Here is a 230940-nt window from a genome sequence, read left to right as displayed (position 1 = left end):
TATATTTTTCCAAATGCTTCTTTCTTCATCTATTTGCCGCAATACCTCTTCATTTGTCACTTTATCCACCCATCTGATTTTTAACATTCTCCTACATTTCAAAAGCTTCTAATCTTTTCTTCTCAGATACTCCGATTGTCCAAGTTTTACTTCCATATAAAGCGACACTCCAAACGTACACTTTCAAAAATCTTTTTCTGACATTTAAATTAATTTTTGATGTAAACAAATTATATTTCTTACTGAAGGCTCGTTTAGCTTGTACTATTCGGCATTTTATATCGCTCCTACTTCGTCCATCTTTAATAATTCTACTTCCCAAATAACAAAATTCTTCTACCTCCTTAATCTTTTCTCCTCCTATTTTCACATTCAGTGGTCCATCTTTGTTATTTCTACTACATTTCATTACTTTTGTTTTGTTCTTGTTTATTTTCATGCGATAGTTCATGCATAGGACTTCATCTATGCCGTTCATTGTTTCTTCTAAATCCTTTTTACTCTCGGCTAGAATTACTATATCATCAGCAAATCGTAGCATCTTTATCTTTTCACCTTGTACTGTTACTCCGAATCTAAATTGTTCTTTAACATCATTAACTGCTAGTTCCATGTAAAGATTAAAAAGTAACGGAGATAGGGAACATCCTTGTCGGACTCCCTTTCTTATTACGGCTTCTTTCTTATGTTCTTCAATTGTTACTGTTGCTGTTTGGTTCCTGTACATGTTAGCAATTGTTCTTCTATCTCTGTATTTGAACCCTAATTTTTTAAAAATGCTGAACATTTTATTCCAGTCTACGTTATCGAATGCCTTTTCTAGGTCTATAAACGCCAAGTATCTTGTTTTTTTTTTTCTTTAATCTTCCTTCTACTATTAATCTGAGGCCTAAAATTGCTTCCCTTGTCCCTATATTTTCCTGAAACCAAATTGGTCTTCTAATACTTCTTCCACTCTCCTCTCAATTCTTCTGTATAGAATTCTAGTTAAGATTTTTGATGCATGACTAGTTAAAACTATTTGTTCTGTATTCTTCACATTTATCTGCCCCTGCTTTCTTTGGTATCATGACTATAACACTTTTTTTGAAGTCTGACGGAAATTCCCCTTTTTCATAAATATTACACACCAGTTTGTATAATCCATCAATCGCTTCCTCACCTGCACTGCGCAGTAATTCTACAGGTATTCCGTCTATTCCAGGAGCCTTTCTGCCATTTAAATCTTTTAATGCTCTCTTAAATTCAGATCTCAGTATTGTTTTTCCCATTTCATCCTCCTCAACTTCCTCTTCTTCCTCTATAACACCATTTTCTAATTCATTTCCTCTGTATAACTCTTCAATATATTCCACCCATCTATCGACTTTGCCTTTCGTATTATATATTGGTGTACCATCTTTGTTTAACACACTATTCGATTTTAATTTATGTACCCCAAAATATTCCTTAACTTTCCTGTATGCTCCGTCTATTTTACCAATGTTCATTTCTCTTTCCACTTCTGAACACTTTTCTTTAATCCACTCTTCTTTCCCCAGTTTGCACTTCCTGTTTATAGCATTTTTTAATTGCCGATAGTTCCTTTTACTTTCTTCATCACTAGCATTCTTATATTTTCTACATTCATCCATCAGCTGCAATATATCGTCTGAAACCCAAGGTTTTCTACCAGTTCTCTTTATTCCGCCTAAGTTTGCTTCTGCTGATTTAAAAATTTCCTTTTTAACATTCTCCCATTCTTCTTCTACATTTTCTACTTTATCTTTTTTACTCAGACCTCTTGCGATGTCCTCCTCAAAAATCTTCTTTACCTCCTCTTCCTCAAGCTTCTCTAAATTCCACCGATTCATCTGACACCTTTTCTTCAGGTTTTTAAGCCCCAATCTACATTTCATTATCACCAAATTATGGTCGCTATCAATGTCTGCTCCAGGGTAAGTTTTGCAGTCACCGAGTTGATTTCTAAATCTTTGCTTAATAATGATAAAATCTATCTGATACCTTGCAGTATCGCCTGGCTTTTTCCAAGTGTATATTCTTCTATTATGATTTTTAAATCGGGTGTTGGCAATTACTAAATTATACTTCGTGCAAAACTCTATAAGTCGGTCCCCTCTTTCATTCCTTTTGCCCAGCCCGTATTCACCCACTATATTTCCTTCCTTGCCTTTTCCAATGCTTGCATTCCAATCTCCAACTATTATTAAATTTTCATCTCCTTTTACGTGTCTAATTGCTTCATCAATCTCTTCGAATACACACTATACCTCATCATCATCATGGGCGCTTGTAGGCATATAGATGTTAACAATCGTTGTCGGTTTAGGTTTTGATTTAATCCTTATTACACTGATTCTATCGCTATGCATTTTGAAATACTCTACTCTCTTCCCTATCTTCTTGTTCATTATGAAACCTACTCCTGCCTGCCCATTATTTGAAGCTGAGTTAATTACTCTAAAATCACCTGACCAAAAGTCGCCTTCCTCTTCCCACCGAACCTCACTAATTCCTACTACATCCACATTTATCCTATCCATTTCCCTTTTTAAATTTTCTAGCCTACCAACCTTTTTTAAGCTTCTAACATTCCACGCTCCGACTCGTAGAATGTTAATTTTTAATTTTCTGGTGACCCCTTCCTTAGTAGTCCTCACCCGGAGACCCGAACAGGGGACGAGTTTACCTCCGGAATATTTTACCAAGGAAGGCGCCTCCATCATTGTTATATGAAAATGCAGAGAGCCACATTTTCTTGGAAAAAAATCATCTGTAGTTTTCCATTGCTTTCAACTACGCAGTACTCAGAGGACTGAGTGATGTTGATATGGCCGTTTAAGTCATTGTGACTCACGCCCCTAACAACTACTGAAAGAGCTGCTGCCCTCTTTCAGGAATCATTCCTTAGTCTGGCTCTCAACACCTCTCCGATATGGTTGCACCTTCGGTCCAGCTACTCTGTATCCCTGAGCACTCAAAGCCCCCAAAGAACGTAGTAGCAGTTATGGACATCAAAGCGATTACTGAGGGTAGACTGACGAGCAGCTTGGTGATGAGGCATCTTCAGGCAGCATGGGTGATAAACACTCCGATACTAGTAGCAGCCATGTAGGCGACGCTTATTAGCGAAGAGTCGGGAGAACGGGTACCGGTTAGGAATGTTTTTCACATGGTCTTTATTGATTCCAGTAGTGAGAACGATCTCGCCCAGGCGCTGGTTGACGCGTTTTAGAAAGTTAGTAAGAATAACGGTAGTAACCTTGATGACATTCAAGATGAAATATACGAAAGGGAAACTGCAGTATACGTAAGGTAAATACTTGAGTGTGAAAGCAGGAGAGAGGGACGTAATTACTATGTCACCGTCCCGAGTGGCAGAACTCCTTCTGTTTGGTGGGGCGAACCACTGGCGAAACAAACACATAGGACGGAAACACTTATTCTAAGTCGTTTACGCTTACTTTAATACGTTCTACGCAGACTTACTTAAAACCGTGAGATCGGATGTTGGCGTTACAAGTACAACAGGAATATTATCCATAAATAAATCTGGACAACGAATAGAGATTAGAGTTAAGGAGGTTAAAAACGATGGGACGTTTAAGCAGGCAGTGATAACTGCTATCAAGGATGCCACCGTACAGTCAAGGACCAGAACTGTTGTTCTCCGCATACGCGATCTAAAAGTCGATATGCAGGCGAAGGATGTAGTAAAGGGGCTTGGGACGGTGGCCGGCCCTGAGCTACCTGATGATTTACGACGCAACCCGGTTACGGAGAGACGAAAAGATTGCAATCTGCAGACTGCCGGTCTCCTTGGCTGCGCACATAGTTCAGAAGAGCCCCTGCGGTGTTTCAAGTGCTTCGAGGCAGGCCATACAGCCAGAGGATGCCGTGGGGAAGACAGGTCAAGCTCTCCCTTCAATTGCGTAGCCGAAAATCATAGAGCCATAGATTGTAAGGCGGCAGCAAGGTGCTTGATCTGAGGAACCGAGGGCACAGAACGGGCGCTTGTTCATGCCCTAGAGGACCCGAAAAAGAGACACTTGAGAAAAGTCGGTGGAGGACCGGCTGCACAGCCGCACGAAAATGAAGGTCATCCAGATTAATCTGAATCACGCTATGCTGGCAAACGACCTGCTGGCCGGATACTCATCGGAGATGAGCGCGGACGTTGTGCTCATCTCTAAGCCGTATGACACCGCTCTCGACCCGGATGGCTGCTATCCGGGTACGGGGAGGTCGGCTTTGTGGTGGCATTTCCATACGTGATGTGCACCTCGGTAGAAGCTTCGTTCGGACGAGAGTCGGTGGCATATTCTTATATTCGTGTTATATGTCGCCGAATATTACGATCGAAAGATTTGAGGAGGCACTGACTGCTTTGGCCAGAGATATTCTTACGCACCTTCCTGCTCTTCTGGCGGGAGACTTCAACTCCTGGTCTACGGGTTGGGGCTCTGCCAGGACGAAGATCAGAGGAAAAATCCTTACGGATGCAGATGCTACTTTGGATGTGGCTTGCCTGAACGCGGGCGGTATCCATACCTTTAGGAGGGCATAACTGGATCTATGGTCGATCTTACGTTTGTAAGGTCTGAGCTGTCCTGCGTCTGTAAGTGGAGGGTGTGTGGAAGGTCTGTTTGGAAGTGACCACCAGCCTATTGTCACTGCGATCTTGGAGGGACACTGCGGGGATAGCCTTGCCATATTTGTTGGGTGGAATACTCGGGACCTAGAATCGGCTGCCTTCGTAGAGGAGCTTGACTTAAGTGAAGTCTGCGCCCCTGACTCAGCGGAAGAAAAGGTCACCAATCTAGTGGTCTCGTCACTAATCACCAATCATGACAACTCTAGAGATGACCTGCGGTGGACTCCCTAGGAGACATTAGAAAGGGGCGACCTCCCGTCTATTGGTGGTCGACGGAGATTGCCGTCAAGAGACGGGTGTGTCTAGCGGTCAGAAGAAAAATCACTAGGGCTCGTTTCCCTGTCCTGAGGGATATATGTAGTGGAGTGCGGAATTCCGCTGTACATCCGACGGATGATCAAGTCATACCTAACTGGGCGTAGACTTGTTTACTGCCTGGAAAATGGAACAACAATTGAGCGTAATCTATACGAAGGATTACCGCAGGAGTCGGTCCTCGGACCGACTCACTGGGTGTCTTATAACGAGGTCTTCCGCATCTCCCTTCCGCCGGGTGTGACCCTGGTTGATTTCGCGGATGACCTCGCTTTGGTGATGGAGGTTGACACAGTCCGCGAGGCTACCATTAAGATATACGATGGTTATCAAGTCATCAAAGAGTGGGTGGCGGGGGTGGACCTCTCGCTTGCCACTGATAAAACAGAGATGTTGGCAATTTCTTTCGCCAACAGACGCCCGAAGCTGAGACTCACCTTGGAAGGAAGACGGATCGGATTGCGATTAAATACCTTGGAGTCTGGGTCAACACGAAGCTCCGGTTTGGAACACAGGCCTGTCTATGCTGTCTATGGATAATCTACACTTTCGCACTGTTTCTAAGAAGGTGGCTGAGGTCTTGGCTGGCCTATTAACTGCAGACCTGCCGATTGAGCAAAGGAAGAGACTCCGGACATTGGGACCTCTATCTCCTACTGATAAGAGGAGAATTTCTGCTGATATAGAAGAGGGGTTTTTAGAAATCTGTCAAAGCATGTGGGATGAGGGGACGAATGGGGTTCCACCACATTGTCAGAGATATTAGAATCTGGTACTGAAGGACTCATGGCTCACTGGGTTACTCTTTAATGCAGTTCCTGGCAGGCCATGGAGAGCTTACTTGTACAGGTTCTGTTTGGACCACTCAGACCTTTGTCCCATGTGTGCTGAGGAGGAGACCTCTTTACATGTTTATTTTAGGTGTACATATGATTTGAGAATGAATGCCAAGAGATGCTAGAAGACTTGGGCACAGAGGTCATGTTTAATCCAGAAGACCTCAAAGAATTATGATAGGACCCCTAGAATGGAAGGCTATAGAGGACTATGTTAAGAAAATGAATGACAGATTACATGCCTCAGAGGAAACTTGGTAGGGAATTTGACGCCAGAGGGTGTTGGGCTGGACAGGCCCTGCAACCAGCCCAGCTGAGCACTTAGAGGGCCCCTAGAGCATGCGGAAGTCGTCTTTGCGTAATGAGGTTGTGGACACTCCACATACCAGAATCTGATACTTCCTCTGTCAGAAGTAATGCTCCAGGAGAGGCTCCAGAAAGGGGGAACAAAAGATAATTCTGCCGCACCATCAACTGTACGAAGAATAAGTACAATAACAAGCCACTTTTGAAACAATTTTGCAATTAGGATTAATTATGCTACCTATATAATGATAAAATAAACAACTTATTGATTTTAACTTAAAAAAAAAACTTTAAGTAACTTCAAAACTTTTTTTAGAGTTTATAATTTAGCTCCCCACTGATAATAAAAGTTAAAAATTATTTTTATCATGCCTACACTCTATGTAATTACATTCTCTTTCATAGTATTGGTTTTGAAATTTTGTGGATGGATTTCATTCCCAGTGTGGTACTGTAAGTACATACATATACTCATAAATTAGTGTATGCATTGTGTCTACTCTACATGGAAAACATTTCCGATTGTTTAAAATAGAAAGTAATTACCATAACAAAGCATTATTGTTTAAACTAATAAAAACAAAAACTCTTATTATTAGAACTGTTATGCACCTGTGTTTAGTTCTTTATAAATAGAAATATTTTGTTCTGCTACTAAGTAGTCCCAGTGTTTCTTAAAGGAAACTATTGTCATAAATTCCCAAAATTCTTTGCTGCTCATAAATGAACACTTTACATATACTTTATATATTATTTTACTGAAATTCCTAAATCTTTTTAAAATTCATATTATTCCACTGTACTGTTAAATTGCAGTTTAATTAAATATTTCACTCATGACTGGGGTGCAGAATGCTGCGAATTAAGGTAAGATATGTCTTATCACAATATTCTGTTCTAGATAGTTTATATTAATAAAAATTTAATATGTGTAAACGCAACAGAATAATCAAAAATGATAAATAACAAAGTAATTGTAACCCAAAATCGCAGTAGACAACTTATATGCAGAACATAAAAGAATCATTACAAAAAAACAATTTGAAATTTACTTATCCACCTCAACTCTAACAATCTCTTTATCTACCGAAATAACCTCTTTCATTCCATGATAGAATCACAAGGATCAAAAACCTTCTATGTCAACCACATCTAATACACTCAACCTTAATATTCTCTCCTGAAATGCTGTTAATTAACAACAAAATACTGTTTATAAAGAACTATACTCTGCAATGCATATGATAAAGATCAAATTTAGAACCACAAAGTTTATTGGCATGAATTTACATGTTTGATGTGTCACTTACCTTCATAGTAATTATATGTATTAATAGGTTGTAAAAAGTTTAAATTTATTAATAATGAAAAAAGTACAACCTCTAGTCCATTTTTATTAGGTGGTGATCTGCATTTTTCAAAATAAAATATTGTCATTTAAAGAAGATTTCTAGCATAAGGGTAATAATAATTGAATTGTTACATTGTTTTGGTTACAGAGATAAGTTTTTATAAATGATGTAACTCATGAACCTATTACATTTGAAAGCTGATACTTTGTAGCAAAAAATGAATATCTCTTCCAAGGAGAATCTCTATGATGGGAACTACTCCTGATAAGGGGGATAAATAGGTCTCCTACTGAAAAAATTCACTAAAAACTGAATACTTTTTCTTTTATTAATAATTGTAAAGTTCCTATGTTACTGCTGTGAAGTATATTTTACATAAATCAGATCAGAAGAAACAAGTTTAAAACAAATCATGAATAATTTTTTTGTTGGAATTTGGACTAATGAGATGCTTCTTCACCATAATATGCTTCATTTTTCGCTATACACAAGAAAAGTTAATATTAGTTTAAATTTCATGTGTGCACAGTTATGTACATTACAGATATAAAATTGTTATTTACTTTCCGCTGCTGTAACCAATCAATACATAGATTTCACAGTTACAGGAAAACCTGTGTATGAGCTGATTAATATTTTCTTTACATTTATAAAAATTCAGATGAATTTCACTAAGAAATATAATAATAACAATTATCAGTTTTAAAGTAATTGGGAAGATAGTACAAGTAAAAATCATTTCACACACATACATACACACCAAAAACAAAAATAAGTAATAAAATTTAAAAAAAATAAGTTTAATTCTTTATTGTAAAAAAAGAAGTAAATAAATAATTTTACCGTCAACTCAGCAAGTGTAGGTAAAGATGACGAAAATAACTTCAATTCCTTTTTTCTCAACTCTTTAATGAAACTGTCACCCACACCACTAACATGGGTATTTTCCTTCTTCTTATTATTTTTATTATTATTATTATTATTATTATTATTGTCAACAACATAACTATCATCTGCATGAATATTTTCAACAAATGCAAGCTTCTTTCTCCTTCCTTTTTTTGATTTATTATCAGTAACAGTTTCATCTTCAATCTCCTTCTTTCGTTTATTTTGTCCTCCATTACCCTTTTGTCTAATCTGATTTTGAATCATCAAATGTTGACGACTCCTTTGAAATGAAGTAGCTGAAGGTATTGGAATAGAATGGTTCTGCTTAGGTTGTTTCTTGAGTAGCTGCATTTCTTTTTCTATTCTTTTTTCATATTTTTTTATAAATTGTGGCTTATCTGGATTAAAACCTGTGTACGGATAAAGAAAAAAAATTAAAAATATTTGTTATAACTGTTATAATAAAATTCATTAATCTAAATTAGGATTTGTTGCCACTATATAATAATTCTATGTTCAATTTTTAGTTTTAAGGGCATTCTAGTTTTAATTAAATATTAATAAGAATGTATTAGAGTTTTATAGGAATCTTTTACTAGTACATGCCTGTAAAATAATTCTGTTCCATTGTACTGAGCTATCATACAAGTATAATATAATGTGTGCACCATATTTTTTAACATACTTTAAGGTTGTGTGGTTAAGTATTAAAAGTCAAGAAGAAAAAGGATTTTAGTTATAGAAAAGTTAAAGTATTCAGAATTTTAAATAAAAAATTATAAAATTAAATAGCCATTATTTTCAATATATTTGGTTATATGTTTACACTTTTGTAACAGTTTTTAACAATCTCTCACCAAAGGCTAACATTTCTAGTTTAATGTTATTCTTAAACTCCTCTAATACTTAAATACGAACCTTCAAAAAGTCCCAAAAACAAAATCAGAAGAAATTACTATAGGGACTTAGGTGGCCAGTTGATGTCATTGTTTGCAGTAAATCAAGTAGTATATTTCTTAAAATATCAATAGAAATTCAAGCTGAATGGTGTGTCATGACATGTCATCTTATTGGAAACACAACTTCTGGATTTGCTCTCCTGCATGTTTTAATTCAGCAAATAGCATTTAAACATTTTTACATAATGTGTAGACAGCCCAAGCACTGTTATATTATTTTCCTCAAAAATAAAGATAGGGGTAGTGCATTAATGAAACTACAAATTATCACATGTAAGGATGATTTTGGATTGTTCTTAAACCCGGAAATGACAATTTAATTTATTGATGTGATCTGATAAATAAAATTTAGCCTTATCCAACATAAATTATCAAAACCTCTGGATTTTCAGTAAACTGCTAATTATGTTGCAAAAATGTAGATGTCAGAAGTTCAGAATTTAAATATGTTTATTATTTTTTACTGAATAATGATCCATTCAGAAAATATTCATAATCCTGAGTATGCGCAGAAAAATGTGTAATTTAAACTTTTATTTATACATTTGAAATTATATTTATGTTATGGTTTAAAATATGAGTATATAATGTAATAAATATTAATTCACACTAAATTAAAAAAAACTGTAAATAAAAAATTAACTATAAATAAAATAAAATATAACTATTACAAAAAAGAAGTGAAATAATAATCAAAACAAAACCATTAAACCAAAAAATTGCAGAATACAAATTATTTTTAGTTAAAATATACTTTTGTGTTATATTTTTAAATTACCTCAACACATATTACAACATAATTATACATCTGAAAATTATAAAACTGATACATTAAAAAATTATAAAACCTACTAATAATTTATAATAATAAATAATTTGACAATTATTTTCTTGTTGTCTTAAACTGACCATTCCTGAAGTAGTTATAGAGCAAAATTATTATTCCTTACATTGTTATAAAATTTAAAGTGTAGCTTTATTTAAAAGAATTTATAAAAAAATAATAGAAAGACAAAGAAAAACATCTAAATTCATTTCCAATTTTTTTACAAACCTAAGTAAATTTTAATTGTAAGTAAACAGCCAACACATCTTAAAATATACCTTTCAAGATAATTCAGGGGATTTTTTTTGCCATAACAAGAATTTTAGACTTAGAAAATAAATTTTAATATAAGACATTAATTGTTTATTGATATATTGATAGATTTAAGTATAGAATATAAAAGATGAGGGAGCTTGATATACATTTGTCCAGCCTAAATCAAGGCATTACATTAATAAAATTTGTTAACTTATTTTTAAAAAAATTCTTCAATATTTGAGAAAACACAGAAAGTAAGTTTACCAATCAAAGTGTATTTCTTTTAAATAATAACAAATTATGTTTGTTTACACGTATAATTTCTCTGTACAATTGCTAATTAAATATTTTTAGTTAATAAAATACAAATCTGGAAGGTTGTAGTTTCAAAATCTGTTGTAAAATTATAATCTTATGAACAAGTAGAAAGTAACACCCACACACATATATATAAAATTTTAATTTGTCAACATTTACAAATTTTTTTCAAAGACCAATTGAAAATTCCAATATAAACAGTTTCACAATCTTCATAAAGTGATTTTCAGCCCATTAAAATCAATTTTGAATTCAAAAACCAGCTGCTCTGATTTTGATGATTAAAACAAAAACTGTACAAACAAGTAGAGTGTGCAAATCATAAAGCTTTACATAAAAGAAAAATTATACAGATTAACAAGTATTAAAACAAATGATATGTACGTGAACGATTATTTAAGCTTGCAAAGCAGATATAATGCTAATATAAGTTTAGACAACTGTAAACTAACAGCATTTAGTCTGTTAACTATTGTAAATAGTTAGAAAATCTACTGGTAATTCATAAAATATTATATTAGAACTAAATTTAGTGCAACAGATGTAATGAAAAAACTTAAAAAAAAAGTAATACTTTATAAAATTTTAAAAAGGTAGAATGAAGAACTTACCAAAATTCAACATAGCACTGTAATTACCAAGAATATTTCTATATCTGTTTTGTTCAACTTCTGCCATGGATGACCATTCTTTTATAGTAAAATATTGTTCTACATCTAAATACTGAATCGGATTTGAAAAGCTCATGGTTTTATCAAAAGGTTTTTTTTTTAATAGACCAAAATCAGATTTACGAAAAAAAACTTCAGCGAACAAACTTGTGATAGCGGGAAAATGGTTCGTTTCAGTATGACAACATTACGAAACTGATGTGCAAAAACTAACGCGCATTTCTTTCTAATTTTAAATATAATAAAATAATTTCACTCTTTTGATATAACCAACAAAAGTTAGTTATATTTACATTTTTTTACTATTGTCGTTTTTATTGAATTTAATTTCTATGTTACTGATATTTTTTCTTTAATCACAACAGATGGTATTACGCACAATTACGACGTTTTGACCAGGTAGGCTACAGCCTGTAAACGGATTTTAAAATCAAACTTACCTAATTTCGTTTCGAGATTATACGTTCATTAAATTAAACTTATCTGTCAAATAAATTTACATTTTAACAGTATTCGTTAAAAATATACGAAATATGTTAACATCATATAGCCATAATTGTTATTATTCCTACAATATTATTATGAATGCACATTCAAATCTAGCGTGTAATTAAATCAGCCTCTCATAAATCCTCTTTCGCTGGTAAAGAAGATATCACCTTTCTTCCTTTTTCTGTTTAGCTTCCGGAACCACCGTAAGGTATTACTTAACAGGATGAATGAGGATGATATGTATGAATGTAGTCTTGTACAGTCTCAAGTCGACCATTCCTGAGATGTGTGGTTAATTGAATCCCAACAACCGAGTATCCATGATCTAGTATTCAAGTGCGTACAAAAGTAACAGTCTTTACTAGGGTTTGAACCTTAGAACTCTCGACTTCGAAATTTAGATCTGCGATGACGAGATCAGCACTAGAAAAAGACCTCATCTAGAAAGTAGAAAGTAGCCCACTGGGCTCGTCTAGTGATTAATTCATCGTAATCATGATTTTTCTTTTAAAATTATTGCTTCTTTCATTGATCAGCCAAACAAAATTCCATAACAAAAACTTATTTAATATATTTAAATTTCAAAATCAAATTTCTACAATTATCATTGCCTTGTATTACTTAATTCAACAGGCTAATGGCAGTTTCTTCATTGTACATTATGAAATATAACTCATTAAAATGGTTAAATAATTGAATGAATCTCTTTCAAAGATGCTGTTAACGGAATTTCTTCACTCAAAGGTGCTGCTGATTAGATCCAAACGATCTTGTGGAAGGAAAAATTCTGATTTGAATTATGCAGTTACACAAAGTTTTAAAAGTGGTTTTTCCATTAATGTCTTTTTGTTTAAATAAGTAGTAATTGACGTAATACTCACACACACACACATACATACATACACATATGGGCGTGTTTTGCTTCAAGTCTCTGCACGCAAAACGAAGACACGAAAGATACAAACCCTAGTAATGGCAGTTACTTTTATACGGATTTGAATACTAGATCATGGATACCGGTGTTCTTTGGTAGTTGGATTTCAATTAACCTCACATCTAAGGAATGGTCGACCTGAGACTGTACAATACTTATACTTCATTTACATTCATACATATCATTCTCATTCAACCAGCAATGTGTGTGAGTGAGAGAGAGTGAAAGAGAGTATGTACGTATTTGTAAGTACGTAACGATGTCAGTGCAATTCAAGGATGAAGTAGAAGTAGACTCGGGCTACATAAAATTCCAGTAATGTGCATGCGTCAAAATCGAAACTAAGAGGTAACACTGTGTCAATAATTTATCATCATTACCGGAAGTTTGTGGTGATATACTGCAGATCGTAACACCGTATAGCATTGGGATAAAATTTTAGAGAAGGTAGAAAAAGTACAGGCGATGAGCTATACTCTGGACGATTGTCTACTGTTATAGCTAACAAAAGCATCGCTATTGTTGCCACGATGATTAACGAAAAACGTTGTGTGACCGTGAGGGAAATCGAAAATGAAACCGGAATACCAAAAACTACCATACACCGCATTTTAACGGATTATTTACACAAAAATAACAAGGTTGTGCGCGATGGGTGCCATACCGACTAAATGAGCAGTAAAAACAACTGTATCAAAATCGTGCGAGAATTGCATACACGTTATGAAAAGGAAGGGAAATAGTTCTTGAATCGAATAATTGCTATTAATGGAACATGTATACGTGATTTTGATCTTAAACTGAATCACAAAGCAGTATTTGGAAGAGTTCACATTAAAGTCAACACTCTCTGAGACAAAGAAATATCGTCGCATGCAGACAAAAGTGAAGCGAATGATGATTTTCGCTTACTCTAAAGAGTGTTATATGGTATTAGTGTGAACACTACTTATTACAGAAACTTCATTCGGAAGGTTTTCCGACCGAAACTGCGTTCTGAAAAATTCGACAGTGAGGAGTCAATTTTGCATGTGAATGCGCGCTCACATATTGGGAGTTCTGTGGTTGATATTTTAATTGATTATTCTTGGGAAACGCTTCGCTATCCAACATACAGCCCTGAATTGAGTCCGCCGGACTTCAATCTTTATTCAAAGCTGAAAGAATTATTCTAAGGAATACATTTTAGTAGTTTGTAAGAGTTATTGACTGCAGTGTGACCCCCAGGAAATTCGGCACCTCTTCAAAAACTGCGAGACCGTTAGCATGTGTGCATCACACACGGAGGTATTGTATTGTAGAACTGTAAGACCGGGTGGTGGTGCGGGGTTTGTCCCCGGCTCTTGCGCGAACCGGAATGAGGTTGCATTCCTCTTGTTAGGTGACCTAAATTGGTCGACTTAATTGGGTATAGGTCTGAATCTCTATGTTGCGTAAGAAATAATTTTGATTGGTATGACTGTAGCACTGATTTAACTTAAAACTCGTTCGTTGTCTGAGACATTCACAGTCACGATAGGTGCTGTCAAATTTTGACTAAGCGCGGGGTTCGCGCTTCCACGGTTTCGGTACTTAGTTTGAGGGAATCATGTTACGTTGGATGTGAAGATGTCCGTTTGAAATCTACGTGAAGGCGAAATCTGATTTGTATTTTACTGATGTAAATGTATGCCGAGGCATTTACATCGGTGGCATCCCGACCGAAGCCTGGCTGATGAATGTGAGATGTAATATCAGTTAGAGGGTCTAAAGACGACCTCAGGTCGTCTTCAAGCCCTCACGGTTTGAAATGGAGGGGGTGGTGTGGCGAATGGTAACGCCACAAGGTGGGTGTCTTTCCCCTATGGGGTTAGAATGCAGGACTGTAATCTTGATTTAGTATAAAAAAAATTCTTTGAATTTGATGTCTATACATTTTTTTTTGGGGGGGACATTTCTAAATACTCTATACTTTTATATATACGTTATAAAAAAGTTATGAGTCAATTTTAACACATCCCACAATATCAACTAATATTACACTTAAATCAGTTTGATTGAAGCACTGGAGTGTGAGTAGCTGAATGAATAAATGAAGTTACATTTTAAAGTAAGACAACTTCAAAAAAATTACCCCCAAACTAATAATGTAGATCAGGTAAAAAATGCCAAGTCACTGTATAATCAAAGCAAGAGCTAATCGGCCATTTTTTAATTCAGCGGATGGAAATACATAAGAATAAGTTATTTTTGAGCCCGAAATATTTTCATTGTTGGGCAGTGTGATTTTGCATCAAAAGCTTCTTAATTTATGTAACTGAATCCATCAGTCTTTGTGTTGTCTTCAAATCCACCAGTTTTGCTGGATATGGCTCAATTAATTTTATGATAAACAGATTGAATGCAATACATTATTAAGAAAGCAAAGAGCGAATATGGATTCACTAAGTAGCATTTTCTTTGAACATAATCTGTAAATGAAAACACAAAACTTTTTTACTCAACACATAGTACTGTTTGTAAATAATAATACTGATAATTTTGAAAAATAGTTCGGAACAAATAAAAACTGTTAAATTAATATTTTCAGATAAATTGGTTTTTTAAAAACAGGCAGATTCAACTTTTTTACTTTTCATTCTTTTTCTCTAAATTTTCCGCAGTTTTCTTAGAATGTATGAAATTATAAATAATAGATTAAAATTTTAGTTGAAAAATTAAACTACGAAGAGGTTTATGTACCATATTTTAATGACATAAATCTCTATATTTTAACTAATATTTTTTTTATAAAACAAAATATATCAGTCACTAACACATATTTTTATAAAACTGAGAAAAATCCTTAAATACATCAATTGGTAAGTATTATTAAATTAGTATTCTACTGCTAGAATTCAATTTTCTAGATGATTTATTAACATTGAATCAAATGATATATATAAATCCTATTTTTTTAAATGTTTAACGATTCTTCTCTCCATCAATATTCCTCTTACCGTTTTATAATTCACCTATATTTATGTAATTATTTTTTCTAAATCACAAAATCTATCCTTCAACCAGTTTCTTCAAAATTTCTATTTCATATGTTGACGGAATTTTGCCTTCAGTCTTTTCTGTTTTAGTACATTCTTCAAATTCAACTATTTCTTGTTATTCAGAGCTCTCTGCTTGATATCTCTTCTCCTGTTCTTAGTTACATATTTTTTTAAAACATGTCCATTCATTTTCTAATTTTGTAATGACTAATTCTCTCCAAGTTGTTTCTACAGTTTGACCAAAATTTTAACTTTGCATTATTCTCCTTTAGTTTGTCTGTATCTTAACAGTTTTTTCCTTAGTTTATTAGATTTCAAGCTTCAGTTTACAATTAATAAAAGTTAGAATAGATGTTTATTCCTACATATAATTTACAGTCCATTATCAGGCTTTAAAATTCCTGTTTATAACTTCATACTTACCTTGTCTTAGTCTTTTCTTCTATTGTGATTTTTATAAAAGGTGTTAAAACCTAATTCTTTTTTAACTTTTTGATTTACTCAGCAATATTCATTCTTCCTTTTCTTTCTTATCATGATATTCCAGCCCCTATAATTTTATTTTGTTACCTTTTACCTTCCAGTCTAAATTATCATTTTTCTTTATGTTTTTTCTATCTTCTGCTGAAGAATTTATATATAAAAAAGTGAATTTTTTTTACAATATAAATTTAATTATAAGAAAGCAGGAATGGTTAAATATAAAAACTTCTTCAATGTCAATCTAACATTTGATGCATCAAAAATATTCACAAGAATAGTTTACAGGCAGATGAGCAACATATGTGTTTGAAGGTGAACTAGATGGAAGTCCTTTTTGGATGCAGAAAGAATGTGGCTACAATAAGGCCATTTGGTCCCTTATATTAATTTAGGAAGTGAACCTTAAGAAAGATAAATCCATATGTATGACTTTTGTTAATCTGATTAAAATATTTTTTTATAATGTAGAATGGAATAAAAACTTTTGTTTTAAAGAAAATTAGGTTGGAATATTTAAAAAGAAGAGTTATTTCTAATATGTATAAGAATCAGGTAGGTGTAATTATAGTAAAAGACAAAAATTGTAGGTTCTATTTTAAGAAAACAGTTTCTCTTTAATGTTTTTATTTTGTATACAGGTGATTCCAAATTACACGGCAATCTCTCAAAAAATGATTCTATAGCCAAAAGTAAGAAAAAAGGTCATATAAACATAGGTTTGTTAGTGAGTTTCAGCTCGTAAAACATTTTACCATGCTTTCTCCTACCAACGTGAAATTAAAGTGTACTAAAATTCTTGGGGTACAAATCAAGGATAAATTTGTTGCTTCCTTGTTGTTTCTAATCTAAGAGATTGAATAAAAATGGTCACAGACCTCTACCTCAGTTAAGTTTTAAGAAAAGTGGGGTAAAACGTGAAAACATTTTGTCAGAAAATGCCTTTTTTTTTAGGTTTGGAATAAAATAACTTAGCTAATTTACCAATAAACAAATAAAAATTTCTAGTCAACTTTGTATTGAATTTAATTCTGAGAAAATTGATTTAAATAACATCTTAAAGATCAACTTTAATTAGAAATAAAACCCACACTAGATTGGAAAAGTGATACGATTTTAAACATAAATTTTCATCAAAGTTTGAACATTCTGTAAATGAGAATAAACAGAAAACTATCAATAACAGAAAAAAATAAATTATAAAACAAAAATCTTACACTTTTTGGTTTTTTCTAAACATTATTAAATATAAATATCAAAATGGTTACTTGATAAAGCTGCAAACATTTCTTCAAAGCAATTGCTCAATGTGGCCGCCATTCTGTTCAATGCATAGTTCAGCTCAGTGAATCCATGCTATACCTAACGGTTCAGTTAAATTAGATAATGAATAATAGATTCATTCTTAAGAGAAATTTAGTTAGATTAAAACATAGTTTAGAATAAAACAATAAAAATGAGATTTTTCTAAACTGAGCAGATGAGCAATTAAATATTATATGTAGGTAAACATAGTGTACTACAAATATGTTTTAAACTATATATTTCTGCTAATTGCAGAATTTTACCATTTAGACACTGAGAATACAAAGGATGGATTTATTGAAAAATGCAGGCTGGCATGAGCACAGAGATTTTATGGAAAAAGAAGTTTGCTAGTAACAACTGCAAATTTACCCCAAAACAATGAATGAAATAACATCTGTAAATAGTTATATATACTACAAACCAACTCATACACAAGTGTGTGTATATATATATATATGGATCAATCCATATGAAGAAACTCAAGGATGGTTACTTGATCAATTCAAAAACAATTGAAACTTACCCACTTGTTTCCTACACACTTCAAGACCTTAAAACTATTTTTTAAGCAATTTCAATGGCGGCCTTTTTTGTTACGGTGTGGACACCTATTTTTAAGGTTGTAGGGTTTACAGAAAAAATCTTAACTAAAAAACTATTGGTCCTGGAAGGATGAAACAAAAAGTAACTTAATCACATTTTCTCAAGGTAAAAGATTGGTCGTATGGTTTACTTACCTATCTGTCGTCTTTCTATGAGAAAATTACCAATAAAGTTGAACATGAAAAACTGTGAAATTTCATTTTTGGTAATTTTTTTCAAGAGTCAGGAATGGCGTACACAGTTTGAATTATTTTTTTATATGTAGGTATATGTTAGTAGTTTTACCATAAATAATATTAATGGTGATATATTTATCCCTAAATTTTTATGAATTTTTGAAAACTAATTAAAAAAAAAAATAAACCTCTGATGGGGCTGGTGATAAAAATCTCAAATTTGCACAACCTGCAGTGTTTTTGTAGATGTTTATAGCAATTAAAACAGTTTCTTGTGTGCTATAGTAATAAAAAAGTTATATACCTCTCAAAAATCATGAAAAACCTGTTAAAAGCAATACCATTTTGACTCATTAAATAAGTGCTCCAAGGGGGTTTCTTGTCTTCTTGGCACTTTAACATTTTTATACTTATTACTATAGTTGAAATAGACTTGTTTGAACCATTCAAATGCAGTGTTCATGTTATAACAGGCACTTGAAGTCATTTCCAGTAGTCAGGAAAATTCATGTTGCAACATCCTCATTTATGTTTGTTGCATCGTTTAGCTTTGCTGTTAAAGACTGGTCAATTGGGCATTAGTCAATGACCTGTTTACATCTTTATCAAACGGCTCAAATTTCATACTGTGTTTGGAAGTGTTTATTTAATAAACAAGTTTTACTTAATATTATATTTGCAAATTTTAAAATCAGTTAAAATTTTACATTATTTTCAATTTCACTTAAAACAATGGAAGAACAATATTCCATAGGAATTTATGTGAATGAATGAAGTATGTGATAAAAAAGTGTATGGTACAGTGCCAAAAGAACTAATCAAAATTTGTGAATTTAGTGATGAAAACTAACAAACTATTTTTTTTTTTTTACAAGTTAATTCAGATGTCACTAGTGTTTGTAAATATCATGAAAAATGTTTTTGTCAAAATTCAGTCACCTGTATGGACAGTTCTGTTATGACCCTTTGAGAACTTAAAAAAAAACAGTTAAGAAAAACTTAAGCATTTATAAAGGCTTACTTACAGGTACGCAAAAAATCAGAGTACATGAATGAACATTTCTGGAAAATTTCAGAAAAATATGTTTGATCTACTTGCTACATATTTTAAAATGTACACTTTTCTTGTTTTTTTACTTATAAGTTTTACATACAATGTACAATATAAAGTGGGAAGTACATGTGAACAACATAGTTAAAAAACCAAATACTTATTTTATGTCTTCTATAGGCTGAAACAAGTATTATTGAGAGGGCAGATGTTGCAAGTATACTATGGTCTTTTTCACAGTATGGCAGTGTATTAGATGGAGTGGTCTTTATGGTTCTTTGTTTGATTCTTTGAACAGACGCTACAAAAACTTTTTTTTTAAATAATTGGAATCAGTGAACAGGATCCAGACAGACTGTTAGACATCAGGCGTGGTTTTGTTCTGAATTCTATTGTGTACCTACATAATGAATCAAAAAATGAATATTCAGAATCCAAGTAACACTTGTTTTAAAAGTATTAAGTTACCAAAACACCTGTTCACAATTGGGCAAACAAAGAAGCTATGTCTACTACTCTAAAAAATATTTTAATGAATTACCAAATAAATCTGTGTTTGGAAGTGTTTATTTAATAAACAAGTTTTACTTAATATTATATTTGCAAATTTTAAAATCAGTTAAAATTTTACATTATTTTCAATTTCACTTAAAACAATGGAAGAACAATATTCCATAGGAATTTATGTGAATGAAGTATGTCATAAAAAAGTGTATGGTACAGCGCCAAAAGAACTAATCAAAATTTGTGAATTTAGTGATGAAAACTAACAAACTATTTTTTTTTTTTTACAAGTTAATTCAGATGTCACTAGTGTTTGTAAATATCATGAAAAATGTTTTTGTCAAAATTCAGTCACCTGTATGGACAGTTCTGTTATGACCCTTTGAGAACTTTGAAAAAACAGTTAAGAAAAACTTAAGACAAATAACATTAGAGCAAGCTCTTAAAGAACACATTTTTCCAAATTTAAATTTAGTTCCTGGAAAGTCTCTTTGTGTTAACTGTTTCAAAAGTAGTTTTTCTCAGCAGAACAAAGAACTACATGAATGTGACTAAGAGCAATACATTGCCCCAGATCACAATATTGAACAATTGGATACTGCTTGTAGCATTTTGAGTGTATAAATTCCATCAAAATTGATGGTAATGGCTCATTCTCATACAATTTCAAGAGAATTAACAGAAGAGATATCACAGCTGCTGGTTAACCACACTAAATAATAAACTTTAATTGCTACAAAACAGGCTATTTCACTGAAGAATAATTAACATTTTGGTACAACTTATTTTGTCTTTGATAGTGTTTATAAAAATAAGAATGAATTCTTGAAATAAGATGTAGCCTACTCATTGAAATTTCAGTTTGGATAAGTTTTACAAGCATTTTTGAATCAAAATTGTATTAGGTTACTGTTATGGGTTAAGTTAACATTAAATTAAAACATATCATTAATAATTTAAAAAACTATTTTACATAATTGAAAATGTGATGAATTTCAACAACATAGGGGCTATATGTAAAAAATGTAAAGTGCAAAGAAGACAAGAAAGCCCCTTGGAGCACTTATTTAGTAAGTCAAAATGGTATCACTTTTAACAAGTTTTCCATGATTTTTGAGAGGTTATAATTTTTTTATTAGTAGAATACACAAGAAATTTTTTTATTTGCCATAAACATCTACAAAAATGTTACATGTTGTGCAAATTTGAGATTTTTATTACTATCCTCATCAGAGTTATTTGAAGCCAAAGTTTCAATCTTTTTAAAAAAATTAGTTTTCAAAAATTCATAAAAATTTAAGGGTAAGTATATCACCATTAATATTATTTATGGTAAAAATACTAACATATACCTACATATAAAAAAATAATTCAAACTGTATATGCCATCCCTGACTTGAAAAAAATTACCTTAAGTGAAAAATTTCACCGTTTTTCATGTTCAACTTTATTGGTAATTTTCTCTTTGAAAGAAGAGAGATAGGTAAATAAACCACTGCACCAACCATTTACCTTGAGAAATTATGATTAAATTACTTTTTGTTTTATCCTTCTGGGGCCAATAGTTTTTTAGTTAAGATTTTTTCTGTAAACCCTTACAACCATAAAAATAGGTGTGTGCATCATAACAAAAATGGTGAACTGCTTAACACCACAGGTAAACTGCTTAAATAAAAAAAAAAAACAGTTTTTAGGTCCTTAAATAAGGAGGAAACAAGTTTCAATTTTTTTTGGAATTTGTGAAGCAACCAGCTTGTTTTTTGGGATACTTCAAATGAATTATATATATATATATATATATACACACACACACACATATAGATGAAAGCAAATTAAGACCGAACCAAGCCGTCTAGAACTGCAGTTATTGAGACCACCTTTAATGCTGTTACTACTAGCACCACTGTTGGTTGTCTATGTTACTACTCTTACCTATTACTATCAAATGTAAACAGTTCCATGTTACATTGAGAACAGTTTCATTCTTTGCAGTTGTATTTTTTAAAATGCCTTATTCAATCGAGGAAAGGGTTGCTGTAGGGAAGCTGACATGTGTTCTGGATCATTTTAAGATTTTTTCAAACATTCACAGAAAAATTTCTGAATGCCAGTATCCCAGCAAAGAGTAACATCACAATTTGGTTAAGATGTAGCATTCAATGAGTTCGGTTCAAACACAAAACAAAACGGGCAGCGTTCTGTTAGGACTCCTTACCTGGTACTCAGAGATACCAAGCTATACCAGATATTCAAGATAAATTTCTGCAAGTCTGAAAAAATCTATATATAAGATATCACGACAAAGTGGTGCAAAATAACATATCTTGCTTTAGATTTTTCATAATTAAATTTGAAACCAAATTGAGTAACAACTGTACAACTTACGAAAACAAACAGAAATGTCTTATTTAATACAAATGACTTCTCAAAAAACATTGTCAATGGCCAGAGAGACCTAATGCTTATTTCATGTCAGACAAGACATATTTCATTTATCTTGGAATGTTTGGATGACTGAAAATCCTTAGCAGACTGTTCAGCACCCTCTTCACAATCAAATAATTGGTGTATAGTGTGCTGTTTCTGGGAATTTTAAAGTGGGGCCGATATATCTTTTGATTGGCCTGTCAATAATGAAGTGTACCGTACAATTTTAAAGAATCCTACACTTGTTAATAGTTGGTGAAAAAAAGAATGGCTTATTCCAACAAGACAGAAAAACGTGTCATATATCAAACAATTTACTAGCACATGTTCATGCAGCTTTTTCAGAAGAATGAACTGTCAGGAGGGATGTTCTCTAGTGACGGAAATTTGGTTTGTTGACAGATCAAATTTATCTAGTTACAAATTTTTCCTTTGGCTATTTGAAGGTTAATTTATGGATCAAATTTCCACACTATTGATGAACAAGAAATTGACGGCATTGACAATGTTTTGCATCAAGTGACCCATCAATATGATGACTTGGGCCTAAAAATGCTTAGGGAACTCAGTTTGAGATCATCTTTTGTAATCATATCTTTTACAATTATATTGTAAATACGTACACTTTTAGTCCTATAAATTCAAAATTGAATTTAATTTCTGTTTTTTTAATTCATTTGTAAAATGTTACTTTTCAAAACGATGTTTACAAGTATTTACGTGTGTGTAAACTAAAGGTTTTAATATTATCATCAATAATAAAAAACTTCCAGTTCATGACCATGACTTGATACTTATAAGAAGTGCAATTCTGAAGTAAGTGTTTCAAATGAGTAACTGGTAAATGTTTTAAAGCTATCTACTGTTATCTAATGGTTTTTAACTGTAATTATCCAAGTAAAAGCCTAGTCTTAAAAACCAACAATAATATTTATAATCATAACATTTATAATGAACAAATATAATTTATAATTATTACAAAAGATCCACTATATGTAACCATTAGATTAATACCCTTATACATAAGATAAACTGAAAAAAGAACATCTGTTCAATTGCTGAATTCCTTATTTTTAAAACTTTGATTATCAGAAATAATATCTGGAAGACTATGTTTAGGACACCATGATACTATTTGTACAGTATCAACATTACCACAACATGCTTAAACTAACATATAAGTTTAAACATTTAAGAAGAAAGAAAACTTCTAAGCTATAAAAACTTTTTAAGTTTTTATTAGATTAACATCTAATAAACAAAAAAAAAGAAGAATGTGTGATGTAAAGGCAGAAAGAAGATGAATGATATAATAAAGGATGTGATAATACTGAGAGAAAGCCTACAACAAGGAGGCCTAGGCTGTGAGGACATGACTGAAAGAATTGTATGAAAAAGGCAGGGCTGATAAATGAGTACAGGTATTAGTAGTCATAAAGAGAAGGATTTTTAATGAGGTCATGAAATTCAATAATTTTGTAGCACCATAGAAGTAAGTGTTTTATTTAAATAAATCCAACACCATTCATTATTTTACAAGCATTAGTTAATTCATAATAATAAATAATAAATTTTCTTAAAATAATAAACATTAAAATATACAACAGAATATAATAACTAAAATTGTAAGCATTTGATATTAATATCTTTTCTTAGAAACCAAAGTGGGATCAAACAACTCATTGGGGCCTTGGGCAAAATAATATCTCTCAGTAACTTCTACAGTAACAGAACTAGTTTTTTTCAACAGACAAAGAGACACTGTCTTACATGGCTTGAGTTAGAAACAGACCTCAACAACAAACACAAATTAATTTGAGGATTCAAAATAAGTTTTAAACTATGACTAGAAATTCACTATGAGACTAGTTGCATAAAATTTAACAAATGCTGTACAATTCAAGTCCAATCCAATATGTATGGCCTTTACACGTATGTTAAATTGCTTTTCTTCATGCTCCATCAGTTTTCACGATATAATATAATTAAATTTAATCTGATCGTTTTTTTAATTTTTAGTTTGAGGAAGATTATATATAACATAACGACAAGTTAGAAAAGAGTAAACATCAAAGTACAACTGATTTAATAAATGAAGGCATAATAATAATTACACAAATGACTTGTATGAATACATTTCAATTAACAAATATATAGCTATTAGTTACAATTCTCATTATAACAAATTAGATTAAATTAGGTAAATTAAAATAATAATAGACTTTGATGGTAACTCTTTATGCTACTAAAAGATAAATTTTAATATCCTGCTATTTATATGATATTCACATTAAATAATCTTACATAACAAAGTTTCTCAATGTTATTAAATTCTTTATTACACAATTGTTTTCTTAGATTCAATTTCTTCAGTGATTTACTATTGAATATTATGGATTGCTGTACCTACAAATATATGAGGATGCATTTACTTCCACACCATGATCACAATATAAGGTTCTGTTTCCACCGACCACAAAGGACCAGTTAATTTGGAAGTTCGTTCTCTCTTAACATTTCTATTGCATTAGTTTAAGTAAATTTCAATTTTCATGTCTTATCTATGAGTCTGGATATTAGTCCATATATCTCCATCAGATGAGCTGTTTAATGATGAGATAAATTTAATGAAACAGACAATTGTAATTTGAATGAATACACAATTTAATCAAATATTTGTGAACTTATTTTTGTTAAACATAAATTTTCAAATGTTTTTCTCAGAAAATTAGATTACCAATAAAAAAATATATAATCTCAACAGCAATAATAATAATTTGTATAAATATTTCTTATGTAGCTTTAGTAAAAATACTGTTACATTTGGTATAATAGGTTGGATGTATATAGAGGTCGCAAATTATATCAATCTAAAGATTGCATGCTGTAAATTAACTAAAGTTTGGAATGTGCAACAGATATTGGACTTTAGTTGTTAATTAACAGTTATACGATTTTTTATGTAAATTTGACATGTTAACCTTTGATTAGGTTTGAAAAATTTTTTCATTATTTTTAAAATGTAACATTCATCAGCAGAAGTATTTTCATTTGGATTGTTCAATGTCTCTTTTGACCATTTTATAATTCTTAATTCTACATTTGAGTAACATTTATCTACAGAGCACAAGAATAAAACGAAAGAAATTTTACACAAAAAAGTCTATGGACACATTCCAATCAGATCAAAAATAAATGAGCTAGTGCAATAAAAAGTAGCACTTTAAATATTGTCTATACAGAGAAATGAGATAGCCAGCAGCACTGTTTCAACAAATGAAACAGTGCACACGATAAACAAATATCTATAATATTTGGTCTACAATATATAATGCAAAAAATCAAAATGTCATCGATAAATGATACCTAAAGAAATAACTTTTGGTAAATTTAAAAGAATTTGAAGTTTTTTCAAATTTGTTTATCAAAGGTAAGCAAATAAAAATCAAATTCCAAAAATTGAAAAACAATATGCAAGTATATTCTTAAGGCGATTATTTATGAATGTAATAAGTTTCATAGAAAACATATTGCTATTTTTTAAATATTAGTAATTTTAAATCATTTTATTTCAAAAAATATATTCCAGGACATTCACTAGAACAAAAAGCCAACCATAACTAAAATTTTACGAAATTAAATATTAAACAATAACAATAGTTAGGGAAAAATATTTAGTTTTAGATGGTATTATCTGTTTTACATAAATTTTAATTTCTGATTGAGTTTTGCAAGCATAATGTTTATAAAATGTGTCAGCGCACACCAAACAGTGAAGATAGCAATATAAATAAATGCTTGTCAAAAGTTAACAAAAATAGAATTTTATGTTAAACTTGGTACAGTTGTCCAGAAATATGTACTTTATTGAGTGTTAACCTTCGATTTCATTATTTTTAAAAAAAATGTCAAAAAATTTAATTGTTTAAGATACAAAACAAGTTTTTTTTTTGTTTTTGATGTAAATAACTGATCATTCTCGCATTTATTTATGATCTTATGAAAATGTTACTAGAAGTTTTTTGAGTAAAATTCTCCATTCTACAACTTTTGTTTCAAACATTTTTCGATAAATTCATCAATATTGAACTAGTTACAACTGAAAAAATGGATTATGACACATTTACATCTATATAGAGTGGGCCATTTTACTAGATTCAACTGGATATCTCAAAATTAAACAAATGTCAGAATGGTAGTGAGGCTCTTGACTTTTAGTATGTTAACTGAGGCATGCTTAGGGGACCTTTTCCACCTGGTCTGATCAACAGGAAAATCTTGCCCGTAAATTCATGTTTTGTAACTAATGCTTCTACTCAACAGTTAAGTATGTTCAGAGAGGGATTAGATGTCTGGGTTAATTCAATAAGGACCTTAGTCAAAGACAGGGCTTTTTTTTACAGTTACCTGATATGGAATACGAGACCCTAAAAGTCAAAGGCAGAAATGCTTCTACATCAAAAAAATACTAATAATGCAGTAACTCAAATAGGAACATAACCCTGTTTCAATTTGTAGCAAGAGTTTGATATTTTCTTCATTTGTTAATTCATCACTTGAACTTCTACATAACTTAATATGTAAGCATATCTGAGGTTGTAAAACTAAATAAAAATTTAGTTGAGGAATTTCTGCTTTCATGATAATGTAGCCTTTAACATAAAATATAAGCTCTGATGAAAACAACCACTGAAAACATTCAACCAGTAAGATATATAAATGAAAACTGACAAGTTACATGAGGTAACTCCATTATTATCATCTAATCAAATAATTCTATACATAAAAATCATATTTACTATGTCTACATGATTAAAACAAATTTTTGAACTGATTTTTTATTTTGTATTTTCTTATGGGTGTTCTTTATGATAATAAATAAATAAATAAAATTACATTATTTCACTGTGCTTTAAAGTTCACAACAGAAAATTCTTTTCTGTGGTTTTACAATGTTATTTTTAACTTAGTTGAATAACAGATACAAATTTTCTAATTGGTACTAAGAATGTAAAAATACTGTTATATAACAGTGGAATCAATCCAGACAGCATACACTGCGTAATCTTTTTTGCTAATAATTATAATAATATTTACACTTTTTATGTAAATAACAAATCTAGAAATATTAGTAAAACACATTAACAGTTGAAATTATGTTAGCAATTGCGATCATCTTCTGATTTAGTTTTTCCAACAGCATCGGGGTTTGCTAGAGGATCTAGTTCAGCAAATAAATCTAGCCATGATGGTTTTCCTGTCTATATACAAAAAAGAAAAATTAAATATATTATTTACAAAGTAGAACTGGTTTAATAAACTATGAGAAACCTAACTATGATAAAGCTAAAGAATTAAGCAGAAATACACAGAGACAATAGTTTCAAGGGCTACCCTCTGTGCTGCAGGTTTTTTTAAAACAGATTTAATGAATTTAAATGAGATTGGTAAAAATATGTACCTCTCCTGCTGTTTCATTCAACATTTTTGAGAAATTTACAATGCATTTATAAAGGCTTACTTACAGGTACGCAAAAAATCAGAGTACATGAATGAACATTTCTGGAAAATTTCAGAAAAATATGTTTGATCTACTTGCTACATATTTTAAAATGTACACTTTTCTTGTTTTTTTACTTATAAGTTTTACATACAATGTACAATATAAAGTGGGAAGTACATGTGAACAACATAGTTAAAAAACCAAATACTTATTTTATGTCTTCTATAGGCTGAAACAAGTATTATTGAGAGGGCAGATGTTGCAAGTATACTATGGTCTTTTTCACAGTATGGCAGTGTATTAGATGGAGTGGTCTTTATGGTTCTTTGTTTGATTCTTTGAACAGACGCTACAAAAACTTTTTTTTTAAATAATTGGAATCAGTGAACAGGATCCAGACAGACTGTTAGACATCAGGCGTGGTTTTGTTCTGAATTCTATTGTGTACCTACATAATGAATCAAAAAATGAATATTCAGAATCCAAGTAACACTTGTTTTAAAAGTATTAAGTTACCAAAACACCTGTTCACAATTGGGCAAACAAAGAAGCTATGTCTACTACTCTAAAAAATATTTTAATGAATTACCAAATAAATCTACGCATCTCGAAGTTACTAAAAAAATGTTAAAATGAAAAATTGAAAGAGCAAATCAAAAAGATTGATATTGAATAGAGGACTGTGCCATTATCTGTTAGAAATGGCACAGAAACAGTGCTATTTATAGCACAGTTGTGCTAAAAATAGCAGGCAATCTTAGATTAAAATAAATGAGCAGCAGTTCTAAAAAAATTCATAAAAATGACTGTCACTCAAGGCATAAGAACTTAATTTTAAATTTTTATCAGTCTTCAATATTCTCCTGTAAAACTACATTTCAAAAGCTTTTATTCCTTTCTTTTTAGGTTTTTACATAATGCCCAAGTTTTGCTATCATGAAAAGTTATTTTCTAAACCAATATTTTTAAAGAATTTTTCTTGTATTCTTATAATATATACTTGATACCAACAAACTTCTTTTCTCCATGAAGCTCTCCTTGCTTAAACTAATCTGATTTTGAAGTCACTTATCTACCTTTCAAAATGTACAATCCAAACATTAATAATAAAATGATGTATGTTCCATTATCGTAACTTTCAATTTCTCATTTCTTTTCTTTCTTTCATATTATATAACTGTAGTTTTATTCTTTATCAAATAATCCATGTAAATGAGAATTATTATTAAATAATAATTGTAATTCTTCTGTATATAAGATGAAAATCAACAGAGATAAATCGCATACTTTTTTCACTCTTCTCAGAATTAACCAATTCCTGCAAATGCCATAAAGTTGTTTATATTTAATTTATTATTCATAATTGCTAATATGTACCAAGAATGGGGACATAAGAGATGCAAAATCATGAAAGTAAAAAAAATTAGTTAAATTTTTCTCTTTTAATTTTAATAAACATTATATAGGGCTAGTATTTTTATATTATTGCTCTTATGGTAGCGTATCACAAATGGGGATGAATTACAAAGATCTCATCCCAAGCATAGTTAAGTATTAAGGGATACTGTCAACAGCACAGATAATAAACAAGAAGATGGCATTGTTCATCCAAATATTTTTCAGAGAAATGATATAAAACTGTTTCATCAAATTTAATTTCATAGAAACAATCTTGTACTTCCTGTTTAGAGAAAGTATCAGCTTAGTGACATTAATTTCATGCATGATATAATTTTATTCCATTTAAATCAGTGTACAACGAACTAAACTTTCTTCCATTCACTGAAAGCAAATGGATAAGAGTGAAAAATATTAAAACTAACTATAGTATTGTAATAACTTTTACAACTGATAACTTTTTATAGTATTGTAATAACCTTTTATCATTTCCAAGCAATGATAAAAGATTATAATCCTTAGACTTAGATATAAAGACAAATTTATATCAAACACATGGGTTTAGTATATCATATTAATTTTGCAATTATGTCAGTCTTTGCAATCTTCAGCAACGAAATAATGTAACATTGAATATAAATAACCAAGAATTACAACACAAAGTTCCTTTATAGTAATGTGGCATGTTGATTTTAGTGTAGGGTGTAATAAACCATATACTTTGTTCAAAAAACATGCAATTAGGAAATCAGTATCAATCAACTTTAAACAATACAAATACAAACTGAATGCATTTCTTCACTCCAGAATTGTTAATATCTATCTCTCAATGGGCTTTCAACAAAATGGCACGACAGTACATTCCATACTGGTAAAATCAGTATGGAAATATTATATGAAATTGCTTAATGGGTATTTACTTTCAGTTGGGGAGTCTTCTGTTTGTAGACTTATTATAAAGAAGACGTTTAAAAATATTATCTCTATACCTTGATTGAATTTAAAAACAATTAAGCTTGTGAAATTTTTGCTAAAGCTATGTTATTATTTTTTAATCATTTTAACCAGTGTTTTAATTAGTATATTGTGGGGGGGGTGGGGGTGGGGGGGGTGTTGTAAAAGTAGGTACACAGGTTTTATTATGAAAAAAAAAGCAATAACTTTATGAAGTAACAATAAGGATGACAGAGATTGTAACTAAGTTATACATAATTAAGACACAGAAAAGAAAAGAAAACAACAGAACAGAACAATAACAGATATATCACCATTACAATACAGTTGAGCATAGTAACTGTATACCTACTTCTGCTATCCCTCCCTACCGTAGAGTATTAAAGTGGGTATAAATTTGCAACATATAAATCTCTTTTGAATATAATAAATTTCACACATTTTGCTTCATTTTATAGTAATAACTATTAAAATATTTTAACTGAAAATAACATTTGCTTGTCTCTTTGCCAGGTCAAATACTTTAAAATAAAAATTAATACTGTTATTATGAAGTTAAAGCTCATAAGTTTTATCACCACATAAGAAGCTAACTAATGAAAACTTTTCATTCAATTTTAAAAATATTTTCTAAAAGTCAGAGTGAATAAGGTGATTTACCTGATTAGAGGAGGCATTTGTACCCTTTTGATTATCATTTTCTGGAAAAAAAGAGAGAACCAAAACATAAAGAAAAGTAAATTATCAACTTAAACAACACAATCTAATATTAAAGAATCACAGAAAACACTTTAATGTAAAAACTATTGTAGTGATATTTCGACTGGTGCCACTGAAAGGCAAGATAAAATGATAAAAAAATATAATGCTTACCAGAAAATTCTGAACCCACCGACAAAATGGTGTTTAGCTAGTTTACAGTTTGTGTATATCAGTATTTGTTACTCAACTAGTGATTTAATAGTTTTTTTACGAACAAAAAATAATACACTGTTTAAAAAATACTACAAGATCATTCAATAATTAGACAGATGAGCGTAGAAAAATTATTTATTCAAAACAATAAAACTAACACTAATTTAAACATAATATCTGGTTACAGATAGGATTTTGTCCCATTCCCATCCTTCTCTGAGCTTTATTATTCTAGAAGTAAAAAATTGTTTATCTTGGTGTCTGAGCCATTCTTGACAGACTCATTGATGCCAAACTTGTTGCCATGCAAGAATGTTTTTGAGGAGAGAAAAAAAAAATTGAAGATGCAAGATCAGGACTGAAGAGTAGAAGATGTGGTAATACCTCCTGACTTGACTTTTAAATATCTTCTCATGTTTTTTTGAGTGATATAGGGATGGGTGTTACCATGCAGAAAAATTATGCCTTTTGAGAGAAAGGCATAATTATAGTTTCCTCCTTATAACAGTTTCACTTATTTTATTTACTTCTAGTAAGTCACAGTAGCATTCATTGTTGATTGTAAATTGTTCTTAAACCCTTATAGTCCTAAAATACTGTTAGCATCACTTTATTTGGCGATGAACAGGTTTTGAATTTTTTACTGGTGGTTGAATTTGGATATTTTCATTCTATACTCTGTTGTTTGGATTCTGGCTCAAAAAAGTGAACCCAAGTTTCATCAGAAGTTATATGGTCTAAAAAAAATTACCTTTTTCTAAAAACTGTTGTTTAGGTTCAGTACAAATGATAATTCGGGTGTCTTAATGATTTTGTGTCAACTGTCTTGAAACCCACCTTGAACACATTTTACAGGAATTCAAGTTATTATGGTTAATGGATTGAAAAATCACACTACAATTTCAGCAATTTCCTAAATTTTTACATGTCATCCTCATGAATAAGATTATTAATGTGATTCTACAAACTGTCAGTCTAAACTTTTTCTTTACAAGGGTTTTCTACTACAAGATGAAAATCATTGACACCTGTTCTGCCTGATTTGAACTGTTCAATCCAGTTATATAAAAATTTTTAGAGTTAAAAAACTTTTTACCATACTGATTTAACATGAGTATGAGTGAATTTTAGCCAGTTTTACACATTCAAAATATAAAAGTCTTATCACGAGGCACACGTTTCAATGGAGTTAACATTTTAAAAAATAAACAATTTTGTGTGCTTGTATTTAACACAGTATTATTTGTAACTATATTTTAACTGCATGTTTATAAATTGATCAAATTATTCCAGAAATAATCCCTCTTATTCACATGGGATAGATTTCATTCTTTTTTTATTTTCTAAAGAAAGATTCTGTTGTGATCCTTTTTTACACTTTATCCAAAAAAAACTTAAAATTAATAACTTAACTTTAAATTATTTAGAGATCTGACATTTATAAATTTCTCAGGAATCTTGTAACTTTGAGGGTATGAAGTACAAAAACATGCCAATGGCTAACCGTGTATAATTAATTGGTTCCATCACTGAAGGTAAACAATACTGGATGTAGGTGCAAATTGTTAGCAACAGGCAATAATCATAGTTGATCTCACTTAAAGTAACTTCAAAACAGTACTAAAACAGACAACAATTTTTTCTTATACCTTCTGATTTAATAATAGCAAAATAGTAGAAAATTTACCCTTCTGGAACCAGTTGTCATTTTAGTAGGTAACTGTTTCAATCCTACATCAAATTACTTTTTACATTTTTTTTAAAAACTGTTTTATTTTTTTAAGTTTTTTATAATGTATTTTCTACTTTTAATTTTACTTACAATATAGATAGGCCTACAAAAAATTTTAACATAAAAAAGCTATTTGCAAGAATATTACAAGAAAAGAAACTTGCATCTTGATATAGATAAGAAAAGGAATGTAGAGAAATGAAATAAGGAATCTTATAAAGAGACTTTTAAAAAGCAACCTCTGACTCATAGTTCTCTTTAATATTCATTACCTTTTTGTAAACTTATATAACTATATTTATACAGAATGAAATCAAATTGTTTTCAAACCTGAATTTTTATTTTTAAACTGAAGCAATTTTTCCAAACAAGTTTCTTGATGTTTTACATGAAAATATTTAAATATCAGAATGAAATCAGTAACTAATTATTTTTCGACAATAGCCCAATGTAAGGAAATAAGAAACGTGGAGATTTTTTTTTTTCTGGGCGAGAAACATTTTATCGTTAACACCCAGGTAAAAATAATAACAAGAGGCTTCTTCTCAGATATTAAAATATTAGTAAAATATGGTTTAAAAAAAAATACAATGAAAACTAAGATAATAAGAGGAATAAAATTTAAATAGTAAAAGAAACGTAACAATTACGATAATAAATGAAACATGAATAACAAAATAATGTCAAAATTTTGATGGGTTAAATCTAATTAAGTATATTAGTTTTTTTAGAAGTAGTAATACCCAGTCTAGTACATTCTTGTTATTTCCTAGCATGCATTGCATGTCCCTCAGCAATTTAAATTTGCAATGCAAGTTCACACAGCATACACAGTCCACAAGGATGTGGTGCATAGTCAAGTGGCAGTCGCATCGGACACACAGTGATTTGATGCAGGCGAATCTTCCTGTATGAAGAGTCGCATGTCTTTTATGTGTTGGAGTTTATTATACACTGTAGCAGTCCAGTAATCTTGCCATCTTTTTTGAAGTGTATGTTTAACAGAATTGATGAAATCAGTAGTTTAACCCAAGTGGAGAAAGATGGTTGGCTAAATGTACCTTTAGCTGCGGAATCTGCATGTTTGTTACCAGGGTTCCCAGATGGCTAGGGGTGTATATGGTGAGATTGTAATTAAAATTAACAGGCAAGTCGGATATGTACAGGGATAGGTTGGGAAAACAGAAGGTGGGTCAAAATGTAAAAGGTCCATTATTCGCTGGGTACATACACCCATTGGTGCTGTATTATATGGATGGTTTTCATACCGTTGGAAATGAGGGCTTGCGAGGACTGCTTTAAGAATCGGGTGATTTGGTTGTCCTTTAAGATGGGCAGAATTAAAGAATGTGTAGAGCATCCAGCCTCTTAAGTACAGTATGATGTGCTGAAGAGTAGATGATACAACCATAATCTAATTGGGATCAGACTAAAGAATAATAAAAACAAAACATACATGATCCGTCAGCTCCCCACTCTGTGTTGCTAAGGACTCGTAGCATATCTAGAATTTTTAAACACCTCGCCTTTAACTTGTGGAATGAAATAGTCTCATAGACAAGAAAAGACTACACATTTTGTTTTCTCCAGTGAGAACATGAAGCTGGTGACTTTGGACCAAGTTTCAAGGTGAGATATAGTATTCATTAGTAGTCTCAGCTGTGGCTGTTGAACGAGTCGTGATATATATGGCAAAATCATCAACAAATAGAGAACATTAAACAGGTGGTGGTTGCACACACTTAGCAATACTTGGCTATAGTAAACAAGGTGGCACTTAATACATTTCCTTGAGGCACTCCATTCTTCAAGGTGACACTACGAGTCTCCAACACAAACACGAAATAAATGGTCACTTAGGAAACCCCTAATAAAGGCAAGCATATTATCCATTACTCCCTATTATATAATATTCTATTCTTTAAGGATATTTAGAATATCTCGTTGCCAGACTGTATTATATGCCGTTCTGATATCAAAGAAAATAGCAATGAGTTATTGGTGGAACAGAAGGAATTTTGGATAGCCGTTTCCAGCAATACCAGATGATCAATGAAAGATTGTACTTAGCAGAAACCCACATTATTCTGGAGATATCACCCCATTCTCTCTTATCACTTTGCACAAAATGGTCATCAAGGAGATAGGTTGATAGTCTGATAAGTGTGCTTTGTCTTTACCAGGTTTAAGGTCTAAACCCACCGGGTTGGTCTAGTGGTTAACGTGTCTTCCAAAATCAGCTGATTTGGAAGTCGAGAGTTACAGCGTTCAAGTCCTAGTAAAGCCAGTTATTTTTACACGGATTTGAATACTAGATCGTGGATACCGGTGTTCTTTGGTGGTTGGGTTTCAATTAACCACACATCTCAGGAATAGTCGAACTGAGAATGTACTAGACTACACTTCATTTACACTCATACATATCCTCTGAAGAATTATCTAAATGGTAGTTACCGGAGGCTAAACAGGAAAAAGAAAAAAGGTTTAAGGTCTGGCATACTTGCTTCGGCAGTACATATACTAAAATTGGAACGATACAGAGGTTTAAGGTCTGGTACGACAATTGCTTCTGACCAGTTGGGTGGGAAGACTGGCATGGAGAACCAACCAAAATGTATGTGTAGTAGGTGATGAAGTGCCGAACTGGGAAGGTTTGAAAGTGTACTAAAGATGGATGTTGTCAGGTCCAGGTAAGGTGTTACATAAGTTCTTTAATGTATGTGCCAACTGGTTGAATGTAAAGGAAGTATTAATTTGTTGACTGAATCACAAATTTCTAATGGTATTTTTTCCATTTGTATCTTATATCCCTTGAAATTCATTAGTTTATGACAAAGTTAGGGGCACCAAACGAAAACTATCAGTTAGGTTAGTTGCAACTGCAGATTACAAAATGAGTTTTTCATGAATAAGGCCTAGGATAGACTGTTTGTGGGATCTACAAATTGCACAAAGTTTTCTCCACACAGCAGATGAGGGTATAGTATGTAAGATGGTGTCTACATAATTCCTCTATGACTTTCTGCTAGCTTCTATGAGTACGTGATGACATTCTGCTCTAGCTCTAAGATATAGATTTAGGTGTTCATTTGTAGGTCTATGGTTAAATTTACGCAGTGCCTGCCAGTTTCTTAATCACATTTTGACAATCATCATTCCACCTGGAATGGAGAGACACCTTGAATTTCCTGATGATTGTGGAATGAATCTACTAGCATTCTCAAGTACCAGGGCAGTAAAAGAGGAAAGCTGATGTAGGGCATCAGCACTACCATCATATTGTAACGGGAAGACTTTATGGTAACTGTTCCAAATTGGTCTTTCAACAATCTTATCTCCATGATCTTTTGTACATCATGCGGTTGACACTAAAAGCAATGATTGGCACTAAAAGCAAATGGTTTATGGTCGCTGCCATATAAGTCACAAACAGACCAATTAATATGAGGGAGTAAACCTGGTGAGCATAATGAGAGGACAATGTTGAATAAAGTACTAGTAGATGATGACATAGAGGTGTATGATTTGCCATTAAGCAGACAGAGGTCCAAGTCCTGTCTCACTCTGTTTATGATATTTCCTTGAGGGGAACAGATTGCTGGGCCCCAAGAAATATGGTAGACATTGTAGTTTCCTATTATTAATGATGAAGGTGGCATTTTGATGAGGAGATTTTGTATACCTAATGCATCAAACTCTGTGTTCAGTGAGAAGTATAGATTGCAGATGTGTAATCTGAATGAGACAGAAATCCCTATGGCTACTGCGAGATGTGGGTAGTTAATGGTATCCTTGTAGCTGATACTCTTACTGCATAAAGATAGCACTTTCACTACTATGAATGACAAAGTTGTATCTTTCACAGAAATAGCCTCTGAGAGTTACTGCAACCTTGTTGTAGAAGGTGTGTTTCCTGGAAGTACATTACTAAAAGTTCTTGTACATGTATCAATACCTTAAAATCCTCAAACCAGGAACAAAGACCTTGAACGTTCAACTCAATAATGTTCATAAATGGAAGTAAATATTGATATATGGGTGTAAAGCTAGTTCGCCTCCACATGGTGCACCCTGGGTAAGGCTAAATGAGCTAGCAGATACTGGCAGTCAGACAAACCAAGAAGATAGGTTCTCCTGACCATGCAGACACAAGCCTACAGTGTTATGAACTGCAGGCCATGTCGCTGGATATACCCAACAGTCCTTTTCAGGACTTGCCAACAAGAAATCTTGGACCTTCGGTCCAAATTTGCCACATAAATATGGAAAGCATAAGTTATTCTAAGAGCCAGTATTTGTCGAAACTACTGAGGAACGAAAATATTGATCTGGTTGCAATCCAGGAAACATGCAGTAACACTGAGGAACAATTGCGGAGAAGAGGCATAATACCTGGATATGAATTACTTGGTGCCACATACCATGATGCGTACGGCGTCACTGCTTACATTAGGCGCGATATAGAAAATGCCACTTTCATCTTCATCTCCACCAACAATGATTGATATAGAATTAGAGATACATAAAATTTATTTGATTTTGATTTTTTGTTGTAAATAATACTGTGAGAAGATTGTTTGTCAAATATTATTCGGTTCTTATTTCTTGTGTTAATAACTTTTATGAAGTGCTTGGTTTCTTCGGGCACTTCATCCCCTAACATAACCTCAAAGAGACCTCAAGATAGTGGTGGGATTTGGAAGCTAGGTAGCCAGAGATACCGTACCAAGAGTTGATTTTTTGATAGATTTTATTATCTTTCTGATAGATTTTATTTGGCGGTGTAACAATTAAAATGGTTTTCGGTAGACTACTTGTTAATACCGGCCTTTCTTCTAATACCTTTTTTCTTGCTTGTGCTCTTACTTAGCTCTGAAATAGTTTGCTGTGAGTGAGGCAACCTGATCAGACAAAATCTGAACGAGCTGTTTTAATTCACTACAGGTTTCAAACTGTTTATTACCTGCATTTGTAGAGGCTTGGCTTGATGTAGTGGCAGCAAAAGAGACGTCTGATTTACCTAGATTTCAGGGTCTATTTGTATTCTTTTCGTGCAGCTAAAAACAATAGTTTCTGCTTGGTATAAATTTTCAGAATTGCTTTTTCTTCTTTAAAGTTTGGGCAATCTCTCGAGTGAGCAGAATGCAATCTTCCACAGTAAATACATTTTTCTTCCTCCTGATAGTCAATATCTTTATGGCATTCTTTTGTACATTTAGAACATATTGCGGTGTTCGGACACAAAATTGTGGTTTGGCCATAAACATCACCATGGGTTAGGGATGAATGGTTGTACTCTAACCGACAGGTAAACTATTTTTTAATTTTCTCCAGTGATGTGGGAAAGTTGAAGGTTAAAATAAGGGAGGGAATAGATTCTTCCATATCACTCTGACATTTCATTATTCTCTTGGGAATTACACCTTGGGAATGAAGAATTTTATTATTTGGGAAGTAGAATTGCTACAGATGGACGAAGCAGGAGCGATATAAAATGCTGAATAGCACAGGTGAAATGAGCCTTCAGTCAGAAATATAATTTGTTTACAACAAAAATTAACTTAAACGACGGGAAAAGATTTTTGAAAGTATGTTTGGAGCATAGCTTTATATGGAAGTGAAACTTGGACGATCGGAAAACCTGAGAAGAAAAGATTAGAAGCTTTTGAAATGGTGGTGCTATAGGAGAATGTAGAAATTGAATGTTGAATGAATTCAACATTCGATTTGATGGGTGGGTAAAGTGACAAATGAAAAGGTGTTGCAGCAAATCGACGAAGAAAGAAGCATTTGGAAATATATAGTTAAAAGAAGAGAGACTTATAGGCCACATATTAAGGCATCCTGGAATAGTCGCTTTAATATTGGAGGGACAGGTAGAAGGGAAAAATTGTGCAGCCAGGCAACATTTGGAATGTGTAAAACAAATTGTTAGGGATGTAGGATGTACGGGGTATACTGAAATGAAAGACTAGCACTAGATAGGGAATCTTGGAGAGCTGCATCAAACCAGTCAAATGTCTGAAGACAAAAAAAAGGGAGACAAAGCTCTTGGGTAATTTCACAAATGTTCATCTCAAGAAGATCCAAGCAAATTACTGCTTAGCTAGTATTCAAGGTATTAATAGTATTAATCCATCTCTCAGTTTTCTTACATTCTTGGAGGAGCCAACTGAAGCAGTTACGAACTTACTGATCAGGAAAGGTGAAAACTTATAAGGGAACCTGGATGATTATTGCAGAGAACTACAAATCTGACATTTGTGTATTGCAGGTGTGATTTGTCACCATTTAAATTACTATTTACCTCAGGACAATTATCACCAACAGACAAAGCTGATCGAGGTCTTTTCACAAGACTAACATTGGTGGTTTTTTAGATGGACCACCAACTATCATGGGGTTTATCTGTGGAGTACTTATTTTGGTCCCACAAGTATCGGAAAAATATAGGACCACCTCTGCAGAGCCCACGCGTACAGAGGCTAGAGCTAAATGCAAAGTCTGCCTGAAAAGTAATGTCATTCATTTTGCTGTGAAGCGACTGTACATTGCTACACACTCTTATCATTCGCCAGGATCGATGGTGGTTTGTCAATTACCGAGCAAGTGCTTGCTCAGTTTTCTCTGAGCTCTTGGAGGTGAAGGACAGGCAATTTCGTAAACCTCTGTTTTGTCTATTGTACAACAAGTTGTGATGCAGCGCTCACTGGATCAAAGATATGCAATCAAGTTTTGTGTGAAACTAAGCAAGTCTGCAGCAGAAACTTTTCCAATGGTTCAACAGACCTTTGAGGATGAGTCTTTATCTGAAAGGCAAGTCAATAGATGGCACAAGGCATTTTCAGAAGGCCATGAAGAAGTTGATGATGAAGCCCGCACTGGACGCCATCAACCACCTCAAATGACAAAAATGTGACTTGTGTAAAAGAACTTTTGCAAACAGACAATTGAATAAATGTTTATTTATGGCCGACATGTTAGATATTCCAAAAACTATCATTCATGAGATTGTGTTTTTTTTTTTATTTGCACATGAGAAAAGTATGTACAAAGCTTGTCCCAAGAATTTTGACTGACAACCAAAAATCTTGCCGAGTGGAAATTTGTCAAGATTGTTTTGAAAATGTGTGAAAATGATCCTCACTTTTTGAACAATTTTATCACGGGTGGTGAAATATGGATATTTCAGTACAGCCCTGAAACAAAGGGGCAAAGTTCCGAGTGGCACACCTCAACATCCCCTTACCCCAAGAAGGCTCAAATGAGCAAATCAAAGATCAAGACCATGCTCATTGTGTTTTTTCACATCAGGGGGATCGTCCACCATGAGGTTGTACCTCCTGGGATAACCATTAACACTACATTTGACATAGAAGTCTTTTTTTTCATACTTGTAGATTTGGTGACATTACTTTCCGGACAGACCTTGTACAACTGGGTTCGCTCAGGTGTCCAAAGGACATCGTTCAAGATCCACTACGAACAGCCATCCACCCACCAGCATGATAGTTTCCACCTTGGGTTACAGTTGCGTTCTGTAAGGTGATGCTACATCACAAAATGTAAATGTAATAAGAAACAGTATAGGATGTTATTGTGTAGTTATATTATGGGTAAAAGTTATAATTGGTGTAGTGTATGTGTACAGTGTAAAGTGTGCAGCTCTGCAGCTCTGTGTGTAGTGGGAAGACAGCTGCAGAGACTAGGCCTGTAGGAATGTCAATCCCCAAAGTCTTAAAGAATAAGACTCCCCGTTGGGGAAGCTTGATATGATGAAAAACAAATTAAAAAAATTATTCTTTAAATAGATCTTGCACTCTTTGCTTCTAAATTTTTTTTTCACCAAGTTATCTGAAGGAAGCCTACTATGGGATAAAAAGAAAATTCTCTATAAATAATCATAAAAATCAATTAAACATTAAATTTGAAGATAATGTACGTTAAAAATACACTGAATTGATCACCTTGTCCTTTTTTGCTTACAATTTAAACTAGTAACAATAAATAAATTTCATAATTAAAAATATATATATATATATATATATCTGATAATAAAATTCCAAAACTTACTTGTAATTTTTTCAGCAGTGGGTAAAGATTGAGGCTGAGATAAAAGCTGTGATGGAAGGAATATATCATCTGGACGTGCGCTAGAGCAATTCAAAAGGCCAGCTAATAATGTTGAAGAACTGGTACTGTTGTTGTTACTATTATCATTATTGACTAATTCATCAGATACCAATCCTAGATCAACTATATCCTTGTTTGTATCTGTTGTATCATTCACTAATTTCTTATCATCATTCTCTTGAGTTTCTTTTTTATCAATCTCCTCTTCCTCAGTTTTATCATTTTTTTCTTCATCAAAATCCAATAATCTGTAACAATTAAAATAAAATACATATATATATATATATATATATATATATATATAGTGAAATGAGGTTGTACTGCTGAAATTTTTTGGATGTTAATCTAGAGGCAAAGTTAATGGTTTTTGACCTGAAAAATTCAATAAAATAGGTCTACAACTGTATCTCCTTTATTTTTTAAGATATCCGACTTAAAACCCAAAATTAAGGGGTCCAAAAAACAACTTTTTAATGTTTAGCTTAAAATAACTTTCTTAAATAAGTAATAAATGCATAAACATTTTCTACAAAACTTGTAGAGAATTTAATTCTTAAAAACATGATGTAATCAACGTCAATGAACACTTAACACAATGTTTTCAAATTTGTTTTTACTGGAAACCAAACAGAACTAAACATAACTTGCTGGTATAAACAATTTAAGAAACAATCATATTTGGAATGACACCAATCTGCATGCCACCTCAGAATCAAACTACCACTGTCAGTTTTCGATAAATGTTTGGTGCAGGGTAGTAGGAAATATTCTGATTGGACCTTATGTCCTTTTAATTGTCGACTGTGTGGGGAGGCCTATCTAAATTTTCTTCAAAATGAACTTCCTATACTTTTAGAGGATGTTCCACTGGTAACACGAAGGGTTATGTATTTCCAACATGATGGAGCCCCAGTACATTTTGATTGCTGTGTAACTCAACATCTTAATGAAACATTCCCAAATAGGTGAACTGGCCGAGGAGGACCAATAGCGTGGCCAACCAGATCCCCTGATTTAAATAAGTTAGATTTCTTTGTATGGGGACACATGAAGTCATTTGTGTATGCTCAAAAATCCAACAATGAACATGAACTTTTAGTAAGAATCATGGTTGGCACCCAAGAAATAAAAAACAGCCCACAAATGTTGGAGGAGGTAGTGGCATCCTTAAATCATCGCGCTTAAGTGTGTATTGCCAATAGTGTCTATTGAAATAGTGTGTATTGTCCAATGTCTATTGGACATTTTGAGCAACTAATGTAATACTCATATGTTTATCAAATATCAAGTTAAATAATTTAAATGAAAAATACTGTGGAATATTTAAATGAATATTTGGTTAAAATTATTTTGAGAGAAATAGGGCTATAATTTAAATATTTGTTTGCAGTGTTCATAACTGTTTATGCAATAAAGTTTGTGTATTGTATATATATATATATAATAGATCAACCCTAAGTACAAAATAATTGAAATAAGATGACTTACTTTATTTCATTACAAACAGATGCGCTTTCATGAACTTAATTCGTCGCATCAGCTACAAATAATTACACACATATATATATATTATATATATGTAATTATATATGTAAAATATATATATATATATATATTTTACAAAAACATAATAAATTTGCAATCCATGATAACATACCACACTTATTCACTTATCATTTTATGTTAAAAATATTTTTAAAACAATTAAATTTAACTTATACCTTAAAATCTTATAATTTTTTTTTATAGTCATCCAATTTCAATTATGAACTTAGGGGTGATGTATTAAAAATAAATTAATTTGTATTAGTACAGAGGAGTACGGTAATTAAATTGCTTTTAATATATATATATATATATATGAAATTAAAAACATTATTAATTATAGTTATGTTTACTCCCAAATATAATTTCAGAAATTAAACTATCAAACTATCACACAAAACACAATATTATTACTACAGAGTTAGTCCCAATTATCTGAGTTTTGAATATTAAACAGTTTTTAAGAAAATATTTATTTTTCAAAAATTAATAATTTTACTGCAATTAAATCAAAATGTAAACAAAATCATTTTAGATTACAGTAAGCTTGTTATTTATATGTTTTACTATAATATAATGTGCAAGTTTTTTTTCAATCTGTCAAGGAAAAATTGCTGATTTTTTAACCAGTCATTTGTGAATTAAACACTGAAGACTGGCTATAGGGCTAATATTTAAAACATATTCCTAAAGGAGTAATTGCCCTATTTAACTAGTCTAATTGCCTTACCGTGTTAGAGGGAATTTTTTTCAATTCTCTTACTAAACCCCTTTTACAGTTTTACCCCTTACATTGTATACTGTAATATAATATACACTTCTTAGCAATACTTATATATAGGTGATTTTATAAAATCTATTTTTATAAAATATAAAAAGGTCATTTTATAAAATAGAAATGTAGCATCTTACCTCTTTTGATATAAGTATCATTTTGTTAAAAACAGTTTTATTTATGTTACAGAAATTTTTGTTTTTTGAGCAGAAGAAATGATATCTGCGAGACTCTTACCGTACGGTTTACAATTTCACTGTAATTTTTTTGGATATATGAACACACACAAATTATTTCATATGAAAAAATCACATTATCTACCCCTCTTTTTCATATTAATCAAGTTTATTACGGATATCTAAGTTCAATTTCAATGTTTAACTTGAACAAATGTTGGAAATAATGTAAAAAGTAGTAAAATGATTACTTAATACAAAGTCCTGAAACATTTAAAAAGGCCAAATCTATTATGTCATTTAGGAATGTAGTATTGAGACCGTATGTGGAAAATTACATTAGAACTTGGTACATGGAAGATCCTGAAACCAAACAGACGATAATAAAATCCAATGACTTTATGAAATAGAAAAAAAATTACATCTAAAATTTATTAAATAAGATGTAGAAATATTCTGCTTTCCAGAGTGATTTTCTTCAATTAAAAGATTATAATATTAGATTATATATTAGGTGCAGATTATATAAAGGTAATATTTACCGAATATTATTAAAAGATGAAGGGTCATACATTATAAATACAAGTTGCTTATATTGGTTCAACCATGAGCTGAACTGTAGGTTTTTTTCAGTGCTTACTAATTTTTTGAAAATTTAAAAAATAATTATAGTAAATGAAAAGGATCAAATATGTAACTGTAATGAAACTACTGAGTATTAAAATGTTACTGTCAAATAATTAGCTAAAGACAATGAAAACTCAATCCCTGGATAAAAGCATTTACATGAAAAGTTATTACATGATGAGGCTTCAAAACAAAAGTGAATTTTATGTGTGCAGAAATTAATTACGGGAAAGGCATTTAAGCATAAAAAAATTACCAGCATTCCTGGTTTACTACAGAAACCAAGGGAGTACATGGATGAAATTAGTACTCTTTAAATGAGTTTAACAACAATCTTATATTTTAGGAACAATTTTAATCTTATATTCGATAAATAAAGAATTATGTAAAACAGTTTTATAAATGGACAATATTCCTAACAACTAGATATTGTTGAGTTAAAAAAAATACTGTTGTACAATACTTTATCTTCTGACCCAATATTTGCCCGAAATAATCACGCACTTATGAGGGAAAAATCAATTTCAATTATTAATTTGCTACGTTGGAGAGTCAAATTCACTGAAAAGTTGCAATTAAAATTATCTAAAATAATTTAAAATTACTTTAATAATTAAAAGATGCCAAATATTAGTACATTTAAGAGCACAAAAAATGCTGCTATAAATCTGATGAAATTATGGAGCCAATCTTCTACTAACACTATCAACAACCATTTTAGTTGAACCAGAAATATATGCAGACAAAATTTAATAACAAATTTAAACGTTTTACACTAAAAACAATTTATTATAAACATAAGAACTCATCCTAAATGCAAACAACCACGATAAAATCTGATAAAATTATAATAATTTATTTCTTTCAAAAATCTATTATATTTTTAATAAACAATCATCAATGAAGATGACAAAAATTCAGTATTTCCAAGGGAAACACAAAAAACCAAACATAAAATAGTATAACAGTGACATGAACCTGAAATGAGTTTCTTTTTTAAAACAATGCAAAGATCACACAAAAAAAAATTATACAAAGAAATAAATATGTTAAAACACTACATAAATAAAATTTGTTTTTTTTTTTACGTTTCTAATTAAATTCTGTTTGATGCTTTTTTTCTTTAAAACCAATGACTAATAAACTACTGAATCAGTTTACAGCATGTTTATTTACTGCTTTTTTCTTCTTTTTTTATTTACTGGATTCAGTTTCAATTTTTTTTAAAGTGTATAAATACAGTGTACTTAATAGTCCACCTAGTGGTGGACTAGTTAATGGTCTAGTGGTGAACTTGGCATTGCAAATCAGCTATTTCAAAATTGAGAATTCTAAGGTTCAAATCCTATTAAAGGCAGCTACTTTTATCAGGATTTGAATACTAGATCATGGATACTGGTGTTCTTTGGTGCTGGGTTTCAATTAACCACACATTTCAGGAATGGTCGACCTGAGACTGTACTAGACTACACTTCATTTACATTCATACATGTCATCCTCTTTTATCCTCTGAAGTAATACCTTACGGTGGTTCTGGAGGCTAAACAGAAAAAAGAAAGTATACTGTAATCAATAACTTTCATTTTCAGCATTTAACTAAGTATGCAGAAAAACAATTTATTATATACTAATATATAATAAAAGCAAATTCTAATGGAGCTAAGTTATTCTTTAAGAGTACAGTGTTACAGAATTCTGAATTATCAAAAATTGATAAGGTCTAAACCTTGAATATTAAGGACACTTAACTGCACAAAAAAAAAGAAAATTTATTTTCTTCTTAAAATAAAAGTAAAACATATGAACTCTTCGAATACATGTAACTCAGTAATAGATGTATTATGAGAATCAGAAAAGTTATTGGCAATATGGAAATTATTTATTTTTTAGGATAATGCACTGCTTGCTTATAGAATCAGCTACTCTTGAGATGGTAAATTCTTTTTTTTTCAGTATATGTTATAAACTGGTTCCTTTTTTTATTTTTAAAACCATTTTAATGTTACTGCTCTACTGTGAGTTAAAATAAAGTTAAAGTAAGAACTTTGAAATGATCTTTATATTCAAGAGTTTATATAATTCTTGATTATATTAAAGACTAGTCTACCAGCGTAATATGATGACAGGGTTTCAACCCTGTATAGATAATAAGAATCCCAGCACAGAATCCACAGGAAAACTAAAAGAATTTAAAAAGTAAACGTGGACAGATCAACACTTAATACTCCTTTTGTTAGTTTATCACCTGCTTTGGAACCTTACCCCTTCAGATTTTATGAAAGCAAAATTTACTGCAACTGATTCCAAATGGATATCCATGACTAAAATCAAAGTAAATATTAACTTTGTAAACAGTAACTATAACTAGGCGTAGTATAAAATGATAACGGAGACTTATTTGATGCACTTCTCTGAAGTGAAAAAGGCCAAAACTCTTCCTGCTCTTCTGTCATGTTTAGTATCTGTCTAAGAATTTTTAATCGATTCATAATCAATGTGCATTGTAAATCATCTAATGTAGTAAAAACAATAAACCACAAGCAACACATTCTACAAAGGATTTTAGGTCAAAGTCCTTTGATTGCAAAAACTGGATCGCTGATCTCTGGTCTTTGATGAAAACACACCTAGAGAAAACATCTGAATATGATTATAGAAAAAAATGAAAGAAACAGAAAATCAATGACAATCTGAAAGTAACAATTATCACAAGGTACTGTTAGCATATGAAAGCAAAATTGTCATTAATGGAAATAATTATTTGTTAATCATACATAATTTCTGACTCCCTTTTAAAAATAAAATGAACATACTTATCATCATTATTTTTGTCACTTTCAGGCTCGGTTTGATCTGAAGCAGGTTTTAATTCAGCCAATTCTTTGACAACGCAAAAATCATAATGTTGGTAACCTGTAACAAAATCACATTAACTAGCATCAATAAGTTTCAAGTCTAAAATATCTTAACTGTTTACAGTTATAAGCAAAAATTCTTTAAAATGGAATTACGTGGGTCACTTTCTTGATATTTTGATTGCAATACTAGTATTACAATAATAATAAAATAAATATTACAATATATTACATAATATTAATACTAGTTATTTTTTAAAGAAAATAACTTTATTCACATCTTGTTTTTCCAAACAAGATGTTTACTTATTCTGCAATTTAAAAAACAAAAAACTGAATGTAAAAGAAAATTTTTTTAGTCTGTATACAACATATTAAAGGCATTTCAATATTTTCTAAACTGTGATTACACATCGGACTCGGATTCAATTTTTTTTTTTTTAATTTTCATTAAAATGTCTAACACAAAATGCTTCTTTTAACTTGAAAAATTGAAAAACACTTGAATTAAATTTGAAATTTAACCTATTATTTGCACAAACATAATGACATAGGCATCTCTGATACAAAAATAAATTACATGATAAAAATGTAATTTCATTTACATTAATACTTTGAAAAATGTCTGAATAAATTCCAAAAGATCACTGTGGAAAGCAAGAATGAAAATTTTAAACAAAATTCAATAACTGAAGATAGATGACAGAAATAAATATCAAATGAAGGGAGAAGGAACAACCAGTGTGTTGCTTTACCATTGTATCAGTGTAATAAGATCAAAGACAATAAAATAAGTAAAAGAGCATTATTTTGATATATTCAACAAATATAAGAGTAATATTTATACCTTCAAGAACTATGAAAACTGGCTGGTTAAAATACCGAAATAAGATAGTTTTTAAAAAAGATTATAATCATATAAAATTTTTGCTATGAAAATAAATAGTCCAACGTTTTACGGTAAAATAGAGTATTATCTCAGAATTCTTTTGGACAACATCGATTTTCATGAAAATTTGTAATTAAGCTTATCTAACCCTCTGCTTCAAAAGTTATATGTTCCTGATGTGTGTTTTTGTTTTTTTGGGGGTTGAAAACTACCACCTTAATAAAAAAAATTCAAAAACCATACATTTAAACATTTCATAGATTGAAATCATGTAGATGTTTTGGAAAATAATTTATGATATTTTACTACATTTCAACTCTTAGAAACCTATGATGAAATTTAAAAAAAAATAGTTTTCAACAATTTGAAGCATTTTATTGGTGCATTTATAATGAATTATCCCTTTACTGTTTATAATATAATTTATGATTTATTGCAACGTTTCAACCCTTAATAACCACCCTTTATGAAAAAAATTGTTATAATTATAGATGTAAATGTTTTGTACCTCAAAATCATTTAAATGTGTATAAACATTGTTCCATATTCTGAAAAATAATTTATGATGTGTTATAACGTTGCAACGCTTAGCATCCACCCAAATGACAAAAAAAAAAACTTAGTCTTCAACAGCTTAAAATGTTTTAATGGTGCATTTATAATTAATTATAGACTTTTTACAGTTGTTAACGCAATTTAAAATTTATTGCAATGTCCCAAACCTTACAAACCAGCATTGTGATTAAAGTTAACAATCATGTTTACTTAAAATTAAAAACTAAAATAATAAAAAGAGTAAAGGAAATAAAAATTTTATGTACATTATAATAATACATTTTATTATTGTAACTCTATGGATCATCACAAGAACTGTCATCACTGTCGGCCTCCTCCTCTTGGTCAGTAGTTGGAGGACAATTGTCACCGGAGCATGTTCCACACATAGGGTTATAAAAAAATCCAATTTTTCTGCAGCCACAAGTAGTGCCACATCCTTTTTTGCAATTGCAAAATATAATTTGGAGCAGTTCCTCCGGTGCAGGCATTTTCCACATTTTAATTGGTAGTAAAAAGCCTTCACTTCATTATTCATCCATCCCCAGACAGTTAGATGAGTATTTTTGTTTCCAACCCATACCTGGGTTTGAAAATACTCTCTTAAAGTGCTCATTCAGAGCATTGACTGTAGGAACCAGGGAAGATAATTTAACAGTAATGTTTTTAATGGTAGCTTTAATAAAGGACTCAGTGCATCTGCTTGAGAAATGCTGAGAAGTCTTCGACACGGCTCAATTTATTTAACTGTAACTCTTTATCAGCTCGTACAGTAATATTGTGCACTATCTCCTGGCTTCTAAAATTTCTTCCAGCTTTGAAGTACTATTATAAAATATCTCTACCTGGTCCTTAAATCGAGCCTTTTTCTACAAGATAGAAAAATGTTTTTTGCCTTTATTGTAGAACACTGACATTGTATCACTCAGTGAAACAATGCAAAAAAAGGATTAATTTCGCAATGTTTGGCTTCAAAAATTTTCGATGAATATACCATCGTAGGAACATTTTGTTTTCCTAATTTCAGGAACTTCTTCATCGACCTTAGCTCTGGCAGTCAAAATTACTGACATCAACCTCTTTTACTTCTATAATTTTTTGTAATCTCGAGTCATGCTAAATGGGTATTTCAACTATTAATTCGGCAACTTCCTCTTTTGCTTGGAAGCATCTGAAGACTTTTTGTAATTCCTCAATAAGATGTATTCATAAATACTCCAAAACTGTCAAGAATATAAAAATTTACATGCTCTGAAAATTTCACCAAAAAAAATGCGATTGGTTTTTCAATGATAATTTCCTTAATTTTTAAGCTAGCCAATCGCTTAAAAAACCATTTTGCAGGAAATTTCAAGGGCTACAAGGGTAAAGTTCAGATTCCTTGAGCCCTTCGTTTTAGACATTTTTGAGTTTAAAGGTCTTGGGGAAGGTGGTCCTTGCACTCAAAAGCAAACTTCTAACGGTGATACCTCAATCAATTTTTATTCCACAGAAATAAAAAAAACCAAACTTTTCAGTAAAAAAAAAATTTTTTTATTCCAGCATTTTCCATATTTTCTTTAGTTTTTGAATTATATGAAAAAAAAGAAAATTTTTTAAGAAATTTCAAAACATTTTTCAAATTTGAATCAACCATTTTTTCAAATTTAGGTATTCCAAACCTCAGGGCTGCATAGGATCCATGCCCCCGGCAGTGCAGTTGCCATTCTGCCGACAGCTAAACTGTCAAAATAATCACCACAATTTCTACCTAATGGCGGCTCAATGCCAGTACGCCTACCTCCAGCCAAAACATTTGAACAATTATAAGTTAAAAGTTAATTTTAATTAGATCCTTATAAATTAATTATTTAATTAAAAATAAGAATAATTTTTATTAAATATCTTATTGATGCATTTAATTTATAATATTTACATAGGTATAATTACAAACAAATTACAGTACAGCAACAAATTAACATCCAGTTATTTTCAGCCATTCAACTCCAGGTGGAGTGGCACATTATACAACTTGTGGATCTCCCTTATATGCTCACTGTAGCATTACTTAATTAATGTTCAACAGTTTGGAATGACTCATCACCCTCACAACCAGCCATAGGTGACATACCCCATTTATTCATAAAGTGATTACATCTACCATGTCCAGTTCTTATGCAATTACGTCTCCACTACAACTGTCTCTGTAGACTAAAGCTGGACACTTGTGCATGGACCACCTCTATGAGATGTTTTTGAGATTTCAACTGTCGATTAGTTAATCCATTGACGGCCATGTTGTTTGGTGCCACTGCACTGGTAATCTTTTTTCAGAGTAGTAGGAGAACATTCTAGCACCTGAGATGTGGTAGAGATATGTTAGCTAGTACTGGAAGCCATCTAATTCGGATAGAGGAGACTGTATCAGTAATTGTTCTCAAGATTTTATTTAACTCAATATCCAACTTAGTAATATGGGAGCTATTCAACAGATGCACAGAGTGGACAATATCATATCAATAGTATCAGCCACAGAATAGGCCAAAGCTAATGCTGATGTTGAAAGTATGCTTGCATCTACTCCCCCTTTCATGCATTCAGTCAGCTTATGAATTATGTTACCTCAATTTTGCAGTATTCATAATATGCTGCCAATAAGTCCAGTTTCAGTCAAGCATCACACTGAGATACTGAGTTGGATTATGTCACAGTTCTTTCCCCACAAACGATACCTTTAGCGACTTTCTGGCATCTCTATTACTGCATGGAAGAAGCTTATCTCTGTTTTAGTTGGGTTATGTTTCAGAACCCAATTATTGAAGTACATACCAAGCAGTCTTAAACCATGAGTTTTTTTTTTTTTAATAATTATATATTTTTAAATATACTTATTCTAATATAATTATCTTTCTCATACTCCTGAATGTTTTACATTGAGCAGAGAGAGCAATATCATCTGCATACATGAATTTCATGGATCTATTAGGTATTAGGTCACTTACGTATAAATTGTACAACAAAGGTGCAAAAAATTCCTGAGCTAAGCCACTGTTTAATATTCTTGGTGTACTCTGAGCCTCACCAAGATGTATTGTGAACTGTCTATCTGTCAGCATTACATTGATAAATGTTATTAAAAGTTTTGCACTTGATTACCCCTATTAGTTTATTTAGTGGTCAGTGTCTCCAAACAGTAGGTGAGGATAAATCTATGAACATAACATGTTTTTCTGGAATCCTTCTTCAATGCCAGATGTATTGCAAATATATGATCTGCACAATTTCTACCTTCTGTAAAGCCAGCCTGCTCAGCTGAAAGAGTGTTGTCAATTACTGCTCTTATCCTATATTACAATTGCCTCTCTAACAATTTATAACATATGATCAGCGATGACTTAGGATGATAGCTAGCAACATCTGTTGCGGGTTTGCCTGATTTCAATGTTGCTATTATCTTACTCTTTTTCATCAAGGATGGTAATTTCAAAGTGGTCAATGTGTTATTATATAAAGTCTTCAGCCACTGTCTAATATTTCAGCCACAGTACTTCAAAAATTCAAGGAAGATTTCATCTGTACTGGCAGCTTTAACAGGATTTGACTGCAACTGTCAAATCAAACTCATCTGTCTCAAAAGATGTTGTGAATTGTGTACTCTGAGCAGTACGTGACTTAATCATAGTTAGTTTGTCTTTGAGTTTTTTTCTGAAAACTTTCAGAAATATTATCTGGATTGATGGTTGCTTTTTTTTTTAATGTGCTTCTCAGCAGAGTCATTTCAACAAGGTCACAGGCCTTTTTGCTAGAGTTTTGAATGTTAATAGTTTCAACTACTTTCTTCCACATTTCCCTCTGCTCATGATCACGTATATTCTATCATTTTTTTACATTCTCTGAACTGTCATCCTCCATGCACTGATTGTAAATTTCTTGGCATTACTCATTCCAGCCCACGATGTACGATCTAAAACCCCTTAGGATAATCCTTTTAACAGCACTAACAGTAACTCAAACAAATCTATTATAATTTTCCACATTTTTGGATAGCTGAATCCATCAGTGATAAAGTGAGGAAGATTTTAAAAACAAACCAGTACAAGCATCTAGATTTTTAAGAAAAGCAGAATGTATTAGATAAACATAATTTACGGAAGAAAGAAATTCTTAAACATTACTGTGGAGCAATTTATGTCATTGAAAATGTAGATGAAACCAAGATCAGAGGGAAAAAGAATAGTTTTCAAATGAGAAAATAATATTGAAAATCAGATAGGTTAATAATGAAGAAGAGTTTGAAGATGAATCAGAGACTAGTGATTAGAGTATGAGAAAAAAATATGAATTCAGAAAAGGCTTGTTGCATTCTAAATTATCATGAAACAAAATTCTCATAAATAGTTCAATAAAACTTTTAAGACTGAATATGAACATAGCAACTCATGTGAATACCATTACTGAGTGGAAAGTGAAATTTAAGAAGACAATAATAAGCTTTTCTAAATTATTTGTAAAGTGGCATTTCTGATTGATTGTCATAGAGAATAATTCTGAGGCAGTCTGATTTAATTGTTGACCAAAATAATCCATTTTCCGTGTCTCAAGTGAATTACATATAATCTGCACTATAATTTAGTTTTCTAAAAATAATTGTATTATAAGAATACAATTTATAAATTGTGCTATCAACTGCACCAAACATCTCTATCATTATTATAATTTTTAAGTAGAGATTCTCTCCTGTACCAATGATAACAATACAAGATGTGTTTATTTTTCAGTTACATTGGTGGTAGACTGAACAGATAAACTGTTCAAAGATGAGGATCAGGCCTATCCCTTGAAGGTGCTTTAAATTATTATAACAACCAGAAGATAAATTTCTGTACAAAGGTATTGGTCCTGCCTAATTTTCACCATAGAAATAATAATTTAATTTTTACATAAAAAATATTCTGAAATTTTAGGTAAGTAACCAAACAAATTCTCTCTAACTTACTATTTTTTAGTTCGGTTAAAAATGTTCAATTTGGTCCTTTTCAATTCTAAGAGGCATATTACAGTTACAGGATTATTTATATTTTATATTATTTTATATATATATTGATTTACTATGTACATCAAATGCAGTATATTTTTGATATAAGGAGGATTTGATTTTATTTAAAAAAAAAAATTATTTATTGTAAAATAAAAGACAAATATAATTTATTTTTCTACATGCTTTTCTCCTGCTTTAGAAATACATTTTTCCCAGTGAGAAGGAAGGTTAAGGTTTTTTTATCACAGCATTGTAGATTGAAGCTGGTTATGTCAGTAGCCGATTGCGCATGAATCCCTCCACACCCTCGTCATTTTCAAATCATTGCCTTCCTGAGCTTCTTTACGCAGCCCAAAAAATGAAAATCACAGGGTGATAGGTCTAGCTGTAGGAGGATGATCAAGTTGAGTCCAGTGCATTTCTTCTTGTTTTAAGTCCATTGCAGTATGGGGCCTGACGTTGTCGTAAAGGAGAATGGCCTCTTGAATCGGTTCGTCTTGACTTTTGTGGCGATATGCAGCCCTCACCTCATTCAACAGCCTGCAGTAGTAAGCAGCATTGAATGTGCATTGCTCATGTGAAAAATTAATGAGCAACATGCCTCGTGGTTGAAAAAAACGGTTGAAAGAACCTTGCCAGCTGGCAGTTGAATCTTGGCTTTCACTGGAGCTGCCTCCCCTTCCCTCCACCACTCCATACTGGCTTGGTTCGACTGGGGAGTGTAGGGTGGACTCACAATTCATCGCAGGTGACAATCAGACTCAAAAATGCATCACCTTGCTGTAAGCCTCTGACTCAACTCCTGATCTGCGGTTAAAAGGCGAGGGATCCATCTGGCACATACTTTATAGAAGTGTAAGTCATTTGTGATGATTGCTTGACAGCTCCCATTACTTACTCTGACCTGTTCTACAATTTTGGGAACTACCACCTGTCGATCATCTACAAGAATGTCTCAACCGCGTGAATGTTTTCATCTATAGTGCTGGTCTGAGGATGGCAATCGTGTTCCTGATTTTCAACTCAATCTCGTCCTTCCTTGAACTCTTTATGCCATGTAAACACACGAGTCCAAGACAATGTTCGGTCCCCGAACTGTGCAGTCAATCTCCAGAAAATTTCTGTTGCTTGAAATTCTACACGAGCAATAAATTTTATAATTATGCGTTGCACAGTGGAGGGGTGTACCTGTTGCTCCAACAGGTTACTGATGAATTAGTTGTAAGTGTGGAATAGCTGGCTCTCTTAATGACCCCATCCAAGCATACTAGAAGTGCGGGCCCATTCTACCAACTGTAGACACTCAGGAACAAAAATCCCGTTTATATTTGATTTACCCTCGTAAAAACATTCAAAACTATAAAAAGGGCACTTACATTTTGGAATTTAACTATAATTATGTAACAGCTGATTCATAAATCATATTACAAATGTAACAACTCATGCAATATTTATATAAAAATTAAATAAAGCAAAATTACCTTTAAAACCCTTAGCGACAACTGTAAACTTATCCACAGACTTCTCAGTAAACTTTAACAATGTACTTTGATATAATATAAGTGCACGTGAGAACATGTTACAACGTGCAGCTGCTAATAAATCCACTTTCTGTAAGCAATCCAGTTTCTGACGATCAAATGCTAATTTACTTCGTTTTACATATTCCTGAACCTAAGAAAATATATATTTTTTACAGGTTTGAATGTAACACATACAGGTTTATTTATAATTAAAAATATAAAATATGTTAAAGTTCATATAATACTACATTTATATAAAATATACATAATATTTAATAAAAATTTCATAAGCTAGAATAGAAGTTATTAAAAATTTGAGATTAACAAATTCTTCCTTTGCGTGTAGTGAGATCATCATCACGTTAATGAATTTCATTTAATTCTTTATCATAATTCTACTAGGATTATATTTTATAATTTTACAAATATGAGAATATTCTCAATTACAATTTACAACTGCAAACTCAGTTCATCAAATAATATGTTATTTACATGAAATAGAAGTTAATTTAATTTCATTTACACCAAAAATAATAATAAAAAAATCAATAAAAAACTTAATTATTCAAAGGGCATCATTACACCAATATATATATATCAGAGAAAAAAGTGTAAGAAATTTACCACCAAGAGTACAGAATTCAATAATGCTTCTTACTTTATGCTTATTATTATTATTATACAAAAGTGCTTTCGAGGGTTTCCCTCATAATCAGTTAAAACAAATTCTTTTTTAAAAATCACACATTAAAAACTTAAAATTGTAAACATATAAAAATATGCAGTCATAAAAGTTAAAGATTAAATTTTTTTATATGTGGCTAGCCACACATACAGTACTGTACTAAAATATTTTGAATTTTTATTTAAATTATATAAATGTGCTGTTATCTAAGGCAGTTTTGATAAGAAACACACTTTCTTATCAAAACTGCCTAAAATAAGAAAAGTGGCTTTTGATAAGAAAGTGGGTTTCTTATATATATATATATATATATATATATATTCATATGCAATACTCAAGTTAAATAGTGTAGATATCAGTTGTTCATAGTCACACAGTTTGTTGATTAATCAACTTCAAGCGTAACAAATGTATTCATCTAATAAAAGAAGTATTAGAGAGAATGTAATAAGGAAATGAATCAAAAGACATCTAGAAGATAGACCACCAAGAAAATTGAAGGTAAGCAGACAAATAAGTTGAAGTCAAAAAAACAGATAATGAAGAAATGGAACCAGTACAAAAGCTAAACAATAGTATTTGTTCATGAATAAATTTAAGAGAGAATATAACCAGAATACAATAAACTGTACGATTTCAGAGCATGATTTCATGTGACGTGTGGGAAGTACTAACCTTTCTAAACTGTTCCAGTTGTTTATACGCATCTGGATCTAGTTCTTGAGACACTTTCTTCATCCATTTTAATGATGCTCGATATTCTGTCCGAGCTTTTTCCATAGCTTGAACATTTTCCAACATATCCTCTATAGCTGTATGCCGAAATGTGTCCACTTCCTTTAAAGAGATAAAAATCAACATTGAGCTATAATATATAAATCATTATAGTATACCAATAATGGATGGCTATAAATATAAAGGAAATCCTCAATGCTACCATCATATTATAAAAAATTAAATTAATAAAAATATTTTTTTTTTTTTACAGAGGGCTAACAAATTTAAGTATGTATTACTTAACAGTAAATTTTAGATTATGGTACAGATAAACAATGTATGTTAATAGTTTACAATCTTAGTGACGACTGTATAATGTGATTGAGTCACCTATGTTCATATGCCAATATCTTATTTTGTCGAATTGTTGTTCTGATCTCTTTTAGAAGGCTGATAATAGAGGAACTCAGATGAAAGCCATTAAGTTGCTGATAATATTTACTCAGGAATATAAAGTACAAGGCTATATAGAAACTAAAAAGCATTTGCTCATAGCACTCACACCATTCAAATTTAGTTTCTTCACTATTGTTAGTTCAGTCTGAAGTAAATTTAGTGATTTCAACTAAATTATTACTATTTTTCTGAATTGTAAAATGTGTAAAGTAATAGAAAATCCAGATGGCAGCACTATGTGGATTTAGTTAGAAGATGGTTTCGTTTAATGTATGTTTTGTTGTTTTTGAGTGGTTTTTCTACTTTTTTTGGTTGAATTCTGGTTTAAAATGATTCTGTGAAATTTGTGTATTAGTTGATGCTATTTTCTATTTAATTATTTCATCTTATTGTTAATTATAGTTAATTAGGTGTGCAGAGTCTTCATAACCTAAAAACAGCCCTGTAAAGTAGTATATCTTCTCTTATTTAATTATGGCTGTGTTCTTACAAAAGCACGTCCGCTTTTTCCTGTAGAGTGTGAATTACTTTGTTTACATCTAAAACTCAGGTTTATAAGTTTTTTAATATGTTTTTATTTTTTTTATATCCATTCATTTTTCCTGTCCATCATATATAATCTATTGGAATAAAAATTATATTTTTAGGTAACAGTATCTTTTGAAGTTATCGGGTGGCAAGCCGACAAACATAAATTGTGTATTTAATATTGTATTTATAAATTTTGCATTTCGTCAATGGATATAGAATTCTTGATTCTTGTTACCCCTTTTGGAGAAATTAAAAAATTAAATTATTTCTGATATGGAGGAAGTAGTTAAAAAAGAAATATATAACTTAAATATAGCTGCTTTTATGGAAGATCAAAATAAAAAGATAAAAAGGTTATCTAAGGAAAATGCTGAGTTAAAGCAGACAGTTGTCAAGCAGCAGAAATACTTAGATTCAATACATCTACAAAATAATTTGTCTTTTATGGATCACTGAGACAGAAGGTGAAAATCTGGATGGTTTAAAAGGTGAAATTGAAGAATTGTGTAGAAATATTATGGCGTAGAGTTTAATGAAACAATATTTAATTATGTCAGAAAGATAGGAGTCAAATCAAACCAAGCTCGGCCTATTATATTTTCCTTTGTGTCTAATATAAAGAAAGGAATGATTTTATGCAATAGAGTGAAACTAATGGGTAAGAAGATTTTTGTTTCTCAAGACTATGATGCAGAGATGCGGGAGACGTGTTAGGTATTGATAAATATTAGAAGTAAGCTGTATGCATCAGGACAGTCTTCCAAATTGCGTTAAAATGGACTTCTTGTGGATGGGAAATTTAATATGTATAAAGATCTTGTGGAAATATATAATAATGAAGCTAACATGGAGATGGATAAAAATTCTACGAAAGAAAAAGTTAAAAAGAGGAAAGGGGCATCTATCAAGAACAGTCACAAAAAGAAAAAAGGATCAAATGTCTTGCAACGTCCTCTGATTCAACTGAAGCCTAAGGATAACCCTAATGTGCCATATCACTCCGATTATTTATAGTCTACAATGTATGTGGTATTAAGGATAAATTATAAAATGCTTTTTAGAGAAGCATGACGTGTTCTTTCACTGTGAAACTTTTATATTTGAAGAGCATTATTTTGTTAAGTTCAAGAATTTTTTTATTAATTATGATGTAAAATGGAAACCAGCTGTAAAACATCTCAAGGGAAAGTGGAGGCCTCCTTTTTTGGAAAAAAGAAGGGAAAAGAAACATAGTTCAATATTAAAATTTTGTACAATATCAAACATTGAAGTTGTAGAGATGAAGTGTGATTCTGAATCAGCGTGTATTTTGCCGGTATACTTAAACTATAATGCTTGGAAACAAGACTTTAATAAACTTTACAATTTTTTTACAGAACATGGTAACATAAGTATGATTCTACTTATTACTAATTATTATTTATCTAAGTTTTTAAGAAACTTTAAGGATTTGATACTAAATGCAAATGGGCAATGATTGTTATCGCTTTTTGAAGAATTTAACTTAGTTGTACTGAATGGTCGAATAACTGGAGATGGTGATGGTGAATTTACTTTTATTGCGGTTCAGGGTTCATCGGTTATCAACTTGTGTGCTGTGTCAATGCAGTTGTTGACTTAAATAGATTTTTTTGAAGTAGGTATTGCATATTTTCAGATCATTTATCATTTGCCGATAAATGTTAGGTACAAAATTACTTTTCCCATTAATACAGGTAATGATGTTACAACAATTCTTCCTAAGTTGAAATGGGATGCTGAGAAAATGAGATGTTATCAGGATAAGATAAAAGCAATGGACAAATAACCCTCTTGAGGATATAAAATGTATATTTTTTAATTTTACTACTAAACAAAATTTTGGCATGAACAATTTAATGTTTAAGCAAACTGGTTTAGATTTAAATGTTATAATAGCAGAAAGAAAGTTTTCCACTTGTTATGTCTGTACAGAAGAACTATATCAACTAAGATAAAAAGTAAATATTGGAGAGTAATGATCGCTGCAAGAAAATGTGTGAAGAGAGAAAGAAAAAGTACTGGGCAGTCTGTACAAACTGCTTTAAGGAAGATAGAGTTTTGATGTTTGGAAGCTGGTTTGCATTTTTAAAAAGAGAACCTTTTTTGACTGATAATAGTATTTCAGCAGATGATTGGGTATGTTATTTTGGCAACTTACTGAATCCAAAAGTTATGTCATGTAAAATACGTTACATGGAGCCAAAAATACTAGACAAGGTTTTAGATGCCCCTTTTCGATTTTCTGAACTGATTAGTATTCTTAAAGGAAAGAAAAATAAAGCTACTGGAGATCATAAAATACCTTATGAATTTTTTAAAAACATGATGTCTTGCTACAAAAATTAATAACAGTATATAATACAATTTATGAAACTGGCATTGTGTCCAAAAACTTCAAATGGTCAATTATATTTCCTCTACAAAAAAAAGGAGATCTAAAAGTGGTATCTAATTACAGAGGGTTATCTTTTAATAATTCCAAAGGCAAATTGATTAAATCCATGCTTTGGGCTAACTGAAATAATGTTCTGAAAGAATTTCAAGCTGGTTTCAGGAAATCTTACAGCACGGTCGATAATATTCATACTTTAATAAATATTATTAAAATTAAATTAAATGTGGAAAGACTAAACGTATTGCTTTTTTTCCGATTTAACTGTAGCATTCGATCACATAGATCAATATGCTTCATTTTACAAACTGTCAAAGCTGTGTATCTCCTGCAAAATGATCCCTATTCTTAGAAATATGTATGTCAGTATATACACAATGGTTTGGACTTTGAAGGGACTAACTGAAGATTTTGAAACATGTACCGGAGTAAAGTCCTCTTCTGTTCTCTCTATTTTTTTTTAATGATATTGATGAAAATATGGAAGGTGGAATAAAAATTGGAAATATAAGGATAAAATTGTTGGATTATGCTGATGATATTGTTCTATTGGCTTCTGATAAACTTTGTTTGCAGAAGATTATAAATGTGCTGGAAGAGTATTGTCTGATGTGGAATTTAGAAGTGAACCTTAATAAATAAAAAACTGTCATTTTTCCTAACAAAGGAAAATCAGAAAAACATGAGAAGTGGTGGTGTCAAGAACATCAAACTGAAGTTGTTAATACATGTAAATATCTGGGTGTATCACTATCTTCAACATTATCATTGGAAAGATATTTTAAAAAAAGATTTTCCAAGTACGAAATTTGCGTTAAATTCCTTTAATAATATAATTTTGAATATGAAATATATTCAAAATATATTTTGATATATTCCAGTTGTGAAAAAAATTAAGTATCTAACGCTGTTTGTAGATCTATTATCAGTTATGCAGCTCAAGTCTGTGGTTATAAAAATGCATGAAACATTAGTACAAGTTTTTCATTAAGAGAATATTTGGTCTACCTAATTACACCCCTTAACATAGTTAGTTTATATTTTGAAACTAAATAACAGCCAATATTTTTGTATACATTAAAACTACACTTAAAATTTATTAAAAGATATATTCACTTACCATCAACGAGATACCCTAACATGTTACAGAATCATTTAATAGAAACATTTATTTGCATAATGAGTGGGAAATTTTGTATAAAAGTTATGATGTTCCTGATACTTTTTTATGATTGAAGATTTGAAAGTGAACATTTTGAATACAGTTAAAAATAAGATTGAATATAGGAATTCGGAAATGTTATCCAGCAGTCAAAGATTTCTCCTATACAAGAAACTGAGCTTCAATAACAATTACATATTTAGCAATCAAAAGTCAACTTTAATTAACTGGCTTTTCAAAGCAAGATCTGAATTTATTTATCTGAATAAATATTCGTTCCCCAGAAATTCTAAATTATGTTCATTATGTAATAAGGGAGAAGAAGATGTCTTCAATTTTATTCCAGCATGTCCAATATTAAAAAAATTAAGGTTGAAGTATTTCAAGAAAAGTACTTAAGTTTTTGTGAATTAAAGGACTATTTAAACGGTGGCTATTTTGAGTAAATTTTATACAGTTGCTTGGGTTTATTGTTTCCGTTTGATTCAGGAATTTAATTTCTAATATTTCTTTTCTTTTTAGTGTTTTTCTTATTAAATTACGTATGTATGTATCAATGTATTTACTTTTAATTCTGTTTTGTATTTATTTTTATTATCATAATATTCATATAGTGATATTTTTATTAATGTTTACTGTCAACTCCTCAGATGGTCCAAGGACCATTAGTATTGTCTAATTGTAGGTGTAATGTTATTCTGTTTTACTCTAATGTAATTTTCTTGTGAGATCAATAAAGACAATTATTATTATTATTATTATTAATAGAAAATCCGACCAAATGTGAAATTCCAAGTGTGATTTGGTTTTTATATGCAGAGAGGTTAATCCTATAGAAATTTATAATAAGTAAAGGGAAGCACATGAAAAGGGCAAGAAAATTCTGAAGTATATTAAATGGCAGAAACTTAAATCAATGAAAATCATTCTAACCAACTTTCTCTGTGACTGAAGAATTGAAACAAAAGATAAACAATAAATTCAAATGGATATTATATGATTTATTCTTAATGGATTAAATGTAGCTCATTAGCCAATATATCTGTCACTCCTACACAAAATTGTAAACAAACATTCTGGGTAAAAATAAATGTTGTAAATGGGTTCCTGAACAGTTTGAAAATAAAAACAAGTGAATGGAGTTCTTTTAATTATATGTTACTGAGGTACAATAACTTAAGTACTGGCTTCTAAAATAATTTGGTTAGGAAATAAACACTCATAATATAACCTTGCAATTTCATTTTCTTCTAAACTTAAAAAATTTTAAATTATTTTGGAAGCGACATTGAGTTCAAAAGGGCTACCTCTTCATAGTTAAATAAACTAACAATTTTTAAATAAACTAGTAATATGGTATGATAAGTATTTAAATAAAAAAATTATCTTTATAGAAAATTAAATAAAGTTTTACACATTATTTTTTAATTATTGCAAATTTTGCAGAGGAACATCAAAATTATATACTGTAATAATGTCTAAAAAATTATAAGCTCCAAAGTGGATCCTACAGAAACTATTTTCTTCTGAAAATAATTTCTATGAATAATGAAATGTTTTCAAATGTTATAATTGTTGTTTGTTATGTTAATTTAGTATTGTATGTGTGATTGAGTGAGTGAGTGTGTGTATGTGTAAATACCAAATGAAATTTAGACTACCAAACCACAGTAAATGTACCAGATTAATATCAAAAATCGATCTTTGCGGGATCCCACACTATCAGTTCGTATACAATTCTATAATTACATTAAACCTTTTTTTTTTAAATTAAAAATTATAAATTGCCAAAATTGGTATTGTTTAATAATTAATAAATTAAATTCTAGTTAAAAAAAAAAACAATTGGTTTTAGTATAAAATTATTATTAAATTAGATACCAACTGAAAATGCAGAATACCACAAAAATAGTCTTGGTATTCATTTAGTAAATTTACCTTATCTTTTTACTGTGTTTTGGTGGTTCAAGTTTCATTTGATATTAAATTTAATTTAGCAGTAGTCAATATGTTAAATTCTTATGAATATTTGTAACAACTGTATCAATTTACAACAGTAAGAAATAAACAATAGGAAAGGAAAAGAATGGAGGCTTTTCAAAGCTTGTTTAGTGGAGAAATTTTTAAAATTACAGATCATCTGATAAATCAAAAATAAATTGTTCAATGATAAATGAGCAAAAAAAGTCTGTGACAGAAGTTTTACTATTAGAAAAACTAAGTTGATAATTTATACATTAAAGTAATGTAGTAAAATACAATAGCCTGGTGCAGTAAAATAAAATATTACTTAGTTATGACTAACTACAGCCACTGCTATGCTGCTTCAATCTAATGTAACCTAATTTATTTAAGTAATTATTTACCAGTAACAAGTATGGATAATAAAAGATGTAAGTAAAAACTGGAATAAATGTAAGCTAGTAATTAAATGTACAGGATGTGGTTGGTCTTCTTGGTTAACAGCCCTGAGGCTGCTTGGCAGCAGCTCTCCAATCTTCTTGCTTATCAGCCTTTCTCTTTAGCCCGCAATAAATATCATAGTTCATATCTCCATTATCTGTTTTTGAACTCCAACTGAGGCCTTCCCCTACAATTCCTCCCTTCCATCTGTCCTTCTATCACCCTCTTAACCAGACTCAGGTGCCTAAGAATGGGTCCTATTTCCTGAGGTCTTCTTCTTTTTTATTGTTTCGAAATGCTTCTCTGTTTGGAACTCTTAAATAGCTCCTCATTTGACACATTTTCTATCCAATTTATCTTTATAATCCTTCTGTAACACCATACTTCAAAATCCATACTTCCAAAGGCCAAACGTTTCCTCTTTTCCTCTCCTCCAATTGTCCATGACTTGCTCTCATACAATGCAATACTCTACACAAATGTTTTCAGTAACTTTTTTCTCAACTCAAGGCTTATAATATTTCCTGCAAAAAGGTTTTTCTTTTTGTTACAGGCATTCTTTGCCTGGTGTATTCTACTCACTATTTCTTTGTTGCTTCTTCAATTATCTGCTATTTTACTACCCAAATATTTAAACGCTTTCACTTCCTGAGTAGTCTCACCTCTCAGTTATATTGTTGTTCTATTCATCCTGTTCTTACCAGTATTTTGGTTTTATGACTGTTAATACACATGTGAAATTCTTCTTTCAGTACGCTATCCATAACAGTTAAAATTAGTTGCAAGTCCTCTTTGCTTGATATATGATTGGAATGTTAAGATTAAAAATTAGTACATTAGAAAAAAAATAGTTTTACAAAAACCAAACAAAAAGGTATCTTAAAAATATTTAATTAACTGATAACAAAAAATGATATATCCTATTCCACTTATGAATAAATTTCTTGTAAAGTAAATGTATAACATAAAATAACATCGCTAAATGTTAGGTTAAAAATTAATAATGAATTTTCTTTTCCTGGTCTCTACAAATAGCAATGAAAAATCATGATACTCAATGTAACAAATTATTTAAAACTTTTTAACTTTATTTAAGTATAAGTACACAAGGAATGTAAACTCAGAATTATTAACAAATCAGTTAATTAAGTTAGTAAACTTGTAACTTAAAATATAAATGTTAATCAATTAATACATATTAATATTTACACTATAATAAATGTCCATGCACCCACTAATAATAAAAATAACTCTCCAAAAGACCATAAAGAAACAGAAAAGTTCTGTGATCTACTTGACCTGTCTAAACATCCTCAAAAACCATGTAAATAATTAATCAGACTTCAATGCTCAACTAGGTAGAGAAAGAAGATACCATCCATGATAGCATCACAAAATGGCCAAAAGAAAACAAACAAAAACAACAGACTTTTCTCTGTGGAAACCACAACCTAATCTTGAAATCCACATATTTCCAAAAGAAACCTTAAAAACTCAAAACCTGGAAACACCTCCCACTACAGTAAAGGAGAATGGCAGGAAGACCATGTCATTATGGACAAACACCACCACAAGATCTACAATGTAAAAGTCCTCCGAGGAGTAGACACAGACTCAGATCACTAAGTAGTCAAAATTAAAATTAAACTTACTCCCCCAAAAAAGGAACAAAGCCAAGCCCCTAAAACTAAAAGAAAAATGGACCCTACCAAATTAATCAAGAATGAAACTTACCAAAAAGCAACCGAAAAACTAACAATCACGGATAAACTTGAAGATCCAGTCAACAACCTTAAACAAATCGCAGAAGAATTAGCCCCAATAAAATCCCATAAGAAAAATCAATGATGGAACAGTGAATGTGATGAAACAGTGGAGAAAAGACATCAAGCAGGTTATTTCACCATTCCAAACATCTTCCCAAAATCTAGTACAACAAAGAAAAGAAACCACCCAAATCCTAAGGAGAATAAAAAGAAACACCGTAAAGACACACTGAAGTCAATAGAAGAAGAATTAAGAACAAAACACAGTCATGAGATTATACAAAACCTTTAAAAATCAGTTCCATAAATACAAGCCCCCCCAATCCTACTAATAAAGGATGAAAATGGTAAACTGGCCTGCAACAATAAAGACAATGCAGAAATCCTAGCTAAATATTTTAACAGACTCTTAAATTGCAAAGAACTCCTAAACTTCAACACCAACACCCCAAAAAAAATATCACCAGAAAACATCAACTTTGCCACAATAAAAGAAGTCTAGCAAGCACTGGATAAGATGAAGAATTACAAAGCAGCGAGAGAAGATCAGACTTTAGTAGAGATCTGAAAACATGCAGGAAGATCAGCAAAAATTCCCCTTAATCAACAGCCTGTCAACACCTGGATCAAAGAAGAACTACCGGAACACAGGATGACAGCTCCCTCCTCCATCTGCTACACAAACAGACCCTAACAATTACAGGGGCATCTCACTCCTAGACACAACATACAAAATTATTTTCAAGAACTCCATCCTTCACAGGATTGGTTTACAACTCAAGAAAGAACTAGGAAAACATTCAGGAGGTTTCAGAGCTGGAGGAGCTATCCAGCTCTGAATTATCTTTAGTGCCAAGCTAATAATGGATTACAACAGGAAAAGAAACAGAGACATGATGATAACACATAGATTTCAGGTAAGCATATGACTACATCCACAGAAAATCCCTACTAAAAATTCTGACACCTTGGACTACATACCAAATTAATAAAAATTATAAAACTGATCCTCACAAACAGTAAGTCAAATAAAAAATTCAGAGGCGAGCTCTTGCAACCTTTTGAGATCAAAACAGGACTGCACCAAGGTGTTGGGTTCTCACTGCTATTATTCAGATGTACTCTTGAAATGAAAATGAGCAAATGGCTGAAAAAATGCCCCCCAAAAGTAAAAATAGGCCAAAAAACCAAAACAAACTCGTTCCAAATAAGAAACAAACTAGTCAAAGCTCAAATATTAATCTGGTACAAATACAACAAAAAATGCCTATCAACAAACACAAAAATAAAACACTACAACACAGTTACAAAAACCAGAAGCCACTTATGCAGCAAAAACACTCTTCCACCTGAATGAACAATCAAAGACAGACAACATTCCAGAGAATCGAAAGAAGAATTGGAAGAACCTGCATCAATAAAAATACCAGAAAGACGGGCAGTGGTGGATTCTGCCCAACAAAGTCAAGTACAAAGAGTTAGAACCCATCACTGATACAAAGTGTAAGAGGAGACTAGGATTCTTTGGATATACTATATGGATGCAAGATTCAACACTTCTGAAACAGCTAGTACAATCTCTACTCTAAAAACACCAAGACAGAATGCAGATGGATCAGAGAAATAATGAGGATCTAAAGGAAATTGGCCTTACACCAGAAGACACCACAGATAAGATAAAATTACGCAAAAAAATCAAGAATAAAAAAAAATCACTTTACACTCACAAGAAAAACCTCAACACAAACTTTTTCAACACTAGAAAGGGCACAAAGATCAGAATGTATGATAAAGTACTGGGAGAACCGCAGCAAGGCCCAAACAGTCCCATCAAAGAGGCTTGGATAATGAACTGACTAAGGTGATCCTAGACGGTCATAAAAGATAATAATAATATGTTAATAGTAGTAGTTTAACTGTAGCAAAGCTTTCCATAAAATCAATCAGTAAGTTAGTAAAATGTTAATGAGCATTTTTTAACTGATTTTTGTAATTATACACTCACAATAAACAGGAATTATATTCACAGGGGAAAACTACTGAAACTGTTTTCTTCTCCCACGTAATCCTGAAATTCTAAAACAAATGTAAACACCTACAATTCATTATTCAAAATATAAGTAATCAACTTCTTTAAGATTTTTTATCATACATAATTACAATATGGAAATGCATATCAAAGACTGCAACACTAGTGGCAAAAAGAAGTAATAAATTGATGAAACATACATTTTGTGCTCGGTACTGGTTATTAATGTTTTTATTTTTTTTGGCTTATACAGACTTGATATTTGATCAAACAGGATGTTGATCAAAACTTATCCCAAACCTCCTTGAAGACTACACAGTCTTTTCTCAATGACCAGAATCATAGAATTTTCTATAATCCCATATGACGTTTCATACACATACCTGTCATCCTTTAAAAAGGTTTCATCATCACTGTAACAATTTTAAAATGTATAAGATAAATGTTATAAATTATTTTTTGTTGACAGACTGAAACATAATGTTATGTTCCTCTGACAACCAGCAAATAACAGATTTTGCACGATTCAATGTTTACCCAGATTTTCAGTTAGAATATCATGGTACAAGCACACTGAAATGTCTCACTCTTACATAATGTTTCTGGTTTATATGTATAATATTTGTTTTTCAGGCAAGATCAACATAACCAATTAAGTAAAATTTATTCAAATTAAATGAGAATATTGTACACACTTACGCCAAATTTTATCAGACACATAGTACATTCCTCTGTTATAATAAAACAGATTTAATGCCATAGATAAAAAAATCTACTGACCAACAAAAGACAGATAAAATAAACTAGAATAATAACTTTCTGTAAACACATTTTTTAATTACTTCAAATAAATTAATCTTTATGAGAATCTGATTCACAACTTCCTGACACCATATATTTTGACCCTATATTTTTACCAGCCGGCAGTGAACCTAATTTAATAACTCAAAATGAAATAAATGATTTGATACATGACCTTGGTTTGACAAAACAAAAAGCTGAACTTCTTGGTTCCAGAGTTCAACAATGGAACTGTTAGATAAAAACACAAGTGTTTCACTTTACCGAAAACAAAATAGAATGTTTTCAGGTTTCTATAAAATGGAAGGATCGCTTTGTTTGTTATGATACTAATTGTTTAACAAATGAACTTAATATGGAACATATATCTTCAGAGTGGTGTATCTTCATAGATTCATCTAAACACAGCCTAAAATTTATTTCATAATGGAAATGAAAAACCATCTCTTCCTTTAGCTCATTCAGTGACAATGAAAAAAAAAACTATGAAAACTTGGCTACCATATTAAATGAAGTTAAATATGAACAGTATCAGTGGGATATAATTTAAAAGTTATATGTATGTTGCTAGGGCTTCAAGAAGGTTTTATAAAGTATTGTTGTTTTTTATGCCTATAGGATAGTCAAACAACATAAAAATATTTCATTAAGAAAATTGGCCTCATAGAACTTCTTTTGAACCAAGCACTTCAAATATACAGAGCATAGTCCCCTTGTTGATACCAAAAAGGTTCTCCCACTCTCCATATTAAGCTTGGGCTAATGAAAAACTCTGTTAAAGCTGTGGACAAAGAAGGTAATGGTTTCAAGTACGTAAAAGAACTATTTTCCCAGTTAAGAGCTGCAAAATTAAAAGAAGGCATCTTTATTGGACCTCAAATAAGTAAACTATTACGAGCCCCTTTTAAAAAAAATTAAATGACAGAAATGGCAGCTTGGAGCTCTTCTTTAAGTGTAGTGAAGAGATTTCTCGGTAATAAGAAAGATGAGAACTATAAAACCCTCATAGATGAACTCTTAAAAGCCTATGAATTACTAGGATGTTGCATGTACTTTTTACACTCCCATTTGGATTTTTCCAGAAAATTTTGGTGCAGTAATTGACAAACAAGGAGAGAGATTTCACAGTACAACAGGATAATGGAAACACGATACCAGGGATGCTGGGACCCATCTATGATGGGCAACTACTGCTGGTTTTTAAAAAGAGAAGATTTTACTGAACATAAGAGAAAAAAGTGAAATATTTTGTCACTGTATGACTCCTTTACATAGCATTTCATTATTTTTTATTGCATGTGGTTTTTTAATAAAACATCTTTAATTAGATTTAACATATTTTAGATGTAAATATATTTTCTATTCAACATACATTACATTGCAAAAATACATATCTTCTGTCTTTAGTCAAACCCCCAACCCCTGTAACAAAAAAAGAACGATACATGTTACAGTATTTTTCATATCATTTTTGAATTTAGGGCCACAAAATACCTTAAGTACAGCAATTTTCATCAATGTTACTTAAAAATGTTAAAATTTATTGACTAGTGTAATGTGTGCTGACCTTTACTTCCCAAAAAGAATACAAAGAAAGAAGTAAAAAAGGAAAGGAAAAAGGAAGAGGATTCCTTCCTTTTCGTTTGATGAATAATCGTGATAGAATAATTTTTTTTTTTAATTTAATAGAAATTGTGGAAGCAGAATTAGGTAAACTGATAGGTATGAAATCAGGAAAAGTAAACAGCTTTGAAAATCTAACTCAGGTACTTTTTATATAATCAAAATACAGTATCACCAGTAAATAGAGTTGAAAATTTCCACTGAACTTTTAAAAAAATATTCTTTAATTCACTCCTATCAAAAAATTTATTTTTACAATTTTTTTCTAACTTTTGATTGTTTCTATAAACTCTAAATATTTATTACAGTTTTCTCAAGTAAGGTGGTTTTAATCCTTAAAAATTACTTTTAATTCTTATTGATCCTTTTAATCCTTATTGAATAAGTATTTAATCCTTACTGATTGTAGTAATACATTGAAAATGCTGGAAAAACTCAGCAACCTCAATGACAGGATTTATGTATAAAAGATTAGATTATTGCTGGCTGAAAATAAAATAAATTAATTAATTACATCAATAAGAATTTTCAATATATAGGTAAGAAAACAACAGAACATTATAAATTAAAGTAGAGAAGTATATACTACTTAAGTAATATTTCTATATTTAAATAGAAATATTATAAAATATCCCTAAATTCCATTTACAATAATTATAAAAAAACAACACAAATGTACCTGATACAGTCTAAGAAGTGGTTTTCTCAGTGATATTCGTTTTTGTCCTGAATATGACAAAGCTTCACCAACATCAGTCATCATCTGGCCGGCTCTAGTTTTATCATGTTTACCAGATTCCTTAAGAAATCTTCCCATTGAATCCTCCTCTTGCGCTAAAGCTAAGTAACAGATATAAATGAAATCATGAACCAATCATAGTACCAATGTACTATAATATACATTAATTAGTTAATAATAAACTGCTTAGAAAACTGCACCCTAACAGGAGAATATAATAAATTTTTTAAAGACTAATAATTATTAATTATTACTCTTTTTACTATAAGTTTAGGATTTGCAGAAATTTTCTTTAGAATAAATATATTACAAATTAAACAAAATATCCAGTGACATAATTCTAACAATTAATTAATTAATTTCATCAATAAATATATTACAGTTTTATAACCCTTTTTGTTAGATGAATCTAGATTAGTGATTTAATACTAATTTGAGAGGTAACATATTTGATCTGCTGTAGTAGACCAAAATAACTATATTGTTAAGCTCTATAAGCATAACATATTATGAATTGACATGATATAAAACTATATTCTTAGTTTCTTCTTGGTTTTCAAACATTTAGCAATCCCATGTATTAAGCCAATGTAGTCATTAAGGAAGCTGCATTCAGTCATCCTTTATAGAATGTAGGGTCAATTATGAATACATGTTTTTTTTATGAAATATCAGTTGTTTGATGATAGGGTATGCAGTTATGTCAAAAAAAATACTGGAACAAATTAATATTACTGAATTGTTAAGGAAAATATCAGAGCAAGATTGTTGCTATTAAAAAGTTATTTGCTAAGACATACACAGTTAATGCACAGATTTTCATGTTCTACCCCTGATTATACAATGTGCTCTGTAGCCTACTGATGTTTACTGTAAGTTTTACATGGCCAATATATATGCATTTATTCTCAATGAACCATTTTTGTCATCCTCTCATTGATTATAAAAATAATGTGGCACTGTGGCATAAATTAAAACTAGCATCCATATAGTTATGGGTATTTTCAAAAATGACAACCTTTTCTAATGAAAAGAAATTGACAAATTTCATTGATGAAATTGACAAACTTCAAATTTTTAACATTGTGAGAATAATGATATACTGAATAAGAATAACCACTCAATTTTTTTTCCAAAGAAATCTTTTTTTCAAATGAAGATGAGAACCTTTCACATTCCTGGAGTGATTACTTTTTTAATCTATGCATACATATACATTATTGCTAATTTACTTTAAATATGTTTTTTACTTCTTAACTTATTTGTTTATTCTGATTTTCTGCATAATAAATAATTTATATTATCTTTATTTGATTTAATTTTTTGCTTAGCAAGTTTCCTTTACATCTTTTAGTTTTCTTTTTTTTTGTTTGGATCTGTATATTTTTATAATTAAATTCAAACAAAAACTACTGACAAAAATCGTATTTAAAATCTTAAAACTAGATGGCATTAGTAGTTTTAAATTTCTAAATAAGTTCTTAGTAAATTTTTATGAGCATATCATCGTTCAATTTATTTTAATAACATTTAGCATAGCTGTTTAATTTTATTTTTTAAATTATTTTGTCTATAGTGTATTTATAAATTCTAGTTGTGATATTTTTAAAATGCTCAGTATAATATCACTAAATTTATGCTACATTTTTTGTCCAATAAAAATGTAGGCTTTAAGTATGGAACACATATGAGGTCTGTAAAGAAATGAAACTAGTTTTTTCGGCAGCACAAGTGGCAATACTGTAAAGTTACTAATAAACACATGATTTATATTAGATATTAATATTTTTAGTTTCACGCAAACAAACTTTTCGTGAAACGAGTTCTTGTTGTATGTTATATAAATGAGTGATACTAATTATGAGTAACATAGTGCAATCAAGTTTTGTGTTAAACTCTGTGAGAATGCTATTGAATCTTTTTAAAAATTGAATAGGGGATATGGAGATGACGCTCTGTCATGAGCCCAAGTTTCAGGTAGTTTAAAGCATTTTCTGATGACTGGAAATCAGATGTGGACGATCCATGCTCTGGAAAACCATTAAGATCATAAAGTGATGAGTGTTGAGCGAATGAGACTTGATACGATATGACCTGCAGAATTAACTGTCAGAATGTCTCCAGAACAATTGAATTTGAACCGTACCACAGTCCATCAAATTTTGACAAACAAATCAAACATGAAAAAAATTTGTGCAAAATTAGTCCCAAAAAACCTCACTGTTGAACAGAAAATCAATAGGGTGGAAGTGCGTCGTGATCTTCTAGGGTGAACTGAAACCGATCCTGATTTTCTAAAAAATGTTATTACGGGTGATGAATCTTGGATATATTTGAGTACGACCCAGAAACAAAGTGCCAGAGCATGGAGTGGCACACTTCAAACTCACCCCTTCCCAAAAAAAGCAAAAATAAGCAAATCAACAATCAAAACCATGCTAATTTGTTTCTTCAATAATAATGGCATTGTCCATAAGCAGTTTTTGGCAACAGGACAGACTGTAAATCAATATGTTTACAGAGAAATTCTTGAAATATGGTGGAAAAGTCGCCCACCTGAGACCAGCCATCAAAGACAACTGGATGCTGCATCATGAAATGCATCTTGTCACACTGAACCCTCAATTAATGAATTTTTGGCAAAGAAAAAATTCCTGTAGTTCCTCAACCACCTTCTTCACCTGACTTGAGTCCCGGCGACTTTTTCCTGTTCCTGACTTGAAAAAAACACCTCAAGGGACACAATTTTGGAACAGTATCAAACATAAAAAAAATGTAACCGACCATCTGAAGGATATTCCGATTTCTGAGTTCCAACACTGTTATGAAGAGTGGGAAAACCATTTGAAGCATTGCGAGGCTTCCCATAGGAACTATTTCAAAGGTGATAGAGTCAATGTATAATTGGATTGTAAATAAAATTTTTTTCTGAATCAGTATCATTACTTTATTTACAGATCTCATATAAGAATAAAATAATTATTTTCCAAATAAAAAAAAATAAAAGAAAGAATTTTCTGCTAAAACTTCAATTGAAATATTTTTGCATTTTTCATAAACTGAATGAAAGATTATAAAAAGAGAACTGAATTAATTATTAATATTTTGAAAATTTATATATTCATGAAAAATTATGAGAACCAAAGCTACTTACTATATAACTTTTCTTGATATCTGTCAATAATGCGTTTAAGTTCTAAACAACTATCCTGAATTGATCTAAGAAGCTCAAGTTTAGCATCCAACTCAGCATCTGATGCAACAATACACTCATCTTCTTTTTTCCCCAGTTTTCTAAAAACAGTCTGTTTTGTTACCCAATACTGATGCTGCATTTTATTAACAGCTGAGGAAGAATTGTTTCTTGTCATGTTTGGGTATCCAGATGATGACCAGTGGCCTATATTTCTGTTAGAATTACTGTTGTGGGACCTGTAAGTCAATTAAAATAAGATTTTATGATCTTATTTAATATTGGTTGATAAAAAAATCATTCATTATAGTTTTATGAAAAATAAATTAATTAGTAAATTTAGTGTATATATATGATTAATATTTTTTTTTATTTTTTATTACTTTAGCAAATTGACTGGTTTGATAGGTATCGCCATTCCTCTTTGTTAGATGTTGGGATTAAAATCTTTTAACCCCAACATAATCCTACATCCTCTCCTTTACCTGTTTTACTTCAAAGAAAATTATTTTTGTAACCTTATAGGCAAATAAATGATAAGATATTATACAGGGCCATAATGGAGTGGTGACACCACTGCCTTTCATCCGGAAGGTTCTGAATTTAAATCTAAGTCAGGCACGGCATTCATCTTGCATCACACACTACAAAATTCATCTACCATTAAGAAACTGTAATTTGGTGTCGGTCTCTGTTGTTAATGAAATAACTAAAATTACTATTGTACTCAAGAAACTAAACTCTTACTAAATCCTTATTAGTGTAAATAAGTAGATGAAGACTTGTTCTATCTGAGGAAGTCTCAAGTAGTTAGCACTGTTAAAAACACAATGAAGGATATAGTGTACTATGACAGGACACCATAGGTAGCTAGAAACCAATCACTTGTGTTATTAATTTTGTGCTCTTCATTTCCACATTTTACAAATAATATTTATTAACCTTCAACTGGTGATGTGATGTCAAAATGACGGCATGTGTCTGGTCGCTGCGTGATTACTACCACCCTTAATCACCTAATGAATCATGCAGTAGCTGGTACTTTTTTCGTTATAGTTAGATTCCCGTGCAGTAAGAGTTTTTATAGTTTCTGTTTTTTCTCAATCGAGAAAAATCAAAAAAATTGAATTAATTTTTTCCAGTGTAAAAATTAACATGAATGATTAGAATTTCAAAGAAACAATTCTTCATGAACTGGATGGATCGGAAAGCAAGGATTCAAATATTGATGAACCAATTACACGTCAAAATAGGGAATAAGGTGCAAATGGTAATCAAGAATGGGAGACAGATGGAAATTGAGAGGTGGTTGCTGTAGGAAATGAAAAACAGGCTGTTGATTGGAATGACTATTATCAGCAAACATGATAAGATTCTGAGGTCGAAAGTTTCAAGAGGGGTGAAAATGAAGGGATTGATAAACATGGGGAACTAGATGAAAACATTTATCTGAGTAAATCCAATTTTAGATGGTCTAAAGTAGTACAGAGAAGAAATGTTTGAGTTGCGGCATATAGTATATTACGAATTGGTAACAGGTGTAATATTCAAAATGAAAGTGAAATTGGAGTATGGAATAAACTATTTTCCAATTATATTTTGTATATTATTTTGGATTGGACAAACAAAAAGATGATTTCTTTGAGAACAAGATACAAAAATCCAAATATTAATGAATTGAATGACACTGATATTGTTGAATAGAAAGCACTTATAGGAATACTACTTCTTACAGTAATATTCAAATGTAACTGCGACAGCATAGACTAAATTTTTTCTACTGATGGAAAACGCCGAGAAATCTTTCGATTGGTAATGTCAAAAAAGCGATTTTTATGTTGCTTACTGTTCTAAGATTTAACAATTCTGAAGCAAGAGCTCAGAGGAAAACCACTGACAAAGCAGCTTTGTTTACAAAAGTATTTGAAGTTTTATTGCTAACCGTCAGCACATTTACTCCATCGGTTCAAACGCTTGCATAGATGAAATGTTAGACCCGTTCCATAGCAGATGCGCATTCATATTGTTTATGCCAAAAAACCAAATAAATATGAACTAAAATTATGTGTAATACAGACTTGCAAACTAGTTATTTATACAACACATAAATTTACATCAGTAAGAGTTCTCATGGAATTGGACTGACACAAAAAGAAAACAAATTCTCTAAACCAATACAGTCCAAAATACGACTGGCAAAACCCCTTTATAGCACAAATAGAAACATAACTGAAGACAATTGATTTTCATCAATTGACTTGGTTGAAAAACTGGGAGGTAAAGGGCTAACATATGTTGGCACCCTAAATAAAAGAAAACGAGAAATTCCAACTGAATTTCTCCTCGACAAATGTGAAAAATTGGGGAAAGTTTATATGTCTTTACTAAACAAATGACCTTGATTTCTTATGTACCAAAATTTAACACATCAGTTACACTTATTAGTTTTCTGCATCATAATAAAGGTGATGATCTTAAAAATAATAAGTCTGAGATTATATCCTACTATGCCACAAAAAAATGGGGTTGATGGTTTAAACAAGATATGTAGTAATAACTCTACTGTCCGGCAGACAAAGAGGTGGCCGATGGTATTGTTCTACAGATTAATTGATATTTGTGCAGTGAATTCCTATATCACATACTAATCACAAGACAAGTGTCTTATGACAGACACTTTGACTACCTGAAGTACTGCAGTAACAATGAAGTTAGTTTCCGTCCATGCAACGCGAAGATTTTATAATAAAAGAATTTCTCGAGATATACAAATTTCATTAAAAAGAATTTTTAAACTGCAAGAAGAACCTGAGGTACTTCCAACAACTTCTAGAAGGCTGCAAAACCAAAAGACGTGCAGTATCTGCCCTGCAAAAAAGAAGAAATGGGCATCGCATTTGTGCTATGAATGTAAAAACTCTGAATGTTTAGAGTATCTGAAAAAGATTTGCACAAACTGCTATGAAGACTGGACTACTTCTTTTTTTTATTTATTTTTTTTTAAATTTATTATTTACTATTATTATTATCATTATTGTATTATATTCACCCATATTTTTATATAATATTGATAATAAAATATAATTGTATAATTTCAAATCTTAATAAAATGAAAAAAGCAAAAGAAAACCCAACAACTCAAAATTATGATTTCCAAATTCTTTATTTCTCTTTACTTTTTTAATATTGGTTTTCCTTCTTTGGGATTCCAATATCAAATTCCTCAGATTCGCAACCATGTGAGTCTTTTTGTTGGCGATTTCTTTGAAATTACAGACAATCATGTAATAATAAAAAAGGCTACAAATCAGAATGATTTCAGCCACTAATTACCTAGTTATCACATTTTATAGGAGAAACCACCTTTATATCCTTCTCAGAATATATATATAAAAGTACTAACGCTTGGAATAGAAACCTATTCAGGTAGGATCTCATCTAAGGGGTTAATTATTTCAAACTATTCTTTCAGATTAATTATATTGCACTTTAATAAATGCTGTACAAATTGTATTCCTGACTTTATCTTAGTTGTATTGTAAATTCATTAACTTAGGACCAACCACTCAACTGTATTTATAGCCACTTAATTGATTTACAGCCAACCACTCAACTTGTATATAATCTTTTACTTCCTTGTTGGAATTTGGCTTTGGATTCCACGTTATTGTACATTTATATAAATTCATAAAACCTCTGTTGTACAAATATTGGTCAAATTCCAGTTTCTGTGAGTCTAGTGAAAGTTGCTCCAAACATTTTTATAATCTAACATTATGTGGTTTAATCAAACCCCTCAATTTCTCAAGTTCTTTTTTGTCATAACTGTATAAAAGTGTACTGTATTAAAAATCTGATGTGGACACTACATGACTTCCTTGACCGCCTATTAAATTACATACACAATTTTTTTTAATGAAAAGTACATAAAATTTTATTTCATTAATAACTTCTGATATTTTTTTATTTTTTATTATTATTATTGAATTACACTGAACAACAATGACTTCATTAAATGAGAGTGAATAACTGATTCTTATAGTATTTTCATGCTGATTTCAAATATGAGATCAAAATTCTTCTATCAGGCTTAGTTGTTTTGTTAACCACCATTTTTATTTTCAGGTAGTATCGTGCATGAACTCCATAAACATAGCATTTTGTGAACATATTTTATTATATTATTTTTCAACTAAATAGCTTTTGTTTATTTATTACAGTCCTTTAATTGTTGTCACATTGATTTGCTGGACATTAGTCATCATGTTTATTATTTACACACTAATTAAAATGAACAAGAATGTCAATCGTTCTTCCAATTTTCATCTTACTATAAATATATCCACTCATTAGTTATTTCTGTTGTTATCATATTTACTAGAGTAAATTTTATATATATACATAAAATACTAAATATTATATTTGCAAAGTAGAGAAATATTTTTAATGATCATTCAAGTGCGAGTTCTTGTGTGTTTAACAATCAGTTTTGTAGCTGGCTTTCATATTTGCAGGTGTTTGTTGTTCAGTAAGTGGATGTATGTTTATGAAGTGTTTATTTTTAAAATATTAGTGCAATATATTAACAATGCCTTGCAGTTGCATTAATCATCCAAATAATTTCTACAAAATCTATGAGGAGGTAATGTTAAAGTCTCAGAAAAGAAATATAATTCCACTGATAAAAAGGTCGTATGAACTGTATTTTGGATGTAAATTATGTGATTGGACAAATATTGGGCTCCATATTTGCTGTGCTTCTTGTGTACCATTGTTGACTGGTTAGCTAAATGGATCTAATCACATGCCATTTGTAATTCCAATGGTTTGGAGAGAACCGAGGGATCACACCATAGACTGTTATTTTTGTGTAATAAAGATATCTGAGATAACAGCTAAAACTAGACATACTGTTAAATACCCTGATAATCCTTCTGCCATGTGACCAGTGCCACATAGCCAAGAGCTTCCAATTCCAGTACCACCAGAAACATGGAATTTAGATGAAGATGAAAATGTTGAATCTTGTGCTGACTTATCAGGCAGTGAAGAAAGACCCAAATTTTTTAGAAAATAGATATACTGAGCCCCATTTAATTAATCAGTCAGAATTAAATGATCTGGTTCGTGATCTAAATTTATCGGAGAATCAAGCAGAAATACTGACATTAAGACTGAAAAGATGGCATCTTTTATAACAAAACACTAAAATAAGAGCTTTCCATGACAGACAGTCAGAATTTGAACATTTCTTCTCTCAGTAGGAAAACTTAGTATGCTGTAATGATTTGGACTCTTTACTGGAAGCTTTGGGACATATTCACCATCCTGACCAACGGCGACTTTTTACTGATTCATCAAAGCTTAGTTTGAAAGCTGTTATACTTCAGAATGGAAATAAATACCCGTCAATACCATTAGCATATGCTGTTCACATGAAGGAGTCTTATGAAAATACAAAACTTGTATTGAGCAGGATTCATATGAAAATATTTATGGCATATTTGTAGAGATCTGAAAGTAATAGCAATTTTACTTGGACTATATTAGGTTTTGTTGCTTTTTGTGCGAATAGGACAGTAAGGATAGGAAAAACCATTATATAAAAGAGTACTGACCAAAGAGAGAATTACCGACTGTAAGAGATAAGAATATAGTTAGTCAGGCATTAGTAAAACCAGAAAAAGTTTATCATCTGTCACTATACATTAAGCTAGGTTTATTAAAAAAATTTGTTAAAGCGATGGATCACAATGGCGCAGGATTTCAGTTACTAAAAAAACAAATTCCCTAATATAAGCAATGTTAAAATAAAGGAAGGTATATTTGTTGGACCACAAATATGAAACTAATGAGTGATCTGGTGTTTGAATGATTTGGAGGTTGTTGCATGGAAATCACTTCAAAATGTGGTAAACAACTTCCTTGGAAACCATAAGGTTAGTAACTGTAGAGAACTTGTGAGTGAACTCCTTCAAAATTACAAAGAACTTGGTTGTAATATGTCACCCAAAATCCATTTCTTACATTCATTTAGAACTGGATTTTTTCCCTAACAATCTCAGCGCTATCAGTGATGAATGTGGAAAACACTTTCACCAGGAGATATCTCTACAATGGAAACACAATACCAAGGAAAATGGAACCCAAAAATGTTAGCTGACTACTGTTGAAATCTAAAGAGGGATCCTACAGTAAATAACAGCACAAAAACCAAAAGAAATAGATTTTAGGAGAGTACAAAATGCATGTAATGTACTATCATATTACGTTCACCATAATTTTTGTTTCAAAAGAAATTTCAATTACAAAAAACTGTGCCTGGTAGAAAAAATTTATTAACAAATATGAAATCAGAATAAAAAATACTATAAGAATCAGCCATGCATTATCATTTAACAAACAAACTATTAAACTTTATTGACCAGTGTTATTTATTATAGATTGTTTTTTTACAATCAGAGGTTAATAATTATTAATAAATCAATATATTTAAATTAAAAAAAAAAAAGGAGATGAAGTCGGATTCGAACCAATGTGCCTTCCCCTTGCAAGATCCAAATATTTCATTAATTAAAGTTTTATTTGGCTATAACTCTAGAACCAATGAAAATAAGTATCACTTATGATATATTGTTGAAAAGCTCTCAATAAGGCTGCAGTTAAAAGAAAGTCCAAAATACATTTTTTTTTTATTTTGGGCTTTTTGGACACTTTTGGTCAAGTCGATTACAATCGAAAGGGGAGGTGAACAACTAGATATTACAACAGTCCTAAATCCAAAATTTCAACATCCTACGGCTAATTATTTTTGAGTCATGCGAGATACATACATATGTAGATGTCATGCTTAAACTAGTCAAAATGGATTCAGGGATGATCAAAATGAATATTTCTGTTGAAATCTGAAAACTGGAATTTTTTACAATCAAAATATTTCCTTTACTTCGAACAAGGAAGTAAGAAGTGGTTTAAAGTACTAAAGGTTTTTTAAAAAGCTTTATTCACATAACAATAACTAAAATTAAAAATTTACTTAAAAATGATGTAGAGTAACAAAATATTAAGGGGTGTCAAAATGACCCTATGTGTCGGAGAAACATCACCTCACCAACTGAAGGTTAATATTCATTCTTCAATTCAATATCTCAAACAAGATTTCACAAATTACAAGGATAGCCTTTAAAAGTCTAAGTAAATATATAATCATGACTGTTCACAACAAAAAAAGTTGAAGAAAATACAGTAATGTTTACATTCAGAAGTTCACAAAGCTGACCTTAACAGCCTACCTATAAGGCATAAAGTTAAGACATAATCAAACAATTTGGGAGAAAATTAAAACTTCAGTATGCCCAAGAAATCTTATAAAAGAATGAAAAAAAGTTAACTCATGACTTTCAAAGATACTGTAAGGAAATATTGAACAAAATTTCTATAACTGACATAAAATGTTGCAGTCATTAAAGAAGTTACTAATTTTTAAAATACAAATCCAGATCTGCAAATAAACTGCATGCACAAAACTATACAGAAAATTTTGAGGAACAATGGGTTTTCAATTGAAGAAGTCTGCAAATAACAGGAAAATTTTGGTAGAAAAACATGATGTAGACCTCAAATAAATAATGGAAGTAGCTCCGTGAACACACCTAAAAAACAGAACAGAATTATTATAAGGCAGACAAAATTGCGAACATGCAAACCAAACGTTTTAACAACAATGACAACGAAAGCAGTGATAAATCTGTCATTAGAGAGTGACAATGCAAATGACACAGACAAGATAAAGCTTCTGAATTAAAAAAAAAATCTATCTTTCTTTCTTACTATTCCTTTTTTTAAAATAAGGAAATAAAAAATATTAAGAGCTAAAAATAATAAATAGAATGCAAAAAATTAAAATATTTAAAAAATTGAATATAAAAACAAAAATATTATTAATGTAAATAATAAAGGAAAACGGGCACATTTATTATATTCATGTCCACATGCATGTGTATTTAACATGTTTGTATTTTATTCATCACCTCTCATGCAGTCCAGATATACTGCACATTAATTGAATAGTTTAAACTTTGATGAGTAGTAACATATGTTCTAAGTATGATTGATTTCTTCAGAATTAAACAAATACATATTCTTAATAAGTACATTGTAATCTAGTCAACCAGTAAACAATAAGCAACCCTCTCAAGGCCCAATGACATAAAGATGATATGTATAACATGTAGTCTTGTACAGACTCAGGTTGACCATTCCTGAAATAAGTGGAAATTGAACCCCAACCACTAAAGTACATCAGTACCCACTGTCTAGTATTCAAATCTGTTTAAAAACAACTAACTTTTACTATCATTTGAACCTCAGAATCTTTCGACTTCAAAAATCAATTAAACTTGATTTTGCGACTAATTTACCACCAGACCAGCCTGGGAAGCTAAACAAATAATTATTTTTTTTTAAGGTAGTTACTGCCTTAATTATATGTGTGCATCCTACCCTAACAAATAAGGTAAAATAAAGATGCCAAATATACAATTCACTTTTAGTCGGTTAACACATAGACTGCCAAGCCAAATATTGTGACACTTCACTCAGGCTACCATTTTTTTTTAAAAAACTTTAATGAATTTTTAACTACCTATACTTGTATAATTTAAGCTAAATTTTTAAATTTGTTGCAAAATAAGTATGACTCACCTTTGGCCCACATGGCCTAATGGAGTTAACGTTTATATTCTAGAGCTACATGAACCAATTTTGAGTCAAAATACATTTCCTTTTATTTATTTTAAGTTACCGCTACAAAAGATACTTACAAAATAAACACAAATTTGGAAATAAAATAATTTTTTTTAAAAAGAAGTCCAAATCCATAATAATAAAATATTTCTCAATTTTTTAAAACAAAGTAGGCTCTTTTGAAAATTCTTGAATTCTGCGGAATAATGATTAAGGGTAAAACACAAGTAAAATTAACAACTAAATTATTGTAGCCTAATTCCAAAATTTTTCTTCTGAAATCAAAAATTCAATACATAGTTACAATTTCTAGAATGATTCGTGTATGTTGAAAAAACAATCTTTACATATACTTTCTTCGCAGACGTTACATTTTAAGCTCACTCTTTTTGTTTTCAATGCACCATTGAAACAATTCATCCAGCTCCTTATAGAAATTTTTGCATCGTGTGATTTATCTTGACCAAAATATGGGTTGTGGTAGGTTGAGATGGTCTAGGGCGAGGTATCTTATTTTTATTATTCTGTTTTAATGACTGGTGTTGATTATTATTTATCTACCAACTGTTGACTATTGCTTCTTTAAAATTAGTTATATTTATATATATATATTTTTTTTTACCGTTTTGTAAATGGACCAAGCATTTACTACAGTTGCATAAATCAATAAATCAAAAACAACTTTGCAATACCATTTGACACATCTAAGACAGCCAGAATGGTAAGCACTCATTTGATCTGATTGATCAATCAAAGATTTTCCTTGATTATAGTCCACTACTGTTTGAGGTTTAGTTATTTTGTTGCCTGTTTTATAAATGTCACCATATTATCTATATGCTTGGTGGTAAGCATTAAAACTTCCCTTTGACCTTTCAATTTAAGGATGACTATGTTTTAATTTTTTTTTTTTTTTGGGGGGGCAATAACTCAAACCTCTTTTTAATTTTTTATGTAAAACATTTTTAGGAATATACTTTCTTTTTTTTTAATGTTCCAACAATGTGGGTATTATTATCAAGTAGGTTATCTGCTACAGTGACATTAGTGTACCAGTTATCAACAAAAATCATTCTTCCTGTTTAAATATGGGGCACTTAGTTCTAATAATACCTTGGAAGAAACATCTTTTCCAGGAGTAGCCTCTTTACTTGCATATATTTTATATGCAACAGTACAACAATCTAACGCACAGTTTAAATACTTTAATCCCATATGGATGAGATTTTTGTTTACTGTATTGCTTAAATATGATTCATCCTCTAAAAGGAATCATGCTCTCATCTATATACATCATGTCTTCCAGAATTACAACATTTCTAAAATTTTCAACAACCACATCAATTAAATCTTGAATTTTATGTAGGCAATTACCTGCAGGTGTCTCTTCATTGTTGGCACAATGAAAATGAGCAAGTTAACAATTCAAAGCGATTACTTGACATGTATTGTGGGAGAACTGAAATAAACCTCCAATAGTGACCAATGCTTGGCATAATATTGAGCCCCATGAACATTGCACTGCCCAGAAACATTTCAGTTCACTACTCCTAGTTTCTACCCATTTTCCAATTCTAGCATGGGGAGAAATCTCTTATTAAGTTAAATGAGTAATAATTGCTTTCAATAACCAACAAATAAAATAACTTCTTTAGTTACAAAAAGCTCAAAGAAATCGACAGGATCACAGTCTCTAAAATCTCTGGCTTTACACCAAACGGTTAGTCATCAGGATTATAAACAAAATAATTCAAATTGTTTAACTCACCAACTGGGCCCCATGTGTACTACCTACATACTGCAACATGTTCAATTCTTTCTTCCATAATATCTATGATTTTAAAAGGCTGATCAATGTCTTCTTCATTACGACTTTCAACTCTGTCTTCTAAACTCCCAACATCACTTTCACTATCAGTATCATGTTTTTACATCGGATCATTGTCAAAATCATATCCTAAAACTTCTTTATCAACACTTTTATTTAGTATTCTGTGTAATTCATCATCAGAAAGTTTTTCCATTATAAGTAATAAAAACAAAACAAAGCAAATTAAATACCACGCTTCAAAATAAAACATAATTTTGAGGTTATAACATTCACTACCGTTAGAGAATTTTGATTCCAACATGTACAAACACATTTGTTGCCACTTCCTGATGGATACTATCTATTACAACATATAAAATAAAATGAACTTAAAACAGATAGCAAAATAAAATACTGACACCAGAAACAAAAACTTTTTTGGCTGTTTATGATAAAAAAAAAACAGCAACATATTTGCAGGTTGAAGTCATTTTGTAATTCTTTGAGACTATGGCTTTCAATTCATATAGTAAAACATATTGTAGAGTAAGCCACTAATGCAGCACTCCGCTTTTAAATGATGATTGTAGTATGAACCGGTTTTGGCTCATGCAGCCTGAGTAAAAATTCTAAGTGTGACATAAAAATGGTTCATATGGCAGTCTACATATCAATATGATCACTATATAGTTTAATCAGTTATAGATCCTATTAGAATTTGTCCATAGGCTGATATCATTAAAAATTGATATCTTCTACATTTGCACACAACTTTTATATTTTTTCCATACAATTAATGCTGAAAATCATAAAAAATTTTCTACACTTTTTCAATGTCCATTCACCTTTGGTTTTTGTTTTAAACGTATTTATCATTCCAGTTATTTTGGTACACTACATCCTTGTTGCAATAATTCCCTAATTTAATAATATTATTTATTACTTTTTATAATCATTCTGCAGCCAGGACACTGATTGTGTTATCCAATAAACTTCATGAATCTCTTGCCAGGTATCTAATTTGTAAATCTGCCATCTTATGCTGCTCATAGCTCTGTGCTCATCATATATGTATATATCTTAAACATACGTGTATAAACATGTATATGTGTAAATGTGGTAAACACACTAACTATCCAATAAGCACACTACCCGGGCTGGTGACAGATTCATTCACATTTACCAGAGTGCACTAGCAAGCAGTACCCAATATAAATATTTTGGATTAAGTAAATAAACTGCAATTCAAGAGTGACAAACTGTAACCCATCAACAAACACAGGGGTACACAAGTAATAAGATAAATGAGTAATTTAACTTTTATTCTTTTTTTATGATAAACTTAAATTTTTTTCATACTTTAATATACAACAGCAGTTATGCTTAGGATCAGGAAAACATAAGATCTAAATATGAGAAAGCAGGTTTAGACTGAAGGTGACTTGTGCAAGGTCAAAGTTTGCACCACATTTTTATAAGTACTTTAGTCAAGTAACAATCAGTTTTGTGAGTTATGGCACCCTGTTCATATGCTAATCTGTTCTAGGAAGAGAGATTAAAGTTTTGTGAAGAGAGAGATTAGGGTTAAGGTTGGAGTTAAAGTCAAAGTTAGTTTGGTGGAGAGAGGAATAAACCGTAAACTAACCTTAATAGTCATCAGAATCGGACTAAGAGTCAGCCATTGAAGATGACTGACTACGCTCTTGATAAGGTGATCGATTATTCACCCTACACATGGCTAATAACACAGAACATGTAGTATAGTCTCTCTCTGTAGTGGCTATTCTTTTGTTAAAACATAAATTTAGTCAGTGTCCTACGAGATTGTATTGTTATAATTTGGTAATTTATTCCTAACCTCTTGCCACAAAAGTCTAACCTTAACCTTCACTTTTCTCCACAGAACAGATTAGCAACTGAATAGCCTCAATAACTCACAAAACTGATAGCTAATTGACAAAATACTGAAAATGGGGTACAGACTTTTATCATACATGAATCACCTGCTACCTGACATTTAGATCTTGTGTTTTCCTGATCCTAAACATATATATATATATATTATGGTATATTTAAGAATGAACAAGATTGACGTTGATTAAGTAACTGCTCAGAATTACATTTTTTTTATTCTTATTATGCAATGCCATTAATTAGAATAAACTTTATCTTAACTTATCAATTTTTTCATCTTGAATTGTGATTACAGAGGACATAATCAGCAAAGTTTGTAAAGGAGAGCTTATTTTATTTTATTTATTTCTATTTTACATGATTATTGCATAACACCACATTTACAGAATAACAAATCTACATGGCAGGCGAAGAAACATAAAATAACATAAAACAACAATATCATAAACTAATACCAAAATTACAGTTATCACACTCACTATTTCCAAATAAATTCCTGTAGCAAATTACAAATAAGGCATAATTAAAGACAATTTATATAATATTTATATAATATTTATCACATTTTACATTTATTATCCTTACTTGAGTATCCAGAAAATAATGAAGACAGACAACTAATGCACATCAGACAGATATTCGGTTACCAAATAATAACACCTGTCCATCTTGAACCCCTAGGGAAGGCACCCTCCAACCACGCCCTGACAGGCTTTTCTGTTTATCTTTTAAACCTCAGCATACAACATCTCTCAGTCGCCTTGACCCAGGATGCCACTGATGCAAATGCCACAAGCAACATTCCCATCTGGCACCTGTCCACCAAAAAGTCCTGAAATCCCCTCCCCCCTTAATACCTTCTAATTGGCTTCAATTTTAATATGTAGCAGCAGCTTATTATAAAGATATAAACCAGCATAATATGGTACACACTCATAGGTGAATGTCTTATGCTTTGAACAGGGCAGGACATTTTTTGCCAGGTGTTTACAAGAATGAAAATCAGTTGTTTAATTTTTGATAACTTATCTTCAATAAATAGTATAGCCTGGAAAATATAAATCAATGAAAGAGTGAAGATTCTAAAATATCTAAAAATGACTCTTGCATTAATCAGTTGACAAATCACACAAACTATTTTTTTTAATAGTAAATATTTTTTATTATCAACAGAATTACCTCAAAAAATAACTCTATAATTTAAAAGGTAATTTACATACGTATAATACACCATCAACAGAGTTTTCCTGTTCATTTTACATGATAGCATAAGAATAACAATAAGTCCACATTAATTTAGATGACAGAGACTGAATCTGGCCCTTCTAAGCAAGGGCATCATCAATTGCGAGACCCAGAAAATCGGCAGAGCTTGAAAATTTCAAGGCATCCATAAATGGAGTATCAGTAACTATTTCATGATTCACTACTTTCTAAATCAAACAAATTAGAATAATTTAAATTTGTAAAAGCCAATGTGGTATTGTCAGCAAACAGATGCACTGGCTGACGACCTCGACAGATGCGTTAAGTTTGGCAAATCATTTACATAAATCAGAAATAATATTAGCTCAAGAGTAGATCTCTGAGGAATGCCATCAGATACCAACTTCTAAGTGCAACTACTGTTTAATAACCTGATGTGAACACTCTGTCTGCAGTCTTATAAGTAAGACTTAAACAGAGTAAGAACAGCTCCACAAACACCGTAGCACTCAAGCCTCCGAAGTATTAGATTATAATTCACACAATCCAACAAGAGCATCAACAATTTCTGTTAAAAATCCATTTAGCACTTTAATAGTATTCTTACCTTTAAGGAAACCAAACTGGACATGATGCAACATGTGTTGTTTTCAAAGTAACGGAGTAGATGGGAAGCTATAGACTTCTCAAAGACCTTCAATTCATATTAAAAAAACTTGTAATCTTTACTTAGTTAAACAAGAAAAATATTATAAGTTTTAATAAATAATCATAATATTGCTTTTACCAATTTTCTTTGAGTCTCTAGAACTCATATTTAAAATCTTTATTCAGTTCCGATAAGATTGTGCATAAAAAAATTCGTTTTTAAGAAGAAAGGGTGAACAAACAATTGTTATATCAAACTAATGAGTAAAACAGGTACCAAAAGTAAAACTCAAAGCACAGATTAATAATAGTTTATAGCAAGCTATGTTATATTACATATATTGTGAATATTGCAGCAAGTTCTCTTGATAAAGGTTTTGTTACTAAAGGAAACAATAAATCAGTTGGTTGTTGGTACCGAACCAGCTTCCTCAGAGATTAAACTGATGCAACACCATTATAAATAATGTAAATTTCATTAAATACAAATCACTTGAGAGTAATTGACTGCTGGTTTAATTTTTCCATAGATATCAAAAAAAAAATTATATCAATCTTAATCTGACTTGCTTAAAAAAATCATCACACATAGAATTTAATGACTGAAATAAAAAGAAAGGAAATATTTCCCATATTGAACACGGCAGATGTCAAAAGAAACATGATTATGGGTTCTACTTTTCATCAATGAAAAATAGAATAAATATAAATACATGATTATTTTACAAATGCTATACCAATTTCGGGCAAAAATTTAATGAAACGTAAATGCAAATAACTAGAAAAAGGTTTTTTCAACAAGGAAAGCTATTATAGGACCTAACACATTTAAAACAAATTACGAGCAAAAATGTTTAACTGACTTCACATTATATTCAGATGTGAAAAATGTACAATAATAACTTACCATAATGGTTTCGGTCCATTCATGATGTTATGATTACTGTATGTTGTTGATAGGACAAACTAAATAAATTGTTTTGATATTAATACACAATATAGACCTAACATCTAATTTATTAACCGTGTTTGCAAAACTGTAGTCCATAAATTATACTGATGCAGAACTTTATTCGGAACGTCTTATCATTATATAATTTCTACTAAAAAAAAAACACAACCTTTACAATCGTAGCCAAAAAACTACTACTACTAAGAGAGCTTACCAACGTGGCGCATGCTCCAAGAGCTCTGTAATGGAGTGAGAGAAGTAGTTAAATAATTAACAATTACTGGAAAGTTCGGAAATAAATGTAATTTAAGCTGTGATACAGCATATTAGTACAATACCTTACATCAACACTAGATGATCATTCGCAAACAAAACTAAAATGAAAACAAAATCACAGCTGATGGTTTGCAGCCCTACACACGTTTAGCTTACGTGACGTAATTCTTTCATTAGTTTGTTGTTGCTTGACGTTAAGGTTGTTGTGATAATTGTATTTGAACTTGAAATGGAATGACTACCGCTTGTTTATAACTTTCAACGTATTTTATTTGTATAATAATCGTAAGTATGTAGCTTCTTATTTCCAGTAGAATTGTAATTTCTAGAATTTGAAAATTAAAGCCGGACTTTTAAGTACTATGTTCGGCCATTTTATAGAATCAACATAGTTTTTCCTTTGTATATTTTTTGTTATATAAAAAATGAAATTTCTAGCCAAATTACTGTTTTAAATACCACCTTTTTCTACTTTAACTAGCATTCAAAAATTTTGATATAACTATTTTGAATTATGTTCGACAGCCCCTTTATCTTGTTTGAGGTTATGGTTGAATTGTGAATTTCGTTGACGATGTCTGCTATTCCCTTTTGTAGCTGTACACCACTTAAGTGAATTAAGTTTGTGTAAATCGTAGCATTTGCGGTTTACCTAGGATTTAAGTAGGTTTTCAGATCTAGTGGTTGAAATGGGAGTCCAGTTAGCAATGTTTAAATTTGTTTTGTTTAGATGTAGAGATTAACAGGCTGTTTATTTCGACTATCTGATAAAATGTACATTTTAATATTCAACAGTAAATTAAGATTTGTATTATAATAGTTTTAAGCCAATTTTCCCATTTTGATGTTTGCTGTGACCCAGTTTTAATATATGTTGAATTGTGCCTACCGAAAATTTAAGTAACAGAAGTATTGCAGAAATAACACAGTTTTTAAAGTCATGAACATCATGAATTGTTGCTGAATACAAATAAGTATAAATGACAGGAAATTTCACTTATTCAGGCGGATTCCTGCTGTTCTTAGGTTGTCAAAATCAATGATAGCGTATTATTTTTTCAAAAAGATGCCCGCAGCCGATCAAAAAAAGATTTTGATAAAATCATTCCTTTTCAAATTTACATCAATAATAAATGACTTCCAAAGCTACTGTATTAATTATTGCATTTTCCCTGTTCCATTACAGATTATTTTATTCTGCTGTATGTAAATGATTAATCAGTCTTGTTAAACTGAATTTGTGCCTTCTGTGCTCCCCAATACTGTGATCCAGTTCTTTGTGTAAGGGAAATAGATTTGTCTTTAGTTTTGGCGATGATTATATGAGTTTTCAGGTACCTTTAATTTAACACATGTAAGATTTATGATTTGTTCATCATAAAGTATTGTACTTACTGGGATGAGTAAAATACTTAAAGGTGTCAAAGTGGACTAGGTTCTCAGATTCGTCTACATCAATCTAATTTTTTCAGAAGGATCATAATTTGTTTATTTAGTTATAAAATATCACTGCTTTTGTATTTATTTATTATTTTGTTAATTATTATCAAAGACTTAACTAAATAATGTTATAAAGGAGTTACTTCAGGGATGAGTAAAAAAATGAGATCAAAAGAGTCTGAGTCTTTCCCTCAGCCCCTTTCTATTGAGGTCAATCCATTTGAAGTGACCCAAGGGTGGTAGCTTGACCAATTCAAAAAAAATTGAAACTTACCCACTTATTTCCTACATGGCTCAGGACCTTAAAACTATTTTTATTTTCTATTTAAGCAGTTACCTGTGGCAGCCATTTTTGTTGTGGTGCGCACACCTATTTTTGTGATTATAAGAGTTTACAGAAAAAAGGTACTTACGTATTAACGCCACTGCAGCTACAGCTTTATTTAAAAACAAAGTAGTCTATCGGATTTCGGTGGAAAATAGGCCGATATAGAGTTTAACATACATTCAAAACAGTCTCTTTATTAATTTTAATAAATGTTTATTTATTTTATAAATATAATTTAACCAAACTTAACCTACGCTCGCTTTGCTTGCTAACCTTGACTAATTAACAGAAGTGTTTTAATTATTTAAATAATAAATAATTGCAATAATTACTGAATTTATTATATAAATACTCAAAAAATTATGTTGTTAATTAGTCCTAAGGTTAGCGAGCATAGGTTAAGTTTGGTTAAATTATATTTATAAAATAAATAAATATAAATAACCATTTATTAAAATTAATAAAGAGACTGTTCATTTTCCACTGGAATCCGATTGACTACTTTGTTTTTAAATAAAGCTGTAGCTGCAGTGGCGTTAATACGTAAGTACCGAAAAAAATCATAACTAAAAAACTATTGGTCTTGGAAGGATGAAACGAAAAGCAATTTACTCATATTTTCTCAAGGTAAAAGATTGATAGGGTGGTTTATTTATCTCTCTCTCTTCTTTCAAAGAGAAAATTACCAATAAAGTTGAACATGAAAAACAGTGAAATTTCACTTTTGGTAATTTTTTCAAGAGGTAGGGATTGCATCATAGTTTGAATTATTTTTTTAAATGTAGGTATATGTTAGTAGTTCTACCATAAATAATATTAATGGTGATGATATACTTACCCCTAAAGTTTTAAAAATAATTATTTTTTAAATTCAAATTTTGGCTTCAAATAACTCTGATGGGACTGGTGATAAAAATCTCAAATTTGCACAACTTAACAGTGTTTTTGTAGTTGTTTATGGCAAATAAAAAAGTTATAACTTCTCAAAAATCATGAAAATCTGTTAAAAATGATACTATTTTGACTTAATAAATAAGTGCTTGAAGGGAGTTTCTTGTATTCTTGGCACTTTACTATTTTTATACTGTAGTTGAGATAGACTTGTTTGAACCATTCAACTGCACTGTTCATGTTATAACAGGTGCTTGAAGTCATTTCCAGTCGTCAGAGAAATTCATGTTGCAACATAGTCATTTATGCTTGTTGCATCATTTAGCTTTGCAGTTATAGACTGGTCAGTATGACATTAATCAGTGACCTGTTCACATCTTTAATTTCATCCTGTGTTTGGAAGTGTTTATTAAATAAATAAGTTTTACTTAGTATTATATTTGTAAATTTTAAAATTAGTTAAATTTTTACTTTATTTTCAACTAATTTCATATAAAACAATGGAAGAACAATGTTCCATAGGAATTTATATGAATGAAGAGTGTCATTAAACAGTGTATGGTACAGTGCCAAAAGAACTCATTAAAATTTGTGAATTTAGTGATGATGAAAACCAACAACTGCCTTTTTTATATGTTAATTCAAATGTCACTAGTGTTTGTAAACATCATGAAAAAAAAGTTTTGTCAAAATTCAGTCACCTGTATGGACAGTAATGTTGTGTGGACCCTTTGAAAACTAAAAACCCAGTTTAAAAAAATCAGACAATTAACAGTTGAGCAAGCTCTTAAAAGAAGAGCTTCTTTTCAAATGTAAATTTGAAAATTTACATTTTCTCAAATCTAAATTTAGTTCCTGGAAAGTCTCATTGTGTTTACTGTTTCAAAAGTATTTTTCCTCAGCAGAACAAAGAACTACATGAATGCGAAGACCAAGAGCAATACATTGCCCCAGATCACAATATTGAGGAATTGGATACTGCTTGTTGTATTTTGGGTGTATCACCTCCATCAAAATTGAAAAAATTAAGCATAGATCAAACGCCATCAGCATTAAAATTTAAAATAAATAAGGTATCTGAAAAATTATCTTGAATTGTTTTGATTCAAGTTTCTGAAAATGAAAATTCAGATTTTATATTGAAACTAAAAGAAAAATGTGTTCTTGCTTCTAAAGAAGAGAAGATTAAAATTATCAGTTTACTTCCCCAATCTTGGACCTAATCTAAAATAATATCAGAGTTCAATGTGTCAGAATGTTTGGTTAGACTTACTAGAGCATTACTTAATGAGCAAGGCATTCTACTGGAGCTAGGTAAAAGACATAAAACAGGAATTAGTAACAATACAATTAAAAAGGTTGTGTTATTTTATGAAGATGACAATAATATTAGGCTGTGTTCAGGTAAAAAGGATTGTTGCGTTAGCACTCTTGTTGGTGGTGTCAAAGTGTATAAGCAAAAGCACCTTGTTCTGATAAACTTAAATGAATTGTATGTCTTCTTTAAAAGTGAAAATCCTGAGGAAAAAATTAGATCAAAATTCTGCAAACTCTCTCCAAAATGAGAGAGTTTGCAGAATTTTTTTTTATCTTGGCTGGTGCATCTGGGACCGGTATAGTTTGTGTATGCTCCCACCACCAGAATATCAACCTCATGATTGATGGTCCCAAACTTAATGATGATTATAAGGATTTAGTAGACATCTTTGTTTGTAACAAGGATAACTACAGCTGTATGATAAATGTGTGTACCAAATGTCCAGGTAAGCAGGGAGTGTTTGATATGCTCAACTTTTCAAAAGAGTATAATGTGTTGCCAGATATAATAATATACCAACAGTGGGTAACAGCTGATAGGGCAGAGATGATTACTGTTCTTCAGATCAAAGATGAGTTTTTCAAATCATTAGTGGAAAAATTAGAAAAGTTGAAAACTCACCATTTTGTGTTAAAATCTCAAGCACTGTTTTTCAAGAAGAAAAAATCAGAATTAGGTGAAGAAGAATATTTGGTGATAGCAGACTTTGCAGAAAAGTTTTCATTTCTTGTTCAAGATGAGATACAAAGCTTCCATTGAGTCAACAGCCAAGCCGTGGTTCACCCTTTTGTGTTTTATTTCAAGGAAAATGATATATTACAACACAAAACTGTCTCGTCTATTTTGCTGATGGTGCTTCAATCAGTATAATAATAAAAAAAAGAATTTTGCTAATTTGTGCAATCACAAAAAAGACTGACCTTGAAGCCGAATGGCACTTCTTTGGATCATCCCATGGGAAAAACGCCTGTGATGGTGTGGGAGGAACAACAAAACAAGAGGTGGCAAAGGCAAGCCTGCAAAAGTCATTAAACAGTCAGATACTAAATGTTGATGAAATGTATTCATTTTTTAATCACAAGCTGATAAACATCAAGTATTTTTTGATTAAATTAGATTAGTTAGCTAAGACTTCAGAAAATAAAAAACTGTTTTGACTATTGTGAAAGAGTTGTTGGTACTAGGTACCACAAGAGTATGATCCTGTGTCAGAAGGGACTGTAAGATGTTTCTTTATTTCAGACTCCAAGAACTATGAAAACCATCCTGTGTCAAATATTGTACCACTTTCACTAAAGGAAAAAGACTATTGCTTGTGTATATGATGATCAATGGTGGATAGAAGTGGTAGATATTAGCTTTGAAAATGACGATGTGCAGGTCCATTTTTTCCACTCAGTTGGACCACATACATCATTTCAAGTCTCAACAAAACAAAAGTACCGATCTGCAAAGTCTAACTAGTGACACCTTGTTCTCACACAATTTCAAGAGAATTATCAGAAGAGATATCACAGGTGTTGGTTAACCACACCAAATAATAAACTTTCATTACTACAAAAACAGGCTAGTTCATTGAAGAACAATTAAAATTTTGCTGTAATTTATTTTTTCTTTAATACTGTTTACAAAAATAAAAATGAATTCTTTAAAAAAGATATAGCCTACTCATTGAAATTTCAGTTTGGGTAAGTTTTACAACCATTTCTGAATCAAAATTTTATTAAGTTACTGGTATTGGTTAAGTTAATGTTAAATTATGACCTATCATTAATAATTTTGGAAAAACTATTTTAACAGTATTGAACATCAAATTCAACAATATGGGGGCTAAACATAAAAATTATATAAAAAATTTTAAGTGCAAAGAAGACAAGAAATCCCCTTCCAGCATTTATTTAGTGAGTCAAATGGTATCATTTTTAACAGGTTTTTCATGATCTTTGAGAGGTTATAACTTTTTTATTTTATTAGTACAATACACAAGAAGCATTTTTATTTGCCATAAACATCTACAAAAAAACTGCAAGTTATATAAATTTGAGATTTATATCACCAGCCCCATCAGAGTTATTTGAAACCAAAATTTGAATTTAAAAAAAAATGTAGGTGTAAATATATCATTATTCATGGTAAAACTTCTAACATATGCCTACATATAAAAAAGTAATTCAAACTGTGTATGCCATCCCTGCCTCTTGAAAAAAATTTCCAAAAGTGAAATTTCACTGTTTTTCATATTCAAATTTACTGGTAATTTTCTCATAGAAAGAAGAGAGATAGGTAAATAAACCACTGGACCAATCTGTTACCTTGGAGGCTACTGGAGTCCTTCCGCTTCATCACTACCGCCCATTCATATAAACACAGACGAGCGGCAGCTCCACGAGGGGGCTGTCTTTCACCACCCCTGCAACACCCGCCTCGGCTGCCGGGGCTCCGTTGTGTACTCAACTCACTTGTCGTTTAACTTTCCTTGCCTCATTTTCTTTTTGTTGTAACACTCTGCAGACAAAATTAGTCACGGCCGCAAATCGGTCACTTCCCATTAGCATTATATTAATCACATTGTCAGGATTAATTTATCCTGTTACTGCTGTGCACTCTCGGCTTTCCTTCTCCCATCTACTACAGGAAAAGATGACATGTTCTGCTGTTTTTCTTTCACCGCATTACAGACACTCCGGACTATCTGCTGTGTGTCTCGTAAACAAGTACGCTCTGAAGGAGCCGTGGCCGGTCAGGAACTGAGTGAGCCAGTAATTTAGCTCACCGAATTCCCTCCCGATCCACGTCCCAATCTCACATATTAATCGTCTCGTCCATTCACCTTTACGCGAGACAGTCCACGTTATCTGCCACTCCTCTAATAGTTCACACGATATACCTCCTGTTTGCTCGTACCTTCGGCTATCCTCACCAGGAAATCAGCCAACTGCTGCAGCGGAAACACCCGGATGACCACAAATAAAGCCTCCGTGGACACCGAGATATAGGCACACGCAATTCTCAAGAGTTATCTTCATTTGTACTTCCTCCAGCTGTCGTCTGTTACAATCATACCTCAGAGCTCTGTACCGTATCGGTACACCGTGGAATTTACTATGTGGGAAAACAATCTCCTTTTAGAGGCCCGTAGCCTAGTCATAGTTCTCAGCAATCAGTTTAGACTTTGGACGACTTATTCGGCTTTTACCCGAACTTCTTGGACATGAAACGTAAAGGGTCCAACCACGACCCGAGGTCGTGGTTGCAGTCTTAACTGCCTGGATCGGCTCTTCATCGGTCACAATCTGTATAGGTCCTATAATTCTCCTACCCGTCATAAAGATAACCGCTGTTCCCGTGTGGTAATCGAAGGCCTCTGGCTTTCATCCATCTACTTACCATGTCTAAAGTTTCATTAGCCGCGCTCGCAACATCTTTCTTTGCTGCAACCACCAAAGCGAGGTCGTCGGCAAACGCCACTGCGTTCACCCTTTCTGGGTACTGTAGGAGTAAGATCCCGTCAAACGTACTATTCCATAGTATAGAACCCAAGACTGAGCTTGGGGCACCCCACAAGAAACTTTAAACTTAAGCTCATTGTTGTCGGTACGATACACCAAGATTATCTCGTGCAGATATCTTTGAATCAGTCTTATCAGGTATGCGGGCACATTGACTTCTTTCAACGCCTTGAATATAGCCTCCCAACAGAGAGAATTGAATGCATTGTAAACATCTGCCATTGTGACCACTGGGATTTGACGCATACGCCAAGTACCTTCCGCCGCGTTATCGACTATTTTCATCACCTCTGTTACCGCATCAGTGGCTGATCTCCCCGACCGGAAACCAAATTGACGTTGACTAAGGCCACCTCTCGCTTCAATGTACTTCCTCAGCCTTGCCTCTAACATTCCCTCTAATAACTTGCAGAGATTGTTAACTAAACAGATCGGTCTGTATGGGACTGCGCCCTCCGGCGCCCCAGGTTTCTGTATTAAGACCAGTCGCGATGTCTTCCAAGAAGTAGGGATAAAATCGCCCTTTAACATTGTATTCACAAACGCTGGCGACTTTGCATTAAAGTCGCCAGCCAATATTATCTTTGTACCTCTGAATTTCCGGACCTCATTTCTCAGTTCATCAAGCAAGGTCACAAAACTCCCGACTCGCGCATTCGATGAGCGATATACAGCAAAGATCACCGTATCGCCCTGATCCGCCCATACATAACCCTTGTCAGATCCGCATGTCCCTACCGGTGTTCCCACCGAAGGGACCCAATTGCCGGAACTATGTTCTCATCCGTGATCCATTCGGGCCGAGTAATCATTAACGATTTAGGCTCCGCTGCCATAATAATATCTACTCTTTATTGCATCGCTTTCTCCCAGCAGTTGTGTGCCCCTCTGCTGCGGTTCATGTTTAACTGCAAGATCTTCATTTCTGGGACTCACATCTCCTTGTCCAGTGGCCCTCCGATCCGCATATCGCACATGTCATCGGGCTGGTGCATTGCGCGCTCTTATAGCCCGGTCTTCCACAGTTGAAACATAATTGGGTCCTATCTTCTCCTTTGCATGTCGCAGAGACGTGGCCTGAACCCCAACGACGAAAACATTGTCCTCAGACACGCGAATGTACACGGCAATGCACCCAGCCAATCCGTATGCGAGCTTCTGTTAATTTCAACGCCCCCTTATAGTGTTTGATCCCCGATCTCTTGTCTTCCTGAATAGGACTCGTACTCGGTCTGTTCTATCTTTTGTTAAGTACACTTAATATCTTTTTAACTTGGTTCCCCAGTCTGCCACCCGGCAACAGGAAGTTCGCTGATTTGGTGGATTAAAGTACTTTCCTCATAGCTTTTAATATTGTCATTGTCGCATTTTCTTCCCCTTTGTTTGTTTCGTAGTATATATCTGCTTGCATGACTCCCGTATTGTTCTCGTCCTATGATGACCGAGTCATTCTTAACTATGTCTCCAGCCAAACCCCTTCGGCACCACGAGAGCGATCTCTTCTCCCAGATTAATTAGATAGATCGCGAAAGCTGATTATGTCTCCTTCGTTTGGAAGCTCCTCGACTTGAGGTACCCGGGAAATTATTGCTGCCGTTCACCGTCTAACGGAAAACGTGATCAAGTCTTCATCCGACAAATCCATATAGAGTTTATCTCTTATCCCTTGTTCACGGAACCCTTCGATCTGCGTTGCTTGTGTAATCGTTGACAAGGGCGGAGACAACTCCATTAGACCCTTGAGCCTCTTGTAAATCCCATACAACTCCTTCTCATGGGTCGTTATATACTTTCCTAGACCTGCAGCGTAATTTTGCTTCAAATTGAACACCAGAAGCCCCAACTTACCAGTAACTCATCCACGGTCCCCGTTACAGGTTTATCTTCTTCGGAGGACATCTGTCTGGATCTTTTCTTGCCTTTACCATACTCTCGCTTCGACTTGGAAGGTGATGGGAGCTTCGAGCTACCCGATTCCGCAGTCTCCGTCAACGGCAGCGATCTTCTGCGCTCCGTTGTTTAACCACGGGTCCGAACGCGAAATAAATTGCGGAGCGTCTTCAGCGCCCAATTACGCGTTTCTGGAGTACTCACTCGCCGAAATCGCGAGGTCGGGAAAATGTATCCACCCAAATCCGGGGTCAGATTGTGGGAATGCAGGAAGGGCGGTAGGGAGGTCGGGATCGGGATAGTTCGGAAGTGGTTCATCAGGATTCTAAGAAATAATGGAGTTAGAGAAGGATAAAGTTCCCCCTTAGAATAAAGACTGTGACTTAATGTTTCACTCACTTGAGCTTGATGAAAATTTATGATGGATCATGTGCTTAAGTAACACTAACCACACCACGTAGCTTCTTAGATAATGAATTAAAATGGTAACAAAAATGCAGTTACCAAATTAGACTTCAGCTACATAAAACTAACATCTATGCATATGTATAGCATTTTAATTTTCATATAACTTTAATTATTAAATTATTGAATAAGATGAGATAAGACATCTGATATGAAAAGTTAACAGATTCATGATAAAGAAAATTATGTTTCGTAGAAAAATATTATCATAATTCTTGTTACAGTGAATACAGAATCTTTTTAATATTTTATTCATGATATTTACTCTTCTTGAACAGGACCTTTTTCATTTTTCAATAAAAATTTTAAACAATTTGACATAACATCAGTTAAAAACATATCATTAACCCATCAACATGTTGTTGCAACTTACATTATTTATATTGGTTTATGGTGAGTTTCTAGCCATACAGGAATCTGAGGTAGTGAATGAGCTAATGCAACTGGTAAGGAAGTTTGCATTCAGCAGACATTTAGGGTCGTGTTCTTATTTTACTCAAAAAGGCTTTTTTGAAATTTTTTCTAAAATCAGAATGGGTGGTATATTTGTTGATAACAAACGGCAAAAAGTTTTGTTAAATGAATGTAGCCGGAATTTTTTTTTTTTATTGGAGTGTTCATGAACAACGTTTAGCAGTGTACAGTAATAATAATAATGAAAATAACAGTAATTAATAACAACAACTATTTAAATACAATTTGCAGAATTAATCAGTTTTGGGAATTAAATTCTCAATTTTTTTATTTTCTAACAGGGCATTAGAAATTTTATGTTTTGCAGTTCATAATTTACAACGTAATGTAAAAATGAGTGATATTCATGATGTAACAAACATTCAATAGTAACATTTTATTGATTTTTTTTAAAATTATTTTTCTAGTGTTAATTTATTTTGTGTAACCAAGAAATAAACAAAATAAAATATTGAGGTAGAGAAATTTCTGAAGCCTCTAAAAGTATTAGAAAGTACTTTTCCTCAGTTTTGAATTCTCTTTATTTCTATCAGAAATTAGTTTTAGTTTATAGAATTTCCCATAATACAGCTAAGTTATATCCTGCTTTTTAGTGTTTTGTTGTTTGGTTTCACATACACCTGCACCTTAAAATGTGCTCATTAACTGTTTATAATAGTTATTAGAAAATTATGACGTATGTGTTAAATTCTTATATTCATTATTAGCGATTTATCATTTACATTTTCAAAAAATAATTGTTTAGTTTTACTCCTTTAGAAATGTTCATCCCATCCTTATTACATGGTTACTGTAATGTAGTGAAACTACTTTATTGCTTGGAGATCAATGTGACATACAGTGAAGAACTTGCTTAGCAGAGTAATGCATGGATGTGTCATTTCATCTGGTGATGTTCTTTTCCTTTGGATATAACTGTCATGATACCACACATTTTCTCAGGTTTAATTTTGTGTGCTAAAACTGGCACGTAAAATGAGCGATATTTTAATTGATGGCTGATATTAACAAGAATTTAAAATTGTATCTATTTGGACTTATAAACAAATTTTTATTTATTTGGTGTTGCTTATCATTTTTAGTTGGAGTCCTTCTCCTTTTTTCTCAATTACTTTCAATCTGTATGTATAAATATATATAGTAGCATATAAATTTACCCGTATACAGGGGATTTGTTGTTTATTTCTATGTTGTGGCTACAATGCTTGACTACACATATGTCTGTGTAATGTGAAGTTATTATTTTTTGGTTATTTACCTATTTTCATGTTATAAAAAGTGTTTTGTAAAAGTTTATTTTAGTTTTTATTATAAAATCATATTTTTGTATTTTCTGTTCTGTGAATATATAATAATGGACTTAACTTCAAAAAAGTATTAGGAAATTGTTTCTCTTTCTGACACATAACAGTGTGACATAACAACAAATAGCTTGTATGTGGTGTTTAACTAGCAACGACGAATGCTATTTTTTTAAAAATTAAAGAAACTGGTTCCTTTCACCTCACAGGAAAGGCCAATGTGTCCGTAAAAGAAAAAGTACTCGCAGGATCAGTTATTAGTGAAAAGTTTGATCCAAAATTATCTCCTGTGGACTTAAAAAATCGAGAATAAACAGCCAGTAGAACAAATTTACATGTGACAACTGTTAGTCATCGACGTCTTGCAACTGGACGGAAAGCTCCATCAGCCAGTCAAAAAGGAGACTGTAACACTAGCAATGTGGAAAAAACTGCCCTTGTGGGCCAAAGCACATGCTAACTCCACTAAAGAAGACTGAAAAAAGTTACGATTTCCAATGAATCGCTTTTTTATGTTCATCTGATGATGAAAATACATCACCAGCTCATATTCATCCAACAATCAGTTAAAACATCCCCAGAAAAAAAATGTTTTGGGGTTGTTGCACATTTGAAGGCTCTTTATTTATTACTTCCGGTAGATAGCATGTTGAAAAGTGATGGATATATCAAGCAAGATTCCAAAGGAGAAGGTTGTGACACAAGTTCAAAACAAATTCCCACAAGGCAACAGAGTGCTTCAACAAGATATCGTGCCATGCCCATTATACCAAAAATTGGAAAATTCTTTCGAGGAACGAAACACTGACTTAAATCCGCTTGAAAATCTTTGTGCAATAGTCATAAAACAACTCTCATAAATGAACTTTAACTCAAAAATTGACCTCATTAAAGTAATAATATCGATGTGTTATATGATGATGAAAAAAAAAAAGAACGTTAATTTGATTCGATGCCAAATGATGTACGTGAAATGATTAAGAATAATTTTGATATTAATTACTAGATATTCATAAAATGTACAGGTATGATTTTTTTCTAAATAAAAGTTACTTTTTATAAAATAACAATTGTGTTCGGATTAATTTGCACACTACTGTATATGTATACACTAGCACCCCCGTCACGGCTACCCCCGTGCTATATGATTACTTGCGTTTCCCATAGTGATTAGGGGATGTTAGGCGGTCAGTACTCGCTTCGTTCGCCCTTCCCGTTAATCAGGAGGTTCTGCCCCTTGTACAACATATTTTCTGTATTCATTAAATTCATGCTTGTAAGGATAATAATTATAATCAAAATTAGATAAAGCCTGTTCAATTTGATTGTCAGTGTATTGTAATTTCTTCATAGTAACAGTTGGGTAAATACAGGACCCATTAATTGGTTTTTAGATTTCCTATCGCTGCTTTGCTCCCGAAATACATAATCAGAATTATAAATCTAAATTAGCATCGCAATGTTACCAAATCTCATAAAGATTGATTTACTAGTGGTAGCGTAAAACAGCGCAAAATGTGTAAAAAAACAATTTGTGTATTTTTATCCCCTTAAAATATTCAAATTTAAAAAAAATCCAAAAATGACTTACAGATATTTATCTGAAGAGTATTTGCAACCCCAAATCAAATGAATATCTCGTTTAGTATAGTCCGAAATGGAGAAACTCATTTTTCAGAATTTTTTTATCTTCACAACTTTCAATGCCGAATTTCAAAAAATTCAGAAACTTGTTTTTAGATATTCACATGAAGATTACAAACACCAAAGATCAAGTTGATATTGGTACTTTTTCGGAATCCGAGAGCCAATTTTTTATAACTAAACACTTGTAAAATATAGGTCCAATATAAGCATTATTGCTTATAATTATAAATATAATCTAACCAAACTTAACCTGTGCTCGGTAGTCAAGATTAGCGAGCGTAGGTTATGTTTGATATAGTCGAACTGAGAATGTACAAGACTACACTTCATTTACACTCATACATATCATCCTCATTCATCCTCTGAAGAATTATCTAAACGGTAGTTACCGGAAGCTAAACAGGAAAAAGAAAAAAAAGGTTATGTTTATATAGACTGTATTTATAATTTGTGCTTTTACAAGTATATAATTATATTTTCAAGTATTTAGTTAAAAAAAATTGGCTGTCGGATTCCGAAAAAGTACTTTGATATTTATTGAGAATTCTAAAATAATAAATTTATTGTTACTCCATTTTAATCTTTTAAACTTCTTATTTCGAAAAATCCTTTCTTAGACTTCACTTACACCGTAAGAACATATATACAAATTTTCATAAATTTATCTTTAAATAGTGTTTGCTGGGCAAAGATTTTAAGAGCACCCTCACCAAAGTCACCTTCCAGCAAGCCGGAAAGCAGCCCCAGCTTAGGCACACCGAGAACAGCCTGCCAAGCGCCTCTCTTATGACAGGCAGCAGATGATAGAAAATATCCGAGTCAAGTAAGTCAATCTACGCTGCCTTTCTCAGTGCCATTTGAGAAACCACACGGTCTATATCTACGGGATTCACAGCCCGCTCGCCACAGAATGGTGTCTTACCCGCTTTGACGCCGACTTCTGCTTCACCCTCCGGAGCATCTGGAAACAGAGTATCCAGGAACGTCTGTTAAGTCGCCACTGATGTTAAAGTGTGATCTCGACCACCAAACCCGCATCGAACACTGGACAGCACGTGCAATAGCTTTGGCTGGTATCATGACTTTGTGAGCTGCCTGGGGTTGCGCTGCAACTCGCACATACTTGTGTCTCGCGACAGGCAAGTGAGGATGTCGAACTTCAACGAAACAGGCCGATTGTAGTCACGCGCCACACTACTCTTGGCGCTTTATTTGAACGCGCGAGGATGCATGAACATATCAAGCAATCGGATTTATTATTAAATAATATTAAGGGATAATATTAATAAAAAAAAAAATGAAAAAAAAATTGAAAATGAGTAAAAAAATTTGTTTTTCAAACTACAGATAAGTTTGTTATATTTTTAATAATTAAAATTTTTTTTTTAATGTTTCGTTCATTTTTTACTCATTTTCAATTTTTTTTTTTCATTCTTTTTTTTATTAATATTATCCCTTAATATTATTTAATAATAAATCCGATTGCTTGATATGTTCATGCATCCTCGCGCGTTCAAATAAAGCGCCAAGAGTAGTGTGGCGCGTGACTACAATCAGCCTGTTTCGTTGAAGTTCGGCATCCTCACTTGCCTGTCGCGAGACACAAGTCTCGCGAATGAAGTCTTGCCAAAACTTGAGTTTGGCTTCCTTGATAGCATGAACATACTCGTTACGGGCGCGCCAGTAGATCCGGAGACGCTCAGCGCGCACGTCGTCGACGATAATCTCCGTTAGGGGGCGACACTGGTATCTATTTTTAGCGGACCTGACTCTTGCGCGCAGCACACTAAGATCAAAGGACCACCACTTCTTCGCGGGTTTCCGCCTGCGTGTAACAGACGGCTCCCCGGAAGCAGCAGTCATGACGGCTTCAGGCACTCTTTGATCAGCGGACTGGTCATCGCTTAAGGGTCTGTCCGTTGGTCGAGGCCGCCGTAGGACCCTATCGCAGCCAGTCGAATTGCTCAGCCATTAATTCCACCTCATCCCTGTATTCCATGCGCCATTCCAACCCCTGCAAGGCAGCTGCGCACTCGCGCTGCAGCCTGTGCTGATCCAGGCTCCTTAGGTTATAGCGAACCGAATGTGGAGCTCTTAGACCGCCTCCGTAAACGATCTCATAGGTTATAAGCCTATGATCGCTCACACCGGCCTCGGGCCAGAAGTCTAACTACTTGTACTTCGCAGTAAGTCGCCCATCCCCAAAGTGACGTCGATGTAACTTTCTCCCAGTTTGGAAGAGGAAGGTGACGGTTGTTCTGCATCATTAATCAAGTAGAGGTTCCTGGCTTCAACGAACTGTTCGAGACCAGCGCCTCTGGGGTAAGTGAGTGGTGAACCCCAGACGGGAGACTTGGCAGTCCAGAGCAACCAGCACTCTGGTGCCCGGGAGCCCGTCAAGAATCCTACCCAACTTCGTCAGCAAGTCATCGATACTCCATCCAAGCTGGAAGTTTCCTGACACTAGTACGACATCGAGCGTACCCCTTGTGATTCGCACGACAGTGAATTGTTCATCGGACCAATGGGACATCCAGAAGACACCCAACGAATTTGAGCCAACCACAATCGCAAAGAGCGGCCGTCCCCCACGAGAATGAATAACATCACCTAACACGGTGATAACATAACATCACGGATCACGGTTATGTTATGAATAACATAACCGCGGTAGCCGACCACCCTATCCGCGTCCGGGTACGGCTCCTGGACCAAGACGACCTCGAGGTTGTACTCCTCAAGGAGCCTCATGGCTTCACTGGTGACCGCCCGGGAATGATGCAGATTTAACTGCTCCAGGCGCAAGCGTTCAACAAGGTGGAGTCCGTCCTCAAAGGCTTCCCCCAATTCAGGCGTCGCCATAAGCTGTTTTTTTCACAGCTCTCGTCCGTGCAATATCATACGCCCTGCACGGCCTACCCCCGACCCGGTGTCCAGCATCGCTGCCTTTCACCAAGGTACAGGCGGCGCAGACTTGGCAGGGCTGGTAAGGTCATGTTAACCATCTTTTGGAGTGCCAGTGGTCCAATTTTCTGTAATTATTTGGAGGAGCAACGCACTATCAACGGCCTATCCTACTCAGCCATGATTGAGAACAAAGTCAAGCCCGCGTTGAAGGCCGGAATGGAAGAGGAAAGGCGTGTTTCTTCAAGAAAACGCTCGACCTCATAAGGGACAACGGGGGTTGAAAGAGCTTCTACCCTATCCTCCTTACAGCCCTGACCTTGCCCTTTCGGATTTTTTCTGTTTGGTCCGATGAAAGAAGCTTTGCATGGCATCAAGTTCAACAACAACGAAGAGGTAACGAAAAAATACAAAACAAGCTTCGAGATCAAGGTAAAGAATTCTTCGCTAAAGGGATAAGAGTATGGAACAAGTGCAAAGAAGTTGGTGGGGATTACATAGAAAAGTAGACAAAAAAGTAGTATTTATTTAATAAACTATATTTGCTTTACAGCTATTTGTCTGTTTAATTATTGAATGACCCTGACACTAGCGTTCCCCCTTCACATCTTCACTACCAGTATTTTTATAATAACAAACTTATTTATTTATAAATAAAAATTATGTAATCAAGAATATTGCTTTCAGATTTTCATTAAATCCTGATAAAGCGGCAAATAAAAGGTTGAAAAAATTAAAAATGTAGAAGGAATAAACGATAAATAACGAATTGTGCCCAGTACTTAAAAACATTATAAATTGGTCCTGGTGAGGGCCCTGAAAGATGCTTTTCGAGATATTTTTATTTCAGGATTTCCTTATAAACTGCATTGACAGTTTTTTGTGGTGTTAAAATGAAGAAGATGCTGTTTTCGCGTAGCATCTGTGTATTTCGCTCGTCGTTTTTTAGATGCTGCCATGGTAACAGATGACGCTGTCAAATGTGGTCAGTTAACGGTAAGGGTCGCCGATGACGGTCTCCTGATAGTTCGTGGTAACTCACGACCGCAGCTGGAATACCGAGCGCAAGCGGCTTTCTCAACCGCAGAGGCCTGGATGGACATTCAAAATTGAAAGATTTCTGTGCCCAAGACAAAGTAAAACTAAATAAAACTGAACTAAAACTAAATTCTAAAAAAAATTAACTTGAACCTGATGTATAACCCCAAATGCTGGCACAACATTTTTTAGTTCTAAAAAATATAACTTCAATTAAAAAATTAACTTTAAAAACTTTAACACTGAAAATAAATCATAATTCCTTAAGAAAGAAAGGCCTTTCTTTCTTGCTTCTCAAGAGTGCAGTCAAATTATCGTACTGTCGTAACACAGTAAGGCTGTGTAATCATCCGAGCTAGAGTTCATAAGTACCTAGGTGTTTTGTTTGATGAGAAGTTTCTGTTTAGCAACCACTTTAGGCAAGTAGGGCGGACGCTGTCTCTGTGGTGCACAAGCTTAGGAGGATTGCTCGAAAGGATTACGGGCTGTCGGGCCTTCATTTGTACATATGTACCAAGTTGTCTTTGAGAGTATAACCTCTTACGCGGCGTCCGTTTGGCCGCAAAGGTTGAAAAAAACCGAGCACTTGTTCAAAATTTAAGGAGTGCCCAGCGCAGATCCTTAATTGTATGCACTGGTGTTTTTAAAACAACCCCCTACGAGGCTCCCACTGTATTGGGAAAGGATCTCCCAATCGATTTAATGATGAAAGTTCGGGCGGCCATGTAGAAATTGCGAAGAGGTATTTGGGATGTGGTTTCGAGCCGGGCCTGTACCGGAGCGGAGCAGTGATCTCAATGCACCGTTTCCAAATGTCGAACAGTTACCCATCTCCCGCCTGCGAAGGAGGCATTACAGCCTTGCCATTGGAAGCATGGCAACAAGAGTGGCACACCACGACTAAGGGAAGATCCTTGTATGAGTTTATACAGGATTTGGGGGATGGTATGCTTCTTCGTTTTTAAGGGCAACGGGAGCCCGAGTGCTCTCCAACCATGTAAATTTAAACCAATATTTGTTTCGGTTCCGCCTGGCAGCTGATGAGCTGTTGCGGAGAGGTCCAGTCGAACGAACACATGATGTTCGACTGCCCAGATCTTGGGTGGGGGGCCAGAATTCAGGCTTCCGTGGAACTTAGTTGGGAAAATTGGCCACTCACAAGCGGCGAGTCAATGTGGCGAGAGCCGCACTGTCGGACCGTGAGGGAGTTCCTTGATGCGGTTGCTTTGTTCAACCGACATCAGTAGTTTACAAGGGAAAAGTCTCCTACCTCAACTGCTGTGGGAAGCTAACCGAGAGATTAAGGTCCAAGCGTTTTAATTGTGGACAAGTACTTGCTGACATTCAGCGGCCTAGGCGTGTCAGCGAATTGCTGTCTTTGTCGAGTTATATTTAATTATTGATGGTAATATATGTTTTAGTAGTTGACGGGGTGTGCCTACCCGTTTTAGTGATATATGACAAAGTGGGCGGTGGGACACGCAAGTGAGTGGTGTATGGTACCACGCTTATTTCGCTCACGCTTTTAGGTTAGCTCTAGGAGCTAGTTAGGACACTGGTCGCTAAACTGTTTCGAGGCTCAGTAGCCGTTCGTGGCACCGACATTCGGTCTTGTACTTTAGGGCGACCGAATGGGGTGCAAGCAAACCAAATAACGGTAAGGATTCGTATGCCTCAAAATGATCAGTGGATAAATCACCAGCAAAGCGCATCCTTAGTACAGAGTGAATGTCGTTACCGAAACTAGTATAAAGTTCACTATTTCGGTAAACCTTGAAAACAAATGAAAATAATCTACCAACTTACACAATCCACCATAAGTCGAACCTTTGGACTTACCAACGAAATAGAATGGAGTCTTAGTAATCCGGCGGTGGTCGGGACCTTTTCTTTCTTTTTCCTGTTTAGCCTCCGGTAACTACCGTTTAGATAATACTTCAGAGGATGAATGAGGATGATATGTATTGATTGTGAATGAAGTGTAGTCTTGTACATTCTCAGTTCGACCATACCTGAGATGTGTGGTTAATTCAGATGTTAATTCAGATGTGTGGTGGTCGGGACCTAGGAGGTGCCAAATTAACGAAAATGACTGATTACTATTTTACTATTGTATTTGAAAATACATATACTACTGTGTAGTTCAGTACTAATAAAAAATAATGAAAATACATTTGAATTATAACTAAATAACTGTTTTTTATTAAAATAATCATTATTGTATTAACTATATCTTAGAGTAATATTAAAAAAAAACCTATTTAGTATAGTACAGTATTAGCAAAAGAAAAAAAAATACATTAGAATTTTAAATTACAGAACTGGACTCTTTAAAAAATAATATGTATGCTAATTATTGTAATAATTACACCAAAAAAAAAAAAAAATCGTATTCTGTTAGTATTGACAGAATCTTTAAAAAAAAATTTATGAAACATAATAACCTTTGTTACAAATTTTAAAAAAATACGATATTTGCGAGTTATTGCAACTACTATTGCACGATATTTGGTCGATGAACACAACACTTATCAAACGAACAAAACAATAACATTGAATAGCCTACACTCTTACAATAAAAAATTATTCAGTACAATCTTACAATTAATTTAACATAATGAATAAATTTCGTTCGACAAACATAATAATTAACATAATTTTCGGTTACGCGGTCTTGAAAAAATCTGTTGTTTTTTGTCATGAATGATTCTTGAAAACCCTTTTCACGTAATTTGTTTAATAAAAGATATTCGCCTGCGTCAGTGTTTCTTTCTTCAGCCCATTTAATGCAGATTCTGGACGCTGACAAACCTTCTTCCCATCGTACAGTAATTGTTGGCAAAGTTGGCTCCACATCCCAACCCGATAGGGCAAGACACCCACTTTGTGACGTTACCTGTCGCCACACCACCCACTCCGTTTCGTTGAGGGGTTTTACCGGAGGGCGTCTTTAGACCCTCTAACTGATTACATCTCACAGTCATTAGCCAGGCCTCGGTCGGGAGGCCTGGCTGATGACTGTGAGATGTAAATGCCTCGGCAGATATTTGCATCAGTTAAATACAGTTCAGATTTTGCCTTCACGTAGGCATCAAACGGACATCTTCACATCCAACCTAACATGATTCCCTCAGACTAACTAACCGATACCGCGGATCCCGCGCCTAGTCTAAATTTGACAACCGTTCGTGACTACGAATGCCTTAGAAAACGAACGAGTTGTAAGTCAAATCAATGCTACAATCATGCCAATCAAAATTATGTTTTACGCAACATAGAAATTCAGACCTACACCCAATAGGTTGATCAAATTCGGTCACCCAACAAGGAGGAACGTAACCTCATTCCGGTACGCGCAGGAGCCGGGACAAACCCCGCACTCCTACCTGATCCCATCATGGAGTCTCACGTGGCATTGCCAAGTCACAATCAGGGACCGCCACCGGCGGGACGAAGCCACGCCCGGCAGCGGGATCCCCAAGTCTAATCACAAACGATACCAGTATGATCATGACATGATGCCAATGCGCCTCCCCCCAACCAATCCAATAGGCCGGAACCCTAGCCACCCGGGATCCTACCATGATCAAATACCCCGATTAAACTTCCTCTGCAGACCTACACATCGCAAGGGTGCGAAGAAAACCAGTCACTACAGACTACTCCTCATGGATCATCCAGTTAATACAGAGATCCAGAAAGGAATGTATTCTCTCAAGTTCCCTAACAGCTCGTGATGAACGTTCAACCTTATGTCAGAAACAGACATAGAGGACGTGGTCCACTGCATCATTAGCCCCATAATCCTGGCATTGACTCAAATCCATCAAACTCGCCCAAGAGGCACCATACTGGGAGAGAAACTGTGATATACCATTTGGGAAAATCCCATCTAATTGCACCTAAATCAGACACTATAGAAAATATACCATACGTGTAGAGACCTGTGGGGGATTCGTCTCACCTGACTTGCCAAGACCCAAGGCCCCGTTCTTCAATCTCCTGCATTTGTTTTTGTTCTGATGTCGATAGGTTATTTACCTTGGAGATGTAGCGTTCCTTACGATCATTAGCCAAGATATCTATGGTTTGACTCCAGCTATACAGTTGTTTCTTCTTCAGATTTATCATTTTGTAAAATTTTGGCGATTATATCACCGTCAGAGAGTTTCAGATCTTCATCATCTTAAAGCCAACACCATACTTCATCTTAACTGTGTTTTTTCCATAGTCTTATTAGTGCATGCATCCAACAGAATTGTTAATAAAATTTCCATAACTTCCTTAAAATTGTCAGTTTTACTAGTATCATTTTCATCTTCAGTTAAAAGTGGATGTGATTGCCACAATGATTTCCATGACTTAAAGAACTCACAGGTACTTTTCTCCAAGCACATGCCAAGTTAAAAATAGCATCATTCATATTGTAGTTTGACTAGCTCGCATAAATATTAGACTCTTGACTTCCTAAATTCATCAGTAACGTTTTTTATAATGTGACTTTAACATTTTTACCACATTTTGGTCCATTGGCTGAATAAGTGCTGTCGTATTAGTTGGCAAGTGCATAATCTCATTGAACTCCCATCCTTGGTTTTAACTTTCAAGTTGTGGACTTCACTGAGATGGCCAGGAGCATTATCTGTACACAAGAGAGGTTTCTGAGGAAAATTTAGTTCTCTTTAAATATGTTTTTACAGAAGGAATGAAATGATCTTGGTACCAGTCTTGTAACACGTCAAACATCATCCACCCTCGGGTTTGGTTTGTGTATTTAACTGTAAGTTTATTCATTGTTGCATTCTTAAACACATGAGGTTTTTTTGATTTACTAATAACCAACTAACAAGTTTGTTTGTACCTGATGAATTTGAGTATGGCGTGAATGTTTTACGTTGTTTTTCAACTTTACGACCAGGAGCACACTTTTCTCCTTCATGAATGGAAATTTTATTCAGTAACAACTTCACTTTCATTGGCATTGTAAATTTGTTCGGGGACAAGGTTCATCAATTTTATTCTATCCTTTAACTTCTCCATGAAAGGAGCTACAGCTGAAGAATCACTCAGTAATTTTTTCCCAGTTACATGCAAGAGTTACATTTAAATAGGCATAAACATAGGACTATTTTTACATTATGTACTGTTTGTATTTTTAGATACATTTTACAGTACACATTTATACATACTTTTAACCTGTCACAATTTTATCAAAATGAAGAATTTTTCAAAAAAAATGTTTTTCATCTAACATGTATGTGGCATGATATTTTTAGTGCTGGACTACCTAGACTGTACTGTATTCATCTCAGCTCAAATATTTGTGATCCCCAATTATTTCCTGCCCTAAGACCTCCAATAGCTGTGTGTAGTACATGCGATAAGCAAAATTTTGAAAAAGACCCGCACCATCTCCTATAATGGGTGTAATTTTATGAAGTAACAATTCCTCATTAACATTTAAATATTTTGTGCATTAAGTTAATTAATTTTTATGCATTTCTAGTATTCCTGTCGTGCCTCCCATGTGCTATTTGGTTATTTGCTTATCCCATCACAGTCAGCTCGTCATTCCCATTTAGCTACAGGGCTCTGCTTTTGCTTCAAAATTTTTTTTCTTCTAATTTTTTGTAATACACTATTAGGTTTTATTGTTTAGTTTAGTTTCTTGGGCATAATAACCCTTTGGTTGTTTCCCACTAAGAAAAATTAACATACTTTCATTTTTATAATTGTTTAGTTATTAGATATTAATTAATTTTTTCCCCCCATATACCAGGGTTTGGTTTGGGTAGAATATGTTTTAAGTGTAAATTATCACCCTTATTTTGTGTTACTTATATATTTCATACACATTTTACTGTTACATATACATTTTTGTTTCAAATTTTAACAATTAGTTATGTCTAAAAACATCATATGGTTATAAATAATAGAACATTGGAATGATTTATTATTTTTTAAATCAAAAAATGTAGATTTTTAGTATTTACTTAAATGTAAAAGAAATACTTTTTATTATACTTTTATTAATTTTCTTTTATTTATATACAACCACTAGCCGATCGGGATACAGTTCGCTTGCCTGACTGTCTGGCCTGGGGGTGGAGCCCCTTAGACTCCCGAATTGTTTGCTAACCTCAGGTTGTGAGAGTAATACTGATAAATAACAATTTGGTATTCTTGCTTTATAGAAACATGTAAAAGGAACTAAATTATAAAAAACAGAATAGTAATAACTTTGGTAACTAGAAACTTTTGACAAGGAAAACTTCCCAACCTACTTCAGTCGCCAGGATTACAGAAATGTAATAATGAATTATACTTTTTTTTCTTTAATTTTTTAATTCACAACTTCATTTCCAAGGGAGCTAGAGCTTCGATTTATGGCTTAAAACCTTCCCTGGAACAAGTTGAATGTTTTCTGCTAATTTGAATAGGATTGGTTGGTTGGTTCTCGCATGATTCTGATACAAACAAAGAAATTGACATAGTTTTGCATTTGTATGTAAGATAATCTGTTGTAGATTTATTAGTGCATATAATTGTCTATGCCTTGTTCTTAGAAATATGGTTGGTGTAACTATTTTAGACATATAACATGTTTTTTTTTGGTTTTTTTTGAGAGTTCTTTTAAGAGTTGATTTTATAAGTAAAGTTTGAATTTATTATTAATATGAACATTGAAAACAATTTCAAATAAGTTTTTTATTTTACACTTCACACTTCTTACGAACACACTATGTGACATTTTTTGTTTGTCAATTTAATTTATCCACCATGTCCAATCCCATCTAATCTGGATGTATGGGTGATCCTGTATTGGTGTTGGAAAAAATATTACTGGTAAGTAAAAGATGTTTTTTTTTATTTAACATAAATATCAATTCCTAGACCCACCATCAAATTAGTGTACAGCAATGTTTCTGATGATTATTCGCTCTCTCTTTCTACAGGACCCGAGTTCAAATACAGGTAAAGGAGTAGTTACTTTTAGAACTGATTGATTTTGCTGCCACAATGCTTGATATCAGTTAGGGAGACTGGCTGGCCAGAGTTTGTATGTACACCTAATAAGTCCTATTATACTATTAGTCCAACAATCTCTTTTGGAACAGTAGTTTGGAAACTGTAATTGCACGTTTTCAGAATACGTAATATCAGCCAATTTTGATATTTAAGATTGCCTAAATATACGTAGTTTTAATATAATGATTATTCAAGTCACACAGTTCCAATAGTGTAAAGTAAAGATTAATTATAAAAATATATTAAATTTACTATTAGGTTTTATTTAATTTCATAACAGAGTTCTGTAATAATTTCACCACCTATTCAAGATAAACTTTCTGTCTTTGGATTATTTCATAATATCACTCTGGCAATTTCATTAGTTTCTTTTTTTATCTTTGCCCTCACGTCAACAGTAAAATGAAATCATGAGACCTGGAGGTCTAAATATTTTTGTAATTAAATACTCTTTAAAAAGATGGTTTTTGGTTGGCTGCTGCATTATGTCTTGGCACAATCATGGTTACTGAAAATATCTAACGTAGGTTCTAAAAGATGAAATAAAGTTACGTATATTGGTTTGAAAGACTTTCTTTGAAGGTTTTGTATTTTTTTAAGCACAATAATAATTTAACAAAATTTTTGAAGCACTATGTCAAATATCTTTATCATTACTCTAATAAACAAAAAAAATTTTTTTTAATGTGTCTCTAAGTGTGATACCATTTCTTGAATTGCTTTTTTGCATACATTACATATCTGTAAATACAAATTTTCTATCACCCTTAGTTTTAAATAAATTATGCTTTAAAAAAAATTAAGGGAAAATATATTTAAAATCTGTAAAGTTTATAATTTTGTGTGGCCATATCTGTGTTAGAATGATTTCAGTGATGCTTTTCTTTTATGAATAGCCTCAGGCACATCCCAAATTAATGTCCAACAGTAATCAGTTAGCATGTTAGTATACCATTTCCCTTTATAGCGGCTTTCCATCACCAAAATGTCTTGGTGGAAACATTCTCCAGGTTCATCACTTCTCAGAGGTTGTTCAGGAATAAATCCAGATGTGAGTGGAGGAAATGTATTTTCAAAGACATATTAACAATGTCATGGTAATTGTCGGATCTTTGTTTGCTGAGAAAGTTTTGCAAAGATCTTTAAATGAAGCCCAAGTTGTACTTTCTACATTATTTAACATTGAGTTAAATACGTCATCTTTGACCAACTCTTATTTGAGAACCAACAAATATTCCTTTTTTAATTTTTCCTTCACTTACATTCGGATATTTCTGCCTGATGTACAAAAATCCGGGTCTATCATTCTTCTTTATTTTTACAATATTTTTCATTAGTTCTAGCATTATATGGAGAGGGGTTAAAATATTTTTTTGGGTTCAACTAAGGGCTCATGAATAATATTTTTCGCATTTGGAGTTAAATTGTCTCGTTTCTTCCACTCTTTGGTAACATAATATTTATCCCTACCTCGGCTGTCCCATTTACAAAGAACATATGTATTTAGTATAGCCTAACTGCATGCCTAACAAAATAGCTTTAACTTTCAAGTCACCACTTATGTTCCAGCCATGTTTTGTTTATAATCTATTTTTTCAAGAATGTTTTACATCACATCGTATGTCTCAAAATAATACCATAAATGATTGGTATCGAAGGATATTTGTTACTGTTGTGTAGTAGAACCACTTTTAAACTATACTTGGATGAATCTATGAAAAGGCGCCAATCCTCAGGTTTATGAACTTGTCCTAAGTGCAACATAAGCTCATCAATATTTGTGCAATAAACCAAATTATTTTTATCAGTAAAGTAATGAGAAAGTTCTTTTTGTCGGCTTTGAAAGCCCAAAATTTTTGTATTTTTTTTTTAAGTAAATTTCAACCTTGCAGTCTTGATCCTAACAGTTCAACTTGATTTTTTGATAAATTTAAATCCCTAACCAAGTCATTTATTGTGATATAATATGTGGCTTATTGGAAGTTAATTCAAAATCAAAATCATTGTTTTCTTCTTCAGTACTGCCTGATTCTTAATCACTACTTTTGAACAACATTCAAAGATGGCTCAGGAATTAGAATAGTTTCACTGTGAGATACAGGCCTGATTGCAGATTGCAATGAAGAATATTTTACAATATGTTGTTAAGAGTTTTTAGAAATTCCAGACACACTGTTAAACAATCGGTTACATGATCCTTTGGTTCTCGCCAAACCATAGGTACACCAAATGGCAATCAAAGCCTTCTGTGTACCTTTCAACCATCCTGTTAAATATACAGAACAATTAATGCATACTATATGAGAAACCCACGTCTTATCTTGATCACCAATTTTACATTGAAAGTATAAATGATATGTTTTTTAATTAGTGCTGTTTGATTTTACAGTAAACTTACCATATGACACTAACAAACTTAGGAAAGCAATAAGACTTAACAAAATTAATTCATTCCTAAATCCAATGCTTAATACAAACAACACAGCTGTGCTTTCAGCTACGTGTTTTGACCTGCACAGACATGATTAATCTTTTCCATGAAGGCGCATTCTTCAGTATTAGATATGATGTCATAATGTGTGACTATGATATGATGTAATTATTTGTCTACTATTGTTTATTTATAGGTTACAAATTATGTTAATAAAGTTAAACAAATAAAAAAGAGCTAACAAAATACAATATAGGAGCTTAAAATAAAAAAATCCTTTAATTCAAATTTAAAAATTTTTCAAAAATGGTGGGTGATAGAAAGATTTTGAGTTCGTATTCGTTTTCAGCATCAAAAAATAGATTAATATCATGTATTGCATGTTAGGAAACAAAAATTATGTTTATCAGTGTTGTTATTACATATTATCTTGATATATAATATATAATCTTGACATGCCTGAAGTTTCACCGCTTCAAAATTAATCTTTGGATTAATGTAGGTAGTAGCTGCTTAGATAGAAAAAAGGGGTTATTATCATTAAAAATATTTTACTTGTATTTTTTATTCATTCTTTCAATAAATTATTGAAAATGAAATGAGATGTACACATATATTTATGTGGTATGAATATTTAATTAGTCTTATAAAACGTACAATAATATGAAGAATTTTGTTAATCATCGACTTTATGCACCAATATTGAACTCAAACAAAGCTTAACACAAAATATATTGATCTTGCCAACCTCAACATTCTGTTCATGTATAATTTTATTGCCAACTTTCAACATAAATGTTAGAAACCAACAACTTCCATTAAGAAATCTGTTTAGCATTATTTGATCCTTTAGTACTTGGAAACAATGTCATTATTTTTATAATAATGTGGTTTTGGAAATTCTGACTTGGAAAAATAGTTTCCATAATATTTTACTTTGCGATTGCAATAGTTGACGTCACTCACTTTAAATGTTAACACTGAAAGACAGCTTTAACACACTTTATCTTCTTTTGCACTATTTTGTTGGAAGTGATCAAGCAAGATATTTTGTAACAGAATTTTATATATATCCGTGTATGGATTTTTTCACAGATATTATTCTTAGATCAGATATGTTGTGACAAAAGACTTGTCACATAATTTGTATACAACTAAGTTTCACAAATACTCGTAACTGTAGAAGTATGCCTCCAATTATATCCATTCCTTCTTTCCTCCATTCTCTTTACATGCCTATACTATCTCCAGTCTTCATTTCTATTTTCTCATGCAAGGGTTTCTCTTTCATATTTTCAACCTTTACTACAGAAAAATTTTTTATTTAAGAAACATTTCACAAGCCTGTATTTTGTTGTTTTCTTATTTTAACTGACATCTCTGGTGCCTATGTAAGTAATAAAAGATAAGCCTGGTATATATCATTTTGGGGTACATCTCAGTTCCAGATCCAATTCACTTGCTTTGGGAAATGAATGTGCTTGCATAGAGCATTCATTTCCCCCAATCTCAGTACGCAAAAACTAGAAGAAAACCTTGTCTATTAATATAAATGATATTTTAAACCAGAATAAGCATTATTCACAAAAGACATCATTTATGAATAATATTTGTTACGTTACTCTCTCTTCGACATTATATGGAACCTCCTCTTATTTGAATATCTGCTTGCATCTTTCAAGCATGCTACCTATATTTTTATTGACAATTTTTTCTAAGGATTGCCCAGCCAATCCCCAGAAGAATATTTCATCATATTAAAATTATCTCACCCTAATCACTTGTGATTATCTCATGCTTTAATTAGGACTTCTCCATAATTGAATGTTTACATATAAATATTTTCCTTGAATGATTAGAAATGACTTGCTAACTGCAAAAATTATGTTACCTTCTTATCTTCACCTGAATTTGACCCTTATTAAGCAGTAGTAAGACAAAGTTCCTCTTGAATCAAGATATTTATTCAACAGTTTTATGATTTCAACATTTAATAAATAACATATTAAAGTGAGATTTTGATAAAAAAAAAACCCAACTGCAAAGGAATTAACTGTAACATATTTTAACCAACTGATTTGCAATTCAAATACATGTTTAAACTAACGTGTATTTCACAACTGATTGCCTATGATGTGTTTAGAGTGATATTAAAACAAACTGAAAAAGTCGTTCTATATTATAGTCATCGTAAAAAAAATTAATGAATCTACCTTGGACCTTTGCTGGACATAAGTATAAATTCTACAGCTATGTATTTGTGAATGAGAATAAAACACTACTATTTTTTATCATATCAGTTAACAAAAATAAAGAACAAAATTAAATAATTTTGTATTCTCTCACTAGCATCCTTAACTTTAAAAGATTTATGCCAGTACATGGCATATCTAAATATAATCCCAGGATTTTTAATTAAAACTTGAATTTGTCTTTATACTGTAGTCTTTATAAACAGGTTCTTTTTTAGAATTTTTATATACAAAATAAAGTAGATTTTTTTAATATATGACCTAAGTTAAGTAGACATCTGTGTAATTTGAAGATTTTTATAAGCATTTGTATTCATTTGTTAATTGATTATTGTTATATGTTGATTTTTGTAACGTTTCAGGATAAATTATGAGTGGAGGTAATATGTTGTATGGTGGAGATGAAATCGGAGCACTAGTATTTGATATAGGCCATCATTCTTTGCGAGTCGGATATGCCCAAGAAGATACTCCAAAAGCAGAAATACCATCGGCCATTGGTGTTTTAGAAGATGGTAATTCAAATGTTGTTACTAATGATAGTTTAGATGTCGACAAGAAACCTGACACAAATAATGTAACCAGTTCAGGAAAAAAACATTTTATTGATACTACCACTTTACATGTTGCAAGAAAAGGAATGGAAGTGGTTAACTATATGAAAGATGGTATGATTGAAGATTGGACTCTTTTTGAGAAAATATTGGATTATACTTACGCTAAATGTATCCAGTCAGAAGCAGAATATCATCCAGTGTTGATGTCAGAAGCTCCTTGGAATGTCAGAAATAAGCGGGAAAAGTTAACTGAACTTATGTTTGAAAAATATAATGTACCAGCATTTTTTCTTGTTAAAAATGCTGTTCTTGCTGCATTTGCTAATGGCCGTGCAACTGCGTTAGTTGTTGACAGTGGTGCTACACATACATCTGCTGTACCAGTTCAGGAAGGATTTGTTTTGACACAAGCTATCGTCAAATCACCTTTAGGCGGTGATTATATCAGTATGCAATGTAAACAGTATTTACAAGAGAATGACATTGAGATTATTCCACCATATCAAATTGCCAGTAAAGAGCCTGTTAAAGAACGAGAAAAAGCACGATGGGTACCAAAAAGAAATATTCCTGAAGTAACTAATTCTTGGCATAATTATATGGTGAAAAGAGTTGTACAAGATTTTCAGAATAGTGTTCTTCAAGTTTCTGAAACTCCTTATGATGAAAAAGTTGCTTCATCTGTTCCATCTGTCCATTATGAGTTTCCAAATGGTTACCATCAGGACTTCAGTTGTGAACGTTTTCGTATTCCAGAAGCACTATTTGATCCAAGTCTGGTACAAATGCGAGGAGGTATGGTGGGTAATACAATGCTTGGAGCCAGCCATATAGTTACAACTAGTGTGGGTATGTGTGATGTTGACGTACGACCAGCACTATATGCCAATGTTGTTGCAACAGGTGGTAATTCTATATTACAAGGATTTCCAGAACGGTTAAATCGGGATTTATCAATGCGAATTCCATCCAGCATGCGGTTAAAAGTAATGTCTGCCAATGGTTGCTCTGAAAGGCGTTTTGGATCGTGGATTGGAGGATCAATACTCGCATCAATTGGAACCTTCCAACAGATGTGGATCAGCAGTCAGGAATATGAAGAATCTGGCAAGAGTCAGGTTGACAGAAAATGTCCTTAAAATTAATTAAGTAGTTTAGTGTAATTATTCTTTATAATTGAATTCGTGGATTAAATTTGTTTATAATTGTTCTGTGAACAAAGTGATGAGAAAGACTGTTGGTAGTATTATGAAAACATTTATGTTTATCTACAGTTCTATTTATTTGTATTCTTCTAAGTGTAATTATTTACTGGACATAAAATGATATTAAAAAATGAAGCAGATGTGATTTAAATGGTGGTTAATGCAACATACGGAACAATGTACACCAATAAAATGATTATTAGAGTGGTTATTTTATTATTAAGTCAGGTCGCTGTAGTTTACTGACATTTTTAAATGTATAAGAATTATATTACAATGCATTTTACAATACAGTACACTTGCATTTTTTTTAATTTTAATTATCACTGTTAGTCTTATCCTACTTAGAAAGTGATTTTAATTGAATCCCAACACATTACCAATATACTCGGTACACCTACGACACAGGCATTGAAATTTAGTTAAAAGTAATTGTATTTTTAACTTCTTATTAAATAAAAATGTAGTTAGAATAGTTTATTTTTACATGAATGAATGAGAAGGTTTGCTGTAAACAGAACAGTTAATCGGCAGTGTTGTTGCTGATAACCCACTTGTGTGGGTCATAAAACCATCATCGAGTGGGAATAAAATGGATAAATTTAGTCATGTGATGCAATCCATTGTGTTTATTAGTAGAAAATTAATTTTCTCTTAAATGAATATTCAACATTATATTGTCATTCTAGATTGTTTAATATTTGTAGGGTGATATACTATTAGTGAGACTCACATTATTATCTTTCAGACTATCAGAGTAAAAAATTAAAGAATACTTCCTACAGATTAGAATATTAAATTATAAAGTCATATCACTAATGGGGTAGGCTTACTATTCCACACATACAAAAAAGTGGAACTGCTTCAGAATTTCCTGGAAGGATCAAATGAAACCAAGGAAAACTTTGATCTGCGCAGAAAGTTATTTAAAATAAACAACAGTTTTTAAAATATTCAGTAAAAGATATTTGAATACTTATTTAAGAAAATTAAGTACAAAGAAAATTCAGATATATCTAATTATTAGTAATAAAAACAGAGTAATATTATTTCTTTAAAAGAAAATTTTTTTTATTTTACATTTAAAATTAAAATCACTGAAATCTTGTCTTGTGAAACTGATTTGTATTGTTACACCGCATGCTTTTATGAAAAATATAATTTTAAATAGTATAAATGGCTTTAGAAATTGGCCAACAATTTGTATTTGCAAAGTCTAAATGCAGTATTTGCAGTATCGATAGAATTCAATGATTTATAGGAAGCTATCCAATACAAATTCAAAACAGTATGTAATAATACATTATACAGGTGTTTCCAAAATGGTGGGCTGGCTATACATCTTCGGATTCTACTTATAAAACTAAACAAAAGATATCATGGCGATTTCTCCTTCGTTCTCTCTATATCCGCCAGTTTGTTATTTTTATATAAAAATTTATATCTAGTTCAGATAGACGAATCACATTAATATTTGGTAAGCTTCTTGGTAATAAAGTTTTGAAAAAAATTAGGAATTAAATACCTTTGCAAATTACAAAATGGCGGCTATGTTTATTTTTCAATCCATTATATCTCCGTAAATATCAAAATTATTGTTAAAATTTATGTTATTTGCTGAAATATTAAACACTTTTATTTTGAACAAAAGGAAGTTTTATTTTTTTAAATCGGTTAACAAATAGCCGAGTTATGGCAGAAAATTGATGTTGTAATTTTGTGCGTTTTCATGTCTTCTACTTTACTTTCAGTTCGATTAATTTTTAATCGTTTTTATTTCTTGTTAATTCTGGTATTGTGAATTAGTATTAAATTAAGTAATATTTTTTTCACAATAATAGAACGAATAATTAAAAAAATAAAACAACTACCTGTCATAATCACAATTACTGTAGAACATTAGGTGTAATTAAAGAGTTAACAATTTTTAAAAGTTATCAGAGATGTTCAAAGTGTCCACAATTAGAAATTACACAAGTCTCCAGTCTTTTTCTGAGAGATTGTCTTAACCGTTCAAAAATTCCAGGAGTATTACTAATTTTTTAAAATTCATTTTGCATCCTTTGTTGAAGATCCTTAATGTTGAGTTGAATAAACAATAATAAGTTTCAAATGGCCCCACAGGCAAAAGTCAAGAGGGTTTAATTAAGTCAGGTGATCGGGCAGGCTAGGGCACTGGTCCTCCGCGGCCTATCCATTTTTCATGGAAAGTTTCATGCAGGAAATCTGATTGAAAATGTCAACTGACCGAAATGTGCTGTAGCTCCATTGTGTTGAAACCACATATTTCCTCTTAATTGTAGAGGTAGATCTTCCAAAAATGTGGAAGATTTTCAGTTAAAATGAGCAAGATAGTTTTCTCCATTTGGTAGAATGACAGGACCCAAAAAATAGTCATTAAAAATACCTGCCCATGTGCTAGGGAAAACCTTTGTCAATGACTACTTGGGAAGGTACCATGAGGATTCTTGTCGTTCCAGATACGCTGGTTGCGATAGTTTTGAACACCATTCTTGTTGAAGGAAGCTTCATTTTTACATTGTTAACATGATCAAAGTAATAGTTACTGTGTAAAATTATTCAAAAGTGAAATATTAATATTAATTGTTTTATTATTATTTAATATTAAATCTTAAATTATTACTTAATTTGATACTAATTTACAGTACTAGAATTAACAAGAAATAAAAACAATATTTAATCAAATTGAACATAAATTGGAGGACATGAAAACAGACATAAAATTACATCAATTTTCTGGCATAACTCGGCTATTTGTTAACCAATTTTAAAAGTAAAATGTCCTGTTTAAAATAAAAGGCTTAATATTTTAGCAAATAATATAAATTTTGATAAAACTAATATAAAACTGATTGAAAAATAAACGTAGCCGCCAGATTTTTAATTTGCGAAGGTATTTAATTCTTGATTTTTTTTTAATAATTTTAAACCTTTATTACCCAGACACTTACCATATATTAATGTTCATCTATTCGAACTTGAGATATAAATTTTTATATAAAAATAACAAAATGGTGGATAGGAGTATAACAAAAGAGAAATCACCATTTTTCCTAAGGTTATTTTTTGTTTAGTTTTACAAGTAGAATCCAAAGAAATATAGCCAGCCCACTATTTTAGAAGCACCCAGTATAGATCACACTAGGAAGAATTAAAGTAGCTTGCACTATTTGCCTGGAAGAATAAATAAGATATGAGGAAACCTTTATTAAAGCAACAAGAAGAAAAATTAGATAAATGTTTATATAATCTTTTTTAAATAATCAACCAAAGAAAGTAAACCTGGATGTCTTAATTCATGGCCTGCTAACCTTGTTTATCTCTACAATATTCTGCTATAAATTTATGGCTTGTCTTATTGGTTAGTAGACCTCTTAGTTTTGAATTTTTTTTAAACATCCTCCAGTAATATCTCATTTCAAAAGCTTACATTCTTTTCCTTTATGTTTTTCCTTCCATCCTTTCTCTCTGTGAAGTGCTATACACTATACTAATATTTTCAGTTTCATACTTTTCCTTCAGTTGCTGAGCTGCTTCTATGTAGGAGGGGCAGTTATAATTTGAAGTACACAAGAAGAAAAACTGGAGAACAAAATGTCACACAGAGCTGCATCAGGTGCAACCATCTTGTAGTTTGATTCCCCTACAACTAACATTCCAAAACTTAATAATCCACACCTTCTCATTTTGTGAAGTCTATTATGGAGTCAAGTATCCCTGCTTTAAAGTATCTAAAATAACGTGCAGCAAGTGAATTTTTAACAATAGAGAAAGTAAATGCTAGAGACATTCATTACCGGCCTCTGTGGCACGAGTAGTAGCATCTCGGCCTTACATTCCGAGGTCCTGGGTTCAAATTCCAGTCAGGCATGGCATTTACACATGCTACAAATTTTTGAATTTTTAATTCAAAATCTCAATCTTAACCATTGTATAATTTATGTTATATATTCCTGTATCGTCTAGTCTTATCAGTGTGCATCTTCATCTTTTATAATTTTTGAATAGGATGTTCATAGTCGCTAGCTTATATTGCTGCAAAATTACAAAAGTATTACTTTTTCATTTCTTTAAACTACCGTGTAATTTTTCCCATTAACTTCCCTTCTCATCTGTCTCCTACTTTACTGTTCCAGTCTCCATTACTATTAAATTATCATTGGTTACATATTTGCTTAGATCAGCTAATTCATGTATCTTTTCTATTCATCTTCTAGTGAAGAGGTTGAAATATAAACCAACTATTTTATTGTAGTAGACTTGAGCTTTGAATCTAATCTAATGAAAAAAAAAAAAAAAAAAAACATTTTATGCTGTTACCTGTAATATCACTGCCCTAGTTTTCTTATTTGTTATTATTCCTACTCTTCCATTTTTTGTTTTGTAACTCCCTGATAATACGTAAAAATCCTTCATCTTTCCATTTCATATCACTATTCCTCCTAAATCCAGATTTAATTTCTCTATTATAGCTATCTGGAACTTAAAAGAATTAGGGATATGTTAACTGATTTACAATTATCTAATGCTCACCTGTGGCACAGAATCCTTATTAGTTATGTGCTATTTTCTATGAATATTGTCCATTCTTAGACACTATTAGAGATACCACATCTTAGATATTACAGCTTGTTTGTATCTAACCATTTTAACTAATGACCTTTTCCATATCTGCAAGGTGGTCATGAGTCCTGATGTCTGCATTTAGGCCCTGAATCCATGTGTTAGGAATTGATACATCAAAATAATTATTAATGTTTTTTTTAAAAACCATCAACAGTAATACTACTTTTGTCAAATAACACTTTAAAATTAATTATAATTGAGTTGATTAAAAAATCTTTTTGCTTTGAGTAATGAAACCAGACAGTGAATTAAAGGTGTAAACAAAATGGAAGAAAGTTAAAATCTTATATTATTTTTGTGGAATGATGTAATGTTTCAATGTGAAACGTAGTTAAAAACAAATATATGTCTGTTAAACATGAAGTGAATACAGTAAATTGTATGTATAAACCATTTTAATAAAAATTATTTTCATCCAAATTTTTAATCTAGTGCTCTTTAGTTGTAATGAAATTAAGGTCTGTTCTACTTCGTACATTTTATTACCCACAATTAAAAGTTTGTGTACAACAGTGATTTATTACCACAATAAATTCTAAACCTTGTTGTAACATGTTATTGTCTTCATTATTTTTTGAAAAATATGTATTACTAAAAAGTAACAAAAATTATTTATTTCAAATTCACATTTTGCCAGTGGCGGCTCATAGGTAAAATTAGTGGGGGTGCTGCTGCAAAAATATTTTTCTGGGCCTTAAGGCCATGGTTAAAGTTTTCTGTAAAATAAAAGAACCGAAAAAAAATGAATCAAATAGAATAGCTGGAAGCAGAATAATAATCTAATTCTACACTTTATTACATTCAAGAATGTGGTACATGGTTTTTAAGTTTCAGTTTAACCGAATAAATAATAAAATATCAATACAGATAAAACTTTTTACTATTATTGGATAATAACTTAATAAAATGTCCACTTAAAAACACTATAATCCAATGGTGCCTAATTTAAATTTCTGTGTACACAGAAACAATTACATTATTAGTTTTTACTAATTACCTTCTTTTTCGCCCTTCTAGTGTGTGTTGGACAGATTTGGCAATCAAAGAACCCTTGCTTTGCGCAATCTTCTGATCACTACTGAAAAAACAACTAAACCACTTTCATATTCCTTCCACTGACTAAACTAGAAAAGGAAACGAACAAGGAATGTTCCATACACATGTGGAGTAAAATAAAAGTACCTTCCACCAGTATGCCAGAGTCAGCACTGCAGAAGCAACAGTTCTCTCTCTCCATTGCAGCATTGCGTGCAGCTTCCTTATGTGCGCATGCACACAACAGCCAAACACCATCTCACTGGAACTGTGAAGCGCCCAATTCCATAGAAAGATTTTTTTATCTTTTCTATAAACTGGGGGATGGCTACTGACATTTGGCTTAAGGATTATATATAAGTATAAAGAAATAATTAAAAAAGGACTCATATTAAATGTTATTGATTACATCAAGTGGAAATAAGGGGTGATGCAGTTCCACACTGCCTATACGTGAGCTGCCACTGCATTTTGCCATTAGTAGTGTGCATTAATACACTATTCTATTTATGATCTGTACAAGGAAATTTAATACAGTTATTAGGATATCTGTACAAAAGTAGCTAAATGTAATGGATAATGTTTTAATGTGACAGTACTTATTCAGTCCAGTATCTATGTTGCCATTCAAATAAAATATAATTTCATTCTGTTTTATTTAAAAATGAAAAATTTCTTAAGAAACTTTTAAAATTTTCATTCTCAATCCATAAGAGTACTTTACCTTTGGTTCGTGATACATGAAGTAATGTAATACTATAAATCTGAGGATATGTGTTGAAATTTTGGACCCAAAAATAGAAATGGGCAAAATTCCTGTGACCCAGTAGTTGGAGAAAAATTGGATACTGTAATATTGAAACTATTCTTTTTCAAAAGTATTTCCACTTAGAGACAAGTTAGAAATAAAGTATAGTACAAAAACTTCAGACTCCCTTACTCCTTAGGCCCCTAACCAGAACAAAAAAAGCAATATTGTGAATTCAGAAAACTGCCCTAGTCCTAGGAGACCTAAGAACTAATGTTACTATATTTCAGAAATTAGATCCCCAATGTGTGGTCTACCTTCTAAGAGATGTAAAAAACTTGATGTTCAAAATCTTAGACTTCCTTATTCCCAAAGTTTCTAATGTAATCAAGTAATAATTATTGAAATATTATATTTCAGTTATAATAATGTTATGTAATTACCCTTTTCAATAAAGGTCTTCTGCTTTGGGATCCAGTAAAAAATTTAGTATTGTCTTACAGTTAATGCTTGCCTAAAGCTGTAGATAGGTCTTTTTACAATGTTTTGTAGGTTTTTTTTTTAATTTCTTGCTTTTACCTTACATGAGCATATTTTATATGCTTTATGACGCATGAAATATGTTTATAAAAAGATTAGACACACACCAATACAGACAATATATAATATTAAGCAAATAAATAGTTTTAAAAGGTAATATTGATTTACAAAGCCAAACACCAAAGAGGAATGTTCTCTTCTAGATGAACAAACACAGATAAATGAGCGAAAAAGTTGCTTTGAAGCTTGATTATTTAATGTAAAACTTCATCAACTTACTTATTATTTCTCTTAATATGGATTATTCTTAAGATGTGTATATGGTCTTAAGAAAGCTTACCATGTAATTTTAACTAAAGTGGCTTGACTTTGCTGCTGTTACTCTCAAAGCGCTAAAGGAATTTATAAGTATATAAATCAATCAATTTTTTACCTACTTCAAAGAAAAGTATATTACTTTTGGTTACATAGGGGAATGAAAATAGATTTTCTTTAGGTTTTGAGGTATGAGAGGTTTGAAAATATCATTCACTTAAATTGGGATTTCTTTATTATATATATTTATATACAACCCACTTTAATTACACACACACACATATATATATATATATATATATATATATTTATATAGGCTAGGCCTATGTATAAAATTTTGTGGCTTAAAATCATCCCCTAAACTACTACACCAAATTACTAGTCAAACTGAAGTTTGACTTAGATTTACTTGTTGGTGTTAATACTACGTGCTTTAAAACAATTTATTTGTGTATATGTATACCTCTCAGATTAGAGTGTAGATTAAAGAGTGTGGATTAAGATTGAAATACTCTTCTTGTGGGTGCAAAGATCTTCTGCTAGATGAGTGAATTTCTGGCTGCACTTAGATTAATGGCGTGTTATGCAATCTACAAACTTATCACCATACTTTTTTTATAGTTTAAAAAGCTACTGCACAAGAACTAAGTCTATAAATTCCAATGATAATAATTTCTAAAAAAAAGAAAAACATGATTTTACATAACTGTTTCCTTAAATCATATGTATAATTTTAAAACATTAAATTCATATAAAACATTCTTTTGCTGTAGTATATTCATAAAGCTTTTTAGATTACTGAAATAATATGAATATTTATAAACAAATAAGCTATTTAATCAAGATTTGAAGTGCTTGTACAATTGATTATTTGAAAGACCATGCATTATTACAAGTAGTTTCTAGCTGCTAGGTGGGTCAGCTTGAAACATTAGCCTCATTTCTTCTTATATTACTTGTAAAATCTAGTTGTACACTAAGAAATATACATGAAAAGTTTAAATATAATTTGTCTATTTAGTTGCAGAACTATTCAGAAAATTGCTAATGTATTTATGGTAACGTTATACATATAGCCAAAGATTATATTATGATAAATTATACAATTCAAACAATAAGTCTAAAACCATGTGTGCAGTTATCAAAATTGACAGTGGATTTGAAAATTGTTAAGTTTTGGTCAAGGTCGCGGACGCGACGTTGTTCGGGAAACCACAGTTTTGCTGTTTATTATTATTGTTCTGAGCTGTGTACGAATGTCGTCGCCAGTCAGTTGTTTTTTTTCTTCTTGGTGTGCTACTCTCTGTGTTGTGAACATTGTTTTTTTTGTTATTGACAATTTTATGTAATTCTGTTTTGTTTTGTGTTTTTAAACAGTAAAAAGAATGTGTTTAACTATAGTTTAAAGATTTACAGTAGAAAACATTTCATTTTTGGTTAATTCTATACAAGAGATAATATGTGTACAATTGTTGTACTGGTGTACCATTGCTGGAATGGATAACCTCAAAAGACATAAGTTCTAGTATCAATGTATTTTATTGTTTATTTATTGAGTATTTATTTGTAATTCAATTTTATTACTTATTATAAATTTAATTAACCTTAATGGTGATGTGCTGTAGAATTTTTTTCTCAATAATTCGTAATCACTACCCAATCCAGACCATCAGAACAAAAATAAAATAATGGATTTAAAATAATTTTTCGACTAGTCAGATAACTTCAAAAAGACAAAAGTATTTGATGTCGTTATCTTATCCCTTATTAAATTGCAGAGGAATTTAATAATTTCTTTTCAAGTATTTCACACGAAACCATTACAGACTATTACATATACAACAATTTTTGTTATTACAGTATATTTTGTTATTTTAACATTATATTTGTTGTATATTATAAATTTGTTATTTTACATTAAATTTTGCCATTATACCAAAACCATTGTTAATGAATCAGTATTTTTATTCCTGTTGATACCCAGAAATTTAATTTGTATTCTGTGGGTATTAATGATATTGCCTCTAATATTTTAAAAGATGTATGACATAGGTGTTTATGTCTCCCTTACAAATCTAATTAATGAATCTTTCAGCAACTGAGTGTTTCCTACCTACCTTAAGAGTTATATCATTAGCCTTCTCCATAAGAAAAGTTTAGTACTTAATTTACAAATTTTGTTATTGTCCGTATTTTCTAAAGTTTTTGAAAAAATTATGGAAAATTCAACTTTTAACTTTTCTTGAAAAACATTTTTACAAACATTCAGCATGATTTTTAGGAAAAATTGTGTACTGACACAGCTATTTCGCAGTTTTTGGAAAATATTTTTAAGGTATTTAAGATTCCATTCACAATTTTTTGCAACCTCAGTAAAGTATTAAATTTAGTTCCACATTTTCTGCTGTTGCAAAAGATTAGTAGTTATGGTATAAGAGAAGCTACTTACAATTTGTTAGTTGTATCTTACCAACTGCAATCAACTAGTTTAAATTTCATCTATTGATATGAACATACATGTAAAATTTAACTGCCTGAAGGAAGTGTTCTCCATCTTTTGCTTTTTTGTTTGTTTATTAATGTCTGCCTCAAAATCTTGATCCTTTCATTGTAACCCTTTTCATACCAACACTCTGTATCTATATCTGAAGAAATAATTTAAAAGAAATGGAAAATTCTATGATAGCATCTCAACAAATTATTTATATATAACTTTAAATGTAAAACCGTTTCACTGTGCTTCTCAGGTAGATAACACTGGTGATTGTGTTTATAATATTGATTGTATCATAATATTTTTCTCTGAAGTGCCTTAATAAAACGGTAAGCTTATCATCATTATTAAATATTATGCTTTAATATTGTCCCGTATGACACATGTCATTTTACTTAGTTCTGAAAAGGACTGGTTTTTGGTGTAGTGACCCTGAAAAGGGCTGTTTGTGTGTTTTGCGATGTAGCCCTGAGAAGGCCTATTGGATCCAGGAGTTGATTTCTGGTGATTCAGCTAGGCTGCAGTCGGAGAATTGCGGCGATTGGAATCGGACCGAGCTTTCTCTCAGCGGCAGCTTGGTCCCCACTACAGCGTGGCAATGGTGGGCCCCAGAATCCCACAGGGTCGGGTCGACGTCGACCGTCTTCCGCCAGGGCGGCCGAGACAGTTCTCCCCGAACGATTCCACGCTTGGTCAGCCCTCCGGCCAGAGCACTTGAAACTTGGCAAGCTGGGGGAGGGATGGTAGCGTCTGCTCCGGCGGGGATCGCGCGGTCTTCTGGCGTGGTGGAGCGACGCTTGCGTAGGTGTACTGAACTTCCTCTTACATCTGAACGGTTAGCATCGCGCTCACCGATATGAAGTACAACATGTATCTAGCAACAGTTCTTTCCTGTCTAGGCGGCCGCATACGGATGCAGATCTGATGCATTTCGCTGTAGTTCATTTGTCAGGGCGTGGTGTGCAGGTTTGTTCCTGGAAACGTGTACCTGCAGCCGGGAGCCTTTCCGATCGATATCATAAACTAGCCCTGTACACTGAAGATGTACGGACGTTTGTATGGATTCACGTATTCTGCGTATTGGCCATCACTAGTAGGACCGGCGTGCTGCCTGATGAACCGGTCGTCCACCATAATGTTGTTCTCTGTTGTCTAGGAACTTATTTTTACAGTAGCAGTAGTAGTAGTGGCGTGATGCTGCCTTCTCCTATCTTTCCTCAGTGGGTTGAGGCGGTTTCTCTGCTTTCGGGTGCTGGTAGTCCCCGGGTTTCTTTAACTGTCTCCCAATGAGTAGTTCGCTTGGTGGCTCGATTTCTTATTGCGAATGTGTCACACTTTTATTCCAGGTTAGATGTTGGACATCCTGCTCAAGGAATATCCTCAATGTCTTCTTTACGGTGCTCCGAGGGATTTGCCCGTGGATGTTATACGAATGTAGGCCAGTGTGTAATTTGTTGTTGGCGGCACAATTTATTCCACTTCCGGTTTGTTAGAGCAGTCCTGTTACTGTCAGGAGGGCTGCAGGGTAGCCCCAGCGGCAAAACACTTCCTCCCCCAAACAGCTGAAATTGTGTCCGTGTCAGCTCGAGGAACGGCCTCGCCTCTACCCAGCGGGAAAACAGGTTAGTCACCACCTTCAGGAATCTGTTGCCTCGTTCCATCTCTGGATATGGACCCGTTAAATCAACCGCCATGTGCTTCCAAAAAGTTGTAAGTCTCCGAGGTTGCTGATTGTCGGGTGGAGGATTTGGCCGTTGTTTGTGGCGGGCACGTATGCTGTAATGTCGGATATACTGCCCAACGTCCTTCTTAAGACCTGCCAATCGTAATATTGGCGGTTCGCCCTCTAGGTCTGTTTTGCTTCGGGGTAACCGGCTTCTGGAGCGTTGTGGTAGCGTCGTATAACAGTTGAACGACTGCCGGATTGGATTTTACCGAACGGTGTCAGGTGATTGAAGTTGACTCCCACTGGTCGGGCCCTGCCCTAGCGCTAGGTCCTGTTGTCCATATGATGCTGACTTCGTCCACTCTGAGGTGAGTGCCCGAGGCCGAATTTGGATCCTGGCTTAATCGGTGGCACTCTGGATCGGCATCATATGCTTCCCGCACTTGTTGAAATAGAGAAGTGGCAATGACGTCTGGCAGTCGAGGTGGAACCGCTCCATTCTCTTCTTGGCCGTGTTCATTCGGGTGTGAGCTATCTTCCTCTCGCACCATTGTAGTATCTTCTGCCGGTTCTTTTGAGAACAGGTCTGGTAGTTCATTCTCCTGGCCAAGTTAACATTAGAGCACTGTCCAGTCCTCTAGTGTAAACAAGAAACTTTGAACAACGAGGGCCAGCGAGCATATTTTGTTTTCTGCCCCGGTGGCCTGCCTTAACCATGTCATTGCGTTGTCTGTTCTGAGGATGAAATTTCGGTCTTCGAGAATGGTCGATAGCTTGATTTGCCCACACTAGGATAAGCCATTCAAGTTGGAATGATATTTCTGTCTCTGAGAGCTTCATACTGACGTACGAAATGATTCTTTGCTTCCCGTTCTTCGCTTGCTGGTAAATCATACCTCCCAGTCCTTGTTTGCTGGCATTGATTTGCATTATTGTAGAAAGTTCTGGATCCGGCCGAGATAACTTCAACGGTCGGCTGATGGTCTGCCAAAGAGCTTTGAAGGCTTGCAGTGCAGTGTATGTCCATTTCCAGTGTTTTCTTGCAGCAGGTCAGTCAACGGCGGGAAAAGCCATGAGAATCTTGGTATATATTCTTGCAGCCAGTTACAGATGCCTAGGAACTTCTGCAGCTCTTTTTTTGACCCAGTTATCTTGTGCTCAATGCATATTTTGAAGGTGTTGCTGCTACGGAATATTACCCGGGTGTGATTTCTGGTCCAAGAATGATACTTTGTCTCAGCCAAACTGGCACTTCATAAGGAGTAAATCAAGTGGTAAAATTGGAGGTGTTTCAGCACCAAGTCTAGGTGGCATTTGTGTTCTTCACAGCTACTGCTGTAAATAATAATATGGTCCAGGTACACCAGGCAGCACTGACGGAGGAGGCATGGATGGTTGCCACTCGCAGCAAGAGTCAAATATGGGGTCTGAACTGCTCCAGCAGTAATGGTAGGAAGGCAACTTCGCTACATGGTGCTAGTCTGTGAATGAGTTTCCTCTTCTGCAACAGGAAAAGTTCCACTGATTCATTAGCCTCCTTGCATTCTTCCATAAAGTTTGGACCACAGCTTGGCAGTAGCCTACTGGTGATTACACTGATGCCAAGAGAACAGTTTTTTGATCCTTGTGACAGGTCGCTGATGATTGCCGTTATTACCGGCAGAAATAAAGCCCGCAATCAAGCAGTCAATGTTGTTAGGCGCCTTGTGTGTTTTTCTGTCGGCTAGCATGTGGTCAGCAGTGGCTAGGTCCAGTCTTCTCCTCCAGATGATTTTCGCCCCACAGTGGGCGCCACTTGTCGAAGCCATTTGGCGACAATATATTCTCACGTAAAGCATAATGTCATCTATTGGAGCTCCCTCAGAAAGTCAAAACAAGTTTTTAAAATATAAAAATGAACAGTCAGACATTATTTGGCACTCAAAGTACAAAATGATGTAAACTGGTACACCAAATATTGTTGGTGGGGAAGATAATCCACAAATATTATCTCTTTTAATTGTATTTATTTAAAATACAGTTGAAGTATATTTTTTTTTATTTACAGGAACAATATTATTCTGTTATGAATTTTGAAATAATATTAATTAAGAATAAAACAAGAAAACTTGTTTTATATGTATCCCGTTTAATCTATTCATAAAATATGCTCACAATCATTTTCAACAGTGGCTTCTGAATTGTGAATTATTTTGTAGTAATTTTTTGTATTTAATATATTTACCTTAACAGTATGTCTAATGTGTATTAAAATAATAATTATGGGCTTAAAACTCATGTATTTTTATTTTATAGGATATCTAGATTGCATATTCAGGAATATCAATTAATCCTGCTTTCATTTATTCACATGTCTATACATCTCATCCTTAATCTCTGTGTTTTCCAGCTAGGATTCCCCTACTGTATTTCTGACCCTTGAATTCTTTATCTTGTAATTCCCATTCTACTTCTCATAAACCTCCGTTCTCAATCAGAAAGTTCATGGAAGTCTATTTTTTCATAATCCATGAAGACAAATTATCACTACCTTTTTACTTTTCATGGGAAAATGTTGTCTCCAAGCAGCTAATATTAATTTAATCCATCTGTAACTCTATAAGTTCACTTCATCTAATCAGCAATATTATGCCATAGAAAGTTTATCAGGTTAAATAAATCAACTTACAGTGAAGTGCATGTAAAGTTTATTTCAATAGTTTTAACACTAACATGAAGCAGATTAATTTTTTATATACTGATGTGGATGAAATGTCTGGTGCAAGATAAATATAATGCAGAGATTCATATAACTCAGTATGTAGAACACTACTCAATACTGCTGGTAAATTTGGCCCCATGTAATCTGGAAAACCTCAGCAGTAGGTGAAATGATGAATAAAAAAAGAAAACACTTAAAATTTATCAGCACTATACAGAATTTCAGTCATATACTGACTACTGAATCTAAATGATTTGCAATCTATAGAAATACAAAAGTAGTTTTTATCAAAGATTCTAAGAACCTAAATATTTTAATGGAGGATTTATAGTTAATTTTGATGTTGAGAATATGATGCTTGAACAAGGTCAACAAGTTCACCTGTACTTTCAAAGACCACCAACATCTGCTTCAAAGTTTTTACTTGGAGTTGAACAATTTTACCTTTATTAGTGCTTTTGATTTTTAAGAATGCCTTGATCAACTTCCCTCAACACCCTCGTTGAAGTCCATATAAATTACATGGATTTTGCTATCAATACGTGCCTCTTTTGACATTTCTTCTCCAAGTAACTCTGCTTTTAATGTAGCTATTCATACATTCCCCTTCTTCATCACCGCTGAGCCATGCCAACTGAGGATGGTGATTTGCTAGCAACACAACAATTTTCCATCAGACATTTTGCTTAAATCAGTGACTGCGGCCTTATCAATCCTTCCCAATTTTGTGTCTTCATTATCCATAACAGTGTAATAGTAGTCTACCTTCTTGGGCCATTCCTTATGAATCAACCCTGCTAGCTCCTTGTTCATTAACTTATCAGGTATCCAGATATCACTCCTGGTTCAGTTTGAAATCCATGTCTATCTTTACAGCACTACCATATTGGTTGCAGTTGTACAATATGCGGTATGCAGTTGTACATATTGGTTGAGTGAAGGAACTGAAATCACCTACATCTACCCGAAGAGGTAAAAGTGATTTTGACACACAACTTGAACTAAAACTAAAACACACAAAACATAAATCATAACATAACTAGTAAAGAACTAACAAAAACAAAGAAACAAGAACAATAAAAACAAAAGAAACAAAGGAAGCCCAGCCGGGACTAAACTCCCTCCAATATCCTTTTTATTTGCTAGATAAACATAGAATTCCTCAACGATTGGGCATTCGGCCTAATTCTGATGTAAATTCATCAGTGACCCAAGAATGTCCAGTCGACAAATGATCTCGTTACGCTTCTCATCCTATTTCATGCACTCATATAACACATGAAAAGCGTCACTAATAACCCGCACTGCGGGCATAAACCCCTGTCAACACAGCCGAATCGCGCTACCTTGCCCCGAAAAGTACCATGTCCCGAAAGAAACTGTGACATTTGTTCGGGGAAATCAAGAGGCGCGCCGCAAGCACCTAATATCTGGGAAGAGATCATGCGTATACCGTCCGTCTTCTGACTCATCCCATTTAGCTTGCCATGAATCATATCCATTCTGCTCGATTTCTCGAATCTTTTCGGAAGTTCCCAACCCAACTTCCTATCAGCATAACGTTCCTGCGTTTCTACTGCAAAAATATCGATTGGTTTCACTCCTGCAATAACCAAGACCGCCTCGTGAAATAGTTTCGGTACAGTCAATAACATAAGTTGCTGTGCTCTAGGTAAAACATTCCTGTAAATTTAAAATTTTAGCCTCCCCGCACAAACAGGCGCTGCATATAGCATAATGCCTCGCAAACGCCTTTGTACAGGATGTTCAAGATCTTAAAATTAAGACCCCAATCAGAATTAACCACAAGTCGAATTCTAAAGAAGGCACTACCGGCCTTCTCCGCGCTATTTAAGGTGCTTCTTGAATTGCAACTTCTTATCCAGAAACACCCCGAGGTATTTCTGAGCCTGAACATATTTAATACGTTGGCCTGCCATCGAAACGCGGGTTTGCCGACTTACAGCCAAACGGTCCTTAATGGTCTTATCCGGGCTGTACATTATCTTGTGTTGATGACCCCACAGTTCCAATATTCTGCACGCACGAGTGGCGCTGAGCTCAACCTCCCTCCGCAAGCATCCTTCGACCAGCAGGACTCCGCCGTCCGCATAAGTCACCACGCGACACCCACGGGGCAGTCTCAGACAGAAGAGAATCAAACTCGACTATCCACAACAGAAGAGCCAACCCTTAGACAATTTCTTACCAACCTCGCCGAGCAACACATAGCGATGACTGAAATATCTTTACCTTTTTTCCGTCAGGTACTGGTTCAGAGGATGAGATGAATGATTTCCGAGACACTACCACTTCCGAGACACTGCCGGCCTAGTCACGGAGGCCGGCAGCTTTGCAGTACCTGCAATTTGGCATCAGTACAATCTCTTCTTTGTAACTGGTAAATAGCTGAAGGCCATCACAGGTTATTAAAAGTACCGGAAATTCAGGAAAATCCCCAAGACATATTCCGCCACGGTCTTCGATACCACATTCATCACTTGGACTATGGTCTCTTTGGTACCTTCGGAACGAAACCCGTACTGGTCCTACATCATTAACCCACATGGATGTCAGCTACCTTCGTTGGTCTTGTATCTTGGAATAACACGAAGATACAAGACCTTTTCAAAGACTTACAATAACTGGCAGTAGCGTCAGGGGCCTGTAAGACGAACTAACAGTGGGTTCCTTGTCGCCTACTTTTAACAATCCCTTTCTTCCAAGATACAAGGAAGCACTCGCCAAACAATAATTTATTAAACATCCGTGTGTGTGATAGTTCTCAAATTACTTTGGGGAATCGAATATTCAGCAGCATCAATGAAAACTGAAGAAAGCGTCTCCAGACTCCGATCAAAAACACGAAGTCTGGTCGACAAGAAATCATCAAACCTCCTCCAGTCCGCATGCCTGTGCATAAAACGACCCTGCTGAACCGGAACGTTACATCGGTAACGTTCACTCAAGCTATCAACAATCTCATAAATAATCAATCGGTAGTCACTTGAGCAATCATCAGTTACCACCTTCCAATCTCTAACATTGGCAGGAATATAAACCTACCAATGGTGACATCGATGTTCGTTCCACCAAACTGAGGTCCATCTACCATACCAGCGTTGATGGGCGACTCTCAAGGTATATTAAATACCTGTAAATCAAGCTAGGCTAAAAAGCTCTCAAACAATTCACCGCGTTCATCGGTGAATCCGCTATACCACAACAGTGACTTAGCTTTAACATCCGCTCCAATAAGGATTGGACTAAGATCTGAGAATTTTATTCCAGACCACAAGATGACGATCAGCAGGATCCCTGTACTGAAAATACGAATTTGTAACAGATATATGCAAGTTCTGAATATCTACACGAACACATGATGATTATCTGAGAGCTGCCGCAAGAAGACCCAATCTATCTCCTTTCTGCACACAACATCGGACACACTAGCAGAATCACAGTAGAATAGTTTCCAATAATGAGAAAAACTTGGCAGATTACCAGATCCAAGATGTGGATGATGAAGAAGAATAACATCCAAACCCTACGAAGAGCAACCGCACCTAGCTCTGCCTGTACTTAAGCACCCTGTGCATTTAACTGACTGAATTTAACCATGTGACGCCAAAGAATTCATATACATGTCTACAGCCCTCCTATAAAAAGCACAATCCTTACTACTCACAGAGTGCTTAGAGTCTTTATCTGCGCGCTTACAGTTTGCACAACTAGCATCCTCTAACTTTTTGAAACGCTCATTACGCTTGTGTTCCTCCTCTCCACAATGCGTGCACACTGCCGCCAGTTGCTTACAGAACTTCACTTTATGTCCAGACTGGCAGCATTTAAAGCATCACTGGACATCTAAATAATCCTTGTCCTTGCAAGAAGAGAAGTCTACAAACAGCCTACTTTCAGCAACAAAGCGTTTCCAGAGTTCAGGGCTTACCTCGAACACCCCGTGGTAGCGCTCGGCCTCTCACCTACCCGTTTTAAACAGTAATCGACAGTTGGACTTAAAGTCCGTTTCTATCATCTGAGTATTTTGTTCACGTATTAGGTCATCAATTCATTCTCAGATAAACGCCTGTCTATGTCATAAACGATGACACTAGGGCGCCTCCTCCGTTTGGGGTCGACTTTCATGTCGGTTTTCCCGACAAGGGAGTCTGAAAAGACTTTGTCTGCTTATCTTCTGCTACGACGACTAACCTCTTTTCTCAAAAGAGAAACCCTGAAATTCGTCCTTCATCTTCTTGCTTGACTGACCAGAAACCTCCTTTTTTAAATTTATGAAAACTACTTTCGGTTGCATTCGGTTCAAACTGGCCTCCCACTTTTTTCGCAATACCTCAGCATAAGACTTACGCTGCTGTATAACAACGGGAACTGAAACCTTTTCCTTTACTATAACCTATCTCACTTCAGCAGGCCTTGCAGCTAAGGCCTTACACCACTCAACTATATCCACAAAAAAGGATTTAAAATCACTTAACTCAGAGGAAACCAGTTCTTGTGAATCCAATATTCCACTATTAGAACGTCGAAAAATTGCATGAGCGTATGATACCATTCATTAAATTCATGCTGAAGTGGAGCAAAACTCTCTTGAAACCTTATGAAGAACCAGTAACCAAATGAACCTTACAAAATTTAACAATAAATTCACCTGCTCGAGTCGAAACACCAGACACTCCGGTCGTCGGTTCTTCTTTTCCTCAGACGAATCATCAATTCGTACCTCAGTTAATACCTCACCGACAGGAATGAGTTGTTTGCCCCGCCTGGATCTACCCCTTTTCTCTTTTCCTGACAAGATAAATAAGCAACTAAATAACGTAGTAGTTTACAACAAAAAACAAAAACCCAATCACAGCAAAGGTTAACAATAAAACGAGCCAATCAGGACAAGACAATAAGCCGACGCGAAAATTCTGCGACCAATCACAATGCAACAAAATGGCATCCATTACTACGGTAAACAAACTATTTTCTTAATTAACAAAGCTATTAGAAATTATAATAATTTCCACAAATTACGTAAAAAATATATAAGCAACTAAATAACGTAGTAGTTTACAACAAAAAACAAACACCCAATCACAGCAATCGTTAACAGTAAAACGAGCCAATCAGGACAAGACAATATGCTGACGCGAAAATTCAGCGACCAATCACAATGCAACAAAATGGCGTCCGTTACGACGGTAACCAAACTATTTTCTGAATTAACCAAGCTATTAGAAATTAATATAATTTCCAATTAACCACAAATAAACAACATAATTAAACAGTTAACAAAACATAACATCGATAAAAACCCACCAAAAGTGGAATTCAATCAAGAATAACCACCTGATAACTTATGGCCCAGATAGCTTAGACTACCCAAGCTAAAATAAATAAAAATAATTATACTAAAATGAACCCCTAGTTATTAACAAAAGAGCTGTTGTTTTCTCCCCTTTTTTGTGTAGCGGATTGATGAGGGCTATCGATCAGTGTTATGGTAGTTCTTAGGTGCTGATAAACAATTTTGCTGATCTTCCTGCATGTTTCCAGATCTCTTCAAAAGTTTGACGTTCTCCCGCTGCTTTGTAATTCTTCATCTTACCCAGTGCGTGGTACACTTCTTTTATTGTGGCAGGTTTGATGTTTTTGGGCTGTTGGTGTTGAAGTTTAGGAGTTCTGTCGGTTCTTTGTAATTTGGGAGTTTGTTGAAATATTTAGCTAGGATTTCCGCATTGTCTTTATTTTATGGGCCAGTTCACCGTTTTCATTCTTTATTAGTAGGTTTGGGGGGGCTCATATTTTCAGAGCTGATTTTTGAAGGTTTTGTATAGTCTCATGACTGTGTTTTATTATTAATTCTTCTTCTATTGACTTCATTGTGTCTTTATGGTGTTTCTTTTTATTCTCCTTAGAATTTGGTTGGTTTCCTTTTTGTTTTACTAGATTTTGGAAAGATGTTTCTGATTTTTGGGGTTGGTGAAATAACCATGTTTGATGTTTTTCTCCACTGTTTCGTCACATTCACTGTTTCACCATTGATATTTTTTATGGGATTTTATTGGGCCTAATTCTTTTGCAGTTTGTTGACTTCTGTTGTTGTAAGGTTGTTGACTAGATCTTCGAGTTTATCCAAGATTATTTTTTTGGTTGTGTTTTGGTAATTTTCATTCCTGATTAGTTTGGTAGGGTCCATTTTTCTTTTAATTTTACAGGCTTAGTTTTGTTGCTTTGCTTGGGAGTAAGTTTAATTTTAATTTTGATTATACAGTGTATACCACTCGTATATAGTGGTAAAGCCCGTGTCTGCTTCTTAGAGGACTTTTACATTGTAAATCTTGTGGTGGTGTTTGTCGATGAAGACATGGTCTAGTTGCCATTCTCCTTTAGTGTAGTCGGGGTGTTTCCGGTTTTTCGTTTTCTCTTGAGATAAATGACTTTCGAGATTAGGTTGTGGTTTCTGCAGAAATCAATGACTCTCTGTCCGTTTTTATTTGTTTTCTTTTGGGCGGGACATTTTCCGAGGATGTCGCGATATCTTCGTTCTCTGTCTAGTTAAGCATTGAAGTCTCCAACTGTTTAACATGGTTTTGGGGGATGTTATTTCACGGGGGTTAGGTCGAGTAGATCCCACAACTTTTTTTTGATTCTTTACGATCTTTTGAAGAGTTATTTTTATTATTAGTGGGTACGTGGTCATATATTATAGTTTAGATTTTATTAGATGTTTTTAAGGTGAGTGTCTTGTGGGCTTGCGACTTGAATTCTTGTATGGAGTTTATTATTTTGAGGCTGATAGAAAGCCTGTTCCAAACTGTGGGACATTTTTCATTACTCTCTTCCCAGGTATACCTTTGTAGATCCTATATCCTTCAGATTCTATGGCATCCTGGTCGATGTTTCTTATTTCCTGCAGACCCATGATGAGAATTTTGTGTTGGTCCATTAGGCCAGTTATTATTTTTAGTTACCAGTCTGCATGAATGAGTTTACATTACGTGTGGAAATGTAGGTAATTTGCTTTGGTTTGATTTTGGACTTGTATTTTTCTTGTTCATGTGTGTAGTGTTGGGGCATTCCAATGCTTCTGATCTATACCCACCGGGTTGGTCTAGTGGTGAACGCATTCTCCCTAATCAGCTCAGTTGGAAGTCGAGATTTCCAGCATTCAAGTCCTAGTAAAGTCAGTTATTTTAACACGGATTTGATACTAGATTGTGGATACCGGTGTTCTTTGGTGATTGGGTTTCAATTAACCACACATCTTAGGAATGGTTGAACTGAGACTGTACAAAACTACACTTCATTTACACTCATAAATATCATACTCATTCATCCTCTGAAGTATTATCTGAATGGTAATTACAGGAGGCTAAACAGGAAAAAGAAAGAAGAAAAGTGTACGAGATGATGAGGACATGAAAACCTTTCATGGTTGACTGTCAAGAGGTCACCTGTGGTGGGACTAGATCCCGAGTTACAACTCGAGATGTGATCTAGTGAGGTGTGATTTGATGATAAATGAAGTTTTAAAGTTTGTTTAGATTCAGTTCACCGGACAAATTTCTGCTATTTGTTCTGAACATATCCAGGTGTACCTAGTGGAAATCTGACTTTTGTTAAAATTGTTACTTTGGATAAAAGTTACAAAGTCTGTTCCTAAACATTACACTCGTTCTTGGGGATATTATATATTTTTGAAAAATCTACATAATGTCGCTAAGAAAAACAAAATAATATTAATTAATAATTCGTCGGTTTATCCTTTATTTTTAGCAACAGAAAATTTAAAAAGTGTAACTGTTAAAAAAAACCTAAAAGAATATATTTACTTTCATATATTATAAAAGTGTATATTCATCTGTTTTGTTTTATTTTGATCATCACTTCCATTGTGTAACATGATCTTGTGTTAAAATAAACAGGCAGTTTTAGAAGGCTCTTCTATTGACTTACCATAGTATCTACTTATGTTTATCTCTCATTCTAGTTATGAAGTATCAGTTAAGTCTATAAAGCCTATAAATTGTGCGTGTGCGTGCATGTTCAAAAAAGACCCAACTTATGTATTAAAAACTTTATTAACATATTTAAAAATTTATTTACTCTTGTTTATTTCAAAGTAGTCCCTGTTACTAGCAGTACACCCCTCCAACCATTTCTTCCATGTTTGGAACACGTTTCTGAGAATGCTGAGCACCTATTGTATTTTTCTGTCATTTGTGATTTGAAAATCATGTTCTTTCAAGTTTACCTTCAATGTGCCCTGTTGCCAAGCCAAGATTAAAGTGGGTGAAGCACAATGGTGGTCTCGTGTTTTGCCAGGTAATAACAGGTAAGAAGTACCTGATGTATTTTCATGGTGCAACATTCAACTTTGGCTTAGGCTTCTCTTGCGTACAGCATACCTTTTACAGCATTATTGTAAAACCTGTATTTAGAATCCTTTTTTCCTGTCTGATTATGCTGATAGAATTCATAATTTCTGTTATAAAAAATCATCATTACTTCATGTGTGATGTGCTATTTTTGATTGGAGCAACTCTTTGCAATGATGTAAGTCATGGTTTCCATATTGTAGTCATAAACCCAAATCTGTTTCCTGTTATAATAAGTTTTCATTGCCATTGGCATGGTCAAGAAGGTCTTGGACTGATATAAATTCATTATGTATTTTCATGAACATTGGTCAGCAACAAATGTGCAATGAATTTTGGAATGATGCAGTGCTTGCATTTTTCAATTAAAATTGCGTGGCCAGTCCTATCCAAATGTCCACTTCTTCAACAACCTCTCTGACAGTTAATCAACGAGCTTCATGAACTGCATATGTGTAATCATTGTTTGTTGGCATGGAAGGTCATTCAGGAATCTTCATCATTTAGTTTTCTGCCTCCTTTTAAGTGTTTAAGTAATCATGTATTAATTACAACTAATGACTTTTAATTGTTAAAAAGCAAAGAAAAAGATATTCAGTAAGGCTAATGACAAATTACCTTTTAATGATAATTTTATATCTAATTCTGATTGGAAATCAAAGGAAACTTAACAGTTGTTATATCTAAACTTGATACCATAAATAAAAAAGAATTATTAAGGCTTAAAGAAAAATATTAAATAATTGATTCAACTAAGTTAGCAAATAAATTTAATAAAAATTTATTTTATCTATATTTTTATAAAACTTAATAAATTGAGGGATTTTTTATAAATCAACTAACAATTGAGTAATAAAAATAAATGAAAAAAAAATTGACTTTATACAAAAGTTTCATACATACTTATATTAGTTCTCAACATAATCCCAGCCCATATTCGAGCACTTGTATCGTAATACCAGCTTTCTTATTTCTTCTTCAAAGAACGGCGCCCACCAATGTATCCATCCATTTATTGACTCCATCATTGATTTTGAAGGATTAAGTAGCCAGCCAATTATTCAATTTTATAAAAAGGTAAAAATCAGACCGTACCAAATCAATTTTGTAAGAGGATAGTAAAAAATTTGTCACTTGCATTTGTTTAGTACATCCTTAGTACTAGAAGCAGTGAGAGACTATGTATTTCCATTAAAAAAAATGATCACCTTAATTAGCATCCCTCCTGGTTTTTTTCTTATTACGATCATAAGCTTTGTCAACATTTCACAATAAACACCTCTAGTTATTGTCGAACCAGACTTCATAAATTCTACCAACAAAATTTCTTCACGGCTCCAAAACACAGTAACAATCATTTTTTTGTTTGAAATTTTTGGAGATGTTTGGTAAGAGTGTGTAACCTCTGTTTAGAATGTTCTTCTATCTCAATATTAATTAATAACCAAATCTATATCTAATATCTAGCAAAAGTAATGACAAAAATTCTATTTTTTTATTCTGGTATTGCTGAAGAAAAGTCAATATTGCTCTAATTCTTTTTATTTAATGGACATTTGTAGTTGTTTTCACTACCCAATATGGACAGTACTTAGAAAACATAATCTATCTGTAACAATTCCATAAAGAATTGACCTTGAAATTTGAGAAAAAATTTCACTTAGTAATTGTGAAGAGACGTTTATCATGGCATTTTCAATTTAAAAAAAAAATTCACACTTACAATGGAATTTTGCCCTCCTCCATCCTTATCTTGTATAGTAGTTCAACCCTCCCTGAATATTCCTATACCATTCTCTCACAGAACCATCTCTTATTACATTAACATTTACCATAAACTAAGCACATTCGACGATGGATCTCGGCTGCATATGTTCCTTTTGCTTGTAAAACACGTAAGACACTAAGTACCTCCTACAACTGACAGAAGTCCAAAAATCTCCTCCATGTTCCACTACTCAAATGATAACCATTTCGGTAATGAAGTAGTGAATGATATTTAAGTGATATTTCAGCCTTTTTTTAGCCTCCTAGACCACTGTATTGAAGCAATATGGTCCCTCCTAGACCATATTGCTTCAAAGGATGAGATGAAAGGGCAACTTTGTAGCGTGAGAAAAATGCCATGCTTGACTGGGATTCAAACTCAGGGTCTACAGATGAAAGACCTAGATGCTACTACTCATACCACAGAGGCCGGCTTAGCTGATGTGTCTATTGTTATGTGCTCTAAGGAAACCAGTTTGTTTGTAATGCTTGACTGGAGGGAGGTTAATTTATAAATAGCCCTCATAAAAACAAAAATATCATAAAACCTAAAAAACTTATTATTATTACTGTTTTTATCATTTTTGAAGATTAGTAATTATGGAAATGTTAAGTTACAGAAAAGGATGTCTTCAGTCACAACTTTGCCAGTTTCAGTGAGTAAAATAGTTAATCAAAATTGCTAAACTAGTTTTTTTATCAACCTCTTGAGACTTTTTTGACCTTTGTTCTCAGAATTATCTGGCAAGTGTGACTGACTGAACCTATAAATCTAATTATAATTTCTTCTCTAAAAGCACTAAACAGGGATCTTAGCCAGTTAAAGCTTCTGCTGACCTTATTGTTTCTAATTTTACAAATAATATTTAATGTATTTTGAGGAAGTATGTTTTCAGATGTCCTTACATATGTAGGCATTATCTCCATATTTAAAAATTGTGCCCTAATTAATAAAAAAAAAAAAATCTTTTCCAGTGTTACTTAACCTATAATCTGTAAAGTTTATAAAAAGAAGTTGCTAAATATTTAGAACTATCAAATACATATTTTATGTAAAGAATGTCTTGTTTCAGGTGGTGATTTATAACTAGCCTCATTAAATTGCAACATAATATCTTTTTGAATGGGTTAAAATTAGTGGTCAGTATATTTAATACCATACTTTATTTTTAATATCACTTATACTAGTGTAATATATTTAAATATTTTACTTTTAATAGGCTGAGTAATTATAATTATGCTTTGAAAATATTATTTTCAAATAAAAATTATTTACACTCTTTACAATGAAGGTATTTTATAATGGAGTAAAGTCAAGACTCCATTTAGGTTATAGATTATAATAGAGTTGTCTTTACCCCCTTTTATAATCTATGTAAATGATCTTACTTTAGTTATTTAAATTGAACTGATATATGATGATGGCATTAAGGTTAATTAAATGTAATTCAGTTGAAGATAATTATTAGTTAGTTACTACTAGCTAAATCAGTTGTAGATAATTTTAACTATTGGTTTTCATCAAAAAGGCATCCAGATAGATAATTCGTGTTAGTGCTATTTGATTGCAACGTGTTTAAGTGTTAGTAGCGATTGTTGAAATATGCAATTTTCGGGATTAACGATACAACATAAAATTTTACTTGAAACTAGGGAAATACTTTCACGGAAACTTTTGAAACAAGCTTATGAAGATGATGCTCTGGATCGTATGCAATGTTACGAATGGTATTCACAATTTAAAAGTGGTTGTTAATCAAAGATGTCCCTCAACCAGGAAGGCCTTCGACTTCAACTAATGACACCCACGTTCAGAAAATCGACGATCTGGTGCGTGCAAATCCCCAATCGACTGTCAGAGAACTTGCAGAAGAGGATAGCACCTCAATTGGAACATGCCATGACATTTTGACAGAAAAATTGATTATGAATCGAGTTCAGCATAGTTTGTCCCTCGTTTGATGATTGAACTACAGAAGGAATAGAGAATGGACTTTTGTCGGCAACTTCTTGAACAAGCCTATGTATGGATCATCCATGCAAAGGATCATTACAAAAATTGCTACTGACACTTAAAACACGTTACACTAAATAACAATAACACATTAACTAAACTAGATATCAACACTGCAAGAACATGTGGTTACAGAGGAGGTAATGTTGTCAACGGCACGTCACTAAATATCTACATTGGCGCGTAATTAAAAATGTTCGGTTATTTTCTGAACAGACTACGTATGCTATTATTTCAGGAAAAATAATAGATTAAAAATTGTCCTCAGTACTTCAATTGAATCCATAGCTGTACCTGTGTCTTTGTTTTTTAACAAATAATTTGAATTTGAAAATTGCGTACTCAAAAAATCGTGAATTAGATTGTCTGAACTGTGCCCTCCTTTCCTTATTAACCACAAGTTCCACTTGTAATGATACTTCAAGTGAAACTGTTTTATTTTTGAGATTTACGCATTTAGAACAGCATTTAGGAAGGAAGTTTCAGTTAAAAAGATTAAAGCAAATAAATGTTACAATTTTTATAGGAAACATCTTTTTTGAATTATGATCACATTTGCTGTTTCAGTAGTAAAATTTATTACAAAAAACACCTTATAATTTAGAAATTGTGAATAATAATAGAATAATAAGTTGCACTCTTAGGTAGTATTTTTAACAAAATAACATTGTTTAAATATTTCTAGAGTAAGGAAACACAACTCAACATTTATATATATTTATCTTTTGCAGGTTTTTTAAAATTTTTGTGATGTAATTAAATTATATGAATGTTGGTGAACACATTTTTAAAAACAAATCCATAAACAGTTTTACTATTGTAAACAAGATGTCATCTTCATTACCACAACAAGAGAAAATTTTCACTGCTGATATGTCTGCAGATATTTTTCAGCCTCATGCTCAAATCGACTACTCTTTAGAAGGATGGGCCACTGCCAATAATGGATTGGTGATATTAAAAGGTTATAGAATTCTTATGTGCCGTGATTACCAAACATTAAAACATGTCAGAATTATGTCTGGTGGTTGGGCAGGCAGTGAACCTCTGTATACTGGTTTTGTTGGTCCTGGAATGTTAACTGCCATTGTTCTAGGAGACAAATTCTGTTCACCTCCATACCCCAGTATTTTAGCTGCAATTAGAGAGTTAGGGGTTGGAAATCCTTATGGTATTTTGTTGATTGTACCAAATCATCCATTTACAAAAATAAATTTTATTTTAGCTGTGGAATGTGCTTTACGAGAAAAACTTCCTGTTAAAATAATTTTTGTTGCTGATGATAGTTCTGGTTTAGTTGATAATCAACATGGCCGTACAGGTTTATGTGGTGTAACAATGGTGTGGAAAGTTGCTGGTGCTATGGCTGAGCGAAATTGTTGTCTGGAGGAAATTTATAATTTTTGTTTTGATATCAGTAGTACACATTTATCTACTATAACTTGTAATATTGTAAAAGTAAAAAATGAAGTACTTGACAAAAAATTTGACGATAGTTGCTCTTCAAAGCTTTCTGCCGGTCATGATTTGGTCTCATCTGACATTAGCCATGAATCATCGATAAGAACGATTGAAATTAAAGGTGATGTGGTGGATCGTAAAGAAAAAGGTGGAATTCACTCATTTCAGTCTCTTGAAGATTTAGCTGCTACTTTAATTGGTTACACCATTAATGGAACTTATTCACCCCACTCTGTAATATTAGGACCAGATTCTAATATTGCATTATTACTAAATAATTATGGGTCTATGGAAAATTCAGAAATATATGCATTAGTTAGTGAATTGCGTTATAAATTAAAGCATCAAGGAATAAAAATCTGTAGAATATATATCGGTACAGTTTCAACAGGTCAGATTTTAGATGGTTTTTCAGTTACTGTTATGAAGGTAAATGAAAAAATTATTCAATATTTGGATTATCCAACTGCAGTACCTGCTTGGCCAAAAATTTTTCACAGCGATTGTAATAAACCTGAGAGTTTACCTATTCATGTTCAAGGCAGGTTTCATTATGATAAAATGGAGGTAAAAGAACTTGGCCCTATTTTATCAAAGTCAGATACAGAAAAAATTTTCAAAGTAATGGAGTATGTTTCTTTGGCGTTAATGTCTTGCGAAGGACAAATAAATAGAGTGGGAGCTAACTTCAATATGAGCCGTTTTGGGACGCATATGAAGAATGCTGCAGAAAATATTAACAGAATGCTTTATGAAAATAGATTAAAAATTCATTGTCCTTATGCACTATTGCAACAGTTGAGTTTAATATCTAGCCTTAATATTGCCAACATATGTGGCACTTATTATGCACTATTTTTTGATGCTGCTTCACAGGTTTGTAAAAATTGCATATTATTCATTAAAAATTATCTTCTTAATTATTAAGTTTTAAATTCAGGTTTTGTCATTAAACATCCTTCACAATTATTTATATCATAAAAATGGGTGTATTTTGTATATGTGTCATGAAAACTAAGCACACCTTCAATATGAATCCACTGTTTGTTCTGTGGTATGATACTACAGTGGGAATGATCAATTGTAGGAGGTAGTAGGCAAAGATCATGAATGTTGTCTTGTAGTATATAGTCATGATGAAATAAGGCTTATGTTTTATACAATTTACCAGAACAGTGGTGTTAGTAGTTGCAGTGCATTGGCTAAGATCTTTCTCATCATCTATCTTTTGTGAAAACACATTAGACTTATTTGTTTGTTTAATTTTTAATCTTGTTAATCAACAAGCATGCTAGTTTAAAAAGTAACTTTCTTAAGCATAGGAATACTGATAAATCTGTGACTGAGGAAAACCATATTGGAGAAAAATACATGATGAAAACATGTATTGGTTACTTTATTTTGTTTGCCTTATAAAAGAAAATTCAGTTTATCGACTCACTCTTTAGCTTCCTCTCGTAACTATGTATTGCAATACTTTCTTCACCTTCCAATTGTAGTATTCTTTATCATTCCAAAATTCCACCTGTTACATTTTCCCAATGCCTCTTTCCTGCAAACTTTTTTAAAACACATTTTTACAGTTCCTCTCAATACTAGCCCAGTCAACTTGATCTCCTGCTTTGCAATAATGCTATTGCAATTTTTTCTGAGTGAAAAAAAACCCCTGAATTTTCAATATTTTTGTCATATTTCATATTTTTATCATAAATCACATGCACTATGTAGTCTTGGGTTTGCCATATATGAAAAAAAATCAAAATTGGATATTTAATGAATAGCATAAAAGTAGTTAGATTATTTTTATTACCGTCATGCACAACATTTATTTAAGAAAAACACTGGCCTCTTAAAAACTTTGAATCCAATTTTTGAGACTTATCACTGATAAGATGTGTGGCTTGTGAATTCAGTTTTATCTGTTTTTCTTTTCACTGTCTATTATCTTACAATTTTCTCTAAGATACTACTTCAGAGGATGATGTACATATATGAACACAGATAAAATGTAGTCTTGTACAGTTTCAGGTCAACCATTCTTGAGATGTGTGGTTAATTGAAACCCAACCACCAAAGAATACCAGTGTCCATGATCTGGTATTCAAGATACTAATATTTGAATACTAGTAACTGTATTTACTAGGATTTGAACCTTAGAACTCTCAACTACAAAATCAGCTGCTTTGCAATGACGAGTTCACCACTAGACCAACCCGTTGGGTATCAAGATGTGTTACAAATAGATATCATTATCAAGGCCAGATGGGATTAATATATGACCAGAAACTACTACTGGGTTTTTGAATGAAAAAATTCTAGAGCGCAAAAAAGAAGTTAATTAATTATTCATTCAAACGGACTCCAAATGCTAAGAAACTACTGGTTCACTGGATTATAATTTATTATATACACTTGTAATTCATACTTTTGAAATTGTATTAAACACAAACACACTTTGTGGTCTTGTAAATTATAATAGTGTGATTTATGTAGTACCATTATGATCCGAAAATTCTGTTAAGCCATAATAAGAAATCTAAGGAAAATAGAGGAAAATTGGATTGATTTACAGATTCAGTTTTTAAAAGCTAGGAAAGGTTACTTGATTTCATTTCCTTAAAATAAACATGTGTTTTTTAATTTTTAAATTAGTGATTAAAGTTCAAATTTGGTGATAAATAATTACCCTAGAGTGTTCAAAAATTAACAACATCCTTTACGCATGACCAACTTGTTGAACAGCATATGTCTGTTAATATTTTTTTTTTTTTTTTCATTGATAATGATTAGCAATCAAAATCACTACCTCTGTGTAGTTTTAAGTAAGTTTCTGTAAATTTTTTTTTTTTTTAATGTACTCTTGTCTTCTAATTTATTTCAGCTATTGCTTATCATAGTTTTTTTCCAAATGTGTACATTGCAATTTGTTCAACTTCTGAACAGTAATGAAGCCCCCACAGCTCAATGAGATGAGGATATGTGTAACATGTAAATGAGTTGTAGTCTGGTACAGGCTCAGGCTGGCCATTCCTGAGATGTGTGGTTAATTGAATCCCATATAAAACCAATTAACTTTTATTAGGATTCGAATCTCAAAATCTAGACTTAGAAAATCACCTATTAAACAACTGATTTGCAACAATGAGTTAACCACTAGACCAGCCTAGTGGCTGGTTCTTTATTAAAGTTTGATGTTTATCATGTTTTTCTGGAAGGAAAGGTAGCAAAGATTTTGTCTTATTTATTTAGTTTTTACCTTTATTCTCTTACCATAATTTCTCAGAATCCTTTCCACATATTTACTGGATTGGAAAATATAAATTGAAAGTAGAAGTAAGTAGGTTCTGGTCATGCTTATCGAAATAACAGAAGACAAGACACATTTTTTTCTAGAGATAGGTAACATTAAATTAGATGAGCAACTATTGAATTATGATTTGAAAAAAGATGATGTTAGAGGAAAGAATCAATTTTACAAGAATTTTATTTATTTATTTTTTTTGTAAAATTGTGCAATTGTATACTTAGTAATTACTACTAAGTAATTTTTTGAGCAGTTTTTGTACCCTTGTCATTAAACTGTTTTTCTTCTTGCTTCACTTTCAAAACCTTATTGAGATGTTAATGAAATTTTTTCCTTAAATTGCTTCCAAGAGTCCTTTATTACATCTTGTTCCTTCCTATTATCAAATTATTCTTGTAGTACTATAAGCCTATTCTGTATTTGTAATTCAACTAACTTTCTACATTATTATTCAATAATTTCACTACTAATGTAATATTAGCTGCTGTATCAAATTCTCTCTTATCTTTTGTATTACTTAAAAATGTATGATCACTGCCTATTTCTGTCTTCCCTTTACATTGTATCTATTAGTACTTGATCAAATCAGACTAACTGATGGATCTCGTTAATCCAAAAATTGGATCAATTAAATCCAAGTATTAAAAGATCCAAATCTTTTAATAACAAGCTTATTTTAATTCTGATCATTGCTATCTGTTGTTGCAAGCTTCATATTATTCTGAAAAAATAGATTTGACCCAATGATTTGTAAAAGATATTGTTTTCCTCATCTTTTATCTCGATAAAGGATATTCACAGACAAGTTAGATATTACAAGATCTTCCTATTACCTTTACATATTATAGTACCATATTTTTTCCTAAGAGTATTGTAATTGTTTTATTTTGTGAGAAATAAAATCATTTTTCAACATTAGTAGTAAACAATAATTATTAGAAATGAAGATCGCTCACAAAAATAGGTTATAAAATATAAAGTTGCATGCTAATTCTCATTTAGGGGAAGTTTAAGAAAATGGTTAAAAATGATTCAATTCATAAATATTGCGTAGTTTTGAAACCCTGTTCAGTGATAAATAGAATTGACAATAATCGGTTTAGTCAAAGATAAAATGTTGCTTTCTCAATTCTTTTATCTATATGTGGAAGTTAATTTGTTTTCTGGTTCTTGCTCATATTAATAATCAAATCCATTAGATCTAAGTAAAATTATAATATTAGAAATTATATCTCATATAAATATTACATCTTATAAATGTACATATCATCTGTTGTTACATTCACCCTTACTGAATTCACTTGCGTAATGTAAAATTGAAAATGGTATTATGTTTTTGTAAAGCATGAACCTTCATTTATTTATAACTTCTTCCTTTTCTAAAATCTTAATAATCTATTAACATTATAAATCTTTTTTCCCTCTTAATATTTTTCTTATTCTCCTGCAAATCCAAAACATAATATACAAAAGATATTACAATTCCTGCAAAATTTATGTTCTAACCCAGGTGCTTTCTGTTTATATGCCTCCTATTCTGTCTGCCCATGAAATAGATTAAATCTGCAGAATAGCATATTTTCTAAAACTGGAAATGAAGGGTAAAATTAGTTTATTAACCTATGAAAGAATTTTTTTGCAAAATCAAACATGCAATTTGACTCTATTACCTGACTTTTGACTTTCAATCTGTTTCACACCAGTCTGACTGAGATCCAATTTCAATTTGTATAAGATTTAAAACTCAGTTTTCCTTGATATATTCTGGAAAGGGACACAAAAATATAAGTTTTTAATGTTTTATCAAATTAGAATTTAGTGCTTTTTTAAGAAAATCAATATTCCCATAAAGTCAAGACCTCATAATTACTTTGATTAAATTGTATCTTTTTAAAGAATCTTTTGATTGGTATGTTATTACTTATGGTCACTAATTGGTATTATTAAGATACTGTCCTGATTTATGCGTCAGCTGGTCTCAGCTGCTTCATATCTGTTAAGAGTGTGTTAGTTTTTCATATATAATTTAATTTTTTTATCTTTTTTGGTAAAATATATGTGAAATCCAAACCCAAGGTTTTTATAAATAAAAACAAAGTAATTGTTAATTGTGATTAACAGTAATCACAAGAATGTCAACCTTTATCTCAATATCCTTACTAAAAAATAAATCATATATTTAGGATTGATTTTCTAAATACATACTAGTCATTACATATAAAGCTGTATTTCATTTTTAGACATTTCTGCGTTATTTTCATCAGTCAGAACTGACTGAAAAAATGTGGACTGATGCTTTAGAGAGTGGTATTGAGGCAATAGAATTTTATGGAAAAATTAAAAGGTATAATAGAACCTTGTTAGATGCATTGTATCCTGTATTGGAAGCATTGAAGAAATCTCCAGAGAATTATGTAAGATTAAATATGTATTTATATATATATATATATATTTACATGTAATTCCTGAAAGGAGAATGATATTATAAAAGACAGTACAGCATATGCTGTCTTTTATAACAACATTCTCCCTCATTATTTCACTATTTTGGTTATTTAATTACTTCTGAAGTAATATTTTTTTAGCTATTGTTATTATCTTAAGTGCATGTACTGTAAGTAGGTTTCACCATGATTCATATGACTTAACAGTATGTTATAATTATTTTAATACCAGGTAGAATATGAAGGTTGTCAAAAAAAGTTATATTTAACTGCAGATAATAAAGCTTGATGAGAATAGTGTGCTGTAGTTACATTCCACATTATGATTTTTTTCAACATCATGGAACTAAATTGGAAAACAAGAGTACACTTGTGTGTGTGTGTGTGTATATATATGTGTGTGTGTGTGTGTGTGTGTGTGTGTGTGTGTGTGTGTGTGTGTGTGTGTGTGTGTGTGTGTGTGTGTGTGTGTGTGTGTGTGTGTGTGTGTGTGTGTGTGTGTGTGTGTGTGTGTGTGTGCGCGCGTGTATACATATTTTATTTTGTGTTATATATATATATCATATGATTTTTGTGGTTTGTATTGATAAAGTCCTACATCTTGGACAAAACGTCGAGGTTTTCTGCTTTTGCTTTTGTTATTTTGTTTGTTTGGTTGTTGACCTAATGAATTACATTAGAAAATTTTCTATTAATTTGGATGATTTTCTATCTTATTTAGTTTATATATATATATATATGTATATATATATATATATATGTAAATACTCAATGAATCATTGAGAAGTGTAAATACACTTGAATCACTGTCATTACTATGATAGTGCTAAACTACTGTAAGTTGAGTATTTAGAGTTCATAATGATTATAATCCAGTTCACTGTAGTAGAGATTGATGATACAGATATGATGTATAAAGTCATTTATCATTATTGGTAAGATTAATATTATTATTAATCAAACCTTGTGTTATTGCAATTTTTTTTTTTTTAATTGGAGAGAGAGTTTTAAAAGTTAAATGGCATACAAATACTTTGCATGCGTGTCAAACCTTATGAAGTGTAGATTTTCTTCAAAAGCTCAAGGGATTAAATACGAGGTCTGTAAATAAAGTAATGAGACTGGTTCAGGAAAACTTTTTATTTACAATCCAATTATACATGGACTCTATCACTTTCGAAATAGTTCCCTTGGGAGGCCACGAAATGCTTCAAACGGTTTTCCCGCTTTCATAGCAGTATTGGAACTCAGAAACTGGAAGAATATCCTTCAGATGGTCGGTTACATTGTTTTTTTTTTGTTTTCTATTGTTCCAAAATGATGTCCTTTGAGGTGTTTAGTTGGGAACAGGAAAAATTCACAGGGACTCAAGACAGGTGAATAAGGTGGTTGAGAAACTACAGGAATGTTTTTCTTTGCCAAAAAAATCATTAATTGAGAATGTAGTGTGACAAGGTGTATTGTCATGATGCAGCATCCAGTTGTCTTTGATGGCTGGTCTCACGCAGGCAACTCTTTTCCACAGTCTTTCAAGAATTTCTTGGTAAACATACTGATTTACAGTATGTCCTGAAGGCAATGACTCCTTATGGACAATGCCATTATTATTGAAGAAAAAATTAGCATGGTTTTGATTTGATTCATGACAGTGAATCTTGTCACACTGTACTCTCAGTTAATGAGTTTTTGGCAAAGAAAAACATTCCTGTAGTTTCTCAACCACCTTATTCACCTGACTTGAGTCCCTGTGACTTTTTCCTGTTCCCAACTTTAAAAACCAACTCAAAGGACACCAATTTTAGACAGTGAAAACAAAAAAAATGTAACTGACCATCTGAAGGATATTCTTCTGGTTTCTGAGTTCCAACCCTGCTATGAAAAGTAGGAAAACCATATAAGAAGTTTTACCGAACCAGTCTCATTACTTTATTTACAGACCTTGTATGTAATCAATCATAAATAATTATCACAATTCAAAATTTCAGTATGTTACTCTCTGAAAAATTATTGAACTCATTTATGAAATAATGTGGAAGTTCAAAACAGCTTGTTTGAAAACCATAAAAGACAAAATTAATTCTTGGGCATCTCTAATTAACAGAGATATATACCTGACTGGTTGAATAGTACTACAACAAAGAAATATAAAATGCATGAAAAATGTGAAAAGCTATTCAGGAAGAACTGTCTGCTTAGATTATAGATAAATGTTTTATTTGTATAAAAATGTATATATTTACACATAATATATACCAGAAAATTTTTGTTTCTATATACTGAAATTTTAGTATCCTTTTTTAAGAAAATTCATCCTTTAAGATGTGAACGTAGGAGTTCTGCATGTTTTTTCGACAAATACAAGTCATGAATTAGGTCACTCTGTTATACTTGTGTGATGAGGTGAGGTTCAATATTTAATTCTTCTGGAATGTAATTAATATCTATTAATTACATTAAGTTGAAGATTCATTAGTTGAGCTTTCTGGGGAATCAGAAATTCCTTTCCAAGAAGTTGGAGTGATCGGAATCTGTAAATCAACATCATGAAGTAATGATTTCATAGCTGAATGAACATTTGGGTATGCAATACTGGTTTTATTGTTTGAATGGAAACCAGTAATATTTGTTAAGAAAAAATAGCAGTCTTTATAATGGTTAGTTAATGGGCTGTTGCCAAATCATAGGTACACCAAAAGGCAAATGCTCTTTTTTCCCTTTAACCATCAAGTTGGTTTAATATAGCACATGCTACATGTGGAGCCCAGGATTTATCTTTGCCTCCCAAGAGACAGTCAAAATAATGTTTGTAAGAAGTTTTCAGCAGATTGATACTGGTTTTTGTTCAGTTTTTGTGGTGAATTTTCCACAAACGTAAGAAAAAATATTTGGAGAATTTTTACAAGCCTGATTTTTATTCATTATAAAATTCAGAATGTTTTAATGAATGAAAATAAACTGAAATATTACAGAAATACTTACTTAATTATAAAAATAATTAACACACATTTGATTAAAGTACAGATATCTCAGACACATCTCAATTTGTGATATTTACTCACAGTGTGGATAATTCATTACAAGTGACAGAAGAAATGTTAAATCTTTTAAATTTAAAAGACAGAACTAAAGGAGAAGATGTTTTCCAGGTGATTATAAAATGTTTAGCTTACATTTTAAGGCTCTTTCCAGATTAACAACAGATGGAGCATCTGTTTTGTAAGGTAATAATAAGGGAGCTCTGAAATTACTTATATAAGCTAGATTGCAGGCATTAAAACCAGGCATATTTTTATTATTCACTCTTTGATAAATTAACAAAATTTATGGGCTCGAAAATTATCCATGAATCACATTATGAACGTACACAGTGTGTAGTTATAAAGATAGTAAATTACGTTCGTTCACATGCTCTTCAGCATCGGCAGTTCAAAGAATTCCTTAGAAAATTATATACTGAATGTGGTGATATCATATTTTTATCAATGTTAGATGGCTAAGTTGTGGAAAATGTTTAAAAAGATTTTTTTATTTATGGGAGGAAATAGATATGTTTATGAACGAGAAACAAGAATCTGTTCCTGAATTAAGTGATGATGATTGGCTGTTAGACCTATGTTTTTTAGTGGATATAACAGAAAAATTTAATCAGCTAAATAAGGAGTTGCAAGGGCAGATAATTTAATAATCGATACTTCTAATTTCATCAAAGCTTAAAATATTCCTCAACATTTTCCACTGTTAAATAACTTCCCAAAAAAGCCAACCTAAGAATTTCTCTAAATGTGCTAATGAATAAAGAAACTTATAACTGCATTTGATTGTCGTTTCTCAGAATTAGCATAATGTGATAAAATGTTTGAAATATTTTCATGCCCATTTCATGTTGATGAAATCAACAGTGTTCCTGTAAATATGCAAATGGAGTTAATTGAGTTACAGTGCAACAATGAAATGAAACAAATTTTTGCATCCACATCAAAAATTAATTTTTACAATACTTATATTACATCTGAGAGATACTCCAACTTAAGATATTTTGCACGAGTTGTAATGCTTTTGGCTCCACATGTGTTTGTGAAACATATTTTTTGAAGATGAAATTTACAAAGAGTTCATTAACTGATGCCAATTTAGAAAACCAGCTAAGATGTGTAACTTGAACATAAATATAGGTTCACAAACATTAAGTGAAAGAAAGGATAAACAGATATCTCATTAATTAAGACTGGAGAGTTAATTATATTGAATCATAGTATAACAACAAACTTTTATTCATTTTCTATTTGTATTACATTTAAAAAAAATCATGTTTACCTAAAGTGCTGCCTGCTGTAACATAACATGTCATCAAAGTGGCGGGTTAAACCACAGGCCTGGACTGGCCAGGCCTGTTTTATAACATCAAATATGCCATTGATGGCAATGACAAATAGGGTACCACTAAGAAGAGATGCCTGCGATACCACATTTTCAAGCTCATGTTGGTTTGACTGTGACTACCTGACACATTAACTTGAAAAGTTTTGTCTTTGAGAAAGCTGAAAGTGAATTTGGGCAAGTTTCCTCTAAATTTCCATTCATGCAGTCGGCTGAGAGTGTTGAATCTACAAGTTTTATCAAAAGCTTTCTCTAAATCGAAGAACAGAGCAAGCATGTGCTTCCTTTGGACAAAATAATTTTGAATGGTGTTTTACAGATATACCAAATGATCAGTGGTTGGATTATGTCTACGATACCCACATTGGTGTACTTGTGAGAGATTGTGTTTTTTAAGACACCATGTGAGCCAGTAGTTGACCATTTTTTTCACTAATTTTGTTAAACAGCATATTAAAGACACGGGGTGGCAGTTTTCCATTTTCAGGGGATCTTTGCTAGATTTAAAGAGAGGGATGACAACAGCCTCTTTCCAAACCTTGGGATAATTTTCCTGTGTCCAAATGTCATTATACATATTTAGTAATCTTGTCAGTACTGTGTTTGGTAGTCAATGCAGTATATTGTAAGGAATATTATCTAATGATGTTGCCATGTCTTTAGCACCTGGATGCTAGATTGCAGTTCACTCATCATGAATGGTGAGTTGTAGGCATAATCTGAGTTTGTGTTGAAATTAAGATCATATTCTCCTCTTGTCATTTCAAAAGAAAAGCTTCTGGCTAGCTGGTGGTTTACTACATGAGCATACTGTGTGGCCATAGCATTAGAAATTTCTTCTGTTGCAGATTAATTCCCCTTTGTGCTCTATACATGTTAGGGGGATTGAATACTGATTTACCTGCAATTGTTCAGATTTTCCTCCATACATCCATGACTGGGATGGATTTTTGTATTGCTAATATGTATTTCTCGCAGCTAGACCATTTCGCATCTAATATCTTTCTTCTAGCGGCAACTCAAAAACGCTTGAAAGTAACATCATCAATCTTCATTATTATTATTGTTGTTATTATTCTGCTTTATTATTGAAGTTATAGTTATTGAAGTTGTTGCAGTGCTTAACAAATTTTGTGTCTAAATTTACATTTTTCATTTGTTCAAAATGATGGTTATTCAATAATTAATTGAGCTAACTAATGACATAATGACAGTAGTAGTAAGCAGTATAGCACCCTTTCTATTAGTATAGGAGTATTAAGTAAAAAATATTTGCAATATTAAAGATCCATTTTAGATTTTTATACACGATTAAGTTTTTTAATGGGGTGTAAGTGTAATTTTTTTACATAATATTTTGTTGACATGATATTTCTTTTGTCAGGATGGGCACCCATTGATTTGGATTCACAATTGTGCAAGTACATACTGTGAATTGGCTGCAGAACTTGCTAGATGCAGCAGCAATGTTTGTAACAAGTCATTATAATTAATGAAGTTATGAAGATTATTTATTGAAAATTAATTTCTATAACTTTTTTTATTCATTAAATTCTTTAAGTGCTTTCTTAGAGTTCTCTGTTTTATCAGATTATACATATATATTTATTTATTAAAACTAAAGCTACGTTTTATTTCCATGATCGAGATAATCTGTCATGGAAATAAAATTAATTATTCTGCTGCTATTATAATTTGTTGGTGGGCAATGAAACTACTGCTCTGAGAGCTTATTTGAATATATTTATAAACATAGATTTTTGAATAATTTAAGTTAAATAAAGATAACAAATAAGCAGTAACTGATAATTAATTTTTGATAAAAAAATTAATTATCTATTTTGCTGCTAGGATTTAATCTGCTGAGATACTTATTAATGTTATGACACAATTTTTACTGAATCTTCCATTGCGATGATGATATTTATAGAACGTTTTGACATACAATTTTAAAATATATCTCATTTTTCTGCCAGATTGTATTTTTTTTTTAATTTTTGTTTAGCTGGATTTTGCTACTAGTTGCTTCATGTAAGCTGCATTTTAATTGACCTGGAATACTTATATAACTATAATTCATATGTGTAGTTTTATAGTCAGAATGTTGAAACTTTATAAACATTGTGTGTTGTCTGTCTAGACTGATGTCGCAGAAGCTGCTGAATTTCAAAACTGGGAAGTAACAGATACAAAATTTCAACAACAGAACTTGTTACCAGATCCAGGTGCTCATACTGTTGCTATTTGGGTTAGAGCTGTAGTTGAAGCTTTAAAAACCCCTTATTCTCAGGCCAGCATTGCTGGTAGTAGTTCATTTTGTTCTGGCATTGATGATTTTATGTACTACCCTTGATTAAGTTTGGCGCATTTTACATATAAATTACTATTTTTATTAAACTTAATATTGTGGTGCAGTTTCATTTGTATTTTCATAATCACTTTACATACTTAAAAAACAAATTCTTATTTTGTACTTAGTCAGTAATATATTTTACCATTTTAGTTTCTAAAAATCTAATTGCTATTTTATAGCAGTAAAGTCAGTTCATTATTTTTTTTAATTTATTACTCATGCATTGTATGTAATGTAATTTGGTGTTTAAAACTTTCCAGTGAATTTATTGTATGAATAAAATTTTAATGAAAGTACGTCAGTTTTATGAATAATTTTGAATAACTTTGAAAATCAATTCATACAAATAGAACATATATAAATACATTATAACTATGACAGATAAATTTGACACAAAATATAATAAATCAAGATCAAAGTACATTGCAACAATTGTGAAATTTTAAACACACTAAACATGACAAAACCAAGATGTTAAATTAACAAACATAATATAGATAAAATATATTGTTTAACTACATACTAAAAACGCTTTTTAAGATAGATGACATTAATGTAGTACCACCACTAACTGAGCTGAAGTAGGAACTGATAATTATTACATGAGGTCTTTGGAAGACTAATTTCGTTGAAGTTTGAAAATTAATCGTCAAGTTATTTTTAGTATTTTTAAAGCTATAAAGTTTAGACAGTGTTTTAAGATATAAAGTTTTTCCTTCATTTAATTCTCTTTGGATTGAAATACAGTCAACCGTTAAAATGGAATGAAATAAAATATTTACTTTAAAAAAAATTGTACTTTTCTTTTAGGAAAAACTATTATTTATTTTATTAGGAAAACATTTAATCAAATAATCTTCATGGTGGAGTATTAGTGTCTCGGCCTTTCATCTGGAGGTCCTGGGTTCAAATTCTGTTTAGAGATGTCATTTTTTATACAAATGTTCATTTCATATTCCCAGTCACAAGCTTGGAGTCTATATGTTAAATCAAAATTCTTGAAACGTATTTATAATCAGTGAAATGATAAAATTCAAATTAAGAGATTTTAAGGTGATTTCAAAAAATGTGATGTGGACACTGTGCGACTTCCTTGTATGCCTGTTAAATTACATATATTTTTTTACAATCGGAAGTTAATAATTATTAATAAATCAATGTATTTAAATTTTTAAAAAAGAAGTAAATGAAGTCATTGGATATGAACCGATGTTCCTTCCCCTTTTCCTTTTCCCAAATATTTCATTAATTAAAATTTTATTGGGATATAACTCTGGAACTAATGAAAATAAGTACCACTTATGATACATCGTTGAAAATCCTTCAATCAGGATTAATTACTGCAATTGAGAAAAAGTTCAAAATCCAAATGTTTTGAATTTTGGGCTTATTTTGGACACTTTTAGTCCAGTTGATTGCAATCAAAAGGGAGGGGAGGTGCACAACTAGATGTACAACAGTCCTAAATCCAAAATTTCAACATTCTCATGTAACTAAAAAACTATTAGCAAGATACGTACATACAGATGTCATGCTGAAACTAGTCAAAATGAATTCAGGGATGGTAAAATGGATACTTCGGCTGAAATCTGAAATTTTTTGCTAGTAAAATACTTCCTTGTACTTCATACAAGGACGTAAAAACAAAATAAATAAGATAAGGCATTTATATTTCTGTAAGTAGTAAGTCACAATTCCTGTTTAAACCGATTTCTAACATCACTCATGAATTACTATATGTCTTATATTTTCTTTTATCTTAGAGTAAAATTATTACAGAATACTCTTTTGTTCTAAATAGATGTTAAAAACTAAGAAGAAAATTTGACTCATAAAACAATGACCATTAAAACAATAGTAGAAATATTAGCAAAATAAAAGGTTTTCATTGAATACCTCCTCATCTCTTTATTATAAAGATTGATTAAAGGAGCCTCAAATTGAAGAGTAAACATCAAATACAGATTTAAAATGGAGTGAAGAAAGTAAGCATATGCACTTAGAAATATTGGGAAGAAAGGAAAAACAAAACACATCAATAGAAGAAATTGTAACTGCAAGCTTATGCAAAAATGTATGAGACTAGAATAAATTAAAAAAGACTTTCATTGCAATTAAGTAGGATTAATGGTTACAAAAAATGGCTCTTGCATCGCAAAAATGGATGAATTGTAGATGTGGACAAAATTATTTATGATGGTTTAAAAATAAACATGTTTATTATAATAATGAATTGTGATATTTCATCCAATCATACGCAAACTACTGTGTTTTCATTGCTACAATATAAGAAACTCTGTTATTTGTAAAGTAAAAAGGAAGTAACTGGGAGAAATAGGAAACTAAAGAAATATTGAAATTGGAGCACCATAAAAATTTGGGGTTTACTTAGGAAAATTAAAATAAATGTTGGGTTTAATGAATGATAGGATTATACCGTTTAGGTAAAAAATTTATGTTGATTTGCAAGTAGTGTACTGTTTAGTATAATGCTAGGGCTGGAACAATCCCATGAACCGGTACATGAATGAAGATACTTGATATGTAAGGTAACGGATATTTAATGACACTGTTCACTAAACTATAAGACATAATAAATACAAATTTATTTTTATGATACACTGGCGGAGTTGAGCCATGTTATTTACAACAAATACTAATCACGACAACTTGCGGAGCCGAGGATGTTGTCCTGACAAGTGCTAAACACGACTGGATAAATGACTCTAGGATAAGTTTCATTTTTACAAGCAGACACTCAACCTTTTGTAAAGGAAACAATAGCCCTTAAGCACTATCTCAGTCAGCTTAAGAACAATTTAGGAAAGATGGAATGGTAAATTAAGTTCAGATACTTTATTGCAAGTTCACTAGGGCTAAAACATAGACTTCTTGTGATTTTGAGCATATTTATGTTACAGTAATGTAAACTTAATGGTATTAAATAAATATTTTGCTGTACATATAAATACATATACAGGAATGGGTAGACAACGTACTAACATATATATATATAGTTTGGTCTGCAACAGCATCAGTTGAGAACCAAGTGACTGATTGCTTTCAAATTTGTATTGTACATACGTGTTATCCTGGGGAAGGTTTTTAGCCATAGATCAAGGCTCTAGCTCCTTTGGGAGTGAAATTTTGATTTGAAGGTATTCATTAAAGAAACAAAAATTAATCCTTTTACTTAAAATAACTCATTTTTTTTTTTAATGAATATCTGTAAAATATTTATTTTTCTTGCATCCATTTGGATAGTGAACACATAGTGAGTCCAGGGGGGAGCCTTCTGGCTAGATGGTCAAACGAACACAGGCATCTCTGACCAGCTGGAGTATATATAAATGTGTATATATTTTAATAACAAACATGTTTATAAAAATAGTAAATTAACATAGCTAAATGTTATAATAAATTAATATAAAACTGATAACTAAGTTATTTACAGGTTTGTAGTAATAGAATGCATTAATTAAGTAACATACCATCATAAAAAACAATAGGTAAGAGAATATCAAACAGATACATATATAATCCATACTAAATAATTTGATGGAAGTATAATAAATATCAATGTTTTTTTTTTCTGTGATAAATTCAATAATAGAATTAAAACTGACAACGCAGGCTATTAGTTTGTAAATAATGAAAGGATATTCCAAGAAAATTATCCAAACTGTGATTGTAAATAGAAAAAAGATAATGAATTGGTGTGAATAAATAATGTAAGTATAATATTTTTATTTAATCTGTCTTCTTTATTAGGTTTTGATAAGTTCCAGAATAATATTGTTTTTAAGACTTTAACTTGATTTGTTTCCCGCGTAGATTTTAAAAATCGCATAAAAATGGCGGTAGATTAAGATAGTTTTTTGTAAGCAACGTGAGAACGCGTAAAATTCATTACTTAACATGGATGTGCCCAGTTAGCGTCCTTTCTAACGTACTCTTAACGGTTAATATTTAATTTAATGATGTGGATTGATTTGTTAGTTCTAATAATCTTATTTGAATGCTTACTGTTTCTGCGATAAATGAAATACTATTTTGCTCGGAGGTTTTCTACTAAAAGTATGTAATGAACGACATATAGTTAATTTTCTTAATTGTACACAATATGAATGTGAGTTTTGAAACCCATTTTACATTAATTATTTTCACTTTTTTACTAAATACTAATTGTGTTATCTAAATAATATAAAACCGTAAGTAATTTTTAAGACGTCATGTTTATAGTCAATTTAGATGTATCTTTTATTTGAAACTTTAATATTATTTTTTTGTGCCCGTGGTCAAATTTTCGTTTTATTATTCATGCCTGTTGTTAGCTCTACTTTCCGTGTTAATAATTATTTTTAATATTAATGCATACTGGTTATTGTTGCTAAAATTATTTACCCATCCCAGCTATCTATTTTAATGGTTTGTTTAAAGGGTTCAATATTTGTACTTGAAGAAATGCTTGAACATTTTCTTCCTCACACAAATGATATATATGTAACCCTCAAAAACTTTATTTATAAACTCAAATTTGTAATAATGCTTTTGTAAAATGCATAGTGCATTTATTCATTGAAGGGCATGACAAAAATAACATAAAACTAAAATTATTAATAATTGAGTTTAAGAATAATGTAATTTTTCTTCAAAGTCATTTGTAACTAATTATTGGCTCCTTCCAGTAATAAATAGGAATGAAATAGTAATAGCTGCATATGGCATTTTGAAAGAAAGAGTTTCATTATTCTGAACTGGTAGTCAAACTTTAAATGTAATATATACTCATCAATTAAAATTAAATGTAAAAAATTGTATTAAGAGAATTAAAACTAGAATTGAGATTTTTAAGGGAATAAAAGATGGGAGTTTAATGAATCAGTTTTTCCCCCTATTCTTCTTTTATATATAACATTCATTTAAATCATTGATTCTCAAAATTTTTTACCTACCACCCATATTGAGAATCATAAAGTTTCTAGCGCTCTAAAAATATTTAAACTTAACCATCTGTTAAAAATAATAATTGCATTTGCAGTTTTTAAGATGCTCTCTTAAATACAGCAATTGCAATTATTGATTTTAAACGTGGCATATCCTATTTCTTTGTTTGAAACTTACATTTTAAATGAGAGCAATTAAAACTCATTAAATCATATTTAAAGTATTTTTATTAAATTGTCTTATCTATATAGTTATATAACAACAATATTGATACCATATTCATTAGAACAATACAATAATTAAAATAAAGCTTTCAATTGAACAATTTTTTGTCTAGTGTAGTAGGTATTTAATTTTAGTTTGAAATATCAGGAAAACATATTTTTGCCTTTTTTTTTTAATCAGCCCTCGCCTTCCTAGCCTGCCTGAACATTCCCAATTTTCTGTGGGCCTTCTACTGTCACCCTGAATGTCTGCAGTGCTCACAAGGGGGCATTTTAGGCCATTTTGAGAATGAATGTTTAAACTATTTTTTTTTTTTTTTTTTAATTGGGTTTAAAATCTACATTAATTTGTAACGTTGTAATACAATTTCTAAACTTTCTGTTGTTAAAATTTTTGGATTTCTGATTTTGTTTTAATGTCAAAAAGTGTAATGTGCTCTATATACATATTTGTATAAGGTTTTTCCAAAGAAATTTTGTAGGTCTTTGGAACAGTATAAGACCAAAGGCAAAACTACTGTTTTTTTTTTTAAAGTCAAATTCACTTTTTTGAATGAATGTAATATTTATTGAACACTTCCTTGATATTTTTATAATAAACTTTCATAGAATTATATAATCTAACAAAAGTAAATGAAACATAAATGGGTGTGTACATAGGTGGTTCTGTTACTTAAGCGGCTTAAATTAATGTTTAGCATTAAGTGTCTTTAAAATATAAGGCAATCATTATTTCAAAAAAATACTTTTCAATGTTTATACACTGTAATGAAATGTTTTTAAACATTGTAACAGTAAGGTACAACTCTGAATGAGTTCTTAAATATATTGTTTGTTTTGAAGAAGACACTATAGTTATAGTTTAAGTTAAGTTTTAAAAAAAAGTTATAGTTATAAAAATATATAAGTCTTAGGAATTCTTGAGAAAATTTGCGATCAGTCTTTGTAAGGATCACCCATGTGTCCTGAGTTCTTTCTTTGATCCATTCACTGAGTTTCCTTTTCTGTTCCTCTGGAAATATAAATTCATCCACTAGTTTTCTGAAAGATTTCATCAAAAATTATTTCTTTGGAGATATTTAATATTAGAAATCAATTCTTTTGAACTAGCTTATTGGTTTTCTTTTTTTAAAAACAAAGTTAAATATTTATTTTATTTATTTAGATTCAACCATTCCATTGAAGTGACCATATAAAATTTGAGTTTTTATAATTGTATAACTTTTCAAAATTTTGGTAAATTTCTTGAGATTTGGTTAATTTATAAGTATTATCCTTGAGTTTTCTTAAAATAATTTTTTCAACAATTTGTAGATTTTCCTAAGAAATTTAGTAGGCCTTCCATACTATACAACACTTCTGGTAAAACCTGGGGTTTTATAGTGTTCTTTTTATTTTATGTTTCTTTAAGATGAAAGCCACTTTCAATTATTGTGTTGTCTTTTATTTTTTTTCTAAAACATTCAGCGTAATTATTTACCTTAATATTGAAACGTTTTTACTCTTGAAATTTTCAAGGTTTGGATTTTATAAAATTTGTAGCTTAATTTTGTTTGCACATTTTTTTAATTCTTGAATTTTCATTCCTCTTTATCTAAAGTCTTCCAAAATTACTAGATCATCAGCTAATAGTAAAATGTTTACATTTAAATATTTAGATGTTGCATCCCCCATTTTTATATTTTCATTTTTATTAAGTATTTGTATTCTCCTATTCTATTCTGCAATTAATTTTTTCCAGAGCGCAATTGAACAATTTTGTGAGAGACCATTACTTTGTCTCGCTGCAGTTTTTATTTGAAAGGGTTTGGAAATTCCACCCAAAAATTAACAATTTTGAGTATGCTTATTTTATAATGTTTAGTGTTATTGACATAAATTCTCTCAATATTTTAACCAGAGATTCTCTATTGAATCGTATGCTTTAGGAATTTTAGAAAAATAAATATTAATTCCGGATATCTAATTTTTTTGTACGATTAATATTTTGGTAGAATTTAGAGCTAGTGTATAGTGTAGTTTTGATGAGATAGTAGATGATGAATGAAGCAACGCTGTGTTCTTCTTGAATCGTTATATTTAATTTCCTGTCACTCTTGTCATTTCGATTGAATTACAATATTTACATGAAAGTAAAGAACGTATGACACTTTAGTCATAATTGAACTTGAACATTATCAAGAAACTATGAATCCCTTTGGACTGAAGTGAAAACACGACCGCACTGTGCGGGATTCTGATGTAGAATGATCTTACGGCTTAACTTGCCGGAGAGTGTTAACACCCATTACATCACAGCACCGGACGGCTCAATGTGGAACGGAACAATCTTATAATTATTTTGATATTTTTATTTTATTTATTTTCAAACCCTCTATGGTGGAAATATGTGGATCTTTTAAAGGTCAACTCTATCAAACCAGCTGATATTTTTAATTTAACATGGGTTTTCAATTTTTATATTTACTAAAGAACTGTTTTCAATAGGCTTTTAAAATTAACCCACACTGAATAACAAGTGGTTTACTTTTTTATCTAAAAAAACTGGATTTTTCGATTTTCTAATTTTTTACAACTGCACATAAAGTACCAATCGCTTGTGAAAACGGTGTAACAATTTTCAAAACTAATTTTTTTTTTAAAGCAAAAATATTCCATGTAAAGTATATTGCAACTAGTATTTCAATTACAATAAATGAAGTTAAATTAGGAATTATTTAGACAGATTTAAATAAAATTTGTAAAAACCCATAATTATACATTACCTATCATTTTTTCCATAAATATTCATTTTGTTGAAAAATTGTTAATCATTAATACATAATTACACACCATAATTTTATGTCAGGCTTTAATTTGGTTTTATTTTAAATTATTGTAAGATTTTATTTTCAATATTTTCCAGACAGAAATGATGGGACAGCAAAGATTAAAATAATGCCCAGGTATGTAAAGGACTTATGTAATAATGTCCAGGTATGTAACTGGAAAAAGATTATAGGTAAGAAGAACACTTATTAATTGCATAAGTAAAATTCACTAAGATATTTTTTAAATTTCCCAGAGAATTCTTAGTTTTACTCAATAAAATTCTTTGATTGCTGTTGGTTCTCTGAGTCGAGGTGGGAAAGAGTTGGCATAGAATGTCATTAATGTTTGGAAAATTGTCTAATCAATTTGATATTTGTAAGAATCATAAAAAAAGAGATTAATTAAATTAATTCTGTAAAACACAAGAATATCACTGAAAGCAAAAATAAAATTAAAAAAACAGTTGTAGAAGTGATTCTAGAGAAAGAGTCCCATTAAAAGCAGAACATTATTCAAGCCTCTGACACGGTGATTGTCATACCCCTCACAAGCGCATAGCTTTTCTTTACTCCAATTGTACTTTGATGCAATATATCCTTCGTTTAGATTTACATAATTAAATATAGTATACTGCTTACTAAGAATAAAGCATTTTTACTACTTATTTTACAAATATCTGTCGACTTTTTTAAAATTCAGTTGCAACAGCAATCACAAATACACAATAAAATTTAGTTGAGTTTGTTTTGTGCATTAACAGAAACAAAATAGTTAGTAATCATCACCATCATAAATCAGCTGTCATGATGAGATCATGATCACCATTATTCATTGAACACCGATCAGGTCATAAATCACCGTTCATTGTGCACCAATTAGATCAGATCGTTCAATGAGTATCGATTGGGTCATAGATCATTGTTCAGCAATCATCAATCATCACCATTATCAAAATGTATTAAAAACCATTACTATTTACTGTAAACCACATGAATATCGCGAAAAAAACAGTTGTAGAAGGGATTCTAGAGAAAGTCCTATAAAAAGCTGAACATTACTCTAGCCACTCCCACAGTGTGTGTCATACCTCCTCACAAACTCATAGTATATCTTTATTTCAGTTGTGTACATAATGTAACATTTAATTTGATATAAATCTATCCTTGGTATAGATATACATTTTAAATTAAAATATAGTATACTGCCTACTAAGAAGTCAAGCACTTTTATATAACCTATTTTACAGATGGTCTGTCAACTTTTTAATGATTCACTTGTAGCAGCAGGAATCATAAAACTCGGTTTAGTTTGTTTTGTGCATTAACAGAAGAAAAATTAATTAGTAATCACCACCATCATAAATCAGCTGTCATTGATGAGATCACGATCACCATTACTCATTGAACACCTATCAGGTCATAAATCACCGTTCATTGTGCACTTGATCCCTGTTCAATGAGCACCGATTAGATCAGATCGTTCAATGAGTACCGATTGGGTCATAGATCATTGTTCAGCGATCATCAATCATCATCATTATCAAAAAAACCATTACCATTTATTGTAAACCACATGAATATCGCGAAAAAAAACAGTTGTAGAAGGGATTCTAGAGAAAGTCCTATAAAAAGCAGAACATTATTCTAGCCACCCACAATGTGCGTCATACTCCCTCACAAACTCATAGTATGTCTTTACTCCAGTTGTCTGCATAATGTAGTATTTAATTTGATGTAAATCTATCCTTCGTATAGATTTACATTTAAAATAAAATATAATGTGTGGTATACTAAGAATCAAGCATCATTACAACTTAATTTACAAATCTTATGTCAACTTTTTAACAATTCACTTGTAGCAAGAATCACAAATACACAATAAAACATAGTTGGGTTTGTTTTGTGCATTAACACAATAATTAGTAATCATCAACATCATAAATCAGCTGTCATTGATCAGAACACAGTCACCATTACTCATTGAACACCTATCAGGTCATAAATCACCGTTCATTGTGCACTTGATCCCTGTTCAATGAGCACCGATTAGATCAGATCGTTCAATGAGTACCGATTGGGTCATAGATCATTGTTCAGCGATCATCAATCATCATCATTATCAAAAAAACCATTACCATTTATTGTAAACCACATGAATATCGCGAAAAAAAACAGTTGTAGAAGGGATTCTAGAGAAAGTCCTATAAAAAGCAGAACATTATTCTAGCCACCCACAATGTGCGTCATACTCCCTCACAAACTCATAGTATGTCTTTACTCCAGTTGTCTGCATAATGTAGTATTTAATTTGATGTAAATCTATCCTTCGTATAGATTTACATTTAAAATAAAATATAATGTGTGGTATACTAAGAATCAAGCATCATTACAACTTAATTTACAAATCTTATGTCAACTTTTTAACAATTCACTTGTAGCAAGAATCACAAATACACAATAAAACATAGTTGGGTTTGTTTTGTGCATTAACACAATAATTAGTAATCATCAACATCATAAATCAGCTGTCATTGATCAGAACACAGTCACCATTACTCATTGAACACCTATCAGGTCATAAATCACCGTTCATTGTGCACTTGATCCCTGTTCAATGAGCACCGATTAGATCAGATCGTTCAATGAGTACCGATTGGGTCATAGATCATTGTTCAGCGATCATCAATCATCATCATTATCAAAAAAACCATTACCATTTATTGTAAACCACATGAATATCGCGAAAAAAAAACAGTTGTAGAAGGGATTCTAGAGAAAGTCATATAAAATGCTGAACATCATTCTTGCCACTACCACAGTGTTGATCATACTGCTTCCACCAACTCATAGCATGTCTACCAATTGTATGGTTTAGATTTACATTATAAAATAAAACAGTATACGGCTTACTAAGAGGTCAAACATTTTTACAACACAAATATTTGCCAACTTATTAACAATTTACTTGTAGCAGCAGGAATAACAAATACACAATAAAACTTAGTTGAGTTTGTTTTGTGCATTAACATAACAAATAAAATAAATAGTAATCACCACCATTATAAATCAGCTGTCATTGATGAGATCATGATCACCATTACTCATTGAACACCTATCAGGTCATAAATTACCGTTCATTGTGCACTTGATCCCTGTTCAATGAGCACCGATTAGATCAGATCGTTCAGTGAGTACAGATTGGGTCACAGATCATTGTTCAGCGATCATCAATCATCACCATTATAAAAATTAACATTATTACAAATCCAGTTTAAACTATAATACAGTAGTATATGATCATTACTGTAGTCCACACACAAATTCTTTGTCCAAATGTCCATTATTATAACAGTAGGTAATTAAGGAAAGAATTGCTGTAAGATTACATTAATTATTTGATGACAAAATTTTATTTGTGACTTCAAAAAGCTGAGAGCATAGTTGCTGGACTTTGCCGCCACATGGTTTTTTTTCTGATACACAGGTTACACGCACAGCTTAATTTAAAATATTTTTTAAATATAATTTCCCTTCTACTGCTGTAGCACTAGGCGGGGAAAGTAAAAAGCAGCAAGAACACATGAAATAATTTACATTATCAAATAAAATGAAATAAACTTATAATGTTAATATTTACCTACATTTTAACCATTACTATAATATCATCATTGATTATGATTTCATCTAATATTTGATGATAAAACTGATTTGTGACCTCAAAAAGCAGCAACAGCTAATGTATTCTTCAGATCTACAGCTAAGCATAAGAATAATTAAAAAGGGAAGCTGGACATATGATTGAATGATTAATCAGAAGTGGATTTGCAGGTTTGTTGTTTCTATTGTATTAACATAACATAAAAGTTAACATAATTTTCCAAACATATTGTAATATATAACTGTAACATTATTTGTATCCCTTACTGGTGGTTAAAAAGCTACTTTATACTAATTATTTATTGAAGGGATGTTCATGCAATAATCAAAGCCATTATCAAAGTGACATACATGATTGAAAAGAACTTTAGAGAATTCAATCTAATAATTAATTTTGATTTTTGATGCCATCCTTCTAGGCCCGGAAGCACACTTGGTCGTAGGGGTGTCATTGCCTCTAACCTTCCAGGCAGCCATGTTGGAGTCGGCTATGCTGTTCTGATATGGGGTACCACTCAAGGTCCTCTCAATTGCCTGCCTCAAATCAGGGGTCCCCTAACCAGGTCTCTTGTCTTTATTTGCCAGTCTCAAATGAGAGGTACCTGAAACAGGGGACCTCCAGGACTTGGTCTTTACACTTTCCCTTCCTACTCACCGCAAGAGTTCTCGTTCACTCACTTGAAGTGCGACACCTCAGCATCACACTCCTCATGAACGGGGCTATCCAGCCGCACCCTACTCTACCCCACTAGGTTCCATCCTCTTCAACTTCCTCCTTCGCCTTCCTTTTCTAAATGTTGCCCACCATTCTAACAATTAGATTCCAGCTTGTAGGGCTATGCAACATTGCCTCTATCACATTGTGTGGTTTTATGGCACCAACAGTTAAACACTGTGTTCAACTGTATCGCATTGCCCACAATACCTACACTCCAGCGACCTCCTCCTCTTCCTATCACAGAGGAACTTATTAAAGCAGCCAAGGCCAGTCAAGAATTGCATCAGTTCATAGTTTACTTCACCATTTTTCTTGACAGCCAATTCATAGTTATCCACCTGACTCCTTGACCATCTCTGCTGCCACTTATCCAACATTTCTCCTTTTGCCTGACTCTTAGGTTACCCTTCTGCTCTTTCCACCATTTCGTTCGCTACAAGATCCCACGGCGGCATCCCAGCTATCACCAATGCCGCCGCGTTTGAGACTGTATGATACGCCCTAACTGCCCCAATAGCCAAGGGCCTCTGAAGACTTAACAATTGGTTCCAGGCCTTCTTCTTCAACGCTCATTTCCATGCTGCAACTGCATACATGACGACGGACCGATGCCAATAGCCTCTGTACACCAATCCTGCTCATTAGCCTCCACACCGGAATCATTGTTCATTTACTTTTCTGTACAGCCTCGACCACATGAGGCTGAAAAGATCTGTTATTATCGAGCCAGGCTCCAAGGTACTTTGTCCTGGCTACTGGCACAATCTCCACATCTCCTACTACTAAACTTATTGTAGCCAACCGCCTCCTTCCTGCCATAACCAACACTTGAGTCTTCTGTAAGGCCAAATGGACCTCTCTCAAACAACCTGTCATGTACCATCTGCATGGCTTCATTGACCTTCCTCACCAATCCATCTTCTGTTTTAGCCAATATAACCACAGACAAACAGTCGGGTACTCGCCCTGGATAATCCATGCGGAGCACCCATCATAGGCTACATTCCACAATTTAGGCCTCAACACTGAACCCTGGGGTACTTTGGCCTGCATCTCAATCTGAATCTGGGCCTTCTCAGCACAGCCTACCACGAATCGTCCACTTAAGTAATCTTGAATAAGGCATCGCAAGTATGGGTCTCTTCTCTCTTCTCTTAAGTTCACTCAGGATCCACCCGAATGGCAGTGAGTTAAACGCATTACTCATGTCCAACAACACCACCGCCGGGATGGATCTGGTTCTCCATGTCTGATACGCAGCTTAGTCAACGATCTTCATGATTTTATTTATTGCTGCCGTAGTTGTATATCCCTTCCTAAATCCAAATTGGTTCAGGCTAAAACCTTCCCCTCGCTCAATCTCTTATAAAAGCCTCATGACAATCATCCACTCAACAAGTGTCCCCATACAGCTGAGGATAACCCGAGTGGTCTATAACCACTCGGGTTATCCACTTTCCTTCCTGCCTTCTTCAGCAATGCAACTTTTACAGTTTTCCAATCTCGCGGAAAAACACCATCCAATAAAACCTTATTGAACGCAAACAATACTTGTATCGGGAACTTTGTTGCCGTCACCGCCACAACCTCATCTAGAATGTCAAACAAGCCCAGACTTTTCCTTTAGTTCATGTTCATTACAGCACACAACATCAAATTTTGTAAAAAGAGTAATTTTAACAGCTGCAATTTTCTCTTCCTCTCCCTGTTGCCTCCTTGGAAACAGGAAGTGTTTCCGAAAAATGAACGGAAAATGTTCAAATTGTATTAAAATAACTAGAAACCAAAATGATGTATTCATAAAAATTATAAATTCATAATTATTTTTGTTATACAAGTATACTAGCAGATCCAGCAATGCTTCCGCAAATATTCAAATATAGCAGTAGCTATTAATAGATTTGAGTATATACATAGATTAAATGAACACAATTGGAAGATTGATAACCATTAAAAAGTTAACATTACGGAACTACAAAATTTAACCTTTCACTTTATAAAATTCAGAATGTAAATAAATCCAACTGGCAAAACAACAGTACTACCTATCGGACTTAATTCAAATCACTCTAAAGACAGTAGTCGGTGTGTGATGCTGAGGTGTCGCACTTCAAGTGAGTGAATGAGAACTCTTGCAGTGAGTAGGAAGGGAAAGTGTAAAGACAAAGTCCCGGAGGTCCCCTGTTTTGGGTACCTCTCATTTGAGACTGGCAAATAAAGACAGAGACCTGGTTAGGGGACCCCTGATTTGAGGCAGGCAATTGAGAGGACCTTGGGCGGTACCCCATATCGGAACAGCATAGCCAACTCCAGCATGGTTGCCCGGAAGGTTAGAGGCAATGACACCCCTACGACCAAGTGTGCTTCCGCTGTGGGTCCGGGCCTAGAAGGATGGCATCAAAATTCATTATTCATTACCGGTAGCTTCTGTCCAAACTTTCCACTAACAATGCGAAAGGCATCTCCTCACACATCTTTACCTAACTGATCGCATAGAGCTTTCCACTCTTCTCTTTCTATTCATTGTGTCATCTTTATACCGTCTTTTCATTAACTTAGGATCTGTGCTTCCCCTTCAGTTAGCATGTTGGAATCTCCTATAAGCCCGTATGCACTTCAGCCTGGCCACAGCTACCTGGGGAGACCACCAGTTGACAGCTTTTCTACAGGGCCTCTTCCTCTGCAAAATGTCATCACAGGCCTTCACCACTACCTTCATAAGGAACAACAGAGTAATCTCTTTCATATGTCCAATTCTTTCATTTATAAGACCTATTACTTTCAGGAGACCCTGCTTACTTATAGCTCTCCCAGCAGACTTTACTTCACCCAGTGACCACGAGGCACCAACTTCAAAATATATCGCCTCGTGGTCACTAAGCGTCTCTTCTTCCTTCAGCACCGACCAACACCTAGCTGTCCTCGCAAGTCCCAGTGAAACAAAGAACATTCCATTTACTCGGAATAGGGTTTGTAACTCATCATCATTAAGACAGATGAGTCCCAACCCTGCCATCACCTCTTCTAAAAGTAGACTCCATCTATCTGTAACACCGCCGCCCCACGCAACATTCTTCGCATTGAAGTCACAACATATAACTGCATCCTTACACACAGCATTTCTCACCCTACTCAATTCATCCAGTCTCTTCAAGACCGCCAATTATTAACAACCTTTTGTAACAGTTAAATGTAGTATATGGCTTACCAAGTAGCCATTTTTATAACTAATATTGCAGTTATTTATTAAATAAGATGTTTAATTTATAAAACATAAGTTTTATTGAAAACGGCTAGAACATGTGCATTCTTCAGATATAAGGTCAATTGTAAGTAGATTTGCTTCTATTGTTACAAATCTTTAGAATTCTTGTTGATGCCCTGGTTCTCTTTAGGCTACAAGATTCACTAGAGACAATATGTGAACTTCCTTAACGTAATTTGTTTTTTTTTTTTTAGAAGGCAGATAGTATTTTGGAAAAACAAAGCTATAACACAACAATACTCTGATTTTTATTAAAGGTGCAGGAAGGAGGCTATAGACTTAATGGAGCTTAATTTACTGGGTTGGTCTAGTGGTAAATGTGTCTTCCAAAATTAGCTAGTTTGGAAGTTGAGTTCCAGCGTTGAAACTCTAGTAAATTCAGTTACTTTTATACGGTTTGAATACTTGATCGTGGATACCAGTGTTCTTTGGTGGTTGGGTTTCAATTAACAACACAGCTTCAAAATGGTCGAACAGAGACCATACAAGACTACAGTAATATATATCATCCTAGGAAGTAATATCTGAATGGTGATTCCCATTTGCTAAACAGGAATAAGAAAAAAAAAGACTTAATGGATCAATAAAGGATTAGAATCTCCCTCAAGTAGATGATATATTTCTGAAAGTAAAAAGTCGGTTTGAGAAAGAACAATGAATATTGGTGTATCTCAATTTTTACACTACTGAAAAAGGAGTGTAATTTATATAGGATACATGTATGTTTGTTCCACTGTGACAGCTGAAAAACTGAACTACTTCAGACGTATGACCACAAGTTGGAATCATTTTACCAGGAGTCATAGGTTATATATATATATATATATATATATATACATATACGTATATATATATATATATATATATATATATATATATACACGTTTCAAAAAATTATACTATATACAAAATTATCATTCACATGCTCTTTAATTAACCTATATTAAAGAACTGTTTGTTGTTTTTTTTGGACAATCGTCTTATTTAATATTTTTGGTACTGCAAATAATTGAGAGGAAGTTTCTTTTTGAATAATTTATTTTTAACCACCGTTAGGTAAAGCCAATGTATCCTTCCAAATTTATCTTATGCTTCGTAATTGATAGTAGTTTAAGGGGTGGTGGTACGCAAATTTATTTTTATTTTTTTTCCAAATTCAAGTATAATTTTTCAGATAGAACCTAAATTACAGCTTTGGAATCACAGTTTCTGATTTTTTGTCCACCGAAAGATTATCTTGCTCGTATTTTAGTATTATCTCTGAATATTTTATAATTTCTAATACTGACTTCCAGAGAGCTATTTTACGTTAAAAAGAATTAATATTTCATTTTTTGAATTTGCAGCTAGAATTATTATTGCAGCTTCAAGTGAGCACTGGATGTGAATGTTTAGTGATAGTTTGAGTTTATCGTTCGTTTGTTATTTTGTTTCTGTTAACTATAAAAAGTCCTCAGACACCAAATATTCAGTTTAAAAACTGCAACTCGTCCAGGAAGAGATGAAAAAAGCACGTGCTAATATAGAAGGAAGTGCTAGTTTATTTTTAAGTTCAGGTAATATTTGTAGGTTATGCCAAATTTCAAACAATGTTTTTCTAATTTAACATACACACATTTAATCATATTAATATGTCGATAAATTTAACCCACTGTTTTTGATATTACTGTAGTTGTATATGAGAATATTTTACCTACAACGCAAAAGCTTGATCGTAGGTAGGGGTATCACATTATATTTAGAGAAAAAAAGAATAAAAACTATCTTCTTACACACACTCAGATTTCTTCAGTTATCTCTTCCACCACACACACACATACCCACACATCTATCTACAGAACACAATATTTACATAATATTTAATATTGACTACTCTTTCATTTAAATTAAATCACCATTGAATACAATGCTTCCATCTCATCAGTTGTAAAGTAGGAAATCCATTGTTTTTAAGTTAAATTTAAATTAAAATTACAGGTACTTCTTACACTACTCGACAGGGAGTTAAAGAACTTAGGTGTTAGAAAAAGAAAGATTTTTGAAACGGTGCACAATAAGGCCTTGGAAGAGTAACATTTGCTGCAAACGTCTGCCTAGTTATATAATAGCGGTCCCCCTTAGCTATCACCACACTGTTCACTTCATTTGAAAAGGTTAGAAGATCTTATAAACAAAGGAATCTAATGCAAAATACAGATATTTACTGAAAATAAAGGGAAAGAATGTTTACATACTTGCACCACACATTACCAGTACACTAGCATTTTGTAAAATTATAATCAAATCAAGAGAGCCAAAAAGTTGATCTGTAGCAATGCAATCCAATCCATAGTTTCATTTTGAATGAATTAGAGAAAAGAAGATTTGTCAAACATCCATCGTAAAAATATATTTTAATATATGTAAACAAATATTTCTTATAAACTCTAAACACATATATGTAAATTCCTTTACAATTTGCCATCTACCATCAACCCTTAGTATTCAATGGAATTAATAGAACCCAAGATATTACTGAAACTGGCATTGTAGTAGTATAAGAGCACAGTCAACACTGGTATATTAATGGAGCTAATAACCTGGAAGCAAATTATAAAGAAGAAATTAGATATTTTATTTTTAAAGCATTCCAGATCAATCTACAACCTATCAATATTCTTAACATCTGCAATAAATATTAGCTTTCTCTTACCATAAAATTTATGTGAAATAGGTCATTAACAAATTATAAATAGAATAGGTTCTTAATAACTGGGCCTTGGGGAATATTCAATTAACCTGAAAGTTATTGCTCACACAGTCGCGCTTAATTATGGAAAATAGGAAAATAATTCTTGAAATTTAGTCTAGCATCTGTGAATTACCTTTCAAGTATTACTTCTGAGGATGTATGTATGAGTGTAAATGAAATGTAATTTTATGCAATCTCAGTTCGACCATTCCTGAGATGTGTGGTTAGTTGAAACCCAACCACCAAAAGTGGTAGCGTTTTGACCTTTTGTACAGAGGTCCGTCCCGGATTCGAATCCCAGTCAGGTATGGCATTTTCACACACGCTACAAATCATTTATCTCATCCTCTGAAGAAATACCTAATGTTGTACCCATTAGACCCTAACTTTGGAAAACCTCTTTCTATTTACCCATGGGAAGACACGTTCACCACTAGACCAACCCAGTGGGTTGAAATGGAAACCCTTTTTTATTTCTTTTTTCTATTTAGCCTCCGGTAACTACCGTTTAGATAATTCTTCAGAGGATGATATGTATGAGTGTAAATAAAGTGTAGTCTTGTACATTCTCAGTTCGACCATTCCTGAGATGTGTGGTTAATTGAAACCCAACCACCAAAGAACACCGATATCCACAATCTAGTATTCAAATCCGTGTAAAAATAACTGGCTTTACTAGGACTTGAACGTTGTAACTCTCTACTTCCAAATCAGCTGATTTGGGAAGACGCGTTAACCACTAGACCAACCCGGTGGGTGAGATGGAAAACCTAAGCCAAACAAAAACTCAACTTTACTAAATGAGAATTAAATATTCTTTTGTTAATTAAAATTTCAAAAGTGGAATGACATAAGGGAGGTATCAAAAGTAAACTTTTGATTTTTTTTCAAAATCAGAGGGCTAGTATTAAACATTAATTTTGGAATAGGAAAAAAATTCTTGAAATTTTTTCTTTGTCAGAATTGGAATTTTTCATATTCAAATTCTTTCATTTGTAACTGTAGTTATTTATCTGATAAAATGATATCTAGATACTTTTTTTTTTTTGTCTTCAGTCATTTGACTGGTTTGATGCAGCTCTCCAAGATTCCCTATCTAGTGCTAGTCGTTTCATTTCAGTATACCCTCTACATCCTACATCCCCAACAATTTGTTTTACATACTCCAAACGTGGCCTGCCTACACAATTTTTCCCTTCTACCTGTCCTTCCAATATTAAAGCGACTATTCCAGGATGCCTTAGTATGTGGCCTATAAGTCTGTCTCTTCTTTTAACTATATTTTTCCAAATGCTTCTTTCTTCATCTATTTGCCGCAATACCTCTTCATTTGTCACTTTATCCACCCATCTGATTTTTAACATTCTCCTATAGCACCACATTTCAAAAGCTTCTAATCTTTTCTTCTCAGATACTCCGATTGTCCAAGTTTCACTTCCATATAAAGCGACACTCCAAACATACACTTTCAAAAATCTTTTCCTGAGATTTAAATTAATTTTTGATGTAAACAAATTATATTTCTTACTGAAGGCTCGTTTAGCTTGTGCTATTCGGCATTTTATATCGCTCCTGCTTCGTCCATCTTTAGTAATTTTACTTCCCAAATAACAAAATTCTACTACCTCCATAATCTTTTCTCCTCCTATTTTCACATTCAGCGGTCCATCTTTGTTATTTCTACTACATTTCATTACTTTTGTTTTGTTCTTGTTTATTTTCATGCGATAGTTCTTGCGTAGGACTTCATCTATGTCGTTCATTGTTTCTTCTAAATCCTTTTTACTCTCGGCTAGAATTACTATACCATCAGCAAATCGTAGCATCTTTATCTTTTCACCTTGTACTGTTACTCCGAATCTAAATTGTTCTTTAACATCATTAACTGCTAGTTCCATGTAAAGATTAAAAAGTAACGGGGATAAGGAACATCCTTGTCGGACTCCCTTTCTTATTACGGCTTCTTTGTTATGTTCTTCAATTTTTACTGTTGCTGTTTGGTTCCTGTACATGTTAGCAATTGTTCTTCTATCTCTGTATTTGAACCCTAATTTTTTTAAAATGCTGAACATTTTATTCCAGTCTACGTTATCGAATGCCTTTTCTAGGTCTATAAACGCCAAGTATGTTGGTTTTTTTTTCTTTAATCTTCCTTCTACTATTAATCTGAGGCCTAAAATTGCTTCCCTTGTCCCTATACTTTTCCTGAAACCAAATTGGTCTTCTCCTAACACTTCTTCCACTCTCCTCTCAATTCTTCTGTATAGAATTCTAGTTAAGATTTTTGATGCATGACTAGTTAAACTAATTGTTCTGTATTCTTCACATTTATCTGCCCCTGCTTTCTTTGGTATCATGACTATAACACTTTTTTTGAAGTCTGATGGAAATTCCCCTTTTTCATAAATATTACACACCAGTTTGTATAATCTATCAATTGCTTCCTCACCTGCACTGCTAAGTAATTCTACAGGTATTCCGTCTATTCCAGGAGCCTTTATGCCATTTAAATCTTTTAATGCTCTCTTAAATTCAGATCTCAGTATTGTTTTTCCCATTTCATCCTCCTCAACTTCCTCTTCTTCCTCTATAACACAATTTTCTAATTCATTTCCTCCATATAACTCTTCAATATATTCTACCCATCTATTGACTTTACATTTCGTATTATATATTGGTGTACCATCTTTGTTTAACACATTATTAGATTATAATTTATGTACCCCAAAATTTTCCTTAACTTTCCTGTATGCTCCGTCTATTTTACCAATGTTCATTTCTCTTTCCACTTCTGAACACTTTTCTTTAATCCACTCTTCTTTCGCCAGTTTGCACTTCCTGTTTATAGCATTTCTTAATTGCCTATAGTTCCTTTTACTTTCTTCATCACTAGCATTCTTATATTTTCTACGTTCATCTATCAGCTGCAATATATCGTCTGAAACCCAAGGTTTTCTACCAGTTCTCTTTATTCCGCCTAAGTTCGCTTCTGCTGATTTAAGAATTTCTTTTTTAACATTCTCCCATTCTTCTTCTACATTTTCTACCTTATCTTTTTTACTCAGACCTCTTGCAATGTCCTCCTCAAAAAATCTTCTTTACGTCTGGTAAAGGTTGCTTTACTTACTGCAACTACTTTTGAGTTAACAAAGATGAATAAGAAGTTGGTAGTTTACAGCTAACATTAGTGAGATCCTTCTGAAAATTCCTGTCGCTAAAGTTTTACCTTATTGGACAGGAGTAAATAAAGTTGGTGGTAAGCCACCAAATAAGCTTCCTGTTAAGGGAGCTCACACAACCACCTCCTCTGGGATGTCTTCTGCAACTTCCCATTATCAAAATCTACCCCTCCAACACCACATATACTGTAAGGTAGAGAAACTGCCCGACCCCAGGGCATCGGAATTTTTTAAAACAAAAAATTTGAAAAAGAAAAACTGGATCACCTGTAATTAATTTTTTCGTATATGTATCTCTGTTTCTGAATCCAATTATCTTTATTTATGAGCATTATTCAGTGAAATGTTAGAGGTCTTCAGATCCGCATTGATTATATCAACAGTGTTGATGTGCGCACATGAACCATTAATAATGTTCTTCCAAGAAACGCATCTATTACAAGATGTGGTAACAGTCAGAGGCTATATCTGTGAGAGATACGACTGTGTTGTAGACGGTAGAAAAAGTGGTGGTATTGCTATTTTCATGCGGAATGAGGTGTCGGCTAAAAGTATAGCACTAGCTACTGTTTTCCAGCTGTTGCTGTAAAGACCTCAGTCCTCTCTAAATTGCATACCTGCATCTCTTACCGAACTCTTAAGTTCAATGTTCCAGAAATGTCAAATCCCATCGCTTATAGTAAGAGACATCAGTGCCCACCATATTTCCTGGGGCTCATCTTTCTGCTCCTCTCGAGGAAATATGAAAAACAGAGAGAGACAAGACTTGGATCTCTGTTTACTGAATGATGAGCCATACCCATTCATGTCCTCATCATCTAGTACACTTTTCTTCTTTATTTTCCTGTTTAGCCTCTGGTAATTACCTTTCAGATAATACTTCAGAGGATGATATTTATGAGTGTAGATGAAGTGTAGTCTTGTACAATCTCAGTTTGAGGTGTGTGGTTAATTGAAACCCAATCACCAAAGAACACCATTATCCAAGATCTAGTATTCAAATCCATGTTAAAATAACTGACTTTACTAGGACTTGAACGCTGGAACTCTCGACTTCCAAATCAGCTGATTTGAGAAGACGCGTTCACCACTAGACCAATCCGATGGTTATCATGTGGTACACTGTCCAACATCGACCTCTTCTTATGCTCACCGAATTTACTCCCTCTTCTTAATTGATCTGCTTTTGATGACCTTCGCGGTAGTGACCACAGACCAATTATTATTTCTTTGCTGTTGACCGCAAGGTGAATAAAAGACCACAGAAATGGATTGTTAAAAAGGCAGATTGGAACAGTTACTATAAAGCCTTCCCATCATAGTTTGACGATGGTGTAGACACCACTGATGAACTTATCTCTTTTCCATCCCTGATACTTGAGAATGCTTATAGATATATCTCAAGATGTCCTTTCGTTCCTTGGTGGAATGTTGATTACCAAAATGCTATTAGCAATGACGGCAGGCACTGCAAAAATTTAACCGCATGCCTACAAATGAACATCTAGATTTGTACCATGATGCTAGAGCGATATGTCGTCAGGTATTCTTAGACACTAGGAAGAAATCATGGAGGAAATACGTGGACACCATATCACTCCCTCGCCTACTTTGTGCTAAAAGATACATGCTGTTGGCGGATCACCGAAACAATCCATTCTCGGAGTTCATGAAGGAGAACTTACATCACCTTCTGCAGTGGCAAGTAACTTGGCAGAAGTTTTCCGTTCGGTGTCCCTCACCTCATCATATAGTAATGAATTTCAGAGATATAAATTTCAGATTAAACTATTATCGTTAAACTTGGTGATTCAGTTGGTGAATTAAACATTCCATTTTCATTCAACGAGTTGTCACACACACACTGAAAAACTCATGTGACACCTCCCCTGGACCTGACAACATTTGTCTCACTATGCTCTCACACCTTCTTTTTTTTCAATGGAGGAGGGAAAATCTGCAACCAGAGGACCAGCAGCCCATACTGCTGGGTGGGTGTGGGGTTTCCCGTTGAAGGCGAGGATCCACTAAAAACTGTCCCCACTCACAAAGTGGTGATACAACCGCTGTTGGGTTTCACATCATCACCACCCATGATCATGTGTACAACCGGTCTTGTCCTCGAGAGGCAGCTTCCAACATCCCCTCGAGGGCACCCAGCAGCAATGATCCTGTTGGACTCCCACTGCCCATCCTCGAAAGCTGGCCTTCCACCACCCCCCTCGAACTGCACACCACCCAATCATCTCACTTCTTCCATCTTTTTAGAGAGGACTCCCTGGAACCAACTTACATATAGGTCCCAGCCCTCTCTCTAGCCTGTCATGATTTCTATTACTTCTTCAGGAACGATCATCCAGTCAAATGGTCTTTCAGATTTCCATCTGGGCACTTTAAAAACGTGTGCTCGACATCATTCTTGCAATATTGACAGCGACATAATTCCTTTCTCTTTCTGGAGTGGAGGAAGACATTGAACGACCCATGTCCCGAAAGCCATTGGGCTGTCCAAAAATCAATCTCCCCATGTCCTCCGTCGAGCCAGGTCTTGATACATGGGATCATCCTGTACATTCATCTACCTGTGGAGGCCGCATCCCACCTCTTTTTCCACTGACCATTCAGTGCAATCCTGGTCTCGGTATCTCTCAGAGCATTCCTTGGTCATTAAATTGATTGGAGGCATACTGGTCAACACCAATACAACCTTAAGTGAGACCGACTGGTATGCCTGGACCACTCTAAGGGCTAGTCTGCGGTAGATACTAAGCATCCTAACCCTGTTTCTCTGAATCCTTAGTGCTTTGACCCATATAGGAACCACATATAAAACACGGAGAGAACTGTGGAGGCAATCATTCTCCTCTTCAAGGCTTGGGGCCCCCGACGTTCATCATTAATCTAACAACCGCCGAGGATACCCTTTCCACCTTCCTGCACACCTCCATGATGTGAGTAGTGAACCCCCTCGTCTCACTGAGCCAAACACCTAAGTATTTGACTCTCCTCAAGGAAGTCGCATCCATGCCCTCCAGTGTAATGGCGAATCGAGGTATCCACCTCCTACCCATCATCAGGAGGATCTCAATCTTTTGTGGTGACACCATCAGACTCCTTGCCTTCAACCACTTTACCAAGTCTCCCAGGGCTTGATTTACATGAATGTTCACCTCTCCGAACGTCCTTACTGTCACCACCTCAGCGAGGTCGTCCACAAATGCCACCAGCAGGAACATTCCTACATAGAAGGCCATTGTAGACCTTGTTCCATAATAGGGGGCCCAGGATTGACCCTTGGGGCACCCCTTCTCACACCTTCCTAATTTGGCACTAAAACATCTATTGTATATAATAGTTTATTCTCCTCACAAGTCTTCCCTTCGTTCTGATCAGAAGCCATTGTTGTACCGATATAGTCTCACTTTGTGTGATGAAATGAAAATTAGTATTGTGGGTTGCCTATGTAAACATTTTTTGATGTGTTTGTTGTCCAGTTTACTGAGTTTTATTATGAGTTCAAGTTTTTTTCTAACCCTATTTCTCTAAGTATTGCTATAATTGTATTTTGATGTCTTTAATAAAAATGCGTTTCTATAATGATGTAATGTTATTGAGAATAAACCTGCCTCATTCCTTAATCTTGCAGTTGCAAGTTACAGTTCTAAAATCTTTTGGAAATCAGGAAGAAGTGATGTCCAAACACTGCAGTGTGCACTTTTATGTTAATAGTGTAATGAGTGCATGGTGCAGAGTTAAATTTTGGCTATAATAATATGTAGTGGTTTTCTAAGCACAGAGACATGTAAATATATCTTATGTCATGATACTTCTACTGTTATGAGTGCTATAAATGTTTTATAGAAACTGTGAATGATATAAAATTGAGAATATAAAATTATATTCTTAGTATAGATATCACAATTAAACTTCAAAAATAATTAACAAATTTTGAACAATTACTTGATGAACTTAAATTTTTTCCTACTTTAATATACTATTGTAGATAAGCTTAGGATCAGGAAAACACAATATCTAAATTTCGGAAAGCAGATTTGGACTCAGGATTACCTGTGCAAGGTTAGAGTGTTATCATGACGTGTTACCAGTATTCTAGGTCAATTAGCAATCGGTTTTGTGAGTTATGGTGATCTGTTCAGATGCTAATCCTTTCTATGGAGAGAGTTTAGGATTAAGGTTAGAGTTTTGTGGAGAAAGATATAAACTAACCTTAATAACCATCAAAAGTCTGACTCTGAGTCAGCCATTGAAGATGACTGTTGGCACTCTTCATTAGGTGATAGTCTGCTATACACATGACTAATACCACAGAACATTTGGTGTATTCTCTTCAGTGACTATATTTCTGTTAAAACATAAATTCAGCCATATGTCCTATGAGATGGTGTTAAGTATTGTCATACCTTGGTAATTTATCTCTAACCTCTTTCCACAAATGTCCTAACCTTAACTCAACCTGTCTCCACTGAACAGATTAGCATCTAAACAGGTTATCTTAACTCACAAAACTAATTGCTAATTGATTAGTAGAATACTCATAAGGTAGGCGTGGGCTTTGATCTTGCATGTGTCATCTACCTACCTAAACTTGCTTTCTGACATTTTGACTTTATTTTCCTGATTCTAAGCATACCTACAATGGTGTATTAAACTATGAACAAAATTAAAGTTGATCAAGTAATTGCTCAGAATTACCAATAATTATTTTATGTATCTTGTTAATTTTTAACAATATGATAACTTATGAATTATATATTCTGCTAATAAGAATTATTGTTATAAGGTTGTCTGCCTTTTTTTTCTGACATTTTGTATGTAAAAGTTAAGCCTACAATTATATATTTATTTGCAAAATTTTTATTCCTTCACAAAAGTCATGTACAATTCAATTAGTGCATAGTAAAAGCAGGACTTTAAAATATCATAAAAATAAGCAAAGGAGTGACAGTTATGTTTTGAAATACTGTGGTTTGTGTTGATGGCAATATTTTTCTGGTATGAGTATCAGATACTTGCTAATATACATGCTAGATTTCGTTTTTGATCAATTTGGCTACAATTTTTTCAAATATACATAGTGACAGATAGTGTGTGAATTCAGTGTTTTGCTTATAATTCAGGAGTTGTAATTAAACCCTGAAAATAAACTTATTTTTTATAAAATTTGATTAGTTTAATAACACTGTCTTCTGGAGTTATCTTACACAGATAATTTTGACATATTCTTTTATGTTTTTTGATCCTGAATCAAAACTTGTTTTTGAGGCTTTCATTTGTTTTGTAATTGCCACTTGTAAAAAATAAAAATTGTTTAAATCATTTACTTTCGGTATTTAGACTAAACACTTTAAGATTTGTTGCGAGTCATTCTTTATATTAATTATAAAATATTAATGTGAAGATATTTATAAATGGCTCAGAGTGACTAATGTGGATTTACATCATAGAATAACATTGATACTAACTGTTTACTGTAACTCATTGCCTCTAGAAAACTAAATTTTATAACTGTAATAAGATTTAATTAATAGCCAGCCTTTTTTTTAGTAACATCATACTTTATATAATTACACTAGTCAACAAAAAAACTTTTTCCTGTATCTGGAATCATACATGGTCTGGAATCATTTTAACTAATTTTGGGGTGCTGAATTCAAAATTTTTATCAGAATTTGTGTAATGTCATGTTTTTTTTAAATACATATGATTTATTCACCAATAAATGCATAACCACTGTGAAATAAATTTATAAAAAAAATTATTATTTATGTGTATTCATTTAAAATTTGGTTATATCAATAAAAATGTATTCAAACATAGATAAATTGAAATACATTAATGCAATTCTAAAACACCAGTTTCTAAAAGTCTAAATCATTGGAAATGCCTTTAAGTAACAGTTTTTAAAAGTTTAAATCATTTGAGTTGTCTTATCTTTAATTTTTAAAATATGTTGACAAACTTTTTCGCTTGTACGATGTTTGATCAGTTTCTCTTGAAAACTGAAAAATCAACAATAGTTATCATTCCAGGATCCCATCTTCCTTGGTACAAATGCTCCATGATCAGAATATCCTGATGGAAATGCTCTCATCGCTGACAGATACCAAATTTTCATGGAAAAAGTCTATGTGGGAATGTAGGAAATGAATTATTAATGACATCCTACATCCTAAGTATTTGTAGTTTTCTAACAGCTTAAAAAAAAAAATAGTTTCATATTTTCTGTTTCCTAAAAAACCACCAATAATGTCTTTGAAGGACTTCCATGTAGCTAGTTCACTTTTCGCTAAGTTTATCATCAAACATTGAGTCCTTAAGCAGTTTTTTGATTTGCAGACCTCCTTGAGCTTAGTATCACTCAGTTTAGGATAACTTATTTTTAAATGATTAAATCCTGGTCCATCTTTGTCTAGTACCTTTACAAAATTTTTCATGAGTTCAAGTTTTATGTGAAGTGCCATCTGTATGATTTTACCATTCTCAATTAATGATAAATGCTTTACATTTTTTTTACCAGATACAAGTTCTGCTGCAACGGCCAGTTCTTTACTTGATAATAACTTTTTCTATCACAAATATCCCAAAGACAAAGAAAACAATATTTTGTAAACCAAGAAGTAATGCAACAACTTTCAGTCACTGCAAATTTGCCACACGTGCTCTTTGTATTTTATTGCTTCTAATATTGATGCTGTAGTTTCATATATTTCTTTCATGTCGACTGCATAAGCTAATGGAATGAATGGCTGTTTGTTACCATTATGCAATAAAATTGCTTTCATGCTAACTTTAGAAGAGTCCAAAAAGACTGAATTCTAAGCTCTTTCATCAGGCTATCAACATCAGTACAAATGTACAATGAATTTTTCATAGTAAAATAAGTTGAAAGAGTTATATTTTGTATTCTCAATGTAGTAGCTTTTGTTTTACCTGCTAAAAAATTCCACTGTTGCAGCAGTCTAGACTCCAGAACTTCAGCTCACTGCTTCGATAACTTTAAATCGCGAACAAAAAGTTAAGTTCATGTTTTTTAATTAAATAAGGAGATTTGTCATCAGATACAGGAAGAAATTCTTCAAGATCCTCTTCATTATCTGCTTCATGTTCAGATTGTTTTTCTAGCAATGTCAGATTAGCTGGTGGTACAGGTGCAGGCAATTCCTTTCCGGGTGTTACTGTCTGTAGAGCTGAGGATACATCTGCATATTTTATGAACTTTCTATTTCTGAATGAAAATCCAAATATATTTGTCATACAAAAGTAGCAGTCGGTGAAGTGGTCCTTAGGTTCATGTCAAACCATTAGTACAGCAAACGGCATGACTCGTAGTTTCTCCTTCAACCATTCACTTAGAGTTACTGAACACAGTATGCAAATAACATGAGGCGCCCAAATTTTATCTTGATTCTGTAGTGCACAATCAAAATAAAATGTATAAGCTGTTTTTATGAATTCAGAATTAGTCTTTCTTTGAGATTTAGGCATAAATGTACCACAGACATAATAAAAATTGTCTGGGATGATCTGAAAATCCACAAACTTTTGCAGAAGCCATGTTGTAGCAAATAAAAATGAGAAAAATCACTTTTGTATTATAAAGAATTGTTGAAAATTTAAGAAAACACTAATAACTGTGTGAAATAGAACACACAGTATAGAGACAAGTGAAGCTCAACTGATCAAGATTTTAAGCTCTATAGTAGGCAACAATAGATGTCTGTATGATTCCATCATACAAACATGTTTGTACATGTCTACTTTTCTTGATATAGGGTATATATTTATTTATCAGTACATATGAGTATATTTATTTATACAGTGCATTTATTTATTTTTTTATATATTTCTTTATTAAGTATGTGTGCATATTGTTTAAAAGTAAAAATACGAACACTATTCTTAATTGTAACCATTAGTTGATCAGAATGAGTGTATTATAAAATTTTTTTACAAATTTATGATTTACTTAAAACTTGTACGTGCTAACACAATTTCAATAGCATATTTGAAATCAGCACCCAAATTACAGTGAAAAAAGTTGTGTAACATGTTGGGTATAAATTTTGTGTTGACTATTGTTATCAATCAATATTTTTACTGTGAAATAACCCATACCAGAGGATCAGTTTTGTTCTCCCTGTCATGCGAATACCGTCATGAGTTTTGTTTTGCTCCTACTTTATATATCTTATACTGTTGTATCTTTAAGTATCTTATACTTTATGTATCTTATATATCCATATACTGTTTTTTTGTGTATTGTTAGTAATTTATATAAGAGTGCCTTATAGTTTTTTTAATTCATTGTACAGTGTTTGTCATGTTGGTGAATTAATTATAAATTCAAAAAAGAAATATTAACATCATATGACCTCTATTTTGGATATAAAGAAAGAGTTAGGACAAGTCTTTGTCCCCTCATATCTTTTTTTTTAAACCTCCGGGCCCATTGTTAGGTATTGCTTCACAGGATGAGGTAAATGATTTGTAGCGTATGAAAATATCATGCCTGACTGGGATTCATACCCGGGGGACCTCCGGATGAAAGGCCGAGATCACTAGTAAATTCAAGAAATCTATTGCACATTCTAATCTTCCTTCAACCATAAGACATATTGCATACAGTGGAATAAGAGTTCCTGTTCCAGTTCTGCTAGAAGCAGAACAACAATTTAGAAGACATTTTTGGTGATGGCTATGGTGTTTTAGAGAGAAATAAAGAAGAGGATCCAGATTTCCAAGCTGAGAGCTCTGAATTTCACAAAATTTACTCAAGCAGAACTTATTGATTTGGTTCATGATCTTAATATATATCTAAAATGTAGTCAAAATTATTGTCTTTAAAGTTAAAAAGATTGGATCTTCTTGAAAATGACATTAAAATATGTTTTTTCATGTCAGACAGATAGAATTTCATCACCTCTTCTACTTACAAGATAGTGTAGTGTATTTCAGTGAAGTAAATTCTTTTTTGGATTTACTAACACAGCATCACAATTCTATGGAATAGAAATTATTTATAGATTCCTCTAAAATGAATTTGAAAGCCATCCTTCTTCACATTGGAAATGAGAGATCATCAGTTCCTCTTGTGTATGCTACACAAGTGAAGGAGACGTGACAATATGACATTTTTACTGATGATGATACAGTATGAAGTATTCTTGGCGCGTATATGGAGGCCCAAAAGTGGTATGAAGAATGTGTGTCTTCCATTATTACACATAAAACTTAGTTGGATAATTTTTTTAAAGCTATGGATCATAATACCCTGGTCACTTTTACTCTAAGAACAAGTCTCCCAGGATCAGTGAAGCAGAAATCAAAGAAAGAATATTCCATAGGCTATTACTTATAGAGAGCTATTACTATAACTTTGAGAGGAGTTTGAATAAATCTGAGAAAACAGCATAGTTTCATTTCAAAAATTGTTAAATCATTTTTGGGCAAAAATAAGTCTAAGAATAAGAACTATTTAGAATTGCTGAATGAACTTCTTAAAGACTATAAAAAAACTGGGATATAATATTTTTTTTTTAAATGCACAAGTTGCATTCACATTTGGCCTTTTTTTACCTGACTATGGCGATGTAAATGATGAGCACAATGAACACTAAAACTAGGATATATCAATGATAGAAACATACTACTAGGGAAAATGGAGTCCAAATATGCTTGCTGATTACTGCTGTAGACTGAAAAGGGACATTTCAGAGACTGAATACATGAGAAAATGAAATAAAGCCAGGATTTCATACTTTAGGCTTTATAATTCATTAAAAAATCAGTTTTTTAAATGCATGCTGCTACAAAATCTTGCCCTCAATTCAATTTTGGTTTGGAAATCTGAATCACACAAAAAATACTATTAAGACATACCCTTATTGAATGCATGGGTAATTATAAACAATTACGGGATCTTTGAGTTTGATGAGATTTGGTATATGTCTTATTTAGGGCCTAAGTTATTCGTTAGAATTGAAATTATTCATCGAGAGCTACTTTCACTCGATTACATTCTTTGCAAGTTACACAGTAAGCTTAAAAAAAAAAAAAATAGTAATTCAAATTTTTACTTTTTATTTGTAATACACATAATTTTGTTTCAATGAGATTAGATTCACTTAAGACTAAATTAAGTTAGGTTAAGCTTAAGGTATAGGTTTTGGTAAATCTTTTATATACATTATTTATGAAGTAAATAACTTGGTTTAAGTGGAATTTAATTGAGTTTAGTTGGATTTAGGTCAAGGTTAAGTTATGTTAGGTAACTAATGATTTCAGTGTACCAAACTATGTAATACTAGCAAACATAACCTAACACTCCTTAACCCCATCTCATTAAGCTTAAATATTAAACTGATCAATTGTTGGCTGATTCTATCACTATATACAATAACCAGTGTATTTAGTCTGAATGTATATTACACATGTACAATGTTGAATTAAAAATTTTTGGTGAGGGTACTGTGCAACTTAGGGACATAACTCGGGTGATAGGCATTTCCAATGATTAATTTCAATTGTATAACTTAGTCCTAAATAAGGTATATCACAAATTTAATAAAAATCGGAGGCAAGTCCATAATTGTATATAATTACTGGAATTTTTCATAGCAATAGCACTAATAAAAATGTTTTACTGATGTTTGTTGTCTTTTTTATATTGAGGTTTATCTGTTTCCTTTGAGCAGGTTAATAAATTATTTTACTAATGATTATGAAATGAGTGCTGTCATAGCAATTTGTCATTTTTGTGATCAGCATGGCCCTAGTGTCCTACTTAATACCAGAGTACAGCATGGATCTACCAATTATTCGCAAGAATGTAGAGTACCAATATCATCAAATGCTCATTCAGTTTGTAGTGTGAGTAAAATTTTTTAGATCTGTTTAATGGTTATAAAAATTATATTAAATTTTATATTACTAATACTAATAATAATAATGAATACAACTACATTATTTATGACATTAATTTTTTTATTTAAATTTTTAATATTTTTTAACATATGACAAAAACAAACACAAAATAGATTAATATTCAAAATGCTAAAAATTGTTGTAAGCGGATAATGAAAAAAGAAGGTTATTTTGTTAAATGTTAAGCATATAAAGAAAGCTGGCATTTAATGTAGGTGAACATTTTGGCATTGTTACAGAACTTAAAATTTAATCCTTTCAATGTGTTAAAGTAGAAATATTGTTGCCTAATTAGAAAATTAGGCAACAATATTATTAATTTAATTACATAATATTCATAATAAGAAAAAATCTAGAATGATTTGTTAAGAATAATAGTTTAATATTACCACAGATTCAATCCTGTGCTAAATTAGTTTGTCTTGACGAATCATACAATGTACAGAATGGCTGGGAAGTTGCTGTACCCCCAGAAGTTAGAACTAAAAATTTGTAATCGGTTATAAATGAAAAATTCAATATAATAATGAATTATTTTATTTACTCAATTGATACATACTATTAATTTTAATGATCTAGTGAGTCTGTGTGTTGCACTCACAGTTCTATAAGTTACCATATCCTCTGTTACATGTGACGTAGGATTTCTGGTGTTATATTACAGAAGGCATCCCTAAAAAAGTTGATGTATTTTCTAACTGGTTAATGCTAAAAAACTACTGAAGTGATATCTTCTCTATAACAGAACTCAAAGAAAAAACTAATAAAAAATTTCAAATAGTTGGTTAGAACAGTAAAACATTAATAGAACTCTTGTTTGTAAGGGTGAGTATATACTATCTCCTAACCCTCTAATAAGGATTGAAAACTGTCAAGAAATGTATATTAATTAGATAATTGTTTGGGATTTTAACTAATTCCTTTATGTAAACATAAATAATTTATTTTAGATTATCTGTTTAAGTACTGAATTATAAATTGGTTAATGTTATTGAATATAATAAAACCTTAACCTGGAAACACGCTATGTCACTAATCTCTTCTATAATTTGTGCATTTTGGTTACATTGTAGAATGGAAATGCAGAGTATGTGTGCAGCTTTGATCCTTTCAACACAACATTTGTTCTTTATGTGTTTTCCAGTTTTATATATGATCTGATATTTCTATCAATTAATGACCAGTTTCAGCAGTGACTGTTATAATAACTAGATAACTGAGAATATAAGTCATGCTGAATACTTTGTTTCTAAAATTTTATCAAAAAACAGGAGAATTAAGGATTGAAACAAAAATAATTTGCTTCAGAGTTTGTAAAATATTTCAATTTATTTGTTTTTCCTGTTGCATTATAGAACAGGTAATTTGTTCTTGCAGATGAAAGAAATTGGGTACCCATTTCAATTATATATTTTTATATGAACTTTACTCATAGAATCTACTTTTTTGTAGCCATGTGACTGGTTTGATGTATTTTTCTATCAGTGCCTACCTCTTAGCTTCAAAATATTTTTTGCAGTCTACAGCCTCAGTTTTCTGTTTGTTATTATGATACTTCTTATCAGTCTGTCAATGACTAAACAATTCTTTTTCTTTGTTTTAGGCTTGTGAAATGGTTGGACAGTTTGTGAGTGTTGATCAAATTACCCAAGTACAGTATGTCAGTTGCCAGTTACCAGTCCATATGCCTCAGCTTACATCATGGTTGCAACATATTTGTGTTCGTAGCTTAAGTTGTGAGGTAAAATGAATTTTTTTTTTTTATGGAAAAAATGTTATTAAATAAGTTAATGATTCATTGCTATTAATTTACCTGACTTTTACCCATATTACTGATTATAATTTTTAGCAGATTTCCAAAAAAATTGAAGTTGCTACTGCACCTGACTGCTTATATATATGTGACCATTTAATTTAGGTGGCCATGCTTATGGAGCTGGTGATGCTGGAGAACCGCGGCCAATCCAATGTCCTGGAAATTTTTCATTCAGAAAGATGCAAACTGATGAGAGCAAAATGTGCTGGTGTTCCATCCTGTTGCAGCCAAACTTGTTCCATGAGATTCTTCTCTTGAAGGTGTGGTATTAACTATGCTTCCAATATCTCTAAATAAGTGTGCATTCACCGGTCCAAAATAACACACACACACATATATATGTATATATGTATGTATATCATTTTTCTTTCTGCTCTACCAGACGCAAATCTTAACCAGTTTTGACGAAAGTTGGTGGGGTGATGCAAACCTATTGGGAATAGAGTCTTATTGATTTTCAAGCAAGTCAGTTCATAGGAACCAGAGGTAGAGCTACTAAAAACAGGATTGTTGAATATGTTTTCAAGGTTAACTAAAATTGGAAATCTGTCCTTTTGATGCATTTACTGTGACAAGAGGTTTTTTTACTTATTCTGGATTAGTTAAATTATTATAAAAAATATAATAAACATTTTCCGTAGGTTACAAGAAATAGGATCCTGCTGCAGCAGAATAAGATTGGATGTTTGAAATTTTAGACAGCCCATCATGAGGTTCTGTATTGCAGTTGTTATACAGAATGCATTTTATATATTTTTTTCTTTTTTTTTAGTTGTTTGGTTTGATGCACTTTACTGTGCCAGTTTCTTACACAACATATTCTGACATCCTATGTCATTGATTATTTGCTTCAAATATTCTAATACTTGACATTCTTTTAATAATTTTACCTTCCTTCTGGAATCAAATTCACCAATCTGGATATCTTAATATGTGATTTAGTTTTGCCCTTCTTTCTCCAAGACCGTAACCATTACACTCTGTACAAATATTTTTAAGAATTTACAACTAATTCCCAAAGCTGTGTTTGAGATCAGAAGATTTCTTTTTTTTAAATTAAAAATCTCTAGGCTAACATCAGCCTGCTTTTGATACCTTCATTACTTTGGCTAGTCTTTGTAACTTAACTTCCCAAATAGTTACCTATTCCATAGTTTCTGGTATCCTGTACTTTTCTAGCTGTATTCAGTCCTTCATTATAATTTCTTTCACAGTTCATTCTTTTTTTTTTTTTACCCTAGTTTAATTTCAAATTATACTACTTCAGCAATGAATCAATACTATTCATTACTTTTAACTCATTCCTAGATATACTCAAAGTAGCAGTATTCAAAATTTTCTTTTAGTTTTTTTTTATTATTAATTCTTTCATGGACAATAAAATAAAAGGTATGTCATTGTGTCACTCCTTTTGTGTTGGGAGTTTTTCACTCTTCACTTTCTACTCTTATTGTAGTTGCCTGAGTCTTGTACAAGTTATAAATAACTTCTCCCCCCTCTCTCACTCTGTCTGTCTGTATGAGCGATCGTGCATGTGTGTGCGTGTGTGTTAGTTATATTTATATATACTCACACACACATACACAAAATACATTTTTTCAAACTTCTGTTTTGTACATCAAGATACTGTTCACCGTCTGTGATTGCCATATAGGTTGGCTTTGTTTTTCAACCTTCCATCTAAAGTAAATGAAATAAACGAAGATGAAGTAGTTAAGAGTATTAAAATATCTCTTACGTTTTACATATACATCCATTTGCTTTCTACTAATATTTTCTTTTGTGATAACGTTTTGGCTGAACTACAATTTTGCTTAAGTTTTAACTTTGTAACATTGCCCTTTAATCCCTTTGTTCTCAGTTTTTCTTAACTTAAACTTTCTATTTCATCCTTCTTCCACATAAGAGTTTTATATAAAAATTGTATTATTTTTTGTTGATTTTGAATGTAGGGTTTATTAGGCTTTGATTAGATTATAACAAAATTAATTAATGAATTATTTTTTTTCCGTGGGTAGGTCTTCAAGGACCTTGCAAGTATCATTTCATATAGATTCTTTCTTTTTCTTCCAGGAGTTGATTCTTTGAATCTGTTTTTCTTCAGTCCATTCTCCTCTGTTGAGTTTTTCTTTTCATTTACAGGAACTTTTAATTAAAAAACTTTCTTTTTGTATTGTTTTCGATCTAGACAATAATTTCTGCAATGTTAAACTTTTGAGCTCTTCATTCATCTGTTTAACATAGTCCCCTTGACCTTATTAATTCCAAAGTTTATTGAAAGTATGTTTGTTTAGTCGTTATTGGTTCATTTGGTTCATGTGTCTATAAAATTTTAATAGTTTTCTTATTGTTACTTCCAGGTCTTCACTTGTTTATCTGTTCTGTTTCTACTAATTATTTCTCCAATGTATTTAAAATGGTCTGTGATCAATTAATTCTGTCACCTTGTTTCTATTGTTTTTTTTTTTTTTATATTTACTGGCACTAGTCATCATTTCTGTCTTTGAAAAGTAGATCTGCAAGCCTATTTTTTTGGCTACTTTATTCAATTGGTTGATTACTTCTTGTTCTGATTCTGCAAAGAGTACTAAGTCATTGGCAAAAGCTAGACATTCAGTCTTAATGTTCTGATTCTTTGTTCCTATTTTTGCACTTGCCATTATTTTCCCACAAGGTTTTCATGATTTTATCTAAAAAACAAAGTTGAAAAGCATTGATGAAACATCATCTCCTTGTCTTAGTTTTGTTTTTACTTGGAATTATGGTTTTTTGATCAGCTTTGTATTTTTTTAATGAATTAAATTAATTTATTAATTAACATATTATTTGTAATTAATTACAGATTAAATAGACACTTTACTCTTAACAGTTTTTTCTCTATTGTTAAAGTCTGAAAAATATACTGGATAATTTCCAAAACCTGTTTCTGCTTAAATTTTTTGCTGTATTTAAATAAGGTAATAATTTAAAAAAATTCATTTACAATTAATTTTTTTACTCATTTACTTTGTATGGATAATACTACTTTTTTCCTTTCAGGTAAATCCATGTCTATTCAGTGAAAAAGAGAATTGTGCTATGTCCATATCATTCTCTGTTAGAGATGCGATGTCGCGTGGTTTTTATAGATGGTTTAGTATTGTTATCACTATGAGAGATCTCACATTATTAGCAGCTTCCTGGCAGTTTCTTTATCATGTTATTAATGTAATTATCTCTCAAATAAAGGACAAGGCGCTTCAGGTAAATAATGATGATCAGTTATATTTATTGTTTTATTGCTTATAATATTTGGTTTATTCTAACTAGATATCTTAAATAATTAACAAAAAAAAATACTAAATGTTATATTAAAGTGACATTTGCTCCTTAGACGAAAACTTCCAAATAATATGGTGGAAAATGTAACGTATACATTTTCTAAATGATCTATGGTTAGGCCTACTAATATATTATTGGGAAATCAAATAAATGATTTATACTTAATAAAAATAGCATCAAATTTTGTTATATTATAACACATTACTTTAAGTTCTCTAATTACTGTATATTTTATATCTATTTACATGCATTATATGCATTCCCATTCCACAAATTGCTCAACTCGTAATCAGTTATATATTTTTATTTCTAACCCAGTTAGTAATTTCACTTTACAGTTTCTTAATTTCTTTTACTCTGAATAACGGGTATAATAGAAATTGAAACCATTTTTCATTTAATTCTTTGTTTAAGATAAAAATGATATTACTTAAGTATGTTAAATATGTAAGTATGTGCCCCTTCATTAGGCACAATGCATTAGGATAGATGCATACCATATTTTTTTCTGCCATTTTTTAGTGGTAAAACTGAGTGAGACTGAAAGCACAGAGGAGTGCTTTCTTTGCTCCCCACTTATTGTATACTAGTGCTTATTTGTTACTCTTAAGCGTCATTTGTTCTACCCTCTTGTCCTACTGTTTTTCATTTCGTAGATGTATTGCGCCCTCTTGTCTTGCTTCTTTCATTGTACTTTTTCTTTATTTCGGGCAAGATAAGTACTCCATTCAGTTATGAAGATCCAGAAGAATTGCAAGAGTTCATTGTGTATTATTTGATGAAGTTATGTCATCGGAAGAGGATTTAGGTGATGACAGGGATACTAACTGTGAGGATTTTACCCAAAATTGACCGGAAAATTTTGATACTACTGTAAGTGATACAGATGAAGAAATTGAAACACCCAATAATCTTTTCTATATTGGAAAGGATGGTACACTCAATGGCATGTAGTTCATCATTTTTTGACTCACAACGGTTAGACCACAAAATATTCTATGAGCTAGTAGCTTACCTGGTGTAGTTAGAGAAGCTGGAGCAACACTTACTTCATTTCAGTCATGGAATTTTCTTATCTCTAATAATATAATCAATATGATTGTTTGATACACAAATCAATCTAATGAAATAGTCCAGGTAATTGTAACCATGAATGAGATGCCGAACTTACTGATAATATCGAAATAAAGGCATTCATTGGATTGTTATACTTAGCTAGTACTTACAAAGAAACAGAAAGTAGTAGTTTACAACAAAAAACAAACACCCAATCACAGCAATCGTTAACAGTAAAACGAGCCAATCAGGACAAGACAATATGCTGACGCGAAAATTCAGCGACCAATCACAATGCAACAAAATGGCGTCCGTTTACGACGGTAACCAAACTATTTTCTGAATTAACAAAGCTATTAGAAATTAATATAATTTCCAATTAACCACAAATAAACAACATAATTAAACAGTTAACAAAACATAACATCGATAAAAACCCACCAAAAGTGGAATTCAATCAAGAATAACCACCTGATAACTTATGGCCCAGATAGCTTAGACTACCCAAGCTAAAATAAATAAAAATAATTATACTAAAATGAACCCCTAGTTATTAACAAAAGAGCTGTTGTTTTCTCCCCTTTTTTGTGTAGCGGATTGATGAGGGCTATCGATCAGTGTTATGGTAGTTCTTAGGTGCTGATAAACAATTTTGCTGATCTTCCTGCATGTTTCCAGATCTCTTCAAAAGTTTGACGTTCTCCCGCTGCTTTGTAATTCTTCATCTTACCCAGTGCGTGGTACACTTCTTTTATTGTGGCAGGTTTGATGTTTTTGGGCTGTTGGTGTTGAAGTTTAGGAGTTCTGTCGGTTCTTTGTAATTTGGGAGTTTGTTGAAATATTTAGCTAGGATTTCCGCATTGTCTTTATTTTATGGGCCAGTTCACCGTTTTCATTCTTTATTAGTAGGTTTGGGGGGGCTCATATTTTCGGAGCTGATTTTTGAAGGTTTTGTATAGTCTCATGACTGTGTTTTATTATTAATTCTTCTTCTATTGACTTCATTGTGTCTTTATGGTGTTTCTTTTTATTCTCCTTAGAATTTGGTTGGTTTCCTTTTTGTTTTACTAGATTTTGGAAAGATGTTTCTGATTTTTGGGGTTGGTGAAATAACCATGTTTGATGTTTTTCTCCACTGTTTCGTCACATTCACTGTTTCACCATTGATATTTTTTATGGGATTTTATTGGGCCTAATTCTTTTGCAGTTTGTTGACTTCTGTTGTTGTAAGGTTGTTGACTAGATCTTCGAGTTTATCCAAGATTATTTTTTTGGTTGTGTTTTGGTAATTTTCATTCCTGATTAGTTTGGTAGGGTCCATTTTTCTTTTAATTTTACAGGCTTAGTTTTGTTGCTTTGCTTGGGAGTAAGTTTAATTTTAATTTTGATTATACAGTGTATACCACCCGTATATAGTGGTAAAGCCCGTGTCTGCTTCTTAGAGGACTTTTACATTGTAAATCTTGTGGTGGTGTTTGTCGATGAAGACATGGTCTAGTTGCCATTCTCCTTTAGTGTAGTCGGGGTGTTTCCGGTTTTTCGTTTTCTCTTGAGATAAATGACTTTCGAGATTAGGTTGTGGTTTCTGCAGAAATCAATGACTCTCTGTCCGTTTTTATTTGTTTTCTTTTGGGCGGGACATTTTCCGAGGATGTCGCGATATCTTCGTTCTCTGTCTAGTTAAGCATTGAAGTCTCCAACTGTTTAACATGGTTTTGGGGGATGTTATTTCACGGGGGTTAGGTCGAGTAGATCCCACAACTTTTTTTTGATTCTTTACGATCTTTTGAAGAGTTATTTTTATTATTAGTGGGTACGTGGTCATATATTATAGTGTAGATTTTATTAGATGTTTTTAAGGTGAGTGTCTTGTGGGCTTGCGACTTGAATTCTTGTATGGAGTTTATTATTTTGAGGCTGATAGAAAGCCTGTTCCAAACTGTGGGACATTTTTCATTACTCTCTTCCCAGGTATACCTTTGTAGATCCTATATCCTTCAGATTCTATGGCATCCTGGTCGATGTTTCTTATTTCCTGCAGACCCATGATGAGAATTTTGTGTTGGTCCATTAGGCCAGTTATTATTTTTAGTTACCAGTCTGCATGAATGAGTTTACATTACGTGTGGAAATGTAGGTAATTTGCTTTGGTTTGATTTTGGACTTGTATTTTTCTTGTTCATGTGTGTAGTGTTGGGGCATTCCAATGCTTCTGATCTATACCCACCGGGTTGGTCTAGTGGTGAACGCATTCTCCCTAATCAGCTCAGTTGGAAGTCGAGATTTCCAGCATTCAAGTCCTAGTAAAGTCAGTTATTTTAACACGGATTTGATACTAGATTGTGGATACCGGTGTTCTTTGGTGATTGGGTTTCAATTAACCACACATCTTAGGAATGGTTGAACTGAGACTGTACAAAACTACACTTCATTTACACTCATAAATATCATACTCATTCATCCTCTGAAGTATTATCTGAATGGTAATTACAGGAGGCTAAACAGGAAAAAGAAAGAAGAAAAGTGTACGAGATGATGAGGACATGAAAACCTTTCATGGTTGACTGTCAAGAGGTCACCTGTGGTGGGACTAGATCCCGAGTTACAACTCGAGATGTGATCTAGTGAGGTGTGATTTGATGATAAATGAAGTTTTAAAGTTTGTTTAGATTCAGTTCACCGGACAAATTTCTGCTATTTGTTCTGAACATATCCAGGTGTACCTAGTGGAAATCTGACTTTTGTTAAAATTGTTACTTTGAATAAAAGTTACAAAGTCTGTTCCTAAACATTACACTCGTTCTTGGGGATATTATATATTTTTGAAAAATCTACATAATGTCGCTAAGAAAAACAAAATAATATTAATTAATAATTCGTCGGTTTATCCTTTATTTTTAGCAACAGAAAATTTAAAAAGTGTAACTGTTAAAAAAAACCTAAAAGAATATATTTACTTTCATATATTATAAAAGTGTATATTCATCTGTTTTGTTTTATTTTGATCATCACTTCCATTGTGTAACATGATCTTGTGTTAAAATAAACAGGCAGTTTTAGAAGGCTCTTCTATTGACTTACCATAGTATCTACTTATGTTTATCTCTCATTCTAGTTATGAAGTATCAGTTAAGTCTATAAAGCCTATAAATTGTGCGTGTGCGTGCATGTTCAAAAAAGACCCAACTTATGTATTAAAAACTTTATTAACATATTTAAAAATTTATTTACTCTTGTTTATTTCAAAGTAGTCCCTGTTACTAGCAGTACACCCCTCCAACCATTTCTTCCATGTTTGGAACACGTTTCTGAGAATGCTGAGCACCTATTGTATTTTTCTGTCATTTGTGATTTGAAAATCATGTTCTTTCAAGTTTACCTTCAATGTGCCCTGTTGCCAAGCCAAGATTAAAGTGGGTGAAGCACAATGGTGGTCTCGTGTTTTGCCAGGTAATAACAGGTAAGAAGTACCTGATGTATTTTCATGGTGCAACATTCAACTTTGGCTTAGGCTTCTCTTGCGTACAGCATACCTTTTACAGCATTATTGTAAAACCTGTATTTAGAATCCTTTTTTCCTGTCTGATTATGCTGATAGAATTCATAATTTCTGTTATAAAAAATCATCATTACTTCATGTGTGATGTGCTATTTTTGATTGGAGCAACTCTTTGCAATGATGTAAGTCATGGTTTCCATATTGTAGTCATAAACCCAAATCTGTTTCCTGTTATAATAAGTTTTCATTGCCATTGGCATGGTCAAGAAGGTCTTGGACTGATATAAATTCATTATGTATTTTCATGAACATTGGTCAGCAACAAATGTGCAATGAATTTTGGAATGATGCAGTGCTTGCATTTTTCAATTAAAATTGCGTGGCCAGTCCTATCCAAATGTCCACTTCTTCAACAACCTCTCTGACAGTTAATCAACGAGCTTCATGAACTGCATATGTGTAATCATTGTTTGTTGGCATGGAAGGTCATTCAGGAATCTTCATCATTTAGTTTTCTGCCTCCTTTTAAGTGTTTAAGTAATCATGTATTAATTACAACTAATGACTTTTAATTGTTAAAAAGCAAAGAAAAAGATATTCAGTAAGGCTAATGACAAATTACCTTTTAATGATAATTTTATATCTAATTCTGATTGGAAATCAAAGGAAACTTAACAGTTGTTATATCTAAACTTGATACCATAAATAAAAAAGAATTATTAAGGCTTAAAGAAAAATATTAAATAATTGATTCAACTAAGTTAGCAAATAAATTTAATAAAAATTTATTTTATCTATATTTTTATAAAACTTAATAAATTGAGGGATTTTTTATAAATCAACTAACAATTGAGTAATAAAAATAAATGAAAAAAAAATTGACTTTATACAAAAGTTTCATACATACTTATATTAGTTCTCAACATAATCCCAGCCCATATTCGAGCACTTGTATCGTAATACCAGCTTTCTTATTTCTTCTTCAAAGAACGGCGCCCACCAATGTATCCATCCATTTATTGACTCCATCATTGATTTTGAAGGATTAAGTAGCCAGCCAATTATTCAATTTTATAAAAAGGTAAAAATCAGACCGTACCAAATCAATTTTGTAAGAGGATAGTAAAAAATTTGTCACTTGCATTTGTTTAGTACATCCTTAGTACTAGAAGCAGTGAGAGACTATGTATTTCCATTAAAAAAAATGATCACCTTAATTAGCATCCCTCCTGGTTTTTTTCTTATTACGATCATAAGCTTTGTCAACATTTCACAATAAACACCTCTAGTTATTGTCGAACCAGACTTCATAAATTCTACCAACAAAATTTCTTCACGGCTCCAAAACACAGTAACAATCATTTTTTTGTTTGAAATTTTTGGAGATGTTTGGTAAGAGTGTGTAACCTCTGTTTAGAATGTTCTTCTATCTCAATATTAATTAATAACCAAATCTATATCTAATATCTAGCAAAAGTAATGACAAAAATTCTATTTTTTTATTCTGGTATTGCTGAAGAAAAGTCAATATTGCTCTAATTCTTTTTATTTAATGGACATTTGTAGTTGTTTTCACTACCCAATATGGACAGTACTTAGAAAACATAATCTATCTGTAACAATTCCATAAAGAATTGACCTTGAAATTTGAGAAAAAATTTCACTTAGTAATTGTGAAGAGACGTTTATCATGGCATTTTCAATTTAAAAAAAAAATTCACACTTACAATGGAATTTTGCCCTCCTCCATCCTTATCTTGTATAGTAGTTCAACCCTCCCTGAATATTCCTATACCATTCTCTCACAGAACCATCTCTTATTACATTAACATTTACCATAAACTAAGCACATTCGACGATGGATCTCGGCTGCATATGTTCCTTTTGCTTGTAAAACACGTAAGACACTAAGTACCTCCTACAACTGACAGAAGTCCAAAAATCTCCTCCATGTTCCACTACTCAAATGATAACCATTTCGGTAATGAAGTAGTGAATGATATTTAAGTGATATTTCAGCCTTTTTTTAGCCTCCTAGACCACTGTATTGAAGCAATATGGTCCCTCCTAGACCATATTGCTTCAAAGGATGAGATGAAAGGGCAACTTTGTAGCGTGAGAAAAATGCCATGCTTGACTGGGATTCAAACTCAGGGTCTACAGATGAAAGACCTAGATGCTACTACTCATACCACAGAGGCCGGCTTAGCTGATGTGTCTATTGTTATGTGCTCTAAGGAAACCAGTTTGTTTGTAATGCTTGACTGGAGGGAGGTTAATTTATAAATAGCCCTCATAAAAACAAAAATATCATAAAACCTAAAAAACTTATTATTATTACTGTTTTTATCATTTTTGAAGATTAGTAATTATGGAAATGTTAAGTTACAGAAAAGGATGTCTTCAGTCACAACTTTGCCAGTTTCAGTGAGTAAAATAGTTAATCAAAATTGCTAAACTAGTTTTTTTATCAACCTCTTGAGACTTTTTTGACCTTTGTTCTCAGAATTATCTGGCAAGTGTGACTGACTGAACCTATAAATCTAATTATAATTTCTTCTCTAAAAGCACTAAACAGGGATCTTAGCCAGTTAAAGCTTCTGCTGACCTTATTGTTTCTAATTTTACAAATAATATTTAATGTATTTTGAGGAAGTATGTTTTCAGATGTCCTTACATATGTAGGCATTATCTCCATATTTAAAAATTGTGCCCTAATTAATAAAAAAAAAAAAATCTTTTCCAGTGTTACTTAACCTATAATCTGTAAAGTTTATAAAAAGAAGTTGCTAAATATTTAGAACTATCAAATACATATTTTATGTAAAGAATGTCTTGTTTCAGGTGGTGATTTATAACTAGCCTCATTAAATTGCAACATAATATCTTTTTGAATGGGTTAAAATTAGTGGTCAGTATATTTAATACCATACTTTATTTTTAATATCACTTATACTAGTGTAATATATTTAAATATTTTACTTTTAATAGGCTGAGTAATTATAATTATGCTTTGAAAATATTATTTTCAAATAAAAATTATTTACACTCTTTACAATGAAGGTATTTTATAATGGAGTAAAGTCAAGACTCCATTTAGGTTATAGATTATAATAGAGTTGTCTTTACCCCCTTTTATAATCTATGTAAATGATCTTACTTTAGTTATTTAAATTGAACTGATATATGATGATGGCATTAAGGTTAATTAAATGTAATTCAGTTGAAGATAATTATTAGTTAGTTACTACTAGCTAAATCAGTTGTAGATAATTTTAACTATTGGTTTTCATCAAAAAGGCATCCAGATAGATAATTCGTGTTAGTGCTATTTGATTGCAACGTGTTTAAGTGTTAGTAGCGATTGTTGAAATATGCAATTTTCGGGATTAACGATACAACATAAAATTTTACTTGAAACTAGGGAAATACTTTCACGGAAACTTTTGAAACAAGCTTATGAAGATGATGCTCTGGATCGTATGCAATGTTACGAATGGTATTCACAATTTAAAAGTGGTTGTTAATCAAAGATGTCCCTCAACCAGGAAGGCCTTCGACTTCAACTAATGACACCCACGTTCAGAAAATCGACGATCTGGTGCGTGCAAATCCCCAATCGACTGTCAGAGAACTTGCAGAAGAGGATAGCACCTCAATTGGAACATGCCATGACATTTTGACAGAAAAATTGATTATGAATCGAGTTCAGCATAGTTTGTCCCTCGTTTGATGATTGAACTACAGAAGGAATAGAGAATGGACTTTTGTCGGCAACTTCTTGAACAAGCCTATGTATGGATCATCCATGCAAAGGATCATTACAAAAATTGCTACTGACACTTAAAACACGTTACACTAAATAACAATAACACATTAACTAAACTAGATATCAACACTGCAAGAACATGTGGTTACAGAGGAGGTAATGTTGTCAACGGCACGTCACTAAATATCTACATTGGCGCGTAATTAAAAATGTTCGGTTATTTTCTGAACAGACTACGTATGCTATTATTTCAGGAAAAATAATAGATTAAAAATTGTCCTCAGTACTTCAATTGAATCCATAGCTGTACCTGTGTCTTTGTTTTTTAACAAATAATTTGAATTTGAAAATTGCGTACTCAAAAAATCGTGAATTAGATTGTCTGAACTGTGCCCTCCTTTCCTTATTAACCACAAGTTCCACTTGTAATGATACTTCAAGTGAAACTGTTTTATTTTTGAGATTTACGCATTTAGAACAGCATTTAGGAAGGAAGTTTCAGTTAAAAAGATTAAAGCAAATAAATGTTACAATTTTTATAGGAAACATCTTTTTTGAATTATGATCACATTTGCTGTTTCAGTAGTAAAATTTATTACAAAAAACACCTTATAATTTAGAAATTGTGAATAATAATAGAATAATAAGTTGCACTCTTAGGTAGTATTTTTAACAAAATAACATTGTTTAAATATTTCTAGAGTAAGGAAACACAACTCAACATTTATATATATTTATCTTTTGCAGGTTTTTTAAAATTTTTGTGATGTAATTAAATTATATGAATGTTGGTGAACACATTTTTAAAAACAAATCCATAAACAGTTTTACTATTGTAAACAAGATGTCATCTTCATTACCACAACAAGAGAAAATTTTCACTGCTGATATGTCTGCAGATATTTTTCAGCCTCATGCTCAAATCGACTACTCTTTAGAAGGATGGGCCACTGCCAATAATGGATTGGTGATATTAAAAGGTTATAGAATTCTTATGTGCCGTGATTACCAAACATTAAAACATGTCAGAATTATGTCTGGTGGTTGGGCAGGCAGTGAACCTCTGTATACTGGTTTTGTTGGTCCTGGAATGTTAACTGCCATTGTTCTAGGAGACAAATTCTGTTCACCTCCATACCCCAGTATTTTAGCTGCAATTAGAGAGTTAGGGGTTGGAAATCCTTATGGTATTTTGTTGATTGTACCAAATCATCCATTTACAAAAATAAATTTTATTTTAGCTGTGGAATGTGCTTTACGAGAAAAACTTCCTGTTAAAATAATTTTTGTTGCTGATGATAGTTCTGGTTTAGTTGATAATCAACATGGCCGTACAGGTTTATGTGGTGTAACAATGGTGTGGAAAGTTGCTGGTGCTATGGCTGAGCGAAATTGTTGTCTGGAGGAAATTTATAATTTTTGTTTTGATATCAGTAGTACACATTTATCTACTATAACTTGTAATATTGTAAAAGTAAAAAATGAAGTACTTGACAAAAAATTTGACGATAGTTGCTCTTCAAAGCTTTCTGCCGGTCATGATTTGGTCTCATCTGACATTAGCCATGAATCATCGATAAGAACGATTGAAATTAAAGGTGATGTGGTGGATCGTAAAGAAAAAGGTGGAATTCACTCATTTCAGTCTCTTGAAGATTTAGCTGCTACTTTAATTGGTTACACCATTAATGGAACTTATTCACCCCACTCTGTAATATTAGGACCAGATTCTAATATTGCATTATTACTAAATAATTATGGGTCTATGGAAAATTCAGAAATATATGCATTAGTTAGTGAATTGCGTTATAAATTAAAGCATCAAGGAATAAAAATCTGTAGAATATATATCGGTACAGTTTCAACAGGTCAGATTTTAGATGGTTTTTCAGTTACTGTTATGAAGGTAAATGAAAAAATTATTCAATATTTGGATTATCCAACTGCAGTACCTGCTTGGCCAAAAATTTTTCACAGCGATTGTAATAAACCTGAGAGTTTACCTATTCATGTTCAAGGCAGGTTTCATTATGATAAAATGGAGGTAAAAGAACTTGGCCCTATTTTATCAAAGTCAGATACAGAAAAAATTTTCAAAGTAATGGAGTATGTTTCTTTGGCGTTAATGTCTTGCGAAGGACAAATAAATAGAGTGGGAGCTAACTTCAATATGAGCCGTTTTGGGACGCATATGAAGAATGCTGCAGAAAATATTAACAGAATGCTTTATGAAAATAGATTAAAAATTCATTGTCCTTATGCACTATTGCAACAGTTGAGTTTAATATCTAGCCTTAATATTGCCAACATATGTGGCACTTATTATGCACTATTTTTTGATGCTGCTTCACAGGTTTGTAAAAATTGCATATTATTCATTAAAAATTATCTTCTTAATTATTAAGTTTTAAATTCAGGTTTTGTCATTAAACATCCTTCACAATTATTTATATCATAAAAATGGGTGTATTTTGTATATGTGTCATGAAAACTAAGCACACCTTCAATATGAATCCACTGTTTGTTCTGTGGTATGATACTACAGTGGGAATGATCAATTGTAGGAGGTAGTAGGCAAAGATCATGAATGTTGTCTTGTAGTATATAGTCATGATGAAATAAGGCTTATGTTTTATACAATTTACCAGAACAGTGGTGTTAGTAGTTGCAGTGCATTGGCTAAGATCTTTCTCATCATCTATCTTTTGTGAAAACACATTAGACTTATTTGTTTGTTTAATTTTTAATCTTGTTAATCAACAGGCATGCTAGTTTAAAAAGTAACTTTCTTAAGCATAGGAATACTGATAAATCTGTGACTGAGGAAAACCATATTGGAGAAAAATACATGATGAAAACATGTATTGGTTACTTTATTTTGTTTGCCTTATAAAAGAAAATTCAGTTTATCGACTCACTCTTTAGCTTCCTCTCGTAACTATGTATTGCAATACTTTCTTCACCTTCCAATTGTAGTATTCTTTATCATTCCAAAATTCCACCTGTTACATTTTCCCAATGCCTCTTTCCTGCAAACTTTTTTAAAACACATTTTTACAGTTCCTCTCAATACTAGCCCAGTCAACTTGATCTCCTGCTTTGCAATAATGCTATTGCAATTTTTTCTGAGTGAAAAAAAACCCCTGAATTTTCAATATTTTTGTCATATTTCATATTTTTATCATAAATCACATGCACTATGTAGTCTTGGGTTTGCCATATATGAAAAAAAATCAAAATTGGATATTTAATGAATAGCATAAAAGTAGTTAGATTATTTTTATTACCGTCATGCACAACATTTATTTAAGAAAAACACTGGCCTCTTAAAAACTTTGAATCCAATTTTTGAGACTTATCACTGATAAGATGTGTGGCTTGTGAATTCAGTTTTATCTGTTTTTCTTTTCACTGTCTATTATCTTACAATTTTCTCTAAGATACTACTTCAGAGGATGATGTACATATATGAACACAGATAAAATGTAGTCTTGTACAGTTTCAGGTCAACCATTCTTGAGATGTGTGGTTAATTGAAACCCAACCACCAAAGAATACCAGTGTCCATGATCTGGTATTCAAGATACTAATATTTGAATACTAGTAACTGTATTTACTAGGATTTGAACCTTAGAACTCTCAACTACAAAATCAGCTGCTTTGCAATGACGAGTTCACCACTAGACCAACCCGTTGGGTATCAAGATGTGTTACAAATAGATATCATTATCAAGGCCAGATGGGATTAATATATGACCAGAAACTACTACTGGGTTTTTGAATGAAAAAATTCTAGAGCGCAAAAAAGAAGTTAATTAATTATTCATTCAAACGGACTCCAAATGCTAAGAAACTACTGGTTCACTGGATTATAATTTATTATATACACTTGTAATTCATACTTTTGAAATTGTATTAAACACAAACACACTTTGTGGTCTTGTAAATTATAATAGTGTGATTTATGTAGTACCATTATGATCCGAAAATTCTGTTAAGCCATAATAAGAAATCTAAGGAAAATAGAGGAAAATTGGATTGATTTACAGATTCAGTTTTTAAAAGCTAGGAAAGGTTACTTGATTTCATTTCCTTAAAATAAACATGTGTTTTTTAATTTTTAAATTAGTGATTAAAGTTCAAATTTGGTGATAAATAATTACCCTAGAGTGTTCAAAAATTAACAACATCCTTTACGCATGACCAACTTGTTGAACAGCATATGTCTGTTAATATTTTTTTTTTTTTTTTCATTGATAATGATTAGCAATCAAAATCACTACCTCTGTGTAGTTTTAAGTAAGTTTCTGTAAATTTTTTTTTTTTTTAATGTACTCTTGTCTTCTAATTTATTTCAGCTATTGCTTATCATAGTTTTTTTCCAAATGTGTACATTGCAATTTGTTCAACTTCTGAACAGTAATGAAGCCCCCACAGCTCAATGAGATGAGGATATGTGTAACATGTAAATGAGTTGTAGTCTGGTACAGGCTCAGGCTGGCCATTCCTGAGATGTGTGGTTAATTGAATCCCATATAAAACCAATTAACTTTTATTAGGATTCGAATCTCAAAATCTAGACTTAGAAAATCACCTATTAAACAACTGATTTGCAACAATGAGTTAACCACTAGACCAGCCTAGTGGCTGGTTCTTTATTAAAGTTTGATGTTTATCATGTTTTTCTGGAAGGAAAGGTAGCAAAGATTTTGTCTTATTTATTTAGTTTTTACCTTTATTCTCTTACCATAATTTCTCAGAATCCTTTCCACATATTTACTGGATTGGAAAATATAAATTGAAAGTAGAAGTAAGTAGGTTCTGGTCATGCTTATCGAAATAACAGAAGACAAGACACATTTTTTTCTAGAGATAGGTAACATTAAATTAGATGAGCAACTATTGAATTATGATTTGAAAAAAGATGATGTTAGAGGAAAGAATCAATTTTACAAGAATTTTATTTATTTATTTTTTTTGTAAAATTGTGCAATTGTATACTTAGTAATTACTACTAAGTAATTTTTTGAGCAGTTTTTGTACCCTTGTCATTAAACTGTTTTTCTTCTTGCTTCACTTTCAAAACCTTATTGAGATGTTAATGAAATTTTTTCCTTAAATTGCTTCCAAGAGTCCTTTATTACATCTTGTTCCTTCCTATTATCAAATTATTCTTGTAGTACTATAAGCCTATTCTGTATTTGTAATTCAACTAACTTTCTACATTATTATTCAATAATTTCACTACTAATGTAATATTAGCTGCTGTATCAAATTCTCTCTTATCTTTTGTATTACTTAAAAATGTATGATCACTGCCTATTTCTGTCTTCCCTTTACATTGTATCTATTAGTACTTGATCAAATCAGACTAACTGATGGATCTCGTTAATCCAAAAATTGGATCAATTAAATCCAAGTATTAAAAGATCCAAATCTTTTAATAACAAGCTTATTTTAATTCTGATCATTGCTATCTGTTGTTGCAAGCTTCATATTATTCTGAAAAAATAGATTTGACCCAATGATTTGTAAAAGATATTGTTTTCCTCATCTTTTATCTCGATAAAGGATATTCACAGACAAGTTAGATATTACAAGATCTTCCTATTACCTTTACATATTATAGTACCATATTTTTTCCTAAGAGTATTGTAATTGTTTTATTTTGTGAGAAATAAAATCATTTTTCAACATTAGTAGTAAACAATAATTATTAGAAATGAAGATCGCTCACAAAAATAGGTTATAAAATATAAAGTTGCATGCTAATTCTCATTTAGGGGAAGTTTAAGAAAATGGTTAAAAATGATTCAATTCATAAATATTGCGTAGTTTTGAAACCCTGTTCAGTGATAAATAGAATTGACAATAATCGGTTTAGTCAAAGATAAAATGTTGCTTTCTCAATTCTTTTATCTATATGTGGAAGTTAATTTGTTTTCTGGTTCTTGCTCATATTAATAATCAAATCCATTAGATCTAAGTAAAATTATAATATTAGAAATTATATCTCATATATATATTACATCTTATAGATGTACATATCATCTGTTGTTACATTCACCCTTACTGAATTCACTTGCGTAATGTAAAATTGAAAATGGTATTATGTTTTTGTAAAGCATGAACCTTCATTTATTTATAACTTCTTCCTTTTCTAAAATCTTAATAATCTATTAACATTATAAATCTTTTTTCCCTCTTAATATTTTTCTTATTCTCCTGCAAATCCAAAACATAATATACAAAAGATATTACAATTCCTGCAAAATTTATGTTCTAACCCAGGTGCTTTCTGTTTATATGCCTCCTATTCTGTCTGCCCATGAAATAGATTAAATCTGCAGAATAGCATATTTTCTAAAACTGGAAATGAAGGGTAAAATTAGTTTATTAACCTATGAAAGAATTTTTTTGCAAAATCAAACATGCAATTTGACTCTATTACCTGACTTTTGACTTTCAATCTGTTTCACACCAGTCTGACTGAGATCCAATTTCAATTTGTATAAGATTTAAAACTCAGTTTTCCTTGATATATTCTGGAAAGGGACACAAAAATATAAGTTTTTAATGTTTTATCAAATTAGAATTTAGTGCTTTTTTAAGAAAATCAATATTCCCATAAAGTCAAGACCTCATAATTACTTTGATTAAATTGTATCTTTTTAAAGAATCTTTTGATTGGTATGTTATTACTTATGGTCACTAATTGGTATTATTAAGATACTGTCCTGATTTATGCGTCAGCTGGTCTCAGCTGCTTCATATCTGTTAAGAGTGTGTTAGTTTTTCATATATAATTTAATTTTTTTATCTTTTTTGGTAAAATATATGTGAAATCCAAACCCAAGGTTTTTATAAATAAAAACAAAGTAATTGTTAATTGTGATTAACAGTAATCACAAGAATGTCAACCTTTATCTCAATATCCTTACTAAAAAATAAATCATATATTTAGGATTGATTTTCTAAATACATACTAGTCATTACATATAAAGCTGTATTTCATTTTTAGACATTTCTGCGTTATTTTCATCAGTCAGAACTGACTGAAAAAATGTGGACTGATGCTTTAGAGAGTGGTATTGAGGCAATAGAATTTTATGGAAAAATTAAAAGGTATAATAGAACCTTGTTAGATGCATTGTATCCTGTATTGGAAGCATTGAAGAAATCTCCAGAGAATTATGTAAGATTAAATATGTATTTATATATATATATATATATTTACATGTAATTCCTGAAAGGAGAATGATATTATAAAAGACAGTACAGCATATGCTGTCTTTTATAACAACATTCTCCCTCATTATTTCACTATTTTGGTTATTTAATTACTTCTGAAGTAATATTTTTTTAGCTATTGTTATTATCTTAAGTGCATGTACTGTAAGTAGGTTTCACCATGATTCATATGACTTAACAGTATGTTATAATTATTTTAATACCAGGTAGAATATGAAGGTTGTCAAAAAAAGTTATATTTAACTGCAGATAATAAAGCTTGATGAGAATAGTGTGCTGTAGTTACATTCCACATTATGATTTTTTTCAACATCATGGAACTAAATTGGAAAACAAGAGTACACTTGTGTGTGTGTGTGTGTATATATATGTGTGTGTGTGTGTGTGTGTGTGTGTGTGTGTGTGTGTGTGTGTGTGTGTGTGTGTGTGTGTGTGTGTGTGTGTGTGTGTGTGTGTGTGTGTGTGTGTGTGCGCGCGTGTATACATATTTTATTTTGTGTTATATATATATATCATATGATTTTTGTGGTTTGTATTGATAAAGTCCTACATCTTGGACAAAACGTCGAGGTTTTCTGCTTTTGCTTTTGTTATTTTGTTTGTTTGGTTGTTGACCTAATGAATTACATTAGAAAATTTTCTATTAATTTGGATGATTTTCTATCTTATTTAGTTTATATATATATATATATGTATATATATATATATATATGTAAATACTCAATGAATCATTGAGAAGTGTAAATACACTTGAATCACTGTCATTACTATGATAGTGCTAAACTACTGTAAGTTGAGTATTTAGAGTTCATAATGATTATAATCCAGTTCACTGTAGTAGAGATTGATGATACAGATATGATGTATAAAGTCATTTATCATTATTGGTAAGATTAATATTATTATTAATCAAACCTTGTGTTATTGCAATTTTTTTTTTTTTAATTGGAGAGAGAGTTTTAAAAGTTAAATGGCATACAAATACTTTGCATGCGTGTCAAACCTTATGAAGTGTAGATTTTCTTCAAAAGCTCAAGGGATTAAATACGAGGTCTGTAAATAAAGTAATGAGACTGGTTCAGGAAAACTTTTTATTTACAATCCAATTATACATGGACTCTATCACTTTCGAAATAGTTCCCTTGGGAGGCCACGAAATGCTTCAAACGGTTTTCCCGCTTTCATAGCAGTATTGGAACTCAGAAACTGGAAGAATATCCTTCAGATGGTCGGTTACATTGTTTTTTTTTTGTTTTCTATTGTTCCAAAATGATGTCCTTTGAGGTGTTTAGTTGGGAACAGGAAAAATTCACAGGGACTCAAGACAGGTGAATAAGGTGGTTGAGAAACTACAGGAATGTTTTTCTTTGCCAAAAAAATCATTAATTGAGAATGTAGTGTGACAAGGTGTATTGTCATGATGCAGCATCCAGTTGTCTTTGATGGCTGGTCTCACGCAGGCAACTCTTTTCCACAGTCTTTCAAGAATTTCTTGGTAAACATACTGATTTACAGTATGTCCTGAAGGCAATGACTCCTTATGGACAATGCCATTATTATTGAAGAAAAAATTAGCATGGTTTTGATTTGATTCATGACAGTGAATCTTGTCACACTGTACTCTCAGTTAATGAGTTTTTGGCAAAGAAAAACATTCCTGTAGTTTCTCAACCACCTTATTCACCTGACTTGAGTCCCTGTGACTTTTTCCTGTTCCCAACTTTAAAAACCAACTCAAAGGACACCAATTTTAGACAGTGAAAACAAAAAAAATGTAACTGACCATCTGAAGGATATTCTTCTGGTTTCTGAGTTCCAACCCTGCTATGAAAAGTAGGAAAACCATATAAGAAGTTTTACCGAACCAGTCTCATTACTTTATTTACAGACCTTGTATGTAATCAATCATAAATAATTATCACAATTCAAAATTTCAGTATGTTACTCTCTGAAAAATTATTGAACTCATTTATGAAATAATGTGGAAGTTCAAAACAGCTTGTTTGAAAACCATAAAAGACAAAATTAATTCTTGGGCATCTCTAATTAACAGAGATATATACCTGACTGGTTGAATAGTACTACAACAAAGAAATATAAAATGCATGAAAAATGTGAAAAGCTATTCAGGAAGAACTGTCTGCTTAGATTATAGATAAATGTTTTATTTGTATAAAAATGTATATATTTACACATAATATATACCAGAAAATTTTTGTTTCTATATACTGAAATTTTAGTATCCTTTTTTAAGAAAATTCATCCTTTAAGATGTGAACGTAGGAGTTCTGCATGTTTTTTCGACAAATACAAGTCATGAATTAGGTCACTCTGTTATACTTGTGTGATGAGGTGAGGTTCAATATTTAATTCTTCTGGAATGTAATTAATATCTATTAATTACATTAAGTTGAAGATTCATTAGTTGAGCTTTCTGGGGAATCAGAAATTCCTTTCCAAGAAGTTGGAGTGATCGGAATCTGTAAATCAACATCATGAAGTAATGATTTCATAGCTGAATGAACATTTGGGTATGCAATACTGGTTTTATTGTTTGAATGGAAACCAGTAATATTTGTTAAGAAAAAATAGCAGTCTTTATAATGGTTAGTTAATGGGCTGTTGCCAAATCATAGGTACACCAAAAGGCAAATGCTCTTTTTTCCCTTTAACCATCAAGTTGGTTTAATATAGCACATGCTACATGTGGAGCCCAGGATTTATCTTTGCCTCCCAAGAGACAGTCAAAATAATGTTTGTAAGAAGTTTTCAGCAGATTGATACTGGTTTTTGTTCAGTTTTTGTGGTGAATTTTCCACAAACGTAAGAAAAAATATTTGGAGAATTTTTACAAGCCTGATTTTTATTCATTATAAAATTCAGAATGTTTTAATGAATGAAAATAAACTGAAATATTACAGAAATACTTACTTAATTATAAAAATAATTAACACACATTTGATTAAAGTACAGATATCTCAGACACATCTCAATTTGTGATATTTACTCACAGTGTGGATAATTCATTACAAGTGACAGAAGAAATGTTAAATCTTTTAAATTTAAAAGACAGAACTAAAGGAGAAGATGTTTTCCAGGTGATTATAAAATGTTTAGCTTACATTTTAAGGCTCTTTCCAGATTAACAACAGATGGAGCATCTGTTTTGTAAGGTAATAATAAGGGAGCTCTGAAATTACTTATATAAGCTAGATTGCAGGCATTAAAACCAGGCATATTTTTATTATTCACTCTTTGATAAATTAACAAAATTTATGGGCTCGAAAATTATCCATGAATCACATTATGAACGTACACAGTGTGTAGTTATAAAGATAGTAAATTACGTTCGTTCACATGCTCTTCAGCATCGGCAGTTCAAAGAATTCCTTAGAAAATTATATACTGAATGTGGTGATATCATATTTTTATCAATGTTAGATGGCTAAGTTGTGGAAAATGTTTAAAAAGATTTTTTTATTTATGGGAGGAAATAGATATGTTTATGAACGAGAAACAAGAATCTGTTCCTGAATTAAGTGATGATGATTGGCTGTTAGACCTATGTTTTTTAGTGGATATAACAGAAAAATTTAATCAGCTAAATAAGGAGTTGCAAGGGCAGATAATTTAATAATCGATACTTCTAATTTCATCAAAGCTTAAAATATTCCTCAACATTTTCCACTGTTAAATAACTTCCCAAAAAAGCCAACCTAAGAATTTCTCTAAATGTGCTAATGAATAAAGAAACTTATAACTGCATTTGATTGTCGTTTCTCAGAATTAGCATAATGTGATAAAATGTTTGAAATATTTTCATGCCCATTTCATGTTGATGAAATCAACAGTGTTCCTGTAAATATGCAAATGGAGTTAATTGAGTTACAGTGCAACAATGAAATGAAACAAATTTTTGCATCCACATCAAAAATTAATTTTTACAATACTTATATTACATCTGAGAGATACTCCAACTTAAGATATTTTGCACGAGTTGTAATGCTTTTGGCTCCACATGTGTTTGTGAAACATATTTTTTGAAGATGAAATTTACAAAGAGTTCATTAACTGATGCCAATTTAGAAAACCAGCTAAGATGTGTAACTTGAACATAAATATAGGTTCACAAACATTAAGTGAAAGAAAGGATAAACAGATATCTCATTAATTAAGACTGGAGAGTTAATTATATTGAATCATAGTATAACAACAAACTTTTATTCATTTTCTATTTGTATTACATTTAAAAAAAATCATGTTTACCTAAAGTGCTGCCTGCTGTAACATAACATGTCATCAAAGTGGCGGGTTAAACCACAGGCCTGGACTGGCCAGGCCTGTTTTATAACATCAAATATGCCATTGATGGCAATGACAAATAGGGTACCACTAAGAAGAGATGCCTGCGATACCACATTTTCAAGCTCATGTTGGTTTGACTGTGACTACCTGACACATTAACTTGAAAAGTTTTGTCTTTGAGAAAGCTGAAAGTGAATTTGGGCAAGTTTCCTCTAAATTTCCATTCATGCAGTCGGCTGAGAGTGTTGAATCTACAAGTTTTATCAAAAGCTTTCTCTAAATCGAAGAACAGAGCAAGCATGTGCTTCCTTTGGACAAAATAATTTTGAATGGTGTTTTACAGATATACCAAATGATCAGTGGTTGGATTATGTCTACGATACCCACATTGGTGTACTTGTGAGAGATTGTGTTTTTTAAGACACCATGTGAGCCAGTAGTTGACCATTTTTTTCACTAATTTTGTTAAACAGCATATTAAAGACACGGGGTGGCAGTTTTCCATTTTCAGGGGATCTTTGCTAGATTTAAAGAGAGGGATGACAACAGCCTCTTTCCAAACCTTGGGATAATTTTCCTGTGTCCAAATGTCATTATACATATTTAGTAATCTTGTCAGTACTGTGTTTGGTAGTCAATGCAGTATATTGTAAGGAATATTATCTAATGATGTTGCCATGTCTTTAGCACCTGGATGCTAGATTGCAGTTCACTCATCATGAATGGTGAGTTGTAGGCATAATCTGAGTTTGTGTTGAAATTAAGATCATATTCTCCTCTTGTCATTTCAAAAGAAAAGCTTCTGGCTAGCTGGTGGTTTACTACATGAGCATACTGTGTGGCCATAGCATTAGAAATTTCTTCTGTTGCAGATTAATTCCCCTTTGTGCTCTATACATGTTAGGGGGATTGAATACTGATTTACCTGCAATTGTTCAGATTTTCCTCCATACATCCATGACTGGGATGGATTTTTGTATTGCTAATATGTATTTCTCGCAGCTAGACCATTTCGCATCTAATATCTTTCTTCTAGCGGCAACTCAAAAACGCTTGAAAGTAACATCATCAATCTTCATTATTATTATTGTTGTTATTATTCTGCTTTATTATTGAAGTTATAGTTATTGAAGTTGTTGCAGTGCTTAACAAATTTTGTGTCTAAATTTACATTTTTCATTTGTTCAAAATGATGGTTATTCAATAATTAATTGAGCTAACTAATGACATAATGACAGTAGTAGTAAGCAGTATAGCACCCTTTCTATTAGTATAGGAGTATTAAGTAAAAAATATTTGCAATATTAAAGATCCATTTTAGATTTTTATACACGATTAAGTTTTTTAATGGGGTGTAAGTGTAATTTTTTTACATAATATTTTGTTGACATGATATTTCTTTTGTCAGGATGGGCACCCATTGATTTGGATTCACAATTGTGCAAGTACATACTGTGAATTGGCTGCAGAACTTGCTAGATGCAGCAGCAATGTTTGTAACAAGTCATTATAATTAATGAAGTTATGAAGATTATTTATTGAAAATTAATTTCTATAACTTTTTTTATTCATTAAATTCTTTAAGTGCTTTCTTAGAGTTCTCTGTTTTATCAGATTATACATATATATTTATTTATTAAAACTAAAGCTACGTTTTATTTCCATGATCGAGATAATCTGTCATGGAAATAAAATTAATTATTCTGCTGCTATTATAATTTGTTGGTGGGCAATGAAACTACTGCTCTGAGAGCTTATTTGAATATATTTATAAACATAGATTTTTGAATAATTTAAGTTAAATAAAGATAACAAATAAGCAGTAACTGATAATTAATTTTTGATAAAAAAATTAATTATCTATTTTGCTGCTAGGATTTAATCTGCTGAGATACTTATTAATGTTATGACACAATTTTTACTGAATCTTCCATTGCGATGATGATATTTATAGAACGTTTTGACATACAATTTTAAAATATATCTCATTTTTCTGCCAGATTGTATTTTTTTTTTAATTTTTGTTTAGCTGGATTTTGCTACTAGTTGCTTCATGTAAGCTGCATTTTAATTGACCTGGAATACTTATATAACTATAATTCATATGTGTAGTTTTATAGTCAGAATGTTGAAACTTTATAAACATTGTGTGTTGTCTGTCTAGACTGATGTCGCAGAAGCTGCTGAATTTCAAAACTGGGAAGTAACAGATACAAAATTTCAACAACAGAACTTGTTACCAGATCCAGGTGCTCATACTGTTGCTATTTGGGTTAGAGCTGTAGTTGAAGCTTTAAAAACCCCTTATTCTCAGGCCAGCATTGCTGGTAGTAGTTCATTTTGTTCTGGCATTGATGATTTTATGTACTACCCTTGATTAAGTTTGGCGCATTTTACATATAAATTACTATTTTTATTAAACTTAATATTGTGGTGCAGTTTCATTTGTATTTTCATAATCACTTTACATACTTAAAAAACAAATTCTTATTTTGTACTTAGTCAGTAATATATTTTACCATTTTAGTTTCTAAAAATCTAATTGCTATTTTATAGCAGTAAAGTCAGTTCATTATTTTTTTTAATTTATTACTCATGCATTGTATGTAATGTAATTTGGTGTTTAAAACTTTCCAGTGAATTTATTGTATGAATAAAATTTTAATGAAAGTACGTCAGTTTTATGAATAATTTTGAATAACTTTGAAAATCAATTCATACAAATAGAACATATATAAATACATTATAACTATGACAGATAAATTTGACACAAAATATAATAAATCAAGATCAAAGTACATTGCAACAATTGTGAAATTTTAAACACACTAAACATGACAAAACCAAGATGTTAAATTAACAAACATAATATAGATAAAATATATTGTTTAACTACATACTAAAAACGCTTTTTAAGATAGATGACATTAATGTAGTACCACCACTAACTGAGCTGAAGTAGGAACTGATAATTATTACATGAGGTCTTTGGAAGACTAATTTCGTTGAAGTTTGAAAATTAATCGTCAAGTTATTTTTAGTATTTTTAAAGCTATAAAGTTTAGACAGTGTTTTAAGATATAAAGTTTTTCCTTCATTTAATTCTCTTTGGATTGAAATACAGTCAACCGTTAAAATGGAATGAAATAAAATATTTACTTTAAAAAAAATTGTACTTTTCTTTTAGGAAAAACTATTATTTATTTTATTAGGAAAACATTTAATCAAATAATCTTCATGGTGGAGTATTAGTGTCTCGGCCTTTCATCTGGAGGTCCTGGGTTCAAATTCTGTTTAGAGATGTCATTTTTTATACAAATGTTCATTTCATATTCCCAGTCACAAGCTTGGAGTCTATATGTTAAATCAAAATTCTTGAAACGTATTTATAATCAGTGAAATGATAAAATTCAAATTAAGAGATTTTAAGGTGATTTCAAAAAATGTGATGTGGACACTGTGCGACTTCCTTGTATGCCTGTTAAATTACATATATTTTTTTACAATCGGAAGTTAATAATTATTAATAAATCAATGTATTTAAATTTTTAAAAAAGAAGTAAATGAAGTCATTGGATATGAACCGATGTTCCTTCCCCTTTTCCTTTTCCCAAATATTTCATTAATTAAAATTTTATTGGGATATAACTCTGGAACTAATGAAAATAAGTACCACTTATGATACATCGTTGAAAATCCTTCAATCAGGATTAATTACTGCAATTGAGAAAAAGTTCAAAATCCAAATGTTTTGAATTTTGGGCTTATTTTGGACACTTTTAGTCCAGTTGATTGCAATCAAAAGGGAGGGGAGGTGCACAACTAGATGTACAACAGTCCTAAATCCAAAATTTCAACATTCTCATGTAACTAAAAAACTATTAGCAAGATACGTACATACAGATGTCATGCTGAAACTAGTCAAAATGAATTCAGGGATGGTAAAATGGATACTTCGGCTGAAATCTGAAATTTTTTGCTAGTAAAATACTTCCTTGTACTTCATACAAGGACGTAAAAACAAAATAAATAAGATAAGGCATTTATATTTCTGTAAGTAGTAAGTCACAATTCCTGTTTAAACCGATTTCTAACATCACTCATGAATTACTATATGTCTTATATTTTCTTTTATCTTAGAGTAAAATTATTACAGAATACTCTTTTGTTCTAAATAGATGTTAAAAACTAAGAAGAAAATTTGACTCATAAAACAATGACCATTAAAACAATAGTAGAAATATTAGCAAAATAAAAGGTTTTCATTGAATACCTCCTCATCTCTTTATTATAAAGATTGATTAAAGGATCCTCAAATTGAAGAGTAAACATCAAATACAGATTTAAAATGGAGTGAAGAAAGTAAGCATATGCACTTAGAAATATTGGGAAGAAAGGAAAAACAAAACACATCAATAGAAGAAATTGTAACTGCAAGCTTATGCAAAAATGTATGAGACTAGAATAAATTAAAAAAGACTTTCATTGCAATTAAGTAGGATTAATGGTTACAAAAAATGGCTCTTGCATCGCAAAAATGGATGAATTGTAGATGTGGACAAAATTATTTATGATGGTTTAAAAATAAACATGTTTATTATAATAATGAATTGTGATATTTCATCCAATCATACGCAAACTACTGTGTTTTCATTGCTACAATATAAGAAACTCTGTTATTTGTAAAGTAAAAAGGAAGTAACTGGGAGAAATAGGAAACTAAAGAAATATTGAAATTGGAGCACCATAAAAATTTGGGGTTTACTTAGGAAAATTAAAATAAATGTTGGGTTTAATGAATGATAGGATTATACCGTTTAGGTAAAAAATTTATGTTGATTTGCAAGTAGTGTACTGTTTAGTATAATGCTAGGGCTGGAACAATCCCATGAACCGGTACATGAATGAAGATACTTGATATGTAAGGTAACGGATATTTAATGACACTGTTCACTAAACTATAAGACATAATAAATACAAATTTATTTTTATGATACACTGGCGGAGTTGAGCCATGTTATTTACAACAAATACTAATCACGACAACTTGCGGAGCCGAGGATGTTGTCCTGACAAGTGCTAAACACGACTGGATAAATGACTCTAGGATAAGTTTCATTTTTACAAGCAGACACTCAACCTTTTGTAAAGGAAACAATAGCCCTTAAGCACTATCTCAGTCAGCTTAAGAACAATTTAGGAAAGATGGAATGGTAAATTAAGTTCAGATACTTTATTGCAAGTTCACTAGGGCTAAAACATAGACTTCTTGTGATTTTGAGCATATTTATGTTACAGTAATGTAAACTTAATGGTATTAAATAAATATTTTGCTGTACATATAAATACATATACAGGAATGGGTAGACAACGTACTAACATATATATATATAGTTTGGTCTGCAACAGCATCAGTTGAGAACCAAGTGACTGATTGCTTTCAAATTTGTATTGTACATACGTGTTATCCTGGGGAAGGTTTTTAGCCATAGATCAAGGCTCTAGCTCCTTTGGGAGTGAAATTTTGATTTGAAGGTATTCATTAAAGAAACAAAAATTAATCCTTTTACTTAAAATAACTCATTTTTTTTTTTAATGAATATCTGTAAAATATTTATTTTTCTTGCATCCATTTGGATAGTGAACACATAGTGAGTCCAGGGGGGAGCCTTCTGGCTAGATGGTCAAACGAACACAGGCATCTCTGACCAGCTGGAGTATATATAAATGTGTATATATTTTAATAACAAACATGTTTATAAAAATAGTAAATTAACATAGCTAAATGTTATAATAAATTAATATAAAACTGATAACTAAGTTATTTACAGGTTTGTAGTAATAGAATGCATTAATTAAGTAACATACCATCATAAAAAACAATAGGTAAGAGAATATCAAACAGATACATATATAATCCATACTAAATAATTTGATGGAAGTATAATAAATATCAATGTTTTTTTTTTCTGTGATAAATTCAATAATAGAATTAAAACTGACAACGCAGGCTATTAGTTTGTAAATAATGAAAGGATATTCCAAGAAAATTATCCAAACTGTGATTGTAAATAGAAAAAAGATAATGAATTGGTGTGAATAAATAATGTAAGTATAATATTTTTATTTAATCTGTCTTCTTTATTAGGTTTTGATAAGTTCCAGAATAATATTGTTTTTAAGACTTTAACTTGATTTGTTTCCCGCGTAGATTTTAAAAATCGCATAAAAATGGCGGTAGATTAAGATAGTTTTTTGTAAGCAACGTGAGAACGCGTAAAATTCATTACTTAACATGGATGTGCCCAGTTAGCGTCCTTTCTAACGTACTCTTAACGGTTAATATTTAATTTAATGATGTGGATTGATTTGTTAGTTCTAATAATCTTATTTGAATGCTTACTGTTTCTGCGATAAATGAAATACTATTTTGCTCGGAGGTTTTCTACTAAAAGTATGTAATGAACGACATATAGTTAATTTTCTTAATTGTACACAATATGAATGTGAGTTTTGAAACCCATTTTACATTAATTATTTTCACTTTTTTACTAAATACTAATTGTGTTATCTAAATAATATAAAACCGTAAGTAATTTTTAAGACGTCATGTTTATAGTCAATTTAGATGTATCTTTTATTTGAAACTTTAATATTATTTTTTTGTGCCCGTGGTCAAATTTTCGTTTTATTATTCATGCCTGTTGTTAGCTCTACTTTCCGTGTTAATAATTATTTTTAATATTAATGCATACTGGTTATTGTTGCTAAAATTATTTACCCATCCCAGCTATCTATTTTAATGGTTTGTTTAAAGGGTTCAATATTTGTACTTGAAGAAATGCTTGAACATTTTCTTCCTCACACAAATGATATATATGTAACCCTCAAAAACTTTATTTATAAACTCAAATTTGTAATAATGCTTTTGTAAAATGCATAGTGCATTTATTCATTGAAGGGCATGACAAAAATAACATAAAACTAAAATTATTAATAATTGAGTTTAAGAATAATGTAATTTTTCTTCAAAGTCATTTGTAACTAATTATTGGCTCCTTCCAGTAATAAATAGGAATGAAATAGTAATAGCTGCATATGGCATTTTGAAAGAAAGAGTTTCATTATTCTGAACTGGTAGTCAAACTTTAAATGTAATATATACTCATCAATTAAAATTAAATGTAAAAAATTGTATTAAGAGAATTAAAACTAGAATTGAGATTTTTAAGGGAATAAAAGATGGGAGTTTAATGAATCAGTTTTTCCCCCTATTCTTCTTTTATATATAACATTCATTTAAATCATTGATTCTCAAAATTTTTTACCTACCACCCATATTGAGAATCATAAAGTTTCTAGCGCTCTAAAAATATTTAAACTTAACCATCTGTTAAAAATAATAATTGCATTTGCAGTTTTTAAGATGCTCTCTTAAATACAGCAATTGCAATTATTGATTTTAAACGTGGCATATCCTATTTCTTTGTTTGAAACTTACATTTTAAATGAGAGCAATTAAAACTCATTAAATCATATTTAAAGTATTTTTATTAAATTGTCTTATCTATATAGTTATATAACAACAATATTGATACCATATTCATTAGAACAATACAATAATTAAAATAAAGCTTTCAATTGAACAATTTTTTGTCTAGTGTAGTAGGTATTTAATTTTAGTTTGAAATATCAGGAAAACATATTTTTGCCTTTTTTTTTTAATCAGCCCTCGCCTTCCTAGCCTGCCTGAACATTCCCAATTTTCTGTGGGCCTTCTACTGTCACCCTGAATGTCTGCAGTGCTCACAAGGGGGCATTTTAGGCCATTTTGAGAATGAATGTTTAAACTATTTTTTTTTTTTTTTTTTAATTGGGTTTAAAATCTACATTAATTTGTAACGTTGTAATACAATTTCTAAACTTTCTGTTGTTAAAATTTTTGGATTTCTGATTTTGTTTTAATGTCAAAAAGTGTAATGTGCTCTATATACATATTTGTATAAGGTTTTTCCAAAGAAATTTTGTAGGTCTTTGGAACAGTATAAGACCAAAGGCAAAACTACTGTTTTTTTTTTTAAAGTCAAATTCACTTTTTTGAATGAATGTAATATTTATTGAACACTTCCTTGATATTTTTATAATAAACTTTCATAGAATTATATAATCTAACAAAAGTAAATGAAACATAAATGGGTGTGTACATAGGTGGTTCTGTTACTTAAGCGGCTTAAATTAATGTTTAGCATTAAGTGTCTTTAAAATATAAGGCAATCATTATTTCAAAAAAATACTTTTCAATGTTTATACACTGTAATGAAATGTTTTTAAACATTGTAACAGTAAGGTACAACTCTGAATGAGTTCTTAAATATATTGTTTGTTTTGAAGAAGACACTATAGTTATAGTTTAAGTTAAGTTTTAAAAAAAAGTTATAGTTATAAAAATATATAAGTCTTAGGAATTCTTGAGAAAATTTGCGATCAGTCTTTGTAAGGATCACCCATGTGTCCTGAGTTCTTTCTTTGATCCATTCACTGAGTTTCCTTTTCTGTTCCTCTGGAAATATAAATTCATCCACTAGTTTTCTGAAAGATTTCATCAAAAATTATTTCTTTGGAGATATTTAATATTAGAAATCAATTCTTTTGAACTAGCTTATTGGTTTTCTTTTTTTAAAAACAAAGTTAAATATTTATTTTATTTATTTAGATTCAACCATTCCATTGAAGTGACCATATAAAATTTGAGTTTTTATAATTGTATAACTTTTCAAAATTTTGGTAAATTTCTTGAGATTTGGTTAATTTATAAGTATTATCCTTGAGTTTTCTTAAAATAATTTTTTCAACAATTTGTAGATTTTCCTAAGAAATTTAGTAGGCCTTCCATACTATACAACACTTCTGGTAAAACCTGGGGTTTTATAGTGTTCTTTTTATTTTATGTTTCTTTAAGATGAAAGCCACTTTCAATTATTGTGTTGTCTTTTATTTTTTTTCTAAAACATTCAGCGTAATTATTTACCTTAATATTGAAACGTTTTTACTCTTGAAATTTTCAAGGTTTGGATTTTATAAAATTTGTAGCTTAATTTTGTTTGCACATTTTTTTAATTCTTGAATTTTCATTCCTCTTTATCTAAAGTCTTCCAAAATTACTAGATCATCAGCTAATAGTAAAATGTTTACATTTAAATATTTAGATGTTGCATCCCCCATTTTTATATTTTCATTTTTATTAAGTATTTGTATTCTCCTATTCTATTCTGCAATTAATTTTTTCCAGAGCGCAATTGAACAATTTTGTGAGAGACCATTACTTTGTCTCGCTGCAGTTTTTATTTGAAAGGGTTTGGAAATTCCACCCAAAAATTAACAATTTTGAGTATGCTTATTTTATAATGTTTAGTGTTATTGACATAAATTCTCTCAATATTTTAACCAGAGATTCTCTATTGAATCGTATGCTTTAGGAATTTTAGAAAAATAAATATTAATTCCGGATATCTAATTTTTTTGTACGATTAATATTTTGGTAGAATTTAGAGCTAGTGTATAGTGTAGTTTTGATGAGATAGTAGATGATGAATGAAGCAACGCTGTGTTCTTCTTGAATCGTTATATTTAATTTCCTGTCACTCTTGTCATTTCGATTGAATTACAATATTTACATGAAAGTAAAGAACGTATGACACTTTAGTCATAATTGAACTTGAACATTATCAAGAAACTATGAATCCCTTTGGACTGAAGTGAAAACACGACCGCACTGTGCGGGATTCTGATGTAGAATGATCTTACGGCTTAACTTGCCGGAGAGTGTTAACACCCATTACATCACAGCACCGGACGGCTCAATGTGGAACGGAACAATCTTATAATTATTTTGATATTTTTATTTTATTTATTTTCAAACCCTCTATGGTGGAAATATGTGGATCTTTTAAAGGTCAACTCTATCAAACCAGCTGATATTTTTAATTTAACATGGGTTTTCAATTTTTATATTTACTAAAGAACTGTTTTCAATAGGCTTTTAAAATTAACCCACACTGAATAACAAGTGGTTTACTTTTTTATCTAAAAAAACTGGATTTTTCGATTTTCTAATTTTTTACAACTGCACATAAAGTACCAATCGCTTGTGAAAACGGTGTAACAATTTTCAAAACTAATTTTTTTTTTAAAGCAAAAATATTCCATGTAAAGTATATTGCAACTAGTATTTCAATTACAATAAATGAAGTTAAATTAGGAATTATTTAGACAGATTTAAATAAAATTTGTAAAAACCCATAATTATACATTACCTATCATTTTTTCCATAAATATTCATTTTATTGAAAAATTGTTAATCATTAATACATAATTACACACCATAATTTTATGTCAGGCTTTAATTTGGTTTTATTTTAAATTATTGTAAGATTTTATTTTCAATATTTTCCAGACAGAAATGATGGGACAGCAAAGATTAAAATAATGCCCAGGTATGTAAAGGACTTATGTAATAATGTCCAGGTATGTAACTGGAAAAAGATTATAGGTAAGAAGAACACTTATTAATTGCATAAGTAAAATTCACTAAGATATTTTTTAAATTTCCCAGAGAATTCTTAGTTTTACTCAATAAAATTCTTTGATTGCTGTTGGTTCTCTGAGTCGAGGTGGGAAAGAGTTGGCATAGAATGTCATTAATGTTTGGAAAATTGTCTAATCAATTTGATATTTGTAAGAATCATAAAAAAAGAGATTAATTAAATTAATTCTGTAAAACACACGAATATCACTGAAAGCAAAAATAAAATTAAAAAAACAGTTGTAGAAGTGATTCTAGAGAAAGAGTCCCATTAAAAGCAGAACATTATTCAAGCCTCTGACACGGTGATTGTCATACCCCTCACAAGCGCATAGCTTTTCTTTACTCCAATTGTACTTTGATGCAATATATCCTTCGTTTAGATTTACATAATTAAATATAGTATACTGCTTACTAAGAATAAAGCATTTTTACTACTTATTTTACAAATATCTGTCGACTTTTTTAAAATTCAGTTGCAACAGCAATCACAAATACACAATAAAATTTAGTTGAGTTTGTTTTGTGCATTAACAGAAACAAAATAGTTAGTAATCATCACCATCATAAATCAGCTGTCATGATGAGATCATGATCACCATTATTCATTGAACACCGATCAGGTCATAAATCACCGTTCATTGTGCACCAATTAGATCAGATCGTTCAATGAGTATCGATTGGGTCATAGATCATTGTTCAGCAATCATCAATCATTACCATTATCAAAATGTATTAAAAACCATTACTATTTACTGTAAACCACATGAATATCGCGAAAAAAACAGTTGTAGAAGGGATTCTAGAGAAAGTCCTATAAAAAGCTGAACATTACTCTAGCCACTCCCACAGTGTGTGTCATACCTCCTCACAAACTCATAGTATATCTTTATTTCAGTTGTGTACATAATGTAACATTTAATTTGATATAAATCTATCCTTGGTATAGATATACATTTTAAATTAAAATATAGTATACTGCCTACTAAGAAGTCAAGCACTTTTATATAACCTATTTTACAGATGGTCTGTCAACTTTTTAATGATTCACTTGTAGCAGCAGGAATCATAAAACTCGGTTTAGTTTGTTTTGTGCATTAACAGAAGAAAAATTAATTAGTAATCACCACCATCATAAATCAGCTGTCATTGATGAGATCACGATCACCATTACTCATTGAACACCTATCAGGTCATAAATCACCGTTCATTGTGCACTTGATCCCTGTTCAATGAGCACCGATTAGATCAGATCGTTCAATGAGTACCGATTGGGTCATAGATCATTGTTCAGCGATCATCAATCATCATCATTATCAAAAAAACCATTACCATTTATTGTAAACCACATGAATATCGCGAAAAAAAACAGTTGTAGAAGGGATTCTAGAGAAAGTCCTATAAAAAGCAGAACATTATTCTAGCCACCCACAATGTGCGTCATACTCCCTCACAAACTCATAGTATGTCTTTACTCCAGTTGTCTGCATAATGTAGTATTTAATTTGATGTAAATCTATCCTTCGTATAGATTTACATTTAAAATAAAATATAATGTGTGGTATACTAAGAATCAAGCATCATTACAACTTAATTTACAAATCTTATGTCAACTTTTTAACAATTCACTTGTAGCAAGAATCACAAATACACAATAAAACATAGTTGGGTTTGTTTTGTGCATTAACACAATAATTAGTAATCATCAACATCATAAATCAGCTGTCATTGATCAGAACACAGTCACCATTACTCATTGAACACCTATCAGGTCATAAATCACCGTTCATTGTGCACTTGATCCCTGTTCAATGAGCACCGATTAGATCAGATCGTTCAATGAGTACCGATTGGGTCATAGATCATTGTTCAGCGATCATCAATCATCATCATTATCAAAAAAACCATTACCATTTATTGTAAACCACATGAATATCGCGAAAAAAAACAGTTGTAGAAGGGATTCTAGAGAAAGTCCTATAAAAAGCAGAACATTATTCTAGCCACCCACAATGTGCGTCATACTCCCTCACAAACTCATAGTATGTCTTTACTCCAGTTGTCTGCATAATGTAGTATTTAATTTGATGTAAATCTATCCTTCGTATAGATTTACATTTAAAATAAAATATAATGTGTGGTATACTAAGAATCAAGCATCATTACAACTTAATTTACAAATCTTATGTCAACTTTTTAACAATTCACTTGTAGCAAGAATCACAAATACACAATAAAACATAGTTGGGTTTGTTTTGTGCATTAACACAATAATTAGTAATCATCAACATCATAAATCAGCTGTCATTGATCAGAACACAGTCACCATTACTCATTGAACACCTATCAGGTCATAAATCACCGTTCATTGTGCACTTGATCCCTGTTCAATGAGCACCGATTAGATCAGATCGTTCAATGAGTACCGATTGGGTCATAGATCATTGTTCAGCGATCATCAATCATCATCATTATCAAAAAAACCATTACCATTTATTGTAAACCACATGAATATCGCGAAAAAAAACAGTTGTAGAAGGGATTCTAGAGAAAGTCCTATAAAAAGCAGAACATTATTCTAGCCACCCACAATGTGCGTCATACTCCCTCACAAACTCATAGTATGTCTTTACTCCAGTTGTCTGCATAATGTAGTATTTAATTTGATGTAAATCTATCCTTTGTATAGATTTACATTTAAAATAAAATATAATGTGTGGTATACTAAGAATCAAGCATCATTACAACTTAATTTACAAATCTTATGTCAACTTTTTAACAATTCACTTGTAGCAAGAATCACAAATGCACAATAAAACATAGTTGGGTTTGTTTTGTGCATTAACACAATAATTAGTAATCATCAACATCATAAATCAGCTGT

At 32.1% G+C, this 230940-nt stretch overlaps 4 protein-coding genes across 16 annotated transcripts; 3 read left to right on the top strand and 1 right to left on the bottom strand.

Moving 5' to 3' along the window:
* Nucleotides 1-23868: 23868 nt before the first annotated feature.
* Nucleotides 23869-89198, bottom strand: ICA69 (islet cell autoantigen 1-like protein). 4 transcript variants are annotated; one of them, XM_075369399.1, is made up of 10 exons: nt 88727-88972; nt 87779-87865; nt 73458-73735; nt 70244-70404; nt 56339-56500; nt 54937-55129; nt 46953-47052; nt 40957-41264; nt 30897-30937; nt 23869-27642 (listed from the first exon to the last, which is right to left on the bottom strand). In XM_075369399.1, exons 3-10 carry the CDS (start codon nt 73672-73674, stop codon nt 27541-27543), a joined length of 1284 nt encoding a protein of 427 aa, XP_075225514.1. In that variant the 5' UTR covers nt 73675-73735; nt 87779-87865; nt 88727-88972; the 3' UTR covers nt 23869-27540. The 4 variants fall into 4 exon arrangements, with proteins under 4 accessions (XP_075225514.1, XP_075225515.1, XP_075225513.1 ...); XM_075369400.1 differs by lacking the exons at nt 87779-87865; nt 88727-88972 and adding an exon at nt 89110-89198; XM_075369398.1 differs by lacking the exons at nt 87779-87865; nt 88727-88972 and adding an exon at nt 88986-89122.
* Nucleotides 89194-161137, top strand: Bap55 (Brahma associated protein 55kD). 8 transcript variants are annotated; one of them, XM_075369388.1, is made up of 5 exons: nt 89194-89332; nt 145103-145169; nt 146775-148380; nt 153049-153222; nt 159770-161135. In XM_075369388.1, exons 3-5 carry the CDS (start codon nt 146809-146811, stop codon nt 159980-159982), a joined length of 1959 nt encoding a protein of 652 aa, XP_075225503.1. In that variant the 5' UTR covers nt 89194-89332; nt 145103-145169; nt 146775-146808; the 3' UTR covers nt 159983-161135. The 8 variants fall into 8 exon arrangements, with proteins under 8 accessions (XP_075225503.1, XP_075225508.1, XP_075225511.1 ...); XM_075369390.1 differs by lacking the exon at nt 89194-89332 and adding an exon at nt 118339-118479; XM_075369392.1 differs by lacking the exon at nt 89194-89332 and adding an exon at nt 128024-128530.
* Nucleotides 161138-176911: 15774 nt separating this feature from the next.
* LOC142326733 (folliculin-like) lies at nt 176912-210081 on the top strand. 2 transcript variants are annotated; one of them, XM_075369386.1, is made up of 6 exons: nt 176947-177159; nt 192229-192403; nt 194061-194198; nt 197313-197516; nt 204994-205060; nt 209418-210081. In XM_075369386.1, exons 2-5 carry the CDS (start codon nt 192260-192262, stop codon nt 205009-205011), a joined length of 504 nt encoding a protein of 167 aa, XP_075225501.1. In that variant the 5' UTR covers nt 176947-177159; nt 192229-192259; the 3' UTR covers nt 205012-205060; nt 209418-210081. The 2 variants fall into 2 exon arrangements, with proteins under 2 accessions (XP_075225502.1, XP_075225501.1); XM_075369387.1 differs by lacking the exons at nt 204994-205060; nt 209418-210081 and adding an exon at nt 194376-194533 and having other exon boundaries at nt 176912-177159; nt 197313-197451.
* On the top strand, nt 206671-221006 carry LOC142326732 (triokinase/FMN cyclase-like). 2 transcript variants are annotated; one of them, XM_075369383.1, is made up of 3 exons: nt 206671-208271; nt 212940-213113; nt 219639-221004. In XM_075369383.1, exons 1-3 carry the CDS (start codon nt 206700-206702, stop codon nt 219849-219851), a joined length of 1959 nt encoding a protein of 652 aa, XP_075225498.1. In that variant the 5' UTR covers nt 206671-206699; the 3' UTR covers nt 219852-221004. The 2 variants fall into 2 exon arrangements, with proteins under 2 accessions (XP_075225498.1, XP_075225499.1); XM_075369384.1 differs by lacking the exon at nt 212940-213113 and having other exon boundaries at nt 219639-221006.
* The last annotated feature ends 9934 nt before the right edge of the window (nt 221007-230940 follow it).

Source organism: Lycorma delicatula, chromosome 6 (assembly GCF_047948215.1).
Source record: "Lycorma delicatula isolate Av1 chromosome 6, ASM4794821v1, whole genome shotgun sequence".
NCBI classification, from domain to species: domain Eukaryota; kingdom Metazoa; phylum Arthropoda; class Insecta; order Hemiptera; family Fulgoridae; genus Lycorma; species Lycorma delicatula.
Note: the sequence above shows the minus strand (reverse complement) of the source record. Positions and strands in the feature narration are given on the sequence as shown.

Bases quoted from the DNA above. Each gene is read 5' to 3' on its own strand.
- ICA69 (XM_075369397.1), bottom strand. From the start codon at position 88,749: ATGAATGGACCGAAACCATTATG. The intron at 47,053-54,936 runs GTAATTTTGCTT...ATTTTGTTACAG, and splicing joins TGTCGCTAAGGGTTTTAAAG to GTTACCAACATTATGATTTT. The intron at 41,265-46,952 runs GTATGTTCATTT...TAATTGTTACAG, and splicing joins GACAAAAATAATGATGATAA to ATTATTGGATTTTGATGAAG.
- Bap55 (XM_075369388.1), top strand. From the start codon at position 146,809: ATGAATGTTGGTGAACACATTTTTAAAAACAAATCCATAAACAGTTTT. The intron at 148,381-153,048 runs GTTTGTAAAAAT...TTTCATTTTTAG, and splicing joins TTTTTGATGCTGCTTCACAG to ACATTTCTGCGTTATTTTCA. The intron at 153,223-159,769 runs GTAAGATTAAAT...TTGTCTGTCTAG, and splicing joins AGAAATCTCCAGAGAATTAT to ACTGATGTCGCAGAAGCTGC.
- LOC142326733 (XM_075369386.1), top strand. From the start codon at position 192,260: ATGAGTGCTGTCATAGCAATTTGTCATTTTTGTGATCAGCATGGCCCT. The intron at 192,404-194,060 runs GTGAGTAAAATT...TCTTTGTTTTAG, and splicing joins ATGCTCATTCAGTTTGTAGT to GCTTGTGAAATGGTTGGACA. The intron at 194,199-197,312 runs GTAAAATGAATT...TTTTCCTTTCAG, and splicing joins TTCGTAGCTTAAGTTGTGAG to GTAAATCCATGTCTATTCAG.
- LOC142326732 (XM_075369383.1), top strand. From the start codon at position 206,700: ATGAATGTTGGTGAACACATTTTTAAAAACAAATCCATAAACAGTTTT. The intron at 208,272-212,939 runs GTTTGTAAAAAT...TTTCATTTTTAG, and splicing joins TTTTTGATGCTGCTTCACAG to ACATTTCTGCGTTATTTTCA. The intron at 213,114-219,638 runs GTAAGATTAAAT...TTGTCTGTCTAG, and splicing joins AGAAATCTCCAGAGAATTAT to ACTGATGTCGCAGAAGCTGC.